The following is a 274,111-nucleotide window of genomic DNA, read 5'->3' as shown; positions in this document are numbered from 1 at the left end:
ACACACGATTAGTTTATCCAAGATGCTGCATCGTCCAAGTATCTTGTGCCCGGCACAAACACCAAACGAGTAGAGGGCAAGATCGCATGTTCTGATATGCTACACGTAGCCGAGCTCCCTGTGAGCTCTGCAACGAGTAGTAAATAATCGTCACCGAATTTCGTCCGGTTCCGATCCACAGCCACTCAGCTGGTCATGTAGACTGTCTTGTAGTTTAGTCCGTGCGCTCAGCCGCTCACGGCTCACCAACCCCTGGGGGGCTGGAGAGACGAAAGCGTCCAGGTGCAGTGCAGTGCAAGGCTGGCAAGTCAAAGCACGGGTTTTAAGTTGAACTCAATAGGAACCGACCCCAATTAATAAGAACGAAGTTGCTAGACAAGGTCTTGTTTAGTTTATCTCGAAATTCAAAAAGTTTTCAAAATTCCCTATCACATCGAATCTTGCGGCACATGCATAAAGTATTAAATATAGACGAAAATAAAAACTAATCACACGGTTTGACTGTAAATCGCGAGACGAATCTTTTAACCTTAGTTAGTCTATGATTGGACAATATTTACCACAAACAAACGAAAAATACTACAGTAATAAAATCTAAAAAAATTTCAATCTAAACAAGGCCCAAATACACCAGCAGCAGCACGCGAATGTTCACGTCATTGGTTTCTCGTTTTGCGCCTGACAAGTTTCCTTCCAGCAGAACAACATTTTTTTCGGACGATATGTATCGGGTGGCTCAAAACAAGAAACATCAACACAATAGATCTTGCTGAGGCGTAATAAAGCTTCCTTCTATAACCAAAAAAAAATCTACGCTATTTTATCTAAATTTTAGCTAAAGTTCATCCAAACAGACGACTAACGGGTGTACTAAACTTTAGTTCAACTCCAACAAGCTAGGCCCTGTTTGAATAAGTTAATGATTTTAGAATTTTGATTTCAAAAAATACACCATCCAATCGGGGTAGATAGTAGGTTTCGATGGAACCTGTAATTTTTGTAACCAGAGTGTTTTTAAATTAAAATCGTTTAGATATGCAAACAAGGAACTAAAGTTTTCGACAACAAGAACCAAAAAAAAAAGAAAAACTTGGTGAGATGGTAGGGACGACGGATCGCAAAATAAAATCACACATATGAAAAACACGCGATGGTAGTTAGAAGTTGGAAACTAAAACACTGATTAAATGCTTTGCTACAGCCTACAGACGTGCCAAGAATTCATACAAGAGCAGGGACTGCAAGAGGCACATGCCTGTCACAGTGTCACACGTGCGACTGCAAATGAATTCAACCGAAGGAACAGGCTTCTGGCCAGCACTTTCCGAGCAAAACTTCAAAACGAACTTCGTAGGCTGGTGGGTACAGATGAGGGTGACACGCCGGCCGTACGTGCGCGCGTGTAAATGAAGTTGAATAAGCAAGCAGTAACTAAATTCAATCCCAACAATTGTTAGTCAAATTAGAGCCCGTGGAAATAACAAACGTGTTGTCACATGGAATGGAAAGTGATCGTCTGATCGAGCAGCGTAACCTGGATTTTAATTGGGGATGGGAGGAAAACATGTTCGCGCGGACGTCAACGTCGGCCAAAGAATCAGCAGGCGTCAGGAGGAGCGTGATGTTATGTCCCCATTTGTTGTGAACGAACCACGATATTATTATTCAGGTTCGGGGGCAATTTATATATGGAAATTTAGTTGCTTGCGCTTTCGGGCTCGGCGCACCTCAGAAAAGATCTGCAGCTCTGACTAATGTCGACATGTCGTGCTTTGACGCTGCACCACCACATAAAAAAACATGCTCTCGTAAAACATATTACTTGGAAGGTAAGCCATGATTCCTTAATCTAACATATGAGATACGACCTTTGACTCTTAAATCAAAACAAATTTTGCATACAATTCACATGCTAATGTTGCATCATCGTTTCCCTAAAAAAAGAAACATATCATTTGAGTATTAATCATATACATGGTACTCGTATATATATAAATGTCATAGCCATTCTGGACCTTGGGTCTCTTATGCGCAAAGCGTCTGCATTGTCAACTTGCCCCTCCAGCACGTTTCTCCAACCTTTGATAGACGACAATTCTATGTTGCGCTACGTATCACCGATCAAGTTAAGAGCTAGAATTGGGGACGATGTGGAGCTAAGCACTAGGATCGAGGACGATGTTGGTTGAAATTTGGTGGGAAGGTGTTGTTAGTGGCTTAGGGCTTATTAGACTAGAATGGAGGCCGTCTTTTTCATGTCTATGAAGCCACACTAGGAGCAGGGGCGGACTCAGTATTGGCCAAAGACTAGGACCATTGTATTAAACATGAGTGCTAATTGTGCTTAGCTATAGAAAAAAATATGATTTATCTACTGCAATTAAGGGTTGAGACTAGGGCCATAGCCCTAGTGGCCCTAGTGTTGGGTCCGCCAGTGCTAGGAGAGCAATATAAAGTTAAGCTAACGGCATGTCGATTTGCTATGCACTGGTGAAAGGTCCAAATGGCTAGAGGGGAGGGTGAATAGCCTATTTAAAATTTCTACAAACTTCACTAAACAAGTGAGTTAGTAAAACAAATGGCGAAGCAATTCTAGCACTAGCTCAACTAAGCTATGCAAGCCACCTATACAAACTAGTACAAGGCTAAACACTAAAGCACAACAACAAGAGAACTAAGCTAAACAAGCTACACAACTAGCAAGGTATGCACAAAAGTAAAGGAGAGGTGAGTGATTGTTATACCGACGTTGTAGAGTAGAAATATAGCCAATCAATCAATCACAGCAATAAGAGAATCCTCGGCAAGAAATGACACAAGATTTTTTACCGAGGTTCACTTGCTTCCCGGCAAGCTAGTCCTCGTTGTGGCGATACACCCACTTGATGGATCACGAGCTAATTGGCAATCCAAAGCCAAACCCTCAGCGGGTGCCGCACATCCACTCACAAGATGGGGATCCTCCAAGCCACGAGCAATCCACTAGAGTAGCCAATTGCGATCTCCCGCGGGGAAGGCTCAAGAACCCCTCACAAATCACTTGGTGAGGCTCGAAACAATCTCCAATCACGAGCTCAACACCACCGCTGCTCCAAGCCGTCTAGGGCGTCGGGAAACACCCAAGAGTAACAAGAAATCCGCAGCAAACTCAAGAATCAAGTGCCACTAAATGCAACTCTCAAAGCAATGCACTTGAATCTCACTCAATCTCACTAGGATGAGCAATCTAGCAAGGAGATGAGTGGAGGGAGTATTTTCTAGTTCAATGTATGTCTCAAGTAATCAAATGTGCAAGAGTTAACCTCCCAAAGCCGGCCACCAACTATTTATAAGCCCCTCAAGAAAACTAGCCGTTGGCTGTTTTCACTGGGCTGTAAACGGGGGCACCGGACGCTACTAAGTGAGCACCGGACGCTCGACACCCTGCGTCCGGTGCACTAGAGTTGGCCACATGTCCTTCCTCGATTTCGCGTGTCAGTTTCTAACGGCTACCTGCAACACACCGGACGATGGGCACCGGACGGTCTGGTGTTCACCGGGCTCGTGCGCAGAGAGTTTGTCAAACTCGCGACCTCACCGGACGCTAGGCACCGGACGGTCCGGTGCTCACCGGACTCGTGCGCAGAGAGGGTTGCAAAAACCCCTCACACCGGACGCTAACCACCGGACGCTCTCAGAGTGCGTCCGGTGCTTAACCCTAGCAGGGTCAAGCTCACCGGACGCTGAGGCCAGCGTCCGGTGCCTCCGCACTCAATGTCCGGTGAGTGTTTCTCAGTGAGAAAACACTCCCGCGACTTCTCTAAATTTCCCACCGGCGCAATAGAAAATATACACTTATTTTTCTCAAAAGCGCCGAATCCCGCCTCGCAAGCTCGGCGGGAGGGAGAGAGGAACCCACACCCCTCTCAACCCTAGGAACTCCACCTCCTTTGTAAATGTGCTAACACCAACAAGTGTCCACCACCAAAGTGCAAGTGTGTTAGCTTTTCACAAACATTTTTACCAAAGGAGTTAAGTTAGCACTTTACTTGATCCTAATGCATATGCTCAAGATATGGACCTAGTAGCACTTGATTCGAGAGATAACCGTGATTTCCCCTCTTGATAGTCAGCTATCTATCCTAAACCCGGTCAATCACTTCTCTACTCATCTTAGACCGGCAAAAGTAAAACCCTATGTTTATACCTTTGCCTTGATAACTTTGCTCCTCGTCTATCACCATGATCTCCACTTCATGCTTCATCCCTTTGTGATCGTGTGGCCACCTTTCCATGCCACCATGCTCCTTCATCACATGTGTTGCTATGCCTAACTCAAGTCACTTAAACAAAAGGCATTAGCAACTTGGTGTCATTAATTACCAAACCAAACTTGGGCTTTCAACTGGCCTATGGTTCATTGTGAGTACTAGTTTGTCTTTAACCTACATATGGCAAAAACTTCGAGGGCTTAGGCGAGTGGACTATAAAGGCCCAGCGGTGGTGGGGGGCTTGAGCCCTTCACCACCATTTTACCCTGCTACTATATCCAACACTAACCACACTAGCCTACAGCAAAATGAGGGCTGCCAATCAGCTCCTGGCTGCTCAAAAGTTGAGCAATGATGGAATTTGCTATGCTATTTCAAGATCCAAGCCTAGTGAGTCATGAGTGGTTGCTAGGTGCCGCTTTGCTCTAAGAGGCTCAACATCGTTCATAACTAAATTGAAGTTAAGCATGTTGAATTTCCTGAACAAGGCAATATAACTTCGAAACATGGCTTACTATACAGTATTTTTTTCAAGGTTTTAAATGCATAACTTGTCCTCAATAGAGACTTTGTAGTTTAGTTTTTGATTAAACAAGAGGGGCGGAGATGGGGGGCAAGGCATATGCTCCTGTATATATTATTTATTAGTTCTATGAATATTAGAGACTATAGATACAAATATGTCCTCAACTAAGGTAATAAAAGTTCAACTAGAAAAAATATTCTTATGTTTTTCTCAAGTTTTGTCTCTTGATTGTACAATTCTACATGCTTAGATAAAATAAAAAACATGTGAACCGTTGGTTCAATAAACAATGTCGTTTCTTTATCTTGTCCAAGATAAAGAAAAGAAACAGATTAAAGATACATTATAGTTTTTTAATCCAACCTCAAGGTCAATAATTTGTTTTAAGTCAACACCAATGCCTGACATTCTAAGAATTGTAACAAACATTTAGGTGGGACTCTCCTCTCCCCCTTATGTCTGAATCCTAGCTCCGCTCCTGATTAAACATGCATTCAAAGTTAAACATGTGGTATGACTCTGAAGTCGAGGCCTCGAGCTACTTTGGTTATTCGCCAAAAATGTTAAACCTCATCGAGCTACAAAACCATGCGTGTTTCAAGGTAAGTACATAAGCAGGTTCTAATAGGTGAACTGCACAATAATTAACAACAAAAGTAGGTGGAAACCACTGTTTTTTGCACAGTGAATAAAGTTCGCTCTGCGGGGTTCGATCTTCCTTTGCGAAAGAATCCTCACAACTTTTGGTTCGTCGTCAAGCCTTTTATGATGAGCCGATCGCGCTGCATGCGAACGAAGAATCCCTCAGTCCCACACTCCCCACTGGCCACTCGTCAACTCTCCAAAAGGTGTGTCGGGTCCGTCCATCCTCGGTCGTATGCCGCGCTTTGACCCCTCCGAATCGTACAATCTCTACGTGACGGCTGATTCGGACTTCCAAAACGCAGCAACCCATGGCGAGTGTGCGGGCATGAGAGCCCACCGATGCAAAAGAGGCGCACCGCGCACGCACTCATGCGATGCCCCCCGTCCTGTGGACTGTGTGGGCATCTTCATGGCGGGCCGTGTTCCCTCTTGCCTGCCCCGGTTGGTTCTGTTGTCAGTCATCATATATCTTGCATCTTGATGCATGCATGTCCAGGATTCGCTTCTCCAAGCTCGACGAAGCGTCATCTTCTCTTCTGTCACCTCTCGCTCATTCCCCCCCCCACGGCGACCATGCGGTACAATTTCCATGAAAAGCACCACTCCTGCTTTGCTGTAAGACACGACACAAGCGGGCGTTCAGATGCGACCTTGCGCTCAGACTTGGGTTTGGTAGGCCACGCACGCGCTCGCTCGTCCACGCGGGATCCAGCAACCAGCATCCACCACCCACCGCTTTTTCGCTTTACGACGGCGGTCTTCGACGGGGACGGCCGGGGGACATTCCAGGCCTGACGCCACTCTCTTCTGCCGGCGCGCGGGCTGGGCGTTGGCATCCAGAAACTTCATGGTGGAGTGCCCTTCGATCGAGTGCGGTGCGGGCGCACGCCTACCACACGCATGCTGCCGCGGCGCCCGGGGGGAGGCGTGCGCGACGCGCCTGCCCTGCCCGACTTGCCCAGACCCTACGGCCTACGGGCTACTACGGCCCCCGCTCCGCTTCGCTTCGGAGTAATTTGGACGCGAGACCGCCGCAGTAGGAGTCGCGTTGGAGTACGGCGTCGTCAACATGGGCGGCTGCCGTCGCTGACCTGACGGGCAAATATCCATCACATGTACTGGTACACTCACGCCGATCAAAATATTTCCACGGTCTTGCAAACTTTTCTCGCTACATTTTGATATACAATAAGTTATATATATAACACAGAAAAATAATGGTCAAAGTTGCTGCCGAGAGGCACACAAAATGTAAAAAGAACACGAGTTCTACCGGCAGTCCTTAATTTATTACAGTCAAGCCTCGCGGTAACCCTGTAGGAGTACTACCTTTCTATGGTCAGTGGACAAGTCACGCTAGAACTTCTCTTTAAGCCAACGTCACTGTCTGAAGCGTTCGTGCCCGTGCGACAGCAGTGTGTGAACCAGTGGTGAACCCCTGTTTTTTCACTCGAAAACCCCCCAAACCCCCAACCTGGGGAGGATTAGCAAGTGGTGAAACTATACAATATGGTGACAAGTCCAGGCCAATTTCGGAAAGCAAGGGGACAAATTCAAAGACCACTACCCAAGCAAGCTACTAGTAGCCTCTTTCTCTTTCTCATCTGCCCCCCGTGCAGTCAGCAATTCAGCATTATACAAGTACTTGGCAATTAAAAAAAGTTGAATCCAATCCACAACCGGTAAACCCAAGCTCCGTTGCTGACACATTGATCATTAGTATTGAGCATTAGTGTGGTTTCCAGTAAACGCTGGGATTCAATTCAAAGGCCAGGCCCGGGAGCAACAACGACAGCCGGTAGCAGCGGTTGGTTGGCATGCTCGTCGTCGACCACATGCGCATGCGGGCCTCCAGCCATTAGATAACTTGCGATAAGTGTCAAAAGATTTTGTCTCTTATTCTCTGCTTATTACATCACCTCTCCCCGTGGAGAACCAGAGGAAGAGAGCGCACGCGCGTGTGGATGTGGAGGAGGCTGCTCGCCGCTCGGCACGTCGCCCCCGTCGCCGGTGCATCCGCTTCGCCTCGGTGTCTTCCATGATTCGGGAAGCAAGGCCATGTATCCCCTGCTCCTCGGATTCCTCGTCCTGCTCCTCGTCGCAGGTTAGAATTCGGCGCCCTGTTCTTGCTCTCTTCTGGTTATCCAGCTGCCGTGTTCTGTTCCTCGCGTGGGAGTCGAATTTCGCGTCTAACTGTGGCGATCGCGTGTCCTCCTGAAGGTGAGGTGGCGGCGGCGGTGCCCACCGGCGCGCAGCAGAGCAACGGCGACAAGGAGGTGCTGGTGGAGCTCAAGCGCTTCCTGCAGAACAACAACAGGGTGAACCGCGGCGCCTATGACGCGTGGCAGGAGTCCGACGCGTCGCCGTGCGGTTGGGCCGGTGTGCGGTGCGACAACGCGTCCGGCCGCGTCACGTCGCTGGACCTGTCCGGCTCCAGCATCTCCGGCCCGGCGTTCGGCAACTTCTCGCGGCTGCCCGAGCTCGCCGAGCTCGACCTCTCCGACAACACCATCTGCGCGCCCGGCGACATCGACCAATGCCACGGACTCGTGCGACTCAACCTCTCCCACAACCTCATCAACGGCTCGCTGGACCTGTCCGGCCTCACCAGGCTGCAGACGCTCGACGTGTCGTGGAACCGGCTGTCGGGCGGCGTCGCGGCCAACTTCACGGCGATGTGCGCCGCCGACCTGGCCGTTTTCAACGTCTCTACCAACGGGCTCACGGGCAATGTCACCGGTACGTTCGACGGCTGCGCCAGGCTTGAGTATGTCGACCTCAGCTCCAACAACTTCACCGGCGAGCTGTGGCCCGGCGTCGCGAGGTTCAGGCAGTTCAGCGCCGCCGAGAACAATCTCACCGGGAGCGTCCCGCCGGCCACGTTCCCGGACGGCTGCAAGCTCGAGTCTTTGGACCTGTCAGCGAATTACCTGACTGGAAGCTTCCCTGACTCCATCGCCAAGTGCGCGAACCTGACGTACCTGTCTCTGTGGGGGAATGGCTTCAGCAGCTTCATACCGGCCGGAATTGGGAGGCTCTCCGCGATCGAGACGCTGGTTCTCGGGAACAACAGCTTCGATCGCCGGATACCGCTGGCGCTGACGAACTGTACGAAGCTTCAGTTCTTGGACATCAGCAGCAACAAGTTTGGAGGGGACGTGCAAGACACCTTTGGCAAGTTTCCGAGTCTGAGGTACCTTGTGCTGCACCACAACAACTACACTGGCGGCATCGTCACCTCCGGCGTGCTCCAGCTACCGCTGCTCGCGAGGCTGGACCTCAGCTATAACGAGTTCTCCGGCGAGCTCCCTCCTGAGGTGGCTGACATGAAAAGCCTCAAGTACCTGATGCTTGCCTACAACCAATTCTCCAGCGGGATACCGGCAGCGTACGGCCGTCTCACCGAGCTCCAAGCGCTGGACTTGTCGTATAACGACCTCTCCGGCGAGATACCGGCGACCATTGGGAACCTCACGTCGCTTTTGTGGCTGATGCTTGCTGGGAATCAGCTCTCCGGAGATATTCCGTCAGAAATTGGCAAATGCACCAGCTTGCTCTGGTTGAACCTGGCCGACAACAAGCTGACCGGGAACATCCCGCCGGACATGGCAAACATTGGGAGCAACCCCGGCCCGACGTTCGCCAAGAACCGGAATGGTTCCAGCGTGCTCGCCGGCTCCGGCGACTGTCAAGCCATGAAGCGGTGGATCCCGGCGAGCTACCCCCCGTTCAGCTTCGTGTACTCCATCATGACTCGGGCGAACTGCCGCAGCATATGGGACCGAATCCTCAAGGGATACGGCATCGTTCCGGTCTGCACCAACTCCTCGTCGCCGGTGAGGTCCTACACGATCTCCGGGTACGTTCAGCTGTCCAGGAACCAGCTATCTGGAGACATACCTCCGTCGATCGGCGCGATGGTGAACCTCAGCCTGCTCCACCTCGACGGCAACCGGCTGACCGGACAGCTGCCACCGGAGATCAGCAGGCTCCCGCTCGTCGTGCTGAACGTCTCGAGGAACAACATCTCAGGCGCGATCCCGTCGGAGATCGGCCGCATGCTGTGCCTCGAGATCATGGACCTCTCCTACAACAACTTCTCCGGCGAGCTGCCTGGGAGTCTGAGCCAGCTCACAGAACTGACCAAGTTCAACGTGTCCTACAACCCACTTCTCACCGGCAGCTTCCCCACCACCGCCCAATTCGGCACCTTCGACGAGCAGTCCTTCCTCGGCGACCCACTCATTTCATTAGGGACGGGCACCGGTAAGCAGCCACCTCCGGAAGCTGCGGATGCTCGAAGGCGCGGCATGACTCCAAGAAGCATCGCGGTGTGGTTCCTGTTCTCGCTCCTCGCCGCCTTCGTCTCCGGCGCCTTCGTGTTCTTCATGGCCAATCTTCGTGCGCGGTTCCCCGTGGAACAAGACCCAGACCCCGAGTCGTTCTCGTGTGAGAACCCCAAGTGCAGCTCCGGGAAGTGCTCCATGCAGATGTCGACGACGTCGTCGCCACCGTCCGGGTCATCGTCGTCGGCGACCGGGTGCTCCTCCTCGACGGAAGCGGTGAAGGTGTTCCAGCTCGGCAAGACGGCGTTCACCTACCGCGACATCGTGGCGGCCACGGGGAACTTCTCGGACGACCTGGTGATCGGGCGCGGCGGCTACGGCGTGGTGTACCGCGGCGTGCTCCCCGACGGCCGCACCGTGGCCGTGAAGAAGCTGGCGAGGCCGCGCGACGGCGACTGCGAGCGGGAGTTCCGCGCCGAGATGGAGGTGCTCGCCGACCGGATGGGGTCGTCGTGGCCGCACCCGAACCTCGTCACGCTCTACGGGTGGTGCCTGTCCGGGTCGGCGAAGATCCTGGTGTACGAGTACCTGGACGGCGGCAACCTGGAGTCGCTGGTCGGCGACACGGCCGCGTTCGGGTGGGGGCGGCGGCTGGACACGGCGATCGGCGTGGCGCGCGCGCTGGTGTTCCTGCACCACGAGTGCCGCCCCGCGGTGGTGCACCGGGACGTGAAGGCCAGCAACGTGCTGCTGGACCGGGACGGGCGCGCCAGGGTGACGGACTTCGGGCTGGCACGCGTGGTCCGGCCCGGCGACACGCACGTGAGCACGGTGGTGGCCGGGACCGTCGGGTACGTGGCCCCCGAGTACGGCCAGACGTGGCGCGCCACGACCAAGGGCGACGTGTACAGCTACGGCGTGCTCCTGATGGAGCTCGCCACGGGCCGGCGCGCCGTGGACGGCGCCGAGGACGAGTGCCTGGTGGAGTGGGGGCGGCGGATGGGCAAAGAAGGGTGGCGGTCGTCGTCGGAGAAGGCGGCGGCCGTCGGCACCGTGTCCTGGGAGCTCCTGATGCTCGGCATGCGGTGCACGGCAGACGCGCCGCAGGAGCGGCCCGACATGCCGGACGTTCTCGCCGCGCTGCTCGACGTGGCCGAGAACAGCGGCGCGCACCTCCAATTTACGTGACGAGTATAGGTCATCGTCGTTGTTGTTGTTGTTGTTTTTTCATTTCGCTTGTTTTTAGCAATTGTTATATTAGTTCGCCATTGATTCATGATGTGGATAACAGAAGGAAGGAGAGGGCTAGATGCAATTTTGGCTGTAAAGAAGACACGTTCGCTGTACATTCTCATGCAAACAAGAACTTGTAGATTTTCCAGCTTCCATCCCTTGCAAATTGCGATGCGATCGTATCCGGTATCCAGTATCCTAGGCGTGCAGGTGCAGTGATGGTAGTTGGAAAAGGGCATTCGCCGTCACTTGTACCTCGGACCATGACAATTCTGAAGTGTCTGAACCTGAACCTCATCACGCACGCCTATGATTCTATGAATTCTTCTATGAACGTCGCAACCTCATGACGCACGCCATGAACGTCGCGCCCGCCGTGCACTAGAAGCGATTCAGGCGTCTGGTCAAAGACTGACATTTACTATTAGACATCATCGAGCGGTCAACTATTGTTTTGTTTTTTTGGTCAATGCACGTGAAGGGCTTTCGCAAAGTAATCCAAACTTAGTACTCAATTATTTATTAAACCTCCAAGTCTTTGGTCTTCACAAAGTACAATAAGCCGTTAGTGGAGCATGCTGCATACATTGCATCGATGCATACTGGTCGGATAGGTCCATGAGGCCGGATGTGAACCCAAAGCTGAACAGACAACAGAGTGAAAAATAAAGTGCCGATGAATCATGACCACCGGCATTCCGGCAACGACGAGTGGTGGGCCTTGGCAACAATCGAACGCGTGCGTGCACGGCGAACCAAACAAGCAGCACTTTGCTTCATTCGTTCCCTTTTCCAAACAAAACAAATCCCTTTCGAACCGTTAGTCTTTGTTTACTGTCCCCCCGGCCCTGGGTTAAGGCCTTGTTTACTTCCAAATTTTTTTGCAAAATAGAAATAATAGCACTTTTATTTGTATTTGATAAATATTATCCAATTATAGACTAACTAGGTTCAAAAAATTCGTCTCGTCAATTCCGACCAAACTATGCAATTAGTTTTAGTTTTTATCTATATTTAATACTTCATGCATACGTCTAAAGATTCGATGTGACGAGGAATCTGAAAATTTTTGCAAAATTTTTACAGGAACTAAGGCCTTGTTTAGTTCCAAAAAATTTTGTAAAACAGGCACTGTAGCACTTTCGTTTGTATTTGACAAATATTGTCCAATCATGGACTAACTAGGCTCAAAAGATTCGTCTCGTCAATTTCGACTAAATTATGTAATTAGTTTTTATTTTTGTCTATATTTAATACTTCATGCATGTGTCTAGAAATTTGATGTGACGAGGAATCTGAAAAATTTTGCAAAATTTTTTTGAACTAAACAAGCCCTAACAACGGGCGCACACGCTGCCACGCGCGCCAGGGAATGGCACGAATCCACCGAGGAAAGGTGACCAGACCAAGCTGCCCATCCCACTCGCACCGGCCACCGCTCGCTCCTCTGCCCATGTCAGGGTCTCAGCCTCTCATCGATGCCGCCGGTCGCGCCGGCGGTTTGCGTCCAAACCTGAGGCGCGCGGCGCGGGCGTTTGGACGGGCAGTCAGCCACCCGATGAGCGCGCCCGCGCCGCGCCGCGCCGCGCCGCGCGACGCCCTGCACGGCTGCGCCCACCCAATCTGCGTTTCGTTTCTTTCCTCAGCCTCTGCCGGTCCACGAAAACGGCTGCGCGGGGCCCAGCTGCCGGAAAAGACAGGAAGGCACCAAAGAGCTCGTCGAGAACCAACCAAGCAGCTAGCAGCCTGCCGGCGCCGGGACCGAAAACGACGGCCGCGCCCGCGCGTTTGGCAGTTGGCACTTGACGACTACACCGTTCTATGCCCAGACTAGACACCGGTCGGGTTGTACGATCGCGACGTCGTGTTCGTGTTACTACTCCAAGCCTGCGGCTCCGCCTGTGATCGCCAACCGCCAGCGCCGATGCCTGGGCTGGGCGGACCAGGACGGCAGGACCTGACCTTACGGCTTGTGGAATCAAAGAAAAAACGTATGGATCTGGGTTCAGATCTCCATTTCCTTATGTTTGGAGTGACGAATGAACAAAGTATCATAGGGAGAAATATTAGTGGGTTCGTGGTTGGCTGGTGGTGATGAGGGTCATGTCAAGAATTGATGCTCGGCCAACTTTGATTACTGCCTGTTGGGCTGTTTGGATGCACTCCAAAGCCTCGTTTACTTGCAAATTTTTTTTACAAAATGTGAATAGTAGCATTTTCGTTTGTATTTGACAAATATTATCTAATTATAGGCTAACTAGGTTCAAAAGATTCATCTCGCAAATTACATGTAAACTGTGTAATTAGTTATCTTTTTTATCTATATTTAATGCTCCATACATATGCCGCAAGATTCGATGTGACGGGAAATCTGAAAAATTTTGTAAATTTTTTTAGGAACTAAACAATGCCCAATTTACGAGTGGATTTTTTTTAACTCCAGTCCTTTCCAACCCGTGTAGATCAGGATATATTGAAGTGCAGCAAAGGAGTCCTTACAGGGTGACGGTGCTGGTACGAAGAGAAGTAGTGTACCATTTGGAGCATACCGTAATATCTATGGGTGGGACAGTCCACAACCTTCTTTTCTTTGTCGAGGCTAGGTTGATTGTTGCTTGGGAACTATAGAAGCTTCGCAACGACAAAGAGTTTTTCACAGGCGTGACCCTACCTCTTCTATGTGGCTTGGCAGTTTGAAGAACCAATGTATCCTTTAGAGTGTCCATTTCAAGGATGATTTGAGGTCATCCTTTTGTGTGTTGGCTTGATGCTTTTAGTTAATCTTAGATGTAAGAACGTCTTACTTTATTTAATACAAAAAACTCTCACTCTTGGGATTTTTCCCACAGTTTTTTGCCTAAAAAAAATCATAGGGACTACTTTTAAATTTCGGCCTTGTTTAGTTCACCCCGAAATTCAAAAACATTTCAAGATTCCCCGTCACATCAAATCTTGTGGCACATGCATGAAGCACTAAATATATAAGAAAACAAAAACTAATTTCACAGTTTATCTGTAATTTACGAGATGAATCTTTTGAGCCTAGTTAGTTTATGATTGGATAATATTTGTCACAAACAAACGAAAATGCTACAGTACCGAAATCCGAAATCTTTTCGGAAGTAAACAAGGCCTTCTTATAAAACCCATGTCAGGTCAAAACCGCGGCAGGTATTGTTGTTCATCAGATGTCACTAAGTGTGGGTCTTCGGTGGCTCGGGTGGCCCCACTCTCAGTGTAGAACTCTGAGTTCTCATGATGACTGATTGGTCTATTCTATTTTTGTTCATCCTCCCTCCTCCGTATGATCCAACATTTCCTTGTATACCGAGGTAGGTCGCGGGCGGAGGGGGGGCAGGGAGCGCGGCCTTCTTCCCCTTTTTCTTTTTCCTTTTTCTCTCTCATTATTCCTTTCCTATTTCTATTTCTTTTTACTATCCCTTTACTCTTTTACCTATGTAGGTGGTTAACAATTTGGGTGTTAGCTATGACTAGAATTTTAGCCACTTGTGATGGCAAGTAAGTTATATCACTTATTTAATTGCTAATTAGTTAATTAGATAATTAGTGAGCAACAATACTAAAACCAAATAAAATCCGAATCACCAATAAATTGTAATGCAATAAAAAGAATTATATGCCTTGCAAATAATTCCTAGGGTGGTTAATATAATAAAGCAAATGCGATATTGTGAGGCTTGCTACATGTCACTCATCAACGCATGGGTTATTTTAGAAAAATTTTGTAGCTGGGATTTTTGTGTCAGGTAATTTCTAGGGTTATTACATGTAGCCCCTGAGCGACCCCTGGTCAGGGGTTCTTCGGTCGGGAACCTCTTAACCTAGGAGTTAACATATCCTTGTGCTATAACTTGGTCAACCCCTAGCATTAAAAGTAGCCATTTGTGGTTTTTTCTCGTGGATAAGACGTAGGCCATTTTCACTTCGTCGTTTGGTGTTTGAAATACTCCAGCTTTAACGTAAAATCCAAGTGTGATTTGCATTACACGAGCAAACCATTTCCCAAATATTGTCATCCAACGCCACACCACATGAAGTCGACAGAAATTAAACAAGGTTCTTCTCAAGATACTAGTTGAAGCTTCATCTCATGCTATGACAACCACGCAAAAAATTGGTTTTCAATACCGTATTTTTGACAAACCATGATCTTACCTGAGATAGAAAAAACATTCTGCATTCGAATATGATTCTCTTGTTTATATACTCTCTCCATCCCTAAATACATAAGCATATTATAAAAGGGAAATCTAAATCCCCAGTGCATAGGATGCGGCCGCTTGGCATGCATACTTCATATGCCGCCTGATGCTCGCTAGTGCTTCCCCTGGATGTCAATTCGGCCACGCCCACTACTTGGAGGCAGGAAGGTGATGCCGAAGGGGGGGGGGGGGGGGGGGGGAGAGAGGGAGAGCGAGAGAGAGAGCGCACGCGCGTAGGTACACTGGCTCCGCGTGCACCGGCGGTAGTGCAGCCCCATTTTAAAATTATATTTTATATGGTGTATGTGTATCTAATGATATCAATTTTGTTTCACAAATATCTGAGTCTTTTCCTATAAATTGGGTTATTTTTTTAAAAAAAATGACTTAATAAAACAACTTAAGGACGGAGGGAAGCACTGCAACATGTGCCAAGCGGAGAGAGGGTCCGGAATCCGGATGCGCTGCTGGCTGCTGCAGATGGGTAGGGCCGAATATCTGCCGGCAAAACCACCTCTGCCGGCCCAGGTTTAGCCCATGTGGCCATATGCGTGACAGCGTGAGGCATTTCGGACCTAGACACCAATACTGCCAATCTACCATCATTCCTGCTCCTTGGACGCTGCTGTTCCAAGCAGAAAGTTCAGATTTTCAGATGACCACGGGAACCTGTTGATCACCTGGATTTGTCTTTCGTAATGAGAAAGAGTCCAATGTCACGTCATTTATTGCACAAGAGTATGCAACTAAGTGGTGCACCAACACAATACTGTTCGAGGAGAAAAAATTCCGGTGCTTCAGAGAACCTTGATTTATGTTCCACGACGGAATGTAAAACTCCAAAAGTCCAAACGAATAGCAGGAGGCAGGAGCTTAAACTGCGCAAACTCCAAAAGTCCCAGATGAGCATTTTGTTTTCCTGGACAAACAACAGCAACAAAGCGCCAAAGCACATGCTGGCAAGAGGCAAGAGTGAATTCGAAGCAAGCCGGAGGCCTTGAGTGAAGGAGTCATTCAAATTCGAGGAGCATATACAGCGTAGCGGCCAGCGGCAGGATGCAGGAAAAGAATACAAAAGCCGGTAGATAATCTAAAGTTTTAAAGAAAACATAGCATACTGCTACAATGGCAACACATCAAGGTTAAAAGATAGCACCAATGCTAGAGTACGTGGTAACTGGCAACACATCAAGGTTCATGCAACCATACAAATTCGTACTACTACTAATTGAGCAGTAATTGAGAGTACGTGGTAAGTTGGTAATAACTGGCAACACATCAACGGTAAACTAGCAACCAGAAGTACGTAGAGGCAGTGAGAGTACGTAATGCTCCGCCATGTAATGCTCGGCCTTCACAAACAGCTTGGTCGCCATGTAATGCTCGTCGCTGCCTTCCCGAGCTCCACACTCCACAGCCAGATCCATCGCTTCCCTTGATGGTCATGTCGCCCCCCTGCAATGCCCGACCACCACCACCAGCTCTTGGCAGCCTGCCCGCCCCAGCCCGCCTCGTCGGCTCCTTGTGCCCGCAACCAATCCGCGTTAACTGCATCATCATATAACAATGTCGAAGCAAGTCAGCGAAAGAAAAGCTCAGGTTTTTGCTGCGACTTGTTGCCGGAGTTTGTGTGGGTCGGGGACGGGCGAACGAGCCTTGGAACTCAGGTGACGAAGGCGGGTCGTCGAGCGCGTCGAAGCTGCTGGGGCAAGGGTTGCCGTTGGCATCGAGGAAGCAGGCGATGAACGTGCGGTCGTCCTGCAAGGCCGCCTTCCTGAACACGGCAACGTCGCCCTGCGTCAGGTTGAAGTCCTCGCATATCTCGCCCCACCCCTCTCCGAGCAGCGTCTCCCGGCCGGCCGCCACCTTAAAGACCCGTACGACGACTCGGCGCCCATTGTTGTGGAGCAAGAGGGTCGCGTTGTAGTCGAAAGGCCTGTCGCCGCCGCTGCTGGGAGCGAACAGCCTCGCGACGTCGCCTCGCAGCACCTGCAAAAATACGGTCAGCGCCGCCGGCGAGAACACAGAACTCCGTAGACGCGAAGTAGGCTTCTGCTAGGGTTAAAAAAAAAAAGAGAGAGAGAATGCAGTACCAGCTCGCCGACGCTCAGGTCGCAGTCGTAGGTGCCCAGGCGCTGCTCAAACGATGGGAGAGGACCGGCAGGTAGTCTCCTGCCGTGATTCATGGCGACGGCGGCAAGGCGCAGGCGCACGGCGCGGCACGGGTAGCGAGCAGGCTGGGAGCTGTGGAGGCCTGGAGCAGTTGGAGCAGTGGAGGAGGACTGGGGGCCAAGCGACTGCTGGTGACGACCCACACCACACCAACGCCCCCGTTCTCCTTGAATATAGGACGCGGTGTGAACAGAACTTGCAACGAGGATCCGGTGCCGCTGCGGCACGAGCTGTACTTCCACTGACGTGTGGGCCCGGTAGGGTGCGGAGCCCACACGCCATTGGCTGTATGCTACCCCTCCAGCTTTCAAGGAGCCATACAGTTGAAAGATGCTGGTAGCCCGTGAGCTGCTCTCAAGCACTGTTCATTCATTCAAAAGGTCACTGGCGGAGGCGGAGGTGTTGGCAAAGCCTGCGCCCTCACATGTCTCTGCGTGCACGTCTACCGTAGCCCATAGCCCATAGGGCCATACAGGCTCCGCAGTACAGGCTTTGTGCTGCAGGCAGCGCAGCAGCAGGAGTAGGCGAGTAGGAGTAGCACTGTAGCAGTGAAAAACACTCCACTCCACGTCTCCACCCGTCCACACACCACGCTCGTCTTCTTTTATCCAAATTAGCCCCTCACATACACTTATTTCACAGAAAACTTTGATGGAAACAGTTTCCCTTTGACAAAATGAATATAAGGCTTCAAAACCTATTTTTTTTTCAAGATTTCCCGTCGCATCGAATCTTTAGACGCATACACAAAGTATTAAATACAAATGAGAATAAAAACTAATTACACAGTTTGGTCGGAATTTATGAGACGAATCTTTTGAGCCCAGTTAGGCCATGCACCTAAAAACCCAAAACTTTACAAGATTCTCTATCACATCGAATCTTACGGCAAATGCATGGAGTATTAAATATAGATAAAAATAAAAACTAATTGCACAGTTTGTCTGTAAATCGCGAGACGAATCTTTTAAGCCTAGTTACTCCATAATTGGACAATGTTTGTCAAATAAAAACGAAAGTGCTACAGTGTCAAAATCCAAAAACTTTTTGCATCTAAACAAGCCCTTAGTCTATGGTTAGGCAATAATTAACACACACAAACGAAATTGCTATAATATCGCGAATTTTTCAATTCAGTAACTAAACACGGCATGCAAAGTAGTCGGCTTGGCATGCCATCACCAGACACACCAAACACTTGAGGCCTTGAGGGAGTGTTTTGTTAGTGCCAACTGCCAAACTCAAACCAATGCCTTGTCTAGTTCACCTAAAAATTAAAAATATTTTAAAGATTTTTTGTCACATCGAATCTTGCGTCACATGTATGGAGTATTAAATATAGATAAAAACAAAAATTAATTGCATAGTTTGTCTGTAAATTGTGAGACGAATCTTTTAATCATAATTACTCTATAATTAGACAATGTTTGCTAAATAAAAATAAAATTGCTACAGTGTCAAAATTTAAAAACTTTTTGGATCTAAACAAAGCCCAAATCTTGGTCATGTACTCATGTCTGATATTTTGGCCTATCTATTTGGTTTGACGGCCCAAGTTTAGCCTTGCCATGGAGAATTTGGCCTTCGTGCTAGTACAAAACAAGTTAACACCTCATTTGGAAAGGCTTCTTCCAACAAAACAACTTGTGGGATTAGTCTAGGACGTAAAATCGTGACTTTGTGGTCAAAATCTTACGCTCGCCAGATGATAGAACACTCAAATGCGACTACGTACGTCTGGATCAGAGGAAGAACTTTTTTTTTTCTTTCACTCAAATCCATCCCAAAAAGGGTAAGTCGGCGTAACCCCGTAGTTGTGTCTGTGCGCCTGTTCCTGTATCTTCCACCTCTGTCGTGCAAATTGGATGTACTCTATGGCTTTGTTTAGGCCTTATTTAGTTCCTAAAATTTTCAAAATTTTCTATTATATTAAATCTTTGAATACATATATAGAGTATTAAATATAAATAAAAAATAACTAATTACATATTTTGTCTGTAATTTAAGAGACGAATCTTTGAGCCTAATTAGTTCATGGTTAGACAATAATTGCTAAATACAAATGAAAGTGGTACAATTAGTTATTTTTGGAAACCACATTAACTTCCAAAGATTCGATGCGATGAGAAGAAAAAAAATGGAACTAAGAGAGTGTTTGATTTGGGGTGATAAAATTTAACAGACACGTAGCATTTTCGTTTTATTTGACAATTAATGTTTAATTATAGACTAACTAAACTCTAAAAATTTGTCTCTTAAATCATCCTCTATCTATTGTTTTAGTTTTACAAATAATATATATTTAATACTTTATACATATATCCAAATATTTAATGTGATGGATCATAACGGGCCTAAACGGGGCCATAGAAAGAGCACAACAGCCAACATCACCAGTTCAGAATTTGGACCTCACGTATTGCACTAGGCACTATTAGCATCTTTTCTTCCACATAGCACGCTGAGTCTGGCATTACACATTTCAACACATATGATCCTCTCTACAGGACACGATATTATGACACGGATTATTAGTTATCACAAACACAGCATGCGAATAAGAAACTACGTATTTCAGAAGGTACTGTGGTAGTAAGACTCCGTAAGACTATACCACATACACAGTTAAGCCGCTACTTTGCGCTTCTTATTGCTCAGGTTGCATCCTTCTCCCAAGTTTTTCCACTGGAAGCACCGAATGGAGCCAGTGAACTTCAGCTCATGGTCCTAGTCACGTTAACCTCGAACGACAGCCCGTTCTCCTGGAGGCGCTGCTGGAGGTCGGTAGGGCCGAATACGGTGCCAGGCGTGTACACCCCACCCTTTGGTAGGTTGGCACGCTGGCTCAGCAGGACGAGGGCGCACTGCACCAGCACGATCGGAGTTGTGATGTAACCAACCTCAGGTCCCGAAACCTTGGTGATCACCTCCTTGTCCGGCTTGCTTCTTCCGAGCTCCAACGACCTATCCACGTTGCTGTAGCCGTGCCCGACAAACCACATCTTGAACGAGGCGCTCTTCACCTCTTCCTCAGTCGGACCGGCTCTCCTGAACATCCCAGCGGAGAAAAACTCAGGGTACTTCAGAAGGAGGGACCTGCCGAAGGAGAAATTGCCAAACAGGCCGATGAAGATTCCGGTGAAGATGAAGCGCACGAGCATCATCAAGGATCTGGAGGCGATCTTCACGCCGAAATGGGCAGGTTTGACAGAAGACCAGAACTTCTTCCTGTGTTCAGCATACTCTGGGGTTTCTTCTGCACCAGGAAGGCCCTCAGGATGCTCAGTCAAGGTTGATAGAGTTCTCTTCACGACCACTGTGTCAGCGGAAGGCAACTTCATAGCCCACATTCCCAAAGGATTCTGACCCTCAATCAGTGAGCCTTTAGGAGGCGGAGGGCCTGGAATCTGCATAAAGGAAGAAATCTTAGCATTAATCAACATTTATACCAGAAAAATACTCAAATGGTTGTCTAGCAAAGAAGCCAGTGCTCATTTCACTGATAGATCGTCTCCGCAACGAATATAGGGACCAAAGTCTTAAATAGATGTGCGAATTATACTGCAAAAATTAAACATTCAAGGTTGCACATAGCACAAAATCTATTTAACTATAAAATTTTAATGAAGAAATTAAGATAATAGCAATCATGCCTGATCTACAGTAAGAATGCCTAAGTTGTGGTATTAGTCAGATTTCTTCTAATATCAACTGGAATATTTATTTAAGCGCTCCCTCCTTTCTAATTATAAGTCGCATTGGCTTTTCTAAGTACAGATCTTTTGCTATGCACATATACATAGCAAAAAGGCAACAGAAAAGCCAAAACGACTTGTAATTTGGAACGGAGGGAGTGCAAGTTTTAGGTTGGTTGGAGAAAATATGAGCCATCAATTGAGAAAGATCAAGTGGTCAGAAAATAGGAAGCACTTAGGGAAAAATACTCAAGTAGGGACAGTAAAAAAAAGAGTGAGATACCCATGTTATTTCCTTTTTCATTTAAATAATAAATGGTAAATTGGTAATTGCACTTTACAGTTTATACCATAGAAAATTAGTTTGTATGGGTTAATTTGAGTTCACATAGTTAGCTGTTACATTTGAGTTCTTTGTGTAAGTTTAAGTTGATCGATTTAAGAACTGAGCTAAATGGTTATTTTATGGTAAAAAAACAGTTTGATACATCTAGCAACATTACATTAGAACCACTAATTTATGATTTGCTAGTTTTGATTCTTGGTTGTTGGTTGTTAAACTGCAAATCGACACTGATTCACCCAGGATATAATATTCGAGCAATCAGTGAGGCAGAAACAAGCACTAGTACTTATTTATCACCTAGTTTGTGTGCCTCGATGAGTCACATGAGAACCGAAAGCAATATCAATACACAATAGTACTTGCTTTGCCAAATCGGGAGCGGACACATGGTCACACACCTGAAATCAGTCATCGCTCACCACCTCACCAGACACATGGTCACCCTTACAAGTTACGACTTATGACTCAATTTGTCGGTCACTGACAGCCACTAGGAAATATTGAAGCATTAAGAGAGATAAACTGCTAAGTTTTAGTGGCATGGCAGGAGCTAGACAAAAACAAATAAAGAATGGCACATGTTCAAACTTTTTGGGAAAAAACAGTTGAGGAACTATCTGATCAGTGATTGTGCGCATTGAGAGATCAGAACTCGACAACTCCCGACGGGGGATACGGAGTTGGGTGCGGATCCAGGGGGTCTCAGAACAACAGGAAGAGCGGAACAGAGCAGGGGGCACCGATAACAAATAAAAAAAATATACATAATTCAAATTTTAAATTGTACTTGTCTGATCAATGGCCAGGAAAAATCAGAGGGGAAAGTACCTAAAAGTACCTCTGGTACTTAGCAATCACTGTAGCAAAGCTCTTATTTAAATCCAAATAATGGCATCACCAAATTCATCTAATATGCTTTCACTTAATCAAGCAATGTTTCACTCTTCCTTTTGTTTTATATATGAAGTCTGGAGCTACTAAAAATATTATAAAACACACCATTAATAGCTGTCACATTTCCTCTGGACTTATACAATATAGGCAGATGGTAGTCATTGATCAAGGAACATTGTCATACAGTTGAGGACAACAAACCATGGTCAGGAGGCTCAAGGCCAAGTTCAGTGTTTGTAGGCTTAAGAAATTGAACTGGTTCCCTAGAATAGTGGCAAGTGGTAGGGTTTGAAAACTATCAATGGCATCAACCATCAGCACAAACTAGTAGATGATTCTTCAACTCAAATGAAGCCCTTCATCTGCTCATATAACTTGTCTCCAAACTTTGTTGGAATAACTAAATTCTTTTCACATGTGCTCCGTAAAAGTTAACATAAATTAATGCTTTTCGAATCAAGTGGCATCTTAAAATCAATATTCATTTGTGCTAAGAATCTTAAAATTAACACAAATGAATTCTTCATTTATTGGAATAACAAAATACTTTTAAAGCACTGCTACTATGCTCTATGCTTCTTAAGAATCTTAATCATTGACAATAAAAGAGTGAAATCAGGTTAATGCTTTTCTTCTAAAAAATCCAGATCAATGCAAAATTACAGATATTGACAGATATGGATCTTTGCATTCTCGAATCAAGACAATTATCTTAAAATATATAACATGCCACAAAGGCAAATCAACAGCATATTAAAGATGGAAAGCATACAACAACTGTGATTTAAGGACATCAAAATGCAAATTCTGAGCCTTTCATTTACCAAAAAGAAGTTGCAAAAGAATTTGATGAACTTTGACAAAATAAGATAACAATTCCTGTGTAGTAGTAGTATCAAAATCCACTACATGCACACACACAAGGCATGTATCATCATTTGCATGTGAAAGTATGGAAGCTGTTCTGAAGGAACCCCAGGACTATTTAGCAGTTGGCAGTTGGCACACAAGAAGAGAATGATTGACCAAATAGTAACAGCCTAACAGGGCCAAATAATAAGCATCTCGGCGATGGTACAGGAAGGAAATTCATAAAAGAGTTTTTCAGAAAAAACAAAAAGGGAAAAAGAGCTATGAGTTCATATACCAGCAGTCTACCCACATATAATTTCTATAATGGCTGAGAAAATCCAGGGATATGAGGCCTAATTTCCAGATTTGTCAGAAGGCTTGAAAGTTTACTGGCAGAACAACTTTCACCATTCAATTCCATCATAACACCTTGGCACACTAGGAGATTTGGGCATGCATATATTGAAGCTAAGCTAATTTGAATTTCAGGAAGCATATATGTGGCTATGTCAACATGGATTCAGCAAAACACAACCAATTTTAGCACAAATCAAACAGCTGTAGCAAATTCTAGTATAGTAACCCATAGTGTACAGAGCAGACATGAGTCCCAGAGTCAATATCTGGCCCGACAACTATTAGTCTGTAGTCAGTGTGCCCAAGTTCTAACTCAAGTAGTTGCTCCAATACATCCTTGAGGATTTTAAGACCTCCTAATCCTAAGGCCCTGTTTAGTTCCCAAAAATTTTCAAGATTCTCCATCACATCAAATCTTGTGGTACGTGCATGGAACACTAAATATAGATAAAATAAAAAACTAATTGTACAGTTTATCTATAATTTGTGAAACGAATCTTTTGAGCCTAGTTAGTCCATGGATAGATAATAATTACCAAATACAAACGAAAGTGCTACGGTAGCCAAATCCAAAAATTTTCACGAAACAAGGCCTTAGCCTTCTGTCAAAAAAAACAAGGCCTTAGCCGATGTGAATATTGTTCTTGTGCAGCACTCTATTCTTTTTTGTGTCGTAATAAGGAGTAAGAAACATGTAATCCAAGAACAAGCACTTGAAATCAACTGAGAAGCAGCAAAGAGTGGATATCAACTCACATTGGGCTTGGGCGGCCTGGGCCTGGACCGGCGCAGCGCCTGCAGCTGGCCAGCGTTGGCCACCCCGAGCACGGCCGACTCGTAGGTGCCAATGTTCCCGACGATCCTCTTGGACGACTGCAGGTACACGTACGCCTCCACGGAGACCAGCGCGGACGGTGGCTCCCACTGCCTGGAGTGGAACAGGAAGCCGAGCTCGGCGGGGACGGAGTCGAAGCCGCAGGCGGAGACGATGAGCGAGCCGGTCTTGGCGGCGGGCTCGTGGAGCTCGGCCTCGACGCGCTCCATGAACTCGGGCTCCCCGGAGATGTCAAGGCAGTCGGCACCCGCCGCCGCGCACGCCGCCGCCACGGCGTGGCCGTGCAGGCGGAAGGGCCCCGCGCAGGAGAGCACGACGCGGGCGCGGGCGGCGAGCGCCGCGAGGGAGGCCGGGTCGGAGGTGTCGGCGACGAGGATGGGCACGTCCTCGGGAGGCGGCGCCGGGGCCGCGGCCCAGCGCAGCGCGGCCGCCACGCGGTCCCGGCTGCGGCCGGCGACCGCGAGGGAGCGGAGCGGGGAGTTGGAGGAGGAGTTGAGGAACTTGAGAGCCTCGCGGATGACGTACTTGCCGGTGAAGCCCGAGGCCCCGAAGATGACGACGTCGAACACCTCCGGCTCCGGCGGCGCCATGGCGGGCGGGCGTGGGTTTGGGGACGGGTCGCTGAGCGGTGGGGCCGCCCGACTACTCGCGGAGTGATTCGTGAAAATGATGACTCGTATTCGTATCGTCTGCCTTCCACTTCCAGCGGCGGCCGTGGGCGGAGCTAAATACTCCGTAGCAACTAAACACCAAACACTTCGGCGTTTGCTATGTGCTAGTCGTACTTGCCGCATGTTTTTCGAATTAGGATTCAGCCTTTCAGGTACAAGATATAACTTCATCATTCGTGAAACAAAGTTTGGCACAGCAGCAGTGGATCCGAGACCATCTTCATCCCATCAAATTTCGTAGCACATGCATAAAACATTAAATATATATTAAAAATAAATAATTATACAGTTTATCTGTAATTTGTGAGACGAATCCTTTAAACCTAACTAATTTATGACAGTGTTCATTTTATAAAAAGAATTACAACAAGGCACAAGGCCCAGAGAAGTTTCAGCGCACTCCGTGTTCGACCGATCAGAAGAGTTCTGTGGACAGGAACCATGCTCGTTAGAATTTTTAATTAAAGCCTTGTTTAGATGTGAAAACTTTTTAGATTTTGCTATTGTAGCACTTTTGTTTGTTTATGCCAAATATTGTTCAATCATAGATTAACTAGAGTCAAAAGATTCGTCTCGTAATTTACAGTCAAACTGTGTAATGAGTTTTTGTTTTCGTCTATATTTAATGCTTCATGCATATACCGCAAAATTCGATGTGACGAAGAATCTTAAAAACTTTTTAATTTTGAGGTGAACTAAACAAGGCCTAAGAAGATGAGAAGCAACGGACCTTGCTAAAGATAACCTTAGACGTGTAAGTACTGTACAGTATTTTTTATAGTTTATTTGAGCAACTCCAACCCACCTCCTAAACAAGTCTCTATTCTAAATCTAAGAACTTGGTTTAAAAAAATCAACTCCAACCCACCTTCTACTTGGGCTCCCATTTTTCATGCCCTCCTAAATTATAGTTTCAACCCCTCACATCTAGAACCCTCTATCCTACTTGTTTAAGAGGTGGGTTGGAGTTGGGTCTTAATTTGAGCTTCTACTTTTTTTATCATAGCATGTAAATAAAAATTTAAAGGCTTAATTTAGGAACTTGGGTTGGAGTTGCTCTATAGAGAGTGAAATGACATCCTCAGAGGACTGTGTTTGCTGTGTCCTGCGAATTGACTGAAGCATATCTGATCATTCCTTGTACGTTTTCACCTGTACGGCTATACGAGGACTATAATTAAGGTTTGTTGAACGTTAAGTTTGGCTATTAGGTTGGTTGTCGTTGTCGTTTTGAGAGTATACAGTTAGCACGATGGTGGTTGTTACTATGGCATTACATATGCCATGGTTCTCAAGACCACGCAAAAAGTATGGACACGATTTGCATCAAGAATTAAAGGGAAACAAACATATACGTACCTCTTCTAGTGATAGTACTTATTGCATTACCGTTTAAGAGTACTGGTGGCATTGTAAGTTCTATGTAGATTTGCACCACTATTATTGTATTACCAAGTTCAAGAGTGCATTGGTGGCATTGTAAATTCTATTTAGGCTTGCACCACTTCTAAACGTATTTTTGTTTATTTGTTTGGGATTTTTCTTGGCCTGTGTAAAAAGGTCTTCAGTGTCACAGCAATATCTAGCGGTTGTTTATTTGCACCACTTTCCGAAGGACATATGCCCATGTGCTACCATGGCAAAACTCTTTATTAATGATTGTAATCAGTAATCCATTGTTTGCTTCCTACTCCTTCCATTTAAAAATATGAGATGTTTTCTTTTTGCTATTACGTACCTTTTGCTATGCACTTAGACATACATTGTGTTCAAATACATTGCAAGCCAAAACATCTCACAATTTGAAATGAAGGGAGTACACAGTAATTAGCATTTAGTATTAAAGTTATATAAAACTAGCAAATATAATTGTGCGTTGCAAAAACTCCCTCTAGTCAGTCTCCTTGGTTCTACAATAGGTCAAGCACCAAAACTATCCATTTGAACTAAACTCAACCAAAATACAAGCATTAGAGAGGTCGGTGGGCCTTTGAAATTGGTATTGGACATTTCCTGATGCCTCCCACCACTCACTGGCTAAAACTTGTTACTGTATGGATACTCCGGTGCAGTGCTCCAATCAGTCAGTAGAGAACTCGCAACATCCGAAGGATACTCTTTGTACTTAGGTTTCGGTGTGGCACCAGATAATTCTAGTGCTCCTTTGAGTTTACACAACCAACATACACCATTCTCAGGTTCTTGTGTGAGTACTCCAATGCACATTGTAAGATAAGGCGATCTCAGTTCATTTGACTATCCATTAGCACGATGTCGGCAAGTTCCAGTGACCTCTCCGGTGCCACACGAAAGAGCTCTGGTGCCTTATTTAATTTCCAAATCCTTTGATTTCAAACAACTTTGAGTTTGGCATTGTTTTCATTGGTCCTTGGGCTTCATTTAAGCTACATATTGCAACTTCACAAGTGTGCATCACATCCACTCGCTAAACTCACACAGGTCGAGCAACATGTTCACACACTTATTAATAGTACGGCTAGAGGAGAAAAAAAAAGACATATACTACTCTAAGTGTCTCATCGCTCCAAATGACATTTAGAACTGCTTTGTCCTTAACCTTCACACATATATTTTGAAAATCAAAATAAAATTCATCATTACAGGCATCAAATGGAAGTTACAAATGAGTAATAGGTTATTATCGTAGCAATAATGTCATTAGAAACACACGTTAGCCACAATATCTATATCATCATTAATTAATCATCAAAGTTGAATTAGAGGCTTAGATGCTTTTAAGATACATGTCTACAACACCGACATGGTACGAGAGAACCGTGTTTGAAGGCAAAAGTTGTCTTGTCTTTTTTTTTCAATATTTCAATAACTGTTGAGTGTAGAGAGTTGCACTGAACATGGTTAATCATGCTTTGAAGATTGAACTTAGTTACTCTGATTTCAAAGACAAACCTTAAATTTGTGCTTTTGTGATAACCATTTATGTTTTATTAACACTCATATTAGTGATAACATCGAAATGGAGGCGCTCGCATGTCGCTTGAGGATCGACAACTCAGCCCCCTCCCAGTATGAACCCTCAGCTACGGTGGTCCCTGCTCCTAGCGCCGTCGAGCTGTTCCGGCAGTCTCTGTTCTGGTTTGCTTCTTTCGGGGCACCATTAGCAACTTCCACGCCATACTCACCAATCTCTCCTCCTCGTTCTCCATCCACCCTGGTATGCACCTCGCTGTCTTCGTCTCTTTCTTGGTTCTCCGTGATTGATCCCAATCTTGGTAAATATGGGGTTCAGTTCTCACAATTTTGGGTTTTGCCCAAGCTCTGTTTAGGCCTTGTTTAGTTTCAAAAAAATTTGTAAAAATTTTCAGATTTTCTGTCACATCGAATCTTTAGACACGTACATAGAGTATTAAATATAAACGAAAATAAAAACTAATTGCACAGTTTGGTCGGAATTGACGAGATGAATCTTTTAAGCCTTGTTAGTTTATGATTGGACAATATTTGTCAAATACAAACGAAAATGCTACGGTGTTCATTTCTTAAAAATTTTTGGAAGTAAACAAGGCCTTAGAGGACAGGTTTCCTGACAAAAATTGGAGTTGGACCGTTGAGGAATCTCGGGCTGTTCCCAATTACTAGCCTCTGGTTCAGCATAGGTGATATTTTCGCTGCTAAGTTTTGTTCCATTATGGTGATAGGAATAGGAAGTGGGATTATAACTTGTGAGCATGTCCCATTTCAGATTTTTTTATGCTCTTCTCTCCAAAACCATCCAAATACTTGCAAAGTGTTCATGACCGTGTCCTGTTTTTCAGCATCATGGAATGCAGATATGATTTGTCCATCCATGCTTCTACTTTAGAGTGCTGCCTCTCAGCCACGTGAATCTCTTGCTTCTATCCTAGGCCTTGTTTAGTTCACCCCAAAAACCAAAAAGTTTTCAAGATTTCTCGTCACATCGAATCTTGCGGCACATGCATGAAGCTTTATATATAGACACAAACAAAAACTAATTACACAGTTCTCCTGTAAATTGCGAGACGAATCTTTTGATCCTAGTTAGTCTATAATTAGATAATATTTGCCACAAACAAACGAAAGTGCTACAGTACCGAAATCTTTTCAGAACTAAACAAGGCCCTAGGATTATTGCTGTGGATTTTTCCCCTTATGATTCAATTCGTATAAGACATATTTAATTTGCAATTGCCATTTGAGATCGTTCCTTCTGTAAGATGTATATCTGTGTGTTCTTTACCATGTCAGCTCTTTTTTCCACTTATTAGGATGTGTCATGGGCTCATGGCAGCACCTCACACGTATTCAAATCTTTGTGCTATGCACTATGGTAGGCTCTGGCACCTCTTTAGATTTAAGCGCAATGCTGACTTTTGGAAAGGTGTCCCTGGTAACAGTTACTTATATTGCCCTTTATACTGCGCATCACCATTAGAGCATTCAAATATGTACTGCTAATAAATGAGCTGACATGTTTACACTGCTATGCAAAATTACTTCTACTGATCAATAGCTTGATTTATAATTTCCTCCCTTTTCTTGGAGAAATTATTAAATACCATTTAAACAATGTCTGTGCTCCCCTGATTTCAGTTAGGCTTCCATCTGGCTTAACATGAACCTTGACTTTGCGGTAGAAGTTCAGACAATGTTGCTGCTGCTTACGAGCACTCCATTTTACTGTAATTTAAATTCTAGAATGCCTCAAATTTATCTTGGTTATTTCAGTTCCTTCCTACGATTTTTTCCTGGAAAAACTGATTCGGTGTGTTTGTGGTTTTCTCGCAGTCCAATTTACAGTGACTAGTCTTCCAATCAGGTGGTAACGATTTTCTCAGCCTTGTTTTTCCATTACTTGCTTATTTTGCCAGTTCAAGCTTGACCTTTGGTATTATGAAAAGATATTTAAACTTAGTTTTTTAATAAATTTATTTAGAAATATAAATATTATACTCAAATTAAATTTGTGGTAACGATAATTATTTAAAGACAGAGAGAGTATTTTTTGAAGGATTGTGCCGGTCACGTCAAACCAAGCTTGATGATCACCCAAGAACAGTGCTTTCTCACAACGATTCTCAACCCGATCGGATCACCGGAATAAGAGGTTTGGAAACGTCCCCGTACGATTGTTTTCTTATCGCACAATGGTTTTCTTATCGCTGATCAGCAAAGGAGACGCTGAAAAGGAAATGAAAAGTCTTTCAATCAGAAGAAAAGGAAAGGAAGCAAATTAAAAAAAAAAAGGCGAGCAAAAGGAAAGGAGGAGGAAAGATGCTTTCAGCCGTCCATGGCGTGATTCAAACGCGAGAAGATGCCCTACCCCTGGAGCCGTACACGGGTCCGATCCCCCGACCAAACCGACGGTTCAGATTCGCTCAACATCTGCACCTAAAGCCACTCCACCGACATGCTGGCCCGTTTTCTGGCCAACCCCACAGTCAGTGAGATACACCGTCTACTCTCGGGTGGAAGCGGTGGGTGCACCTGCTCTTATGCAGTATAAATATCCTGAAACCCTAGGATTCTCAGCGAGCTTATCGCTTATCATCCGCGGCTTGTGCATCTCCTCCGCCTCCGCTTGACCCATCCAAGTCAGGTAAAATTCTGACCCGCCGCCGCTCAGATTTGCCAGCGAATTTTGTTGCTAGGTGTTTCGATTTGTGATTTCTTCTGTTTCCTAATATCTGGGGAATCTGAATCGAGGCTAATTTCGGATCTTGTTGTTTGGGGGTTTGGGTTTTTTATGCAGGGATCGCCATGTCGGACTCGGAGGAGCACCACTTCGAATCGAAGGCCGACGCTGGTGCGTCCAAGACTTACCCGCAGCAGGCTGGCACCGTCCGCAAGAACGGCTTCCTCGTCATCAAGGGCCGTCCCTGCAAGGTATATGTGTGCTTAGATTTGGGATCGGATGGCCTGCTGAAGGCCATCGATTAGTATCGATCCGCGTAGTTCTGCTGTGTGCTGTGAACTGGTGAACTGATCGGATGTCTCTGCTCATACTGTGATGGTGTGATTGCTTGATGGGAATAGGTGCTGTTACTGTTATCTTTTGATGGTTGACCCACTATATGGGGATGGAATTTGCGGGAGTTGGATGTTGGATATATCTGATAGTTAGAAGATGTGGGAGTCGCGGTTGATGTGCGAGACTTTGCTATTGCAAGCCGGAGTTACTAGGACTGGGCTTGCTTCACAGAATAACAATTTTCTGTGGTAAATCTGATCTGCTTTCAAGAGATCAGGAAAAAAAACGACATTTAGCCAGAGTAGATTGCACCCAGGCACCCAAACCATATAAGTAGCTGAATCTGTAGCAAGTGGGTAACCTTTTGTTTTTTTTTTTCAATGGGGGGAAATTAGTTGGCATGTTGAGCTGTTCGATATACTCCCGTAATCTTGTCATTGAACATTCAATGGTACTCATTATTTGCCCTTGATATTGGTCATGATGTTTGTACCCCTTGATCTATAGTGAGCTACCAACAAAGTGATCAAACAATTTATCCTTTGAAGTTCAATCAGAGGGTTATCCAATTTTCATTATTCCAAGATAATGGGAATAAGAGATCAAACAGATCCTGATATCTAAGGTTTCAGTTGTCAATCTGGCAGGTAAACTTGGTGTTCATGACTCTGATGTTTTCTAGGGGGCTGTAGACTGTTCAGTGATGTTTGGAACTAATAAAAAATTGAAATAACATATGTCCCTACATTTTGGATAGGGTTTGGTTTTACCCCGCGAAGGATGTAGAATGCCCTTTGTTGTTGATTTTCGTTATTGATTTTTTGAAGTGAGTACGATTGGAATTGGAAAGTTATGTTTCCTGTTTATCGATAAAACCAATTTGTTGTCAAAATGAAATTTGTGTTTGGTTTGGCAACCACTGTCAAAGACAATGAGTACCCACTTGTTTTGCAATGACCAAACAGGTTCTCTGTTTCTTAATTCTAAATCTGGAAAATCTTCTGTGTGGTTTTAGTATACCCTAGTTTATTTTAGGGTGTTGTTGTATTATCATAAGGAGATAGTGAGCTCACTTCTGTTTGTTTACCCTTGCATATCTGAGCTTGTGATCTGAGTGATATATCAGCAATAGTCTGTGAGTTTATGCCTAGAACTATTTGGAATTTCCTTGCTCTTAAGTTGCACCACACACTCGTTGCTGTTTTATTGAGTTTGTTTGTTGAATACGGTTGCTAAAATAACTTATGCTACAGGTTGTGGAGGTTTCTACCTCAAAGACTGGTAAGCACGGCCACGCCAAATGCCACTTTGTTGCCATAGACATATTCAACGGGAAAAAGCTTGAAGATATTGTTCCTTCTTCACACAACTGTGACGTAAGTTAATTTCTGCCTGTTTAGCTAAGTTCTTTTAACAGTTCACTTCATATGCCACTCACAAGTTCAACCCTTTTTTTTTTAGATTCCGCATGTGAACCGTACTGAGTATCAGCTGATTGACATATCAGAGGATGGATTTGTATGTTTCTCTAATCAGTAAAGCTACATTCTTCTATGAATTAAATTTTAGATTGAGTCTTATAATTCAATTTTCATTTGTTTCAGGTGAGCCTTCTTACTTCAGATGGCAACACTAAGGATGATCTTAGACTCCCAACTGATGAGACTCTTGTGGCCCAGGTCTGTTTGGAAATATTTTCCATCCTAAGTCCTGTTAGTTTTCTTGTTGGCTTCCAAGTATTACAGATGGTGGTTAAATTTGTTAGCTTAGTCATATGTTATGGTAGTTAAATTTCTGAGCTTAGGCCGTGTTTAGTTTGCAAAAAATCTGGTTTTTGGCTACTGTAGCACTTTCGTTTTTATTTGACAAACATTGTCCAATCACGGAGTTACTAGGCTCAAAAGATTCATCTTACAAATTACAGGTAAACTGTGCAATTAATTTTTATTTTTGTCTATATTTAGTAATCCATGCATACGACCAAAGATTTGATGTGACATGGAATCTTGAAAATTTTTGCGAACTAAACAAGGCCTTAGTCATATATTCTTTCTCGATACCTTCTCTTCCTTGAAGTTTGTTAATTGATTTTGTGCTTAAAGGATTGTGGAAAGTAGGGCCTTGTAGAACTAGATAGTCCTTGTGTATTTAGTCTGTCTACTGTTACCTCTACTTGTAAATGATCTGACATGGCAACCATGTTGCATAAAACATGATGAAAAGTGCACTGAAATTGCTTGCTTTTAAACTGACATGAGTTATTGAATAATGATTTTGTATAGGTGTCCTAGTAGTAGTGTTGCATAACTTTTATCCATTGTAGCTGAGTTAATGTATCTACATTTATATTGTCCAATAAACTCAATGATACTAATGCATCTTGTATGCTTTGTAATTCAGATTAAGGAAGGTTTTGAAAGTGGGAAGGATCTTGTTGTGACTGTCCAGTCTGCTATGGGGGAGGAGCAGATCTGCGCCCTGAAGGATATTGGCCCCAAGTAACTTCCCTGCCTTGGAAGACGGAACTACTGTATCTCAAAACTTAAATGGAAAAAGAAGTGTATCACCAAAGGATTGCTACTGAGACGTTCACCTGGCTTGAGCTGGCTTTTGCTATAGCAAACACAAGTGCAGGGATTGCTGGGTGTCGCACCGTATCTGACTTTCATTATCTGTGGTTACATTCTGGACCCTGTATTTTCTATGATTTTATGCCACCTACTTTTTAGTATTAAGTATCAATAAATTGGTTTGGAACGGTTGAATTGCATCCAATTCATGAGGTTTCTTGTTGGTAATTGTTTTTCTCTTGCAATTGTCCAGCTTCCAGTACTGCTGTGTACTTATTTTCTGATTTTTTTTTTGGTTCCTGGGTTTCTTAAGGCCTTGTTTGGATATTTGGTTCGCTGTTTTTTTTGGCTGATGCTGATTTGCTGTGTGAGAGAAATACTGTTCAATGTTCTAATTTTGGCTGATCAGCTCTGGTGAACACAGATCCATTTGTTAGGGTGGATTGGGGGTCGAATTTAATTAAAGTTCCACTTCAATCCACCACACATGTGGATTGGTGCAAGTTTGACTATCCAAATAAGGCCTAAACTGGTTTTGGTTTTAGGCAGATTACTGGCGATTGTGTTGCTTCCATAGTTCTAGCTTAATCTTTTCTACTTTTTTCCCATAAAAAATAACTACTGTACATAGTTTTAGAGAAACTGTGCAAAACATGGCCTTCCAGAGTTGCTCCATATCGAAGACATTCGAATTTTCGATGTTTGTAATGTTTCTCCTCTCAATCCGTCGTGCTCGTAGGCCTGCAGTGTACCAAATTCCACTACCAAGGAGTACAGGCCGTTGCCGTGGGGTTACGTGTGCAGTGCAGCAGATGTGAGTCCTCTTGGTAGGGCTCAAGGCCTCCTACCCAACCATAGCCTTGGAAGGACTCGTGAAGCTTGACATTGACAAGCATTTTAGAGAGGATGTCATTCGTTGTGCCCCTGACTGCAAGGCTGCCTCGAGCGCTAGTCAAGCAGAATGTATCGCTTCGCAGGCAGTACACGCTCGCAGAATGCAGACCGGGAGAGCATGGCATATCCGCATACGCAGGGAGCCAGGCACCTTATTGGAGATGTCAAACTTGGAAAACCAATGGAGCCAGGTCTGAAATTGTTTTGGACTGCTCGAATTGCATCCAGTGCATGCGGTCTTTTGTTGGATTTCCCCCCATCTGTGAGCATGTTGCCTCCAGTACTGCCGTGTGCTTATGAATCTTTTGTGGCTCTAAAATTGAATATCTGGCTTCCAAAACCTGCCCAGCACTGATCACATTTCGTTTATCGTAATTTTCCTGGCAAGCTTTAAATGTTATTTATCCTGCAAATTTAGCGCAAAACCGTTTCCAGGTTCAAACTGTCTGGTCGGTCTGAACGCTCTTCCTTTGCCCGATGCACAGTCTTCGCCGTACTGCACCGTATTGCCCCTCCAGAGCACTAGATTATTACTTCCTCCATCCCAAATTATAAGTCATTTTAAAAATTTTAAAAAGTCAAAGTATCTAAAATTTCAAATTTGACCAAATTTTTATATAATAAGATAATAACATTTATGATAACAACTCAGTATCATTAGATTCTTTTATTAATTATATTTTTATAGTATATTTATTTGATGTTATAAATCTTTGTATTTTTTTCTATAATTTTGGTCAAACTTGAAATGCTTTGACTCGTCAAAATTTTTGAAATGATTTATAATTTAGAATGAAGAGAGTACACAATAAAATAACTTAATTCCACCTCACACCTTCTCTGTATGCTTCGTTTTTTTCGTTTTTCTGACAGTTCTTTTGGAACAAATGAACAATTTACCCTACACCTACTGACCTACAGTGGTTAAATTAAATCTGTCATCAATCTTGCACGTTATTAATCTAAAAGAAGATTTATCGCCCACATATCATACGGGAAATGGAGCTTTTTTTTTTGAACAAAAAAAAAAACTACACATCAACCTCAGGACCTGAGGAAAAAAATCACACGTGCATTTTCATTGTCGATTCGAGACGCATGATTCCTTTTATGGACCATGAACGTTCACTCGTGTATATTCCTGCTAATTTTCATCATGACCTGCAGATTAAAACTTGAGCAATTTCTCTCACCAGTTATAAAGAACAAAGTCGGCGGAGTCGAACTGGTTTTCCTCGAGATTCTGTAAAACCAACCAGGTGAAGGAGTGACCAGCGAGCGAAAAAGTCTACTCTAGGTCCCTTAATTTTCATAAAAGTCTAATTTTCATTCTTTAACTCTAGAATTGGATAAGATATATTTCTTAACTATTAAAACCGTGCACATTACATCCCTAACCTAGTTTTGAAAACAGTTTTGTCTTTTTCTTTATTTATTTCGGCTGATTTTTTTGAAAAATCATAGTAAATCACATAAAAATCATAAAATAGAAATTTTAATTTTCTTGGATTCCAGATGAGTAGATTTACACATTGAGTATATAATATAGTATATTTTAGTATAAATTTTTTGATGCAGCTTTAGATATATGCTTTTCTGTAATTAATTAGATTAATTATAGCTACAGTTTCTATGGTCCAATTGTGATGAAATTTATATCGTAGGCTAATTATTTTATGCTTGAGTTGTAGTAAAAATTTCATACTCATTGGATCATGTATTACTTAGTTATAGATTTATTTAGGTTTATGCTTGTTAAATCTTAATAAATCTATAACTAAGTTATACATGATCTAATGAGTATGAAATTTTTATCATAGTTTAAACATATAATAATTATCCTAACATAAAAAATTTCACCATAATTTGACCATACAAACTATAGCTATGAATTATTCTAATTAATTATAGAAAAACACAGATCTAAAGCTATAACAAAAACTTTGTATTAAAGCATACCATATTATATATTCATCATGTAGATCTACTTATCTGAAGTCCAACAAAATTAGATTTACTATTTTATAAATTTTATGTGATTTGCTATAATTTTACAAATATTTAGCCAAAATAAATAAAAGTAGAAAAGACAAAACTGTCTTTTTAAAACCGCTCATAACCATGTCAGAAACGTAATATGCACGGTTTAGTTGAAGAATGTATTTTATTCGATTTTAAAGTTTAACAATGAAAAACATATTTTCGTGAAAGTTGAGAATGTAAAATGAAGGGTAAAGTTCACCGTCGGTCCCTAAACTTGTATTAGCGTGTCATCCCGGTCCCTAAACTCGCAAATCCACCGTTTAGGTCCTCGAACTTGTTCGTTTTTATCATCTTAGTCCCTAAACTTATTCAGTTGTGTCATCCCGGTCCCCAAACATAGAAATCACCCGTTTAAGTCCTCAAATTTGTTCAATTGTGTCATCCCGGTCCCTAAACTTAATTTTAAGTCTGAAAGGTCCAAATGGCTAGAGGAGGGGTGAATAGCCTAATTAAAATTTCTACAAACTTCACTAAGCAAGCGAGTTAGTAAAACAAATGGCGAAGCAAATCTAGCACTAGCTCAACTAAGCTATGCAAGCCACCTATACAAACTAGTACAAGGCTAAACACTAAAGCACAACAACAAGAGAAGGCTAGTTACACTCCTAAACAAAAAGAGTAAACTAAACAAGCTAAACAACTAGCAAGGTATACGAAAGGTATACGAGTAAGTAAAGGAGTGGAGAGTGATTGTTATACCAACGTTGTAGAGTAGAGATATAACCAACCAATCACTCACAAACACAAGAGAATCCTCGGCAAGAGATGACACAAGATTTTTACCGAGGTTCACTTGCTTCCGGCAAGCTACTCCTCGTTGTGGCGATACACCCACTTGATGGATCACGAGCTAATTGGCAATCCAAAGCCAAACCCTCAGTGGGTGCCGCACATCCACTCACAAGATGGGGATCCTCCAAGCCACGAGCAATCCACTAGAGTAACCAATTTGCGATCTCCCGTGGGGAAGGCTCAAGAACCCCTCACAAATCACTTGGTGAGGCTCGAAACAATCTCCAATCACGAGCTCAACACCACCGCTGCTCCAAGCCGTCTAGGGCGTTGGGAAACACCCAAGAGTAACAAGAAATCTGCAGCAAACTCAAGAATCAAGTGCCACTAAATGCAACTCTCAAAGCAATGCACTTGAATCTCACTCAATCTCACTAGGATTAGCAATCAAGCAAGGACATGAGTGGAGGGAGTGTTCTCTAGCTCAATGTATGTCTCAAGTATTCAAAAGTGCAAGAGCGAACCTCCCAAATCCGGCCACCCTCAATTTATAAGCCCCTCAAAGAAACTAGCCGTTGGCTGTTTTCACTGGGCTGAAATCGGGGGCACCGGACGCTACTAAGTGAGCACCGAACGCTCGACTCCCTGCGTCCGGTGCACTGGAGTTGGCCACGTGTCCTCTTTGAATCTCGCGTGTCAGATCCTAACGACTACCTGCAACACACCGGACGCTCTGCAAGTCTACACCGGACGCGTCCGGTGCACACCGGACTCATGCGCAGAGAGTTTGTCAAACTCGCGACCTCACCGGACGCTAGGCACCGGACGGTCCGGTGCTCACCGGACTCGTGCGCAGAGAGGGTTGCAAAAACCCCTCACACCGGACGCTAACCACCGGACGCTCTCAGAGTGCGTCTGGTGCTCAACCCTAGCAGGGTCAAGCACACCGGACTCTGAGGCCAGCGTCCGGTGCCTCCGCACTCAGCGTCCGGTGAGTGTTTCTCACTGAGAAAACACTCCCGCAACTTCTCCAAATTTCCCACCGACGTAATAGAAAACATACACTTATTTTTCTCAAAAGCGCCGAATCCCGCCTCGCAAGCTCGGCGGGAGGGAGAGAGGAACCCACACCCCTCTCAACCCTAGGAACTCCACCTCCTTTGTAAAAGTGCTAACACCAACAAGTGTCCACTACCAAAGTGCAAGTGTGTTAGCTTTTCACAAACATTTTCACCAAAGGAGTTAAGTTAGCACTTTACTAGATCCTAATGCATATGCTCAAGATATGGACCTAGTAGCATTTGATTCGAGAGATGACCGTGATTTCCCCTCTTGATAGTCGGCTATCTATCCTAAACCCGGTCAATCACTTCTCTACTCATCTTAGACCGGCAAAAGTAAAACCCTATGTTTATACCTTTGCCTTGATAACTTTGCTCCTCGTCTATCACCATGATCTCCACTTCATGCTTCATCCCATTGTGATCATGTGGCCACCTTTCCATGTCACCATGCACCTTCATCACATGTGTTGCTATGCCTAACTCAAATCACTTAAACACAAGGCATTAGCAACTTGGTGTCATTAATTACCAAAACCAAACTTGGGCTTTCAAAGTCTCATCTGGGTCAAAACAAAGCGATCTAAAAACTCTATATCAAAAATAATTCAAAACTTTTTCATATGTACTCAAATGAAGACAAACTTTATATCAAAGTTGTAGCGCTTAATGTGTTCTACAACTTTATAGTTGAAATATTTTTTTATTTAAAGTCGTTTAATATCACAAAATTTAATTTTAAATTTTAAATTTCTAGATCTAAAAAATTTCAAAAAAATATTTTGGGACCCCAAAAGATTTTAATTTAAAAACTTTTCAGCTACAAAGTTGTAGATCACATTGCTTACTACAAATTTGATACAAAATTTATCTTCATTTGAGTTCATATGAAAAATTTATGAATTATTTTTCTATATAGAGTTTTTAGATTCACCCTACTTTGATCTAGATGAGACTTAAAAATAAGTTTAGTGACTGAGATGATACAACCGAACAAGTTTGAGGACCTGTATGGAAGATTTCTAAAGTTAGGGATAAGGTTAATACGGCCGAACAAATTTAGATACCTAAATAATTATTTTGTAAATTTAGACACACCCAAACAAGTTTAGAAACTTTACTCTAAAATGAACTTCTTCCACCGGCGAGCCATGAGAGGAAACGAGGACGAAAGAAGTAAATGAAGCCCAGAAACGAAAACCACGTACGACTGGCCCAATACAAAGCAGCCCATGGTGCGGGCGTCGCGTCCCACCGTGATTTTGCCCTAGCGGATTTGCTTAATTACTCCCTCCGTCCCACAAATATAGCGTAATTTAATTAACTACAATTCTTTCTTTTATTTTTTTTATTTAGCTCATTTAATTACAAAGAACCGCGGCTATTAGCCCGGACTCGCAAAAGGCTAGAAGAAGAATAGGGTTTCGTATCTGGAGTAGAATCAGAGGCGGTGTCAGAGGCGGTGTCGAATCCAGGGAGCGTTCGGCGTGCGAGATGGAGACGATGACGGTGTCTGAGGCATCGATATGGAAGAGAAAGTGCATAGGGTGTCTGGGTGTGGGAAGAAAGCCCCTATTCCGAGAGCGAAGAGGGGGAGTTTGGCGGCGGCCGAAGAGATGGTGCGCCGGGGGATGAGGAAGGCAAGGTCTTTAGAGAATCTGCAGACGCTGACGAAGGCTTTTGATAATCTGGAGATGAGTAAGTAATCTTCTAAGAGTCCGGATCGGATGTTTACGGATGAGGATGTGAAAGCTTGGAGTAAGTATTTGAGGATGATAAGGGTTCAGAAAAAGGAGGCGTCGGAGCCTTCTGTTGGTCAAGAGGAGGCATTGGCGCAGGAGGGACTCGCCGAGAAGACTCGCATGTTTGACACCACTGTTATGATGAAGGAAAACGACTCTACGGCCTTGTTGGCAAAATCTGATAAGAGCAACGCATCGAGGAGGGTGGAAGAGGATGGTCGAGGCACCATCTTGGGAGTGCTGATTGTGGATCTTCTTGGCATGGGTGGGGAAAGCAAGGCAGAGGCCGCACAGCGGCAGATAGAGGCAGTGCTTGCTGACGAGGCAGCGATGGACCGGTTGAGGGCCGAACTGAGGCATGAGGATGAGATTCAGAGGAAGCAGGCGGAGCCAGAAGAGGAGGATTTATTAGAGATGAAAAGATCAGACTATTTTGCGTGGATGGCTAGGGAGTATCGCAGGCGGTGGATCGCTGTATATTCCGCTAACTTCGGCTCATTTGATGACACCAGTGAGTTTCCCATCAAACATCCCCTTCTGTGCTGTATCTATGATTGTTACATGAATATAGTTTTCAGTTAAGCATATCTTTTGCTTTTGTATCTCCATCAGTAGTTGATAGCTTCTAGAATTAGTGCTACATAATACTACTACCTGTGAAGTGTTTTCTCAATCAGTAATACGTGATTCAGCTATCACAATTTATCAAGATAAGTGGTAGGATCTTTTGGAGCTCCATCAGTAATTGCAAGACACTTTGGCTTTTCGAGATACGTAGCTTTTGTTATGCACTTAGATATACACTCTATATCTTTAGATACATAGTAAAAGCAATGTATTTAGAAAAGCCAAAACATATGATTTTGAGTGGAGGGAGAAGAAATTATACAACAGTGATGCGCTAATAATCAGCGTCAGTGCTGTTTTTATTAGTGTTGCTATCTGAATTGATCTTAACTAATTTGATATGTCCTACAACTACTGCAGCAAGGCTCGGCCCCATGCGTTTCACAGATGAGCCTGCACCGGGTTACAGTGCCTCCCCCATGGGCACCCTACAGGTCTTTTCGGTCAAGGTTGCAGGAATTAAGAAGAGCCTAAAGTGGCCAATTGATGTGTTCGGTGTCATTGCCGCGCGCGATTGCATTGACAACAATCGCAATGTTATCTTCAGCCGTGCAAGGGACAGATGCCAAACCCTCACCGCAGAGGTAACTAATATTAATTTCTCACTTATCTTTCATCGTTCTGTTTGTCTCCTGCTATACTGTGACTCGGCTATCATAATTTTCCACCCAAGTTCTGCCCTTCATAATTGTCATTACCACACAGGCATGTGTGCAATTAATTAGCTGGCTTCTTTACAGCTGCAATTTGTCTGTGCCCCAAGAATTCTGTCAGTACCTTTATAGTGCGCAGAAAAGACTGTTATATTCTTAGATCCTAGAAATTACCATGGCTCACATGTATGTTGAGATTGGCATTGCCTTTTAGCTTTTGCTTACAGGGAGGTCATTGTAGACTAACAGCTCAAACCTGTTTTAACAATATTAAAGTAGAATATATGACAAGCAGAATATCATAAAAACCGCCACAAAGGCATGTATATGCTGTGGAAGTAACCATCTCTTAGTACAATATAGGTCAGGCTCAGCTATTTACTAACACAAACTGGTGTTTGCGTGTTGAATTGAACTCATATAATTACTGATCCAGCACAGTGACCGAAGGCACTAATCATCCTATAGCTATAGGCCTAATCTATAGAGAAAACAGAGCATATTCGCATCATCAAGTAGGGAGGAACCTTGGGAAGTCTGGTTTCATCTTTCGACCTGACTCTCTGAACGTGCCCTTAGGAGCGGCCCTTTACGTGGGCCCAACACAATGGCTTAGTAGACCTGTCATATTGTGCATTTGTGGGTTCTATTCTGAATCTGGAGGTAAAAATATGTCAGTTTTATTTAGAAATCATTGGCAGATAACCTTTAGAGACTTATGATTGTTTGTGTCGTACAAATAGCCTACTCCTTTAGTCACCTGTCCATTTTAAATTAAAATGTTTCTCCCACTTTTGTGCTGTGTGCCCTACATCAATTATCATACACACTTTGCGTTCCTTTGTTCTATTCTGATTGTACTGCTCAATGTATACCTCTTCTCACTCGAATTAACCTCTTATTTGTTTGTGGTGTTGCATGCAGGATCGATATTTAGTACTGTCTGGTCCAACCCGTGCTGTTGTGTGGTCAGATCATGTCTCCATTGAGGTTAAGCTGACAGTGAAGGGAAGAACTGAATCCGAGGATAAAGATTTGAGCTTTCTAGCTGTGCCATTACTTACCGGTGATACAGGCTATTCTAACCTGTTCTGTTGTTACAGAACTAGCAAGCTTAGCACATTGGAATTTACACTTGGCCATATTGTTAGGTCTGTGGAGGCCACAATATTTGTGCGAGTCATTGATGGTTCATGGCTAGACAGTTTCCATGGCCAATTTTCTGTCTTCACAACTGGCCGTCGTGACAAAAATTTCAGAAGTACTGATCACAAGAAAATCATCTTACTTGATTCTGTTGTTGAGAAATTTTATGTCAGTGATGATGGAGAGATTGAGATGTCCCGCCGTGTTGTTTCTGTTGAAAATAGGGGAAATCTAAAAGTTTGCATCAAGTCATGGGAGGCATCTGAATGTGGAAAAAAGGTTATGAAAGATGAATTGGTTTTCAAACCTAAGGAAAACAAGAGAAGCCATGGTGTGCTTGATGTTGGTTTTTGTAAGATGGAAGTTACTGTCGCTTGGTCACTCATTTCCTATCATCCTATTCCTTTGAATCTTTATTAGAAATAGGAATGCTACTATAGCTTTGTGGTTGTTAGTTCTGAAGTGGCATGCTATTAAGATTGTGTTGTGACTGCACGGTACTTTTTTGTGCACCGGACTGTGAGATTGATGGCACTATCTCCTGGTTGCTCATATACGCTTATAGTGTGTCATCTGTAACTTTTGTTGCTTAAAGTTTTGGATTTCATATTGTAACAATTGCTTCTGCAGTAGTATTTTGTAAGGTATATGATGACGATATGTTGATATTGGTATGTGTTTGCTGATCAATCTTTGTTTCTAGTCTTTTATAATCACCTCTATACCCACGGAGACTGAAGTTGATCACCGATCAACCATATTTATGCATCCTGGATTTGGACTAAACCCATTGCAGAATTAGCACGGTTTTGGTTCTAGCATGCGTTCCTATCTCCATACCGATAGAAGATTATAATTTGCCACTTGTCGCGCACCGCGACCAGCGCAAGTGGCTTCGTGGACTGGCCCGGTCTGCCCTACACGTGTACGTTAAAAAATCAAAAAAGTTAGCATAGTAGCCTGTGCGTGAGGATCAATCAAATTACACTGGTCGTAGCAGAGATTTTGACTTCGGTTTGCCCCTTCCCTCTATTTACGTGATGTTGTGATTGGCGTTATGACTATGCGTTCTAATCCCTTAGGGATTCTTGAAATCTGGAGTAGATAGGGATTTTAGATTCTGGATTCTAGATAATAAAAATTCTTCCTGTTTGGTCCTAGATTTGTACATAGAATTCTTAGCAGTTTCAATATTTGATTTATCAAAGTGCCCTCAATCATAGAAATTACATCTTGAAGATATAACATATCACAGTTCTGACATACATATTGCATAAGCATTGTTATTACAAAAAAAAAAGGCCAAACATGAGAAATATCAGGACAGGTGTAGTAGGTAGAAGAAAATGGAAAATTTCAGCTAAGGTTTTGAGTAATCAAGTTGGAGTGAATGAGATTGTATGCGGCTGGTAATCATGATTAACTGCAAGCATGTGGCAGGGCTAGAATAAATTCGAGGGATGTGTGCTTGTCTTGTAGGTGAAATAATTTATGTGTGAGTGCAAATATGGTAATAACAATTTAAATTTTATCATGTTATTTATTTATTTTTTCATGGGTGCAACCACACCCATTGTAGTGTATATAGCTCTGCCCCAGCAAGAGGCTTTAGAGCATCTCCAACAGTTAGCTAAAATTTATTTGCCATATTTTGAGTTTTGGCAACTTGGTAAAAGATTTGGCAAGTGAAAAAAATGACTATCTCCAATAGTTTGCCATTTAGACTTGCCAAATTAAAAGAAAAGAAGGCCCACACCCTAACTACCAACACCCATCTATCTGTGGCCCGTGGCTGACGTCTAGACGTCGCCTCCGTGCGGCAGCAGATTTTATTTAGCTTTCGAACACTACACTCTTTCACTTTGTTCAGTTCGCAAATTTTTTTGGATTTTGACACTGTAGCACTTTCGTTTTTATTTGACAAACATTGTCCAATTATAGAGTAACTGGACTTAAAAGATTCGTCTCGCGATTTACATATGAACTGTGCAATTAGTTTTTGTTTTCATGTATATTTGATGTATCATACATGGGACGTAAAATTCGATATGATGGAAAATCTTGAAAATTTTTAGAACTAAAGAAGACAGCAGCACGCCAGCAGCTCAGCAGCAGCACGCAGCTCAGCAGGGCAGCAGCAGCACAGCAGCAGGCGGCAGCAGCAGCAGCACGCAGCTCAGCAGGGCAGCAGCACGCCAGCTGCTCAGCAGCAGGCAGCAGCAGCACGCCAGCAGCAGCAGGGCAGCAGCTCGCAGCAACGAACGGCGCGCGGATGAGATACGCGGCGAGTCCGCGCGTGTAGAAGTGCGCGCGCGGATGAGGAGGATAGCAAGTCCAGGTTTTTGGCAAACATGTTTAGCAAACTATTGGAGAGAGTTTTTATCATTGATTTGCCAAAATTTATGAGATAGCAAGTGTTTTAGCAAACTGTTGGAGATGCTCTAAGGGGAGCGTGAGCTTCTTCAATACCTGAAGAAAAACATCATTACCAGGAGTTTGTGTATATCTAACCCTTTATATATCTGCACTTACATGTATTCATTAGGTTATGTGCTTTCCCTTCTCTAGTCTATCTTGCTAGGTTAATTGGTATGATTGGAACATAGTTGCAAAACTCTTTTTACTATAGAGATAACAAACACTAAGCAAAATCGTAGTGCACATCTAGATAGATATTTTACATAAGTTTTGATAAGCATATTTTATAAAGGTCCTTGTTTAAGTTGACTAATTCAATCCCTTCATAGACATTACTGTACCTTCAGAATTCACACAGATCAACAAGGCAATAGGACTTGATGTACCCAAGGGTGAATACATGTTTAGTGTCTATAAGAATGAATGGCATAAATTGAGAATACTAGAAATGAATGGCACAAACCAACAAGACAATATAACTTGAAATATGTTATTCATTCGTAATTGATAAAAATGTTATGGTAAGAAAATACATTGATCATGTGGCTACCTAATCAAATCCAGGATCCAACCGATAAGCCAGTCTAGCGGTTATTCTAATGGTTCTTGTCGAGATTGTTTGCTTGGCTGAAAATCTATGGCTAAAAGTATTGTTTGCTGATTTATTTTGTTGAATGGCTGACATAGATAAGCTCATACGGACATGCATGCTTGAATTCATTGAACTGATTCCATAGCTTGTCGAACTTCGTTGCGAGCCCCTCGATTGAGGCCAGCTACCATCACTTGCTGATGCTTCGTCGGTTTTCGTGCGGGTGTTAGGATGCAACGACTCGAAACGGAACTTGCTTGACCTAGGTTCACCGTGACAACAATGATGAGCGATGCGTCCGCCGTTCGGTGAGGGGTGAGGATGGGACAAGTCGAGACGAGCAGCCCCACCACCCTAATCGTACTCAAGCTGTTGATCACTTGATCGTGCACGTCATCATTTCCGCGTTATCGATCACCATGCCCCACCGGGAACAAGTACGAGGAGTTGGTGAAGCTGGCAGGGGAACAATGATCCGTCACCGTCACTCGTCGGCGGCAGTGCTCTCTGAAAAAGCTCCGCCAGGGTGAGGCTAGCCATGCAGCTTCAGCCTTCAGGAACATCAACTACAGCTACGCTCAACACTGCAGTATCCATCACCCATGATTTTGGTATTACCTTTGTTTTATAAATCGTATTTTTTTCTATCAATTAATAATGTTTTTTTAATAATAAAACAACGACCAATACTTTCAGCTATAATTTTTTAGACCAGCAACCAGGCTTTAGTAACTAGCTTAGACGTACCGCCGTAACGGCTTACGGCTCTGCGTCATTTGAGAATCCGAAATTCTGAAGAATCAATCATGGCACCCTTCAGATTCCAGGTTTCAGCAATCAGCACCAATCTCTAACGGCTGCTGTAAAGCATGTAACTAAACGGTCGTTCACCGGAACAAATCATCCTCGCGTAATCATATCGTAGGACAAACCTTGTACCAAGAGAAAATGATCGAGCAAACGGACGGACCAACGAAAGTTGGGGTTTCGTGACCTTCAAAGCCAAGTATATGCATGTACGTGTCCCTGTCTGTGTTATCATGATGGCAGAAGCATCGACCAAGCTCTGCGCCATCATCGTCTACCGCTCCCCGCCAATGCTCGCAACTTTTGGTAATCAAGGAGAACTCTTCGGAGCGAATGGGACAAGGAAAAGCATAGGATGGAAACCACGAACAGTTGCGACATGTCACGTGTGCCCCGCACGAACAGGAACCTGCATCTTCTGCACTTTTATGTTGTCGTCTTGCATTGCATGCTTCAGGATGAAAACCGACCGCTAGCTCCAGTACTGTACTCCTAGGTGAGGTGCAGGCTTCCTGCTTGTGGCTGTACGAAATTCTACGGCCCGATGACACATCAGCTAATGGTAATGGATGTACTGTACGCTTTGTCTTTACTGGATCTGGATTAGCACTTGACAGGTGATTTTGCATTGCATCCAGGAGTAAAGACTGTTCAGCTGTCAAGACTCAGGGATGCCAAGTCCAGTCTCCAGCGGTCCAGCAGCCTCACTCTCACGCACGCCCACCATTCGGCCTTTCAGCTATGGTGTATCCGGTGGATGATATGAAGCTTCTAGCTAGCACAGACAAACCATGAACCGCGAGTAATGACTTTTGAAGCCCCCAGCTCTCAGCCATTTATCTTGTCGTGTGCTGGTTGGGTTGTGCCATAATGCCATTAGCCGAATAAGTTGTAGTGGATTAGCTAGGAGAGCTGCAAGGCAACCATCCAGATCCCGTAGCTGCAGGAGTAGGTGCTGTGGTGTGTATCGAGCTCTAAAGCTGTCTCCAATAGAAAATCTATAGGGGAACCAAATTTAAAATAGATCTTCGACACAATACTTATAATCTTCAATTTATCGAGACCTAATTATAAAAAATGTTGTCTTTTAGGTCTTGTTTTTAGAGAAGATTAAAAATAGATATTTAACTTTTTATCTGTGGCGCTATCAAACAACGAATGAGTTTTGTATTTTGGTTGACGATTATTGAAGATAATCTAATAACCTCCAAGGCGCCCTGCTTGCTTGCGATTATCAACTGCTAGCCTAAACAGAGCGCACCAACGTCGTCTTATTTGTTTCTTTCATAATAAATCAGCCAACAGTATCTACACTTTCGAAGTCCTGAGCATCTCCCTCGACAGGCAGATTGCAATAACGCAATGGCAGCCAACCCATTCATTACAGGGACACCAAACGAGAATGAAGGAGACGAGGTGGAACGTGGAAGTCAGCACAGCAACTAGTACTACTACTGTACTTGCATGCAAGGGAGTCCAGCTGCCTGACTCCACTCAAGGCCTTGTTTACTTCCAAAAATTTTTGCAAAATAGAAATAGTAATACTTTTGTTTGTATTTGACAAATATTGTCTAATTATAGACTAACTAGGCTTAAAAGATTCGTCTCGTCAATTCCGACTAAACTGTGCAATTAGTTTTAATTTTTATCTATATTTAATACTCCATACATACATCTAAAGATTCGATGTGACGGAGAATCTGAAAAATTTTACAAAATTTTTCAGGAACTAAGGCCTTGTTTAGTTCCCTAAAAATTTTGCAAATTTTTTCAGATTCCCCATCACATCGAATCTTTAGACGCATGCATGAAGTATTAAATATAAACGAAAATAAAAACTAATTACACAGTTTGGTCGAAATTGACGAGACGAATCTTTTGAGTCTAATTAGTCCATGATTGGACAATATTTGTCAAATACAAACAAAAATACTACAGTGTCGATTTTGCAAATTTTTTTTGAAACTAAACAAGACCTAAACAAGGCCCATGGCTGCCTGCGTGCCACCCTGGCTCCTTGCTCTCGACTCGAAAGTCTCCGGCAACTCCATCGCCACCAACCTCCCCCGTCCTCATCACACGAGATTCTCTCCAGTCGTTTCAGATAAACATTAATCACGTACGAAGGCAGACTTGGTTGTTCGACGGCGACGCGCCTACCGTAGTAGTGTCTCTCCATAGCACACACATCCCGGCAGAATCCACCGTGATAGTCCTAGTACTCTCCATGCTATTGGGTATCATATTAGGAGAAGCCGGCAAATGATTGGGGATTTGATTGGATTAATTGGAAGAGACTTGCATTTTAGAGTGCTCTCTACGCGACCGAATTTTGCAAGTGGATGTTTGACAGGGAAGGGATAATACGATCGACAATACGAGTGGTCTAATCAGTAATCGCTACTGGTACTAGCTCATTAGCTCGAGCTGTTCTCCTGTCCTGCATGCATCTGGTGTTATAATAGGTCCTACAACTATATATATACGGAGTTATTAGCCGGTCGATTATGGCATGGTTGTTGCATTATCAGGAAAGAAACACTGACATGTCGCATTATCTCTGCCGTGCCGCCATCACTGCTTCGACGAGACAGGAGAGGCAGCAGGCACAGCTGAAGCTAGTTAAACACAAGGCCCCTCGTGTTCTTGTTATTATTACTCCATTACAGATTGCAAGGAGCTCAGAGCGGTGGTATGGGGAAGTGCTCTAGCTAGAAGACGGGTAAAAGAGGCCATCGAATGGTCAAGAATAGTCAAGAGACCAGCTGATGATGAGATGCATTGTGACTAAAACTAGTCGACCTTGAATATTATTCTCGGGCAGATCGATGCGGCTCTCTGTATTAGCACATATAATTCCGTGCCAGATTGTACTACCTGAAGCTCGAATAAAACACTACTGGGGCAATTTGCAGTATGAAGACTTACAGTAAGGCCTTGTTTAGTTGGCAAAATTTTGGTTTTTTGGCTACCGTAGCACTTTCGTTTTTATTTGACAAACATTATCTAATCACGGAGTAACTAGGCTCAAAAGATTCATCTCACAAATTTCAGATAAACTGTGTAATTAGTTTTTATTTTTATCTTTATTTAATGCTCCATACATGTGACCAAAGATTCGATGTGACGGGAAATCTTGGAAATTTTTGCGAACTATACAAGGCCTAAGCTCCATTCACACTTACAGCTGCACGAGATTCACAACTCTTGGCCCTTGGCCTTGGTAGTGTATACTCCTTGTACCTGCGCTGCTGATTGCGTTCACTCTCCCGTATGAACAGAAGGAAAGAGCGTGGACATGACAGTAGTGATGCACGAGTGGGTTCCGTCAGATTCCATGTGCGCTTGGCCCCCGTGGCGTGGCGTGGCGTGTTGAGGAGTCCGAGTGTCCCCCCACTGTGCGTGCACGGGAGTCAGCACACCACCGTCGCATCGGTTTCAGACCTCACCCACCTTGCCACGATTCCACTCCGTCCCGGCGTCCTCATTGTCCTTGCCTTGTCTCGTGCATAGCGCGGCACCAACCTGTAGATGGAGATAAAAGAAACATTCCGCGCGAATCCAATCCAATTCTTGACTCCCCGCACGTCCTACGAGTCCGTCCGTCCGTCCGTCCTCTCGATGGTGTTGTTTGGTCACCGTGTACATTCCCTAGAGTTGAATCAGATCCAACTGCAGCCGTTGTTCACAACGGAAACCTCCTTTTTATATGCGCCGTTGCGTACATATTAAGGAAAAAAAACATTGTTAGGACTACGGGATAACCAATCATTTGTCGGCAGAGCATGGTTCCAGCAGACTCCTGGATGATTCCTACCAAATTTTAAATCACTTGCGGCGTAAATAAACCGTTTTGTTAGCTTGAGCTTATTAGTCGAATTTATCAGTCATTCAGTAGTATTTTTTTTTCTCACAACAAATCAGTCAAAAGTACTTTCTGCCATAACTTATCAGCCAAACGTACCATATAAGCTACCTTTAGACGCTACATAAACAAGCTATGTATTCCTTGGTTTAGCTAGTTTTATCAATATGTGAGAGCATATTTCTGGTCTTAAGTATATTCGTCCTTCCGTGTCAACACCGAATCCACGAAGTGTCTGCCCATCACATGCCCACACCACACACCAGCAAGCTAGCAGCAATAAACATTGGCTTAATCAGTCACGCGGTACTGTAGTGTAGTGTGTAGACTATCAGCTCGGCAGAAATCCACTTCATTTAAAAGTTTCCTGATGCTACTAGTTGTTTAAACCCTATTTCCCCCACAACTATCAAGGAGACAGCATATGCCAGCCTGCGTGACCTAATTTGACCTCCTCGGTTAGGAATCTGACCAACACTGAAAAATACTTCCAAACCGAGTGGTTTTCTGTCAGACAAATCTAATGATCGTGTATTATCGGTCAGAGCAGTAGTGCTAGCATACTAGTAGTACTCCTTGAAATGCTTAATGTCTAGCCACATGTCCGTTTCTTTTGGTTTAATAAAAAAAAAGTAAACACGTGACTGGAATATATGGTTCTGTCAGAATTTTAAAATAAAGGGACCCGCTTCGAGAAGAAGGAAAATTACTTTTAAATGGATCGTTGCGATCTTTCAAAGGAAAAATTCAATTGAAGATAAAACAAGCGTCCACTTATATATACACGGTTGCGCAGAGATGTGTCTTCTACGAGATTGCATCTTGGACTTTGATGCATCTATTCTTTGATTTATTGTTATAAGAGCAGTAACTAGGGTGTTTGGCCTTTTTGAGGGCGTGAGGTGTGTAGTTGCTCCCAACCTAACCTCCACTAAACAGCACTATAATAGTCCTAGCTAGTTGACGTACGCATGCAGTTCTGGCCGAGAATTTGTTTGTTTCCGATATCTTCTTGTGTTGACCAAGCTGGAGATATGTGTCAAATTTTGAAACAGGATTGTGGGACAGTTCCACATCACTACTCCGTGCACTGGTACTTTTTTTTTTGGACGGGGGCAGTTGGGAATTTGGCGATGTATTGTTTACTTGCAAAATATTTTGCAAAATGTAAATAGTACCAATTTTGTTTGTATTTGACAAATATTGTCCAATCATGGATTAACCAGGCTCAAAAGTTTCGTCTTATCAATTCCGACCAAATTGTGTAATTAGTTTTTATTTTCATCTATATTTAATACTTCATGCATACGTCTACAGATTCGATGTGACGTGAAATCTAAAAAATTTTGTAAAATTTTTTAAACAAGGCCTTGCTATCCCTAGCCGGCGCTGCACGCTCCAAGTCGCTAGCTCAGAGATCCGATTCTGAACATCTGCGGATCGGTCTGCTGCTGCTGTCTGGCACGTTTGGATGTTGGCGTGCCATGCCGCCCGTGAATCGACCGTGCGCTTTGGCTTGGGCCTTGTTCAGGCCCCTTGGTTAGTTCACGAGTATTTTTTTGGGTATTGCTGCTGCTTGACATCCTAAAATTAAAAAACTTTTTAAAATTCAAAATCACAGCATATGCATAAGTATTAAATATAGATAAAAAATAACTAATTATATAATTTATCTATAATTTATGATACGAATCTTTTAAACTTAATTAATCTATAATTAGATAATAATTATCAAATACAAATAAAAGTGATATAAAAATCCAAAAAAAATTGATAACGCAGCGTGAGCACAGCATTAGTTTCCAAAAAATTTTGATAACGCAGCGTGAGCACTGCATTAGTTTCTTTGTTTAGTTTCCAAAAATTTTTAAGATTCCTTATCATATCGAATTTTACGGCACATGTATGATGTATTAAATATATATGAAAACAAAAACTAATTGCACAGTTTATCTGTAAATCACGAGACGAATATTTTAAGCCTAGTTACTCCGTGATTGGACAATGTTTGTCAAATAAAAACGAAAATGCTATAGTATTCCAAAAAAATTTTGCACACTGAACAAGGCCAAGTCTAGAACTAGGGCTTTGTTTAGTTCGAAAAAGTGAAAAATTTTCGGTACTGTAGCACTTTCGTTTGTTTGTGACAAATATTATCCAATCATGAACTAACTAGGATCAAAAGATTCGTCTCGTGATTTACAGCTAAACTGTGTAATTAGTTTTTGTTTTCGTCTATATTTAATGTTTCATGCATGTGCCACAAGATTCGATATGACGGAGAATCTTGAAAAACTTTTTGGTTTTCAGGCTAAACAAGGCCTACGGCAAATCTCGGCTCCTATTGAAATGGCATACTTGTCCACAGTCAACGGCCAAAATTAGGCCGGGCTTGCTCGGGCAACAATCCAAACGTGGCGTCACCGATTTCCTGATACAACAAAAGAAGCCCAGAAAGGCAGCAGAAACTGGCGCCACCGTCCGCCGAGGCAGCATCGCCGCATGGGTGGTGGCACTGGCCAGGCGCACGGGGACAAAGCGCTTCCGCTGCGCATGACGCGCGGTTTTTTCCACGATCCGTGAGCGCGCAACTGTGTATCTGTACCCCGTCGTGGACCGCCCGCCCGACCGACCGACCGAGGCCGTCCGCGTGTGGCGTGTGCAGCACTGCAGCAGCAGCTAGCACAGCAGCGCAGCGTCGCGGACGCGGTGGTTTGACTTGCTGGCCGCCGTTTACACGGCACGGGCGCGGCCAGGCAGGCACCCGTCTCCCTCGCGCTCGCGTCCCGCGTGCCGCGTCCAGTCCCCTTCACACCGCCGCGGCGACCAGGCAGGCGGGCGTGTGCGACGGAGACGGACTAGGATCCGTCGCTCGATCCGCCGGCCGTCTCGTCTCGTCTCGTCACCTGGCCACCTGCCTCTGCTGTCTGCTCCCAGCTCGCCCCTTCTTTTGCCGCGCCGCGAGAAAGCAGAGGCGAAACGAGGAAAGGGACGGCGGCGGGGACCGTGAACCAGGGACGAACCCCCCCCCCCAAAAAAAGGATATAAAAAACAGGGGGAAACGGAGCGAGGAGCACGGTGCACGGAGCGTGCGCGAGACGCGAAATGAGCTGGCTCTCGACCGGGCAGCGGCTTTGATCTGCTGCGCTGGTGGTACGCTTTTGGAAGGTCCACCACATCTTTACGACGGATAAGCTGTGACTGGTGCTGTTTTCTTCCCCTCCAACGGCGCCATCCTCTTCGGTTTCAGCGGCTGGTCTTTTGGTGCTAGTACGTAACGTACGTCCTACGTGGTGGTAGTAGCAATTTTGACATGAAACGAGAAACAGTGTTTGGTTTCGAACGGAAATCGTGTGCGGGAGAGCCTGGCATTCAGACGGACCGGACCCAGTCCGTACGGTGCGTCGGTGCCTGTGTGGCCGTCCGGGAACCGCTACGTACCGCACAGTACCAACTAGAGGTACAGGTACGGGGTTATTACCGGTGCAGTGCACCGGAATGGTACGCCGGAATACCTGGAAATTCCAGGGGCCCAACCTGAAAAGTTCCGTATAAAATCAAAAGCTGCCATGGACGGGGTCCTACGTCCCCGCTAATCTCGCTACAAGAACAGCAGGGGCGCGGCGCCTTGCCATGCCTTGCCTTGCCGAGTCGCCTCCCCCTGCGCTGCGCAGTGCGCAAAGGCACTCGCGCTCATCGGCGACTCCTCCCAAAAGAGAAAAGCGTGCGCGGAAAACCTCATCACTCCCGCGCGCCCGCGTCCCGTGGCGTGGACCTTTTAAGCCCCGCGCTCGATTCCCCACCCCACCTGCGACTGCGAGCTCGCCCCACTCGGCCACTCCCCTCGCTTCCCCTGATCGAGTTCGCTCCCCACTTGCTGCCGTTTCCCCGGCCAATTTCAGCGCCGAATCCTTCTTTTTTTCCCCAGTTCCGGCGGCGCGGCAGGGCGGGGTTTCGCCGTTCTTGGCTGCCGCGCCATCGTTCTTGCCCCAAGTTCTGGGCTGTGCTTCGCCTTCGCCGCCGGTAATTCTGGCGGTTTCGTGATCCGTCCCCGCGCAGCGGCCGCGGTTGCAGAAACGGAAAGGCCTTGCCTTTTCCGCTTGCCGCAACGGGTGCTCCGTGCTTCCGTCCGCTCGATAATCCCTGCGACCCTGCCTGCGTCTCCGCCCCGCCCGACCACGCCTCGCGATCACGAGGAAGCGTCGCCGTCGACGGACGACGGGGGAGCGCGGTCACCGGTCAGTGCTGTCAACAAAGTCTCGCCCTGCATTATTTTTTCGTGATGGCTCGCGTCGCGTCTTAATCGAATCATTAATTAGACTTCCAGGTCAATCCCTCTCCCGTCCCGGGCCGCCCAGCGTGTTCTTGACAAGTGCCGTGTTCGACCCGTGACGCCTTTGGTTGGCGGGCGGAAGGGGTCAGTCAAGCTTTCTGTTCTTGATTATCTACACCGCGGCCGCCGGCTCTCAGCCCAATGCCACCGGTGTGAGGAACAAGGACCTCGGGAGCGGAGAAGGAGCCGACTCGTGAAGATCACGCGCCGATCTTAGTCCGTGTCCGTGCGCGAGCTCGGCGTATGGTTGGTGGCGCTTGGTGGTGCTCGTAGTGCGCCGCCGCCGCCATGGGCTGCGTCGCGTCCAAGAACGCCGTCTCGGTCACGCCGGCGGCCGACTCGTCCGGCGGGCTCAGGGACCGGAGCCAGCCGCGCGCTCAGGAGTCTGCTGCTCCGGTGCCGTTGCCGGTGCCCGTGTCTTCTTCCCTGCGGAGCACGTCGTCCGCGGCGAGGAGGTCGGAGAAGGTCAAGGAGGAAGCGGAGGAGCCAGGAAAGGCCGCCGTCGTCGTGCCGGCCGCGTCCCGGAGCTTCCGGCTGCGGAGCCTGCGGAAGAGCCTTGAGGGTGAGCAGGTGGCTGCCGGGTGGCCGCCGTGGCTCAGCGCCGTTGCCGGGGAGGCCATCCAGGGGTGGATCCCGCTCAAGGCTGACTCCTTCGAGAAGCTGGAGAAGGTACTGTGGAGCTTTCGGCTGAGGTTTCCTAGGTGATTCATTTCGGTTGTGATTTCGTGACTGATCCAATTCAATAGCTCGTGGGTCATTTTCCATGACAAAATTTTGCTTGCATGTGGAATTATAGAAGGATGGTGGTTGTTGGGGCTGTAATTTGGTCTAACTGGTTGGTATCTTTCTGGTTTCCTTTATCATGTGTTAGTTACTAGTAATACTCTGTTGGGTGATGGAATATGACACGCAGAATAAACTAGTATAACAGCCAATTGTTGTGAAGGTAAAGGAGGTGACTTGGGTGATCTGGTGTTTCCTTCTATAAGGCATCACATGTTTTAGCCGTCTCCATTGTTGGTATGCGCTGCTGATAGGGAATTTCACCTCTTATTGTTTCTTGTCTGTCATCATACTCAATAGGAAAAGTAGTACTACCATTGTGCTAGTTTTATTTTGTCTGCAACAAGGGTAACGAAGCCCGTGGATTACTGTACGTCTGTTTGCTGGGTGACCCAGACTTGTTTCGTTGCAACCTCTTTGTAGGTTGGGCAAGGCACATACAGCAGTGTATTCAGGGCAAGGGACCTTGAGACTGGAAAGATCGTTGCCTTGAAGAAGGTTCGATTTGACAATTTTGAGCCAGAGAGTGTTAGATTCATGGCAAGGGAGATACAGATATTAAGAAGACTTGATCATCTAAATGTCATGAAACTGGAAGGCTTGATTACTTCCCGGTTGTCATGCAGCCTTTATCTAGTATTTGAATACATGGAGCATGATCTTGCTGGACTTTGCTCCTCCCCGGACATCAAGTTCACTGAAGCACAGGTATTTTCAACTACATTTGTTGCCTCCAGTTGAACTTTGAAGTTACACAGTGTCGACCTGACCTTTTCCTCTGATTGTCACCTACTGCAGCTCAAGTGCTACATGAACCAATTACTGTCAGGACTGGAGCATTGCCATTCGCGCCGTGTGGTTCATCGTGATATCAAGGGTGCTAATCTCCTCGTGAATAATGAAGGGGTTCTAAAGATAGCTGATTTTGGTCTTGCAAATTTCTTTGATCCAAGCAAAAACCATCCTTTGACCAGCCGTGTTGTTACTCTGTGGTACCGACCACCTGAACTGCTACTAGGTTCAACTCACTATGATGCAGCTGTTGATTTGTGGAGTGTCGGGTGTGTATTTGCCGAGATGTATCGTGGGAAACCTATCCTGCAGGGAAGAACCGAGGTAACTATTTGGTTACATCAATTAATAAAGTTAATTGCGGTGCATCTGCTGATCTGCCTGATTCTTCATATCTTTCTGGGTTCTGGTTAACCTTTTTAGATGCTCTGTTCCTCCAATCCCAATTCACTAGAAGCACAAGTCTCATTTTCTTTTATTTTCTTTTTGAACTCTCCCACTTTAGTCTGCCAGGAGGTCAGAATTCTCAAGAATTTGCTTGATGTATGTAAATATGATATAGAATCCCTTTCATTTTTCAGGTGGAACAACTACACAAGATTTTTAAGCTATGTGGTTCTCCTGCTGATGATTATTGGAAGAAGTCGAAGTTGCCTCATGCAACAATATTTAAACCGCACCATCCATATCCTAGTACCCTAGGAGAAGTTTTTAAAGTTGTACCAGAAAATGCATTGAGTTTACTAGAAACTCTTCTGTCAGTGGAGCCCTACAAGCGTGGTACTGCATCAGGTGCTCTTTCTTCTGAGGTAAGATTGCATCATGTAATATCCTTTAATCCCATTTTGTATTGGATGGGGAAGTTTGGGAAAAAATACTACTCTGTTGCAAATTACTAGTCGTTTTGGCTTTTGTAAGTACATTGTTTTTGCTATGCATCTAGATATAGCTATGTAAAAGCCAGAACGACTTATAGTTTGGAATGGAGGGAAATATTTGACCTTGGAAATTGGGATATTTAAGTTTTTGGTTTGTCAAAATTGGCTGGTTCTGTTCTTCTGCCGCCCTTTCTTCTGTTGTGCATCCATGAAATAATTTATTTTCACTCATAGTTTGAAAAAAAAATCGAGTGTATAAACAGATATTCAAGCCATCAGGGTATTGTAGATCACCCTAATTGTATTATCATAAGCTAAATCTTAAATAGCAGTGCAAAATAAAAGTGTCAGTGCAACTTGTATTTAGCTTGGTGCTTCTGGTTTTTACATGGTATTGACACGGGGCAAGAAATCCTTAGGTTTAGCACTGTCGAAATTAGCGATCTTTGTCCATAGTGTAAATTAAAAAAATTGCACCGGTCATGATAATGTGTGATCTATTCCCCTTTTTTTGTGCAGTTTTTCAGGACAAAACCTTATGCGTGTGAACCTTCGAGCTTGCCTAAGTATGCACCCAACAAGGAGATGGATGCAAAGTTACGAGAGGATGCACTCAGGTGGGAATTTTTAAATTTAAAGTCATTTTATTGCAGTAAAGGAAGCCGGAAACTTAGGTTCTGTCAATTATTCTTGCTTCTGAACGTGTGTTTCACAAACTGAAAAAACCCACCTTTTGCCGAGCAGCTCCCAGCACTGCTTAAGGCTTTAAAATGTTACCAGTACACAATTTAATGACTGGAAGTTGAACATTGTTCTTTTTTTTTGGGTCTGACGACTGCCATAGTCAATAACAATGACATTAATTTCTCTCTTTTTCTTTTTTGTTTTAGAAGAAAAGCTAGTAGCAGAGGGCACGGGACAGAAGCATCCAAGAAGTCTTCAAGGCTCAGCAGAGCAGCAAGAGAACCTATTGCAGTCCCTAAGCAGATAATAAGTAGCACAGAGGTATCATTTTTTTTCCTATGGCTGGATACCTTCACTGAATGTTATCAACAGATAAATTTGGCCAAGCTATGTGAATACTTGAGTTGATGGTAACAATACTCACCAAATCTCTTATGCTTGTCTTCTGTCTTTCAGGAATCCAAAACTAATGTGAATGCAACCAAAGATGGTACAATACAGGATCGTACCAAACTAAATGGTGATGCTAGGCTATTTGCGGACATACAACCAGTCTCAGCGGCTCAAGTTAAAGAGAGTGCTCGTCATGTTAAGAATGAATCACGAGAGGAGATACCTTTCTCAGGGCCATTGAGTGTTTCTTCATCTAGTGGTTTTGCATGGGCCAAAAGACCACAGGAGGATCGTTCTTTTGCTAGATCACGGACCAGATCTAGCTCAAGAGGCCAGTTTCCCGCTTTGGTCGGTCAGGACTGTAAGACCCAAGCTAAAGAGAATGACGGCCTTAGGGAGCTGCCAAGCAGAGACATACACGTATCAATATCACGCGTGAATTCCAAAGTCCAAGACCGGGAGCCTCATGATGCAGCAAAGCGTGCAGTCCTGAAGAAGTGGTCGCAGCTAGAGCGTCCAGATTCATTTGATTCTTGTGACACTTATCGCTCTCAGAACTTCTCAAACGCTATGTTTCTTGGGGGTACTCTGTCATCAAAGAATAGCTTCAAGGTGTGTTGATGAGTCAGTCATTTACTTGATACGAGTTTCTACTTTTATATCAAAGTTGTTACAAATGTGTGATTTAAAACTCCAGGGCGATCATGGTCAAGAAGAGAAGGTCGAATACTCAGGCCCTTTGTTGTCCCAGTCACACAAGGTTGATGAACTGTTACAGAAGAACGAGCGCCATATCCGGCAAGTTGTTCGAACATCATGGTTCAGGAGAGGTAATTGTGTTTCGGAATCAGTATATACCTTTCTTCCCTTTTCCATCGCTCCTGCTTGATCCATTAATCATGTGGGAATGGTTGTTTGATTGTATGGTCACAGGAAGAAAGGTGGACAAGTGAGGAAAAAGCTTGACCGTTTCTTTCCATGGAAGGGCTTGACCCTTAGAGAAGGGGGAGCATGTCATTAGCTTCTGATGTGCCTCTGCTGCCAGTCTGCGAAGTGTGCAATTGCTGCTGATGATTCCATTGTTAACTGAAAACGACATGAACTTTGGTGATCCCAGCTTACAGCAAAATTTTAGCTACCTCGCTGCTTCTGCGTGTCAGCGGCGTGTGTTGTAGATTCCCCGAAGACGCCAATGCCATATCCATTTTTGTTGTACAAAGAAATATTAACGGCTGATGGGGAAGTGTGGTTGAACGTTGAACAGACAATTGTGTAGTGGGAAGAACCAATAAGCAGCACAACATGGTGCGGTTGTAGTAAAGGTAGATTCTGAACAAAATCAAAGATAAAACCCAATAACTGTTTGGTGTCATCTTACTCTGGGCTCTGCTGCACTAGTGTGGTAACGGGAGGCGAACAATCCAATCATGATGTGTCATTGGTTTAGGCCTTGTTTAGTTCAAAAAATTTTGAGAAATCGATACTTTAGCATTTTCGTTCGTATTTGACAAATATTGTCCAATCATGGACTAATTAGGCTCAAGATTCGTCTCGTCAATTCCAATCAAACTGTGCAATTAGTTTTTATTTTTATCTATATTTAATACTCAATGCATGAGGAATCTGAAAAATTTTGTAAATTTTTTTTTAGAACTAAACAAGACCTGAGGGCAGCCAAACAAGACTTTAGTTGGGCCTAAAGCATTCCATCGTCTAGCAGGCATCGAAAGTTAAGGGAGGCGGATGACACTGAGGAGCAGATGCGGGGGCGTGCCGGCGGGCCGGCCGCGGTAGTTGTGACTTGTGACTGCGACAGCACCAGTTGCGGGGACGGACGGTCCCTGCCGCCTGCCGGCCGCGGTAGAGGAGCAGAAAGCGACGGCGCTTTCTTTAGGTGCACAGTCGGGACTGCCGGACGGGAGCAGGCAGGCAGTCAGGCAGGTACTACCAGAGGGTTCGGAGTTCCGCCGCTGTAGATCTCGGGTAACCGAATGAAAAAAAAGCGATGGTGCTTTCCTTCCGTCGCGCGGCGCCGCCCGCGACGGCGCGACGTCCTTGCTCGTCCTGGCAACTATATGTCACGCAGATTTAACACCAGCCACCAATGCTGCGCCGCCCCCGCACCGCATCGCAGTCAATAGCAGGGTCCGGGTGGGAACACAAACACCCAGCAAGCAGAGGCCATGAAGAAGGAAGGGGAGCCCGGGCGCTGCACAGCGCGGCTGGGCGTAAATGCGCTGCCGTGCCGATCCGCGGCGAGGAGGAGAGGACGCGGCGCACATTCGCGCGCTGGCCCGCGGGGCATGCATGGCATGGTCCTTGAGCACGAGCCATAGTTGGACAATATTCCGGTTGTCGCCTAGCACTGAAAAGTGGGGCGACATCGGCATGTGCCGAGCGCCCTGTTGCGCCCCGCCCAGCCCCCGCTCGGCTCGCCTCTTGCACTCTTCTTCGGCGGCTCGAGGCTCGGCTTGGGGATGGACATGTGCTTCGAATTCGATCGTCTCCCTCCCCCAGTCCCACCCGTCCTTCGGTGTCGCTACGCCTACGCAGCAGGAACGCTCCGCTGCGTGGTCCGCGCACGTCCTCTCCTCGCGACGATCGGCCGATGGCAGCACCAGCCAACGGTCTCGGCAAAAGCTGGTCGACGTTCTCGGGAAAGGCTGGCGGACGCTGACACTGCCGATTCTATGATTGCGCCCACGGTCTCAGCGGGGCTGGTGGGTGGCATGCATGCCACTGGAGTGGACTGTAGATGAGTGGCGAGCTGACGGCCTTGGGATGCGCGCTGCGCTACCCAACTTTCTGCAGCCCGCAGGCAGGCGAAGGCGATCGATCGCCGCCGCTGGTTGCGAGCCTGCCGTCGCGGGTGACCGCACGAGGAGTTACGAGGGCGGCCCGCGGGAGCTTCGTGTGTTTCCTGTAATCCTTCCTGTACATGTGGCTGTGGCGCCCTGGCGCCAGCTGCCGAGTTCTCCTGGTCCTATCGCTATCAGATTCAGACGACGGAATTGAGCTGATTAGTGGATGATGTTATTTAGGGGGTGTTTGGGACTGCTCCACGAACTCTGCTCCATAAACTCCGTCGTGGAACAGCTCCAAACTGGAGTTCGTGGAGTACCTCTTTAGGTACTCTCACAGCTCCACCTTTTTTTCTCGAACTGAGTGCGTGGAGCTGAAACCGTTTGGCTAAAAAACGTAGAGCGGAGCTGAAAAACGTGGAGCAGAGCAGTCCAAAACACCCTCTTAATCAGCACAGGCGAAAGAGAGTGTCTTGTGCATGCATGTACCTACGTGGAGTGACTATCACGTGGGTCCAGCCCAACAACAGTCGCTGTCCTCCGACACTCGAGAAAAGGCACGTGGGGCACCCCTGTCAATCGCTACCGGTATCTCCATATTATCATAGGCAGCCTGTCGCGGTTGATTGTGCACCAAGGGACCTTCGTTTTTAAATTTATTTCAATCTTTATAAGCTCATTCGCTCTCCCAGAAGCCTGCAAGCGGAAGCCCTACATTAATTAGTCTTACTAGTAGTTGTGTACTACGAGTGTTAGTTATCTTGATTATAATTTTGTTTAGGACAACTTATTTCAAACATAACAGCTTATCTCTCGTAGCTGACTTCGGTAAGAATCTTGGGGGCGAGAATGGTACTCATGTCTTCGTCTTCTCTACCATAGGAGACGCGCTGCTCAAGCTCAATTATATCACCTTCTCCGTCAAGTCAGAGGCAGCACCATTGGTGCAAGGAGGGAGATGTACGTCGATGCGAAGAAGGGGAGCTTCGTGTCAACGCTACATGGCAGCTAGCGTTGGCATGAGCAGTGCCACACATAGGATTCGAATCTAGGGTGTATATACCTATTAAAATATCTCGTATTTAATATGGTATAATCGAATACATAATTCGAACCCAACTAAGGTCGAGCACAAGGGGGCATCAATCAAACAGAGGATAGTCTGACCGATAAAAGTATTTAATGATATTGGATTTTTTTTTTAGTTTTGGTCTTAAAATTCTAGCTAGTACTAATAATTTAGTTGGAAAGTTTTTATTATAGGCTTGGACCTATGTGGACTAAGGTTCGTTAGGTATACCCCTAAGCGTGAGGATGGGGGCTTGAGCGGAAACATAGGGAGGAGGATGGACGTTGGCATGAGGAGGGGGGCAACCTAGGCATGAAGGAGGAAAAGGCCAAGTAGTGACAATGAGGATGGGGGGGTGCGGGTGCGGCACATTGATGAGATGAGGGCAGCAAAGACAAGTAACGCAGGTAAGAGGGGTTGGGGGAGAAAGGAGAATGGTCTGGGAGCCGAGTAGTGACAATGAGGTTGTGGGTGGCACACTGATGAGATGAGGGTAGCAAAGATATGTAAGGCGAGTAAGAGGGCCACTTGGGGAAGAATGGAGAAAATCTTCTCCCACAACTCCCTGGGAGCCAGTTTTGCTAATATGTTGAAATGGTGCGATAGGAAATATAGGAGGGAGACAAATTTGCGCGAAAATTGCGACATTTGAAGGGGGGCGGTGGGATTCTTCTACCAGAATGTAGGCATAATATGCTCCAAACATAGGGCTCAGACCGTGTTAATGATAATATTTAAATAGACTTGAATCAATCTTATTTCATCTAAATCAAATAAATTCTGATCCAAGTCTTACTATGTGCAATATAATATTAATTTCATATGGAAAAATGACTGAAGATTGACTAATAGGTGGCGATTGTGTGCATCTGTTGCGAGTTAAAGAAAAGTAAAAAGACAAGTCACATATCTTGAACTTAAGTGGTCCGATCATGATATATGCAGTGTAGTGCTACTAAAAGTTTTATAAACATCGACGAAGGGAGGCACCCCTTCCATTTTTAAATTATAAGTCGTTTTGATTTTTTTTTTCTAAATATGACTTTTTATATAGATTTTTTATGTATTTAGACTTATGTTATATTTAGATACATAACAAGATTAATGTATCAAACAAATTATGACCACTAGTTTGAAAAGGAGTGAGTAGTCAGTAGTTATCGTCACGGACGGGAGTGGAATGGCTTGGACGGTTCACTGTGGTCTTATATTCATTGATGACTTTATACGTAGCTACAATTGATGTTGTACATTGTACGCGCTTTTTACTACTACTCCAATAGTTCCTATTATGGATAACTCAGAGACCCTTTCTTGTTTGAAAAAAAAAGACACGTCCATGAAAAAAAGGTAATGGTACTTGCTGCAACGATAATACTAGTAGTATGACGGGCAACGGCAATAATTGTCGCACGCCCCAGATGCTAATAGCGTGGATAGGCCAATAATTGACCTTTTAGCTCCCGGAACAGTAGCTATAGTTGGAGTATGTATGCTTGTATTTTCGGTTGAACTCTTTAGACCCTTTTTGGTTGGAGTATGAAGTATGCTTGTATTTTCGGATGAACTCTTTAGATCCTGTACCACGTGAATTACAGGCTAGTTATTTTTTCCAACCCAAATCGAATTTAGATGATCAGTTAGCACACTAATTTTACATACGGTTTGGGCCAAAATCACCGTAAGCCTAGAAAAGAAAACGATATCTATCGGGTGTGACCGCATGAGTCCCTCCTTGCTCGACTCGTCCGTTTGCTCGTCGGTGAGGCGGTGGTGCCCGCAAGGCGCAAGCTAGGGATGGCGAGATCCGAGAGGTGAAATAAAAAAAGATACGTACATTTTCCAAAGGTGTGTAAATTAGAGATACATGGGGCGCGGGAGGCGGCAAGAAGATAATGGGGCAAAGAAAGGAGGAAGGATAAAAAGGAAAAAAAAAAGGAATATGATGGGTGGAAAGAAAGAAAAAAGGATAAAAATTGAAAAAAAAATTATGGGTGGACCTCCTCATATGTTAACATATCATCTTGCTTTTCAGTTTTCTCAAACCAAACATACACTGATGATTCGGTCTCCCCTAATCAAACAATTACATGGCTTTAAAACTAGGATGGAACCATCCTATCTCGCCAGACCACCAAACCAAACGGCCTTGTTTAGTTTCTAAATTTTTTTGGTTTGGAGGCAATGTAGCAATTTCGTTTGTTTATGGCAAATATTGTCCAATTATAAACTACCTAGGTTCAAAAGATTTATCTCGCGATTTTCAGATAAACTATGTAATTATTTTTTGTTTTTAACTATATTTAATACTTCATGCATGTGCCGTAAAATTCGATATGACGACGAATCTTGAAATTTTTTTGTTTTTGGGACGAACTAAACGAGGCCTATATTTCCCCTTTGAAGAACCACATGAGTGATAGAGCGGTAAGGGCTGCTCCAGTGTGTATACTAAGGCCGACCCCAACGCTCCACCCTGTCTTGTGGCCTCAACAACCACGTATGCACTTAGCCTCCACATCAGTCTGAATAGCAGCCTCGCAGTGCGTCAGAGTGGTTTGCAGAGGAGCCGATAGCCCCGTCTGACGAAAAGTTCAGGCCACTAGTGAACAGGAGTGTTGGTTCATATTTTAACAGGACCACGTCAATTCTCATCCAATCCCTGCACGCTATGTCATCAAAACAGCAGTATACTTTTCAGTGACAAGCAGTACGTTGCGTTGGAAGAAGTATATGCCACGTATTTTTCTATCTACATGGCATAGCACTTTTATTCGAGGCTAACGCAGCTGTTCGCCTGCGTTGGGGCTGCCCTAAGAAGATGGAAAGGAGAGAGAATGAAGTAGAAAATGTGCAATATGTCAGAGAAAAGGTTCTAGCTTAAAATCTACAAACACATTTAGCTTAGGTCTTGTTTACTTCCAAAATTTTTTTACAAAATAGGAATAGTAGCAATTTCATTTGTATTTGACAAATATTGTCCAATTATGGACTACCTAGCCTCAAAAGATTCGTCTCGTCAATTCCAACCAAATTGTGTAATTAATTTTTATTTTCATCTATATGTAATACTCCATGCATACGTCTAAAGATTCGATGTGACGGGGAATCTAAAAAATTTTGCAAAATTTTTGGAACTAAACAAGGCCTTATTCAGGTACCCGATGCAAAGAATAAATAAAGAATATTTTTACGGTATGTTTGTTTCCCCTTGCTAAATTTTAGTAGCTAAACTTTAGTCATTTTAGTAGATAAACTTTCAAACATATTGATTAAAAAAAGTTAAAATAGTTTAATCCTATTAGTAAACTAAGAGTAGCTAAAATAGTTTCACCTGACTAAAATTTAGCAAGAGGAACCAAACATGGTCTTAGTTTGGTTGTTGGAAGGATGAGAAGTGGGTGTCTAGCTTGAGAAATTAAAGTTGTCGTTCATGGTATTATTTTAGGGGCAACAGATCTAGTGCAAACTCATCTCCCGTGGAAACTGTGTAAACTCTAATCTGGACCGCAGGATGTTGATTCAAGGGGTGCATGAGAGAGATAGAAGGATGGATTTGTAAAAGTGTGATTAAGAGCGGGCGGTTAAGTGTAAAATTACCCAATCTCTCCATGCCCCTTGGATCAACATCTTGTGGTCCAGATTAGAGTTTGCACAGTTTACACGGAAGATGAGTTTGCACTAGATCCGTTGCCTATCTTAGGACCCCTTTGGAACATAGAAATTTTGCAATAATTGTATAAGATCAAGGATTTATTCATTTTCCATAGAAAAAAATGCAGGGTTGGGGAAAGAAAGTCCCGCGTTCTAGCAAATTTTGTTAGCATATAATTTAATGACATGTCTTCCTTTGCACCTTGGTAGGAGAAACAAACGTTAACTTTGCCCTAAGAATGTCCCCGTAGCTACAGTGCACAAAAGTATGGAGTAACATTGCCCTAAGAGCATCCCAACCATTTTGCATAATTGGTTTGGCAAATGAGGGAGTTTGCCAAGTCTCAAAAAAATATGGCAAATGTGAAAAGAGGCAATCTCCAATGGTTTAGCATTAATCACTTGGCAAAAAAGAAAATTATGGACCCACATAATTTTTTTGCCGAGCTTTTCTCCTCACCGCGCGTCGGTGAATGTTCACGGCAAATTTATTCCCGCCGAGGCGCTGAGGTTGCGGCGTTTGTGCATGGCTGCTCAGAGTTTGGCGGCTGGAGTCTTTGCCGGCAAAAACGATCCGAATGACATTGATGGAGTACCCGCCGTTGATGGAAGACCGATAGGCAAAAACACAAACAATTGGAAGGGCATCGTTGGAGTACCTAGTGTTGATAGAAGACCGATGGACAGTTCACAAGAAAGTCTGGCGGCGGGATGTCGCCAAACTCGCGCGACCTCAACCCGTAGCCGCGCGCGGACTTCGCGCCAGTTTCCCAACGCCAAGTGTGAACAGGTTTGACATATATGCCAATTCCTCCCCTCTTTTTGCCAAGTTAACAAAATTGCAAAGTCTAAATGCCAAACCGTTGGATAGGCGTTTTTAAGATTTTTTTTGTAAATATATGAATGCAAAGCCTATTTGCAAAATGGTTGAAGATGCTTGGTGGACCGGTGGTCTGGTCTCCTGATGATCCGTTTCCATGACTGCGGAATATAAAATGTCCAGGCCCCTACTGTAGCACATTCCGAGTATACTCCTGGCCACTTGTGCTGGTAACTACATATGCTTTGTTTTTCCCCTAATACTAGCTTGAAAACGGCAAGATGATCCTTTAAACAAGAAAGAGACATTAAAAAGGCGTACGGAGTTGCGCTGTAAAAGTTTATGTCAAGCGCATAATTTCTTGAGTGATCAATTGGCAGCTGATTAGCCAGATTCAGAGCGCCGCACGATGACTAGCGTGCCGCTTTTGCGAGGCGCGTGCGATGTGATGGGATGGGGTACCCGTGCAGTCTCGCTCCCCATGCACACATGTGAGGGGATTGAGATTTGAGAGCGCGCTCCGGCCAGTGTGGGGGCGCGCGACATCATACCGGTCCGCGGAGCTTGTCCCAGACTCTCTCAGCCTCCATGCAATCTCCTGCGAACGTTGCGTTGCGTTCCTAGGCGGAAGCGACCGCGGACCAGCTGTGAAAACGACGGGATTAATCAAAATCCTTTTCGTGTCTCTGAAATTGGTGCAGGAACACACTGTTATATCCGCGGCCCCGTACATTTTATTTTTCATCCAATCCAAAAAGACCATAACCGAACGAAAACTGTCTACCGTGACGTGACCGTTTCCGGACGCCGCCAAGGACGTTTGCATCGGGTGCCGTCTCGCCATCCCGGCTCCCGTCCAAGGTAGCCGTCGCCGCCTGCCTGCCCGTCCTTTTGGTCCCTCCCGTCCAAAACAGGTTCCCATCGGGGGCTGCTCCTGCACGTCCGTCACCACAGGGCAAACGGCACAGGCACAGCAGCGTGGTAAAACCAATCAAATCGCGCGCTTTTTTTTTCCCCGCTTTTTCCCACGTCCGGCCAGGCCGGCGTGCGCTCCGCTCGCTTTCCCGTTGCCTTGCACGTGTTGGCTTCCCTGTGCTGTGTTGTGTTGTGTAGGTGATCTCATCTCATTTCTCACCTGTTTGTTTGGAGAGCAGATCTTTCATCTCTGCGTGGCTGGAACTGCTGGTCCAGGACGTTTGGTGAAGTTCTGTTGACGTTCAATTATTTTATTCTCGTGCTTTATTAATTCAATTCCACAAGTTGTTCTTTGCAGCAGGTCTGTGCATATGTAATGGAAGCAGCACTATCACGGGGTTGCATCGCACATCTAGAAAACCAGGGTGGGGCTGCAAACGCATCACTGGAGAGAAGATTCCTATTGATTTGCGAAGAGAGAGATTCAATTAAAATCTGGTTCTGGTCCACACTGGTCGTGTTTTTAACTTGCGCAGAATGCTTTGCAAAATGACGCAATCGTGCTCATCGTTATTATTCTCACGGAAAATGCAGCCCACGGTAGCATGGCACCCTGGTTAAAAATGTTAAGTTCCTACAATCAGTTTACTTCCACTAGGATAATATAGCTGGCGACGAAAATTTCAAAACAGCCCAAAGATATAGACTTGAGAAGACTATTGTGCCTTCTGCATCCCATCAGAACTTCAGAAGATGGAGTACAGTACTAGCTTGTGTTTACGCAAATGGTACTCCTGCCTATAATGAATGCATCATTAAGAAATAAAGACTGCATTAATCAATGCATAATGCAGAGACAGCTCTCCCCCCGCCGGACTTTTCCCTCCCTGAAAATGACCGTTGACATGCATGCCAAAAAAAAAAAAAACTCTGAGCTCATGACAGCCGTGGACAGACATGCCACTGTGCTAAAATTCCCGAGGGGGAAACAAATTGACCGCCAGCACGTGATCCGGTGACCCTCCCCAAAACAGCAACTAGGGTGATTAAAATTTTAAAATATATAATTACTATTTAACCAAAGTTACCGCGAACATAGGAGCCTCCCTCCCAGGTGAGAGAGAGAGTGAAGATCCCGTTCCCGTCGCCCGGAAGGGAAAATCTTGAGACGCCCGTACCGACACAGCCGCCAAGGCATTACGCCCCGTTCTCCCCGCACACCATCCCGTTCACACCCGACACAGACGGAGTCACGGACATGTGGGTCCAGAGTGACGTGGGTCCCTGCCGACAGTGGAACATGAGGGAGGAAACGAGCGTCGCGAAGCGCACGGCCTTCACCGCTGTCAAGGCAGCACAGCAGCCTCGTCATCAAAAAAGGAAAAAAAAAGGCAGCACAGACCAAAACGTTCACCGCAGCGGGCAAGTAAAACCCGCACGCGAAAATACAAAAAACGACTAGAAAAACCCAAGTAGTAGCTGTAAAAACTCGGGAAACGATAGCCAGAAGCAGCAGGAAAAGGGAAAAAAAATAAAGGAAAGGAAGAGAGGGGAAGAGTTAAAGCAAAGCGAGGAGAAGAAGGCAGCAGTAAGTAGAGGAAGAGGCGTCCCAATCCCACGGTGCCTCGACCTCGACCGCCTCCCGGGCTCCCACGCCCACCCATCCATCCCCCACCACCGGCTCCTCGCTGCTGCTGCTGCGCTCCTCGGCGGAGCCCTAGGTGGAGCTGCGGATCCCGAGATCCCCGGCGGCGCCGCCCCGGAGCTCGCCGGTGGCGGCGGGCGCGTCCCCCTCATGCCTTTGGCGCCCCGGTCGGAGCCGATCGGTGGCCGCCTGAGGAGACACAGCAGCTCGGCGGGCGCCGCCGGAGAGGCGGCGGGAGCGGACGCGGAGGAGGGCGAGGGGGAGGAGGAAGGGGAGGATGGCGCTCTTCCGCAAGTTCTTCCTCAAGAAGACCCCGGATCGGCTGCTCGAGATCTCTGAGCGCGTCTACGGTATAATGCTCGCCACTCTGGTTCGTGCGGGTGTGAGTTTCGCGGGGATGCTTCATGTTCTGCGGAGTATTTTGCGCTCCCGCTTGGTTTTGGGGGTTTGGAATTTTCGTGAAGTGTTTTTTCATATATATTAGTTTAATTGAGCTGGAATTCGGCGCAGTTGGAAGCAGGAGTGCTGACAATAACCAGTTAGATTTAGGATATTTTGAATTGGATTCTGGGTCATCCATTTGGTGTGTTTGTGGGTTTGGAGCCGTGGTAGCAGTCTTAATTTAGCTGCATTTGGCTTTAATCGCTTTACTACTCCTTTGAATTTGATGGTGTTTCTGGAGGTTTGCTCTTTAGGAAGCTTCGGGTTTCACTGCATTTGTCCTAAATTGGCATGTTCATCTCCACTCCCACTCTGGCCACAAATTCATTTGTTGAATCGTGTGAACTATAATGGTGCAATTATCCATTGAAATAAAGTGAACCAAATACTTGAATTGTGTGGAAATTTGAAAGTTTAGGATATTTGCAATTGTTAAATGAGGTGCTACTAGCCTGATGTGCTTACATACCTTTTGATTTGGTTAATACTAGGTGACTAATGCAATGATATGTATCTGATTGTGCAAATGTCTATGTATGCCTTTTCAGTGTTTGACTGTTGCTTCTCAACTGATTCCATGGGTGAAGATGAGTACCGGGATTACTTGAGTGGCATTGTTGCGCAGTTGCAGGAATTTTTTCCAGATGCATCATTTATGGTATCCAATTTCTGGTCTGGGGACAAAAGAAGCCGGATTTCAGATATATTATCTGAGTATGACATGACAGTAATGGACTACCCACAACAGTATGAAGGATGTCCATTGCTTCAGCTTGAGATGATCCATCATTTCTTGAAATCGTGTGAAAATTGGCTATCAGTGGAAGGACAGCATAACATGCTTTTGATGCATTGTGAGAGAGGGGGCTGGCCAGTGCTTGCATTCATGTTGGCTGGACTGCTTTTGTATCGCAAAACATACACTGGTGAGCAGAAGACACTAGATATGGTCTACAAGCAGGCTCGAAGGGACTTTATACAACAGTTCTTTCCCTTGAATCCTCAGCCTTCACATTTGAGATATTTGCACTATATAACAAGACAAGGAGGTGGTTCTGAATGGCCTCCTATTAGCAGACCCCTCATCTTGGATTCGGTAGTTCTCCATGTTGTTCCACGGTTTGATGCAGATGGTGGTTGTAGGCCATATTTGCGTGTACATGGGCAAGACTCAAGTCCTGGTAACAAGAGTGCAAAGGTCCTTTACGAGATGCCAAAAACAAAGAAGCATCTTCAGCGTTATGGACAGGTGACTGTCTCCTAAATTACTTGTATGTTTATATCCAAATTCCAAATCCAAAATCTATTGACATGGTTGCGATGCAGGCAGAAGTCCCTATAAAATTAAGTGCGTTCTGCCGTGTTCATGGAGATGTGGTACTTGAATTCATCCATATTGGCGATAATATGGAGCACAAGGAAACAATGTTCCAGATCATGTTCAACACTGCATTCGTTCAATCAAACATCCTTGGACTGAATCGTGATGATATTGATGTTGCTTGGAATGTGAATAATCAGTTCCCAAGGGACTTCCGAGCTGAGGTACTACACTCACCTCTTCCTATATGCCTTTTATTTTCTTTCTCTTTATCTATGCACCAAGAAATCTTAAATATATCATTTTCTCAAAAAAAAATCTTAAATATAGCTCAATTTTTGAACCAGGTACACTTTTCGGACCCTGATTCATTCAAGCCTGCTGCTACTGTTGAGGAGGTAGCTGATGATGGCGATGAGACCGATGTTGCTTCAGTAGGAGAGGAGTTCTATGAAGCAGAGGAGGATTGGCATGATGCTAGAAAAGACCCAGAAACTCAGTCAACTGATAGTGGAATATCATTAGATGGCAGTGCAGAATTTGATGGTGGGGCGGCAACTGAAGAAATGAGCAGCCTAGAGAAGCAACAATTTGATGAGGGTGTGAAGATTGTTGTCTCTCAGAATTTAGGTAGCATGAATGAGAGAAGGGCAAGTGCACCTATCTCAAGTTTTGAGAACCAAGAAGGTTTGCAGCAGCCCCGTGAAGTTCTTGCAGATGCTAAACTAAGCAACACTAATTGCCAAGAGAACAACGATGTGCATGATATACAGGTGGTTGCTACATCTGTTGATTCAGAGGGACACAAGTCTGGATCTACCTGTCAGGAGGACACAAAAGGTGTAATTGCACAAACTTTAGTCACGTCAGTTGATCCAAGTGTCAGTGATGAAATTCAATGCCAGGCTGATGAACAAACAAAAATCTCAGAATACCCGGATTTGGACTACAGTGCTTTTGGGTCTCCTAGAAGTTTGTCACGTACAGATGGGGATACCCACTTGAGAACTACGAAAAATGAAGGGTTGCAAAACGGTGATATCAAGATTATCACTGAGAACACAATAAGTATGGACAACGAGCTAGTGATCTATGAAGAGAAAACTATAGTTGTCAATGGTAATACTGTACAGGAAGTAAAAAACGTTGTCAATGAAAAGAGCATTGCGGCTAAGATAGACAAACCAATTATTGAGAATAGGAACTCACTGGGCAAAAACAATGGCAAGATTCAAACCGCTAAACCTTCTGATACAACCAATGGCAAATTGGATGGGTGTAGATTAGAATCTTGCCTTGAGGAAACCATACCTACAAAGAAAACCTCAGTCCATGACAGAATTGTTGTCTTGCCAGCAACTGAGATAAAAGCCAAGCAAGAGGGGCTTGGCGACAAACAGGATTTTGGTATAGCTCTTCCTCAAAGTCGAACAGTAGCTAGGGCAAGGAGTCCGAGGCTTGAAAGTGACGATCGAGGGCAAATCCCTGATAAAGCTGTGTCATCAGTATTGAAGAAGATGGCAATAGGCAATGTAAAGACGGAAGAGCAACCAAAGCTTGGCAAACCAAAAACTATACGCAGATGGATCTCACCACAAAGGGAATCTGATGCTACCTCTGTTCATAGGCCATCTCACCCTCCATCTAGATACTACAGTTCACCAGCTGCACTGGCTATTCGATCCATATCTACAGATGGTAAAATCAGTGTTGTGAATGATGCACCTTTATTATCACTGAAACAACCATATGGCAGCAACTTGACACGAGAAACAACATCTGCACCGTCTGCTCCGTCGCCTCGACAACAATCCTTGTTACCAGGTGCACAAATTGCATCAAGAAGCCAGGTTTCTCCACCTCCTCCACCTCCAACCAACTATTCTTCAAGTTCTACTGGCCAAGGAGCACCCTCACCTCCACCTGGAGGTGCCTCTCCACCTAGGTCGTCAGGAGCACAGAAACAGGCCTTTGCCCCTCCCCCTCCCCCTCCTCCCCCACCTCCACCCCCGAGGTCAGGTGTAGGTGGAAATACTCCACCTCCACCTCCACCACCTCCTCCAAGGATAACTGGTAGTGGCATTACCATACCTCCACCCCCACCCCCACCTCCACCTCCACCTCCACCTCCAAGGCTAAATAGCAATGCAATTGCTCCACCGCCACCACCTCCACCGCCACCATTCACCATGACACGATCAAGTGCTCCTCCGCCACCGCCGCCGCCGCCACCACCACCACCACCACCACCACCAATGTCACATTCTGCTCCTTCACCACCTCCACCTCCACCGCCGCCACCACCACCACCACCTCCTCCTATGGCACGTTCAGCAGCACCACCTCCCCCTCCCCCTCCTCCTGGCCGAGGAGCACCCTCACCCCCGCCCCCTCCCCCCCCTGGCCGAGGAGCACCCCCACCCCCACCTCCTCCTCCTGGCCGAGGAGCACCCCCACCCCCACCTCCTCCCCCTGGCCGAGGAGCACCCCCACCCCCACCTCCTCCCCCGAGCCGAGGAGCACCCCCACCCCCACCTCCTGTTTCACGTGCAGGTCCACCACCACCTCCGCCCCCTCCAGGTGCTCGCTCTGGACCTCCACCTCCTCCACCCCCTCCAGGTGCAAGTGCTCCACCTCCACCTCCTCCTCCAGGCGCACGGCCAGGAGCTCCACCACCACCTCCTCCTCCAGGTTCACGGCCAGGAGCTCCACCACCACCGCCTCCTCCAGGAGCGCGACCAGGAGCTCCACCTCCCCCACCCCCGCCTGGAGGTGGTGGAAGAGGACCTCCACCACCTCCTGCACCTGGAGGACGTCTTGGTGGCCCTCCTCCACCTCCACCACCTGGTGGACGTGCACCAGGTGCGCCAGCTCCACCTAGAGCACCAGGTGTACCGCCACCACCAGGAAGTAATCCATCCTTAGGCAGAGGACGTGGGGCTGTACGCCCTCTGGGATCAGCTTATGGGGCTGCTGCCTCACGCAAGTCAACGTTGAAGCCATTGCACTGGGTCAAAGTGACAAGGGCCCTTCAAGGTAGTCTGTGGGAAGAATTGCAGCGCAACGATGACTCGCAGAGGTATTTTTCTTTATCATACAAAGCATAGTCGTGTAGAACATTTATGATCAGTGCAATTAACTCATGCAGATGTTTGTTTATTTTTGCTTTCGACATTACTTAACAGTGTTAACTTTTTCCTGCAGTGTTTCAGAGTTCGATATATCAGAACTTGAGAGCCTTTTTCCTGCAGCTGTTCCAAAGTCTGACGACAGCTCAAAATCTGAACGTAGAAAATCGCTTGGATCAAAACCAGAAAAAGTGCACCTAGTAAGTATTGTTAACAATTCACTCTTTTGAAGTATGAGTATGTTAAATGTGTTCTATTATTTCATGAGCCAACATTTTTTTCAGTTTTGGTCCTAAATATTCTACTATGATTTGTAATTCTGACAACTCAAACTTTGGTTGTTATTTAGATCCATAGACAACATTAATAAACATTAATATTCAACATCGAATTAGATGCCTTGTAATTGAACATGGTGAACTACTAATACATCTCTAATTCAGAGTTTTTGGTGACTCTACTTATACCCAAAATGTTTTTGTCCTTTTTAAATTATAAAACTATGGTGCAAAGTTTCATTTGTTTAATAATTTCACCATTTTTCTTTGAGATCTTGTCTATTCTGACACTTAAAATGTGAATAGATTGAGTTGAGGAGGGCAAACAACACAGAGATCATGCTGACAAAAGTTAAGATGCCACTCTCGGATTTGGTGGTAAGAATGAGGACGGTACATAAGATAAGGTTTCTCATTATTTTATAATTTCTGACATGTTGCCAATGGTTGATTTCTCCAGAGTGCAGCTCTTGCCTTGGATCAATCCACCTTGGATGTTGATCAAGTGGAGAATCTCATAAAGTTCTGTCCTACGAAAGAAGAAATGGAACTTCTCAAGGTGCACAATACGAGATTGTTGTTTTACTAGAATGGTGACGTCATTTTGTAAAATTTACCTTCTTACTTTTTTTAACAGAATTACACAGGAGACAAACAAAATCTTGGGAAATGTGAACAGGTAATGACTATATTTTTTTTTTGGAAAAATGTAAAGTTATACATAGCTTTATGCAAGTTAGATAAGAGTACATGTTTAGGTGTGTTTACAAGAGACAATTGTTCTTCTTTTGCAGTTCTTCCTAGAATTGATGAAAGTGCCTAGAATGGAGTCGAAACTGCGGGTATTTTCTTTCAAAATTCAGTTTGGTTCACAAGTAGCTGATCTTAGAAGAAGTTTAAATATTATAGACTCTTCTTGTAATGAGGTATGTTAATAATCAGTCATTCAGTCATATTAAACTCCAATTGGTTTGCATTTTTATGTATTAAGTAGAATTCTCCTTTATTAGATCCGAACTTCTCTCAAGTTGAAAGAAATAATGAAGAAAATCCTTCTCCTTGGGAATACTCTGAATCAGGGAACTGCTAGAGGTAACAATAAATTGCTTATTGTGTTTGTCGTCCATTTTGTCAATAGTTTGATTGATAATAAGATCATGTAAGTTTTTATTTGTACAGATAAGATTAGGTAGAAACTATAATGAGGCCTTGTTTAGTTTCCCCTAAAATTCAAAAACTTTTCAAGATTCCCTGTCATATCAAATCTTGCGGCACATGCATGAAGCATTAAATATGAATTAAAAAAATAACTAATTGCACAGTGAGGTTGGAAATCGCGAGAGTAATCTTTTGAGCCTAATTAGTCCATGGTTGGACAATAATTGCCAAATACAAACGAAAGTGCTACAGTGTCAGAATCCAAAAATGTTTTGGATCTAAACAAGGCCTGAGTAATAGTGTTGTTTGACACTGTCGCTTTATCTCTATTATGCATGTTCTTTTGAAAAACAAAAATTCTATGTTGCATGTGCTTTGATTAAATTTGTTTACAGCAGAGTACTACTTTAACTTGACATGATAAATGCCAGACTCAAGTAGGATTGTTCTGTAGTTTGAAAACAATAGCTCTATCTCTTCTGAACTTAAGATGTCATGGCATAATGTTATGTTACATAGTCGCATATTCTCCATCTTCTACTCGATCAGTAGGTGTACAATGTTTCAGTTTGAACCTGTATTGTCACCATTGTCTACAATCAATGTTCTTGTCTGAAAGTGAATAGATTCGAAACTCAATATGCGATGAACTGTATTTTGCATAAAGATCATCAGATGTTCTGTGATCAGATTGCATTTCATTACTGAACAACATTTCAATCCATGCTTATTAATTTTTTCAAACCTTGAGTCTTACACAGAATCTTGAGACCACTGTCTAGGCTCAAACACTGAGTGCTATATTGGATAGGTAGTTGTTCCAGCAAATTCTTTGTAGTGCCTTATGGAATGCAGTTGGACATTTAATCTGCTTAATACACCAAAAAGTTTGAAATATTAGGTTCTTGCTAGTTAGAGAATCCTTTGAATTTCTATGATTAAATACTATTTGTGTTGTCAGGCTACTTCTCAGCTTCGTGGCTATATTTGCTTACAGGTGCTGCGGTTGGCTTCCGGTTGGACAGTCTTCTAAAACTTACAGATACCCGGGCAACAAATAATAAGATGACACTAATGCACTACCTCTGTAAGGTATGATTCACCTTTTGTTGAAACTTGAGTACTCACATGTCCATGTATATATAGTACATTTTGTTATGATGGTCATTCGGTTCCCAGTTACTTGTTTGACTCTAAATGGAACCCATGTTCTGCATTCTTTTATTTGTTCAATTAGGATCACAAAATTGAAATTTGTGAACGTTTGGCGAGTTAGTGGGTCAGCAAGCAACATGTGTCCTGACTAGTTCTGTGGGATCCTTGTCAGAGTGGATAAAACTTAATGAGAAGATGGGTTGGAAACAATTTTCTAATCTTAAACAAAGCCTTTTTATTTATTAGGACCGTGAGACTATGGGGTTGTGTGTATGCTGTGTTTGTGCACTGCTGGAGCCTGTTTTACAATTGCACTGAATATCTGCCTTTTGTTTTCTTCTCAAACAACACAGGAGAACTGTGTCATTTCATTAAGAATGAGAAATAAACCGTACAAAATGTATGAAAAAACGGGGGAGGCGTCAAGAGGTCTCTCCCTACAAAAACCCAACACACACCCTGCCTTACTAGCTTTTAAACAAGGGAGACGAGTGCGATCTTCACAACCTAACTGGACCCAGGGGAGAGAGACCTTATGAGGAGCTCCTGGAGGGCTGTAGCACCAGCCATGCACCACAAACTGCCCTCCTCAGCCACGTTGTATAAGAGGGTCTGAACATCTGGGCGAGCTCCCTCAAAAACACAAGTGTTCCTGTGCTTCTAGAGCTCCCAAGCAACAAGATATTGGGGAATTAAGTCCTTCGGAACACTTCTTAAAGTATGATACCACCAGCCATAGAAGCGACTAGTAGATTCTGGATCCTTACTGCATAAAGTTTTAATTTCTGGAAGGATCAAGGTTCCAGACCTGCCTCGTAAACACAGGAGGTGAGGATGTGTTGGTTATTTTCTTCGGCCTGGTCGCAGAAGGGGCAGGTTGCCGGGTGGGGGAGGCCTCTTTTGGCGAGGTGTTATCCATCATCTGTTGTTGAGAGCACCAAACAAAAAAATTTGCATTATAGAGGAACCCAACATTTCCAAACTTTTCTTCAGGGAGCAAACTTGATGATCCCCTGGGAAAAAAAACAGCATAGTTGACTTGCTGCTATAGGAACCCGAAGTGGTCGATTTCTACAGATATTGATCAGCAACCTCATGTTGCAAGGTCATCCCGTCCAACAGATCCCAAATGAGTAGATATTCTGTGAACACTTGGACAGAAAGAGCACCTTTTAATCAGCCACCGAGCTGCTTTTATTCAGCGCTTGACCTATTGTGTGCGTCTTCACAGTTCTTTTAGGGATCAATTGAAATAAGTTGGGCGCCAATTCAGCAACTCTCTTGTCTGGCAGCCACCTATCAGCCCAGAATTTGGTTGACATACTATTGCCGATGATTGTCTTGACAGCAATATTGAACAGAACTTGAGCATTCTTTGGGACATAGATTGGCAGCCTAGACCAAGACCGAGTGGCTTCGTTTTTTTTCCAACCAAAGTCAATGGATTCACAGGGCCCAACCTGAAATTTTAGGGTTGTGTATTCCCAAACCCCCAAGTGGCCATTGTACACGTGCCCAAGAAATCATACAGTTCCCTCCATTGGCCTGTTCCTGCTGTTATCTTATAGTGCTATACTAGTATACTGTATTGATCGCATGCCAACCTTCTCATTGGATGGACAGAGTCACAGATGTAAAACAAGATCATATTGATTCGATGGGATAGACTGGGCATTAGAGTCACAGGTGGAAATCCAAATGGTTGATTGTTGGTAAATAAATTTGAAAACAAAGGAATGGGTGCGTGTTTGAGGGCACTTTTGCAGGCTCCCATTCCATTTTGTGAAACATTAAAGATGAATCCAAATTATGGTGTATGGCTGGAGTGAAAGGGCTTAGCAACTTATGGCCTTGACGTCTTCGTCAACATAGTGTGGTAGTCGCCAACATAGTGTCGTAGTCGCTTCGTGAGGCTGTGTGTTGTTGTGTATTGTGGAGTGCGTTGCCGTGGTTCACAGGTGTGTGCCTTTCCTTTTTGTTTTTGTGTGTTTTGCACTTTTTGTTTGTCCGCTTGGACTTTCGCCCTTCTTCTTGATATAATGACGTGCAGTTCTCCTGCATGTTTAAGAAAAAAAAAGTTGGTAAATTGCAAAACAGCTAGTGACATTTGGTATGAGAATTAGGACTGGAACTGCAACTTGGCAATAAGCACTGCTGTTTGATCCCTTATTGTTATACACATAAAATGCTTAACAATTTCTACCACTCCAGAATCGAATTAGATTCATGAATTCATCCAATAGTTTAACAGCATTGGAAATTGCATAACTTTGACAAGTACTGTCTGACACACTGACTATGTTTTCATGAATTTCTTAACTTTGACAAATTAGATGTTCTTGCTATGTTCTTGAACTGGTATAGCTTACAATTTGATTGTGTCTGATTTACTATAATATGAAGTGATTTTCACATTACGTTTCACACACGTATACACTGACAATTTCTTGGTATCAGGTACTTGCTGCACGATCTCCACAGCTTTTAAACTTCTATGTGGATCTTGTTAGCTTAGATGCTGCATCAAAGGTTTGAGTTTCCCCTTCATATACTACTAGATCGTGTAAAACGTAACAGGTCTTTGCAATGTGTACTTTCTTCTAACTGTTTATGTTGAACAGATACAACTAAAAATGTTGGCTGAGGAAATGCAAGCAGTTAGTAAAGGGCTGGAAAAAGTTCAGCTTGAGTATGATGCTTCAGAAAGGGATGGTCCAGTATCCGAAATTTTTCGTGAGGTCAGGACACAATAATCTCGATTTTCAATTCCTAGTTTTGTAGAAGAATTGATGTCTGTTCAAAGTCCTAGTAAGTTTTAGTGAAAAACAAAACCTGGCATTTGCGCAAATGAAAGCCTTTTTTCTAGACTATTGTGTCCTTTTTGACCTAGTTGTTTGAAGAATTCCCTCTGCTGCATGGACTGCTCAGAGCCTCAGATAGGCTTTCACTAATTTTAACTGGGCAAGCCAACAAGTTCAAAACACAACAAACAAGCTAAAATACATTCTCATCCATGTGACTATTCCATGCAGATAACCCTTTTTTTGTGTGTGCTTGTTCTAAAGAAAGCTATATGCAGTTTAATCTATCTTAGATGCTGAAACTGACATTAATTAAGTGTCTCAGTATCTCAATTGCTTCTAAACTGGCATTATCTGCACTGTGTAGAAACTGAAAGAGTTCACCGACAATGCTGGAGCTGATGTGCAGTTGTTATCTTCATTGTTTTCTGAAGTGGTATGCTGTTTCTCTTTTTTGGGCTCATAGTACACATGCAGTATGCCATTCATTTCTAGTTGGTTGAATTTTAAAGTTGGTTCCAGGGTAAAAAGGCCGACGCACTGATTAAGTATTTTGGTGAGGATCCTGTTCGTTGCCCCTTTGAACAAGGTAGCAGATGTGTTGTGTATTTGAACAAGCTCGGCCTAAATTATTTAGCTGGTTCAAGTAAATATTTGATCGCTGCATCTCCTTACCCCGTTGTGACTATTTTTCTGCAGTAATCTCTACCCTCTTAACATTTGTAACAACATTTCGAAAAGCACATGAGGAGAACCTGAAGCAAGCTGAGCTTGAGAAGAAAAGGGCTGAAAAAGAGGCAGAAGCAGAGAAGGCCAAAAACACACAATTGACTAGCAAAAATGTATTGTCCTTAGTATATTTTGCAGTTTTGGTAAACTTCATAAGCTCATTATATTTATGTTTTTTAAAATACTGTTCGCAGGACTCTAAACCATCAAATCCAAGCCGGCAAGCTAAACAAACATTAGAGAGGACAAGATCTGCAAGCAGACGAGGAAGAGACGTTGGGTGATATCCCGAATGGCCAGCTATTGTGCTGTGCTTCTGACCTGCTCGTGAGGCAAATGGATGACCGTTAGATGCATTTCTGGGCAAGGGAAGTTTCGTGGATGGACGTGCATCCGTCGGGTGCAGCGCTATCGCATCAAAGAAACTTTACAGGACACCCTCTGCGGTATTTTGTGCTCACATCTCTTCTCGTTACCAATACATCGAAATCGTTTTCTCCGAGTTACTAACTAGTTTCTTATTACAGGTCTCACTGGAGAATGCCGACTTCTTTTTTTAAACATGTCGGCCATCAGGGTCCAGTGCTAACTTCTGACTGCTGTAAAGAGTTGCTAACACTGATGCTAACTCCATTCTTTCTTTTGTTTTTTCATGGTACATTTCCATTCTTTCTAACAACGGTGGCCAAGTACAGCCATGGCTTTGAGAAAAGACAGCCCGCTCCTTAGGTGGAAAATTGTAAAGATTAGGTATTAGGGTAAAAGGGTATGGAGATAATCTAGGGGGCAAAGAGTTTCAGGAGTAAATATGAGATGTAAACTCAGCCCGTAGTTTAGCTGTAAGTTTTGTAGTGAGTGTATCACCACTTTCTATGATCATGATGCAGTGAACGCGTCGTTTTCTTTACGATCCGTTGTCTCTTGTCTGCTGTGTGTCGCCTGTGTACGTGAGACGTGTGCTGTCAATTGTTATTATGCTTCAACCTTAATGAGTGTGTTTGGTTCGTTTTCAATCCAAGTCTGGCTAGCAAAACTAAGCCAGGCTAGCCTAAGCCTGGCCTTATTAAGCCAAGATAGACTTGTTTGGTTCTATGTACTACGCTAACCTGGCTAGTCCTAGAATGTGCTTGGTTGGCTCAGAATGTGCTTGGTTGGCTAGTTTGTTTTGATACAGTCACCTCTTCTCTCAAATGGTATGGTTACCTCTATTGAAGCATTTTGTCAAACAATCGATGGGCATCGAGCAGGACACACGCAGAGCTCGCCAGCACCAAGCGCTGCCGTAGCGTCGGCGCTGTCTAGGTCCCCCTTGCGCTCGCGGCTGCCGTGTTCACGTGGCTCTACGTCGCCTCGCACCACCGGCTGCGGTTGTAGAGCGAGCAAGGCCACGCGCCATATGCCGTCGTCCCCATGCCGCCCCGCGTGCATCGCCCACGCCTAGCGCCCGCCAGGCACAGGCGCACGACACCCCTCGAGCAGCCGCGCAAGCGCTCTTTTCGGCCGGCCCGGACCGTGGACCGCTACTTGGGAGCACCGCGGCACGCCTCCCAAGTCCGAATAGGACCACTACCTTCTCATCCGCCAGAAGCTCCACCATGGCCGGATCTGAGTGACGAGGGAGGCCGGCGGCGGTCAAACGGACGGCGCGACCCATGCGAAGGAAGGGAGAGAGAGGCGGTGACACGGTACGCGAAGTCTAGCGGGGAAGAGCAACAAAGTTTCGACGGGGAGGGGCTCCCGGAGTTTCGGCGAAGGTGACAGAGTGAAAGATCGGCACTAACGAGAAGGGAGCAACGGGGCTGGCTCTGGCCTGGCTCTAGAAGAAAGACCAACCCTGTGTTTTTTTCTGGACCTGTCTCTAGGAGTACGAATGGCCAGTTGAAGCCTAGCTTCAGGGGCTGGCCTGTGAACCAAACAACCCCAACCAAGCCAAAAGCCAGGTTGGGAGACCAACCAAACACACCCAATAAAATTAAGCATTATAGCAGGATGAGATTTCTTGTGCGAGAAACTACATTATAAACTACATCCCTTAGTAAAAGCGTTTTGCGCTGTACAGATGCAAATATGAAGACTATGTGATGGCTACAGGTTTTCCGGAACTTCAACAGCTTGCACACAACCAAATTTAAGATTGTGTTCATTTTCTAACGATTACCTAAACACCTTAAGAATTTGTGATCCATGTTATACGAATTTAGTACTGCTGAATTCATATTTAAAAGTACTTCTATATTTCATAGAATGTTAATTTCATAGTTAGATCTAGTTCGCTAAGGCTACGGCTTCTTTCTAAAAGGACTCCATCTCTTGCTTCTCTTGCGGATTAGTTTTTTTTGGTGGACCTGATGTCATTTTAGAAAGCGTTGGACAGAAATAGCTTTGGTAACACTTTTGTAATTATTTATACCAAGCTTGTGAGGAGTTGGCAGAAGCCATGCTTTTTGGCTTCGGTTTAGTGCAAAAACGGATTCAGCGTCTTCAGACTTCTCTTGAGAATCCATTTTTTTGATGGCCATTTGGCAAGCTCTTTACAAGCGGGACTGTACCAAAGTGGGTTTCATAACAAACAATATAGTATACGAAACTAGCCATGGGCCTTTAAAATAGTACGAGTAACTAGTTTTTTTAGTTTTTGGGTTTTTATTTGAACAATCTTGTTCGTTTGGTTGAGAGAAAACCACTGCTGAATGACTGGTAGATTCGGCTGATAAGCTCAAGCGAACAAGTATACTTTAAGTATTGTTATCTTTTTCTCCACCTTTTGTCTCACATCTATTCCATAAGTGATTAAGCGTGCAATTTTTGTTGATCTGAAGTTAAGTTTGCGTTTAATTTTCTCTTGGCGAAGTAAATTCCTCAATAAAACTACAACAAGTTTTATTTATTCAGATTTCTCATAGGGACCATTTGGATCACTTCATTTCGGAGGAATTGGATTCTACTTAATGAATTAGGCTATTTGGCTTGAAATTTGATATTCCATAGCTCACAAAAAAATCTATCTCAAATTCATAAGGTATGAGATAGAAATTGATTGTATAGATCACCATACTATGTTTCTACTCTGCAACTTATAGCATAATCTTCAACTCGCTCCTTTAGAGTAGAAATGTAACATATAAGTATCTTCCTTATATGACTAACAATAACATACAAATATATTTCATATGCAACTATAGAGCACGCTAGAAGAAGTGGCGTGTGGATCAAAAGTGAGGTACTCGTGTCCAACTTAAACAACTCCCGTGCATACGTGTAATATATCCCATAGTTATAACGTTAATTGAATTTTACAAAATATTTTTACCTGTTTTACCTATCTTCTGTATTTAATTTTTACTATATGGGCTGTTATATCTTGATTTCTAGGATCAACGGGTGGTCTTTACCCCTTGAGAGGAAAATAGAGCATTTTCTAACTTCATTTATAGTAGTAATGTGTATGAAAATCAAACCAATACTTTTTAATTTCATTTTTAATATAGAATTAATTTGAAAAGAACAAATAATTTCAGAAATAAGGATTGCACTAATTGAGAATTACCTCAAAATAATTCTTCAAATTATAGTTTAATGGCTTCTGTTGTAATTTTTTATTGTAGTTTTTCTGGTTGAACTTTGTTTGTCTCGACTGTGTTCTGCATATTTTCTCAAAGACATGTTTGTTGAAATAGTAGGAGAGTTCCGAATTTATAGTGGCTACAGTAATACTACTTGATTACCACTCAAACGTCTATTGTTCATGTTTGTATATGGACACAACAATGTTTAATTTACAGCATCACATGCACGAGGAAACTTATTTGCATATAAAATTGTATGTGGCATAATTTTTTCATTAAAATTAGACCATTACATCATCATATAATCCAACATTATTTTTCCTTTTCTATTTAATCTTATAATTCCAAATTGTCAGATCGTCATAAAATTCAAGGTTATGGCATAAACTTTTCTTTAAATGTAGACCATTATCAGTGCTGTTTTTTTTATTAATATTGTATTGTATTTCTAGTAAATCTGGACCATGATATCATCATAAAATCTAACGGTGCACATTTTTTTTTATTATTCTCGCAATTTCTAGCCCTTCTCGATGATTTTAAGTAAATCTAGACCGTTAGATTGCCATGATGCAATTATAAAAATATTTTCTTTGTTTCAAATTATAAGTCGCTTTAATTTTGTTGGTATATTTATTTTTCTATATGCATCTAGATAATTGTATCTTGATAATATAGAACTAATTTTATATATCAAAAAAGTCAAAGCAACCTATAATTTGGAACAGAGGAAGTAATAGATAAGACAGGTAATTAACAATCATGATATAATGTTGGAGACCACGTAATGTTAAACTACAAGTTGCAAGAGAGGAGTACAAAATTTCTTCGGCATATTTGGTTTTCGTTGCTCAAGTGTGGAATCTACTAACATGTGGCAATTGGCATGCAAGGCAGCAAGAGATTTTGCAGGCTTGGTGTGCTGCCGGCCGCCGCTGCCGCTGCTGTATTTTCTGGAGCGAGCAAAAGGTATCATTGGTCGGCGTCGGCCGTCACCGCGTCGCCGTGCGGCGGCAGCGAGGTCTACCGTCTGCCGCAGGGACCAGGGGGGCCTTGCCCATGTGGGCATGTGGCCAGGCAGCCAAACGTAATTGGGCGTGGTAGGGGCACCGCATGACGATCGAGGCGGCGGCCGGCGGGGCAGAGAAGGGCCAGGGGAGGCGATTTCTACCTCCGCCGCACCCTCAACCACCCTCGAAAACCTATCAAATTTCAAATGGTGCTCGACAAAATGACCGTGGGCAACAAACCATGGAATATGACGCGGCCTCGTGGCTGAAATCAGATCGGCATTCGGCAACAAACCAAACCAAAACAAAAGGTGCTGCGTGCAGGCCCAGGCCCAGGCCCGGTGGTCTCAGCTCTCATGAGATGTCAGAAGGTCTCTTGTCCGTGTCCATGGGCCTGTGCAGCACGGCTAACACTGACAGGTCAAGTGAGGACAACGGCTTTAGGTGAGGCCAGCCCCTGTGCTGTGTGTCTCCGAGCCAAGGGCCAAGGCTACCACTCGGCCACTTCACTCCCACTGTGCTGTCTGCCCATGCGTTGCGCCAAACCAAGGTGCCCGAATCACATGCTGGCTAAACTCCAAAGACATCTCGTTGTTTCTTTTCTTTTCGGGAAGGAGATCATGTTGATTCTTGAGGTGTGCCGCTCTCATCGATTACTCCTACCATCCAAACTCCAAAGTCCAAAGTGATTAGAAGCTAGTACTACCAAACTACCCAGTACTGGTAGACTACTAGCCCTAGCCAGGTGTACTAGCTAGCCAAGAACTTGCTCGCCATAAAAAGTCAGAACCCATCTTTTAAAAACTGGATTTGAGACTTTGACAGCACACCCATCATCAGTCTCTGGACTCAAAAGTCACAAGGGAGCATCTTGCCGAATGCCAACAACACGTACAGGACATGGGGAGATGCCAGGCAGCAGTAGAGAACACGGGCGTCAAGTTAATTACAAGTGCATGTGCCCGTGGTACATGGAAATGGTACCCGTCTGATTGGTTCATTGAAAACCCCCAGTGATAGTGTGAGTCAGCATGGTACAAAGTACAAACAAGTCAAGTACTATTCTGCATGTTCCAATACGATGGAGCAGTACCTTCTTGGGTTACATACAATACAAGCTTTTGCTTCAGATTAGTAATTTCTTCATCCCTCCCCGGATGATTGGAAAGGGTAGAGTGATGTATTATTGGAGCAGTGCTGAATAAAACATGATTCTTTCCATGCCTATATATAGAGTTGGTTACTGAGGATCCAGAAAAGCACGCAACTATGCAGAATCGTCGACACGTGGAAATAGGATAAGCTTAGGATGATTCCTTGCTTAAGTTAAGGGTCAACTGTTCCTGGAGACGGCATCATGAGAAACCTCAGCAGGAGCTAGCACTGTCCAAAAGGGCAGGCAAAATGAGTGCGTGAAATGAGGCGATCCATATGCATGGTCACGGGCTCATTGCAGCTTTTCCAAAGTTGATTATTACTATTATTCTTTTTTTTGGCCTGTTTCCTTATGATGACTTTAGCTCATGATCATTTGAATCATGGGGTCTTGACTCTTGACATTTTGCTTGAGCATCGCTTTGCGTCCTTCTTTACAATACAACAATACAAGAAGGAAAAAGACTGACACTGTGTGATGTGATCAGAAACTTCACGAACTTGCAGTAGGCTGCAGCTGCACGAGTTTCAGCGATTCACCCATCTGCAATCTGCTTGCGTTTGTAGATAGATACTCCTCCTTGATAAAGCTTATCGAGAGGTTGTCGATGGCTTCAAGGAGAACAACAACAGCAAAGGACAAACCTGGCACAACAACTCAGTACTAATCCACAATTGTTTTCTCTAACCCCCAAAAGGTAGTATAAGCTCAAGGCTAGTTTTGTAGTACTAGTACAGCATTGTAATATTCAAACAATGTCGAGTTGTTGACACTTGACAGACAAAATCGTGAACAAAGTGATGGTGTCAGCATAGTTTTGTAAATCGAGGTCGCTAAACTGCTGATCCCTGACAGACTGTTGTGCACGGACGACGTGACACTGTCATGGATGCTGATACTATGCTGTTCAGATTAGCAGGAAAGCAAGTACAGTACGCTTGGACGCCGTCATTGTAAAGATTTACTGATGCACATGGAAGGGGGTGCTACTTTTGGTTCGTGTTTGATGCATTCTTTACTACGTTTTGCATGATACTAACACGCTGGGACTGGAGGATTTCTTTTGTTTATGTCAGCTGCAAATGTGGATTAGATACCCAATGGGTATACCTATCCATATTCATATCCATTAGAACTGTTTGCATAAAAAAACTCATATCTATATATGTAGGAGGTATAATTTTGTGCCTATATACCTATGCCCACCATAAGTTGTCCATAGTGAAAAAGAAAAATAATATAATCATTGGTAAGAAAATTAGCCCACAACCAATATGCACTAGTAAGGTACTCCCTCCGTCCCTCGAAGCTGCAACTTCTAGAGTTGTTTTAAATTAAACTTTTAAAACTTTGATCAATTTTTTTAAAAAAAAACACTATGATTTATAGTAACAAATTAATATTATTAGATTTATCACAGAATATATTCTCATAAGATACTCATTTCATGTCATAGATATTGATGCTTTTCTCTATAAATTTGGTCAAAGTTAAAAAGAGTTTGACTGACATAGATTCTAAGAGTTGAAATTTTCAAAGACAGAGGAAGTAAATATTCATGGGTTTCGCGTTTGCAGTTACCTATTGTCATCCCTACTTATAGAGTTGTATTGTAGCAACTTTGACCATTTATTTTTCTCTAAAAAATATTCTTACATATTTTAAATTAAGGCCTTGTTTAGTTCACACTAAAAACCAAAAAGTTTTCAAGATTTCTCGTCACATTGAATCTTCCGGCACATGCATGGAGCATTAAATATAGATGAAAACAAAACAAATTACACACTTTGCCTGTAAATCGCGAGACAAATTTTTTGACCCTAATTAGTTTATGATTGGACAATGTTTACCACAAACCAACGAAAAGTGCTACAGTAGTGAAATCCAAAAAATTTCACATCTAAACAAGGCCTAGATTCTCTGGACATTTTGTAAGTATATAACAAGAAAAACTATATGATATAAAAGGTTACAGTATATCTATAAACCTTTCTATAAAAATGCTCGGAAAATGCAATTGTAAAAGTTTAATGTCAAGTAAACATAAATGGAGGGAAACAATAAAACTAGATTTCTCTTGAAAAAAAATAGTTTCAAAGTAACGGGTGGTCAAATGGCATCTTCATTATTGTGTGGCTACCTTGAATGCCACTTCTTTATGACTAATGAAAGTAATATAAATGTTTGCAAATTCGTATCTGCATTAAAAGATTTTTTTTTCACCAGCTGAGAAGAGCATTAATTGTTAGAGCTATGGCTCTTTGTAAGTGCTTGTGGTGCCAGCCAATTGTGCTAACCGTTTCAGATGTAAGCAAATTTAGGACCATATAACTCCAGATTTTTTTACTGTCAGGAAGTGATTGATTAGCACATTAGTTTCTGGCTCACAGTAGAAGACACTGCACAAAATACAATCTCACAGCTCAGTTCTTGTTTTGGAATTACCGTCAAAATTAACACATGAAAAAAATTACTGTGTTCTGTTAGAACTTAGAAACGTCCCTATCATGAAAAGTCCAGAGCTACGAGTACAAAAGTAAAAAGGAAAAGAGCAGCCTAAAACCTCAAGGACTATGGAGCCGACGACCATGGATGACAAGGGGTTAAAACAAACCGGCTGTCACTGGGCCCCACACTGACAGCGAGGCATCCCTGCTGCTACTGCCACACAGGGGAGACCAGTCTCTGGCAACGGAGGTTCACGTGAGCGCCCAAAAGGCCAGAGCGAAGCAGACACGGACCACGCCAAACCAAAACCACCCCTCTCCTTCCCTCCCCGCTCGCTTCTTGCAACTCCCCCGTAAATCTGCACAGCCAGCGCTGCATTTATTGCTCTCCAACCTTTGGTCTCCCTCCCAAACGCTCCAGCCCACAGATGCGGCAAGGTCGAATCCATGGCGAGAGCTAGCAGAAGCCGCGGGCTTGGTGCTTGAGCCCTTGATCCTTGGGGGAATCCCCGGTTCCTTCTCCTTGCATTGATCGCGTCCCTCGACGCGAGGAGACTAGCAGAGAGAGGGGAAAAGGAGGGTTCTTTTCTTTCTCGTGTTTCGTTCTGTCGATTCTGCGGTTCTTGGGAGTAGCAATGAGGCGGCATGGGTGGCAGCTCCCGTACCACCCTCTCCAGGTTCGTCCCGGCTGAAATTTTGCGCCTTTTTCTCTTGCTGGGCGTGGTTTTTTTTGTCGCCCGTGATTACTGAAGATTCGATGTCTCTCGCGCGCATCGCAGGTGGTGGCCGTGTCCGTGTTCTTGGCGCTCGCGTTCGCGTTCTACGTGTTCTTCGCGCCCTTCGTTGGGAGGAAGGTGTTCCAGTACGTCGTCATGGGGCTCTACACTCCGCTGGTGAGACTTGAGAGCTCCTGCTTGGCTCCTTTCGTTCGATGCCATGCTGAGTTGAGTGAACGCCTTGTGTTTTGCTTGTCTGGGACCTTTGGATCCCCATCTAGCTGCTGCCTGATGGCCCCGAGCAGTGGTTGCTGGAGCTAGGGAAGGTGCCGAGTTAACTGTGGCCTAATCACGAAATGCGTTGCTTGGCAGTCTCGCGTATTTGTTTGGTAGGATTTCTTTACGTTTTGTTTGCTTGTTTGAGGGTGGCATATCTTAAATCGTTTGACTGGTCAGGGCAATTCTTGTTGTGCCATCATGTGGCGTGCCTACCCTGGAAGCAATGTCTGGTTCATTCACTTCAACAGCTTTGCTTCAGCCTCCATGGTTGGTGGAATTCTTGCTTGTATCACACGGTTAAGGACAACAGTGCATGCTTATATGTTGTTTATCTATAACACCAATGGGGAAATGTAATCTCAGAGCAAGTGGGAGCTACATGTTCGTCAGGCTCTTGGTGCCTCTTCATTTCTGTCCACTTCAGCACTACTGTCTTTGGGTTGTATGCCAGAACACGTGTTTGGTTGGATTTTGTAGCACGGTTTGCTGGAGAGTGACATGTCATTAGTACTTATTATACTAACCTCGACAATTTCGTAATGGCCGTAACCTTCTGATACCATGTCATTACTCTGGGTGCTGTCTTGTTGTGATGGTGCCAACTACTGAAAGACCGTTCCGTGAAATGGATTGTATCGTCCCTGCAAATTGCTGTCCTGGATTATTCTTTGCTTCACGGTTGTCATGAAACCTACCTCGTTTTGAAGTTTTCTTTGCTTTTTTTTTTAAAAAAAAATTGTTGCGTTTATGCTGTAACCATGTAATGAGTAGGCAATGCTGTGAAATGGTGCCTGTTGTTCTTCTGACAGACATGTAGTGGCATGCTCTGACAGACCATGTCTAGTTATTGTTGGCTTTGAATTATGTTTTGCCTTCACATGCGTGAATTCGTGAGCCATAACTATGGAAAAACATGAGAATTTGTAGAAACAATGATTTCAAACTTTCTGGATAAAATGTTACCTGCTCTAAAATGCCACATTCTGCTTTGCATAATTTCATCATGAAGCTAATGTTTAGGCAAACTCTATTCCAAGTTCATGACTGCACCTTTTTTGTCTCCTTCAGAATCAAAGCCTATCGTAAGAGAATTTGTCATAACCAAATAATGATCTGATCATTTCAGGTTCTATGTGTCTTCTTTCTATACATCTGGTGTGCTGCAGCAAACCCAGCAGATCCAGGTGTCTTCAAATCTAAGAAGTATCTGAGCTTGTACGGAAGCGGCAAACACAGGCATCTGAACGAATCCAGAAAGGGTTCTTCAGATGCTCGGTTACAGCTGGTGGGAACTGGAGAAAAGCAGGAGCATGAGGTTGCACCATCTGGCGAGAAGTCAATGACTCAGCACAAGGACAAGAATTCATCTTGCTTAAGTTCAACCTTCTCTGCATTTCTCCTTCTATTCTACCCTCTCTCTTTTGTTTTCTCCTGCTGCCAATCACATGAATGGTCCTCTGAGCAGCAAGGCAGTGAGGAAGGGATGTTCTTCTGCAGCCTATGTGAAGTTCAGGTATGTTTCTTGTACCTATTGGCATTGAGGTATGTTTTTTCTGCACACAATTAATAGTCCACTATTTCTTTGTAGGTGTTGAAGTATAGTAAGCATTGCAGAGTTTGTGACAAATGTGTTGATGGTTTTGATCATCACTGCAGGGTAACATACTCAGCAATTTTCTTATTTCCATCAGTGTGTACATAATAACCCCCCTGTTTTCCTCAATCCCAACAGTGGCTCAACAATTGTATTGGAAGAAGAAATTATAGGAGATTTTTTATTCTAATGTCAACTGCCCTTATCTTGGTAAGCTTACGCTCTCCTAGTCTATCCATCTCTGATAGATTGTACTGATATGCTATCCTAGTACTATCCATCGTACTGATAAAGATGCTACAAAATACTTCTACCATTGTGTCATTATATAGAGCATGTTCCCAATATCAGCTAGATTCTAGAATCAGTCATTTATATGCATCGGTCACCATTATTGTGGGGAGCATTTTATTCCTGGTCCTTTTCATCCTAGTTGACCATTGACAGGTCTGCATGGTTTGTGCAATTTGGGCCAGCTTATCCTACAATCAGCAATTGGAGTATTGGTGCTAGTGCTATGCTTTGTTGAGCGAAAGGAATTCTCTATGCAAATAGTTTCAAAGCTTGGAAGCAGCTTCTCTGTAGTGCCTTTTGTTATTGTGGTGGTATGTACTGTCACCCTACTTCTTTCATATCTACTGAATGGTTCAAAGATTATTGAATTGGTCAGTTCTATTCACCAATCTTTATCGAGATGCTCAAAGCGTTGACACTTGTTGACACAGGCATCATGTACCATCCTAGCCATGGTCGCTTCACTGCCTATTGCCCAACTTCTTTTTTTCCACATTCTTCTGATCAAGAAGGCAAGTTCTGATACATTTCCCTTTTCTCTGATTCTATTGCTTACTGACTCTAGTTAAAAAAAAAGGTCCATGCCTATGAACTCAAATTATTCTAGCTTCTACAAATTATATCCTTGTGATTCATATGGGCATACATAATTTTGTTAAGTTTCAAGAATATATTACTATGGAAGGATTAGAAGCTGTTGGTCAAAGTTATGCGCTTATGCCTTATTGGCGATCAGCTCGTATTAAAAACTCCTAACCCACCTTACAATTTTTCTTTTGGATAATGCAAACTTAGGTCCTATGCGCTGTGTCTATACTTTGCATGGAATGTGAATACTGAATACTGACATGATTATGTATTGAACCAAATATTGATATCACTAACAGGATTAGTATCAACATGGAGTTTTTTATAATACTACTTTGAAACTTTTGTGTTTGAAAATAGTGATTAAAACAATAAACTGTTGCTACTGAGCACACACTACATGCAGACACCATGAATAGTTTGAGTGTGATATCATAGCCTTTTGTGGTTATGTGAAACTGAAGCATCATGATGACAACCTTATGCAGGGAATCAGTACCTATGACTACATCATTGCTCTGAGAGAGCAAGAACAAGATGATTTGAGTGGGCAGCAGAGTCCACAGATGTCTCGTGTAAGCTCATACACTGGACTCAGCAGTACTAGTTCCTTTGGTCCACTTCGTCGTGGTTCATGGTGCACTCCGCCAAGGCTTTTTCTTGAGGATCAGGTGTGAACCTTACATCCTTAGGCTTCATCAGTTATTAAACAGATAATGTAACTCCCAGGTTGAATCTATTACCTATATCTATATGGCACATGGTAGTATAGCAGGTGAAATGGAAGTTACTTTTCTTTCTAACTGATAGCTAACAATTAATGTCTTGCAAACTGATAGCAATTGCACATGTAGGCCTCATCATGAGCTGTACATATGATTAAATAAAAAAAAGAAATGTGTGACTATTTTCCATTTCACATCTGCCCGTAAACTCACTTACTGACATGAAGTTAATGAACCTCCTTCTAGTTTGATGTTATTCCGTCAGAGGCTGCTTCTTCGCATAATTCTTCTATGAAGAGAAAAGAAGATGAGGGAAAGAGGAAGAAGGGCTCAGGGGCTGTGAAAATAAGCCCATGGGCATTAGCTCGTCTTAATGCTGAAGAAGTTTCGAGGGTTGCTGCAGAGGCACGGAAGAAATCCAAAGTTTTAGTACCAATCAGAAAAGATGACTATTCACGAGGCCATGAAACAGATAGTAGCTATGGAGGCATGAGCAGTGGTAGGATTGATCTAGGCCCTGATAGCAAGAGAACAAACAGAAGAGGAAGACAGCCCAGTGATCTCTCTCTCAAACCTGTTGCAAAGATATCTACAGATGCTATTGATTCTACCAGCAGCGACATGGCCCCTGAAGCAATGTCCAATTTAGCACCATTGCAACTTGAGGCACGGAGCGCCTTCCATCCCAGTAGGGCTGCATCCTCTGTGAATGTTGGTGGGTCATCTCCAGATAGTAGCTTGGATTCGCCTGACCTCCATCTGTACCGAGTCTCAGCTGTCTCCTCGTCTGGAGCTGAAGACTTGCAACTGACAGCTCTAACTGCTCCAGGAAGCACTCCACCGCAAGGAATTCAACTGTCGAGGTCAACTAGCGATGGGTATGAAGCTTCAGGGGGTGAAGACAGCGACCGCATTCCGTCACGGATAGTGCACCGCTCATCGAACTGGGCAAATATCATCCTCAACTCTGACCAGAGTGCGTCGTCATCTGGCATTCTTGTGCCAAAGAATAGATTGTCCTGACTTCAGATGAATGAAGACTGTAAATGATCAGCCAAGAACCAGAGATTCCAGTATCTGACCTTCTTTGTTGTCAATGTCAAATCTTGTCGCAGGGATGGTTGGATACTGCGCAAATCATTAATTTTTTTGTTAGTCTCTGAATCGCTAGGTAGGCTGTGTCTGAATTTCTTCCGTGGGGGTTCAGGTGCTTGTAATTTTGCTGTTAGACGACAATGAACTGATTTGTTTAGAGGTTGGCACCTTGGATCAAATGCTTGATTGGTTGGTGATTGTTCTTGAGGTTGACTTGTCGGCTCCGACCATGTGCTGTGATGGAAACAATGGCATGTACTATATGCTGCAATAGGCAACGGGCATTCAGAAAGTAATTTTCTCTGACTATAAATATCGGCCTGTGCAAATCCTGTCATCTGAAGACTGGAACACCCTGTTAAGTATCTAATGGCTGTACTAGGTATACTTTTATTAAGCCATACCTACACAACCAAGTCAAACATGTACCAAACATTGAATCCGAGATTAAATTACATAGACGTCACGTGATAAAGGTTAGTCACTTCTGTTCTGGTTTTGGTACCAAACATAACGCATAAAACCTGCAGGAGTAACACTTTTATCAGTTTGACGATCGGTTAGATTCGTTGCCCAATTGAAAGAAACCGGCAATACCATGAACACTACTTATATGACATTTTTTTTGCCTCGGATATTTTGAGATAGAACGAACAATGTTATTTTAAAGAGTGGAAGCGTTTGCTATATTAAATTCAACCAAATTGAAGCAAAATGTCAGGGGTTATCATGTCAAAAAGTGTCTGACGTTAATGTTGGCGGCATGCACCACTGACGGTGAGGGACACAAACTGAACAGTCAATTGTCTGTGGACAATTAACAGTAAAATACGCGAATTGTTCATTGAACATTTCATAGGTTCGATCTTGGGCATAGTGTACAGCCAATAATCAATGGAAGTCAATGGACTGTTGATCTGAGGAAGAAAAAAGAATTCATCTGCCTATGAAATGCATACGCCTTCTTCACTTGAGCTTACCAGCCGAATCTGTCAGCCATTCAGCAGTGTTTTGTGCCGACAAAGCATAATGCTCAAAGATAATAAAGAAATAAAAAGATGTTTCAGATGCAAAATCTAAGCTTCAGAGTTGATATGTCTTCAGCAGCACACATTACACAAAGAAAGAATACTCTCAAGAAGGTTGCTTAGCTCCAAGATAACTTGTGGATGTTTCTGCAAAGACAAGAATACGACATACAGATTTGTCGGTTGTAAGAACTTTTTCCAAATAGTAGGAAGAGAGATCAACAGAAATCTGAAAATCTAGGGCAATCAGACTTCAGCAAACAGAATACAGGTAAATAAGCATAAACTCAAAATGATGACAGGGTTTGGCAACAAACATCATCCACAGCACAAAAATAGAGTCACTGAAGACACACATTTAGCTTGAGTGATACTTGAAGAATCAAGATTTGTATTTCCCCAGTAACAAATGTTTCATCCAGTATAATCAGAATGCCGTGAGGAACAAAATTCCACAACAATTAAATCGATATGCTAGTTACATCATTTTGAAAGAATGCTACACATATCACCAGCTCTTGAATCGCTGCCAAAACTCAGATCTGATCGAGAACACACCACATGACAGATCTCCCTCTAAGCCTTGCCATCCAAATCCGCTATTAACTAAGCATGGATATGCCAAGTGGCTGCAAAAATGTTCCTTTCAACACCAACTTCAGCTAATCAACCTGAGCATACACATCAGCCATGGCGCCATAACCACCAATACCACTGGCCAATCTGTTCGGCTCTTGGCAAATGCCCATCTCACTTATTTTCCTGTGATGCTATGAACAGATACACATGTGAGAAATAAACCAATCTTCTTCATCACCTAATTGCATCTAAATTGCCAGCTCTCATCATCTCAAGTTCCTCAACCGAGCCACCCTCCTCGTCCAAGAAGTCCAAGTTTGATGACCGGCAAGTGAAGTAGAACACCGCACTCATCATTGAATCAATCAGCATCACGAACGAGTACATGAGGACCAACAATGGCCCCTCCCAGAGCCGCGACGAGCCATCGCCATAGCTCAGCGTCTTCACCCTGTGCTCAAACAGCCCTTCAACGAAAGCTAGGCCAATGGTGGATCCAAGGAAGATGAGCAGCCCGACGTGGGTCTGCCCGCGCATCAGCTGCACCGACCGGCGCAGCGCATTGACCCCGGCCACTTCCTCGAGAACAGCGATGACGCCGCCGAGGTTGCAGATGATGATGGTGTGCGCGTACACCACGGAGTAGGCGAGAACAGTGAAGAGGCCCGCGCAGACGACAATGTCGGGCGGGTAGAGCAAGGCCCTGAGCGTGGAGCAGGCCGTGACGAGGAGGGCGAGGAAGGCGACGAGGCCGGCGGCGACAGCGGCGCACGCGAGCGCGTACGTGGCGGCAAGGCGCGGCCACGCGCGGCGCGCGAGGAGGATGATGTCACCGGCCGCGAGGGGCTTCCCGGCGTACACGGCCGCAACGGTGTACGCCACGGCGGCGCGGGCAGCGAGGAGGAGTGTGAGGAGCGCCGGTAACGAGACGACGGCGGAGACGAGCGTGGCGGCGAGGTGGTGCGCCAGCTGCCTGACGAAATGCGTGAGCGGGAGCCCCGACGTGGCCGCAGCGACGAGGAGCCGCCGCGCGAGCGGCACCACGACGGTCCCGTCCAGCGCGGCCGCGGACAGGAGGAGGCACCCGGACGCCGGGCAGAGCAGCAGGAAGAGGATGGACGTGAACGCGTGCGGGTCCCCGCGCAGCACGCGCACCGTCTCCCGCAGGATCTCCATCGCGTTCATCGGCGGCAGACGCACCCCGCCTCCGGCGCCCCGCGTCGGCGCCATTCCTCCCGGCTCCTTCCCCGCCGCGTCTTCTGTGCTCTCCTTTAGATTCGCGGCCACTTCTCAGCGCACCCAGGGCCCCGCCGCCGACTCGCCGGTCAGATCCGGGATGATATCCCGGCGGCACAACGCGCGCGCCCAATGCGGTGTTCTGCGACGGGAATTCGGGTCCAGCAGGTGGGGTGGGATCTTGGAGGATGGTAACGGCGTGGGAGGAGGTGGAGGAGAAGTTTCTTTGGAGCAGAGATCGAGGGGGGCTTTTGTGAAGGGAGACGACGATGAGAGTGTTGTGGTGGGGCCGTAGGGGACACCGACAGTTCGCTGGGGAGGATGACAGGTGGGTCCACGAAGGGTTGGCCGTTTGCTTCCGTGGGAGGGTGGCAAGTGGGTCCCGGGAAACGAAGTACAGTGAAGCTTCCGCGCAGGATTCCAGTGGGTTTATCTGTCAACGGCGGTAGTACTACAAACGATGAGTGTGAAGAATTCTGAAAGTGTGATTAAATTATGCACGTCCAATTTGTTTGACAAAAAGAGGAGATTGATCTGTGTACCATTCATTTGTTTGACAAAACTAATCATTGGTCTTAGGATCCGTTTGACGCACGTGGGTTTCACATTGAACATGTCATTCCCAAAGAGCCTACAAACTGCATTATATCGGGTTTTTTTTTGGTAAATTCATTTCATGTCCGTGCTAGTTTTCCTTTTCTGAGTGTATCTCAAGTTTTGGTGTACACTTTATTTTATTGACAAATCCGGATTAGGATTGAGATAGACCGGGATGACATCACCACAAAACTGTAGTAGAAATGCAATCTCAGTGTTATTAGGGCCTGTTTGGATCCATTAACATTAAAAATTAGCAGCTCAAATTAATACTAATGAATCCAAACAGACATGCTAATAGCCTACTAATTATTAGTTGGAGGATTGCCAACTATTAGTTTCATTAGCAGGTTTATAGTTGCTAATAGTTTATATGTACCTTTAAGTCACTATCTATCACCTATTAACAGATGGATCTAAACACTCCCCTACTAAAAATTAGCTAGCTAAAAAATAAAAGCTATTAGTTATTAGCCCAACTATTTTTTTTGTGTTAAAAGGATCCAAACATGCCCTTAGTTTAAGATAGAGCTGACTCGTTTTCTGACGCCATTTGCAAAAAAAAAAAAATAGCTGGCTAATCGTATTATACTGGAAATGAAATACAGTACATTTCCCTCAACGATGGCATGCAGTTGCAACAGCAGGGAGATTAAACAGGCCCAGCAGCCTTAAAAAAACTTGAACTGACTCGGTCCTACTAGCCTGATTAACTAGCCAGTAGCAAATGAAGGCAACAGAACAAAATGAAAATGACAATTTAAGCCACGAAGCAAAAATATCGTTCGTCCTAACTAAAAAAAAAATATCGTTCGTCCTTCAGTGTGCCCATCATTAGAGAAGGCACCAAATGGCCAAATGGAAACGCCAGAGGAGCCGGCTTCATGACGAAGCAAAGCCTATGCTTTAGGACTTTTAAAATAAAATGGACCACCAAGATACTTATTTCCCTCGCTCAAGTCTAAATACACTCATTGCCATGGCATGCACAACATTTTAAAACTCATCTACGATGCTTTCCTTGCTCTTGCCTCTTTGCCACACACTTTTAAAAGGCATACCAGGAGTCTATGATACCCAACTAGCCAACTGGAGTATGTCCTCATACATCACGTGCAAACGAAGAAAATCATAAATTCATACTTCACTCGAGGCCCAAAACATGAAAGAGATGAATTATGATAAGCTACATGGAAATGTGCTTGAAGGAACACACAGCCATCAGATCAATCTTCAAAAGCTCCAGAATGCAACACTACAAGTACAAGGTACTGCATCAATATGACGGCGAAATTCCGGTTGCATATCTATGAAAAATTCAACCGATCCATTATCTAATACAAGTAACCAAAAGGAAAGAAAAACAAAAGGAGAGAAAGGGGCAAACATATGTACCAAGTGTTGCTAGCATTCTGCTTAACAACATTATTTCTATGTTGCCAACTTGACCTATTCAAGAATAATACAGCACCGTTTCAGAGGTTATGTTGCCTACACGTATCTCTTGGGAGTCTTGACAATTTTGTAGCTCCATCAGTTGCTCGATTAACTGTCCAGGTGCTTGGCCTAGCTTCCTCTTCATGCTCTCAATCAACGAAACACATACAGCTAATAATCCGGGATGGATGCAAAAGTGTACCCTTGTGCTCCTCTCCATGAATAATAAGCAACTCGAGTCTCATAATATCCTGTAAAACAGATTTACAGCCACAGTGAAGTCACATAGTTGACAGAAAAAAAAAATCACTCTAAAATTTCCACTATCTACTGATCACAAACTAACCATTTTTACTGATCTGTACGACACATTGCTATAAGAAATATAACTACAATACTTAACCACCAGGAACAAAGATACATTCAGATTCTTCCACAAATGCATGTCTGCATCATTCGTGCCCAAAAAAGAAGGCACAATCTGGAAAGAAAATACAGAAGGATAAAGTGGTTTGTGGTAACATACCGGGAAGGAAAGCAAGCACACCCAGGAATAAGAGACCATATGCCTGAGAACCATCACCCTCCATGTGATTTGTGAATATAAAATATGACAGGGAGAGGAGTAAAATTCCTATAAGGAAGAGAAAAAGTGCTAGGGCAATTGACTTCCATGGAATTCTCATGTGCGATTTTGGTGTGTAGGTGAATCGTAGGTTATCATCAGCTTCTTCACGAGCATTGTCTCCATCTATATCCTCCATAGGAAGATGTGAATAATGAACATTGCGTCTTGTTGCCATTATAGGATCTGCAACAAAATGTATTACAAAAACTAAAGTAGCAAAAAATATATAACATCACAACCAGAAAGATATCCCAAAAATATGGACTTAATAACAGAGTACAGAGTTAAACTTGTATCTATCAGTGATTTCTAGTTAGTCAGATTACATATGCTCATTCTAAATGAAGAGTTCAACAATTTTTAAGAATGAATAGAAAGCATTTCATAGATTAGCAAGTCAAGTAAATTCCTTTACATACGAGAAGAACACAGGAAACTCTAGCTGGTTGAATGGAGAATTGAACATAATCTCAAACACAAAATCATATGAATACAGACAGCAGTACTGTCACATGGCATCAGTTCTCTACTACTTCCAATGCTAGCAGTACAACATGGCAGGAGCCGATGCATGTATGAAAAATAAATCATATAAATGTTGACACCATTACAGGACTTTAATAGGAGATGTATTCTAAGCAAGTATCTCTAGCATATGACTATCAATTAGTAATGTCTATATTCATGGGATCCAGTTATGCAAATTTGAATTTGATCGCTGTTGTTGCCACTGCAATACAGAATAGAAAGAGTAAATTAGATGCGCTTCCTGCTTGCAGTTCTCACATACTTGCGATTACTAAGCACGTCCACAACTAAGCCATAAGGAAAACCGAAAGTATCATAATCATAAAGAGCTTATCACCCACTATACTTTGTGCGATGCAGTTACATCGGCTGCGTGGAACAAATAGGCCAATAGCTGAGAAGGGAATCCCAGCAATTGATTAATCGGACATTCGGACGGGATGGGTTAACAACCAATGCAGAATAAGCAAGGCGCATCAGTGCACTAATTGGACGCGGATCGGACGATCCGTCGAACATCATGCGTGCGCGGGTGCGGTGGAGGGGAGAGGTAGGAGAGTGCATGACCTGGAGCACGTCAGGCGGGAAGCTGGCGAGGAGGTGGGTGAGTGGGTCGGCACCGGTGCTGGATGCCGCGTGGGAGGCTGGCGGAGCCGCGGAGGCCGTCAGCGGCGCCGGCCGGCGACTGCGCAACGCAGATCGAGGTGAACCAGCGCGACCGCGGGAATTGTTCGCGCACGAATCGCGAAGTTTGGTCTATGGTGCGACGACCGTGCGAGTAGGTTATCTCGAGTCTCGACACGAGTACATGGATGGATAGATTTTTTTTAATTTTCTCTGTAATTTCAGAAAATATACTAGAAATATAACACACTCTCTCTGTCGTATAAAAGAGTAGCTAATTCGCTATGAGATCCATACTGGTCAAACTTTTATAAATTTAACTAAGTTTTTTAAAAAAATTAGTAACATTTGTATCTTTAAATATGTTTATTATAAAAAAATCAACGATTACTCTGTTAAAAATTAAAGAAATTAAACTTTCTTATATATATTTAGTTAAAAATAGTATATTATTTAAGTTTTACACTTTCTATAAAATTTATAAGATCTATAATTTAATCTATGATGATCATAACCTCCATAATTATAAGTAATGATGGTAGTAATAATATGATAATGTCATATTAAGCTTGCATCAAATTAAAATACAACATAGATAGATTTTTATTTACTTATAATTTTTTGGTACAGTTAATTTAATCTCATAACTTTAATTTTTATATTATCCATTTGTTGGTACAGTTAAATGTTGAGTTTGGTGAGTTCCTTTGAGCATCCATAAATATATGAAACTCTAATATCTGACTAAAGTCGCTGAGAAGATAGTTATCGACATGTCAAGGAAAGTTTGTCCATTGATAATTATAACGGAAGATATCTTCATTTTATAAGACATATTTATTTAGGTTGTATTTAGTTGAGCTTCTAAAAAGTGCCTCTGCTGCCAAAAAAAAAAGAAAGCCAACCTAATGTTGGAAAAATGCTATTTTCGTGTAATATAGTTTTGGAAGCACATTGAGTTTTGTTTTTGGCTTTCTACCAGTTCATACGCCAACCATGCAAATGCAGTGCTAGCCATGGATAACATTGTCGGCTGATGCTATCTATCATTGTTGGGTCACCCAGCTGGCAGTGATAGTCACTCCATCACTATTGATTATCCTCTGCCGGCATGAATTCTAGTAGTGATAGGGATTCTGACCCGACAATAATCTATTGTTCTTGTGTAGTGTTATATCGTCCGCTCCTTAGGGGTAGTAGATAGGTATTAAGTCTTTGTTTAGATTTTAAAGTTGAATAGTATAAAGTTAATGGCTAAACTTTAGATAACTTTAGCTTGCTCTAGACAGATGGTCTTTTTTTTTCGCGATCGGGCCATTCACCCGTATTTCATTAAGAGGGAAAACGTTTACAGAGACGGTCTAATGTACCATCTAAAGTTAATTTACCTAACCTTAAAAATTATTAGTTAATTGGACCATACAAATGAGTTAAAATAATCTAAAGATTAGTGACTAAATTTTAGACCATAGCATTCGAACAGGTCTAAGGCTAAGACTGATTGGACCGATGGCAAAAGTATTTTCACTCTAACTGCTGCAGCCCACTGATCCTCTAGCTCAGCGCTCCTACTGGCTCGATGATCAATTTATCGGATGCATGTGAGGGAGCAGGTGAATCCGGTGTGTTTTCGTGCGTGCAAGGGCACAGGGACTCACCAAGGCCTTGTTCGGTGAGCAAAATGAGGCCAGAATTCCTTCCACGAAGTTAAAGCTTATATAAATTAGCTAACAGTTCCAGCCATCCTTCTATGGAGTCATTCCCAGCGAAACGAACGTCCCCAAAGGGAGCAACACAAAACGACCAGCGCCAGTGATGCGCATCATTATTAGCGTATAGTCCGAAGGATATGTATGGCTTGGCGCTGACAATGCATCCTCGGTCACACGAACACGCGTCGCACTATCCTGATCATTATTATGTGACGGCTACGATTTATGTTAATGTGCTTACTTTAGGATCCATACTTCTATGGACCTTTTTCTTAGTGTGAGTCCTTGCTAAAGACATGATTAACTTGATGACTCTAAGGGATCAATAAATTGTTTTTGTAGAAAATTTATTAGGCCAGTCTTAATAGAAGGTTTCACCTCTAGTTTCTAAAAAGTAAATTTTAATATAAAACCAATTTTCTCTCAAAGTATGGTTTCATCAGCATAGTTTCATGAGTTAGTTTAGCCTTTCTTAGGTCTCATGCCTACCATCACTTCGGAGCCACGCCTAGCGAAGCTTGTGCCCCAAAAGACTAATAATACTCTTGTCCCAGAACGAATGCAATTTCAAGTGCATTCTCAATTAAAGTGCCTAAAGTTTGACTAAATATACAGTTAAAATATTCATGTTTATGATGCTAAATAAGTATATTACGAAAATATGTTTAGTGATGAATCTAATGGTAACTATTTAGTACGATAAATTTTAGTATTTTTATGTAAATTTGGTCAATCTTAACGTACTTTAATATAGTACAATTTTAAAATTATATATTTTTTAAGGATGAAGGGATAGAATTCGATTAAATTATAAGTCAATGGAATGGCAAAATAAATAGCATTATATGGATGCCTTCTATATTTGTATCTATTATGTATCTATATATGTATCTATATATCTTACTGTTATTAAAAAAAAAGGTCTTATATTCCTATAAACTCCACTAGCTATATATCTCAACATGCAAGTTGTCCACCTCAGCAATGCACTAAGCATGTGCAATTGTAATGTGCACTTTAGCAAGACACAAGCATTTTTTTTGTCCACATCAACATGCCATATAGTCCACTAATTCGTAATTCTCACAACAACGTGCAATGTATGCTTCTAGTTTCTTATATATTGAAAGTAGTAGTTCTGCCAATGGAAATGATGTGGGTAGCTTTTATTAAAGGTTGGAAGTTAGTGAGATGACATAGCTATTAGAGGAAGATGATGGGATAGTGTGGGAGATGATGTGGATGACTTGTTTTCATTAAGAGGTTGCAGGTTAATGGGATGATATGGTTATTAGTGAGAGATAATATGGATAGTTAGTGGGAGATGATATGGCTTGCTTTTACAAAAAGACTGGAAGTTAGTAGTTTTGTTGAATAGCTTTCATTAAGAGTTTGGAAGTTAGTGTGATGACATGACTATTAGTGAGAGATGATCTGGACGATTTGCTTTCATTAAAAAATTAAAAGTTAGTGAAACAACATGATTATTAGTGAGAGATGATGTGGACATAGATATATAGATATAGATTACGCGTACATGCATGGCTACATGCCCCAACTCTCCTACTATATATTAGCAAGCTAGTACATCATCCCAATTCACAATACCAACAACCTATCCATCATTTTAGGTGTTGATACAAAAGAGAAGACAATGGCCGAGCCAAAGCCAGAGTTCAGTGATCTTATTACGCAAGCGAAGAAAAAAATAGTACCAAAGTTCACTGAAATCTTCCCCGTGGAGGACGTGAACTACCCTTACGGCTCCTTCATCGCCGCGGTCAGGAAAGATGTGGTCAAATACTGCACCGACCATAAAGGCATCTTCCAGCCTGTGCTGCCGCCGGAGAAGAAGGTCCCCGAGCTCTGGTTCTACACCCAGCTCAAAACCAAGACCAGCTCCATCACGCTCGCCATACGCATGGACAACCTCTACCTCGTCGGCTTCAGGACCCCGGCCGGTGTGTGGTGGGAGTTCGGCAAGACCGGCGACACCCACCTCCTCGACGACAACCCGAGGTGGCTCGGCTTTGGCGGCCGGTACCAGGACCTCATCGGCAATAAGGGCCTGGAGACCGTCACCTTGGGCCGTGCCGAAATGACAAGAGCCGTCAACGACCTGGCGAAGAAGACGACGATGACATTAGAGGAGGAGCAGCTGCTGATGCTGCAGGATGCTGGTCTGGCAGCGGCGGCTGACCCGCAAGCCGACACGAAGAGCAAGCTGGCGAAGCTGGTGGTCATGGTGTGCGAGGGGGTGCGGTTCAACACTGTGTCCCGCACGGTAGAAGCGGGGTTCAACAAAGGGGTGACCATAAGCGAGATGCAGGGGAAGCAGGTGCAGAAATGGGACAGGATCTCGAAAGCTGCCTTCGACTGGGCTAAAAACCCGAACGCTGTGATCCCTGACATGCAGAAGCTTGGCATCAAAGATAAAAACGAGGCTGCGAGGATCGTTGCGCTCGTTAAGAATCAAACTACTGCTACTGCTAGTGCTAGTGCTACATATGAGAAGAGCGATGTCTGATGATCGACACATCATGACTTGCCGTTGTACTCCTAGCTATATGCATACCGTGCTTGCTGCTACTATGTTTGTATACAAATAAATACACCCCGCGTACGTGGTGTTCCTTGTAGCCCTCTAATGAGAAATATCTAAATAAAATCCAGCATGCTCCCCATGCTGTGGTGGTTTAAATTTGAGATACAGTTTGTATTTGTCAGTTTATTGTGGTTGAAATCTATGCATTTGAAAGTGAAGTGATGCAGATGCATGGTCAATATGTTAAAATTAGAGAGGACAAACAAGGATATGGGCCGAGATTTAGGGTGTGTTAAAGACAACAGCGAAACCAAAGAAAAAAGTCTATATATAGCTCCCTCAACTATATAGGGTAAACTAGTTTACCCCAAACTATAAAACTGGATTTTTTATCCCTTGAACTTTCTAAAACCAATCAAATAACCCTCTTAAACAGTTCTAGATGGTGATTTAGCTATAGTGACGGTGGTTTTGTGTTCTTCTTTTTTATTTATTTATGTTGAATTTTTGAAAAAAAAATATAGTAAATCACAGAAAAATTATAAAATGGAAAATTCAATTTTGTTAGACTCCACACGAGTAGATCTACATGGTGCACATATAATATAATATTCTTTAGTACAAATTTTTTGTCGTAGCTTTATATCTATGAATTATTTCAATTAATTACAAAAAAACATAGAGGTGAGTGTGCACTCGTGTATGTGAAGGCGGGGTGTATATATGCGTGTGTTCATATGAGTGAGTGTACACTCGTGTACGTAAGTGTCTACGTCTATAACTGAGTCTCGAAAAGAAAAATAAGAGACTGGTTTAGTTTATAACTGGGTCTCGAAAAGAAAAATAAGAGGCTGGTTTAGGAGACTAGCTTATTGCTGGACATGGTCTAACCAAGATATTGCAGGCAACGGCGCAACGCACGCTTCACTATATGCAGTGCCACTACTATTCGCCTTGCGGTAGCTCTTAACAGCACGACTAAAACTGTGGCTGCCATGAACTTGGCGTGCGTCTTATCCTTAACTAAAATCGGACCGCTGAATCTAATTAACAGCCAGTCTCTCATCCGGCCCGGAGGTATCAGGTAAGTCCTCGGTGTGAACTGTAAAGCTAGGAGATGCAAAAACTTGCATCATCTGGAAGGACATGTACTGGCACCATGCCGCTTGCGTTGCTCCTGAAGATGCTAGCTAGCTGCGGCCGTTCCTCGTCGACTGGCCAGAGCAACGAAGCGAAGTAGCGAACACATACCCCGACACGCCCTGATCCTGGTCGTCTCTGACGATCCACGCGACGCCAGGATGCGCGTTATCGTGGTCGATCGCCTCGCCACGCCCGTTATTAAGCCCACAGCTGTGTCTGCTCTCAGAGATAGCAGCTGGAGCATCGGGCAACATCGATCGACACTGTATTGTACGTGTTCATCATGGGTGCCGCCTCACGTTGTCAGCTAGCCCTCACCCTCCTGTCTACCAGCCTCCTGCTGGCCAGCGCCGCGTCGTCCAGCGAAATGCTCATGACGACGAACCGGTTCCACTTCCACGCCTGGCGCGCGCCGCGCACAACCGGACCTACGCCAGCGCCGGTTCGAGGTGTACCGCCGGAACGTGGAGTACATCGAGGCCACGAACCGGCGCGGCGGGCTGTCGTACCAGCTCGGCGAGAACCAGTTCACCGACCTCACGAGAGAGGAGTTCCTGGCCGCGTACACCATGCCGCCGCCCGGGCAGGTAGGTGCTCGCGGCCCGCGACGACGAGGCCGTGGCGCGGCAGGTCGACGCCGCGCGCCACGCCACTCGACGAGGGCGGTCGCAACAGCACCCACGACTCGGGCGATGACGCTTTCGGCCAGGTCCCCTACAGCGTCGACTAGAGGGCCTGGGTTGCTGTGACTCCCATCAAGCACCAAATGACCTGTGGTACGTACGTGTCAGCAAAAGATGACGCCTTGTCCACGTGCCATGAACATGATACCTGCAGCATCCTGGTGACGACATGTCCTTGCACTGCACGCTCTTGCTGGGCGTTCGCGGCGGTGGCGTCGATCGAGAGCCAAGCTGCGGACGCCCAACAACGAGGCCGCGCTGGAGCGCGCCGTGGCGCAGCAGCCGGTCGTCGTGTCCATCAACGCCGTCACCTTCCAGCACTACAAGGGCGGGGTGCTGTCGGGCCCCTGCGACGCCGGAATCAACCACGCCGTCCCAGTGGTCGGGTACGGCGCCAGCGGCCAGAGGTAAGAACTCGTGGGGTGACGCGTGGGGCGAGAATGCTGCGGGTACGTGCGCATGGAGAGGCGCGTCGGGGTCACGGAAGGCTTGTGCGGCATCGCCAGCAGGCCGTACTATCCGGTGATGTGAGCTCGCCAAGGCAACGCAATGAAGACTTTAGAAATGTCGTAGTACGTCGTATCGTCAAAGAGATTGTTACTCTCGACACCTCAATAGTTTCAACTGCACGAGTTCATCAGAGATGAAGCCAGGTAGTTGTCATGTAAAAACGGAAGCGGCACACCAACCCCCTGCCCCAGTGACAGTGAGAACCAATTCTACCACGTATTCCTAGGCGATAACTCTTTCTCCGCTGGCAGCTGCAGCACTTCGCGGATACCTTCACATACCTGCGTGTGGAATTGGCAATAGCTAAGCAGTAGGGCAGAGTATTAGGAAGATAACAGCATATGCCAGAATGCAGCACTTATCATCTATGATGTACGGCATAGTGGAACACCTAGTCAATTATAATAATACATTGTACATTGTCAAAAAAAAATTATAATACGTTGTACATACCAACTTGATCTGTGCTTTTATGCTTGCGATGAGATGCGTGTATTCATCTATTTGCCTGCAAACGTGCAAGATTTCTAAGGTTAACATCTGAACAAATGCTGCTTCAGGGACATCTACGCAATTATATAACAGGATTAGAGTATTTAAACATCAGCCTATCAATAAATTTTAGTCATGGGAACCCAAAAATGCAGAAGGAAAGTGTTCAACCATAATAAACGAAACAAACACAGGATCAGGCAAAGAGACAAAAAATTATGATGCTAGAAGTCAAGCCTAAACAGTGAAGCTTCTATATAAGAAGCCTGATGTGTATGTGTTTCAAGAGTATAATGTGATGACTTATGAAATCAGACATCAGTGTACGCAAATATGAATGTTTGTTTGACTTGTATCTTTGATGCATTGCTCTACTACACTACACTCATTTGATTCTTTTTGTACATCATAATACTATTTCAGAATGGCAGAAATAGTTCTATGGATTGTCACAGCTAGAGCTAGGGTGCTCCTATGAACTATCTCATGACAGACAAGCATGATGGATCAATCTGACCATACGACACTTAAAGCAGCGTGAGTTCTACCTTCAAAATTTTGGGAACCATTTTATTTTGTCTGAATTTTAATTCAAACTAAGTAAATATGGTAATTATTGTGTCAATTTCTTTATATTCTAATACAATCTCTTTATATACAAAATTGAATGGCATAGGAAGATATTTAACGGACACACTTTTATAAAAATCAAATTACCCTCATAATGTGACACTATATCCATACATGGGTCTTCTTCATAGCAACATAAGGGCATATTTGCCTAGTAAACATAAACTCATCAAAGGTATCGTTGCTAATGCAAATACATGATCATTGGTAATAGTAGTGTAGCAGAGGGGGGCATCATGAATAACAGTGGTTTAGAATGCTAACAAATGACAGTGAAATTCGTTATTTATAAAATTAAAAGTCAGAGGCACAAGTAGCATGCCATGATCAGCTCTATGTTATGCTGCACATTCTACAGATGATGTCTGAGGAAGACAAGCTCCACAAAACCAAATACTTACATTTATTAGATGCTCACAAATCATAATTTTTTGCCAGGATTTAGAGCTAATATAGCAATATCTGCATCCTTTTTTTTTCTTTTCCTTAGGATCTAAAATCTGCATCTGTTTTTTCCATTGGAGCTAAAATCTGTATTTCCTACTAGATAAACTCACAAGTTATGATCCTTTTTTGGGTGTCAAGCACTGCATTGACCAGCAAGCACAAATTACCAGAATCTTTCCCAAACCTCAATAATCAATGTCATTTTTGATAACTCACTTTAACAGAACAGAATGCTGCACCGAAAAAATATATCATACTCAAAAAGTCGAACATCAGAATTGACTTACCTAGTCAACCTTGCCTCTCTTACAGATATGAACTGTAAAGCTTCTTGCCAAGTAAATTCCACATGAAAACCTAGACCAATGTCCACAAAAATATGTCTTGTATCTGGTCTGCAGAAATCATCACACAACAAGGAATTTTTAGATCTCAGCAGTTCATGAAAACTGGTTATAGACATATATATATCGACTTTATAACCCATGTTTCAAGAGAAGCGACATTGTTAGTTCCTTATTAAGTTTCCTCAACTATTCCACCTTTACGAACCTAAATAACAGCTTGTTAAAGAAAATAAGGTAAGACTGAAGTTAAAAGTAAAAAACTAGCTTGAGAGAAAATCGAGGCGATCAAGTTCCAGGTTTGATTCCTGTAACCTACAAATCAATGACCTCAATTATAAAACTGCTTGTTATAAAGTCTCTTTTCCATATGTGCTAACAGCCAAACACCTATTTCAGAACAGGGCAGTCATTGTACGTGCTATTTCAAATTTTCAGTCAGAAATAAAAGTAAGTCATAATCCAGACCTTCTGCATGTTTAGGGTATACCAGATATTTCAACTAAAAAGCTCGATCTATTTAATTGGGTAATGTAAACATTGTAAGCATTCTCTGGATTGGTTTAGAAGTGGTGAATGGGGCAAGGCTTACACTTCTGCTTGCATGTACACCTCCGAGCCTAGGTTGACCATGGACCGCATGCTGGTAACACCATTCCTCTCCAAATTTTCAATGTTCCTCTTCAAATCCAAGCTGCTTGGCATCCAGAAAAGCGCCATCATCAGAGCAAGTTGCAATAGACAAAGCTAATATGCTAGAGATAGGACCTGCAAATGTCCTACCACCAGAACCATGGAAAATCGGAATCGATTGACAGAAGAAAGTTTAGTGGGAGTTACAAGGTCTTCTGCTGCTCAAACACCTTGTCGCGCTGTGCGATGGCATTAGCAAGGTCAGGTTTCAACCGCTGGTCCACGAACTCCTCGAACTTCCTCACTTTCTCCTGTCGTGCCCACGCCTCTGCCGCAGCCATGGCCTGGCTAGTGGTAGTGGAACCAGGATTTTAGCAGGGTGTGCCTGTTCAATACACGATCTGGCAACAAAATATTAATCCTGTTCAGTATCATGGTTGTAATTATATTACATCCTACTGCTAAAGCAAAAGAATAAATAAATATTGTGGTGCAATTTGATGTTTCAGGTGTATGATGCATTTCTTAGAAGAAGATACACAAACCTCACTAGGGCATTTGATGATAGCCACAACCAAAGATCAATTCAGTTTTTAAGCAATACCGACTCTTATAAGTTAGACCTGCCTATATTTTCACACATTTGAAGAAGGAAAAGAGCATTGCTAGCGAATCGGTTCACACCCTACAAAAACATACATGTATGATGACCTGATGTTAATATGAAATTACAAACAAGACTGTAATCTAAAATTTGTGCTTTTTCACTTCTTGGAAGAGCATGTAACTAAAAGCACTACTCAACAATCAAATGCAATATAGAAAACTTTGTGCAAGTGAGCAATTCAAATAACAAGCCATATTGAGGAGTGTTATACAGATAATTAATAGTCTAACACTCCTACTTGGATACATGTACTGACAAAATATCATAAGCCTCAGACAATCTCAAAGCAAGGGCTGCAACAATCAGGTAGCAGACACCAAAATCTTCAACTAACTATTCTCATCTGAACTTATCTAATTTCTTGCTAAAGAGAAATAAAATCTGGAGACCGGTGGTCCTCATACCAGAACTGAGGGAACCGGAGAGGGAGATTCGTACCAATCTCAGACGCTATATTTTGCGGGCTTCTTCAGCCTGGGCGTTCGGTTTATTCGGTTTTCCTAAACTTTGATTTTCAAAAAATGAGCGCCGATCGGTTTGCAAAAATACCAGAAACCCACAACTTCGGTTTCGGTTTTTTAGTTCGGTTTTGCCAGAAACAGCAGAGCACAGGCACAAGCATTCAGAACTGATATCATTGACATCAAGTACAAATCGATGATAAATATTACACAGATGTAAATAGACAGTATAGAATACATTCATACAAAGTTCAACTATTAGAGCACTCTAGACTTGCAGTTCAGAGACCACACACATAGAAAACAAGCATCATCAGGCATAAAAAAACAGTAAAGAAAACAAGCTGGGCGTCGTAGACTCGTACAGTCGTACGCGTCGCGCCTGGGTGCGGGTGCGGGTGCGCCGAAGCCGCCGAGCGCCTGGGTGCGGCCGTGCGGGTGCGCCGAAGCCGCCGAGCGCCTGGGTGCCGCGTGGCGCGTGCCGCCTTGCGCCGAGCGCCGAGCGCCTGGGGGTGGCCGTGCAGGTGAGCCGTGCGCCGAGCGCCTGGGTGCGGGTGCGTGGCGTGCGCCGAACGCCTAGGTGCCGGGAGCGGGTGCGCCGAGCGCCGCACCGGCACGCCGCCGCCGCCGCCTCTGTTAGGGTTAGGAGAGGAGAGAGTTTTTTTTTTGAAACTGAGAGGAGAGAGTTGGGGACGAGAGGATCAGAGAAGGGAGACTCTGAGACTGAGAGTGAGAGACTGAGAAGGTGGGCTACTGGGCCGAGTCGGGGAACTGGGGAAGGCCGAAGGCCTGGCTGGCTAGTGGCTAGGCTACATTTGGGTTCTTCGGGGGTATTCGGTTCGAGCCTTATTTACTTCTATTTTTTTTTAATAAAAATAATAACATTTTCGTTTGTATTAAATAAATAATTTTAAATCATAAACTAACTAGACTCAAAAGAATTGTCTCGCAAATTATAAGTAAACTCTGTAATTAGTTATTTTTTTATTTATATTTAGTGCTCTATGTATGTGCCGTAAAATTCGATGTGACGAAGAATGTGAAAAAAATTGCAAAATATTTTGGAAACTAAACAAAGCCTCGGTGTCAAAGCGAAACCGAAGCCAAAGCCGAACACCGAACAATACAGAAACAAAAACCGACTGTTCGGTTCGGTTTCAGTTCAGTTCAGTTTGGTTCGGTGTTTGATTTTCAGTTAAAATGTGCCCAGGCTGATGCGGGCTCCATAAGTTTCATTTTAATTTAACTTAGATCGGTAAAAAAGAAAGGTCAGACACTATTGAATAACAGACACCATTTACATCCTAGATACATGAGACCATTCTCATAAAAAATATTTTATTTATGAACTTTAAGGTTGAGTGATTTTTTGAGATGTAAAATATGCACTTCTTTTATATTTGAGATAGAGAGTCACAATGGCTTTAAGAGTGAGGCTAGAGCAAAGCTGAAAAAATTGAGACTGAGCCAAACTCACATCCAACCCCGTGCTCCATGAGTCTCAAAATACTACTTCTGTCCTATTAAAAGTGTCTATTTACCTTTACACTTCTTGTCTGACTGTTCATCTTATTTTATTTTTTATATAAATAATAAAATAAATAAATCACTATTAAAGCATCTTTAATAATAAAATATGTCATAACAAAAAATAATATTTATATAAAAAATGAATAAGATGAACGTTCAAATAAAAAAATTAAAAGTTAAAAACGACACTTTCAATGAAACGGAGGGAGTAAACCTTATATGTAAAATTTAAATTTATTCTCAAATATTTCTCACTTCCTAGAAGATCTTTCTCTTCTCAGAATATGATTTTTAAATATATCTCTATTTCTGTTTTATAGATATTTTCTAGTTACATCTCTATTTTATATTTCTATCTATCTCCCAAATCACACTTTCTTTTTGGAACAATATTCTCGTGTCACTAAGACTAATATAACATTAGACCATCTCTAAGAGTATTTATAATCTTCACTTTCTAAATCATTATTTAGAGACTTATTTTGATAAATATCATTTTTTTATATTTTTTTACTTTTGAACAACTTTTCTATATCTTGTGCGTTCTTTAGAAGAGTCATTCTCGTCTTCTATTTTTAACTAATGAAAAAATTTAGAATAGAAAATGACTATATTTATATAACTATTTAGATAAGTTGTTGAATTAAAATCTTTATTCTTAACATTTAACATTTAAGAAAGGAACCGAGAGTAGCTTGGAGTTGCTTTTAAATATTTAAATACTTTGGGAGGAACCTTGATTACACCGCCGCAACCCCCGACGCTCCGATCCACCCCATCACCATTCCCCACGAAAGCCCCGAGACTCCGCGCGCGAAACCCTCGAGGCTCCGCGCGCCGAAGCCCCATTTCTCGCCGCGGGACGGCGGGAGACCCATCCCCCACCCTACGGCCCACGCGCGCGCCTGTATAAACCCTAAAGGCCTAAACCCCCGCCTTTTCCCGCCACCCGTGCGCATTTCGCCGAGCACATCGCCCGCACCCCGCACCACCACTGCCACCATCACAACCTTAGCGCACCGGGTGGCGAACGGCCGGACTATGGAGGGCGACGACTTCACGCCGGAGGGCGGCAAGCTCCCCGAGTTCAAGCTAGGTCCGTGCGCTCGCGCGCGCCACACCGTCCTTGGTTTTTTTTAGATCCGTCGGGTCACTCATTCCTCTTTATTCTGTCTTATTTTTCTTGTGGCCGGACAGATGCGAGACAAGCGCAGGGTTTCATCTCCTTCTTCAAGAGGCTGCCGCAGGTGCGCTCCCTCGATTTCACCTTTTGGGCCTCAGTTTCGGGCGATTATTTTTGAGAGTCTTTTTTGTTGGCTGATTTATTTCCCTTCCCTTTTCCTTTTTGGTCTGGCAGGATCCCCGGGCCGTTCGTCTCTTCGACCGCAGGGTAAATGATTCCAATACATGTGGATATGAACCTTTTTTTTGTTTATCATATCACGAGCAATAGGATGAACTTGAGAAATGGGGGGAAATGGCTCTAGTACTGTTGTTACTGTTAGAAAATATGGACAGTCGCGCCTTTTATTGTCACCTGATAAGTGAACATGTAGATTGCAGATGATTCATTAAACAGCGACGATAATGTTAGTTCAATTTGCTTGACAGTCTGTGTACCATATGAGTTGTTCTCATCCATATTTTTTTTATCCAATAGGATTGTGCCCTGCTTGAAAGTGCGTTTAAAGAAATGAAATTGTTTCCTTAGAGAGAAAATGGTTATTATAGGACTCCAATCATTATGGATTCTCTCAAATAGGACTCTAAATATTTGTTTCTTCCAAATAGGACTCTAAACATTGTTCGTAAGCTATTATGACATTTTAATACAATTAACCATGTTTTAAGTCCTAAATACATGTATTTGGCCATGACATGACTCTTTTGTCCCTAGACCTTACTAACGTGGTCTGTTTGTGTTTGAACCCTGCAAGTGTAAAAGGTGAAGAGTGCAGGATGACTAGCTATATCCTGTTCAATTCACCATACACCTGATATTCAATTTGGCTTCATTTATTCAGAGCACGTATATGAGTTAACACTTAACAAACGCATGTCATGGTTAGATTGTGCCCTCAGGCAGTCGGTGAACTTGGTGCCGAGTGAGCTCGGGGTCTCGGGCCGCACGGGCGCCGGGTCGCCGGCCCTGGTAGCGACGAGCCGCAACGAGCGCTGGGGTGCAGGGTTGCCCCTTCTGTATGGTCGGCCATGGCCATGGTCAGAGCTCGAACTTGTGTAGTCGACAGCGAGGAAGAAACGTATGACAAAGACACAGGTCGACTGGAGGTGCGGCGACGGAGGACCACGTTAGTAAGGCCTAGGGGCAAAAGAGTCATGCCATGGCCAAATACATGTATTTAGGACTTAAAACATGGTTCATTGTATTAAAATGTCACTAGAGCTTACAAACAATGTTTGAAGTCCTATTTGGGAGAAACAAATATTTGCAGTTCTATTTGGGAGAAGCACAACGATTGGAGTCCTATAATAGCCATTTTCTCTTCCTTAGAAGGGGGCATAAACATATAGAAAAAAGAAATTTTGTGAAATTCATGCAGATATAAGATGACATTTCTTCTAGACTTATTTCTAATATGGGACACTCTTTTCTGCATTCAATATGCATGCCAAAACTATCTTGCACTATAGCATTCACTACTGTTGAGGGATACTGCATCCAGGTAGAGTTAAATCAAGCTGTTTTTTCCTTTGTGAATTTAATTCCTATGTGTGTCAACCTTCCACTGTAAAATGGCATGCTATAACTAGTGCTCAAACGTTGTTCAGGATTATTACACTGCCCATGGCGAGAATGCTACGTTTATTGCAAGGACATACTACCACACAATGTCTGCCTTGCGTCAATTAGGTAGCAGCTCTGATGGAATATCAAGTGTTAGTGTGAGCAAGGCTATGTTTGAGACCATTGCCCGCAACATTTTGTTGGAAAGGACTGACTGTACATTAGAGCTCTATGAGGGAAGTGGGTCAAACTGGAGGTTAACAAAGTCTGGAACACCTGGAAATATTGGTAGTTTTGAAGACCTTCTATTTGCAAACAACGACATGCAAGATTCACCAGTCATTGTTGCTTTGTTTCCAGTGTGTCGGGAAAGTCAGCTGTATGTAGGGCTTAGTTTTTTGGATATGACCAATAGGAAGCTTGGGTTGGCTGAGTTCCCCGAAGATAGCCGATTCACAAATGTTGAATCAGCTCTTGTTGCATTAGGTTGCAAGGAGTGTCTTCTCTCAGAAGATTGTGAAAAATCCATTGATCTGAATCCCCTTCGAGACGCCATTAGTAATTGTAATGTTCTGTTGACTGTGAAAAAGAAGGCTGACTTCAAATCCAGGGATCTTGCACAAGATCTTGGTAGAATAATCAGGGGTTCTGTTGAGCCTGTACGTGATCTGCTATCTCAGTTTGACTATGCTCTTGGTCCCCTTGGAGCTCTTTTATCGTATGCAGAGTTGCTAGCAGATGATACTAACTATGGAAATTACACAATTGAGAAGTACAATTTGAACTGCTACATGCGACTTGATTCTGCTGCAGTGCGAGCATTAAACATTTCAGAAAGGAAAACTGATGTAAACAAGAACTTCAGTTTGTTTGGTTTGATGAACAGAACCTGTACTGTTGGGATGGGAAAAAGATTGCTTAACAGATGGCTGAAACAACCTCTATTAGATGTTAATGAAATTAATAACCGATTAGACATGGTTCAGGCTTTTGTAGAAGACCCAGAGCTTCGTCAGGGACTCAGGCAACAACTTAAAAGGATATCAGATATTGATCGTCTAACACATGCTCTCCGAAAGAAATCAGCTACTCTGCAGCCTGTTGTTAAGCTTTACCAGGTTACTGCTGCAACCTACTGTTATCTTATTTTAATGACTTTGCAAAGATAATTATTTGCCTGAAAATGTATTTGAATATACAGTAATATTGGTTACTAGCTGCTAGTGTAAGGCTAGTAACATTTAATGAATGGAGTGCACTGAACCTTTTAGCACTCCCTTGAATTCCAAATGTAGGTCCCTTTAGAATCCTAGTTGGTCAGTTTTTTTTTTATAACTTGGCCAATCAATATATAGGAATCTATATGGATTGACTACACATAGTTGATGTTACTAGAATAATCATGTAAAATACTTTCATAATATGTAACAGTCTAATTGTTATGCTGGAGACTGTTGTTGTCCTAGACCTACATTTTGAATCACAAGGAATGCTTATGTCTGTGTATTTCTGCATAACTTTTGAGGAAACAGAGTAGAATTAGGTTTCTTAAACAAGGGCAACACCTCCTAAGATGCATACCTTTTACCACAAATTTGTTAACCCATTTACTTATCGGTTTTGCAGTCCTGTTGCAGAATCTCATACATCAAGGGCATTCTTGAGCAATATAATGGCCAATTTTCCACATTGATAAGGTCAAAGTTTCTTGAACCATTAGAAGAATGGATGGCAGAGGATCGATTTGGTCGGTTTTCTTCTCTTGTTGAGACAACTATTGATCTTGGTCAGCTGGAGAATGGAGAGTACAGAATATCTCCTCTATATTCTTCTGACTTGGGTGTACTAAAGGATGAGCTTTCTGTGGTTGAAAATCACATAAATAATCTGCACGTGGATACAGCTAGTGATCTGGATCTTTCTGTTGATAAGCAACTGAAGCTAGAAAAGGGACCTCTTGGACATGTGTTCAGAATGTCAAAGAAAGAGGAGCAGAAAGTCAGGAAGAAGCTCACTGGCAGCTACTTAATCATAGAAACTCGTAAAGATGGTGTAAAGTTCACAAGTTCTAAGCTGAAAAAGCTAAGTGATCAATACCAGGCTCTGTTTGCTGAGTACACAAGTTGTCAGAAAAAGGTGGTTGGTGATGTAGTGAGGGTTTCAGGCTCCTACTCGGAGGTACACTAAGATAATTATCTTAGCTTCATAGTTTATTTTTTCTCTGTACAGATTGGGATAAATCTTCAATTCTTGGTGCAGGTATTTGAAAATTTTGCTGCAGTTCTGTCGGAGTTGGATGTTTTACAAAGTTTTGCTGATTTAGCAACTAGTTGCCCAGTTCCTTATGTTAGGCCAGACATCACAGTGTCGGTAAGAAACACTTCCTGGAACTCCTTTAAAATGACAAATTTCGAAAGTGGCTCTAAACTTGAGAACACATTGCAGGATGAAGGAGATATTGTTCTACTAGGTAGCAGACATCCTTGTCTAGAGGCACAAGATGGTGTTAACTTTATACCCAATGATTGCACTCTTGTAAGTTCCCTGTGATATGATATTTGCAATTGCAGCACTTAATTACTGAAGTTAGTGACTGTTTGATGGCCCTAAATAGGTGAGAGGGAAAAGTTGGTTTCAGATCATCACTGGGCCAAACATGGGAGGAAAATCCACATTTATAAGACAGGTTAGATTGCAGTTTCGTGGTAATTTTTTTGATGAACCACTCAAGGAATTTATTTATATGCATTTTATCCAAAGACATGGAGGTGGCAATTTCTTATCTTTCTGGTACTATATGTATTACCTCTCTTTATTAACATAACGTCCTAGAATGCGTTCATTCAAACTTCTCTAGGGACCACGTAAAGCTATTTGTATTGATAACACGGAAGTAATGTCAAATTTGTTGTGTGTGTGTGTGTGTGTGTTGCCATATGTGTATAAAAAGCTGTGATCAAAGTTTCACATTGGTGGCCATGCCTATGTCCGTAATACATTTACATACAGAGGGAGTATATGACCACTATTCCTCTTGTAGTATAACATTTGTGGCAACCAAAGTTTGACCATCAGAAAGTATTTCTTAAATACAAACCAATTGCAACCACTTTTGTACCACAAACTTGTCATATGATTAGACCAATTGTTTGTCAAAGACAACAAAGTTTGAGTTTTGAATATGTGTGTTCCACTGTTCCTTATATTTTGCTATAGAGGGAGTATGATCAATGATTCATGCATACGAGTGTGAATAATTAACATTTATTTTCAGTTATGGAAAATTTCACTTATAGTTGTTTACTAAATTTAGTAGAGCTCTCCATCTCCACTTCCACTACAAAAATACATACTTAAAACATATGTGCACTTAAATGTGTAAATATGTAAATTTATTGCTACACTTGGATCCACATCTTATGTGCTGTTCCATTCTTATACCCATATATATTGAACTGCAAGTTGTCTCTCTGTGTGTGTTCGGGTCTAAGTATGGCTCTTCTCCTGCAATTAATACAGTGATAGACAGCTCTCCTGCGTGTTTGAGAAAAAAAAGTATTTCACCACTACTACCCTGTATGCATAATGCAATCATTACAATGCAATGGTATTATAGTAAAGAGTTTGTGTATTTTCAAAAAAAAAAGAGTTTGTGTACTTGATGCTCCATGATATGTTCTTCTGTTTAGCCATGTGGGGTGACTTATTGAGTAGTTGTATCCATACGTATTTGATCCAAGAACTTCACACAAGCAGATGGATTGCCCAGAAATTAAATTCTTCATGATTGCTAAAGAAGGGTTTTGTTAGAACCCAAAGTGTTGCTGGAACAAAGTCAGTTGTATGAGCATGTATATGTGACTCTTGATATACTCTTTGAAAAGTTGATGGTAAACGAGGTCTGTTATCCCAAGAATCCAGTAAAGAGTTTGAGCATTGTTCTATAACTCTTTGATCAATGTGTTTGGAAAAACTGAAAGCAAATAGTTTGATTCAATTGGAGTGAATTTGGGCATGTTAAACATACTTTGTGAAGTTCCTCCATGTTCTAGCTCCATCTTCTAATTCTTAGATGTTGGCTACTGAATTTAATATATATTTCTCAAACATATTATTTGAAACAACTAATAATACCTTTTGTTGCTTACATTTCTTCATTTATCAGTTTGTCTCAATTAATTTTCATATGGGAATCAGGTTGGTGTAAATGTCTTGATGGCGCAAGTTGGTTCCTTTGTACCTTGTGATCAAGCAAGTGTTAGTGTGAGAGATTGTATTTTTGCTCGTGTTGGTGCTGGTGATTGCCAAGTAAGTTGGTTTGATCATGAAAGTATTTTGTTCTTAAGTTTATATTGGAAATGCCCTTTTGTTCTTATTTAAACTTCTGTTGCAATAACAATTACCATATAGTCTATAGTGTTCTCTTGCTTTAGCTACTCATACTTGTACAAATGTTGCAAATCAAAGATGCAAACGAGCAGTGTTCATCTTCCTTTAATATAGTGATGCACAGTCCTTGTGTGTTCGAGAGAGAAAAAAAAAAGATGCAAATGATCATGATAAAGCAACATGAACTAGATGAATGGCACATTTGCTATATTAGCCAAGTCTATTTCTTTCTGAAGAATGAAAAATTGTTTATTTTTTCTTGAACTGCCATGTGGGCTGCTCTTCATTATATTAGGAAGGAGAAGAACAAAGTACACAAGCTGGATAAATCTAGCAAAAACAAGACTCAACCCCCCCCCCCCCCCCCATGCCAAGCGGTCAACACACTCACGTAGGGATCAGAACAACAGCTCACACTCTCCCTACAGCTCCTAGGAAGAGATTCAAGCCAGTAGCTCCTCATGTGTGTAATTTTTCACTTTTTTTGAACGAAAATGGCAGGAGCTCTGCCTTTCAATTAGGCGAGGAAAGAGTTCAAAACACAATTACACGTTGATCCCACAGCCCAAAGGGTCCAATAACAAAACACTTCTTTTTAAATTTAAGGGATAATGATGGCAAGGTCTTTTCTCATAGTAAGATGAAACTTTCTGTTACTTTTAAGCAAGCATTAAATTTATATACTTCTGCAACGAAGGATGTCGTAAACTGTTTTGTTTAAATTTATTTGGCAGCTTCATGGTGTATCAACTTTTATGCAAGAAATGCTTGAAACAGCATCCATCCTAAAAGGCGCCTCTGATAAATCTCTTATAATTATTGATGAGCTTGGACGTGGAACTTCTACCTATGATGGATTTGGTCAGTGTTGTACTGTTGTATACCTTTTCATGTTTTTTCTCTTACAAGTTTGTTAATCATCTTTCCTTTTGTTTCTTTTTAGCATTCATAGACTACCATCTGTGTTACTTCTAGACTATATTGAATTATTGACTTTTAAATAGTGTTGGTATTAGAATTAGAATTGAAGCTGGAAATTTGCATACTTCTAAGCTCATTCTACTAGCATTGCATATATTATACTTTGTACCTGGTTAGATACATCTCTTGGACCAAAAAATTAAGTAATTCCCTGTACCCTTGCACTTGCTGATAAATGTTCCATTTACCAGAGGTAATTGGTCGGTTGCTGCTGTTAATCAGACCCACCACCCTGATCTGGAAAATAAAATTCTGTATTCCTTTTAAATTGTTTTGAATTAAAACCTAGAACAAAGGAGCATATACATCGTCGGTGTTTCTTTTTGGTTATGTAACAGTGCTGCAATTTGAAGTTAATCATCAGTGAATGGCGCATTGCATGGAATGGAGCTTCTGTACAGATAAAAATAAACAAATAGTTTTTGGGCAAAACTGTATTTTGTGTATTTGCTTGCTTCCCTCTATGTCTAGTCGTGCTATTCTTGATTTTGGATGCAGTTAACAACCTGCTGCATGAAACAATGCCAACAATTTCTTAGTGTAATCATTCGTTGGTACCTGCATGCATAGCATGAATCTTGCTACATTCACATTCATTGGCATCTCAAATCTCCTATTGCCTGTAATACAGAATGCTAGAATGGTGTCTTATGGTGGCCTTCATATTAAAAGCCAAGGTCCACTTGTCTGTCATACCAAACCTGTGGACAGTTTTTGGATTATTTGATCATGATCTACTAGCTTTATTCTAATCGGGTCTACACAAAAGAGTTGGACCAAGTGGGCTAACTTTGTTAATCCTAGATTATGTTAACCAAATTAGCTGAACACATGTACTGAACACTGTCATCATTTGGGCCTCGTGTGGTGTGGCATGCAATCTCATGCTTCAATCAACCAAAAATAGTTTTAGTTTGTTGTATTTATCCACTTTTGCTGTCATTATAAGCATGCAAATCTACTTTTTATACGCATCACTGGATGAAACTAGCAATTACCATTTTTGATTGAGTACCTCTTTTTACAACCTTGGTTACCTGCTGCAATGCACTGACTTCCAGACAACTGGAACTTTTAATTCTCATTTAAGATTGAACCTCTAACTCTCATTTGAGATTGATATATTATTTGTTATCAGGTCTTGCATGGGCTATCTGTGAGCATCTTATGGAAGTGACTCGAGCACCTACCTTGTTTGCCACCCATTTCCATGAATTAACTGCATTAGCACATAAAAATGATGATGAGCACCAACGCGTTTCAAATATCGGAATTGCAAATTATCATGTGGGTGCTCACATAGACCCATCAAGTCGGAAGTTAACTATGCTTTACAAGGTATGTCACGATGTGAAATTCTTATCCACATTTATTGTTACAGAAACAAGTTGGCATTATTGGTTTGCCAAACGATGCCTCCAGATCTTCTATTACATTGTTTCCCTGTTCGTGTTGTAGGTTGAACCTGGTGCATGCGACCAAAGTTTTGGCATTCATGTTGCAGAATTTGCTAATTTTCCAGAAGCTGTTGTTGCCCTTGCAAAGAGCAAAGCAGCAGAGTTAGAAGACTTCTCTACTACACCTACCTTTTCTGATGATTCAAAAGACGAGGTATATGCAGCTAAAAATTTCGAGCTAAATGCTATGGGTTCTGATATGAATTAAAATGCATATGCTTCCTCCCGTCCCATGTGAGCGATCTTACCATAAAGAAGATGAATAGTGGATTCAGAATTCAACAAAACTGACAGTAGTACATTTTTGGAGTTTTTATGGCCATATGTGCAATTATGGTAAAATTACTTTCATCTGCTGCACAGTTTATGGGAGCTTCATGCATATGTTATCTTTCTTACCCATACTGTGCTGAAACTCAAACCTCTTTCTAAGCTAGCTAGTGTTCTGTGCAGGTTGGATCAAAGCGCAAGAGGGTATTTAGCCCAGATGACGTCACCAGAGGAGCTGCTCGGGCTCGGCTTTTCCTTGAGGATTTCGCTGCATTGCCTGTGGATGAGATGGATAGGAGCAAAATCGTGGAGATGGTCACCAAAATGAAAAGTGATTTGCAGAAAGATGCGGCTGACAATCCTTGGCTTCAGCAGTTCTTCTGAAGCTAATTAATCCCAGCGTGGATGCAGATTTCTTTAAGGCTAAACCATAAGAGAACCTCACTGATGCTAGGATCTCCTGATCCATTTTGTTAATATAGGCATCAGCGATGTACTCTAGTCTTCAGGCTTAGCACAAGTAGTAGGTTTTCCAAGTCATCATGCGCACTGCAACAGAGAACCATGTGCATATGTAACGCGGTAGTGTTGCTGCTCTTGCATACCGATCGGCTGCAGTACTCTGTTCTGCCGTGTCTGTGATTGCACGCCGTCGTGTGCAGCTGTGAAATCTGCTGTGCCACTCTCGTCGAAGCTTGAAGTTTATCCACGTCTATTGCTATGCTGCTTGTCTAGCAAATTTCTTGCAGTGCAAATAGGGATGATAGTTTATTGTGGAGCTTATTGGGATTTTATCGACGATGATCTCACAAGTCACAACGGTCTTTATTCAACTTTTCAACCCAGAACGTGATACGCAATTACGCATCGTATTGAACTCAAAACCTCTACCGTTGTTTTGTCAATGCATACTCCCTCCGGTGAATTTCAGACATCCTGTTTGATCATCTGTCTCATTCAAAATTTTTACATAAATATTATATATTTTGTTAAGACCTATTTTATCATTAGAGATACTTTACTAATGATTTATTTATGTTATAATTTATATAAAATTTTTGAATAAGACGAACAGTCAAACATGATTTCTAAAAGTTAAAAACGTCACTCTTTTTAGGACGGAGGGAGTGTAAATGCGATGGTTTATCTTCTGTGCAGTGTTTGGATCGGGATATGGATATGGAGAGAATATTGTATCTGAACCATTCAGTCTTCACACTTCATTTAATCTTGGCTATTCATTTATTTTCATTTCTCTATTTCACCCCTTATATATCCTAATATTCAAACGCCACCCTAGATAGAACTAAAAAAAAGAAAAACAAGACAAATAAACAACGAACACATGTATAGAGCACCATACTTAATGACCTAATCTCTCCGCGCTCCTTGGATCAACATCATGTGGTCCAGATTAGAGTTTGCACAGTTTGTATGGGAGATAAGTTTGCACTAGATCCGTTGTCTAATTACCAAGTCTCCAGGTAAAATCAAAGTGTAATATGTCTAAAACCTACACATAAAACAAGATCACATTTTAGTCTCTTCACTTCATATCCACACAACCATACATTTGAGTTCTGTTTGGAACGTAGAAATTTTGTAAGAATCACGCATAAATTTTACAAGAATCAATTTTTATTTTTATAGGAAAAAAATGCAGTAATCAAGCAGGCCCTCAGCATTCACACAACTCCTGCTCAGGTACTGAAAGAAATCCCGAATCGCAAGCTCGCAGACAGGCACGCTCGGAGGATCCTCCCTCCAAACCAGATCAGCGAGGACCCCACCTCCAAACTGCCGAGCGAAAAATCAACTGCAGTGAAAAATCAACAGCAGCGCCCGCGGCCGCAGGCCCGCAGCCATGGACCACCAGGGGCTAGCGCCGGCGCCGCTGGACCCGCAGTCCCCACCGATCTCGGCGTCGGCGTCGGCCCCGGCCTCGCCGTACTCCGCGCTACACCCGCTCCTCTTGCCCTCCCCGAACCCGCACCTCCTCCTCAAGCCCAAGACGCTGACCCTCTCCCTCTCGTCCTCCTCCCTCACCTCCATGGGCTCCTCCTCGCCACACGCCCCCGCTAACGATGCCTGGGAGGTCGTCACTCCCACTGCCCCCCACGTGGACAGCGAGCTCGATGACTGCACCATCTTCCCGCCGCGGCTGCACGAGGGACTGGGCCTGGACGGCGAGCCCGAGGAGGTGCTGCTGCTGCCAGCGGCGGCGAAGGAGGCGGAAGAGGAGGAGGAGGGTGCGGAGGACGATGAGTGGCTGTGGAGATGGGGGTGGGAGAGGTGCCGCTTGGCAGCGAGGCGCGCTTGGACGGCCGGGGTTGGGACCGTCCAGGAGCGGGTGCTCGTGCACGGCGCGTGTGGGTGCCCGGCGGTGAGGCCCGCCGTGTGGTCGGCTGCGGCGGCAGCTGCTGTGGTGGGGGTGCTTCTGTACGCCCGTCGGCGGGATAGGAGGGAACGGGACCTCCTCGTGCTTCTCTCCAAGGAGAAGGATAAGGTTTGGATCTCTCTTTATCCTCTGTATAAGTCGTGATGCCAAAGCGATGTCTCTGTGAATTCGTAGTTAATTAGCTAGTTTGTGTCATGGATGATCCCCTGGGACGAACAGTATGGTGAGATGGGAACTAGTGGTTATTATTGTGCTTCGAGAGATATGCCATTGATTTTGTTTACTATAGAACAAGCAAGATATTTATCTGAAGTTCAATATCAATGTGAAATTCAGAACCTGCTAGTGTGATCTTGCACCATTTGGTTTGTGGGGAAGTTGAATTGATCACATGGAAGTTGTTTGGTTGGTAAATGGCATCATCAGTATTGAACTGTGGCCATTATGTTTAGTGAAATGCGCAATCACTGCTTGTATAAAGGTTTTCTAATGTTGGATCAAATTCAAACTAAGGGCGAATGTTTATGAATTTGTGAAACAAGAGTAGAATAATGTCTTACCAATGCTTCTTATATCCAGTTTTGGTGGATTCTTGCCAATGTTTGTGTTGTTTTTTTTAACTTTCAAATATTTTGTGCTGGATCTAAAGGTTAAGGTAATTCTGCCAAACTATTTGATATTCTTTACTGAGCAATGTCCAAATTAAGGAAGCATATAAGTGCATTAGACCAATATAAATGTTCATGTAATGATTGATATTCCAGTACTCATTGGATTGTTGTTTTTACTTGTGCAGAGGATAGCACAACTGCTGCATCAAATTGCTTTAATGAGTGACATCAGAAACGGCAATGAAGCAGTGAAGATCATCAGGAACTCCTAATCATTTTCGCTGTTTAAAGGTTCAGTTGCTATGTTGTAGCAAACTGATTAGGTAGTTAGAGAATCAGACTAGTCGCTAGTCAGCGTGCAGGATCAATACTTGTAGCTAAATGGTTGTTTAGCTGCATGATCCCCATGGATCTGATGTTTACATATAACTAGATTCTGAAACCTGCAAGGTTGCAACCCAGTCTCAAGCAATCAATAGTCACCACCTCATCTCTGTTTCTTCTTCTTAAAATATGTGTATAGCTGGGTGATGATTTGGTAAGCCGTAGATATGTAGAAACTGGTGTTGATATGGACAGCCCTGGACAATGTTCTGTATATGCAACTTCCATTTATTGCATTGTGATTTTTATTATCCACTGAATTCTGATATTTACGACCATGAAGTTGGCTTTCTGTATATGCAATTGCACTGAAGTCCCAACTATAGCTGATATTAGGGTCCCTCATTAGACATGAAGAAGTCAGGTCTCTGAAACATTTTAGCTGAAGTTCAGGAAGCCAGAAAAAATCCAGGGTTTAGTTGTCTGCTTACAACGCTTCAAATTATATGGATGGAACTAGAGATCGTTCCTAGTGACTGGCATGGAACAACTAAGATTTTAACTGGGTTCGGTGAGTTGTTATGCTTGGATCTCTCCTAGGTTTATGAATGTAAGCTGCTTTGGCACAATGCTTAGGTAAGTTACTGCCCTTTCTGGTAGGAAGTGACACTGGCAAAGTGGCAATATGATGATGGGAATGGTGATAAGCTTTTGCTCTATGATTCTTCGTTCTAAGGGCAACTGGCCAAAACTGCTATATGATTCTTTGCAGGCAATGTCATCTACTCATCTTTACACCATGATATTTTCTGGGTGATGTTAACTGTCGAACCTGTTCAGACAAGAATACCAGACGGAGCTACGGGCGCCAATTGTGGTTGGCTCGTGGCATGGCAACCCGTGCTGGAACCAAACCCGGAACAGGCAACGCGAAGCGGCCGTGCCATGAAACAGTTCTGGTGTTTCAAAATGAAAAGACGATCTAGAATCTAAACAAGAAGACTCAATTCTTTTCTAACGGATTCCAATCCAACTGGACGCACTACAGGCTCGGGATATCGAAATGCGCCTTTCCATTCTTTCGCTGGCCGGCCCTTGTTTCGGCGGCATCAACACAGGAGGTTTGCATCACATATGCAGATGGGCAGTTGGTTGGCGCGACGACACATCAGGCATCGGTGCAGTAAACCACAGGTGCAAATGGAAATGAAACGATGCGAATGCAAAGTTAACACTCGACCAGACATACGTAAACAGATTCATTCACTGGAAGTCATGATTAGCAACAAAATAGGAGTAGCAGTGTAGCACAAGTATTTCTTTTTTCTCCGAACAATTCATGGGAGCGATGCTCTACTTACTATATTGATCGAAGCGAGCAACCGGGTTGCATACCAGGGAAGAGGGTTACATGGGGGGAGGCGGCTGGTTTCCAGACCAGTTCACAGCTCCTTAGTCTTTGTCATTCAGAGAAGAGTCACCCTGTTATCACCATCGATACATCTACCTACTTATCAACAAGTAACAACTGACAGATGCCTTCTTGCAAAGAAAGACCAATGTAGTTACGCTATGTTGACAGACAGACTTCCTAAGAAGTTGACAGACAGAGTACTGGTAGCATCATAGGAAGATCCAATACCAGCAACAACGACCTCCTTTTAGTATCTCTTTTAGACCTGGTAGAATCGACGAATAGAAACGAATAAAGTGCATATGTCAATTGGCCTACTTCTGCACAGTACAGGCGATTTCGCATGCCCTGGGGGTGATCCTAATCCAGCAGCCCACCGAATCACACCGGGACCCGTCTTCCTCTGAACCGAGTGATCAGCTGCAAAATTCCAGCAGGGAGGAATCAGCTCTGACCGCTGAGAACAAAAGCATGGGGAACAAAGAATAGCTGAGGAATTTATGAGTTTATATGATAATCATACCGAAGTCACAAGAGGGTGGTGGAATATCCAACCGAAGGAGGGGCTCTTTTGCAGGTAAACAGCAGCTGTTGGCCAGAAGCCACTGTGAGGAAATTCAGCAGCAGTCAGATAAAATGGCCAAATGTTTCTACTTTATGATGCTAACAGAGAAACAATTGCCAGGTATGAGTAGATCATACAAGAACAACAGGAAAGAAACTACCAACCTGAAGAGCGTGATGAAGCCATACGACTCCACCATCATGCCTAAGATAGGCCATCCAATGAGGACCAGGAAAAAGCCAAACCCGAAAGAAAGTGAACCCTGCACAGTTTATGAGGCTCATTTGTTAGCTAGAAATATATAAATGGAACTCAAACAGCTTGGGTTCTGCAGGGAGAATATCAGGACCTTGTGATTCTTAGGCTTGGTGAAGAATTGCACAGTTGGCTTCAGCCCAATGGTCAGTAAGACGCCTGAAACGAAGAGAATCTGATAACATGATAAACAACAGTGCTTATCAGTAAACAGGAGGCTAGACTTTAGTCAGAATCAATCAAGAGGATGAATCGTTATTACATTCCCCATTGCCAGGAATCCCTTGTCAAACAGCATAATGATCCCAAGCAGTGAGAAGAGAACTCCAAATCCAGTCAAGCCCAGCCCAATCTCTGTTGGCAAAAAGAGGACACAAACGGTTCAGCAAAAGTTGGGAGAAACGGATGCGTTGCACATTGCAAGTCAACTAAGCACAGCACAAGGAGCTGAAGTGTCACAAACGTCAATAAGAAAGCCAGTTTACTGAATATGCTTTTTTTTTTAAAGAACTGGAGGGGCCGCAGCCCCTACTACTGAATATGCTATTGTGTTATGTCAGTAGTCATTTTTAGCTAGCAATGCACATGGTCCCTCCTGATCAAGTGATCAGAAACAGAAACCATGTGCCATGTGTCTGAACTATATCTGACAGATGCTCACCAATTGGTGACCAAATATCAACATGCATGACTGAAATTCTTAATCTAAATGTGTGTCGGATTTGTAGAGGCAAACTCGTTTTCTGTACCAACCAGACTGTATGAAATGTGCCATGAGAGGCCTTGTAATTTTTTTTGAACTTAAGAGAGGCCTTGTAATTCTCAGAGCATAGTTTTCCTCGTTTAACAGTGGCGAAACATAGTGTTGCTACTGCATCTAACAATTTGTCATCAGTGGCTGACCAACAAACATGATTATATAGCAACAGTATAGCAACTTTTTAAAATCTGTCAGATAACAGCACAAGTAATCTAGATAACTGCATAAGTTGCCAGAGAGTAAAATAAGGAAGCCAATGTACTGAGCATACTTTGTATTGCTGAACTACATCTGGAGACAATTGGTTATTAGTAGATGAGCAAACATCATTTTTATGAGCAAATTATTCCTATGAATATATGCCATAATTCGTGAGGTAAACTCATTTTCTGAACTCTAACCGGACTGCAGGCAGTGAGCAGACTGCAGAGACCAGGGAGGCAATGTTAATATTCAGAACATAGCTTTCCTCATTTAATAGTGTCTTTCTACTAGCACATTGTATTGAATGCACATGCTAACCACAGCACACGAACACAGGCAGATAAACTGAAATGCACAACATCAGTCAACTTTGGTGAGAATTCTTCACTTTGAAGGAAGACAGGTTACATTAAACCCACAACTAATTGGACCTCAAATCTGTGGTACTAGCAAGTACATGATCTGGAAGTGAGCCAACCATCCCAAGCACCCAATATCTCCACCAAACGACTCATGCATAAAAACAGCGCGAAACCGAGAGGCAGCAAACGCGGCGGGTGCGGTCCTTCACCCGCACGAACAACAAACTAACCGAGCGAGAAAGCGAAGCAAGCACAACCAAATCTCCCCTCCCAAACAGCTCTCGGGCAAAGCGGAAAGCACAAGCAAAAGCGACCCGATCATCTCACAAACACGCACGCAGCACCAGACGTCCAGACGGCCTCACAAACCGCCAGCGAAAGGGAGAGGGAACCGGAGCGCGGGTGGGCGAGGAGGAGTCGCTTACTCTTGCGGTCGTTCATCTCGAAGGAGACCATCGCACCGACGACCACCCGCAGCGAACCCGCCTAGTACCGGCTACCGCAAGCGACCCGCCGCCACCTGCAACAGCAGAGAAATTTAAAAGGGAAGCAGATTGAGAGTTAGGCGAAACCACATGCCGCCGTGGCCATAAACGAAGCGCGCGCCATCGAGGGTGTAAGGTTTCGCCAGGGATCGGAGCGCAGACGCGCGCGCGCACCTCTCTCCGAGAACCGCGGATCCGAAGGCGCACGAGGGTGAGGAGAGGCTGGGCGGTGGCGAGGAGCCGGGGCAGAGGACACGAGAAGCGCGGCGATGAAGTTGTGATTGCCCGTGATGATGGAATGGACGAAGGGGTTTTATCGAGATGCGTGCGTGCGTCGGTTTGGTTCCATCGGTCGGTCTCGGTCCAGCCGGCTTCCCTCGAGAGCGAAAATCGGACGGTTTGTGCGGTGCGTACGTGGCGCGTGATGACGCACGCGCTCTGCTGGAATCCTCCGGGATGGCTGATTGGCTGGCTGCCTTGGCACCGAAGAAAGCGCGGGACAAGGCGAAGAGGACCCCATTTCTTAGGGCCGAGGGTGATGAGAGCACATGGCCAGTAGTCTTCGCACACGTGGACAAGTTCTTTCGCTTGGGATTCATGTTTAGGGAATGGGTATATTTTTTACCATTGCTTGATGGTCAAACGATCCACAACATTGCGCAATCCGCTAGCGTCCAGTGGCGAAGCTTGATGATATGCATGATTTAGGGCTGGTGCCTAAAAATTTTGTTCATTGCAGCTTCTGTAGGTACCTCTGACTTGCTCAAAAAAATGCACTAGTAGACATGATATGCACCTCTCGCGCGAACATGAAAGGTGGGGCTCAGCATGTTGGGTGGCTTAGGCCTTGTTTAGTTACTAAAAAAATTTGTAAAATTTTTCACATTCTTCATCACATCGAGACGAATCTTTTGAGCTTAGTTAGTCCATGATTGGACAATATTTATCAAATATAAACGAAGGTGCTACAGTGCTCATTTTGTAAAAAAAAATTAAAACTAAACAAGGCCTTAACACATGTTTACATATGGCCTTGTTTAGTTCGCAAATTTTTTTTGTTTTTGAATACTGTAGCATTTCGTTTTTATTTGACAAACATTGTCCAATCACGGAGTAACTAGGCTCAAAAGATTCATCTCACAAATTACAGATAAACTGTGCAGTTAGTTTTTATTTTTATCTATATTTAATGCTCCATGCATGCAACCAAAAATTCGATGTGACGGAGAATCTTGAAAATTTTTGCGAACTAATCAAGGCCATAGTTGCACATCAACAAATAGCCACTTGAACTAATATAGGCATGTTTGATCTCATTCTCATAATAAGAATTTGGATTCTTGGTAGTGAACATAGAATCTGGATTCTGGACTAAAAATAATGAAAGATGTTTAGAGCTCATTTTCATAGGATTATTGGCTTTGCATAGTGATAAACTCCAACTAATAGGTTTGGGGCACATAGTTAGGATCTAGAATCTCATTTTAGAATCAAGAGTGTTTGGATCTCATTCTTATTTTTTTAGACATCCAAATAGGGCCTAGTGATATTCGACTCTTCTAGCTCTTTGGCTTGGTAAATACTGAGCTCTCCCCAATCTTCCATATGCCGCAACTCAATCAGGGAAATACAACGTTATTCTTTCTTAGTTGCAGTTTGTAACCATATTCGTACCGCTTTCATCACTTCAACTCATAGGTTTTTTGTTTGTCTGTTTGATAACTAGCAACTTTATTATCAACAGCATAAAACTGCTAAGAGGGAAAGTCCCTCCAAAGATTATAGTCATTGCTGGACTGGACATCAATATTCATATGCGATAGCAAGCTTTTTTTTTCCTTGATCACGCAAAAGGCTTGCGCGTATTTGTATCAAGGTAGAAAAAACGCAATACATCTTAGCGACGCCTTAAGGGGTCAATAAAGTTGTACAACACGTTTTAGTGTGAGGTAGCAAGCTGAAGATCGCATGGCAGAGGTAATGAGCATTTCTTCATAAGCAATAACGGCCTTATTGGCCATCAAATCAAAATGTCAGGAAAAGGGTTAAGCCTAAACAAAGATTTATTATAACTCCAACTTATTGACTCAAATCTCTAATACAAGCGAGTGATAATTCTACACTTTCGCTACATATCAATCAGGTCATGTACAGTTAGTGCCCATTTTTTTCACAATAACTGCATAGCTGCATGGAAATATTTTCAAAAAAACATAAAAGTATACATTCATTTTGTGCCGAGTAAAGACGACATGGATTATACTGGATGCCCGGATGCAAATCGATAATTCAGAATGAGCATTATGTTTTTCTACGATAATTCAGAATGAGCGTGAGGTTTTTGTACAGGTTGCAACAAATGATGTTCAGAATAATAAAAAGGTCGTATCGACAACCTGCAGTTTTCATCTAGTGACGCATGACCAACCAGGTCTGCCTTCAACTTCAAAACATATACAGATGTAAATATGCAATCTGAAATCTGAACTTGGACGATCAGCAGCCTGCAGTTTTCATCTAGTGACGCCTGACCAACCAGGACTGCCTTTTAACTTCAAAACTTCAATTTATCAATTATTATACAGATGTAAATATGCAGTCCAAAATCTGAATTGTGGAGAATGGAAGTTAAAGTCTGCACGTAATTGAAGGACCTGGCAATCAGGTCCTGTCACACCTGTATAATTGAAGATATGCAGTTGGTGTTGCAAAGAGTACTTTGAATATGGTGGTATGCTTTGCTTAGACTATCAACCATTGTCCTTGCAGTTTGGTATTCTTCATTGACCAGCTGCTAAGTGTTGGCTATGTCCTAGATCAAACAGTACAGTTCTAACGCCATAAGCAAGCATGTCCAATTTCCTACAAATGATTTAACATATCTCGGAATGAAATGCAATGAAATGCCAGCTGCCGAGTGTTGTCTATGTCCTAGATCAAGTAGTACAGCCCTAACGCCATCAGCAAGCATGTCCAATTTACTCCAATTAAGTTCATATATTTCAAAATTCCTCTAGAACTGCACAGATGCAGAATCGATGCACATATATAGACATAGTTAAACATACATGGGTTATTCATTTATCATTGATCCCCTCCCAAGCCCAAGAAGTAATACAGTTCAAGATACTCCCTAGACCATGATGGGGTAAGCCCTAAGTCCCTAACGATGCAAGAACTCTTTGAGTATTAACCACTTCACAAATCACAACCAGAAAACGAGAACAAATTAGCTCGTGAAAACATACACGAGCAACCTTCACAGATGCAATGTGAAGGGTGCACGGTTGATATATAACTTAACATTATATCATGTCCACGAAACAAACACGAGTCCCTCTTGTCACAAGCAATCTCTAATAGATAGACAATAGATATACTAGTAGTAGACATAGGCTGGGCAAACGATGAATAACATTCCGACGAAATGCCAAAATAACAGCAATTGTCGGTGGATCAAAGCGTGGTCCGACGCCTTACTCCTCTTTTACGGCAGCCTCCTCGGTGGCTGGAGCAGCCGCCGACGAGTCCTCCTCGGGCTCCTCCTTCGCGCTCCCCTCGGCGGGCGGCGCCGCCGCAGCGGCGGCGGACCGGGACTTGGCGAGCTCGAGGAGGCGGCGGCTGACCTCCTTGGAGTAGGCCTGGAGCACCTCTATCCCCTCCTCGACGGAGGCCGGGGACTCGGCGGCGGAGGAGGACTTGGAAGCGGCGGCGAAGGCCTCGGCCTCGACGGCCGCGGCGGCGCGCTCGGCCTCGGGCTCCGGGACGGCGCCGTAGCGCTGGGAGAGGACGCTGGGCGCCGCGAGCGTCTGCACGAGGCGGCGCACCACGGCGTCGCGCGTGCGCTGCGACGGCGGCCAGATGCTGAGCGACGGGAGCAGCGCCTCCGCGGCCTTGGCGCCCGCGGTAGCCGCCGGGGCGGGGGCGGAGTCGGCGGATCCCTCGGGGGGAGCGGGCTGGCTGCCCTCGGCGGCGGCGTTGGGGGCGTCCTCCGCCATGGCTGCGGGGGGAGAGTTCTGGAGAGAGAGAAAAGGGGAGAGATCTGTGGCGTGGAGTCTGGCAGGGGTGAGCGGCGTGGTGCGTGTGTGTGGCCGTGTGGGTGGCTGCAGGCTGCAGCGAGACTTGCAGGCGGGGGTTTTGTTTGGTTCGGCTCCAGTTCTAGTTCTAGAGAAAGATGCTCGGGAGGGCAAACAGCACATGGGTCCGCACGCGCGGCTGGTGGGTTTCTAATGTCGTGGGCTCACTATTGGCTGGAAGCCCGTCCGATTCTGGCCCTCTTTGTATAACCGGGGCTGGGTTGTCATCTTGAGTAACGGGGAAGCCTAGTTGTGTATTGGGCTGGGTTTGTATTTTTCGTTTATTTCGGCCCACAGTTTCTACTTTTATTTTCTTTATTATTTATACGTTTCTCTCGGGTCCTTTGCTCGAGGAGATTGTTCTATGAACTACGGAGCACACTTCTTTAGCAGTTCAGAACTATGCTGTGCAAAGTGCAGGCAGCCAGGCACAGGAGTTTTTCATACTCAAACACTAGTGCAGCCACCGCCCACTCCACTCGGAGTTATCCCCCAAGGGGCATCAGATTCAGCAAAGCAACGTGACAAGACTCAACAATCCAGATTCGCGTGCCCAAAAACAAGTCACAGCTTTGTTAGCGAACGCACGCGCGCGCGCGCGGGTGCAAAGCTGACGAGCCGCGGAGGCGGAGACAACGGAGACAGCAGCCGAGGCGCTGCCGAGCCGCGGGCACGCACCTGAGTGCAGACTCCTAGAGGGAGGCGTTCGGTGCACGCAGCAGCCACGCTCTGCCGCCGCTACTACCTGCCGCGCTCTCTTCGGTTCGGCGGCGTTCGGTTCAGCTAGACCGCTAGAGCCAAGAGATGCCGTGGAAAAGAAGCGCAGCGCGCATAGGCTTTGGAGCCTCGAGGTCGAGGCCTTTCTCTCGTCTCGTGGAAAGCTGTGTCCCCTGTTTCCCGGGCCATTTCACCTGCTCCCATTTTTTCTCGATCATCTGCCGCTAACCTCCGATTCCACGCTAACTAACCTCCACACCTAAAAGCATCTCGGAAAGGAGAAAAAAGGAAACCTGCACCACGCCCAATTTGAAACGCTGCCGAGTGCCGAACGCCTCAGTCTGTGCAGACTGAATAGTTCTTCACTTCAGTCCCTGAAATGAAGATTGGCATGGTAGCATAGCATAGCCCATAGCAGATAGGCTGATAGCTTTACATTTTGTACCCGGCGCACTTCATGCATTTGCGTCTAAGCACCTTCAGCTGCAGCATTTCTGCATTTGCTGATAGCTTTGCAAGATAGAACTGGGAAACCTTCAGCAGCAGCATTGCAAATGCTTCCGAGTTTGAGAGGATTTTGATTCTTGATTTCCCATAGTGGTAGTAGTAAAAAGGCTCAGTGCAAATGATTGTGTGCCAGCAGCACCTACCTTGTTAGGGCACAAAAAGACCTTTCCAACTTTTGCTTCGGCTTTGACTCATCACTCATGTCCCCGTTGTTCTGTTACATTAGGACAGCAGAAGATTCACAGCACACCAGCTCAGCTCCAGTCCTCGCACACTGTCCACTCTTCCGCTCTACTACTACTACCCTGCTCCACCTCCATGCATGGGATGGGCAGTCAAAGAAGTCTTCTCCTCCTGGCTCTCCTCTTCCTGACGCTGGTCGCCGGAGAAGGCGACGGCGCACTGTCCGCCGCGGCCGGCACGGACGGAGCCAATGCTACCGACTTGAGGCCACCGGCCAGCGCGCCGCTCGACGTGCGGGCGAGGAAGTGGTGGCGGTTCCCGGCGACGGAGGGCCTCGTGGGCAGCGAGCGGCGGGTGCCCAACTCGTCGGACCCCCTGCACAACCGCTGATGCCTGTGTCAACAGCCTGTCATCCGTGCTGCTTCCTTCAACCTCTGCTGTTAGTTACCGTACCTCTGATCCGGTGCTTTCTGGCTGCAGATTGTGGCTTTAGTGTTCAGGCTCAAGAGAATTGAATTGCGTATACGAGTAAATGTAGCTGATTTTGGTTTAGCTGGTTTGCCATTTCGAGCGCCTGTAATCACAAATTCATCGGCAGTTTCCACCGTGTGTATATATAAATTCCCTGAAATCATCTGTCTTTGGCTGAATTTTCTGGAGTTTGCAGTTCACAGGAGTTCAAGATTATGTGATGATATCTTGTACAACTGTATGTGGATCTCTGTTCTTCAGTTTTTTTCCCCCCTGCACTTAACATTCTATGACTGGAGTTCAGAAGACTTTCAGCTCCGCACAGCAGCAGTGAAGGAATGAGTTTTTTTTCTTCTTCTTTTCCCGTTCGTTTTCTGCCAAAAATTTCTTGCGGCTCGTCGTATATATAAGCCACAAAAAAGCTTGCTCCTGTTGGCTTGGCTTAGAACCCGGATTAATCCTATCTTTGAGCTAATCCCCTTCTATAGAGTTAAAATCTTGGGCTCGGGACTCAAGTGAACCGCGAGAAGGCAATAAAATGGTTGCTTTATTTATAAAAAATGAAGGGTGGGAAAAGGCAAATGGGGCCATGGACCCACCTGTCAGCCCCTACGAAGCAAACCCCGTTCTCCCCTCCACCGTCCTCTGCGTCAAAACGTCGAAAAGCTAGCGCGCGCAATGTCTGCCGCCACCAGCGTCTCCCTCGCCGTCGCCGACGCCGTCTGGGCGGAGATCAAATCCGCTGGCCAGGCATCCGACGAGCACCTATCCATGTAAGTAATGGCAAACCGGTCGTCCACGCGGTGCTGTATCCGCTCTCCCCGGGCATGCTATTCTCCCTTCCTTGACATGCTCTCGCTCTCCGCAGCCTCGAGACGCTGTTCGGAAAGAACATGCTGCGGGCCTGCAAGATCGTCGACGAGCGCGGCGTCCGGCGCGTCATCGGCGCGCCCAGCGGCCGCTCGCTCTTTCTGGTAGGTGCCTCCCCTCCTCGTCTTCTGATTCCCCTGGATGTCTTGCGTTCCAGCCAAACTAGCGAACAAGCTATCTGATAGTTGCTTGTGTCTGTGCTGCAGGTGATGGGGGAGTCGAAGAGGAAGGAGGAGTACCTATGCTTCCCGGAGCACCTCTGCACCTGCTACTCATTCTTCTACGACGTCGTCGGGCGCGGCGAGCAGCTCAGCGTAAGTACCCTTGCGGTTACAGCATCATGAACAAGAAAATTCTATCTGTGCAAACCTTGAGAAAGATTATGGAGTAGCATTAGAATTCTAAAAAAAATCTGGAGTAGCATATGTCAGCTTTTAGCTCTTGGCTACTGATAGAGCTGAATTTTTGGCTATTATTTTGGTGTTTGCAGTGTAAGCACCAGTTAGCTGCACGGCTTGCAGAGGCTGTGGGAGAACACCAGGAGATTGAAGTGAAAGATGAAGAGCTCGCAGATATGCTTGCAAAGCTCTGAGAATGTGAAGCTTTGATTACTTCAGTTTACACATAACATTTATGAATTGTATATCTTCTCCATGCCCAGTCACTCTGATAGTCTGATGCACTGGACTGGAGTTACCAACACCAGACTACAATAGGGAAATGATGTGCCGGAATCCAGGGTAGAATCAGCTCAATATCATCATCCTTTTTGTATGCATGGTCCTTTGAACTAATTGATGAATTGAGATGAATGGTTTGTTCATTTACTATTGAGTTAGTTTCACATGCTTCTTTTATGTTATCTTCTTCTGACAATAAACTGTCCTTTCTCTAGTCTCTATGAGGCCTTGTTGTAGCAATGCTTTAGTGAAAGGGGGAAGAAGATATGATATCACGGCATCACGCAATGAAATTTGGTCCAAAAATCCAAGATTTTTCCAACTTGAAGATGCTGGCACATATGTCTCATATGAATAGATATATTCCACAATAAATAATACTGAATTGAATTCTACAGGAGGGCATCAGGATGACAGCATTGAAATATTGAATACCTTTGGTTTAGTGTCTTCAGAATTCAAATCCTTAGTCTGCCAATAATTTAACGTAGAGAATTTGTGAAGTATTGCATTTATACTAATATCTTTTAATTTCAATTGTTGCTATGAACTGTTTTCAGTTTTTCTTTGGTAGACGAATGTACTGAATTCCATAGCACTGTGATCTGCTAACTTTATATGTGTTCATAACTAGTACTTTCAGTAATGTCAGTCATAGCACCGGTGGATTTCTAAGGGGATAGTGTCTCAGAGGAATATGTAACTTATGTTCCCATGAAATTAATTTCTGTTCCCACAGTCAACACCTTAGCCAAAAGGTTTCTCTACATGTAGTCTTTGGAAGGGGCGCAGTGGAGATTTTGTCATTGTGTTTTTGTGCTCTTATTTGCAATTCAGTTTAATCATGATGTGATTGGCCATGATATCTCACTTATCAAGTATTCACCATTGCCTCACCTTCTTATGCTTTCACTAAAGATTCTATTGCTATGCACTTCCTTCCAACTGAAAAAGAATGGGTTCTTGTTCTTTCCATGTATACTTTCATTGACATGTCAATTTGTTACCACAGTACCACACCTTTTCATATTCTTTCACATTACTTTGTATGGATTCATTTATATGCTGAGAATCCATGGCTCTTAGCCTCTTATCTTACGTCTGTCGGTCTGTGTGATACCTGTACTTTGATAAAACAATTTTAGGCCATATCATTTTATTACAATCAATGTATTTGTAAGTACTACCTGCTTTGAAGTCTCAAGGAACCACACTGGCTAAGACTTTCCAGCATGTGAATCTTTGCTATTGGTAAAGAAGCAAATGTCATGAATATGGTTTGTCTTGTGAAACAATGTTTACCAATGAGACAAAATGTATGAATTTGAACTGGACTCCTAACTAGTTACCACAAAGATGCAGAGTAAGCTAATAAACATGTATTTGCTTCCTTATTTTTAGATTAGAAGGATCAGTTTCTCCATAGAATGATCATCACTATCGAGGTAAAAATCCATAAAAGCTCCATAGGTGTTTTCTCAGTTGCCCTCTATGATTTATCTTCATGATTTACTCTCAGTAAGTAAATATGCTCCATAAAACACCCACCGTAAGTCATCCCACTACATTACTGTTATTTGTTGCTGTTTCTCGGAGAAACTCTGTTCCGCCAAACCAAGACAGACATTAATTTGGCTGGCCAGAGGTGACCGGCAATCTGTAACTGAAAAAAACTTTGGACTCTCTTGCTCCTCTTAACTGAAAGGCAGAGCTCCTGCCATGTTCTTTCCAAGAATATAAAAAAAAACAGTTATCAATTTGACATTAGTTTGCTACATAGCCACCAATTGCTCGTTTGTCTAGCATACAACCAACAATTGCATGAGATTTGGGCTTCATAGAATCAATTAACTTTTTTTTTTGAAAGAAACTGGCAGGAGCTCTGCCTTTCATTTTAGGTAGAATAGGAAATTATATACAAGCACTCCTCCTAAGTATTAACCAGTTTTAGGTTTGCAGTTGTAGATTGGTTGAATTTCACTAACATGATCCAGTATAACCAAATTCATATAACCTGCTGCAAGTAACAGCACAGCAGATAAACTGCAGTTGTTGCACATGCATGGGGGCAGATTCAAACTTTCCATTCTCACCATGCATTATACTTCTTCACCCAACAGAAATTATGAAAAATATTACACTTCTCAGAAAATGCTTATATGTAATGACCTATCGGCTTATTACAATTTACAAGCGCAGGGTCAAGTCAAGATTTTTCTCTATTTGCTTCTTGGACTCCTCTGAACTTGCTGTGAAGCTCCCTGGCCATACTAATCCTCCAGGTTCTTCAATTGCAAAAGGCATCCAGCCACTCATTCGGCCTCCATCGAATCTTGCTACGACAACAGAAGCTCTTTCACCATGATCCTTCAGAATCGTGGAGTGGGAGTTCACTCTCAAAGGTTGGAGAAAGGAAGCAGATGGAGGAAGGCCCATCATCAACTGAAATCTGTGTGACTTTCTTGCTGCACACCTCTCCCTCTTGTGTGCATTCTGGTGTCCACCGAGGGCCTGGGAACTGAAGAACTTTCTCATGCAGTAGTTGCAAGAGAAAGTCCTATGTGGAGTGGCCACTGGTTTCACCTCTTGAGGCTTGGCTTCTTCACTTTTTGGCGCATCAAGACCCAACTTCAGCCATGGTACTATGGTATTATCATCAGTTAGACCAGCTTTGTTAACTTGGTCTGCTGACTTCTGCTCTTCGACACCAGGTACTCTCTCCATTGCTCTCTTTGTTGGAAGTAGCAGAAGACAGGGTTTCTGAAGTTTGTGTTATCGTGCCTCACCCTGCTTCTCTATTGCTATAAAAAGAAGCAGGGGTCTGCGGGCAGCAATAATTCAGCAGAAAAGGCGAGCCATCGGTACTTTGAAGTGGACCAGGATATGCTAGTTTGCAGTAGTGGCAAACATATTGGTTCTTGTTATTCTTCGAGATGATATACCTGTCATGCATAGTGACTGGCGTCAACAGGCTTCAGTTTCTTGTCCAGCTCATTCTATCAGGTTCGCACCTGCTCTAGATAGTGCCGTTATACATTTCTATCAGTACAGTCCTGCAACCTCATGCAGGGCCGCGATTGTATGCCTGTCATCTGGGGAGCTGCTCACATTTGGAATTGTCCTTGTCGATAGAAGCATAGGAATATATATTGAAGAGGAAGTCTTATAAGTTATTTCCCTTTTTTTCTTTTTTCTTCTTCTAAAATGCCATGGCAAAGTTTTCTGCCATCTTCTTTTAAAATGACTTTTAAATTGCATGTGGACTTAATATTAAGTTTTAGGTGAACTGAAGCAAATTCTTTCCAGGTGATTTGTTTAGCTGACCCATAGTGTAGCATGCTTTAATGAGAGGTGCTATGGCCTATCAGTGCTTTGTTAGTCATCTTTGAACTTATCGCAACTCTCACTCATGCTCTCTTCCTCTTTGTCCCTTGAGGCTCAGGCATGGACGCTTGGCATTATTCAACACTAAAGCCTACCTCAGCCTTCTCAAGCTGCACCATCACATGAGTCATGAGTGGATTTCAGATGATTTCAAGCAAGTGCCATTACCACTTGTTGCTAGCCAAAGCCTACATGCCATTAGCATTGGACAAACTCTGAGGTAAAGAACAGAAGCTTTCTGCTGACAAGCAAAGCAAAGCAAGTGGGTGACGCACTCAAAGCGCAAATGATTATGCTTTTTTCTATGCAGGATACGGCGTCTCCTTTTAACTGTTTCGCATGGGCCTTTTAGCGGGAGAGATCAGACAACCGGAACTATATTCTGATGGAGGAACCCTACGAGAAATAGACACACGCCCGCTGCTCTCTTTTGGACCTGTCAGAGAAAAAAAATCATGGTGGATTGTGCTGATATGCTGCCCCTAGTGGAATGGTGACTCGTACCCTGGTGGCGTCTCCGGCTCGATCCGGAGGAGGTGGCGAGGAAGCAACAAGGCTTGGTCTATCGGCAGCCAGCAGTAGGCAGGTAACGACTGCCATGTCGCTTTGCTACTTGCTGCTAGTAGATAGCATTACACTACATACAACACAGCCTTGGCCCTGCAGTTCTGCAGTTGTGCTCACTCATCCTCATCCTGTTACACAGTGGCACAGTGCTGAGGCGATGTCGATCGGTCGCCAGTGCTGAGCATGGTTTTGTTCCATGTGCTCTTTCGCGCATCATCTTCATCTTGGGTGGGTGAAATGACATCCTTGGCGGCGAACTGGTTCAGCGAGCGACCCGGTGCGTTGTTCCAAGTTCCATGATCTCTGTTCCGATCTGCTGTCACAACCCCCTTGTGTACCTTCCAGTTCCTGCCTTGTGGGCCATCCCGCGACCTATTTGCTGAAGTTCCTGTATCTTCCTTGAAGGTGTTAAAGTTTAACAATACTGTAGTATTTTCGTTTTATTTGGCAACTAATGTTAATCATGAACTAATTAGACTCAAAAGATTCGTTTCGCAAATTATTCTCTAGCTGTGTTTAAGTTTCGTAAATAGTATATATATTTAGTACTCCATGTATGTGTCCAAACATTCGATCTGATGAGAGTTTAAAAAAAAACAGGAGCAACCAAACAAGACCTAAGAGTTACATTAGAATTTCATACACATTAAATATGTTGATGCGACACTGTATTAATGAACGGAAAGATGATATGAGTTTTATGGGAGTAGAGAGTTCTTCACTGTTTTCAAAATATGGTGTGTTCGAAACTGCGACATGAAACTCCTATCGAGGATGGTCTAAGTGTGATGAAACTGAGGTATACTGTCCTATAGTGAAATTCCCTGAAAAAGATCATGTAGGAAAATGTTAGTTGGACCGCAATTACCAATCAGGAACACCGGTGATCCTACAACGCTACAAGCAGCACTGGCGCCCAGCAGCAGCCGGTGAAGACTGTTGCTGAGGAGTCCAGTCCATTAGCCCCGTGGACTGTAAGGCGGGCCGCCAACCTTCAAGTCTGCAATGCCCTGCCCGCTCTAGGGCACTGGAAGACCATGACTTCTTTCGGGGTGGGCTGACCATCTCGCACCACGGTGGGCTTTGCCGATCGAAAAATAGCGTCCCTAACTTGGCCCAGTGCTGGAAACTCGGTTCGGCTTAGCCTCGTCCACATCGCCACTTTTTCCTGGCCCAGCCAGTAGCTCTCTATTGCTCATATAACCTTGCAAATCAGGCTACAGCAAACACCTAGGTGCAGGGTACTGTTCTGTGATAGCAGCCGGGGCGAATCAACTGCGGACGCGTCGGCGTCAAACAAAAGCCGTCAACCAACACTAGGGAGGCAGGGAGCATCAGAGTGGTAGCGGCGCACACACGTAGTAGTAGTAGTATGTGGAGTGGAGTACCCATTGTTCAATTTTTATCACGGCATGAAAGAATTGCATGACACGATGACGCTGCCACAGGAACATTCCCCGGCAGGCTGCCTACAGCTACAGGCTACAGAGCCATGCACTACTACGCTACGCTACTAGGCGGTCAATATTGCTCTGCACACAGCACAGCCCTCCCTCCATGGCCACCGCCATCTTCGTTCTTCCGGTCCATTGATGATGAGTGGACAGGCAGGCAGACACTGAAATGAAACACGGGCGAGCGGCGATGATCCGACTAGTCTCGGGCGCCATGATGGGTCGTCGTCCGTTAGGTAAACACCCCGCTTTTACGACGATGGACCGGATCGAGACCATACGATATGGGCACGATTGGGCATGGGCAGGGCGCGCATGGCAGAAAGAGAGGCCGGCTGGCTGGCCTCTCTGCGTCGTCGTCCTCGTCCCCTGCATGCATGTGCCGTGTCTCTGCCTGTCTGCTGCCCTTGTCGCGCGCCAGCCCAATCCCTTTATTCCGTCCGTCCGTGCGCACAGCATACGTAACTGTACACCATCGATACATGCATGCATGCACACTGTCTACCTGCTGCCGGCTGCCGGCGGTGATCGAGTGAATTCCACTTCCACGGACCACTACGGCTCGATCGGCGCTTGTTCGTTTCGATTTTTCCTCCCTTTCCCTTTTTGATTTCCAACTGCAGTAGCTAATTACATGCACGTTCCGAGAGCATACAGACAGTGACTCAGGACTTGTTTACATCCAAAAAGTTTTTCAAATTTTAACACTATAGTAATTTTATTTTTCATTTGACAGACATTGTCCAATCATAAAGTAACTAGGTTTAAAAGATTCGTCTCGCGATTTATAGGTAAACTATGCAATTAGTATTTGTTTTTATTTATATTTAATATTTTATGTATGTGTCGCAAGATTTGATGTGACGAAAAATATTAAAAAAAAAATTTGTTTCAAGGCGAACAACAAGGCCTCAGTGATCGAGTACGAGTCCAACCAACAATCAAATCCCACAAAAGGAGATCTACCACAAAGCCCGATATAGGCCATCCGATCCTGCTCGGCCGGCCGGCCGGTTGTGGGTCGTCGCGGAGGCGCACGGTGGTGGAGATGCCGGCCGTCAGAAAAAGGCTATGTCGGGAGTGTCGACCAACTCACTACTACTAGGAGTAGCAATCAGAAGGTTCCAGGGGAGGGGCGAGTTTTTGCCGCGTGCGTTTTACTGCGTGTTTGGTGTGTGCGTGTGCCGGGCCATCCATGCCCTATGTGCATGCATGAACCGCGATGGAGTGTCGTCCGCGCGGCGCACTAGTGCGGTACAGGGGGTGACTGGCGACGTGACAATATTCTTTTGGTCTGGTCTCTCCTTCTGTCACTTCCGGTCGACTAATAATGTTTTTGCGTTTGGTTTATTGGTGCGCGCGCGTGCCCTATATACCAGTACACGATAACGCGAACAGTAACGGAGTTGATCGGCGAAACGGGAGGGTGCAGAGGACGAAGGCTCGCCATCGGCACTTCACTGTGGTGAGTTAGTAGTGACTAGATATATATAGTTGGTGTGTGTATATATTCTCTCCATACCCATAAATAAAGTCGTTTTACATAAAGTTTAGGTTAAACATTGAGAATATAAATTATAAATAACTTTTAAGTTATTGAATTTGAAAATGTGAAAACCATATCAATATATTTGTCTTAAAAAATATTTTTATAAAAATATACATATACTAATTTTTAATAAATATTTTTATAAAATAAAAAGTCAAAGTTAGGCTTTAAAGACTATATATATATATATATATATATATATATATATATATATATATATATATATATATATATATATCGTTGTTAAACGACTTCGTTTAGTAGTTAGCAGTCAGAGACTCGGGGGTACGCACTTTGCACGAGATCGAGTGGCTGGTGATAGCAGTAATGTTCAGACTGCTGTGTAATTAACACACACCCGTAGGCCTTGTTTAGTTGACCCTGAAATCCAAGAAGTTTTCAAGATTTCCTGTCACATCGAATCTTGCGGCACATATATTAAATATTAAATATAAACGAAAATAAAAAATAATTACATAGTTTGTCTCTAAATCACGGGACGAATCTTTTGATCCTAGTTAGTTCATGATTGGACAATATTTGTCAAATAAAAATAAAAATGCTACTGTAGCGAAATCTGAAATTTGTTGAGAACTAAACAAGACCGTAATATATGCATGCATGAACACACATAGGCCTTGTTTAGTTCCTCCCTAAAGCCCAAATTTTTTCAAGATTCTCTGTCACATCGAATCTTTAGACACATGTATAGAACATTAAATATAAACGAAAACAAAAACTAATTACACAATTTGCCTATAATTTGTGAGATGATCTTTTTAAATATAGTTAGGCCCCGTTTAGCACGGCTTCTCCAGCGGCTTCAGGAGCCGTTTTGTGCCAAACAGGGGTAAAATAGAATAGTTCTACCAATGAAGTCCCTAAAAACGTGCTCACACAGAGCTTTTGAGTGTGAAAAAACCAAAAATAGTGGTTTCTCCCAGCCTCCCCTCATACTATGTGGCATTCTGTCGGAACACATTTTAAGCAAAAAGCTGTTTTGCTAAATGTTTTACCAAAATGGCTCCACATCCACCGATAGAGCCGCTCATAGAGCTGAAGTCCCAAAAAACAGCTTCACTAGTGAAGTGAAGTTGTGACAAACAGAGCCTTAGTCTATAATTGAACAATATTATCACATACAAACGAAAATGCTACAATATTTATTTTCTAAAAAAATTTAGAACTAAACAAAGCCATAAATTTCTTCAAGCGACTGAAATGACGGAATAGTCTTCCACTACTGAAAGAACGTGTATCGTCCATGCTGTTGTTCCTTTTTCCACCTGCTTTCACGCAAGCAGCACAAAAGCAAGAATCGGATGCGGTTATTGCGTAGGAGTACTCCGTACGCAGTGACCAGGTAACTTCTCCAGAATCCCGTACGTGGTCGTGTGGCCCACTGGCCGCGTAATATCCGCCGTCCCCCGACGCAAATTAGCTACTCCTACGACCTACTATACGTACGTAATTCATCTAGCTAGCACGACGTACTGCGTGGGTGTGTAGTGTTGGACTGTTGGTATACGCTACACGACGACGACGCGTATTGCGAACAACTCTAGTCAATGCACAAGTGGGCGTGGAGAGGTAACTTGCATTGCATTGTGTCATGTCCCTTGTTGGGAAAAGTTATAAATTAACGTGATACACACATGAAAAGGAAATCCACCGTATAGTACCTTTCCTTGGTCGTTCATCTTCGTCTATACATATATGCTTTGCTACCTGCCCAATGCAACACGCTAGCTAGCGACTTGCTCGTCAGTCAATAAATGGTCGCGGTCGACGTTTATTTACTTTGGACAATAATGCCACAACAACATTCTGAGCACTGAAACTGTACTTTGATGCACGGAGTATTATTTGTACCGTTTATGCAAATAAATATTCTTTTGCCGGCATGCAGCCTCTGTTGCAAGAAACATCACTCTTGCACATTTATATACGTACTGTTCCGAAAGTTGGTCGTACCGGCCGTGATATATGGACACGCGTCAAGAGCATGTACGTTCTCGATCTTTAGAAAAGATCTACCGAATAAAAAATAGCATAGATAAACTTGCGTGTACCTTTATTGATCTCGATCACATAGCTGATCGATTCCATTCTCGAGCTCTATCGAATAAAATCAGTGTGGATTCTGTGATGACTATCCAAAGACAATTAAGGAAGGTGATGAGTGGATAGAAACTTCTTCATTATTCACCATCGTCAGTCATTGTACATCAGGATGGTCTATAAGATGCTAATTAACGGTATGACACGAGTGCGCGAAGAATTGCGGTGGAACTAGCTCATGCCAACAAAATAGCTTTCGGTGCGGACTGCGTGCGGTGTCTCCAGAATCCAGAATTTCAGATGCAGCTAGCAGCCATGCAAGACAATATAGTACTATATATATAGTGACACCAGATATATCCTTTTAGAATTTTGAAAAGTATAAAAGGAGGGTCCATATTCCTTATATCTGTCTCTATATATGACGACTTTAGTTCTCTGATTTTGTTCCAAGTGTTTTTTATTTCCCCACGCGCACGTTAAGGCGAAGCAGCTGATGATACTCCAAGAACACGAGCCCACAACCGATCGAATCGCATCCAAAACCGTGGCTTCGTTCCTGGTGCGTGGATTACATTTTCTATGCTAGAAGATGCATGATCCTACCTGTAAGGCTGCAAGTTTGTAACAAAAAAGAATAACAGCTTCAGTCACAGAAGTCCAAGTGCTACCAGAGGGTGGATGCAAATTGTGAGACACGGCTGACGACTCACGACTCGAGACCTTTACAGTTCACACGCTTACAGTAATCGACGACGACGGCGACCAGGGAATAATCGAAATGACTGTCATGATCACGTACGGGTGGCCGCCCCTAGAAATTCTCGACACGGGCGCTGGGGCGTGCGTGCGCGGATCGGACAAAAGGCCCCCTAACAAGTGTCTTGTTCCCTTCTGGTTCACGTGACAGAAAAACGCCAGCCAGCCTTTTTTTTTTTTCGCCCGTCCCCCTTGTCGCGCAAAAGCGAAGCTTCACGGTACTCGCCGGGCACGTACATTCACGGCGCGCATCGGACGCGCAGGCGCTTCTTTTCCTCATGACCGCGCGTCAAAAAACAGGTGCGGATTTTCACGGCCCCGCGCGCGCCAGCGGCTTGGCAGCTTACGCCTGGCAGCCTCGGCGACCGGTGAGCAGTGGACACTGACTGGCAACTTGGCCGCAAGGCTAGCAGGTCGCAACGTACGCGGCCGCGCCACCAACGCACGCGTCACGCGTCCGCCTCGTCGCGCGCCACCGCCCCCAAAGGCTGGCATGACAATGGCATGGCCGGCTGGCGGCTGGCCGCCAGTCTCGCACTCTCGCCCGCCCCGGCCGACCAATCATGCATACGGGCGGCAGCCGCATCGCACGTCCGAGTCACCACCACCGGGCGACCGGCCCGCGTCGGCCGACGGCGTCGCGCTGGGGAACGCGAGAGCACGAGCACGGGCACGAGCTGCGGCCGCCTCCCCCGCGTGCTGGAATAAATTTTTGCGGCCATGGCCGGTGATTCGAAGTTTCGTCTGACGCGAACCGTATCCCGGCCGGATCTCTGCACACTTCTCGCAGCCTCGAATTTGCGCTGTTTCTTAGTATATTCTCCCAGCGCCGCTGGGAGTTCATGAGCCGAGTGATTGACAGAACACAGAGAATATTTATCTCCACCATGCCGTCCAGGCAGGCAGCTAGGAGTGGAGTAGTGTATGATGATCTATCCCGGCCGTGGACCGGATCAACCCCTGGCGATGCCGATGAGCATGTTCCAACTTGCTGCCGGCCGGCCGGCTACCCCCTACCCTTCACGTGGCCGCCAGCCCGTAACCGAGTCGAATCGACCGCCGGAAGCCCCACTGCCCACTGGTTCTCCGCTCGACCACCGCTAACCTCCCCAACCGCGGCTGGCGATTCAATGCACCTCGCCCCGGCCTCGGCAGGGTTAGCGGCGCCCGCGCGCAACGTAACTGCCGAAGCCGGCCAAGCGCTAGGACGCGACGCCGGGCGTCGCGATCGCTGCGTCCCCGGGAGGGGAAATCGGGCATCGCGTTTCCCGAACCAACCAAGCCGATGGCCCCCCGGCTGACGTGCCCATGTCTGCCGATGCACGCGCGCGTTCCCGTTCGATTCGATGCGATCGGAGCAGGCCGGGGCGGCGGCCCGTGGAATTCTGTGCGCTCCGGCCGTGTCGTGCCCAAAGCGGATCGACAAAGGCTGGCGCGGGTAAAAGGCGTGGATAAGGCACGGTCCGTTCGACGACACCACGCATGTTCGAGCAGGCCAGACAGAGCCGGCAGGCGGCCGGGCTGCCTGCCTGCGCAGATTTTGCGTTCAGTTCGAAGACGTTGCGTTCGATTCGGGCACTCTCCCTGGGCTCAAAACTCTCACCAAACTCGGCGCTTGCGTCTCCGCTCGATTGCTTCCGGTCGGTTCCTCGCGCTGACAACAACTCGTAACGGATTGGATCAGGATTTATATGGGACAAATCAATCAGCAAGCGTATCACGGCTTTGCATGCGCCAAAATCCACGACCAACCAAGTTGTAGGGAAATTTGCATCGGTCGGGAGACTATCAGCTTGCTCGAGGGAGCGGGCAAGGCCCACCAGTGGCCACGTTTCCATGGCCTCATCGGCGGCCGCTCCGACGTGGCAGTCCAGGCCGCCCCCACCTTGCCGGGCGGTTGTCCACCACCGGACGCGACATCGGGTCCCACCGCTGCCGCGCCGTGGAGCGACAGCCCCGACGTCACCCCGTGTCCTTCTCCCCATCCCACACTTCCACTGCGCCATCGCCCCCTCAACCTCGCCCTCGGCGAGCTGCGCGACCTGCGAGCTCGCGTCCCACACTATAAATACCCCGCCATGCCCGAGCCATTCCGACTCAAGCAACACAGCAAGCAGCAGAAAACATCTCCTGGCCTTCAAGCCGTCCCTCCTCAAGAGTCCCAAACCACCCTCAGGCAGGTTCCACAGCTGCTAGCTAGCGTTTGCAAGCAGTAGTAGTGTTCAATCGAGGCAATGGCGGTGATGGCCGAAGTAGTGTCGACCACCGGCGCGGCGCTCCGGAGCCCGGCCTCGCAGCCGCCGCCGCCGCCGGCGGCGGCCGCGGTGAAGGACGCTGACGCTGAGAAGCTCCAGTTCATCGAGGAGATGACCTCCAACGTGGACGCCGTGCAGGAGCGCGTGCTGGGTGAGATCCTCGCCCGCAACGCCGACACCGAGTACCTCGCCAAGTACGGCATCACCGGCGCTTCGGACCGCGCCACCTTCCGCGCCAAGGTGCCGATGGCGACGTACGAGGACCTGCAGCCGTACATCCGGCGCATTGCCGACGGCGACCGCTCGCCCATCCTGTCGGGGCACCCGGTCTCCGAGTTCCTCACCAGCTCCGGCACGTCCGCCGGCGAGCGCAAGCTCATGCCCACCATTGAGGATGAGCTCAACCGCCGCCAGCTGCTGTACAGCCTCCAGATGCCCGTCATGAACCTGTAAGCTTTCTACTGCTACTACTCCAGTACCAGTAATTATTGACAGCATACACACACGTGCGCAAGTACAGTTATTGATGGCCTTGAATAACTGCGTGCAGGTATGTGCCTGGGATGGACAAGGGCAAGGCTCTCCATTTCCTCTTCGTCAAGTCGGAGACGAAGACGCCGGGCGGCCTCGCGGCGAGGCCCGTCCTGACGAGCTACTACAAGAGCAACCACTTCAAGAACCGGCCGTTCGACGCCTACAACAACTACACGAGCCCCACGGCGGCCATCCTCTGCGCGGACGCGTTCCAGAGCATGTACGCGCAGATGGTGTGCGGGCTGTGCCAGCGCCAGGACGTGCTGCGCGTCGGCGCCGTGTTCGCGTCGGGCCTCCTCCGCGCCATTCGCTTCCTCCAGCTCAACTGGGAGCAGCTCGCGGACGACATCGAGTCCGGCTCGCTCACCCCGCGCATCACCGACCCGTCGGTGCGCGAGGCGGTCGCCGGCATCCTCCGCCCTGACCCCGAGCTCGCCTCGCTGGTCCGCTCCGAATGCTCCAAGGGCGACTGGGCGGGCATCATCACCCGCATTTGGCCCAACACCAAGTACCTGGACGTCATCGTCACCGGCGCCATGGCGCAGTACATCCCGACCCTCAAGTACTACAGCGGCGGGCTCCCGATGGCGTGCACCATGTACGCGTCGTCGGAGTGCTACTTCGGGCTGAACCTCCGCCCCATGTGCGACCCGTCGGAGGTGTCCTACACCCTGATGCCCAACATGTGCTACTTCGAGTTCCTGCCCATGGACGCCGCGGCGTCCGGCGGCGGCGACGCGAGCCAGCTGGTGGACCTCGCCCGCGTGGAGGTCGGGCGCGAGTACGAGCTGGTGATCACCACGTACGCGGGGCTGAACCGGTACCGCGTCGGCGACGTGCTCCAGGTCACGGGCTTCCACAACACCGCGCCGCAGTTCCGGTTCGTGCGCCGCAAGAACGTGCTGCTGTCCATCGAGTCCGACAAGACGGACGAGGCGGAGCTGCAGCGCGCCGTGGAGCGCGCGTCCGCGCTGCTCCGCCCGCACGGCGCCGCCGTGGTGGAGTACACCAGCCAGGCCTACACCAAGAGCATCCCCGGCCACTACGTCATCTACTGGGAGCTCCTGACCAAGGGCCCCGCGGCCGGCGCCGGCGCCGCGGTGGACAGGGAGACGCTGGACAGGTGCTGCCTCGAGATGGAGGAGGCGCTGAACACGGTGTACAGGCAGAGCCGCGTGGCGGACGGCTCCATCGGCCCGCTGGAGATCCGGGTGGTTCGGCCGGGCACCTTCGAGGAGCTCATGGACTACGCCATCTCCCGCGGCGCGTCCATCAACCAGTACAAGGTGCCCCGGTGCGTGACGTTCCCGCCCATCATCGAGCTCCTGGACTCCCGTGTCGTGTCCACCCACTTCAGCCCCGCGCTGCCGCACTGGACCCCCGGCCAGCGCTCCCACTCCGACTAAGACCAGGCCGGGGCCGGCCGGAGAGGCGTGTCCGGGTCCGGCGCGCTTAATTAATTGCTTCGTATCGCAGACGTAGAATGCCAGTGAACTTAAATATTTGTTAATTTCGGAATTTTGAGTACTGTCAGTTATTAGCGGCGCCGTGAGGGTAACTTGATGTGATGAGAGTTGGAATCACTCCAAGGCTGAGCTGATCAGCTGAAGCAACAGTCGACGCATATGTAAGAGTAGAGGTGTTTCATCAGGTAGTAATGGCACTATTGTCCGTATCACTTAGTAGTACGGAGCACGCGGCTAATTTAACGTTTATCCAAATCTGTACGAGATGTGCGCCTGTGTGTTCCTCCACGAGATCTTGCGGCAATATTCCGATTACTAAAACCGGCTACGAGCTTGCGAAAGCTTCGTCACTTTGCAGTCTCACAGACGAGTAAACTCCCAGTTCCCACGGTCCTTTAACCTTCAGACATTTCCATTTCAGGCGACACAATTCAGTTAACGGCTTTGTTGGGGAGTAACAGGCTGTTGTTTGTTTTTTAGCCAAAATTTGGCACGCTTTGCTATGTTTTAGGAAATTTTGTTACATGTGTTTTAATCTATGATATGTGTGAACAAAAAATCTTACCTAAGTTTAGCTATCAACTAACTTTTTCAACTTAATCAAACTTATGACAAAGTGTACCATGAAACTTGCCACGTCATTGGCTTCACCATATATACAGTACAATCGAAGTGCTTGCCCGACCCCGATCGACTGCCATCGCCCAACTGCCTGTGATCTTTGTGCAGGACCCTGTCAGCTGGGGAAGCCGTACTCGCCCCGAATCGGCGCGATTGATTGCAGTCTTTTAGGTAGCCGATGGTGTCACGCCACGCGAGTGTCTGGCAGTATTATGAGCGTTGTGCGACGTTGATGGATGATTAATAAACTAATCAGTGGCAACCTTTCCAAGCACAGTGTACTGCTGAATCTTGGGCGGACCGGCGCACGATCCTGCACGCTGCTCGGTCGTCTGGTCATCGTCGCCGCGGACCGGCCGGCCGGACCAACATTTGCTTTTCCTGGATGCACTGTACCTCTGCATTTCTTCATGCCACCTTTCCATCCATCCATCCACAATGTCAAAAGCGAGATCATTTGCCCTCCTGGAAAGGTACTATTTAACGGCCGGCTTGGCGAGTTTTGCATCGCGGAAAAGTCCTTCCGAAGACGTCTTCCGAACCGTACTATTGGCTCACAGTAACCCGATCGGATCACGTGAATTCGATTGAGCCCGTGACGGGACGTGCTTGTCAATTTCACTCCGTTGACGATCGATCGCTGCAAGTAGACGGCGCCCGCGATATCTGTCGTGTCGTGCCCAGTGCCGGACACGCCCTCGGCTAGCGTTTGACTCTGCGTCTCTGCGTGCGTACGTTGCCTGTCAACCTGTGAGCGATCCACATCGTCGTCGCTGTTGCCGGATCTCCCAGTCTTTGACCGCGCGCGCACTAGCCGACGCGTCAGGCGATGCGGTGCCGGTGATGAAGATCCGCTCGTCTCGTCGCCTTATGTGTTTCCTCTGACCTCTATCCTCTTCGTACTGCGCAGCACAGTTGCCTGCAACGCACTGTCTGCAGTGCGAAGCATTCATCTCCCCCACAGCCACAGCACAAGTTGCCAAAAGCGCACCACGGTTTCTAGCCCGGCCGCCGGGCCACAAGGCGCAAGGGTGGGGATCAGGACGTCAGGTCAACCCCCCGCGAAATGCAGTGCGGATCACGCGCGAATCGCGGGTCTTGGCCGCGTCGGACTGCGAGTGGCCAGCGTCCGGGATAGCGGCAGCCCGGCGGCCGGTCAACGTGTGGGAGGCGCTCGAGCCTGCCTTTCGACCCGTCCGGCGAGGCGGGGGCGGGGGCGGGCCAGGCTGCTGGGAACTCGGTAGCCGTCGGAATCGCCGCCTGCTCGCCCGCCCGCCCGCGCGGCCGAGACACAGATGCGGGTCTCCCTGCCGGAGGCCCGGGCGCCGCTTTCCTGCGCCCGCACCCCAGCGCGCCGTGGCGTACGTTACTTGTTTTTGTACACGCGTGCTGCCGCTGTGACAAGTTTATTTGGCACTGGCACGGCACTGAGGAGATCTTCAGACTCGTGATCGATATTGTATGACCGCGACGTGCCCGCCGCGACGCTGCCGCCTTTTGACCGTTGGCCAGTAGGAGTACAGTACGCTCTTTTGTCGGCCAGCCCGTGGTGTGCTTGTCGTCTTGCCAAGCGAGCGACCGAGCGGCGTGTGTGGCGCGGGGTACTCCGTACCGTGCCGCTGCGGCCATGAAACGTGCAGAAATGTCCGGGTCGGAGAAACAGACAACTGGTGCGGCAGTCGCTCGGATCATCCGGGCAATTATTGGGCTCCATCCATGGCCTGATAGCCTAGGAAATGAACAGTCAAACGTGGGGGATGTGGATGTTCGCCGTTCTCAGGCCTTGTTTAGTTCCAAAATATTTTGCAAAATGGACACTGTAGCTTTTTCGTTTGTATTTGACAAATATTATCCAATCATGAACTAACTAGACTCAAAAGATTTGTCTCGTCAATTCCGACCAAACTGTGCAATTAGTTTTTATTTTTGTCTATATTTAGTACTTCATGCATGTGTCTAAAGATTCGATATGACGGGAAATCTGAAAAATTTTACAAAATTTTTTGGGAACTAAACAAGGCCCAGGTTGCCATCCGGATATACAATCGGGATAAAAGCCTGTGAACGCAACTGTGTCAGGTCCTGTTGTTGACTTCGACGAGTGACGTGCGAGCGATTACTGTAGCCTTGGTTGTCTCCTGGAAACGGGTCAAAATTTAAGACCGTGCTTTGCTAACCAACGACCAATCAACAAAAGCTATTTGCCTATTTGTATCGAGCTTGGCGACTTTGCGCTAGAGCAGGAGCAGCAGGGTGGTACCCGGTTCGAGTCGCCGAGCCGGTGTGCTAGCTCGACAGGACGCAGGAGCGCGTGTACGCGGGCGCCGCTGTCCCCGAAGCACAAAAAAAATGCCAACGTGCCATGGTACGGGTACTCGTCGGCAGAGCAAGCAATTTCGGGTGCTTCCATCATGAAACGTGCATCTCGTAAACAGGCTTCGCCATAGCACGTAATGCTACAAGTACGATATCTAATCCTATGTATATGTTACTTTACTTAGCGCATACGAGATCCTACTTTCTTTCATGATTTTTGTATTTCTTTTTCTAATCAGCAATATGATGCGTGTAAATAGCTAGCCTTTTCCATTATTTTTTTTCACGCGAGAATATTTTTTGTAAATAGATCTTTTGTTTCATGGTTCATAAATTCTCTCTCTCCATTCTCCCACAATGCAATTTTACTTGGGCTTTGTTTAGTTCACTCCAAAAACCAAAAACTTTCCAAGATTTTTCGTCACATCGAATCTTGCGGCACATGCATGAAACATTAAATATAGACGAAAACAAAAATTAATTGCACAGTTTGCTTGTAAAATCGCGAGATAAATCTTTTGAGTCTGTTAATCCATAAGTAAACAGTAATTTCTAAATAAAAATGAAAATGCTACAGTATCCAAACCTAAAAAAAATTCGGAACTAAACAAGGCCTTGGCTAGTTTTTCTTTCAAAATATATTTTTTAATGACAGTAATGCTCACGATAGTCAAAGATGTAAAGTCAGATCACGACAAGTTTGGTGGCATGCAGACATGGAGACGGAAGGGACATACCTCACTTATGCAAAACGATGTCTGGACAATGAGCGCCACTAGCTCCGCAAACAGCACCGAGCGATTAGAGTCGTACTCCTAATAAATAAACACGTATAAGCCTGTATAGTGATGGTGTTTGTGTCAGCACATCCTTAAAGCGTTACACACATGATAGATAGCAACATGTATGTAGAAAGTTAGAGCATCTCCAACAGTTATGCAATTGGAATTTGCCATTTGTTGGAGTTTGCCAAGTCCCTAAACATTTTGCCAAAGGAAAAATAAGTTCATCTCCAAGTGTTTGGCATTTTTGACTTGGCATTTCCCAAAATAGTGGACCCAACTATTTTTGTCCGGGAATCTTTCATCTTCGTGGGAAATTCTCTCGTGCATCGCGGGGTGCTTTCTTTTCCGCGCGCAATTCCTTCGCTCGTCGCCGCCAATTCTCTCGCACGTCGCGCGGCCGTGTTCATCCCGCAAGTCCACGTCGCCGCTTGGTCCAGGTCGTCGAGTTCCGATCTCGTCGCTGCGATCGATCTCCTAGCCTCGCGTCGCTGCAACAAAACGAGGCGGTGATGGATCTCCTACCTGACGTAGTGTCGCGTGAAGGAAGGAGAGGAGGCGGTGATGGATCTCCTAGCCTCGCGTCGCTGCAAGAAAAGGAGGCGGCGATGGATCTCCTTCGTCCCCGCGCGAAGAAAGGAGGCGGCGCGCGGGGGAAAGAAAAGAGTCACGCGCGGAGAGGAGTCGTATCGCAGGAAATTACCGCGACGTGGGGAGTACGGGCACGACAAAGAGTCCAAGATTCTCGGGATATCAAAATTGCCAAGCCATTGTGCCTATGCAAAAATGCCAAGTTTGGTCCATCAAATGCCAAGTTTGCCAAAATACATAAGTCAAATGCAAAACTGTTGGAGAGCAACTTTTAAGGTTTTTAGCAAATTTTAAGAATACAAAGTCCAATTGCATAACTGTTGGAGATGCTCGTCTCTCATATGTTACTCGCCTCTGACGTGTTACCTCTCAAGGACGAGTGTATAAGAGCTACATCAGAGACAAGTCACGTATTAACGTATCTAGTTTGTACATCTATGTTAGTTCTCTCTTTTTTATCATATCTTTGATCCTTCCCGCGACTTGGAGGGTCATGGAATGGATGTTCTTAAAACCCTGCAGTTGTGATCTTTCTAATAAAGGTTTCAAATGGTCCAAATGGTTAGGTTGTTGAAAGCTCGTGCTCTTTAGGGATTGATTCCATGTGATCCCACGAGTCCAAAATTAATATGTTGTGCTATATTAAAATATGTGAAGTGCTCCCAAGAAGTAACATGGCTCCAATCCTCTTGCGCAAAGGGGCAAGCGAAGCATGGGTGGTAGAAATTTTCTAGCGCCGATAGAACATTGCACAAACATCATCGTGTGGCCAACCCTGCCACGAGTATTTTGTTTTGGATGAGGATCCGAGCAAAGAGATCGCAATTGTTTTTCGTTTGTGCTTTCCAAATGGTGTTTATGTTGAACCTTCAACACGAATCCAATCTTTGCACATTTCTATCATACTCCATCCGTCCCAAAAAGAGTGTCGTTTTAGGTTTTTGTGCCACAATTTTGACTCGATTTATAGAAAATACATGCAATATTTTTATCTCTAAATAAATTTGTTAAAAAACTAGACTTAAAGATCTTTTCAATGATACTAATTATGTACTATAAATATTAATATCTTTTACTATATATTTATTTAAAATTATTTCTCGGAAAGCGAAAACGACACTTATTTTGGGACGGATGGAGTACTGATCTATCTACTCGTATGCCTACATAAAGCAATCAAAATGAATTGTAAGAATAAGGGAAATATGTTATAAAGGCTTACATGGGTTCATAGTTAATAGCAATGTGATGAAACAATTTGCTCCATTGTGTAATCTTACTATTATAGCAAATGCACCATTTAATACTGGTCGGTGGCGCAAGACAGAAAGCCGACGCACCAAGCGGTCCAGTTCCTATGCGCTCTTTGCCTCCTCGTTTGGGTTCTGAACCTCTATGTTTCCCTTCCACGAAAATCAAATGTCCGGCAACATTTTCTGGTCCCGCTGTCGTGGAAGCCAACTTTTTTTCGTTGAGAGAATGTTGTGGAAGGCTGCTACATAGCTGGACACGCCCAAGTAGAAGCACGCATGACAAATTTATGTTACTGGTTTATTTGGGCTCATTTTGCATGGGTTTGCAAATCACTGTCACTTGGCCCATATGTCTGTCTTTCATAAGTGGGTTGTTAATTGTTATATTTGACCATGTAGACCCTTTGGGAAGATCGAGATAAATGGGCTAATCTAGAGAAAATGGACTTCCTCGGGCTGCTGCATTCCACGACATTTCTCGATTGACCCTGTTTAGTTTCCACCCAAAAATTTTTCATCCATCCCATTGAATCTTTGAACACATGCATGGAACATTAAATGTAAATAAAAAAATAAACTAATTACACAGTTTAGTTGAGAATCGCGAGACGAATCTTTTAAGCCTAGTTACTCCATGATTAGCCTTAAGTGCTACAGCAACCCACATATGCTAATGACAGATTAATTATACTTAATAAATTTGTCTTGCAGTTTCCTGACGAGCTATGTAATTTGTTTTTTTATTAGTTTCTAAAAACCCCTCCCGACATCCTTCCGACACATCCGATGTGACACCCAAAAAATTTTCGTTCCCAATCTAAACAGGCCCTTAGGAGTCGTTAGATTTCTCTCATCGATAAGATTTTTTTTCATCCCTCCTTAGTTTTTGAATTTGTTTATTTTTGTACTCTAAGCGATTTATACGATGTTTTTCCCCACGTGGCACCGTATCAGTCGTCTAAGTATCACCCACCAGCTGTGGGAAAAGGTTTATGGCAAAACCAAGCTATTTTAAAAATTATCTAGATATTTGTTTTCTAAAAAGATTATGCAAATAAAAGTTCTAATATTCAATTTAATCGTTAAATTTTTGTTTTAACTTAAAAAACAATGAAACTAGAGTCCACGTATAACCTATAGCTCGTTTGCCAAGTTAGCGAGGTATTCAGAATTAGATTCATCCTTGGCACATGTTTTGTGCTTAAAGTCATTTGATCTTAAACTAGTATATTGCTCATGATAACGCTACGATAACATCTGAAAAACATAAAAGTAAAACAAATCTCATAAAAACTAAAGAATAAATAGATTGATGAAAGGAACTTAAATTCACAAAAAAGTGACATTGACAGTATCTCCGAATTAGTCTCATATCTTGATGTTCTAGGCATCAAACTATCAAGAAATTTTCCCAGTATAAACGTGACCCATGTAACTCAAAAGCTAGGGTTATTTACATACAAATTCCATGAAAGATAATGTTGGGGGGGGGGGGGGGTGATGGTTATAAATTTCCACATATTTACACACGTTCAGCATTTATTAGCAAGTAACGCTAAAAAAATTCTATAGGATGATCAAATAATTTCAATGTGGACACCCTAAGATAGACCATTTATTTTAGAAGAAGACAAGGAATTGGATTTTCTAAACTAAACTAGAATTTATATGAATATTATAACAGAAGCCATATTTTAGGATAATTTCATATAATTTTCTTAGGAAATGATATATATATATATCTTTTCTATATATATTAAGAACCGTAGTCTGATTTATATATTCCTATTTACTTTCTCGTGGTTAAACTGGCGCTATATAGAACGACTGAACAGCTGATGTGTTGTTATATTTGGACAAAGTTGTCGTTAAATTTTTTTTTTGGTCAAAAGTTGCTTATGGTCCGAAAGACAAATTGGTTAAAAAGTGAGTGAGGGAGAGAGAATCGGACGGGCTAGAAAGATTCTTCCCTTTTCTTTTCGACCGGCCCAACGACAAAAGTAAACGACTAAAAGAAGCACGGCCCAGCCCAACACATGAGGCTCGCGAAAACTGGATCCAGCCCAGAACTCCCATCCAAACCCAACCCGATTCTCCAGTCGCCGACCAACAAGCCAATCTCCCGATCCCGCCGCCCCAATCGACCAACGCCGTCCCTTCTCGTTGAGTCTCGACTCTCGGCTCTCGACCTCTCCCTACCGGCTAACCCTAGCAGCGGCACGCGGGCGACGGCCGCGCCACCGGCGAAGGGATTCAGCGGTCTCCCCCTCCTCCGACTCAGGCGAAGCGGCGCCCTGCAGGTACCTCCACCTCTTTCTCCCCATCCATCTCTGCCCCGGGCCTACCTCGCGCGAGGTAGCATGCCCGCTGCCGCTCTATCTCCGTCCTCTCCCGCTCGCTTAGTATCAGATGCCTCTCTACCTCTTCTCTGAAGCCGTTTGCATGCCCTTCTCCCCCCTGCCCCGTGCTCTGTTTTTGCCTCTCACCCTGTTTTACAATTTAGACCAAATCCCTGATGAATTCCATTAAGTGTGCTGTCTCGACTTGTCTTTTTTGTGCAAAGTTTACGTCTTTGGTTCCAAACCTCCAATTTTCTTGCTTAATGTATTGACACACACTTACTTGCATATTCTCGTGAAAAAAAGAGCAATTTTGAACTGATCTACTAATTATATACTGGGTAACCTTGATTGCTGATGAGGTGATTTGTGAATCGTTAGGGATACCTTTGCGGCCCACAGACATAAAATGATATGTTTCACAATATGTACTATAGAAATTAGAAATCTGGTGACTAGGCTGATTGTGACTTGTGAGGCTGATTTTGTGTGATCACTACAAGGTGGGTTGACTTAACAGATGTTACTTACGTGTTAGTATACTTCCACAACAAAATCTGATCACAAAATGGTCTGTTTCTGATTTGCTTTGTTATTGGATAATAATATTGTTTAAGTGTTTAACTCAACTGAACACAAAATCAATCCTGGATCAATCAAATCTGGCTGTTTTGAACAATAGGTTTGGCAGTACTCAAAGAACTTAGGCACAAGAAATTCTGAATTGCAAATTTACTACAGCATAAAGGAGAAAAACATAGGTCAGCATCTACTAGCAAATAATATTATTTTTTTGTTCTTAGCATTAGCTGTGAATGGCAAATTAACTGCCCTGTAAAACAATTTATTTTGGGCCCTGTTTGTTTCTGCTTATAATCGATTCACCTATAATCGCCGTACCGCGGGGATTTTTTCAATTCTCGATCATGCTAGTTCAAAGTTCTGAAGTGGAGGTCAGAAGAATAAAAAAATAATCGAAGCTTTTGGTGGGATTCTAGATGTTTTTTCAGCGGTAATCTGATTATAAGTGGGAAAAAACAGGGCCTTGTTGTGAAGGGGGAATTTACAGATTACACATGCTAGTCTGTAAGGTTGTCTTTTTGTTCACTGTCAAACTGAGAAATTCAGAAAACACACCAGTGTAATTTATGTGAATTCTATCTTTATCTTTGTTGATTGCATTTACCCTCACTTAGAGAGTTATCATGCTTTATCCAGTGAATTAACAAAGAACTATCCCCCCCCCCCTCCCCCAACAAGGAGGCAAACAGGGCCCATTGTTCTGCTTTGGTTAGCTTTATAGGTTTTACATCGTTTTTCTTTATTTGATTTTTTGCTTGCTGTGTCGTGGAAACAACCTGTACTTGTTCTCTCTCAATTCCTGTTCTTTAACTGACAGTACATCACCTTGTGTCCCTCCAGATTCTTATTGGTTTTGTTGCAAAATGGCTACGGAAGCGACTTTGAACAATTCTGGTGGTTCTGAGTCCGCAACACCATTACTGGAACAGCTTGCTGAAGTATTTGGAAAGTTGAAATCCCACACCGAAGCATCTCTGCAATTGCAAAATGGCATGCAATGGGAAGATATCAAAGGGCATTTCCTCAGCCTTGATAAGTCGTACAGAAGCAAGTGTGATGAACTGGTAGAGAAGCAGAAGGCATTAGAAGAAAAGAAAGCTGAAGCTCGTAGGTTGATTGCAGAGAAAGAGACTAATGTTTCTACAAAAGAGCGTGCCTCCCTGAATCAGCTTCAGGAGCTAAGAGATGCTGCTGTGTCTTCTCTAGCAGAGGTTCGGCAAAAATATAAGGTGGAGCTTGCTGAGATACTTGATGCAAGTGGAAGCAAAGACAAAAAGGTAAGTACCTCAATAAATGACAACAATGCATCTCGTGCTTCAGAGGAGAATACCCCTGCTAGTGGGTTGGGCGAGGCATCTGAAGCTTCACCTGTTGAGACTAAGCCGCGTCCTGTATTGAAGCAACTATGTGAGCAGATGGACACCAAAGGCCTTCTGAAATTTCTTTCAGAAAATTCTAGAAAACTTGCTAGCCTTCGTGATGAACTTTCTGTTGCACTAAAATGTGCAACTGACCCTGCCCGCTTTGTACTTAATTCCCTGGAGGGTTTCTTCCCACCACCAGAACAAACTAATTCACCTGGGAGTAAACATAACGCTCTTGAGGTTCAGCGCAAGAGCTGCATTGTTTTAATGGAAGCTATAGCACCTGCACTAGGGACGACGGAGCCTGGTGGCAACGACCCTTGGAGCTCTGAAATTAAGGAGCAAGCCAAGGCAATTGCCGAAGAGTGGAAGAGTAAGTTAGCTGAGGTTGACCTGGATGCTTCTAATGGCTATTCATTGGAGGCACAGGCTTTCCTGCAGCTTCTTACAACTTTTAATGTTGATTCGGTGCTTGACGAAGATGAACTATGCAAGATCGTAGTTGCCGTCTCTCGTCGCAAGCAGACTGCCGTGTGCTGTCGCTCTCTTGGTCTTAATGAGAAAATACCAGGTTGGTATCCACCCAGAATGCCACAAGGCGTTCTAATCCCTTCATTTGTCAGGCTGCTGCTGTTCATTGTCACTAAGCCCCCAAACCATCTAGGGAACTAAAACTTCCTTACTGTTTTGTTAAGTGCAAAGCATTGTGTGCCTGCATGAAATTAGTGTTTTAAGTTTTTCTATTGACATTCTCTTTATGTTTCTACTAGGTATCATTGAGGAGTTGGTTAAGCGGCACAGGCAAATTGATGCAGTTCATTTTGTACAAGCTTTCGGGCTTTCAGAGGCATTCCCTCCTGCACCTCTACTGAAGACATATGTTGAGGAACTAAAGGATACAATTGAAAATAATGTGGATGCAACTGCGACCTCGTTAAAGGTTTGTTTATTTTATCCTTTTTTTGTGATGATGAATCTGTCCAGTGGCATGCATAGTTCATCGGTTCATTGACAGAACTGTTTCATTGTTTAGTATAGTACTGTAAAATAAAAGCTTCCTTTTCTATGAAGCTATTTTTTTATTTCTTTTTTTGGTCTTCTTAAAGAGGTCTGAAAAATCCGTGGTAGATCTAATTTAACTTTTTAACCCTTTTTTTTGTGGATAATTTGTTTTTTTTCAATATATAATTTGGAGGGCTAGTTTTTAGTACTAAATAAAGAATGGAAAAAAGATCCAATCTAGTATGGGTATTAATTGGATAGGAGTTCCTCAGCCTGTCAACTGGTTCAAAATCATGATAGTACGAGTTCCTATTATTACTTCAAACTAGGAAGGAACTATTGAGAAGTTTGATAAGACTGACCATTAAGAGCCCATCTAGAATTTCTTGAAATCTATTTTACCTTTACCTCCAGAATTTTCTAGGGAAACAGTATATTGCTCTCAGCTTATAATGCTTAGTGTGCTGTCTGTGAATGTTACTGTATATGTTTTGTTAGGCGCTTTGGTTGTATCTCACAATTGCCTTATGCATCGTGGGATAATGGCCACCATGTTATTATTGCTGATGTGAAATAACTCCTTTCATTCATGTGCTATGATAGTTTCACATTCGATTTGCGATCCTTTTTGTTTCACTTCTAATGTTTGTTATATTATAACTTATGTTTGTCTTATGACTTGATGAATCCAATTTTCAGGATGACCCAAAATCTAGGGAGCTACTTGCTTTGAGGGCTGTGATAAAGTGTATCGAAGAGTATAAGCTTCAGAAGGAGTGTTCACTTGGACCTCTCCAAAAGCGTGTTTCTGAGCTAAAGCCCAAGGGTGAGAAAAGGCCATCAACTGATGCTGGGCGTACTTATGCAAAGAAGCCTCGAGGCCCTGGCATTTCATTTCCTAGGAGACCTGCTGGTTCTGTTGGTTCAGCTGCTCGCAGGCCTCCATTTCCGGGCTTTAACTGGCAGCGTGCTCCTGCGCCAATGCCCTCCCATGGCCCTGCTCCAATGCCCTCCCGTGCCCCGCTTCCTGATAGATATGGAGCTCCCGATCGGTACCACCACACACCACCAGCCCCAGTATATGAAGCTGGTCCGTTTTCTTCTTATGGTGAACCGTTTAGCGCCCCAAAACCATTCCAGTACACCCCAGGGTCAGTAGCAGCATCATACAATTCAAGCCCCTATAAAGTTGCTTATGGTGGCCCAGGAGCACCAGCCGCAAGCACCTATGCAGGCTATGGAGGCGCATCCGGGCCAGCTGGTTCCAGCAGCTATGCAAACTATCTGGTCTATCGCCCTCCGCAACCATAGATTCAACTCATCTCCCTCAAAAATGCTGTGCTGGTATGCACAACGTGGAAACCAGTCCCTCCCAACTCCCATGAGACGGAGCTGTAACTTTAGTCATTTTCTTTTTTCCTAGTCTCCACACCAGTGGGTTTTGGAGGTGTAACTGATGTAGTCGCGTTTTAGGCTGTGTGAGGCGCCGGTCAAATTATAATTGCCCTCATATCCTGCTACATGTACCTTGCACTCTTATTTGCTTTTAGCTGTGCTTATTCCTGACTTGTTGAATGTTTTATGTCCTCTGCCGTCCAGTCTCATGTAAGAATATACTGTTGCGATTGAGTTGGGGAAGGCAAAAGGTGCCTTGAGTGCAAAACTATGCGAAGCTTGCACATCTGACAATCTTAGGGGATGTTTGGTTGTCAGCTATAATCTACTACAACTAACTTTAGGCAAGTGTGGCAAGCCACATAAAATATGGCTAGCAAATTGGTTGCCACACTTTGTAATGCCTAAAGTTATCTTGCCACACTTTTTGACTCTATGACATGTGGAGTTCAAAAGAATCATGTCTAAATTTAGTTGTCAACTAAACACTTGCCAACTTAGTCAAACTTGCTTAAGGTAAAATATGGCAAACTGTGGCTAGCAACCAAACAGCCTCTTAAACAGATAAGGTTTTGTAGTTTCCATTCAAAACCTTTTTACCCTATCCTATCAAATATTTAAACACATGTGTAGTATTAAATGTAGATAAAATAAAAAACTAATTGCATAGATTAATTGGATTTTACGAGATGAATGTTTTAAGCCTAATTAATTTATAATTAGATACTAACTGCTACATTAACACATATGTTTATGATGGATTAATTAGGTTTAATAAATTCGTCTCTTCGTTTTCTGATGGATTCTGTAATTTGTTTTTCTAATGATATCCGAATACCTCATACAGCAAATACTTATATGACATTCGATGTGACACTCAAACTTTCATAGCAAGAACTAAGGCCTTGTTTAGTTCTGATTTTTTTTTGGTTTTGGTACTGTAATATTTTCATATTTATTTGGCAAATGTTGTCCAATTATGGACTAATTAAGCTCAAAAGATTTATTTCACGATTTACAGATAAATTGTGCAATTATTTTTATTTTTATCTATATTTAATGCTCTATGTACCGCAAAATTTGATGTGACAGAAAATCTTAAAAAGTTTTTAGTTTTTTTGGGTGAACTAAACAAGGCCTAATATTCTCTACTTGCAGTTGACAATGGCTTGTACTTGCAGATCTGACACATTTTGTATCCCCTAGTTGTAAAGAGACCTATGAAAGCGAGAACTTTCCGATCTGCATAAAATTTGGGCCTTGTTCAGTATGCGAATTTTTTTTTGTTTCGGCTACTGTAGCACTTTCGTTTGTATATGACAATTATTATCTAATTATAGAGTAACTAGGCTTGGAAGATTCATCTCGCAAATTACAGACAAACTATGTAATTAATTTTAATTTTTGTCTATACTTAATGTTTTATGCATGCGTACAAAGATTCGATGTTATGGAGAATTAAAATTTTTTTAGAAACTATTCACCCCAAAACCAAAAACTTTTCGAGATTTTCCGTCACATAGAATCTTGCGGCATATGCATGAAGCATTAAATATAGATAAAAATAAAAACTAATTACATAGTTTGCCTATAAATCGCGAGAGGAATCTTTTAAGGCTAGTTACTTTATAATTGGACAATGTTTATCAAATAAAAACGAAAAATTGATTTACCAAAATTTTTTAAAACTAAACAAGAGCTTAGTTCATCAAAAAACTAAAAAATTTTCAAAGTTAGCATGGTGGCCTGAATTGAAAAGCCACGCAAGTTCGGTTTCAAAGCGGACCCACAGGCATCTACCTCTCCAGCTCTACCTTTCCCGGTTGTCGTCAGTTTTGTGAGATCGTGCTCGTCTCGTCAACGCCCGTACTTCCACTCTACCACTCCTGTGCGCGACCGAAAAAAAGACGAGACCCAGCACCCGCCCTATCTATCCAGTGACAGTCCCAGGCGGCCACGCCTGAGCCCCCGACTCGTAGGCCCCAGAAGTGTAGACCCCACTAATCAGGTCGAGTAATACGAGGGATCTACGAGGCGATCTGCAACTGCAACGGTAAGCAAAACACTCCATTATATCCGACGTGCCGGACGGGTCCCGCGATGGTGCTGTGAATTACCGAAATTACCCCTCCACCCGCCAGCCCTCTTCTTCTAACAAGTTACAAGTCGTCGCCTCGGCCCGGCTTCGCCCCCGCTCGGCGCGACGACCTCCCCCCACACCCTCCCCCTCCGTCATTCCCCGCGCGACGAGGCCGCTTCATGGCGAGTCGGGGCCGGCCTCGGCCGGGCTCGCTCCAGGACCTCGCCGCCGCCGCCATCGCCATCCTCCTCCTGTCCGCCGCGTCCGGGGCCGCCGCTGGATCCCCCGATCGGCCCGCGCCGGGGCCGCCGCTGTTCCTCCCGCTCACGCGCTCGTACCCCAACGCCAGCCGGCTCGCCGCCTCGTCGAGGCGCGGCCTCGGCGACGGGGCGCACCCCAACGCGCGCATGCGCCTCCACGACGATCTCCTCACCAACGGGTCGGTACAGTTCGTTTCTTTACGCTGTTGTTTTCTTTCCCCCAATTTCCTTTTTGTTTGCTTGCTCTGTTGGATCTGAGGCGGGAGGCTGGTGCGTGTCGTGGTGGTGCTTCAGGTACTACACGACGAGGCTGTACATCGGGACGCCCCCGCAGGAGTTCGCGTTGATCGTTGACTCCGGGAGCACCGTCACCTACGTGCCCTGCGCCTCCTGCGAGCAGTGCGGCAACCACCAGGTGGGGCTGTACTCTTTTGCTGCTCTGCTCAGCTATCAGCTGGGAACTTTGTGAGATGGTATCATTGATTAGGATAATAGCACGCATGGATATGTGAACCCAAGTTGCGGAGCTGGACTAGTGAACTTATTAGCTAATTAATGGTATGCGAATTATATGGGTTTCTGAGACTACTTGATGCACATTGGCATATACAAACTCTAGTTTCCAGAAGATTAATATTTTCATTTGCAGGTAGATTAGGGAGTTGCAATTTAGTCATGGGTTGTTGATAATTGTCTTAGTATTGACCTGAGGATGTGGTGATGTGGCTTCAACCTGCTGGCCACAATTTATTTGCTTTTCTAAATGGTCGATTCCTGCAATGCATAGTCTATTGTCCACACTTCCCACCATGTGGGTCCCTGCCAATCTTGGCTACAACCTATAACATTGGATTGCCAACCATTGATCTTGTTTTTGTCGTCATCAATTGTTAGACAACTGCTTAACTTTCTCTTAATGTTAAGTGGGTCCCACGTATGTTGCCAACAAATGGTCATACCTGTGTAACCTTTTTCGTCCTTGAACACTCTTTTTCTACTTAAGGTATAGTATTGCTCCACCATATTGAAATTTGATACTCCCTCCGGTCACAAAAACATGTTGTTTAGGACAAGATTTGGTCAAACCTTAAAACTACAAACACCAATATCTAAACTTATTTAGTTTGGAAACCTGCAAGTTATAGATTTGTATTCAAAATACTTGCAAAATCTCTTAAATGTAAAGGATTTTAATAATGTATACAATACGAAATTAGTGGTCATAGATATGCATAGAAGGCCGTAGAAAGTCAAATATGTAAGTATTTTGATCAGAGGGAGTAGATGCTATCATTAATTCATTATCCATATCGAAAATACATCTCTGCACAATGGAAAATATTACACCTCTAGTGTTCATACTTCTTTTGCATGGTTAGCCATGAGATAGTTTTGTATACTAGAGTACTTTGCTAACATTTCATTGATGTGTGATCCCATATTGTCTTGTCAATTATCATATACTGAAGACAAAAACATACATTGGTCAGGGCTTTACAATGGTATGTCATGGAATCACCACACATCATCATATTTGAAATGTAAATAAAATATGAAGACAAAAGATCTTAGCATTTGAACAAATTGAGCTGCACTTTATCAATATTGCTAGCACACAATATAGTTTTGACTGAACTGAAGGCCCTTCTTAGATGCTACATTATTCTTTTGCAGCTTTCTCAAATGTTCTTGATGCAACTTTGCAAATGCACTGATGGCTTGGGATCCATCGTCATTGTTTTACCACCACCGTTACTTAGTGGATCTTGTGTTCATAGAATGAATCACTCACATCATTGCTGAGGCATGCAATATATTGTATTTGAAATGATCATTGCTGAGGCATTGCTGAGGCATGCAATATATTGTTTTACATTGTAATGTCCAAAAGGTTGAAGATCATATGAGCATGGATTTTTCTACCTTGAAGTATATAATCTATAATAATTAGAAACACATGAAAATGTGTGTGTTTCCTTATATGCCATACCTTGAGTATGAATCAATATTTCTTTTTTGTCGTGGAGATCACTGCTATTATCTAGTCTCTACTTATCTGTAGATTTTTTTAATTGCCTAGAAATTAATTCATCTACAGTAAGATAATCTGAAGTTTGGTTGATGTAGGATCCACGATTTCAACCTGATCTCTCCAGTTCATATTCACCTGTGAAATGCAACGTCGATTGTACTTGTGACAGTGACAAAAAACAGTGCACTTATGAGAGGCAGTATGCTGAAATGAGCTCCAGCAGTGGGGTGCTTGGTGAGGACATTGTGTCTTTTGGCAGAGAGAGTGAACTTAAGCCACAGCGTGCTGTTTTTGGCTGTGAAAATTCTGAAACTGGAGATTTGTTCAGTCAGCATGCTGATGGTATAATGGGCCTGGGTCGTGGTCAACTTAGCATAATGGATCAGCTTGTTGAAAAGGGTGTCATAAGCGATTCATTCTCATTGTGCTATGGCGGTATGGATATTGGTGGTGGTGCTATGGTGCTTGGTGGAGTGCCTGCTCCTTCTGACATGGTTTTTTCACATTCTGACCCTCTCCGCAGGTAATGTATAGTTTCCTATACGATAACCGATCCTTATTCTTTTTGTGGTACATATTTTTATTAGCTAATCTTAAATTGGCAACAGTCCATATTACAACATTGAGTTAAAGGAAATACATGTTGCTGGAAAGGCACTGCGGGTAGATTCAAGGGTCTTTAACAGCAAACATGGGACTGTTTTGGATAGTGGGACCACATATGCCTATTTGCCAGAGCAAGCTTTCGTGGCTTTTAAAGATGCTGTAAGCTATTTACACTTCCATTCCTTTCCTGTTGGATCTTTGTTCTTTGTAGTTATTTTTTCTTCATGTGAAATCTATTTGCTTGGGATTCTGTTTTTGCAATTTACCATGTAAAAAGGGCAGGACATGTCTAGCTTCAGAAGCTGTTGATAGTATTGGTGGACTAAAACTGCACTAGTGCTGTCTTTTTAACTTTCCCACCTTGCATAAAAGAAGTTAAACATCTTAATGATTCCTAAATAAGTTTATGCTTCCCTAGGTATAATCAAACTTCTAATTTTGCACCATCTGCTTTTTCTCCTTGACGCCTACTGTATCCCTCCCTTTTCTCTTATTCTCTTGGCTGTTACTTTACAAACAAACTTCTGGATTACAGGGACACTGTTGACTGGTGCACCTACAATTCCTTTTTTTTGTTTTGTTTTCTTTGGTTTTGCATGTCATATCTCCTAATAATATATCTAATATTGATGCCCTGTACTATATATATTTACTTTATTTTTTCTTTCTTTTCCCTTTCCAATGGTGGCTCATGGTGGGTTTCAACTCTAGCCTACCCCAAGTCCCAATTTGCTTGGGACTAAAAGGCTTTGTTGCCAAAGGACTCTAGCCCAAGTGGTTAGGGAATTCCGGCGGCACCCCTCAGGTCCTAAGTTTGACTCCCTGTGGGAGCGAATTTCAGGCTGGGGGTAAAAAAAATCCCCTCGCCCATCCCCATAAGCCAAAGCACAAAACGGCCTGGCCCAGTTCTCATAGGGCAACGGATTCCGCTGCGTCAGGATGGGGGTGGGGGTTCGGGGGGTTTCTCGATCTGTGTAAGAAGATCATCCTTCTTCTTAAAAAATTCCCTGGGGCCATCATACCCCTCGCAGGTCGAGTTTTTTTAAAAGGCTTTGTTGTTTTGTTGTTGGTTTTGCATGTCAGCTGAGCTGAGTGTCTTTTGTCTTGGTCCTACTTTAACTAATTTTAAAAAAGACTAAGTACCCTGGCTGTCCTCAAACTTGCCCTGTGTTGTCTAAGTCCTTTGAGTCTTGAAATGCAGATCTGGGGAATTAAACTTGTTAGTTGTGCCATTTGAGGTCCATATATCTCTTAATTGTTCCCCTGAAGGTCCAAATCTCCATAACCAATGTACTTTCTTATGTCACCTGCAAGTTGGTTCTGGGCTGTGTGTTCATGCTAATTAAAGTGATTGGATCTTGAGTGATACTCAACAAGTTCAATGGTTTGGATCTGGATTTTAAGAGTTTAGGGACCTAGATGACACCTAGGACAACTTTGACGATCACTTGGTGTATCTTACTCTTAAAAACAAACGAGTTGTGGTTATGCTCCTGTAGAAATATGTTTACTGATTCTATGTTTCAATTGATAGGTGACAAGTAAAGTGCATTCTCTCAAGAAAATTCGTGGCCCTGATCCAAATTATAAGGATATCTGCTTTGCAGGTGCTGGAAGGTGACTTTCGCATCATGATTAAATTTTGTTTCTCATTCTCTGTTCTTATAATATGCTCCATGATGCTTGTGTAGAGCTTAAATATTTATGGTCTCACTTCCAGGAACGTCTCAAAGCTACATGAGGTATTTCCAGATGTTGACATGGTATTTGGAAATGGACAGAAGCTGTCTCTTACACCTGAAAATTATTTATTCCGGGTAGGAGGAATTGTGAGCTCATATATATTTAAATTAGTTGAGATAATGTTTGTTTAATTTGTCTCTCGGTGCTGTCTACTCATGCTATGCACTATGTCTTCCCTTCAATTCTGAAATGAAGCACTCCAAAGTTGATGGGGCTTATTGCTTGGGTGTATTCCAAAATGGTAAAGATCCAACAACACTATTAGGAGGTTAGACACTCAACTTTCAGAGGGCGTGAAGCAAGTGTTTTGATCTCTTTGCACTTCTTACTGCTGCCATTTGCTTTACATCTCGTACAATTTGCTGGGCTATTGGTCATCTTGAGTGTATATCTATATCTATCCTACAACTCTGTATTGTCATTCCTCAATGCACGCTGGACTCTCTTTTTATCCTATTGACTTATAAAGTGCACAAGCTTACAGTCTATTCTTTAGAATTACAAAAAAAGAAAGTATTAGATTGCATCCTTCTATGCAGCACTTTCAGATCTTATCTTGCATACTAAATGTTATTAGCATAGGCTGAGCAAATAGTATGATATGCAGTGTTACTCTGACCTTCTTATACACTTGCATAATGGATATGCTGAGAACTTTATTAGTTGACTGGCTTGAAAGAAACATTTAGCATGTTCCCTCATATATGATCCAATATATGTATTTTTTGTTAGTGATTTATTCAAAGTTTCAAACTTTATGAGATGAATAACAAATTAAATATTAAACCTGAGCAATGCATTTCATTGTCAATATTTGCTTATTTCTTCAGAGTAGCATCTCTTGGCCTTATTCAGTCCAATTGTGTACTGCACACTTCTGAAAGCATGACTGTAGTACAAAACCTGACTGGCATTGATGCACAAGCTTAGTCTCCGTTATGAAAAGCATGAATGCCATTTTTTGCTAAAGGAAACAAGCAAGCTACTATTCTTTATTTATTATTTCTATATTTCAGACAACCTGGCATATTTAGCTTTCTATGTTTTTTGTTATGTTTATTTATGTAGTTGTGAGCAAAACTCGAGCCTACAGATGTAGCTTTCTCTATAATGGTAGCCGCGGTTGAAAACTAATGATTTAGGATATAGAACTCTCTCTCTTCTTCCATAATCCAGAATGGTGAAGAAAAGCGTCTGCTGTTACTATGTGCTATGAGGTCTAAAGTTTCTTTTGGTTGCTATTAGGTCTGTTTATTTAAATATGTTTCCTTGGCTACCGCAATTGTAGGTTCTTGATTCATTCGAAGGTTGTAGTAAAAACAGTCTGTATATATTACAGGATCATGACAACAGTTTATTATTTTGTGCATTTAGAACCTTAGCCATTTGGAGTAGCTAAAGTAATGACCTTAATGGCAGGCATCATTGTTCGTAATACACTTGTGACCTATGACCGTCACAATGAAAAGATTGGCTTTTGGAAAACTAACTGTTCAGAGTTGTGGGAGAGGCTACATATCAGTGACGCTCCATCACCAGCCCCTTCAAGTGATACAAATTCAGAAACTGATATGTCACCTGCTCCTGCCCCTAGTAGCTTGCCAGGTTTGTGCCTAATTATTTTATTTTCTATTAATTTCACATGTATTATATGATGAATCATGAATGAAAAAACATGGATATTAGTTATATTTCACTTGTAACCATCAGATAAGCATCGCTTTGTTTTGATCTGCTTTGTTGCCAGCTGTTTTGGTACTTATGAATATGAAGCTTGATAGGGGTTAAGTTTTATATGAAATGAGGCAAACAATCAATCTGCCTCTCTGAAAGGCCCTTCAAACCACAATTCCACACATGCAGTATGCTTTACTCAATTTTTGTTTACCTACTTAGTTCTTTTGAGTTTGACAATAATCTAGTCAGCATTTCATATGCCTATAGGGCTATAGTAATTTTGTTAATAACCAGGCTTATTACAGTAAGCTAAAGCAACAAGTAAATATTTTCTTCATTTTCTTGTGCAACAATAATGCACTTAATTTTGATGTAGTTTAAATAAATATTATTGTTCTGGATAGGCGCAATGGACTGTGCCAAGCCCACTATTTTTCCTTAGTGCCCTATATTTCTATCTTGGTTTACAGTACTGATAGACATGATTATCATACTTGTTGATCTTCCGCTTGCAGAGTTTGATGTTGGTCTCATTACCGTTGATATGTCCATAAATGTTACTTACCCGAATCTGAAACCTCATCTGCATGAGTTGGCCGAGCTGATAGCTAAAGAACTGGAGATTGACTCTAGTCAGGTATATAAGAATGTATGCAACTTTTTGGTTGTGCTAGTTATGCGAGTGGATCTTTTCAGTCGGGATTGAAGAACATTTGTGTTTGTATTTTACATTTATTTACTTAGTATGCACTAATCTCATAGTTGTTCTGATATTGCTTCATGGTGATTTGGCTGAAGCTGCTATTTAATTTGGCAGGTTCGAGTTATGAATATCACGAGCCAAGGAAATTCTACTCTGATTAGATGGGGTATTTTCCCAGCAGAATCTGATAATGCTATGTCCAACGCAACAGCAATGGTAGCATACTCTTGAACCTATTATAATTATTTCGGGATCAGTTTTTTTCAGTTATTAATCTATTCTATTGATTTATGCCAGGGTATCATCTATCGGTTAACTCAGCATCATGTTCAGTTGCCTGAAAATCTTGGCAGTTATCAATTGCTCGAGTGGAATGTGCAGCCTTTACCGAGAAGGTGAGGAAGCTTTATTATAAGCTTCATTATTCATATAATGTCTGATAATATCCATGTTTTCCTTTTGGCCTCCTCTTTCTCCAGACAATGCTGTTTCCTCTCTCTCTTTGTGTGTGTGTGTGTGTGTGTGTGTGGTGGTCCAAAAAGGGCTCATATTCTGTTTTTTTTTCTCATGTTCTGTTATATTTACATCCTTCTCCCCCAGCAGCAAAAGAAAACTTCCATGAGATTACTTTGTGAGTTATTATAGTGTATAATAACTTCTGCAGCAGCCATCCATTTTATTCACACGAATGGTATTCCAGTGTTTCTAGGGAACTTAGCTTCCTTTTGCTTTTGGTGCAGGTCATGGTTTCAAGAACATGTAGTCTCTATACTGCTTGGGATTTTACTAGTTGTTTTGGTCACTTTGTCAGCCCTTTTAGTAGTACTTGTTTGGAGAAAGAAATTTAGTGGTCAAACTGCCTACAGACCTGTTGATTCAGTGGCTCCCGAGCAAGAACTACAGCCACTATAATTCAAAGCTGTTTGGCGGACATATAGATGATTCTTTGGTAGAGATACCTTGTACGGGGTTACATATCACAGCGGCTCGCGTCTACTGCTGGAGTAAGCCCCTCTTTGTATGTAACACAAGCTACAAGCTTACAGAAGAGGCACAGTATGATTACATGACTTCTCCATTCAAAACTTAGAAGCGCTGTTCATAAACTGTCTAGTTATTCAGATCAAGAGCTCCCCTCTTGTGCTTACTGTAGAAGGTTTTGTTCATGTAATGTAGATTAAGTAGGGGTAGAGAAGAGACTAAGCACACCCGCAGAACGAAATGATGTAATATCTATTTGATAAGTGCTGAGGGTATTTGGCTTCTTCAAAGGTTTAGGGTATGCTTGATTCTTTTGCCTACAACGTTTTTGCTACCGAGGAAGAAAGTCCATGCAAGCAATGAACCAAATTGTTATATTTAGCCAGCCCCCACTTTGTGAACCAGGCGGGTAGGTCACGCTAATAGTGGCAAAAAGTTAAATGCACCGTCCATGAGGGCTAAAGGATTTCAGTCCAAATTTTGGTTAATTGGCTTTCGTTTGGTCTGAGAATCAAACATGCCTGATACGTGTCGCTGTAGGCTGTGTTCCATTTCTGTAGCTCCGGCTGAGAATATCGTTCTGCCCGCTTGAGTCGAGAACTGACAAAAATATATTTTCTTTAAGTAGTTTGAGTTTGATATGTTATATATAAGATCCGTCTGGCTGCTGCACCAAAGTTTGCGTCTCTCTAATATCGGTGTTGATGGCCTTGTTTTGATTCATTATCTACTAGTAGTAGTTAGCTGGCTAATACCTCATATATAATGTTAGCTAGCTAACTATTAGTTGCCTATTAGGTATGTTTGGATGCACAACTAATGAAAATACTACTAAGATAAGTACTAGCTGTTTTTATCTGATTTGTTCCAGTTCCAACTGGTGAGATTTATTATCTAGAGGTTTAGCTAACAATTAACTATTTTATTAGTTGTACGGTCTAAATATTAGACCAGTAACTATTACTTAGGTGTTGTTCGGATCCCACAACTAAAATGTGGATGTGATGGGGTTTTTGTGATACTGGTAAATGTAAGACCAAAATGTAGTTTTACAATCTATTGTGTGCTCAGCTAACAATTAGCTAGATATGTTTGAATCTATCTAGTTATTTTTTAAATAGCTAATTAGTAATTGTATAGATCAAAGAGTGTCTAACCTCAACATATGTTGGATTTGTTTGAAGAGATACAACGTTTGTTGACTTCATTCTCTTTTGTCAACATTTTATCTATTGACATCGGTTCGGGCCACACAATAGGGGCTAGATCGTCCAGAGGCCGCACATAGCCTAACATGCAGCAAAGGGAGGTCTGAAGAGTGAAGTCGACCAGCAAGTGGATGAGGCCAATTAGACCCTCTTCTTCACCCGATAAACCCATAAACGCCTTCAAAGAAGACCCATCAGGGAGATGTATATCAGAGTTGTTTTAGGATAGAATGCCCACAAATCCCATCAAGTGACATGTAGGACAACAAGGAGGTTGGATGAAATAAGGGGTAAAAAGTGGATAAATTGATAATAATAATATAATGATTGTGTAGATGAATACCTGAATTGGCAATGTAACCCATATTTTATACGGAAGTAGGGGTGACCTTATGCCATTAAAAACCCGATACGGTACTATTTTGAGGTTATCTTATAGAGTTTTTTTTTTTAGATTGAGCCGAAACTACATGGGCCGATTCTAAAAACGGCGTAGGCCCAATTTAAATGTCAACAGTCAACATTATCGTAAGGCAGAGAATCCACTGTAAACAACCGATTGGAGAGATAAGTCGAATGTCTCTATATACCAATCACAGGTGCATCCTGTCTTCATTCAATAGTAGAATGATAGGTTTCGTGTTGGTTCGGTCACGATTCACGATCAAGGAAGTACATTGACTTATTATTATTCCCAGGGCCAGGAGAATGGTCAGCTTGCCGCCGGCGTGCCGATCCGCTTGCTGGCCGTGAACCCACCGTCAACGACGAGGTTATGCCCGGTGACGAACTTGGCCTCGTCGGAGGCAAGGTAGACGGCCGCCCTCGCCACGTCCTCCACCTGCAGCACCGCGCCACGGAGCTCGCTCATGCCAGTCTCCACCATTCGCTTCAGCTGCTCGTCGGGGACGCCCGGGTGCAGCCTGGCGAGGCCGCGGACCAGCAGCGGCGTGGCGATGGCGTGCGGCGAGATGGCGTTGACGCGCACCCCCGACCGCGCCAGCTCGTCCGCGGCGGCGCGCACCACGGAGATGACCGTGGCCTTGGACAGGCTGTAGGGCAGCGCGGCGAGGCCGCCGAGCATGCCCGTGGTGGACCCCGTGCACAGGACGCAGCCGGCGGCCCGGGGCACCATGACGCGCGCCGCGTGCTTGAGGGCCGCCACCGCGGACCGCGCGTTGACCGCCATGACGCGGTCGAAGTCCGCGAGGTCCAGCGACGCCAGCGGCGCGGGCGCCGAGGCCCCCGGCGCGCCCGCGTTGCTGTACAGCACGTCCAGCCGCCCGTGCCGCGCCACGGCGAGGTCCACCGCCGCGGCGATCTGGGCCTCGTCCGTCACGTCGCAACGGGTGTAGGACGCCGCCGGGCCGAGCTCGGCGGCCACGGCGCGGCCGGCGTCGTCCTGCACGTCCGCCAGGATCACCTTGGCGCCGTTACGGACGAACTCGGCGGCCGTCGCCTTGCCGATGCCGCTGGCCGCGCCGGTGATGACGGCGACCTTGCCGGCGAGCCTCTGAGAGTCTGACGCCGTCGAGAAGCCACCGACGAGGCCACGCAAGGCGGCTCCCGCAGCTGTACCCTTGTCCCTCCTGCGTTCAAGAAGACACGATTAGCCATCAGCGGACAGCGGCAATGCTTATCAAAGCAGAGTTTAACTGCCAACAACGGATTTCTCTGAAAGGAGAAACCTGAAAGCGAAATGCGTTGCTCTCAGCATCCTGACAGATAATGATGCAACTCGTGAGCTTCTCTGATCAAAGCTGGGTTTTTGAGCTGCCAAAACTGCTGCGTTTCTGCGAACAACAAGTTGTGAGTGGCGGCCCTTTTAAGGATCTGAACGCAGGCATAAGATTCAATCATGATGGCACCGCACGTTTGACTCGTTCACGACGCTATTGATTGTCAGCTTTGTCTAATTTTATCGTCACGTTATATATATATTAATTAGAGTCTTCATGGTAGCTTCACAGTAGTTGGTCACATCGCTTTCGGTTTCCCTGTAGCTTGTAGGTGTCGCACACATGCATGGTTCTGTTCAGCATAGCAGCCTATTTTGATTGGACTTTTGGGGAGCTCCAGCTGATACTCATTGGTTCCGGTAGAATGAGTGAAGTCGTTAAACACACCATTTTTCGACTAAAATAGAGCCAAGAGGACTTATTCAAAACATCCTCGATCTTATTCGTAGCTCCAGTCAATAACTTAGACCTCCGCCAACACACATTCTACTCCAACGTCTAAAGTCCAAACGCAGCAATTGTTTTGCAACATGTCAACCAATCGACAAAAATAAGCAGAACATTTCAACCGACTCTACTGACCAGACGAAAAACAAAACTTTGTTTAGTTCCACCCAAAATCCAAAAACTTTTTAAAATTTTTCGTCACATTGAATCTTGTGGCACATGCATGAGACATTAATTATAGATAAAAAATAACTAATTGCATAGTTTGTATGTAAAATGCGGACGAATCTTCTGAGCCTAGTTAGTCTATGGTTGAACAATAATTATCAAATACAAATAAAAGTGCTAGAGTAACTAGAAGCTTTTCATCCAAGAAAAGCCTTGTTTAATTCACTCCAAAAACCAAAAATATTTTAAGATTCTCCGTCAAATCGAATTTTGTGGCACATGCATAGAATATTAAATATAAATAAAAAATTTAATTACACCACTTATCTTTAATTTGCAAGACAAATCTTAAAGCCACACAAAATGCTCCAAAGGCCGATGAGGCGTCGTTTTGTGACTGTACACCCTGACAGAGCTGTACAACCTGTGCTCCCATACTCCCATAATTACCAAATATGAAGTGGTCGAAAGCAACATCTATAGGCCTTGTTTTGATCTATCTTTTTCTATTTTCACAATATAGTATTTCGTTTGTATTTAATAATTATTGTCCAAACATAAACTATGCTTAAAAAATTCGTCACACAAATTATAGACAAATTGTACGATTAATTTTTTTTACCTATAGTTAAAGTGAGAATCTTATGAGCTTTTAGAATTTTAAAGACATCTAAACAAGACCTTAGTCTAAAACCGAAACAACATGACATTTACTCCACGCCACGAAATGCAGTAATTGGTTTGCCACTTTCAAACCGAACAGTGAAGAAAACAGAACATTTCAATCTATATATACCAACCCAAAATCAAAACTTTTCAACAGACTTAGTCAAAACCGAAACACTTCAACCAATAGAATGGCCACCAAAAAAAAAAAAAAAAGTCGTTCGGTCGTTGCATGACCACGCACCCCCTACACAGCTTGGTTTTCACGCTTGTCCCTGATCAAAGCTTGACGAGTCATGAGGGAGTGACGGCTCCGTTACGGATCAGGAGCCCAAGGCATCTAGGTTATACAAGACGTAGCATGTTTGAATCGCTCACCTGGTCTAATTTGTTGTTGTCTGCCTGGTCAGGGTTATTAATTTTGGTGTTCCAAAAGTTTCGGCCATCAGCGAAATTACCAAATTCAGGAAATTTGGCTGAATTTTCACCAAAATTTATTTTAGAGACTAGCACATGAAGTACATCTTTTTTAAAAAAAATAGGTCTAAACAAATATTAGTATGATTTATGACTACACATATATTCAATAGAAAAATATGCAACATAAACAATAACTGAGCGTAGCTCAGCTGGTTTACTTGTGGTGAAACCTATCCATCTGGGATGCTCATATTTTACTAAATTTATTCTAGAATTTAATGGCACTATTCTTTCAGTAGTAGGCGATGTACCAGTCAATAGCGAGACGTCTATGGTGACTTTGTCAATCTCAAGATTTGGTGTGCATGCGTGTGTTCATAGAGAGATGAGTATGCGCTCATGTTTCTAAGCATCTTCGTCTGTAACTAAAGAAAATGTGGCACATGTATTTTGTGAATTATGAAATTTTAGATTTTTCTTTCACCCACCACCAAAATTACCAAAATCTTGAAATTTCGGCAGAAAATCCTTAGTCTGGCTATCACGGCTGAGTTTGTACTACTGAAGGCCTATATAGGCGATTAACAAAAATATTTATGAAAAGTAACACGTCATCCTCAAAATGTAGACTCACGTCAAAAATCATAATGCAACCCTCTAATACTATGCCTTCACGAGTTAACGAAAAGATCTGCAGATTCAGAAGACACACATCAGGGCACCACCAACGGTGGCATCTCTAATGACTTAAACCGCGTCGCGGTAGTGAAAAGGTATTTCATCACGTCATCATGATGTCATCTAATAAATCTGAACCGTGGGATGACAATCTAACGGTATGAGTGATGTCACTAGCAGCCGGTGTCTTCTGAGCTCAAGATACAGAAAACTCTAGAGAGGTACTGATAGAATATTGATAAATAAAAAATTTACATCATCTTTGGCCGTCGCTTCAGCTTCTTCAAAAAAATGTTAAAAGAAATCCAAACTACTACTAGGCTTTAGTTGGCCTATAAGTGTAATTTCATTAAATTAAATTAAAATATGGTCTATCTACGAACACTAGAAACAATGTGCGGGCATATTCCAAGCGCGGCAATGCCGCGCACTGTTCTAGTAGTATATATATAAGAAACATAACACAACAAAAAAAAACTCAATATTTGTCAAAAACAAACGAAAGTGCTACAGTGTCAATTTCTCTAAATTTTTCGGAACTAAACAAGGCCTTATTTTTCGAGGAGTCAGATAATTTCAAATTTAACTAAATTTATGTTAAAACCTAACATGTATGACAATGAATAAGTATCATTCAATAACCATAGAATATTGTTGGGATGCAGGGGGGAGTGGGAACATCAGGTGTACCGTGTACGAGATCTCTACGAGACAACGACACCGTACGAACATGGGCTGTGTTGAACTTCATGTGGTCCGGTTAATTGGGGCCTGTGTACTTTACATTGGGCCGTCTTTTTCCGGGTTGGACCAGCCCATGGTTCCTCCTCATCTTTCCCGCTTCCTGCTCCCTTCTCTTCAGTCGCCACCGCATTCAGTTTGGATTGTTGGACAGATGGTGCACCTTGCACCACCATGTATTATGCATCTTTATCTACCTCCTTTCCGGCTTGGTCAAGGTAGAAGCATCACTACTCATGATCCAGATCAACAGTAGATTTTACATGTATGTGCTTTGTAATCTGGGAATTATTTTCCCGCACTGATGTACTATACTTTAATGTTATATATTAAAAGTTGTTGTTAAAAAAACGCAACAATGCGCTACCCCGTATCTGCAAAGCACACAAGAACCATGCAAAGACGTTACCAAGAAAATCCAATACGAACCATTTATTCAGCTGCGGTACGTGTGCTCGAGGCAACACGGCGGTGCCGCTGCCGCTGCACGTACGCCAGACACGACACATCGATACAAAGGATGTAATATAAGGACGCACAACAACGATTCAACCCACACAAACACAACAATGACCAACTCACACGAACACGATGCATCAAATCAATCCAGGCCATATCCCTCTACTCGATGCCGAACCTCTTCTTCAACCCGCAGATGAACTCGTAGACCTTCTCCGACGAGTACAGGTTCTTGGCGACGCTAGGCCGTTCCGCGCATCGCTTGGCCCACGCGGCGAGCCTGGGGCACTCCTTCTCCACGCTGAGGTCCCCGAACCGCTCGTAGGCGAGGAACCACGACGTGAACGGCACGAGCGCGACGTCGACGAACCCGAACGCCTCCCCGCCGAAGAATTCGCCGTCGCCGAGCGCGCCCTCCAGCGTGCGGAGGATCTCGACCATCTCCGTGCGCGCCTGCGCGTGGCCGTCCCCCTTGAGCTTCCACAGCCGGGTGCCGCAGTCGTAGAGCTTCTTGTCCACGTAGTCCGCCCAGAACCGGGCCTGCGCGCGCGCGTACGGATCGCCGGCGGCGGGGAGCAGCGGCGGCGTCGCCGCCGGGAACGCCTCGTCGAGGTACTGCACGATGAGGAGGGACTCGCAGACGGGGCGGCCGTCGTGGAGGAGCACGGGGATCTTCTTGTGGACCGGGTTTGCGTGGAGCAGGAGCTCGCTCTTGTTCCCGGCCAGTAGGTCCTCCTCCAGGTACTCGTAGGGCAAGCCCTTCTCGTCCAGCGCGATGCGGCAGCGCTGCCCGAACGGGCTCACCCAGAAGTCCAGCAGCTGCAGGCCCTGCTTCTTCTCCCCGGCCATCGATCTCTAGCTTCTTCTTGCTCTCGCTGTGTGTGGGCGGTGGGTTTCTGGCCGTGGAGTAGCTATCAATGGCGGCTCGATGCTAGCTGTGGAGGTGAGGATCGAGGAGGGGCTCCTGCTTTATTTATAGTTACCGGGAGTCCGAGACGGCGAGACGAGAGGGTGGAGCAGCAGCGGAGCTCGAGCCAGTATGTTCGAGAAGGTTCCGGAAGCTGGTCTTGTGTGTGTGGGTGGGTGGCGCCGCCCGATCGACGAAATGTCTCAACGACTGTGTCTGGTTAGTGCGTCTTGGCGGGAAAGCTCTCGCGCTGATGCATACTAGCGGTGTCACGAGTGACGTGACGGGCTGCTTCTGAGATCGTGCACGCGGACAGCGGGGCACGACACAGCGATGCCTAGCACGAGTTGCAGGGCGTGGTGGCCACAGAAGATCGGGGCTGCCATCCCTCATCCGAGAAAGATGGCCGTATAGGATGACGATCGACAGGGCAGATTGGATTTGGGTTGGGAGTTGGGACCCGCGCAGCCATCGGGTGTAGTGTAGGAGATCTCCACGACACCGTGCGAACATGGGCTGTGTTGGACTTCATGTGATCCGGTTTGGGTCTGTGTACTTTTCATTGGGCCGTCTTTTTAATTTCCGGGTTGGACTCTTCATCTTCACCGCTTCCTGCTCCCGTCTCGCCGCCGCATTCAGTATTTCAGTTGGAGTGTTGGACAGATGGTGCATCTTGCACATTCTTTTTTTCTAAGTTTTAAAGTTTTAAGGTTGACAGATTAGTTGGTAGAAAAAACATTTTCACATTTGTATGTTCAAATAAATTCACTATCAAAGGGAGCTACGAGATCCTCCTCTCATCAGCGCTGACGTCTGACGGAGCAGACAACCAGACAGCATGGACACGCCAGCGCTGACGACCCAATCACCCAATCGTCTCTTGCGAAGCTCAAGTAGGAGTGGCAGCCTCAAAGTCAAAGCACGTACGTCATCACGCACGCCAACAGCAGAACTTCCTTGCCCTCTCCGTCTCTGCTCTCCTCTTCCCAAGCAAGAAAAAGCGGAGCCCGAGACCCCCGGCCGCGCTCCCGCTCTCCTCCACGCACCACCGCGAACCAGCGCCGCTCGTACACAAACTCACACACACATGGCCGGCGCCGAGAGCGGCAGCGACCTGGTGCTGCTGGACGTGTTCGCCAGCCCGTACGCGCAGCGTGTGCGCATCGCGCTGGCCGAGAAGGGCCTGGCGTACGAAAGCACGGAGGAGGACCTCGCGGCCAAGAGCGACCTCTTGCGGCGCTCCAACCCGGCGCATGGCGGCAAGGTGCCGGTGCTCCTCCACTCCACGCGGGGCGCCCCGTCTGCGACTCCCTCGTCATCCTCGAGTACCTCGACGAGGCCTTCCCGGCGACGCCGCCGCTCCTGCCGGCGGACCCCTACGCGCGCGCGCAGGCGCGGTTCTGGGCGGTGTACGCCGGCCGGGCGCACCTCTGCGGGAAGCGGCTGTGGCTGAGGCGCGACGGCGAGGAGGCGGAGGCGGAGCCGGAGCCCGAGGCGCGCGCGGAGATGCTGGCCGTGCTCCGGACGCTGGACGCCGAGCTCGGCGGCCGGGAGTTCTTCGGCGGGGAGGCGTTCGGGTTCGTCGACGTCGCGGCCGTGCCGTTCGCCTCGTGGTTCCTCACGTACGAGCGCCATGGACGGTTCGCCGTGGCCGAGGAGTGCCCGGGGCTCGCGGCGTGGGCGGCGCGGTGCGCGCGGCGGGACAGCGTGGCGGCTAACGTGTACCCGCCCGAGAAGGTGTACCAGCTCGTCCACGAGTACAGGCAGTGGGTGCTCGGCCCAAAATGAGATCTCCGTCATCTGCTTGCATCGCCATCTGACCGTGTCTTTTTTTTTTCTTCTATTCGTACGATTGTGTTGTGTGCGCCGGTGCCCGTTTGATGACATCAATTAAATATTCAGCCTTGTTTATTTCACCTCAAAATTCAAGAAGATTTCAAGATTTTGGACAAGCATTAAATATATATTTAAATTTAATAATTAATTACATAGTTTAGCAATATATTTAAATTTAATTATTAATTACATAGTTTAGCTATAATTTGTGAGCCAAATCTTTTAAACCTAGTACAACAATAATGGTCTCGTCATAAAGTTACGTGACACATAAGTGTTAAAATTTTGGGGCTGCTAGACATACAACGGAAGCCACACTTATTTTGTATTATAACATCTTTTATCTTCTCTCCTCTGTAGCTTTTTTCTCTCTAGCATGCTTGCTTTCTGCAGTTGGGCTACCGCAGCTTCAGGGCACCACCAACGCAGGCACATATTTTTAGTGGTTTCAACAAAAAGTGATGCCATTTGGACGAATAAGCAAATGAGGCAGTGTATTCTACAATGCGAGCTAACGTATGGTGGAGTCTAAATACTACTTTAATCTTTTCACTTTTATATTGTTTTGGGACCACTCTTGCGTACATCAATCAGACATGGTTAGATGGGGTCCCAGTTTCCTTCTCTCACACCGCGCGCGCCCCATCAATAGCTTCATGCTTTTGTTAGATGAAGCCTCCGCAGCTTCTGCAGGCACCTCTGTCATTCTGCGAGGCCACTCTTCATTCTTCAAGGTTACGTGCATGCTGAATGAGTACGTGGAGACTGGGGCAGCACTCCAATCTGAAGCGTTGGGGACGCTCTCACGAAGCTAATCCGACAAGCCTGCAAGCATCTATTCCCGTTGAGTTGGCACTTTTATGTGGTAGGGATGAAGCCACACGCCACGCTGGAGGTAATTAGATCCGGTTCAAAAACTAACGACATACTAGTACCAGACTGTTTTGCACAAAGCACTCTCTCTCGTTGGCTGTAGAAACATACACGTCCGATGGTGCCTACGTCGGTTCCGTCTGCGTCAGCCGGCGACTGACCCCAGCGGGCAGCGAAAAGCGGGGATCGAGCGGCAGCCAACAGCGAACGCTGATAATACTTGTCCTCCCCCCGCCCCATGTATGAGAGAGAGCCGCACTAAACATTAAGCTTTTTTAAACTTTAGTCATTTTAATAGCTAAATTTTTAAACACAATAACTAAAAAAACTAAAATAGTTTAGTTTCACTACTCACTCCAGAGTAGCTAAAATAGAGTTTTAGCCAAGTAAAATTTAGTCAGGGGAACCAAATAATGCCATTGTTCGCCATCATTGGTGACAGTACGCAGTAGAATCCCCTTCGAAATTTGGTTCCAACATGTCATAGGACACGAAGATCTGGCAGCATTGTTTATTATTCTAGCACGTCCGAGGATACAAGCCATAAACGACGACACGGCACACGCGGAAGAACTCCGGAGATTCCGACGCACGGCCGCGCACGAGCACGACACCAACAAACACCTTACAATCTGTGCAGGATCGCGAGCGAAATTAATCCTGCGAGCTCGATCGACGGATCATGCATATCCTAGGGGCACTTGGGGCGCTGGGTCTTGGGGGACTTCATGTCCCTGTAGCAGGGGCACTCGTCCTTGCTGGCGTACGGGCCCGACGGCACGCAGCCCTGGCACTTGCCGCAGCACATCATGCACAGGCCCATGCACCGCCCGGCCTTCTTCAGCGAGCACCGGCTCCGGCACTTGCCGTCGCACACGCCGTCCGGGACCGCGCCGCTGGTGTCTGCACAGCACATCAGCGCGCGCGCGCACACACACAAGACGCACACGCAGCCGGCTTACGATGTGGTAGTAATTTTCACAAAAGGAAGAAAACACATAGACATACATACATGATCTGGATCTCGCCCCGCAACGATCTTTGATCGATCGCTGCAAGGTTTGCGATGATCGATCTTACCTGCAGCCACGGTGAGACCCTGGAACGAGGCGGCGGCGGCGGCCACTAGGATGAGGAGCAGGAGAACCGCAGGGATCGTCCTCATCTTGGACCTCTTGTTGTTGGAGATCTTTAGCACGCCTTCAAAGACGCAGAGGAGGAAGTTCCTGTTCTCCTCTGATGAGGAACCGAACCACTGGGTACCGAGGTGAAACGGCAACGCTGGTACACTCGTGAGTCGTGAGTGAAGTGGCAAGGTGGCTGCGTGCGTAGGGTGTGATATATAGCCGGGCTGTGGACCACCAGCGTCCAGGGTCTTTCTGGTGTGTGTGAGAGCCACCAAGTGCCGCAGGAATCTTCAGGGACTGCACGGCACGGCCAAAACCGCCTGTGACCCAAGCAGTGGGTCTAGCGGAAGAACAGGTCACGGCTGTGAGCTGTCTCTGTCGGCATGTGCAGCCGGGCCAGCCTCCGGGGGACCTACCTCAAGTGCCGCTGCACCTTTCCAAGGCCTTATTTAGTTCACTCAAAAAAACCAAAAAAAAAATTCAAAAATTTCTGTCACATCAAATCTTCCAGCACATACATAAAGCATAAAATATAAATTAAAATAAAAATTAATTACACAGTTTGTCTATAAATCACGAGACGAATTTTTTAAGCCTAGTTACTCCATAATTAAATAATGTTTGTCAAATAAAAATGGATCTAAACAAGACCCTAGCGCACTGTTAGGCCTTCTTTAGTTTCAAAAAGTACAGAAAAATTTTCAATGTTCTCCGTCACATCGAATCTTACGGCAACTGCATTAAGCGATAAAGATAGAAGAAAACAAAAACTAATTATACAGTTTGCCTATAATTTGCGAGACGAATCTTTTAAGCCTAGTTATTTCATGATTGGACAATTATTATCAAATACAAATGAAAGTTCTACGGTACCTGAAAGCAAATTTTTTTGGCAACTGAACAATAGTTTCGCTAGACCCAAAAGTATTATACGCTAGTTTATTATGCTAGAAAAATACTACATCATAGCTGATAAGTTCAAGTGAATAGATAGAGTTTAGTTTAAAAACTGCAAATGCTGATGTTAACAATATCATATCACAAAGCGAGCGGTTTCCACTGGTATTATATTGCCATTATCCTAAAACGGCCACCTAAACACCCCTGTGGCGGATCTAGAAACATTTCAGGGAGTGCTAAAAATAGTGTAAAGATATCTTAGACGGTATCAGATAGGGTTAAATGTATATTTTTATGGACTAATTTAGTTTGGACAAAGGAGATATTAAAGAGATTTTTGGATTGGGCCCCCGGGCTGTAGCCCGGCCAGCCTGAAACCTAGATCGGCCCCTGTAAACACCGAGGCCGCCGCTCAGGCCAGCCACTAGCTAGTGAAAACAGCAATCAACGACGGCCAGGCCAGCGGCGGAAGCTTTAGGTACAAGCAAAAACTCAGCAGCGACGCACCGAAACAAACAAATTAAGATCTAATGAAAATCGGTTCACGTTATTACCCACTTACGTAGTACGTTACAAGTACCTCATCAACGTGATCGCGTTCTGCGCGTCCGGTGCTGAGTTTTTGCTGACTGTCGGCGGTGGTTACTGACTGGCAGTGTGTGTTCCTGGCCGGCCATGCACAGATTCTAGCGTCGTCGCAGGAGCTGATTGGCACCCCTTGCTCTTCGAACCACGATCGTGGTCATGCACCACGCACCAGCCTTTGTGGGGGACGGCGGAGTCCGCGAAAGTCATGCCGCTGTGCTATTTGCTCCAACTGCCCACACAAGCGACCGACCGGGCTGCACGCCTTCGACTGTACTGTACGCGCACGGCCGGGCATTATTCTCGGCTGCCTAGTCTAGCACGGAAGGCACAACGTAATCTAGCAGCAGAAATTGCGGCAAGGAAAACAGAGGATCACATATTCACAGCAAGCGACGGCGTCAAAAGAGGCAATGTCAATACGGTTCCAGTTCCAGCCACAGCCATGATATGTTGATCCGAACCAAAGACATTGTTCTGCAAGTTCTGACAATATTAGATAGCAAGACCAGACGGACGATTTCAATTCCATGAACCTTTTACAAACGCTAGGCAAAAGATTGTTCAGCGCAACTAATTACTACTTCAGCCACAGCCATGATACACTAACGAATACACACTAATTACTACTACTAAATTTGCAACTCAAAACACACTAACGAAGAAACGCAACGACAGATCCCAACTCTAGCCACAGCCATGATACGTTGATTCTTGCAAACTCTTTTAGGTCTGCAATGTCCTCTTCAAGCCAATAAGTAGTCCTGCCAAGAACGCGAGAACGACGACAGCATGTAAAACTCTCGCAGAAAAAACCAGCTGACCAAGTTGAAACGAACGAATCGAGAAACTCATGGCATGCAAATTGAAATGCACGCAAGCTTACCGAAACGGTGAGTGTGGCGATGAAAAGGTTGAGCGAGGACGCGACGCAGGCCGCCTGCCACTCGTCGCAGCTCCGGACGAAGTAGTCGCAGCCGCCGAAACTGAGGTATCTGTGGAAGAAGACGGTGAGGAACATGACATCCAGGTGGAGATGCCGAGCCGCCACGCGGCCTCCGGGGTCAGCCGCGGCGCCGGCGCGGGCCTCCGCTCCAGGACGCGCGCCAGCATCTCCTGCACCACCAGCGTGGCCACGGTGAACGCGTCGCAGGTGACGGGGAGGCCGTAGCCGGCGGGGAGGGACGGCACGACGGACGGCCTCGACGCCGGCGCGAGCCTCGGCGCGATCGCGACGATCATGATGCCGACGCAGAGGAAATGCGAGTACCACCGCACCCTGTTGAGCAGCCTCTCCTGAGAAAACGATCGAATCGAAGATGGGGGTCGGTGAACAGACACAAGAAGTTACTCCTAGCGAAAACATGAGTGTGTACTGACAACTTCCTCCTGCCTCGTCCCATGCGCTCCTCCAGCAGCAGCAACAGCCTTCTCCACTGCAGAAACAAGATCGTTAGACAATACCATGATAAGACGACCTAGATGGCAACCAATGTTCCAAAATGAAAGATCAAGAGACGACAAGAGATTAGACTTGAACTGAACATTTCGGGCATTAGGTATCTCTGAAAACTGAAGCCAAGATGAGAGCTAGGAATCTACGAGCACACTATACCATCCATTTCGCACTCCTTGGACTTCGCCTCGAAACAATTCTACGGCTCTTGGCCTAGAGTACTCTGAAGAAGAGATGGATGCAGTGCGAGAGGGAGGCCAAGTTATAGCAGGTCGCGAGGCCGAGGCTGAGAAGAGAGAAGAAGCGGTCGCGGTTTGGTAAATGGCCTGTGCTGTGCCGATGGATATATCCTTTTCGTCGGAGACACATGGCACACGCAGACTGCAGTACTAGTGCAGTTGGAGCGAGTTCTTGTTGAGATTCGTCGAGCAGAGCACTTGATTTTCACGGTGTCATCGGGCTGCTGCCTTGTCCCGGTGCCGGTGGTACGGGCCGCACAGCTGGTCAATGTAATCGAGTTTCTACGCGCCGGTGCTGCTGCCCACAATCGGCGTGGGCGGGAGCGCGAGCGTGGCTGCGGTCAGCAGTGATGACTGAGCCGACTGACAGGCGTTGCTTGCGTGGGATCCGCCTTCGTGTTCATGCTCGCCGCCGGAACGCCTCGGGCGCCGCTTGCTGTTCCTACAGTGGGTGGCGCACAGATTCTAGGGTCGTAGAGCTGCGGGACAATGACGATCGAGTGGGCAAGGTGTCGATGGGTTGCTCATCCTATACCCCAGTTTCATCTTTCATGAGGGCAGCAGCAACGCAAACCTATACCAGTGTTAGCTTCGGAGTAAACTTCAGCTCCATATATGTAAGAAAAAAATTAACACCACCATCTTTTTTTCTAGAGCGAGTGTTTAGCCTATTTTTTTCATTAAGAGGGAAAGTAACCAAGTGTTACAAGAATCCTGCTGCAGCGGCGAGAAGCCAAATGCGAACAAGAAACACCTCTATTTTTACAAAGCTAAAAAGAATGATGGAGCAGCTTTGCATCAACTTTTCCCATCCAACGTGCTCTCTAATATTTGCTTTAGCAATGTGTGAGGTGAAGAGAATGGTGCTTCTGTAGGTCACTACAAACCTCTGCGAGACTACACCTTTTCACGCCGGAGCAGCACGCCACCGTGTTGCGTTGGGGAAACTCTGAGCATCCACGAACCTATCTCTTGTGAACCAAACTGCAATTTATTAAGCTTGTAAAGCCCGAGAAACGGTATAGGGCTATAAGTAGGTCGTTTGCTATTGCAACAAGGGCTACTCCTCTTTCTTTTTGACGGCTTAGCTTCGCTTCTATGTAGTAGTCGGTCTTAAAAGGAGTCTTCCTACTATACCATCATGCATGCTTATGTTATAGTGTGTTAAGCTTTGTAGACAAGGCTTGTTTTTCCCATGAATTGCAAAACCTGAAAATTGAAACCACAACAAACTGTTTTCCTCTAAACCCAAACGAATCCAAACCACTAGTGTCAGCAACCTGTATACCAACCGTAGGATGAGCAAACTAAAATACAAACCACCAAACCCGATTCGCCCCAAATCAGGCCTTCTTTGGATGTTGTCGGATTTTCTTTAATCCATGTGTGTTGGTGTGGATTGGGGTGGAATTTAGTTCAAGTTCCACTCCAATCCACCTCAATACATGTGGATTGATGTGAATCCGACTACATCCAAACAATGACTCATTATTAGATTTACGTGTATCCCTTTCCCTTCGAACCATAATTGTGTAAAATTCCATAATTATGTAAAGTTTTGCCTCGTCACCTTCAACCCCATATCGACATGAGATTCTAGTGACTGTGATATGCACCAGCTTACGTGTACCCCTTCCTACTCATGAGATGCATGCACATGCATGGATAGGTATCGTGAATCCACGGCAATGTGCCTATAGTTGCTCCATATGAGCATTTCTCACTGAGGTACTGTTTGATTCCATGTTTTATCTCCGCAACTGTTTGCACCGCTATGAATTCTCGTTACTTGCGTTTGTTTCAGCATGAGCAGAACTGTTCATGGGGGGATCGGATACAGATGTGTGAAACGTCGTTATCGCCCACCTTTAGGCTTTATCCATTTACGCTACTCACAAGTCGCATTTGGCCTTCGCTCACTCATCACCTACGGAAACCAAACAAATCGTGTTTTTCATTCTAGTATAACATGTGGTAGCGGCAGCTATTTTCATTTGCATTACCACTCCCTACTTGGAACCAAACAACACCTATTTTTTTTCCTCGTGGGGTCCATGAAAGTCATGTACGTTGTTGTGCTATTGCTTATCCAACGGCCCACCACCACGCAATGTTTGTAGTCACCCTATCGAATGTCTACCACGTAGATGCGGTCACAAGCTCTCACAATACTACACAAATTGACCGATTGTGCTACGGTTCTTGACAAGAGATTGGACAAGATTACAAGAAACATCAGATGAGCCCAGGATACTGTACCATCCATCTCGCGCTCCTTTGACTCTGCCTCGGAACCAGTCGATTGTGCTACGGCTCTTGACATAGTAGAGTACTCTAAAGAAGACAGAAGAGATGGATGCAGTACGAGAGGGAGGCCCAAGTTATAGGAAAGGAGGTCGCGGCGCCGGGCACACGGAGACTGCAGTAGTAGTGCAGGGCGAGTTTCTGTCAAGAGCTCGTTCGAGCAGAGCACTGATTTCTCGGCGTCGTCGGGCTGCCTTGTCCCGGTGCGATGAAATTTTTTGGACGCGAGCAGGAAGCTCTGCAAAAGTGAAACAGAAAGCGTACTGCTGCCTGTTGACACAGTACTGGATCCCGATACGCTCCCTGGAATTCGGCAACTGCCCCTTACGAGTTCAATTTTTTTTATAAAAAAAAAATGAAAGCCATTGCCCGAACGTTGATTGCTCCGCGGTCCTGCACAAACTGTGAAAATGAAAGGAGCGCAGCTGGGCGCCTGGGCCCTATCTAGATCTGGCACGGCTCACATCGAGTTTTCAAGGGATGATGATGCCATCTGCCGACGGTGTCCAACTTTATGGGCTACCATTTAGGCTGCAAAAAACTAAGAATGGGCCTGTCATCCTGGGCCGGCTGCGACACTGACACACACCACCTTTTTGTGAGCAACATGTTCAAGCTTAGGCCCATCTACAACTAGGAACCACTAAACTCTTTTTTGTTTATATTTTAGACTAGGTTCATGCGTTGCTACGGATTTAAAAATCTATATTTTCTAGTATTTCAAGAGATCAAGTGATGACTCTAATTGTAAAATATAAATCACTGATGTAATCTCATAACTATTTTCAAAAGCTACTTATATATTTTGCCATTTTTTAAGCAAGCAAGAAAAAAAGCAGCTTTGCAAATCTGTAGCATGCATGTTGCTTGCCATGCTTCCACCCAAGTTTTTGCTTTCATCTTGCAATCACAAACATAGGGAGCTTGGCTTCTCAAACTACAGATGTCGCCCTCCTCCAGAAGCCATATGCTATGGCCGCCCTCCCTTTCTCCCGGAGTTGTGTGGCAGTTGTGGTCTTGCTAGCAGCGGTTTACATCCCTCCTGGGGCCCATCAAATCAAGATCTCTCTTACTCTAAGCTCACATTGATATTTGCTAAAACCTGCTAATAGATAATTAGTTACAAGCCAAGTCATAATAAGGCCATTTTATTTGCTCGTGCAATAAATATTTTGACTGTCGTAGTTTTCTTGACAGGCTTGATGCTTGCAATTTGCTGACACAAAAAAGACCTTATAGATAAGAATATTCACTCGTCTTGTTCGTTTGGCTGATAAGTTGCAAAAGTTGCATCCAGGTGGACTCACTAACTGCAGTGTTGGATGCATGCAGTGAGTTGGGTGCAGATAAAAAAAACAGATTGCATACTACACTCAGTAGTCTATATCTATGAAATAAGAGCATGAATAAAGGAGGGTTTTCCTAAATACATACCTAATCTAGCTAGTACATGTAAAACTGTAGAATCACTTTTCTGAATGTAAAATAATTATTCACAATTGGCTACAAAAGTGAATCCAAGAGATAGAGACTGAGATAACAATGCAAACCTAAGCTGAATTTAAGAGAACTGCTTTTGTAATATGAACAACTCAACATGATTATTTCACATGTTGTAGTAAAAATGTACTTGAGTAAAGCAGAATGTGCAAGTACACTAAAAGCATAGTCAATCTAGTTGAAATAGCAATTCTTTTAGAAAAAATAAAAATGTGAAATCTCCGAATCTTGCATACCACTTGGCATTGCCTCACCACCTTCTCTGTATATATAAAATATTTTCTAAACAAAATAATACGGAGAAGGAGCAATGTGGATGGGAGATACTGATGCATAGCTGCATGCCAAGACTGAAGACCTACATACCTATAGGCTGAAGCAAATCAGTAAATTTTGGAGCTACTTAAACATCATAGTATACTATGTTCAGGACCTACTCAAAACATATGTATATGACTGGTCATTTCATCAAATCATTTTGAAGCTCAAAGCATGGAATAAAATTGCCTGGCAAAATGATAGCTTTCAGCTCCAAATATTGTTTTGTTCATATGCAAAAGAGCTAAAAAATGAAATCTAACTCAAAAATCTAGTTCAGTTAGAAATTTGACTTGGCTCTAGTGACCAATCAGGCTTCCCGAAATAAAATAAGCTGAAAATTTTCATTTAGAGTTCATAGTTGTTGTTGCTAGACTTCAACAGTAGTAGTGAGCACTGCAGGCAAACAGAGCTACAACATATTCCTTCCTTTTCCTTACCTCTGTCGTTGTTGCTCCCCCTCTCCGATCTGGTCGATGGCAATTCCAAGGACCAGGACACAGCTCCAAAGCTGACATATAGAAGTACCTGTAAGCAAGGTATGTCGGCTGTTGCAATTAAAAAGGAACTAAAAAACACATATGTGGCATCTATAATCGAGAAAGAAGGATTTTGAGTAACCAGACCAAACTGGCCACTACCGAGCTGGGTTGAAAAACCAACAAATCAATGTAAATCATGAGTGGACACTGCAGCCTATAAGAAATTAAATGTCTGATCATACAACAAAACTATGATTTTACAGAGTCCATTAACACGGACCAATGAATCACAGATAACATACATGAACAAAGTGATCAATACCAATTTAGACATGCAAATATTATCCGGGAAATAGAGTGTAAGCTAAATAAACAAGAAAAGGGTTTCTTTGTGTATTCCTGTAAATCATTATTTATTAGTAGCACTTATGAAAACAGGAGGTCCTCCAGTGGTATAAACTAAGTCGTATGAAAAAACATTGTTTGTTTCATAGATTCCATGAATAGAAGCTAATTTTTCATGAATTACATTTTGTCTGTGAAATTCATAGCAACAATGGCAATGCAATATATACTATATGTCAACGAATAGTAATGAACCAGCAACTAATAGAATAGACCCTCTCCTCCAGAACTTACAGAAATAGCTTGCAAAAAAATACGCACCTGCACAAGCCTGTATTCCTGAAGAGTGATCTGCATAAGTATTTGATATGTTTCGATCACATAGAGAGCAGCTTCTCTTATGATCTTACCTTACGAAGCAGAAAAAATGTTCTACCACTCAAGATGATCCAGAGTAGAAAAAAAATGAAGTCTATGTTTTATTATTTCAAGAAATTTGTATTTGTAAGTAGAAGTTAAATTCTACAAGCAGATATGATCACTTAACAATAAAATTATGAACTTGAAAATATTCAGGAATGACCATTATTTCATATACTTGAGTACTTGGTTGTGGGCAGACCATGCTTTAGTTTATGCTTTGTTATGAGATGGTTGCATGCCAACACTTGACGATTGGTGCATGGATTCAGACGGTGTATCCCCCAAGCAAGGTTGGTCCCTTAGGTAACAAAAAAGTAAGGAAGATGTTGGCAGTACTGGCAGAGATAACACAGATATCCAAATGCCTAATAATGCCATATAGTTGCAGACTTGCAGTAGTGGCACAGGCAAGCACTATATAGTAACTCATTATCTTGGAACTTGAGTACTCACTAATTTGCAGGATAAAAAAAATTGACAACAACCATATTAGCATTTTGTGCCCTTTTTATTTTTTTTTCCTACTGAAGACTACCATTTAATAAATTATTGCCACTTGTTATGTATCATATTTAAAGCAATCTGCAATCCAGAATGTTATATGATACTAACCCATGTGAAGTGAAAACTGGATACTAACTCTGCTGCAAAGCAAGAAACCAATATTTTGTAAATATTGAATTTCTCTAAGATGTAATATCTAGAAGCAGAAGGTAGAATAATACGAAACTATAGCCATACCAAAATTCTTATTTATCCAAAGCAATGAAGTGATATTGATTCCCATTTACACATCATGATTCAGGAGTAGTGCTGATGGTAACTATTATCAGGCCTCATTTACCTGTTCGACTGCTAAGATATAATTTCCAGCGATGAAGCCTAGTTGAAATATGCATCAAGTAACATAATTGTCTTATACTCAATTTTCAAATATTCAGTAGGCAATTGATCCTTGTCAGGTTATTGATCCTTGTTACAAAAAACACACCAAACACAGGGAATTAAGCATGCAAAGGTAACCACATCTTTCAGTAACTGATATCAGCGCCCTCCAATCACTAATTGCCTAAAAAATTTTGGTGGGAAATTGTACAGGAATTTTTTTATCGATTGAAGAGTTCCATGAATCCTTTAATTAACCAATTTTTTAGGATCAACATCAAGACGACAGAAACAAATCATTGAACCTCTTAATGTCAACTACCTTAAACTCTGAAGTGAGGTCTTGAACAGGGAGGCTACCTGGGCGTGACCTGACAAGATCTTGCTAATAGGAAGAGAATGGAGGGAAGAACCAGATGGGAACTCACCAGGCGCTGGGGCCGCGGCGGTCTGGGGCGCCGATCTCCGGGGATGCGGCAGTCGACTTAGGAGCTGCTGGGGCTAGAGCAAGGAAGCCATCGTCGATCCGCTGGCTAGAACCTCACCTCTCGCCAGCAGTCGTGGAAGGGCATGCACCGGGCGAGGATGAGAAATACCTAGGTTGCCAAATGTCTTCCCACGGGGTGTTCGACGGCCACGGCTGCTCGCACGTCGCCGAGGCGTGCCGGGACCGAATCCACGAGCTGCTCGCCGAGGAGCTCGCTGTCGCCGCCGCCGACGTCTCCTGGACCGCGGCGATGGAGCGCAGCTTCGCGCGGATGGACAGCGAGAGGGGATGCGGCGCCCGACGCTGCCACGAGGAAGCGGAGCCTCGAGGCCGGGGAGCTGCTCGTGGCGCGCAAGCACGGCGCCGCGTCGGTGGCCGGCCGCAGGAGGGAGATGGAGGACATCGTGTCCGTGCGCGAGGCGTTCGCGCTCGCGGAGGGCTCCCACGGCGGGAGGCGCGACTTCTACGGGGTGTTCGACGGCCACGGCTGCTCGCACGTCGCCGAGGCGTGCCGGGACCGCATGCACGAGCTGCTCGCCGAGGAGCTCGCTGTCGCCGCCGACGACGTCTCCTGGACCGCGGCGATGGAGCACAGCTTCGCGCGGATGGACAGCGAGAGGGGATGCGGCGTGGACCGGATGCACGAGCTGCTCGCCGAGGAGCTCGCTGTCGCCGCCGACGACGTCTCCTGGACCGCGGCGATGGAGCGCAGCTTTGCGCGGATGGACAGCGAGAGGGGATGCGGCGTGGGAGAGGGGATGCGGCGTGGGAGGAACGGTTTCTGACGGCAAGTTGACCACGGGAGAGACGATAGCTGGAGGCCACGACGGTTGCGTGTGGGGGGAGGGCGACGGGTCGCGAAAGGGGGGGCGATTAGCGCGAGCATTAGCGCGAGGGGGGGCGATTAGCGCGTGTGGCTGACGATGACTTGTGAGTCTTTTTAGTTGTAGAGATTAGAATTTTGCTGAGAAGAACCCACTTCAAGTCCTGTTCTCTTCTCTTCCTTCCCCCCTTGCTACTTTTGTCCAAGGCGAAAATGAGGCAACGAGAGTTTCTTGCGGCAATTCTACCGCCCCCTTCCCTATCCGTAGGTCGGTTAGGTGTTGGAGATGGAGGTGGACCGGGGAATCAGCGTGTAGATATACATAGATTAGCTAGTTATCTATGTAGGCCTAGGTTGTGCTCGTTGTCGGTTCTCGTCGGTGGAGCTAGGGTTTGTCGGGGGGTGACAATCCTCGATGGCTTGCTTTTCCTGGTGGCGTTGGCGAAATGGAGGTGACGTAGGGGAATAACTTCTCGTGGCCGTTTCCTCACCCTAGTGACGTTCTACTCTGGCGTCAACAACGAGGTCGCGGAGAGCTGTACAGGAGTCAAAGCTGATCGACGTGGTTTTGGTGGCTCTTTTCTTCATGGATGCAGAGGAGGTTGTGGGTATCATGGTTGGAAGGTGAGTGGATCGAGCTCGATCGAGGTCCCCTCGGCATCGGATAGCGACCAATGGCGAGCTTCGATCCAGGGTCAGAGAAGCTTGGGGTGCGTCCTGGCTAGTGGATTTGCAGCAGTGACTTCATCTACTGCGGCTCATGTCAAAGCCTTTGTGCGAAGGAGCTTCTCTTGATCTGAGGCCGAGGCAACTTCGTCAACAGCGGCAGTTGGCGACGGAGACCTATTGTAATGTAATTTCTGTTTTCTTTAGGGGCCTTTGTGCAAGTCCATTGCGACAGCTGTCCCTGTATCATGATCATACGTACCAATATTTGTACGTGTGACTATATGTTTTTTTTATCTAGAAATGCAGATATGTATTATCAAAGAAAATAATTTTGGTGAAAAATCTCTGCACGGTATTCAATTTATGAACGAGGCTGATCACGAAAAACACTGTTCGCTAATTTATTCTGAGAGAAAAACACTGCTGAATAACTGACAAATCAGCAGATAAGCTTAAGCGAATAGGAGAATAGGACCATACGCGGAGTTCATTTTTGGTACGAAGCTAGATGCAAAGTTTTGTCCAGTGTCTTTGAAACTGCTCAAAGTTCAGTTCCCAAAACTGAATGCTAAAACTCGTCTTCAGAGATGACGTCAGAGTTAAATCAAATAGCACTTTGACGAATCTTGGGCTGAGTAATTTGCACGCTAATTTAACCATAGCTCTTTGGTCAGTTAGGACTATACTACATTACAGAGTAAACTACATAGGGCTGATTCCAGAGCTAAGTCAAACGACAGTTCAAATCGTATTGGGAGACCTCATCGTTGATCCATTGACATCAAGAACTATACCACTGAAAAGAGCAAAGGTTGCGAACGGGCCTCCGGTCTAGTGGTTAGTAGCACCTCAGCAAGCCAGATTCGAATCCCAAGGGACGAATTTCTGGGCTGTGTTAAAAAAAAAAAGAGGTAGGGGCTCCCGTGCCAACAGTTCAAAAAAAGAGAGTAAACTTGACGGCGGCACAATGTAAATCTATCAAGCAGCAGAATTGCGGTAAGGAAAACAGAATAGTATCACAGATTCACAGCAAGCGAGTGCGTCAAAACAGACAATGCCAATATAGTTCCTGGATCCAAACCCAAAGACATTGTTTCCCAACTTCTCGGACAATAGTAGCTAGCAATACCAGACTGCCACCCACGGTTCCATATCAAGGCTACCGACCTTTTACGAACGCTAGGGAAAGGATTGTTCAGCACAACCATCACAAAAAGGCAACCTGCTAATTACTAGTCTTATTACTACTACTAAACTTCGAACTCATCAAAGACACAGACACTAACGAAGAAACGTAACGACAGATGGACATGATACCCCAGCCACAGTATGATTAGAACTCTCTTGAAGGTCTCAGCTCACTGCAATGTCCTCCTCAAGCCAAGTAGCGCTGCCAAGAACACGGTACGAGTATGTCACCATGTTAACTCTCAATGAAAATCCAACCGACCAAGTTGCAGAGAAACGAACGATTTGAAAACGCTAAGAGGCTCACCATCACGGTGCGTGCGGCCATGGCGAGGTTGCCCGCGGACGTGACGGCCGCCGTCCACTCGTAGTAGTAGTTCCGCACGCCGAACGAGAGGCAGCTGAGGCAGAACGTGGTGACGAACATCCAGGTGAAGATGCCGAGCGGCCACGCGGCCAGCGGTGTCAGGTGCGGCGCCGGCGCGGGCCTCCTCTCCAGGACGAGCGCCAGCATCGCCTGCATGGCCAGCGAAACCACGGCGAACAAGACGGCGGTGAGGCGGTAGCGGACGTCGTAGCAGGCGAGGAGGGACGGAACGGCGGCGGCGGGGCTGGGCGCCGGCGCGAAGTTCGGCGCGATCGCCACGATCATGGTGCCGAAGTAGAGGAACAGCGAGTACCACCACACCTTGTTGAGCAGCCTCTCCTGAGAAACGAATCGAACAGTGGGGTCGGTGAACATGAGAGGACACAACAAGTTAGTCGTAGTCCTATCGAGAAGACAAGATCATGAGTAATATGAACACTGACAACTTCCTCTTCCCTCTTCCGTTCCGCCTCAGCGGCAGCAACAGCCTTCTCCGCTGCAGAAAAAAAGATCGTTATTTTAGCAAAAATCATGGCATATCCAGAGGGGAAACAAGACCCCGATGACAGAAAACCAGCAAATCTTTTGTTCCCGAAACAAAGACCAAGTAACAAGAGATCCATTGGACTGACATTCCAGTCATCATCAGAGAAGCGAACCAAGACAAGAAGAGCTAGGAAATAGTAGTATACTGTACCATCCATCTCCCGCTCCTTCAACTCTGCTCGGAACCACTCGGTTGTGCTCCGAAGAAGAGATGGATGCAGTGCGAGAGAGGGAGGGCCAAGTTATAGCAGGTGGGCGAGGCCGTGGCTGAGAAGAGACAAGAAGCGGTCGCGGTTTGGTCAATGGACTGCGGCGACGGTTCCTTTTCATCGGAGGCACATGGCACACGCAGACTGCAGCAGTGCAATTGGAGCGAGTTTCTGTTGAGATCGTACTCGAGCAGAGCACTGATTTCTCGGTGTCATCGGGCTTGCCTTGTCCCGGAGCGATCAGAGTTTTTGGACGCGAGCAGGAAGCTCTGCAAAAGTGAAACAGAAAGTGTACCGCTGCCTGCTGTACAGTACTAGCAGCCCTATCCTTGCAGCCTTGCAGCTGCTCTGCTTCTTTTCAAATTGGAATTCCGCAACTACCCCTTATGAGTTCAAATTCAAATTAAAAAAAAATTGAAAGCCATTGCCCGAACGTCGACTGCTCCCAGAAATTGTGAAAATCGACGGAAAGGAGCGCAGCAGGGCGCTTGGGCCCAATCTACAGATCTGGCCCGGCGCACATCGAGTTTTCAAGTCATGTTCATGCGATCTGCCGATCTGGGCAAGTACGGTGTCCAACTTAATGGGCCATCATTTAAGCTGCAAAAACCTAACAATGGGCCTATCAAGGCTGTTATCCTGGGCCGGCCGCGACCCTGTCACACACAACCTTTCGTGAAGTGTGAGCAACTGTTCAAGCTTAGGCCCATCTAAACTGTTTTTTTATATATATTTTATATTAGAATTTTGCTGAAAAATCTCTGCGCTGTTTTCAATCAAGTTATGAAAAAGTTTCATCACGAAAACTATCGCAGGTTTGGTGGTACCAATAACGTATTGAGGCCTCCACACTGTTTTCTATTGCTGAAATACAGTAGTATTTTGACGAGCGGGCATTTTAATTCCATCGTCTATAACCAGCTAATCATAAGGTCTTGTTTGGATGTAGTGAGATTCGTATCAATCCACATGTGTTGAAGTGAGTTGGAGTGGAACTCGAACTAAATTCCACCTCAATCCACTCCAACACACGTGGATTGAGATGAATCTGACAACATTCAAACAACGTCGAAGTTGAAGAAATCGTCCGGACTCCGGAGCAATACACCCCACCTCCGCGGCTCACGACCACACATGGCACGCGTCACACGCGACAGAGATGACTCAGACTCACACTCACACTCACCAATGATGGACACACACAAGAACAAACAAGCAAACAAACGGTGCTGTACGCGATCGGCTGCTCCCATCTCCTGCCTTGCTGACTGTAAACTGGAGCAAGACACCAACGCTAGCGAAACGAGTCAGGTCGCGACCGGCGACGCCAACAGCCACTGGCATTGTCCTCCTCGCGCCCCCGGTGGGTGGTAACCCTGCTGTGTAATGAGCCTTTAGATCGCAAGCGCAATTAATAAACAGCGACGGGCTCCCGTGATCGCCGGGCGAGCGATCTTGATGCCGCTCACGTGCCGCGGCCCCCGCGCGGCGGTCAAGGGACTCCACTCCGCTCCGCCAAGGCGCAGGCAGCCGCGGCAGGCGGCGGCAGCGCAGGACAAACGGCGCGGCGGCAGCCGACAGCCACTGCCTAACGTGGACGTGCCAGTGCCCGCGGGCGCGGCGCGCGAGCGAGCGACAGCGTAACGGCAGCCGCGCTCTACTTGACTCCTGCTGTTCCGGGGGACGATGCCGTTTTGCTCCGGAACCGGACGTCGGCCGCGGCCCCTCGGGCACGTGGCCCGCGCGGCGCTTTTGGCATCTTCGCATGCCCGATCGCGGGGTTGCCGCCATCTCCATCTGCCCGTTGGTTGGCGCCAGTGCCGCTGCGCGGGTTGCCGCCATCTCCAGTTCGGGCCCGTCCCTCTACCTCTACCCGCCAGCCCCGCTCGCGTGCTCGCGTTCCTGGGTTTCGGGTCCGTGCTGCTGTTGGGATCTGGGAACGAAACCGAACGCCGAACGGGGGCTGGTTGGCTGCCGTGGACCGTGCTGGACTGCTGCCACTGTCGTTTGGTGGGGCGGGAAAGCGATAGTTGCACGGTGGATCAGGCCGGAGGGCCCGCCGCGGCTCCTTTCCTGCATTCCTGCTTGGCGAGCTGGCGATGAGGCCATGATTTGAGAACCAAAGGCGTTGGGCAAAGCCGTCCGTAGTAGGATATGTATGAGGAATATTGGATGTATAGCTACTGTTGCCCTATAATCAAAGCTTAGCAAGTCTGCAGCTAGTATAGCACCTTTGTTCTCATGTCCCGCTACACCAGGATTATTTGTACAACGACTTGGAATGCATCAGGAATAATATTTAATTTAGCACACATCTCCAATAGTACTACATGCGTCTTTGGGTTCAGGTCGTCTTGTGTTTGGCGGGGCTAAAAATGGGTTAAAGAAAACAGTCTAACCAGCGGATGATATGTATAGGCATAGTACTAGATGATAGCTACATCTCAAGAAATGGGTATTGATTTATCAAAGCTTTGCAAGTCATAGTACCTTTTTAGTCTCATATTTTTACTACAGTAGGAGTTAGTGCTACTGAGTCACCGCGTGGAATATATACTTCAGGTTTAGAGAAAAGTTGCCATGTTAGATCGTACTCGGTGGCATACAAAGAGATTCAGGGTCTGGCAATTGAGTTAGTGGAGAAGGCGAGAGTTGATGTGGATCAGCAAGGCGATTCCGAGCGATGAGAGCATCGATAGGTAGAGTGTGTGAGTGTGTAGGTGAAGGTTGTGCGGCGGCAGCATGGACGAAGCTATAGTATAGCACGGTGGATTCTGGTGGCAACTGACCTGACGGCAGCATGATGATGGTCCAACGTTGGGGAGTGAGATTTAATAAAGTAGGCAAACTACTTAAGACGACAGTCTTAGAAGAAAAAAAAAAAACAGGCAGCTCAAGCGGAGCATCTCCTTAGTTTCAGGGTTTCAGCAAGCTTATAATGTACCCATCGGAGAAAAAGAACAACCACCAAAATTCTGCATTTCGAAGACAACAACTGTGATAGAAAATGTATGTACGTATACAACAGGCGCTCAAATCATGGAAATAGTTAAATAGACTGGCACGAATTGACAGAAATCCTACAAGTTCATACTAGCAGCACTAAACACCAGCAACTAAATTCCAAAAATCAAATGCCCATCGCATTCACCTACCCCGCAACCTTTTGGCACTACATGCGCGTACTACATGAAAGACGAAACTTGTAAGTGCGCGTTACGAGGCGAAATTTTTCAATCACAGGAGCTTAAACCTGCAAGCGCGCTAATTGCGAGATGAAAAGAACATCATCGACTGTGTACGTAGACAGTAGCTGTCCAAATCCGCCATGCCTCGGTTTCCAGCCGTGCCCCTCCTTTCTACTCGTACCAAACGCGAAACCCTTTCCCTTTTGCAAACCGTGTAAAACAAAAGCCAGAGCATCATCGGATCGAAATGCGCACCCTTTTTCTTTTTGATTTTGAAAAAAAAAAGAAAAGAAAAGAAAACAGCGGCGGCTTCCATTGTTCAAGTTCGTGAACGTGAACCAGGAACACGGTCCAGTGGATGAGTTTTCCGAGCACAATCCGGCACGGAAAAAAGCATGGAGGCGGCTCGTGGGTGGTGTTCGTCTCTCTCCTCCCGACATCCCACCCCCCGCCTCTTTTGATCTTTTCCTTTGCCTGCTCACCTGCGCTCTCACGTCAAACGGTTTCCCCCTCCGCCTCCGCTCGGCCTCCCCCCCCCCTCTCTCTCTCTCTCTCCCCTCCGGCCTCCGCTTTATCTTTTCCTCGGCCCTGCCTGCTTTTACCATTTCCGCCCGTCGCCTTCCACCTCTCGCACTCCCTCTCTCCCTTTCACTCCAACTCAAGCGCAGCCGGCACCGTACGTCCCCGACTCCCCCCTTCTTCTACTCCACTCCTCCGCCGCACTCTCTCCATGCCCTCCCCGTGAAGCGAAAACCAAATCCTTTTCGCTCTATTACTAGCCCTCCCTCGTCCTCTCCTTGGTCGCGGCGGCGGAGGCGGCATTGCGAGATATGGAGAAGGAGAGGAAGCAGGGGTTCTTCGCCACGCTCAAGGAGGAGGTCGTGCGGGGGCTGTCGCCGGCGAGGTCCAGAGGCAAGTCCCCGGCGCCGCCACGGAGCGCGTCGCCGGCGAGGATGCTGATCCCGCGCCGGCGCAAGGCGCCCGCGGCTCCGCCGCCGCCGCCGCCGGAGAAGGTGCTGCAGCAGTACCTCGGGGAGCAGCTCGTCTCGCGCTCCGGCAGCCTGCGCCCCGGCGGGGAGGCTCTGGCGCCGCTCATCGAGGGGCCTGACGCCGAGCGCCTCGCCGCCGGCGACCCCGACGCCGAGGACTCCGGCCGCCGCGAGGGGTTCGGACACTGGGTCCGCGGCCACCTGACGCGCACGCCGTCTATGGCCTCCTCCGCCGCAGCTGGCGGTGGTGGTCCCGGTGGGTCCAGCGGCTCGTTCCGGCGGTCCGACCTGCGTCTCCTCCTCGGCGTCATGGGCGCGCCGCTCGCGCCGATGTCGTCCAAACCGGCGGAGCCGCTGCCCCTCCTCTCCATCAAGGGAACCCCCATTGTACGTCCACATCTTGCCTGCCTAGCATTTGATTTCGTTTGGTGTTGCTTGGCTTCTACGAGATGCGGTCTTTTCCCGTGCATCCGGTACCCTGGAGCCATGGCTGACCGTCCTGAGGTAATGCAGGAGTCGTCGTCCGCGCAGTACATCCTGCATCAGTACACGGCGGCGTCCGGTGGCTACAGGCTGCTGCAGTCGGTGCGGAACGCGTACGCCATGGGCAAGGTGCGGATGGTGGCGTCCGAGTTCGAGACGGCGACGCGCGTCGTGAAGAACCGCGGGCCCAGCGGCCGCGGCGCCGCCGCCGTGGAGCAGGGCGGCTTCGTGCTGTGGCAGATGGCCCCCGACATGTGGTACGTCGAGCTCGCCGTCGGTGGCAGCAAAGTCCATGCCGGCTCCAATGGCCGCCTCGTCTGGCGCCACACCCCCTGGCTCGGCGCCCACGCCGCCAAGGGGCCCGTCCGCCCCCTCCGCCGCGTCCTCCAGGTCGGTCCCAGTGGTTTTTCCCCCCACGCTTCGTCTGATCTCCGAGCAAAACGCCTTACCATGTTTCCTTTCCGGCTGCAATGGCAATGGCAATGCAGGGTCTGGATCCGCTGACGACGGCGGGTCTGTTCGCGGAGGCGCGGTGCGTGGGCGAGAAGAAGGTGAACGGCGAGGACTGCTTCATCCTGAAGCTGACCGCCGACCCTCAGACGCTCAAGCTGCGCAGCGAGGGTCCGGCGGAGATCATCCGGCACGTGCTGTTCGGCTACTTCAGCCAGCGCACGGGGCTGATCGTGCACATCGAGGACTCGCACCTGACCCGCATCCAGCCACACGCCGGCGGGGACGCCGTGTACTGGGAGACGACCATCAGCTCCGCCCTCGAGGACTACCGCGCCGTGGAAGGCATCATGATCGCGCACTCGGGCCGCTCCGCGGTGACCCTGTTCCGGTTCGGCGAGGCCGCCATGAGCCACACCAAGACGCGCATGGAGGAGGCCTGGAGCATCGAGGAGGTGGCGTTCAACGTCCCCGGCCTGTCCGTCGACTGCTTCATCCCGCCGGCCGACATCCGGTCCGGCTCCGTCGGCGAGGCCTGCGAGCTGCCGTCCCAGTCCCAGTCCCACGGCGAGCGCGCCAAGACCGGCGCCGTGCACCCTTCGCGCGTGGCCGCCGTGGAGCGCGCCCACGCCCACAGCGCCAATGCTGGCGCCGGCGCCGCCGGCCGTGGAGAGAAGATCATGTGGAGAGTGGAAGTGTGAGGGATGTCATCGGCATGCATCAGTTAGCAGCAGCGGCAGAGAGAATTGAACCGAGTCTAATCTGTCCATACCAGTAGAGTTTAATTTTCGCGAGCCCAAGTCATGAATCAATCAATCGAATCACTAACCTGTTGCATCTAGTAGAGCTGGTTTAGATTTCTGTAAATAGGAGCATAAACGATCCCAGGCCGTCGTCGCTGATGTCTGGTCCTCGGGCTGGATGAATCTTTATCCTCTGAATGCAGAAGTTTTAGCACCATTTTCCCCTAATCCACTCCCGTGAGTACCACTTCTGCTACTGATACAGTTCCGTTCGTGTTACTGCCATTTCTTGGTAACGGCACTTTTGTGACTGCCTGATTCCTAGTACAGCAATGCTGAATCTGTGTAGCGTTTGGTGCCGACCTGTGTTGAAGCCTCTCCAAAATACGAGTACTACAGGAGAAGAGGTGGAAACACCACTGTTTCCGTGGACATCTTGCTATGCTTGAAAGATAACCCAACCCAGGAGAGGACCAGGAGTACAAGAGCCCGGACCGGAACGGTAGCATTGGATGCTTGGGAGTGGTGGATCACCACCGATCTGCACCGCGCCTGTACTACGTTCCTGCATCTGGCTGGCTGGCGGTCTCCGTCCATTCCTGCTCTCCGCACCTGCACTCTGCACTGCAGTGTCACACGGCTCCCTCGCATCAGATTCAGGACCTCCGACCGACCAGTCAACACAGTTGCTAGCTACTCTCAGAGCCGGGAGGGCCGCCCAGCTGCAGCAGGCCATGGCATGACGCGATGGAACTGGCGTCGGCGTCGCAGGTGGCAACTGCATCCACATCCACCGTGCCTGCCGGGCTTTATTTCCATCTTTCATGCACCGCAAGGCGACCTGACCTGCGGGCTTCTTTGGCGTGCGCGTCGTGTCGTGTCTATCCGCAGCAATTCGAAACGGCTCTAGGTGCACTCCGACCGTCTCATTCGCAGCCGGCGCCGTAAAACTTCAGTTTCGCGGTTGTGCTGGGCATCCTATCCATCGCTGGAGTTGGAGACGCATCGCACATCGCAGCTAGGAGAGTGGTGATCGAGTGGCCGAGCGAAGACGATGGGAAGCGGCCCCTGAAACGATGCCACTGCCCGCCGGCCGCTGCAACTACAGAAAGTCAGCAGCTGCTGGGGTGCTGCTGCGACCCGCGGCCGGGCCGTCGCTTTGGCGCAGGCAAATTATTGCGGCCTCGGGAGGCGAGCGCGCTGCCCTGCCCTGCCCTGCCTTGCCCTGCCCCGCCCCCGATTGGTGACTCGCATGATGATGCTGCCCTGTCTCACGCCCCGGTGGGTGAATTTCGCCAGGTTTTCACCTCTCGCTTTTGGCGTGCTACGCTTCTGGTCGTAGTCGCCTAGGCAATGAGTGAGGGCCGGCTGCGCCTGCCATGGCCGATGGGGTCTCTGCTTTGATTCGGACACTGCTGGAATTTGGCAATGTTTTTATGTTCCCAGAACAAACAAATCTGGCCGTGTGGCTACACAGAATTTTTCTTTTCAACAAAAAAAACCGCCGCGCTCCTGGCCCCTGCAAAACAAAAACATTGTGTAGCTACTGTTCTGCGTTCATACAGTAGGAGTACTCCCTCTCTGCAAATAAATGCACGTCTCTCGTTTTCCAAGAAGTTAAACTCTTTTATGTTTAACTAAAAATATATTAAGTAATATTAATATTTGTATCTACAAATAAGTATATTATAAAAGTATATTTCATGCTCAATATAATGATACATATTACATATGATAAATATTAGTATATTTTTGTATAAATTTGATCAGATTTAAAAGATTTTGACTCTTCAGGAAACGCTATGTATATTTATTTGTGCTTAAATACGGAGTATATGAGCCAAAAAAAATTGCCCATGACCGGAGGGGCACATGGTTTTGTTCGGCACGTACTACGTGAATATAAGTCGGTCGCATTGGGCGCTGTAGCACGTGCATGTATTTCAGTCGTAATATTTCTCAGTTTGCGCAGGAGTAGTTTTATTTTTATGTCGAGCCACCTCTCGAGTCTCGTGTGGTGCTGCTAGCCGAAGCAAATGTGAGGCTCATGGGTCAAGTGGGAAGTACTCCGTACACAATATGGCAAAGCTCCTTTCTGATGCCGGAGTTGACTTTGTTGGTCGATGAGAAAGTAAAAGGTTTGACGAGGCCACATGGCTAGTTTCTGTTTACTAGCAGTGGTACCAAGAAATAATCAAAGCCTCAACGCAAAGTGCTGTTCCGAGCTGCAGTCCACTTGACTTGGAGCTAGTGGTGTGTTTGGTAGTAGTATCACTATGAGCATAGTATTAGTTTTATGCAGAACATCTTTGCGCTAAATTGTTTAGTACGTACGCTCTTTTCATCAATGAGAACCCTAATCATAAAAACAGCATATTTTCCTTTCCGGAAAAGAATTAAGGATTTTTTTTTAAAAAAAAAATAACACTTGGTGCGTCTTTCCTTGCCTGGACCAGCTCATTGATTGGTCTCCATTTCCAGGGTACACGTAGCAGCACCAACTCTTGTCTCTTGTATTCAATTGTACACACCCCCTTTCAGTCCCCTCGTGTGCTGCCTTTGCCGCCAATCGATGGCCATGCCAAGCCATGCCCACTCGGTCCGGCACGGTTTGTGTAGCGTAGAAATGGAGTAGGAGTAGTGAGTACACGACGGCGATGAAAAGATGCGCAAGTGCCTGTATAATGACGGTCTGACGCATGCTAACCCTGTTTACCGCAATCATACGGTCGTCTCGAATCGAAACTTTGGCTGTTTCGTCGGTCATCGCCATATGGCTAAGTTTCTAATTTGAGGTCCTAATTTTAGGTCATACTAGTACTAAAAGAAAGGCTAAAAAAAATGTAGCCTTTTTGGGATTATTTTTACGTACTGCATGTGCCTTTGTTTTGTTTATCCATGCCTTGATGCTTGTGTTCTGTTCATCAGAGCTGCAGTACTGCGGCGTCTGGAAATGCAGGGGATATCTACAGAATATACATGCAGTACACTAGAATACAGGGTTACTGTTCCTACTCTAGATCGTGAGTGTGTGGCCGTTTTCGCAAGGTTTCTGCCGTCGTCATGCCTTCCATCATCTGATGTCGCGTAAACTGTGTGTACTCTAGTCTTGATGCAATTGTTTGCATCCATCCGTGTATCCGACATGATCTTCACAAGGAGCATTTGCATCGATTTGCTTCGCTTGAATCGAGATACCCAGATGGATGGGATCTAAAATGTTTTCTGTCAGCTTTCTTCTATAGCCACAGAGGTTAGGTTATGCCCCATGGTCCAATTGATTTTGGCCCTACCGGTCCTGAACGGACACATTAGGTTCTGAACGATCATTAGCTGTTCCATCGTCATGCCATCAGATCCGTTAGACAACAATTCAACTATTTCTCCAACCTACCTCTGAAACAACACTCGTATGCGTACGTACGATTTAAAGTTTGATCTTAATATAGGAAAAAAGTATCAATAATTGACACCAAATAGGTTTTTTATTTATTAAAGTATTTAATGATAATTCTAATGATATTTATTTGGTGTCTAAATAAACATTAGTTTTTTTATTAATTTCGATCAAACTCGAGATGGTTTGAGGATGCAAGAGTATTTACAAACAAAAATACCATGAGGGATGTGCAATGCTGAACAAGCGCCTTTAGGCTTGTGTTATTAGATCTGAACCGAAGAGAGGTTGCTTCACAGGCTGGCCAAGTGTCTGTTCTGTTGGAAGCATGCCATCTTCGCGTCCAAAGAAAAGCAGCAGAAGCTTCACTAGATCAGGAGCAGGGCGTTCATCTTTTATGACCTCCGCTGTTGCTACAGCTCTGATTTGATTAGGACAAAGCCGGATTTCAGGATGGACGCATCCTGATCCAAAGCTGCTTTAGTACAATGCACACAAGTTTTAGTGCCTAGCTTTAGTCTTTCTAACGACAAAGCTTCTTCAGGTAGGATGTCGTCTCAGCATAGCAACACAACCACGGTAGTACAAACAATACAGCCATTTCCAAAGCTACAATTCCTAGGACAAGCTGGTGTTCAAACAGTACCAAAGTTTGGCTCACTTTTTTTCAGAGTCTGTTTCGACCTCCAGTCAGCTTTTGATGTCAAGCACGGCTACATTTTCCAAAGCTCTCCGTTCTCCAGGCTCTTCCTTTGAAACCATATGTTCTCCAGGCTCTGCCAAAGCCTGAAATATAGTGGAGCTGAAAATTTTGACGGGTGCTATGAAGCTTTTTTTTTTTTTTTAAGTCGGTGCTACGAAGCTACCCATCCGCGTGTGCTCAAGTTTTCTGTCACGTTTGTTGTCCCATCCATCGCCTTCTCTGTCGTCCAAGCTGTAGCCTAGTGCTTCACTTTTTTCAGGCTCGTAGAGTTCATGGGCTTCAGCCCAATACGTTTCAAATCGCTTGGGGGTGGGATCAGGGGATGATTAGGCCTGTTTGTGGAGGAAGTTTTCAACTGGACTGAATTTGAGATGCGTATTGGGGCAGCCCAGTTAAGTAAGCATTTCCCCCTCCCTTTTGCTAAAACGAGTTTTTTCCTCTCTTTTGCTAAAACACAAGTAAAGACGCATCTATCTCTACTATACAAACACCTTTGAAGATCGATAGATCTTTAGAATGACGAGATCAGTTGATGCATAGTCGTGCACATCGTCCAGAAATGGAGAAATAGCAAGAAATACGACCATCCCTGAGTTAGTGACTAACCGAGTACAGAACTATGCTAAACTCATGTGCAGTAAACGTATCATGCGGAGCAGCAGGACACACACGTTCTGTTAGTCCAGGCATGTGCGAAAGAAAGTTCCAGGCAAAGGCGTATCAATGAAGACCGATGATTAAGGAAAGCAAAAGCACCAACTATATGCTACGCCATCATTGGCAGAGCCGACTGATTATCCGATAATTTTGATATGACTCGCCAACTCCTAACGATTTGTGTCGGTGCAAACTGTTGATGAGGAAGAAACCTTACTATTAATAACGTGTATACAACAGTGTTAAAATGAAGCCTATGTTTATTAAAAAATATCTATAAATTATGAGAAAAAAATATGCATTGTTGGACTTTTATAAAATGATCTAACGATCTAAATTATATGAACTCCATATCAATAACAATACCATGCTTTAGATCTCAGCAGAAAATGATGTAGTAATCGCATCATAATACAAAAAAAATAATAATAACAAAAGGAAAAATTTGCCCGGCCCACACTTTGGTAAAATAGTCAAAAGCAAGTGTATTTTTGGAGTATGCATGCTTCAACAATCAGTTTTAACACTGATTGATTTTAGTTTTTTCTTATTAGAGGTTGAATTGTGGAGGGTCCACACCCTGCCATGGGTTTTGGAGGACGAGAGTATATATGTACTGTCTTGGAATTGTGAGGGCTCTCTTGGCATTTTTGAAAGGTTTTCTCGAGATTTACCTCTCACTCACCACATTATAAGATCCCTCAACTATGAATAAATAGGAGCTCCCCTGGTGGCTCTGCCACTATTGACTAACGTAGAAACAACCATTGAATTATATACCATACCAAACACTATTAAGCGCTACACTGGTGAATACGGTTTGAACACTATTTACTCTATTGTTTACAGTGTTCACATACATCTTCACTATTCGCGTGAAACAAAACTGGTGTCACGGAGCATCCCCCCCCCCCCCCCCCCCCCCCCCCCGATAGTATGTGTAAGAGTTGTAATTTGGTGATATTGGGCTCTTTGAAATGGAGGAGGCCCCCAACGAGAGGACCACATTGGTCAAGATTTTCTAGTGCATTGTATATAAAAATATACAACAAAAAATTAGTCATATATATATATATCTGTTTGTGTGTTGATGTTTTCTAGATAATAAAATTACATAAACATAATTTATAAAATATTTTGATTCAACCACAAGATTGATTGTGGGTTATATCGTGAAGCACAACAAGAAAATTATGTTGGTGCTCAAGAATATTTGATTATAGAGGGGTATTATGCTCAACCACCGGCGGAGGTGAAGACTATAAGGGGTATTATGATCAACCACCGGCAGAGGTGAAGCGCAACTCTGGCAAAAAGGAGGCGTAAAGTGGATCTCTTGTTCTATGTGCCTTTGAGATCAAGTGAGAGCTTGATAGAGAAGCAATAAACATTAAATTCACTTAGATTAGGGGTGATCGGCAATCAATGATACCATGGGGGGAAAGCATTAGGGCACTCCCAATGCTAGAAACTACATGTAGTTTCTATACTTATTAATTTTTATAGACACTATATATAGAAATTATGGTCACAATGGATAGTTTCTATAGAATATTTTTTTATCCAATCACATCCATTCTCTCTCCATTCTTAGCCAACCATATCACTTTATGTCTTGGATTTTGTGTAGACATGGTTTCTAACTTAGACCCAATTTCTATGATTTTTGCTCTCTCTCTTCAATAACTCTCTTGCCACATCAGTAAAATGCTTAGGTGGCACTGCAATTAATATCTATAGAAACCACGATGGTTTCTGCACCGGGAGTGCTCTTGCATTCGTTGTGGTGTTCTTTTCCTCCCAAGTTCACTTGACGTTTCATTTAAGTTGTTTACTCGTCATCCTATGATGAAAATACGGGTGAATGACTAGGTTGTGTTCAAGTCGCTAGGTTGTGTTCTCGGGTCAACGTTGATGGCTCCTCGCCGTCAAGATTTGTCTGTGTTGTTTTGTGAAACTTTTTTCTCTAAATAAGATACGAGTGAATGACTCGATCATGAAAAAAAAAAGATGCAAAACTTCACCTACTATAGTCTTAGTACTACTTTTAGACCTTTTGTGTTATGAATTAGTTTTTGTTAGTGTTGTGAATTTACCAGGTAAGCTTTAATAAAATGGAAGAAATTGAGATGGACCCTAGGCCCAAAGTAGATCTTGTGAGCCCCTCCGCTCGATGGCCGTCGCGTGAGTGGCTCCCGGAACCTGCTTTGGACCATCTCGTAATGGATACCTGGAAGGATTCCCAGCTGGAATGCTGGTCTAAGTTGTATAACATTGATCAGCGGGAATAATTCCAGGTTTCACTCCAAACTAGCCAAACAGTCTCTAAATAGGTTCTGAGTCTGTCCGGAAAGTTGCATTTCTTGGTGCTCATGATTCTCTATGTGCTCGGGTTCTGAGATCTAAATATTTTTCAGATGGTGATCTCTTGTCAGTAGTGGAGAAGCCGGGAATTTCTTATGCATGGAGAAGCATTGTTCGGGGGGTACAAGCACTAAAAGATGGACTTATTTGGAGGGTTGGTGATGGCACTCAAATCAATATTTGGACAGATCCTTGGATCCCACAGGGTGTTACTAGAAGACCTTGTACGCCTAGGGGACAAACAATTTTAAATAAGGTCTCTGAACTAATTGATCCAATTTCTGGTGAATGGGACAGAAATCTGGTAACTAATATTTTCTGGGAAGCAGATGTAAAAAACATTCTTTCTATACCGCTGAAAAATGGAATGGAGGATACTTTGGCCTGGCATTATGATCCTAAGGGAGACTTCTCAGTCAAATCTGCATATCATGTTCTTACAGATATGAAAGAACTATCAAAAAGAAGGCAAATTGGAGAAACTAGTGCTAGCTTGATTTCTCCCTGTAACAACAATTGGCACAAGATCTGGAAGCTTCATTGTCCACCGAAGGTGAAACTTTTTTTCTGGAGGTTTACACATAATAGCTTGCCCCTTCGCATGAATATTTTTCGTCGGAGAATGGATATTGATACACGTTGTCCTGTCTGTTGGAGGCTAAATGAGGATGGTGGACATTGTTTTCTTAGATGCAAATTTGTCAAGAAATGTTGGAGAGCTTTAAACTTAGAGGAGCTTCGTCTAACTTTGATTGATCTTAACTCTGCAAAACAGGTTGCCACCAAAATTCTTTTTCTCGAGGAGGATAAAACATTGTTAGTGATTGGTTTTCTTTGGCTTTGGTGGGATGCTCGTAATAAGGCGAATGCTGGGGATAAAATCATATCTACTGAGGAGATGGTTCACAAGGTGCTTTCTATGAAATATGTTGATACTCTTCATACACAGGACAGACCAATTAAGAGGAAAAGTGGGATTTCTTGTTGGGTTCCCCCTACAACTGATGTTCTAAAGATTAATTTTGATGGAGCCTTTTTAAAGGCTGAGAAGAAAGGTGCTTGGGGTTTTATTGTGAGGGATCACACAGGTGCTTCAGTGGTGGCTGGAGCAGGTAGAATCAATGTGGTACATGATGCATTGAGTGCTGAGTCCCAGGCTTGTCTTGCTGCCTTGTATGTAGCAATAGATCATGGTTTGTCCCAGATCATCTTGGAGACTGATTCGACAACTCTTGTTGATGCTCTACAATCCCGCTCTTATGATTTTTCAGCTTGTGGCGTGTTGTTTAGAGAAGCAAAGTTTCTGATGTCTATGAATTTTATTCGAGCTGATGTTGTTCATGTGCCACGCTCTAGCAATAGGTGTGCACATGAGCTTGCTCGAATTGGGTTGAATTGGGACCCGGATCGGTCGCATGTTTGGATTGATCCCCTCCCAGAGTTTGTACAAGAACTGGTGTCTCATGATGTAAATGTTTCTCTCCAGATATAATAAAGTGCAGACTTTTCAAAAAAAAAAATAGACCCACATCATCATCTCGCAACATAAAAAGGCCTTGCCCAAAACAATTTTTAATGTCAGCAGTACATGCGCAGAATTACCGCTTCCAAACCCACCAGTAAAGCCCGAACAACAACCGGTCCAACGGGCCCAGCTCCCTTCTCTGGGCCGCGGACGCCGCTGCGTCCCGACGCGTGCGTGTCCACTGCACTGCACCGACTGCCCCCAACCAACGGCTCCAACAGGTCGCCCTCGCCTCGTCCTGCACAGCACCAACACAACTCATCGGCCCATCCACCCACGTGAACGCGTGCCACCAACCAGCGCGGGCGCACCCCCACCCCCACCCTCCACATGGCCCCGTGGTCCCACCGCCAGTTGTGAAAATTGCAATAGCGCCGCGGCATCTCCCGTCCCGCCGCTTCTCCCTCCTCTCCTGGCTGTCCTCCCCCTTCGCTTTCCTTCCCTGCCCTGCCGGCTGCCGCTGCTATTTATCCCCTCTCTGCCACTTCAACCGCCGAAGCAGACGGCACCCGGGCAGCAGCAGCCCACAGAGAGCAGCAGAGCACACGCCCGCACACCACCACCACCACCGCAGCAATGGCGCGCGCCGGCGCTCTCTGCCTCGCGCTACTCTGCCTCATGGCCGCGCACTCCGCCGTGGCGCAGAAGACCACCACCCCGGCCCCGGCCACCGCGCCAGCCACCACGCCAGCGACCCCAACCAAGAAGACGCCCGCACCCGCCGCCGCGCCACCCACCACCCCCGCCACCGTGGCCCCGGCCGCCGCGCCACCCACCACCACCCCGGCCACCCCGGCGCCCGCAGCCACCCCGCCCGCCACCCTGGCTCCCGCCGCGGCGCCGCCCAAGTCCACTCCCAAGGCGTCCCCTCCCGCCCCGGCTCCCAAGGCCAAGGCCACCCCGCCCGCCGCCTCCCCACCGGTCGCCGAGCTTCCGCCCGCCGCCTCGCCCCCGGCCCCCGCCCCCGCCTCCCCTCCCACCAAGCCCGCCGAGGTCCCCGCGCCCGCACCGTCCAAGAAGAAGAAGTCCTCCTCCAAGAACAAGAAGAAGAAGTCCAAGGCCCCCGCCCCCGCCCCCGTCGTCGCCGAGGCACCCACCAGCACCAAGAAGTCCAAGGCTAAGGCGCCTGCGGCCAGCGAAGCCGATGCACCCGGCCCGGTCGGCGATGGCGCCGCCGCCGACACCGCGGTACGTTGCGCTCTGCTCTGCTTTTTCCAATTTTCATCTGCAACAGCAACCTCATTGTGTGCCTGAATTTCCATCTTAAGCTTGAGTACACTGGAATTTCCATCTTAGAGTGTAAAAGTTAACACTACGGTTAGAATTCACATCTGACAGTGTTGTTAATCTACGGCCATGCTCAAATTTTTATCGGAGATAAAGTCATGCACCTAACCAGTGACCATAAATGAGTGTCTAATTGTTTGAGTATAGATCCAATCTGCGCCGACATGTCGGGCAGGGACGCATGTGCTTGTGCTTCCAGCCGCGTCACGGACATTGTTAATGCGAGGATTTGAATGTTGCGACACTCGAAGATTAGCTGTCACCATTTAGTATTCCATCACGTACAACTATACATGTAGGAGTACTACGTTGTACAGTGGTATTAATATGAAATTTGCACGGTGCTTATGTGTACCGTGCAGTCACTAAACAAAGTAAACAACCCTGCATTCTGGAAGCCTCTTTGCACACTAAATAACAGTCAGTACTAATCAACCACCATCACCATTAGGTAATTGTAGGCCTCATGTGCACACAAAGCCAGGCTACAAACTGTACAGGAGCGCTAGTGTAGAGTGCTAGTATACTACTACTGTTAACTACAGACACTGCTACAGGATCACGTGACTGGTAGTATCGCTGACTGACGAATGCCTCGTTGTTGGTGAATCTGCAGGGTGCTGGAAGGACCGTGGCAGGCGGAATCATGGCGTTGGCGCTGGGCCTCGTGGCCCTGCTCGCCTAGGCACGGAGCGCACGCCGACGGCGCGCGTGAGCGGGTGGCGCCTGCACCGGCTGCACCAGCACCGCACGGCCAGCCAGCTGGGTCCCCCCGGGACGACGACGAGCAGAGTTCTGACGCAGATGCATGCAGCCGGTGCGCCGTGCCTTTCGGAGTCGGACCCCGCTGGCGCTCACGTCCATTGACGGCCACCCGTCTCCGGCGCGGCTGTGTTCAATTCTTGTCCGTTGTTTAACCGGGCCGGTCGTGTAGTCGTGTGTGTAGTAGTGCAGTGCCACTCACATTCGGTGACGGTGATACGTTTGGTGTGGTGCGGACGTACCACCGTCGCCTCGGATTCTTTCTCCTTCTCTTTTTCTGTACTACTATTGCGACCCCATTGAGATGATTTATTTATATCTTTATTATTGCCATTGGATGATCCCACCGTCCCCATCCATGCATGAGCATCCCTTTTCTTTTTATAATCATCATGAGACGAGATCCGTCTTGTTCATCCATGTCCCTGTCCGGAACGGCCTGGCATCCCGCTGGCAAGAGGTGTTTGTTGGGATGTGTCTCTGTTGCTTTGGCATGGCCTTTGCTTGTTTGTTGTTTGCACGAAACGCTGCAGCTAGCATGTCGCGATGCTCGCTCGCTCGCGGCTATGGATCTGCCGATCTTGCACCTTTGCGAAGGACAAGGACAAGCATTGCCACTGGCGTCGCGATAGCGAGTTGTGTGCTTTGTGGCCAAATGCTCATCTGATCTGATCTGATCCAGCTGCTGCCTGGTGATACGTATATGGCAGAGGTTACTATCTACAGCGTGTGTCGTGTGATGACGCAGCTAGTACTCCATATAGTATTTTTGCCACTTAGGCCTTGTTTAGTTCACCCCAAAAATTAAAAAGTTTTCAAAATTCTCCGTCACATCGAATCTTTCGTCACATGTATAAATCATTAAATATAGATAAAAAAATTAATTATACAGTTTACCTGTAAAACGCGAGACGGATCTTTTGATCCTAGTTAATCTATAATTAGATAATATTTACCACAAACAAACGAAAATACTATAGTAGCGAAATTCAAAATATTTTAGCATCTATACAAGGCCTTAAATTTCTGCACACGTACGAGCAGTTCGCAAAAATTTTCAAGATTCACCTTCACATCGAATCTTTGATCGCATGCATGAAGCATTAAATATAGACGAAAATAAAAACTAACTGCACAGTTTATCTGTAATTTGTGAGATGAATCTTTTGAGTCTAGTTACTTCATGATTAGACAATGTTTGTCAAATAAAAACGAAATGCTACAGTACCCAAAAACAAAAAATTTTGCAAACTAAACAAGGCCTTACAAGTCCTCTTGCAAACAACAAGGCATTGAGAATGGGTGAGGTGTGTCGGTGACGGAGGGACGGAATTTTTTTAGCGGCATGAATGAGAAAAAAAAAACAAATAAAGGCGAATAGCTGGCGCAGGTGTGGCATGGCAACAAACGTAGATTCCAAGCCTCTTCGTGCGCCGTACCAATCATACGACAACGATGGCGTGCACCACGATCAGCGCCGTGTGTGGTCACCACTCACCACGCCACGACGCGTGTTAATATTTCTACTCTACGATACGAGTCTACCACTAGTGACTACGAGTAGGGACAGTGGCCTTTCACCTACTACTACGCGCAACCAACCGAACGCGAACGCAGCTTTCCTGTGATCCTGTCCTAGCGTCGTCTATGTATCTACGGTGCGAGGCGAGACGTGTGCAGGTGTACAGCATTTTGCACTCGTCGCTCGTCGGTCGTGGAGTGGAATTGGAAGCCCGTGAGGCGGTGGCTGCCATTGTTGACACCGCGCCACGCGGTCCGCAGCTGTAGTAAAGCCTGTAACCTGATCGGATCCGGCTCCGTTGTACATTTACAGTTACACCCGCGCACTCGAAAGAGCCGGGATGTGGCCGCTAATTTACAGCGAACCTAATGGCGCTGATTACTGAGCATCTTTTAGGAGCTGTTTTGCACGGCATAACGCCATCACTGCTGGATCTTTCTTACCGTACTGTAATTCTTATCGCGCTAGTTTTTTTTTTTTTAGGAAATATCGCGCTAGTAAGGACGTCCGAGTCTCTGGCACCGTGGATCCATGCGAATCCCGCTCGTGACAGTACCACGAACGCCGGGATCCCCACCCTGCACCCTGCGCTGCAGTCCGGTCCAGCCCAGGCCAGCTGATAGATGAGATGGACTGGTTGGTTCCACTTCCAGGCTGGTTCGTCTCTCTCCAGTTCTTGCTGCGCGCGCGGCGTTATGGCCCGTCGTCGTCCACCACCACGCACGCATTCCTTCTCTTCTATTCCATCACGGGAGGGATACACAAATCATTGATGACCAGGCCACCGGTGTCGGTACCTCATTAACAAATCGTTGGCGGCAACAATTATTGTTCATCCCCCCGCGACCGCGACGAAAAGGGGATTTGCAGCCCCAGCAAGTTGCATGCAGCCGCAACCGGAAAGGGGCCCTTCGGTGTTTGGTGCTCACGTTCTGGAACCGGGCACGGGAATATTTTGTCGAGACGAGATGCAGACGTCGTAGATCCAGTCATCACCATCTACCCGCATGAACCGATAACATCTTGCTATTGCTTATTACTGTCGGTCGCGGTTTAATGAGAAATTTCAGTAAGGGATATGCATGTGACAGTGAGAATTGACACATGTACGACCCCCAGTTTTTTTTTTCCCTTCTGAAAGCTTGTCGCAATTCGCAAAGTTGCTTTATGAAAATTCCCACTGCAAAAGAAGGCACCCCGAAAGTTGTTGGAACTCAACAGTACATCTCGTGATTCAGAGGGTAGATGCCCAACACCATCATGGAATTTGAGCGCATCACCACCGCCACGCCTGATGGCATGGCAGCCTCAATCATCTGAGACGGCAACAAAGATGCCTGCCTCTCAACAACCTATATTGTTACTAGACACTCACCAGTATACGTAGTCGCCAGCAGGGAGCAAAGGGGGCCGGCGTCACTGCAGGAGGATATGGAACACAGGGCACCTTTCGGTTGCGCCGCACAGTTTGGCACACCTTGCAAAGCAAACTGAAGCATCAATTAGCACAGCGGCGGCGTTACAAAACTTACCAGCTGAAGAAACCTGTCTCATTGAAAAAGGGTCTGAACACTTCCTCCATGCTTCATATGCCATGTGTTTTGTGTACCGGCCAAATAAATCAGTTGTCTTCCGTTGGAGGTGCACGCAAAGTTGATTGGTATTGATCCCGCAACTATTGCAAAAGTAAGGAACACATGATCCGGTACTTCAACATTAACTGAGTCACTGTAATCTGTATTACAAACTACGTACCTGTCACAAAAGTTCACGTCCTCATTCAATATACTGTCTCCAAACCACGTGAATGCAAGTGAAAAGTTCGGGCAATGGCCGGTAAATAATTCAAACTCTCTTACTCATGTTAAGGTCAATTTGAAGTTACATCAGTAAACCCATGATTAAGGAGATTGCAACTAGTAGCTGGTATCGGTGATATATAGGCCATTGTAATAATAATATAAGTACACGAGGTTCTTCGGGGGGAAAATAACTATGCATAGCAACACAGGCATGGAAAGAAGCGACGCAACATATTCACAACTTTAGATGTAATTTTTTTTGAATTTCGCTACTGTAGCACTTTCGTTTGTTTGTGGTAAATATTGTCCAATCATAGACTAACTAGGGTCAAAAGAATTCGTCTCGCGATTTACAGTCCAACTGTGTGATTAGTTTTTGTTTTCGTCTATATTTAATACTTCATGCATGTGCCACAAGATTCGATGTGACAGAGAATTTTTTGGTTTTTGGGTGAACTAAACAAGACAACATGACTGCCACCTACTGCTTTGGAACAGTATGAGAAATAAATGACTAATCAACTGCTCAAGCTAACATATAAATGCAACACCCAAGAGAAAAACAGTATAAAATTTTGCAATATGCCAGCTAATGGAAGATCTCATGATTGCTAATGGTGTGGTCTCACCCAGATTTCACTGTAAGCAGACTGGCATCAGCTGGCAATAAGGAAATCAACTATCATCCCAAAAGGGCTCCTCAGCAACAAGGATAAATCTTTGAGAAACCATTAAAAAGAATTAAACATAAGGATAACACCAAGAAAAACAGCACAGCAGAATTCCAAGGAAAACAACTAGAAAATCAGAATACAATAATGCTGAACCTCTTACCTTGACTTAGCACAGGTTCCTGACTTCTTGCGCCGACAAAAAATGTGCATTGCCACTTATCTTTGGAAACAACATAATCAGGTTAGGTTTACACGGAGCTCCCATGGAAAAAAAACACAGGTTGTTCATATTTCATAAAATAATCATGCAGACCTAATAACGATGACAATCCCACAAATGAAAACACAGATCTACAACAAAGTAAGTCAACTCACAGGTTACAAGCGGTGCAGTCCCCCAATCCATACATCAACTAAAAATGTGCGGAACTTTCAAAATAGAAATATAAAAATAAAAATTGTAAGCATGCCACTGACCACTGTATAGTTCAAACATTCTATCTTGGAGCAGACAAGGCATATGCTATTCAATATTCATAAAAGGGAATAACCCCAGACCAATGCATGATCACTTAAAAATAAATAACTATACTAAACAGTGATGGAAAGAAGCATGCTAGAAAAAACATAGAACCAACACAGCATGTTCAAAACTCTGCACATTATGGGAAATGAGACTAGTCATCTGCGCAAGCTAAAACATGAGAGCAACATCCGAGAAATATATTTTTCACGAAATGTGACCTAATACAAGGCCTCATAATTACTAATGCCTGTGGTTTCACTGGGATTTCATTGTACACAGATAGGCATCAGCTGGCAGTAAGGATATCAACTATCATCACAAAAGGTTCCTCAGCAACCAGGATAATCTCTGAGAAAACTCATCCTGAATTTAAATGCAAGAATAATACAAGGAAAATGAAACAGTGGACTTAGCAAATTAAACATACAAAAATGCTGAGGCTCCTACCTTTTCTTAACACAGGTCCATGACTTCATGTACCGACAAATAAAACTGTCACCGAAAACACCGTCTAAGGCCAGGTTTCAAAGAGCTCCAACGGAGGATCATCCCCGTTCAGTGCATTGAAATATGAAGAGAGAGAAAACACAAGTTGCTGACAACCATGGAGATATAATAGTAATAATTCAGGCAACTACAAGTGAAAAATCAGATCTATAACAAAGTAACTCAAGGATTACAAGTGGTACAGTCCCTTGAATGTAGCACCATAAACCCATTAACTTTTATGATAACTTCATTGAAATAGAAAACTAGATGTAGCACCATAAACTCGTTTTTACTTTCCCATGAGAATGCAAACACCATTTAATATTTTCGGCGAAGAGAAACAAAGAGATAAAATCATAAACAATTAAGGAACACACATCGCATACAAATTGAACTAGGACTAAATTTGAGCTGCTCTTTTACAAAAATAAGAACAAACATCAGCGCATAACACAGTGCTCATAGGCAAAACCTCCAACACATCAGGTTTGAAATGTCAAATGTCATTACAAAAACAAGGTGACTCATTTGTTATGGAGATCCAGATCCTACAACACCAGATCCCTGCAAATTTAACAGAGAACTGTATGTATTTAATGGCTTCTTTCAATTCTTTTTCAGAATCAGAACACATGTAATCTATACAAGTCCACTCCAATGTACATGCCGCTAAGTTTAGTCTTAGTATTATCTACCTATCATGCACAGAAAAAGGGTTTGATTCTTATCAACCGTCTTATGAAGTGCGTTTTGCCAACAGTTCTAACAGTCTATGTTTTTCTTCTTTTGATATTCCAGGATAAATCTTAGGAAGGTTGCTAAGGAATGATTTGGCCTCTACCATCCTTCCATGTCTACAGTAGCCCTCCAATATTGAATTGTAAGTTCTCTCATTTGGCTTACAGCCTTGGGCAACCAGATAGCGTACTAAATCAATAGCTTCTTCAAACATTAAGTTGGCAACATAGCTCTTGATGAAAATATTGTATGTTACAATATCGGGTTTGACGCCTGAACATTTCATCTCAGAGAACAACCTTGAGGCTTCTTTCATCTGTCCTTTTCTTCCATATGCATATATCACAGTGTTATAAGAGTATCGATCAGGGCGCATGCCACTTGACTTGATCTCAGTAAGGATTGCTTCACACTTTTCACAATCACCTAAACGAGAATACATATGCATCAAACTGTTATAGGTTGCAGCACTGTGGTTGATAGAATTCTCCTTCATGAGTGTAAGGACCTCCTCCACCTTCTTAACCATCTTATTTTTCCCATATATGGATACCATGGCGTTAAGAACATTAATGTCCAGGGAGCAACGCCGCCTCCTCAGTTCCTGAAATGCCTTTTCTGTCTCAGATAAACTATTAACTTTGTTATTGACCAAGACCAATGTTTTTACCAGCCAATTGTGTGGTTCAATCCTCTGTGCATATATATCTTCCGATAAAGCTTTCATTTTGTCCAACTTCTTAGCATTAGCATATGCATGAAGCAATGAGGAATAACTGAGCTCATCTGGCTTACAATCCCGATCCTCCATCTCAGCAAACAACTTTTCTGCCTGTACCCAGCGACCACCCCGAGCCAATGCAGATAGAACAGCGTTATAGGTGGAAATGTCTGGATATATACCGGCTTCTATCATCCTCTTGTATATCTCCATTGCTTGATCAAACAAACCACATCGACTATATGAACTAATCAGTGAAACATATGTGTCCCTCTCAGGGATATAGCCAGCTTTCTTCATCTCCTTGAATACCCCTGAAACCTCAGAGTCTAGACCATTCTGCCCAAACACAGCCAAGAGCGTGTTCCAGGTGACAACATCTGGCACATACCCAGCAGACCTAAGGTCATCAAAGACAATCATCATCTCTGTGAACTTTCCCCTCACCCCGTGCATCTTGATCAATGCATTGTAGGTGCACAAGTTCGGGCTACATCCATTCCTCACCATTTCACTGTATGTAGCAAGTGCTGCATCGATTTTGCCAATTCTGTCAAGGCCAGAGATCAATGTCGTGTATGTAACCACATCTGGCTTCATCCCCCTGAACTCCATCTCCTGTTTTAGCTCCAGAGCCTCTTCCAACAAACCATCCTTCACATAAGCCGAGATGAGTGAGTTGTAGGTCACCACGCTAGGTGTACATCCCGCATTCTCCATCTTCTTTAGCACCCCAATCGCCTCCTCATGCCTCCGTGCCTTACCATATACATCCAGCAGGGAATTGAATGTGACCTTGTCAGGTTCGAATCCAGCAGCCTTCATTTCATCGAACATCTGCGCTGCTTCCCTGTAAAGGCCCCTTCGGCGGCAACAACTAATGAGTGTGTTGTATGTATACCTGTCCAGCTCAATGCCGTCCTCCTTCATAGAGTCCACGAGCACCACCACCTCTTTCCACGGGACAGACATCTTGGAGTAGACATGGAGCACGACGTTGTAGGTGACGAGCGCGGGCTGCACGCCGCCATCCACCATGCGCCGGAACACGGCGACCGCATCCCGGAACCTCCCGGCACGGGAGAACTCGGACACAAGCGCTGTGTATGCGCTGGCGTCGGGCGCCGGCGCGGCCTCGAGGAGGGCGGAGGCCTCCGCGAGGCAGCCGGCGCGCGCAAACACGCGGATGGCAGTGGGCAGCACGCGCGGGTGGTGGAGAGCGCGGTCACCGTGGAGGTCCCGCGCGGCGCGGACCACGGCGAGGGCGGCGCCGGGGTGGCCCCCTCGGGAGGCGAGAGCGTTCACGACGGCGGGGAGGTCGGTCTCGGGGAGCGCCGAGAGGACGTCGCGCGGGGAGGCGTGTTCCGCCGGGTCGGCGAGAAGGGCGAGGAGCGCGCGGCGGGCGGGGAGGGAGAGGGACGGCGGCAGGTGCCACGGCTGGTCGCCGCGGGAGGTGTCGCGTGGGCGGCCGAGGCGCGGCTTGCGGGAGGAGGAGGCTGGGGTGGGGCGGGAGGTGGAGAGGAGGGAGGTCGGGGAGAAGAGGCGAGGAGGGGAGGAGGAGGACGGTGTGTGAGGCTGGCGGTGGGCGATGATGGGGTTGGGGATTGTAGGACGCGGTGGTGGCGCCGGCGCGCGGAGAGGCAGCGGGAGGGCGAGCGTTTCGGCCATGGTGCGGCCGGTGGGAACTGGGAACCGGCGGGGTTTAGGGGTTATCTACGGCCGGTAGGAGTAGCAGTGGCACCGCCGCGGCCGCTCGTGGGAACGAGAGGATATGGCACGGTAAACGCTGGCGCCTGGCGGTGGCGCGGTGGTGGTGGTGGGAACCGGCGGCCCGGTGATATGCCGGTGCTGGGCTCCCGGCCGCTTGGAGGCCGAATTGCGGCAATGGAGGATGCACTAGTGGGCTGGTCGCGACGGGCCGGCCAGTCAGTTTCGGTTTTTCTTTTGTTTGAAAGGAGTCTGTTTCGGCTTGAGAGTTGAGAGGCAAGGGCGAAGACAGATTTCGAGAAGTTTGTCACTGGCAAGCGGGCACTGACCGATGCATCAAAAATTTTATCACGATATGAGACGATTTTAGTACATATTATTTTAAAAAGTTGTGCACTCAGCCATTCAACCAGCTAATTACAAAGTTCCAGCCTCCTGAGTCCCCCGCCAGTAAGCAGAACCTCAGAAACAGCAAAACAAAGTTGCTGAACACAAATTCTAAACTCACATAGCAAAAACTAAGCGAGAAATTTTCAGACATCCACGAGTGAACATTTTCATAACCATTTTGTGAGATTTTGGGGAGATTTTGTGTGAAAATGCATCTCACACGCGTTAGAAAAAACTTAGAAGAGGTAGGATAACTAGGCAAAAAGAGGTGGGCGAGCAGAGCAACAAGGCGCTGAGGCAGCCGTCTAGTGTGGGTGGAGGTATAGCGATTGAGCCATGGAGGGGGTGAGGGAGACACATGTTGGGGTAAAAAGGACAAATAAAATGCACAATTAATTTCTCATTTTATGATAAATCATGAAAAAAACATCTACCATTAGAAATAAACAAAACATCTTCAAGGTAAGGAGTAAAAAACACAGGACCAACCGGTCCACTCCAAGATTCCAAGTTTTCACTATAATTAATAATTGGTACAAGAAGTCTTCTCTAGAGTATCTAGAGAATTACACTAGCAGCAACACATTCATCAAAGTTACAACTTAGCATCAACTACAACCACAATCTTCTAACAAGAGGAACACCAGCCAGATAGAGAAGTCATAGATTCTATCCCCCTCGATAAACAATTTATATCTCACAAACTATAGCTTCACTGTGCACAATTTTTGGTAGGCAAGTAGATCCACGAGTCCCCTAACAATTGACCAAAGCTCAATTAGATAGCGTTAGCCATCCAAACAAATCATCTACGAAAACTGCTCTGTTATGGAACTATAGAGATCAGAACTAACAAAACCTCTCTGAAATTTTAGTCAAGTTTTTGGAGTTGCTATTAGACCAAGAGTGGTGTAGTGCTCGCTAAAGTTTTGTACCTCCGAACTTAAAGAGTGAGTAATGGACAATGGGAAAAAGTGAGATGAAAAAAAATCGGCCTATTATAGGTGTATAAGATTAGGCTATCCTTGGTTAAATTTACAATTTTAACGAAGAACTAGTAATAATATCTTAATATTAAGAGATAATTTTAATTCGCACAAATATTTACATGGAGGCAAATTTTTTATGAACCATGTGCCATGTCAAATATCTTTGGCCACCAATAATTAAGTTGCACAGACACAAAGCTATATACATTCATATTAACTTGTCCCCTATCCAAAGCCCTAGGGAAAGTTTGCAGGGTATATATAGTACAAATAGAGTCATGCATGAGAACCGTAGCATGGCTTTTTCCTAGTACAACTCAACTACGGAGTGCAACCGTGCATCTACCATTTGATGCATCTGTGAACTTTTTATCCAAGCCATCTTTATTCGATTTAGCCGTCCATGGTTGCATGGCTTTTCAGTTAGTTAGTTCACGCAGCATTTGACGCCCGATGCTTCTTGGCTTGCAAAGGCAAGGATCTCTGAACCTCCTCATCCTCGCCCCGTCGTCTGACGCCGGCAAATGGAACGTCGTCTTGCGCAAGGGGCGTCGAGTTGAGGTCAAGCCAGCCCGCGCCCGCAGTGCTGGGCGGCAGCGACGCCGGCACCGACGGGCCGTGGAGGTAGTGGAACCTCTTGTGCCCGCCGAGCGCCTGCCCGGTGGCGAAGTACCTGTGGCACACCGTGCAGACGTGCCGCCCGGCGCCGGCGCCGCTCCCGGACGACGACGACGACGCTTCCGCGGCCCCCTTCTGACGATGCTGGGACGATGACGACGATGGCGCCGCCCTGCCATCGTATGCCGCCGCTGCAGGCTTGCGGTGGCTCGCCTTGTGTCCGCCGAGCGCTTGGTACGACGCGAACGCCTTGCCACAGATCGGGCAGCGGTAGTGCAGCGCGAGCGGGAGCTCGGACGACGCCGCCCTCGCCCGTAACGGTGCCGCGTCGTCGTCTTCGGCGCCGGCTTGCTGGCACGCGGCCACCAGCGCCGCGAGGCACAGGGACAGGTAGTCGTCTTGCGCCATCTATCTATCACGCTAGTGATCCTCTTTTGATCTCCTTGTAATGATGAGCTGTAGGCGACACTGGTATATAGTAGGTGTAGCGTAGATGGAATCGGAACTCCAGTGACCAACTGAGATCTTGTAACACACAGCAGTATTTCACGCGTCGCATCTTCTAGCCATCGATGGACCATGGTTACTTACTTATACCTTGGGAGCACTGGCCGGCCGGCCTGAACGAATAGAGCGGCGCGATCGCGTCAAAAGAAGCACGAGGAAGCAGCCGGCGAACGCGAAGTGTCGACATGACTTGGAAAGTGGAAACGATCTGTGAGATGACTGGTGGCGTATATATCCCGCCTGCTACACACATGCGCTCGTGCGTTTGAATCGCGAGACCTGCCGGTTCCGGTTCTGTTTTTGTCCAAAAACTTGATCTCAACTTGCAATTTTCTAAACAAAATGCGAGGAACTTTTGTGCGCAGAGAGCCGCCATTTCAGAGTCTTTTGGATAAGCAAAGCGATTGATTACGAAGTCTCTGATGAGCATTATAGCTCTAGAAACGATGATCGTTTCTTGGATAGCTGCACACGTTTACCATGTGTCCACGTCGTAGAGAGAGATGCGTCGCTCGGTGGTCGTGGGTTTTGAAGAGGTCGTGCCCAGTCTTGCTTGTGTGCGACCGACCGATCTGAGACAATTTGTGTCTTGCTTGTGTGCGACCGACCGATCTGAGACAATTTGTGGCGACATGCTTTCGCTTTTAGGCCTACTATATAGTCCTTGTTTACGGGCCGTCTCGCATCCGTCAGGACTCAGGATGCCTGCCCTTGTCGCCACTAGGCCCGATCATCAGCCCACGCAGGCCGCAGCCTATCAATGCTACTGGGCCGTCCCTCTCGGCCATCAATCAACCAGACAGAACGTATCGTTCGTCAATGGCGTCCTCGACACAAAAACCAACCGTCAACGGCCCAATGCTGCCGCTGGCGGAAGAGACAGAGACTAACTACACGGCCAATTCCGTGACGGACAACTCTATTATTTTTTTTTCAAAAAACGGGCTCCGTGACGGACGACGACGTCGACAAGAGCTGAAGTTGTGAACCTGAGCAGAAGTCGCGCAGCCATGACTCGTGCCTGCACTGGACTGCATAGCACTCGACATTACCAGGAGAGACCGTGTCACGGCTCCGATCGTGACACGAGACAGGACCAAATAAGAAGCAGTGGTCCAGTTCTCGCGTCAAAACTCAAAAGCGACGTCACCTGGGCCGTTGCGATCTCGCCGCCGACCACTTCAACGACTTTGCGGAAGCCACCGAGAAGCGGCAGGTAGATGGGATGCGATGGATGGAACCCGAACCCAGGGCCGTGTCGCTCCGCGCCCCCGCCATAATAAAAGAGCCGAAAGCGGCGCCCAGTGCCACCGCTGTGCCGCATGACCCCCGCGGGCCGCCGTTAATGTGGCGCACAAAGGTCCCGTCACACGTCGCCGCCGAACAACCGAAACCGGACAGCCTAATGGCCACCACACCGGCACGGGCACGGGCAGGAGGCGCGGACGCGGCTCACCTGCGAGCTGGCTGCCCGATCCGTGGCCACCAGCAGATCCACGTAAAGGTCTCGTCTCGTCGTCTCGTCTCGTCGCGGCGTAATTGAGCGACGGGGAGCTTTGCCATGCCAGATCGCCGGTGCTCGCTCGATCAGCGCCTCCTTTTGCAGCCAATTTGCGAACGCTATTCTATGCACTACTCGCGTCGGTGCCGTTGGAGCGATGGCCGGCCGTCGGCCGAACCTTCCGTGGCTGTAATGAACTGCGTAATAAACGAGATGCCGAGGCGTGAGATCCTGACGTCTGATCCTGGAGGACGTCTGTGGTCTCTACCTGTCCAAATCTTCGAGTGGTCATTACGGAGGAATCGCGCGGCGTAATGTCGGGTAGTGATTGACGAGTAATGACGGATTTGGGGTTTCCCGGGCGTGTGTGTCAAGGAAGAAATCCCTACCATATGTGGATTGAGTAAACAAAAGACAGAATGGGGCGTTGTCTCACCTGTGGCCAGTTGGAGAAACCAAAGCCAAAGGAAAGCAAGACAATTTCCGGCTGATTCTGCTTTACTACGAGTGTAGTGTAGTAGGAGGACTAGGATTGGCTGGAACGGGTCCTTTGATAGTTAGGTCCAGCCAGGGGCGGGCAAGTCCAAGATTCAAAACGGTGGATTTCATAGTGCTGGACTAATAAGTACAAAAGGTTTCTTCACATATTCAGGGAGGCACATTTGTTCATATGCCGTTGCCCATTGTCTTACTAGCATCGTGTGGTTCCTAGTAGTATCTCAATGCTTTTGTTCGTGTGTAAGCCGTGTTAGGCCAACCTTCAACGTATTTATATTTTGGAAACTGTACAGAAGAGTTTATTCTCATGAAACTCTTTCTACTCACATAAAGCTCTTATCATCTATCTCTTCATTAATATGATGTCACATCAGCATATTTAATGTCCATAAAACTCTATTGAAACTCCATTGGGACTGACCTTAAAAATTCACTGCACTACTTAAACAATATTTTTTAGCGAGAATATTTTTTAGCATAAACCAAATTTCAGCGAGACGACCAACGATGCAGTTCCCATATAGAAATGTAGATGTGCATTCTACTTAAATTCTCCGCATCAGTATTTGAAAATTGATTAAAATATATCCTTGTTTTTCTTGTTGTCAATTTAAAATGTGCTTCAATAGAAACACTTGTTCAATCCAAGCTGAGTGGCCGTTTTCTTTTTGACACTTCACTGATTTGGTTGGATATTCGTATTCCCCGCAGTATGAGGTCAGTAAACAAAAAATGTCGTCTTGTTCAATAGTGGCGCTTTCCAGGTGATTTTTATTTACACAAGGGTTACACGTACTCTAGCTGCGATGGGTCCTTTTCATACGGCCAGTTGGCATGCAAATCCAAATCTTCAAGCTGTTGATGATTACACAGTGCATGACTAACTCAAACAAAAGTTTGTTTACACATTCAGATCAGTGACATTTGTGTGTACCAGTGTTCTTTTCTACTGTGGTACTGGTATATCTCAACCACTCTATTTCGTACGTGCCACACTTCTTGACTTTGCATTGGACCACACGCCACCGAGGGACTAGGGAGTAAACCGTGATTTTTATTGTGTTTGTTTCGGTGCATGATATGAAATCAACATTTGTGTGATATGAAATCAAACTGTTAGCACAATTAAATTATTGTTACGATTGTAAATATGCTCCTGTTTCCAATGCCAGTTATAGTTACCCATGCTATCTATTTTAATTTTAACCTCAAATCCACTACCACATCATAAAACCAAGCTCAGTATAGTGGAAATACGAATGCTAACGTTACATCTCCATTTTTATGTGTAACCTAACACTAGTCTGATTTAAGGCCCTCTTTAGCATGCACGAACTTTTTTCCTGTTAAATTGAGTTAATTCTTGTGAAATTCACATACGACTGTTATGAAATTGTTGCGCCCCAAGGTACCCTAAAAGCCATCATTTTTCCTACACTTTCATAAACACTATAGTCTTTTTTTTTTTCCAACATTCAAAAGATATTTCCATCTCCCCAACTTGTGATCAATGGATTTTTCGAATGTTCATATTTCTGTAAGGTTGTTCTTGTGGCACCAATTTGTCATTCAATTAAATGGTCGAAGCACCTGATTTGTATGTTCTTTTTTGTCATCTGCCCGTTTTCTACTAATGCAAGCCAAAATAACTACTACATGGTTTTCTAATTAACTAAAATATATTTTAGGGTTTTTTTTTCATGACATATTGAATATTGTACTAGAACAAATCAGCTAGACATTTAGCCATGTTTGGTTGGAACTTTGTGATGTAATCTAATTCCATTATTCATTTGTGTTGTTTTTTATTTGTTCCAGGTGAGTTGCAATCAGTTACGACGTTATCTGACATGGGTGTGGGAAAACACGATGCCACTCCTATTTGAGTTTTTTCTGTTAACGGCCAAACTCCGTCGCTCATTCCATTCTCACGCCAAATAAAATTGAGGAATCATCCATTTTGGAATCATGAACGGTGTATATTTATTATATTTACGTTTCCACTTGCATTTCTGGACCAAACAACATCTTAGTTTTGGTAAGCATCTTTTCTCACACTCATAATCTACTCTCGATGGGAACATATTTCAAGCACAACCAAATTTTTTTTGGGGGGTTATGTACCGACCTTTGTCCCACAATTTCTATTTGGTACAAACTAGATTATCAAAAAATACTTAATTTAATGTGTGGTTTTGTTTCACATTCGAAGCGTGTCTCTAACAGAACCATTCATTTAAACATAGCTAAAATACATGAATGATTTTTTTTGGCGAGCTGGTGTTCTTTTTATAATAGGAATCAATTGGTCAACACAATTTGTTATGTTTTTTTTTCATACGTGCATTTTCCGCCTCTCATCCAAAATAGTCACTTGATAAAATAGTGTCATTTTAAATCTAGCCAAGATCAGCGTTTGGGAATTTGAGGTTTGACTAATGGCTGCCAAGTGCAGTGTTTATATAGTGACATCTCAGGGTCCCTACAACAGGGACGAATGACGGAAAGAGACCACCACATCATCTCTCCCTTCTATTCTTCCATGATAAAACCAAACAAGCCAAAAAGAAGACCACAACACTACGAAAACCTGACCATTTCTTCCCCCCATTCTTTCTCCTTGGACCAGGAAAAGAATCCGACCATGGCAGACGCAGCAGCGGCACAGTCTCGCGCCGACGCCGAGGCCGACGGCCACGGCCCCACCTCGGACTCGGCCGACGACTTCGAGTTCTGCATCCTCTCGTCCGGTGGCATCGTCCCGGCCGGCAAGGGCGCGGGCACGGACATGTGCGTGGCCGACGAGGTCTTCTGCCAGGGCAAGCTGCTCCCGCTCCGCCCGTCCTCAGCCGCGGCCGGCGATGGCGCGAGCGTCGCCACCACGCTGCCGAGGTCGGAGTCGGCGGCTTCCACCGTGGGCCTCGTGTCGCGGTCGGGCAGCCGCAGCGCCAGCTCCAGCGGCAGCAGCAGCGGGTGCGTCAGCCGGAGCCAGTCGTCCAAGAGCGCCTCCTCCGACCAGGGCGCCGCCATCGTGCCGCCGCGGCGGTCGTTGTCGAGCAGCGTGTTCTACGCGCACCCGAGCCCGTCGCCGCAGCTGCGGCGCTCGGCGCGGCCGCGCCGCAGCACCGGGTCCGCCGCGCAGCCCGCCGCGGCGTGGGGCCTGTTCCGCCTCGGCGTCGTCGGCGTCCCGGACGTGTACCCACCACCGTCGCGCTCCGCAGCCGATGCAAAGATCGCCGCCGCCGCGGCGAGAGGCGGGGGCAGCAGGAGCGCGCGGTTCGAGCAGGTGGCCACCGCCGTTGACAGGAAGCTCGGATTAGCGGCGCTGTTCGGGGACGGCCTCGGATGCAAGTGCTCGCCCGACGCCATCGAGCCCGTGCGCACGCTGGAGGCGGCGAAGAGGGGCAGGAAGAACGACGGCGCCAAGAGCGGCGGCCAGCGCGTCGCCCGGCGTAGTAGGATCCTCGATTGGCTCGAAGAGCTCTCCATTGTCAAGGAAAAGAAGTAGGCTGATTGCTCCGTCAAGATCGTCATTCAATTGAAGTAATTTGCGTACGATGATCAAGGGAAACATTTTCTAGATTTTTCCTATCTATGTCTGACTAGGAAGCAGTGCACCAATGCTATGCAAAGGAATTAACGAGCAATGATCGATTGCTAATAACTCTCGATTGCTCATAACTTTAGTTTGTACAGACTATACAGAGTCTGACTTCATGGATTCATTGCTAATCTTGTTCTGCTCCAAATTTTGTAAATCTCGCAATCAGAGCACCTGCTTGTGCAGTTTTACGTTTTACCTTCATCAGTAACACTCAGGAAAGCACCTTTTTTTTTAAAAAAAAACATATTTGATGTACTTTCGAGCCATGCTCAAGTGTCGTGCTGTGGGTCAATGTTATTAGAAATAAAAAACGACTTATCCACAACTAATAATACTATCAAATACTCTTACTCTGCACTAACAAATCCCATGTGCTTGGGATACCATGATTTATGGCATGATCACACCAGAGTAACTCCTGACACGGGGTTTGGCGAAAGCTTGGTGTGATGCTGGTGGCGAAGAAGCCAGGCCATGGCGGAGAGCCGACTAGTCGTTTCCAACGCGGCAGGCGTGAGCAGAGGCGCCCATGGCGGTGGAGCACGAAACGAGCGGCCTGCAGGAGCAGAGGCCAGAAGGTGAGGGTTGGGCGGTTGGCAACCTCCAAGCGCCGTGCCGTGCCCGTGCGTGGCCCGTGGTGGTGTACGTTGGCAGGCGTTGTCTGGATCCCCTCGTCGTATCACGTATGGGCATCCTCGTCCTCGTCGTGAGATACAGTACCTCGAAACGAGCCCCTGCCGCCTGCCGTGCCGGGTCGGCGTCGTGGACGCCACCGGCTGCGGCTGCTGCTGCTGACGCGGCTGTAGTATCTCCGATGGATACCGCGACAGCGACGCCGTGCAGTGCAGGGTCGTCGTGGTTGGCCGGTTGCAGTTAAAACCTACTGGGCGGGCGCGTGATCTCACTCGCTCGCTGCCGATCTCCGGTGTTGCCGAACTCGCGTGCCCCCGCTGCGGCCATATCGCGATCACGACGGCGACCCGGCCCGGCGCAGGCCTCATAATCCGTTCCCCTGACGCCTGACGGCGACGTCTATCCGTCTCCCTCTGTCGTGTCCTCTGCCGCCGGGGTCTCGTCTCGCCAAGGAATCCAGGACGCGGCTCGTCGTGACGCTCGGTGGCACCGATGCCCCCCTGCCCGCGTGTCAGGTCAGAGACCTCGGAGCGCCGCGCCCGGGGTCTACGCTCATGTCATGTCATGTCATGTCATGTGCACGGCTCCGTCCCGGCCCGGGCCCGGATGCCTCGCTCGCCCGCTTCAAACTGCTCCGTCGACGGACGGAGCTCGGAACGCCAAATCCTCTCGGCGCTGGGAGGTTAGTAGGTGAGCCCCGATCACCGGAACGGATGCCCTGCAGCGGTTTGCAAGTTTCCTTTTTTTTTAAAAATGAAACAGCTCATCTAACCGCCACCTAATCCTAATCGGGTGCCTGTGTTTCCCTTTCCAGCAAGCACAATGGACGAACGAACCTCTCTTTCAGCGCTGAATCTGACGAAGTCGACGCTGCAACTTGCCCTCAGCTTTAGCAAAAGGAACCAGATGCTCTCATGCGCAGTGTGCACACCGTTTCTCTCATCGACAACGCGTAGTAGGGCCGTAGGCTAAGTCGTGCTCGTGCCGCCTTTGGTGTGCCAAGTGCAAAAGGGGGTATAGTGTGTGCTCATAAGAGTAACCAAGCGAAACGTGCAGAGATCTGTAGGGCACTAGTAGGGCGTCTACCAGTGAGCTGGTGAAAAGAGAGCAAACGGTGACTGACAAAGTGGCACTAGCTCGGTAAAAAAGGGGAGGATTTCGCAGGGCAAACGGCAAAAGTTTGAAAAACACTGGCGTCATGGCGTGCGTGCCGCTGGAATGGAAACCTATAGAGTGTGCATGCGGTGAGTGCAGAACGTGGCATAAATAAACGAACGAACTCATCATGGCACCTCACGCCGCTACACAGAAAGGCTGCGATGGTTTTGTTTGCAGCCGCTGGGTTACAATTCCCGAGGCGCCTAAAAGTGCTTATGGAGTGGTCTAGCCCTAATCAAACACAGCCTAATGTCGCCATGGTACTATGGTAGGGACGGCAGCAAGTCGCCATGTCCCTACGAAATGGAACCCCATGTATGGATCTCGTCGTCCTCCGGAGGCAACCTTGAGAGTACAACCATACTGGCTCTGAGGTAAGTACGTACTGTAGCCTGTACAGTAGGATAGAAAGATGCTTGCGAGGAAACCGGCCCTGCCCAGCTTGTACTGCTCTACAACAGGCCCAGAGCGTTGCGTGAAACTGAGCCTGAGCAAAGCTGCCGCCAAAGATTTCAGATTGATGCGCATGGGAGTCCTCCGGCTCCGGTCGATGCGCTGCACAAGTGCAGTGGTACAGCGTGTCTGTCCTTCAGCTAGCAGCGTGATGGATGGGCCGGTTTTACACTGTTGCGCGACATTTGGAGTGTGGCAGTCAAAAAGTTGTGTCCTGTGTTTGGTTTGGGGACTCTCCACAGTCCACGTACACAGGCACACCAGGACCAGGGCCATGCCATGCTACTGCTACGAAACAAACAAACAAACAATCGTAGTAGTACCACTGTGATGGACCGGCTTAACCATGGCCTTGTTTACTTTCTAAAAAATTTTGAAAATTTTTTCAGATTTCCCGTCACATCGAATCTTTAGACACATACATGAAGTACTAAATATAGATAAAAATAAAAACTAATTACACAGTTTGGTCGAAATTGACGAGACGAATCTTTTGAGCCTAGTTAGTCTATGATTGGACAATATTTGTCAAATACAAACGAAAAAACTACAGTATCGATTTTGCAAAATATTTTGGAACTAAACAAAACCCATGTCCTCGCGTCGGGGCCGCCCGGCCAGATCCACGATCGTCGATTGACGACAAATGACCCGGTCCGATCGCCGGAGATGCGGAGGGTGCTAATATCACGAGCCTGCCCTTGTGTGGTTGACCAGTGTGCCGACGTGATTGAGGACAATGCAATGGCCTAGCCCGTCTAGTCGTAAGCACACCGTGCACCAGTGTAGGTGGCCGGCGTGAGCTCTGGTCTGTTGCTATAATGGCCGCGGCTCCTGACAAAACCCCATTCGTCCATGCGGGTCTGTGGCAAGTGCTCTCTACAGGAAGGAACGTACGGGCTGTTGTTGCAGTCTTGCAGAGACCGAAACCGTCCGTCCATGGCTCCATCTACCAGAGCACTCCATCTCCATGCCTGCAGCAGCGCATGCGTGATGAATTCCTTTCGGAGTTTTAAAAAACATTGATAGTATACTTCTGCTCTCAACTGCCACAGTTAAAAATATAACTCCATCAACAACTCAAAACAAAAGGAGCTTTGAACATACTTTTACTGAAAACCACGCATGCATACATACACAATTAAACACTCAAAACTGAACAATTTACCCTCTCGACGGTTCAAAGTGATCTCCATGATTATTCTGCATGATGGGACATGTGGGCCCAATGCGTCAGAACCCCTAACCTTCTTTTGCACCGGTTTTGGCCCACATGTTTTTTTGGCTATGTCACTCATATAAGGTCCAACTATCCTCTCTCATTGTTAGTAGAATCCACCCATCTTGAGAAAACAAATCCAACCTCACAAAATCTCTTGTTATATAAATATCCTAGCTTCACAACAACAAAAAAACATTGCATATACCTACATTAAAGACTAAAAGAACAAATTGGGAAAGACTAAATAAACAAGAAAATTTACATTTTAATATGGTGGGAAAATAAAGAAAGATCACAAAACCTACCACAATTAGCCCATATAACTGCTAGATCAAACCAAAATGGCCCATTAGCTAGTCTTTTCAAGCCGGTTTCAGCCCAAACAATCGTTCAGAAATAGAAAAAGTCCATATTACCTCCCTGAATTTTCACGAAGTTTGCTTTTCCTCCTCGAACTCTAAAACCGTTTATCTTACCTTCCTGATACTTTTATAAAGCAGTTTTAAAGGTGGTTTTGTCTTTTTCTTTTTTATTTATTTCGGCTGAAGATTTAAAAAATCATGGTAAATCACACAAAAATCATAAAATAGAAAATCTAAATTTGTTGGACTCCTTAATTTTGTTATAACCAAAATGTAGATCTACTCATGTGGACTCCAACAAAATTATATTTTACATTTTATAAATTTTCTATGATTTATTATGTTTTTTCAAAAATTCAGCTAAAAAAAGAAAAAAGAAACGCCTTCAAAACTGCTTATAACAGGGTCAGGAGGGAATGATGGACGGATTTAAAAGTTGAGGCAGGTGTTCTGTCTGGTTTTGGAGTTCAGGGATGAAAAAATATACTTTCGTGAAAGTTCAAGAGGTAATATTTTTTTTTTCTTTAGAACTAGGAGGATTCCTCACGTGTCACTGCGGGTATAAAGGGGGAATATAAATATAGCCTTACTGTAGTCTATTGAGTCATCTATATATAGTTTAGCAGTCAATTTGAGAAGAGGAAGAGATGAGATCACGTGAGGGAATAATTGCTAGCAATATGCATGCAAGGTGATGTGTAGGTAGTTGCATCCAGTACTGAAACCATTTGTGAGTGGGGACTTAATTGCATGCAACAGCAGGAGAAGTGGATGATGATGTGGCGCAAGAAGGTGCAAGAGATTTAGTTTAGTGGGGTTTGTCTAGTCTTTTCAAATTAGGTTCAGCCCATACAATCGTTAGCAATTCTAGTGAGTTATTAGTCACGGCCCAAAATATAAACCGTTGGGCTAACTTCAACCCGATTGCTCGGCAAACGATTTCGAGTTTCCAGTCTCATCTTTTTTTTTAAAAAAAAAAGAGACCCACTTCTTTTGTGCCTGCCTACAAGTGCAATAAACTTCATTTGAATTGAAAAACCAACACCAAATTGAACAAATCTCCAGTCCCTTCTCGTAGGTATACTCACAAGCGTCTCGTGGTGAGTTCGTTGAAATTTGACTTACTGTTCGTTGATTTATTGTAAAAAAACATTGTTGATAAAATAATGAGGTTGATAGTTCTTTTGTGCACTGCAGGTCCGTAGTGGTAAGAGTATATGTTTAGACAACGCCACCTTGTGTTTTTCTAGTTTTGATCGTTCTCCTGTGCTCAGGGGCAAATAAGTTTTCAGACACTTGTTCCAGGTTTTTTTTTTAGCTCTACTTGTTCCAATGTCAGGGCCGCAGGGGTGCCTAGAAGTGCTTTATTAGGATAGGACATACACGGTGCAAGGTGCTCACACATGAGTGCTTTCAATGAGAATCTCCATAAACCGACGCAGACTGAGCAATGTGTAATCCCTTTGCTAGCAAGTACAGAAAAAAAAGAGAGTACAGATGTAAATTTAAGCATCTACTCGATTGTACAATGTAACTCGAATGTGTAATCCCTTTGGTAGCAAGTACAGACTGAGTAATGTGTAACCCCATTGCTGTCACAACCAGCTCAATCATTCTTCCTAACAGGAAACAAAGATGTCACTGCGTAAAACTTCTAATTGGAAGCCGGATGAAGACAATGCGCCTTTGATCTCGAGGGTGAGGTGGGATAACCCAATTGCAACGGTTCTCATTCTTAAATCACTCCGTACTGATCCTCCTTGCCTCTCCTTCATTTCTTGGAAGTATGAGGCACTAGCACAACCACAGCTACAGCTCATTCTTATGGCACAGCCTTATACGCAGTGTCCATATCAAATGAAACCTATCGTACTCCAGCAATGGAAAAAGACAACCGGCATTTGTTCACATCAATATCAACATTTACTGCGGAGTTTGCCGTTCCAGCTCTATTGCATTTGTATCAATGATTCTGGGCGCCCTAGATAAGGCTGAAACCTTGAGAATGCAATGTAACATGTGTTAAGCTGAAACCTCCAGTGCCATGCAGAAGCAAAACACCAAATACCACCGCCAGTCATGCACAAGCAACAATAGCAGCAAGGGTAATAGAACAGCCGATCTTAATGTAAAGGGATAGCGTCAGGCTAGCAAAAGTTTAAGTGACATAGGTGCACACATTCATCGACAAACAAGCCCCAAAACCCAAAAGCAACCTAGCAGCTGATAGGCTGCTTTGTTCAGGATCTCTCTCTCGCTTTGACGACACGGGATCAAAACCTTATGTTTGCTGCTGCACCGAATCAGTTCCTTGCGGTGTGGCTCCCGAGTATGCCCCTCTCTTGGTGAGGAACACGACCGTAGCCGTTCGACCTACTGCGGTTACCATTGTACTCGTCACCTCCGCCTCTCGCATATCCACGGCCTCCACCGCTGAAACGGCCACGTCCTCCCCTCCCTGCAAATGCCAGTGTGAAACCCATTAGGGAAACATGTTCAATGGTTTGATATCTACATCTTGCTAGGTACACCACATATTCATCAAAAAAATGCATAGTGTAATCAACACCATCCTTCTGCAAGGAGCAGCAACAATCACACACAAAGCGGTCGCTGCCAAACCATTTGTGTTTTTACTGTATGTATGTGCAGAACCACAGATTGACAGCAAACTATTTTACCATTAGCATACATTGTACAATCTGAGAGCTGAACAACGTGTGGATCAAACAACAGTTGAACACCCCTAACTGGAACCACCAAGTTTGGCCTTCAAATATAACATTTTGGTGTATATTTTCAGAGTACAAATGTTGTGTTTTTCCTTTATATACTCACACAAACATGAAACCATCACATCTAAATTCATGGAAATGTACAGGTCTGGAGTTTAAAGCATCAAATTTTCGATAGCACTCCAAGCCTCTAAGAGAAATAACAGAAAAAATGCAAATATAGCACCAGTACCAACAGAAAACATGAACTTACTTCCACCTCTTATTCCGCTATTTGGCTTCCTCTCCTCAACATATATCTGCCGTCCATTTATTTCAATTGGTGAAGCCTAAAAATGGGACAACAATTTAGTTTATACAATGTGTTGAAACAGATTAAAATACATAAAACAATGATGAAGAAAGAAAGCATATAGCTTTTCTCAAAGGAAAAAAAAAGAACACAAGAAACTGAAGGAACTACTAACACACAATAATTCAAAATGCATTGATGCTAACAGTCACCTTTAACGCATTGTGTACACCGCTGAGTTCCTCGAATTCCACGAAAGCATAATAGCCACCAGTCTCCTACCAATTCAGCCACATAACCCAATCAATTAATAGTTTGATACTTGTGTTATTGGAAGTGAAGAATCAAAAGACAATTAACAGCAAACCTTTCGGCTTCTGATAGCAACACCGTCAGGAATAAGCCGACCAAACTTTTTGAACTCACTTTCAAGATCAGCCTCATTTACATTTGCTGGCACGTTGCCAACATAAACAGATTTGCTCTCTAGTTATATGAACAGAAAAGCTTGGGTCAGTAAACAATGCATAAGATTCAAATCCCCAGAGAATTTTGATGTTTAACAGAGGATAGGACAACCTTCATCATCATGGGCAGCACCCTCACCATAGACATCAGACCTTGGTTTCTCAGCTCCCGTTGATGAAGCCATAACTGAATGTTGGGTCTGGATTGACTCTGTTGTAGGGTGAGAAGGCTTACTCACTGGTACTTGCTGCGCTACCGGGAATGCAGGAGGAGCCTTTGCGGTTTTTAGCTGCATGAATCAGTCAAGTGTAGTTTTAAAGATGCATCAGGCAAAGATGTTAAACAAATCAAATTATAAAGCAAGTAAGAAGTGACATACGATGGAAGCATAAGTCTTCTTTACTGGTTCACCAACAGGCTCCTCGACGTGAGGAGGCGGAACAGGTGGAGGTTGCACCGGCTCCTCAGGAGCGACTGTCATTTCATTTGAGAAAGAAGGCGGTTCTTCAGGAAGGGGCTCCTCTCCCCAGTTGTCAGATGACACTACTTGCTGTTGTGGCTCAGAATAAGTATAGTTGTCGACCAAATCATGTCCTTCTGGTGCTATTTGTTGAGTTTCTTCCTCGTGAATGTACTCAGGAGCTGCAGGCAGTAACAATTGTCAGGAACATTGCCTATTAATTTGTGTATGAGACAGTAAACACATTATGGAAAATAAGTACTGCCGTAGAGCCTATCCATATGTGAATACTTATGGTTCCCACCAAAATAGCATGCCAAAGGTGCCTTTGGCAGTTTAAGAAACAGAGACAGATAAGTTTCATATGAAGATGTAAGAAGCTACCTCAGAAAACCTAATGCAAAATAGCATGTTCTTGGTCAACGAAGAATTGGAATTAAATGCTTAACATATAAATCTCAAGTCAATCAACAGGGATTTAAAAAGACTACAGTAGGTGCAGCCAAATATTTGAAGTTCCATACCAGTCTCAACAACTGTGTTGGGTGCCAAATTGCTCTCGTAGTCTTCCTGACCAATCACTGGCGCAGGCTGCACATGTTCTTGGTCAACAAAGTGAAAGTAATCGTTGAGGACAAAGTAACCCTTCTCTTGAGGGGCAAGGAAGAACATCTGGATAAATTTCCTTTGGTGGCTGTACTCCTTGGTCTGCACGAGACCGGAGACCATAACTAGCACCCCATCGCCCCATGAGTTGACAAAGTTGGCAGTCTTGATCTCGATTTGGGTGAAGTTCAAGGACATGATGAGCGAGTGTATGTCCTGTGAAAGTAGCATGCATTTTAAGGTTAGCTATAGATGAAAGTATGAAACACACGGGGTATGCATGAACCGAAAGTAGTTACATGTAACTTTAGGTGCAGTGTACACAAAATCAAGTAAGGAAGCCGACAAATGAAGTGGCATGCAACATACATACTTTAGGAGCGTTATTGGCAAAATGAAACAAGTGAAGCGGATAAATAAAGTGTCATGCATCATATCCAACTTTAGCAATATTATAAGCAAAATCAACCAGTGGCGTGCACGATAATACACTACGACAACACATGAAAATAAACGCTTACGCCAGCAACTAAAAGGTCATTGGGGGAAATCACTAGTAACTAGTAAGGTTCTAGGAGCTAAGTGATGGGCCATGATTAATGGTACATTACAACAACAGAACATGTGCAGATTGAGCAGACAATAATCTGAAGCCAGAGTATAATGACAACTAAAGAGCAGACAATCATCCGAGGCCAAAGTATAATGACAACTAAAGAGGAAACGCAATCTAAGATAGACAGTGAGGGCGAACAGAAAGATAAGGTTGCGACAAACCATCATGTTGTTGGCGGCCGCGGTCGTGCCGGTGAGGTCGTCGACGCGGACCATGGTGCTAGCATCACTGTAGAACTGGTGGACTACATCCGGGGTTTGTTGCAGCAGGTTGTAGTAGTTTCGCAGGAAGTAAGTCCCCACCTGCCAAGCCACGGATTAGTCATCTCACCGCACGCGAAAACCACCGGAACCCAGCCCCAGCCCCGAGCCGGCGTCGGGCAGATTAATCCACGAGCTGACGACGACGAGCCGCCACGAAGGGGTGGCGGCCGGGATTCAGGGGGTAGGGTTTTGCGTCGCGTGAGGATAGGAGGGAGATCCTGCCCCCCAGCATACAGCTATAACCCATGGGTAATGGATAGGAGAAGAGAGTACCTGAGTCGCCGCCGCCGAAGCCATGGGTGAGAGAGAGAGGGGACACCAGCCGAGCAGAGGAGGCGAGTAGAGCACGAGACAACCCTAGATCTGAACAAGACGAAGTGCGAGCGATCGTTTTCTAATACTGCTGCTGACCCCTAGGATCCCACCGCGTTACGCTGCAGCCACAGCCGACGGATCAAGAATAAAGGGACACGATCGGTGAGGGGAACGTATCCGGGATACTTTGCACATAGACCCCTTGAGAAAACGCTCTGTCTCATCTGAGTACATTTTATTTTGTGTTTACACCCCTAAATAGTTTCTCGCTCTCGTTTTAGATCCAGACATACTACTGTGTTACAGTCTGAGTCTGAGGTTCCGAACTCTAAACTCTCTCAAATTTACTAGTCTTTTCATGATTGATTCTGTTCACAGAACATTTTGTTTGGTCCAGCTTATTTTTTTTGTGATCGCCTGGACTCAGCTTGATATTTCCCAGAATTTTTGTTCTCGCACTTTGTGGAAACTTTGATATTAAAAAATATAATTCAGGTATACAAGATCGTCGAGGTTCAAGTTTGACATGAGTCACATGATGCTGAAGCTAGCATTGGTGTATAACCGTATAGTTAAATTTTCGATCTTATGTAGACGGATTGTATTTGGGACTAAGATTTCAGACTAACATACTTAGCAAGTTTGGGACTAAGATTTCAGACTATGATTTCGAGATCTGGTTGGCACCCTGAAACAGTACAAGGGCAGCTAGTAATTCACTCTATTTCTGATTGTATTTGCTGACCAGTAGTATAAGTTAACTACTGTTATGCCTCAGGTAGCATCTGAAAATCTGAATCCCAGTGATGACCTGTGTTGGGATAGACATTCTAACACATCGCATGACCATCCTGTGTCAGCAGATCCTATGAACATTCAACAAAGACGTGTGACACTCCAAACTTGCATGTCATTGAACGCAGATTGCATACTAAACCGGCCCGGTCAATGACCGTACTGTATACTCCTATATGAAAATTCCTAGTACTGTTAATACGCGACATAAGATAAAAAAAAGTTCATAAATAGAGTGTACCACGAGTAGAACTTGCATTTAACAATATGCAGGTACACGGTGTATCTTTATGTATTTTGATCTCTGGCTATTATGGCTACAAGCAGAGTGTAAAATGTAAAATCTGTTTTTTTTTATAGCAAAAGATGTTAATTCTGTTGGTGATGTTGCACAGACATCTGCTGGCTGCTCACGGCGGCCCATACGCACGAATACCCTGCAGGCCCATTCACCAAGCGAAGAACTCCCAAACGTCACACAGCCCAATAGCGCACTTGGCCCAATATCTCACACATAGAAGTAAAGCTATTTTTTTCCTTTTTTTATTCTAATATAATAATCTCTATAACTACTAATCGTGTTTATAGGATATTTAGATACTATTTTGAATATTTATACTTAGATATTTTGGTTCAAAAATAATATGCAAATGCTGAAATATCACATTTTAAAGGAAAAAAATATAAGGGAAATGCACGCATGTTGATCCCAGTAAAACATAAAACAAACTAAACAAGCTGATTCACGATAATGTTAAACGGACACAATTTTAGTGAAATCCATTTGAAGTTTGACTTTAACCACACATCCACTTCCCCTCTAATCTAATTGTGCCCCATGTCATCGTTAATATTAGAAGCTTCGCGAACTGAGCAGCCTGCTCGGATGCGGCCCGGCCCAGACATCATTATTATTTAGGACTTGTCTGAATGTTGTCGGATTCACCTCAATCCAAATGTGTTGGAGTGGAATGGGGTTTCACTCCAATCCACCCAACACATGTGGATTGATACAAATCCGACTACATCCAAACAACAAGACCTCACGGATTTCACTGACCTCGTACGGCTGGCAGTGGCTGCTAACAGGCCAGGCCGTAAGCTGTCAACAGGCCGCAGAATCCATCCGAGTGATCGGTGAAGCACGGGCCACCACGCGCACGACGGGCTGACGGGAGGACGGTACTTTGCTGTATTTTGAGCCACGTTTCTCCCTGTGGTTTGACCTTTTACTAAAACGCAAAATCTGTATTATCAGATCAATTCAATTGTGCGTTTCCTTCACTCGTGGCTTAGTGAAACGAACAGGGCCTAGCTATACCAAACATGGTTGTACTGTTGTGACCTGTGAAATCGTGCATGCGCATTATTCAAACTTCAAACATATATATGGTTTGCAAGAAAACATGTTCGGTTTCGTCGGGTGCCTCAGCTTTCAAGCATGTTTCAAGTGGTTCGTTTCTGGTTGAATTGAAGCTAGTATCTAGGGACTAGATCCTTCACGACCGGCAAAAAAAACTATAGAAAATTGCAATTATGACGTCTCACGTACTCACTCCATTTCAGATGCATATTAGTCCCTTATAAATGGCCATAAATAAAAGCATCCTATAGTAGAACATCCAATTTTTTTTTTCTCATAATGGTGCTAAAACTGTATCATATGGATGCTAGTAGTCACTTGACTACTTTGTTAGACCAAAAAACAAGAAATTTGAACATTGAAATGTGTGTGTGTGCGCGCACGCGTATGCCATGTGACTTTGTCCTAGTATATATATGTATAAGGTGTAACCACTTTTTGTTCATATCTTATAATATAAGACATATTCTCTCACAAATATTAATATATAGTACTATTAGTGCAGAGAGAGAAAATTAAATTTGTTCTTGGTCTTAGAACCAAAGATGATTATACCTTATATATTGATGGGACGGGGAGAGTATGTTCATGCGGACTAATTTATTATTAGAGTATCAAAAGAGTGTCACCAAGTTTTGACAGGTTCAATTTAATTCATATATTGCAGAGGTACCCTTTTAATAAAAGAAATAAGGTGACTTTGAAAATTTTTTACACAAGTTGCAAAAAAAATTAAAATAAGTTCCAGCGAGATGACACTGGTTCAAGGAAAAAGCGGTAGGTCCGCGGAGATTTTATCAAATTTCATGTAGCATAAATGAGCCATGCATGAGCAAGCAAGTTTTTGCATGTGTATATATGTATGCTACAGACTAAGTATATATAAACAGCATGAGAGATAAATATATATTCTTACAAATCATGAAATATTCCCTTGATAAATCAAATACAATAACACAAAAAGTTTAATATGAACATATCCAGTCTGCACCAAAAAAAATATGTAAGCTACTGTGGACAAATTTATACATTTCGAAGTGAACATGATAACATATCTACATTTAAAGTTTAATATAAGCACTTGATTTTTGGAAGGAAAACAATAATACACATGTAATTCTTAGATAGAGGCAAATTAATATCCAGAGTGTCAAACCAAATGTTTTCCCCGTTATACTAAGTAATTGTGCGCACTAAGACCTAGATTACTTTTAAAATAAAATAATATCTAGAGGAGAGTTCTGAATAAAATCTAAATCAACAAGTAGTGCAACAACTAATAAAATTAAAATTGGAAGCAGAAATCTAAATTCCTAAAGTCAGGACACATTGGCTGCAACAACAAATGATATAATTTAAAGGTAAGGTTCTGACTGTATACACATATTAAAGATACCTAGGGGTGTGATATATGCAAAGGGAAAAGCCATGAATATGGATGAAAAAGTATTGAGTAATTGGTAACTGTATCACATCCTAATTGAGATCATAGTCCATGTGTATATTGTACCGGGAATGGAGAGAGAGAGAGAGAGAGAGAGAGGAACGCAAAAAAGGGTAAGCCATTTTGCGAAAACTTCATAAATTAGCATCCTATAAATTGACGTCTGCTACATACCATTATGAAACATAATCTAAATTAACCACATATAATTTGCATCCAAAATTTACCCACTCCATTAGTAAATAATCTAATAACCCCTTAACCTTTAATCTAAATTACATAAATGTTTTTTAAAAGGAGGTAAGATATATGCATCAATATATATATGTGTTTGCTATTAACTGTAGTAGGTGCGAGTTCATATGTTTTGTGTCAATTAGTTTGATTTGATGCACCATTAATATGTGGATGTTCTTTTATGGTATAAGAACTAGTCATTCAAGACGATGTGGAGCATATGTGTAGAGAAAATGATGTATTTAGAATTTTAGATGCTGAAAATTATAAACTGCATTGCACGTGTTAATTACGTAGATCCTTGAAAAACATCGATTGCTGGTATTGCACAATTTCAATGTCGTCAGTGCAACAATGTCGCAATAATATATATTGCTCTCTCTCACACACAAATGTGCCCATGACATCCATGCTCCTTCTGGTATTTCCAAACATTCTTTCTCGCAACAACTTGCAAACTATTTCAAGTTTTCAATGCGTTGTGCATTTAGCAGGTACATCACACATAAGAAACCATGATAAACAATTAAGAAGTACATAGATGACATATGAGCGTTGTGCTTTCATTTTTGAATCAGAGAGAGAGAGAGAGAGAGAGAGAGAGAGAGAGAGAGAGATTGCATTGCAGTGGTCAAAATTGTAGTCAATCTACTAAGTAATGAATCGACTAGATAGTAAACCCAATTCAAAAAGATAATGTTTCATATCATGCATGATGCATGCACAAACACAAACCCTAATAAACAAGAAGTGCATAGATGATATGAGTGTTGAGTTTTCACTTTTGAATCAGGCAGATCGAAAGATTGCATGAGAGAGTGTGAGTCATTGCAGATCAAACTGATCATCATCAATCTAGCTAGCTACTAAGTAATGAATCAGCTAGTAAACCCAATTTATAACAAGATAATCTTTGATATCATGCACACAAACACACAAACACAAACCCTAATCCCATGTCATGGAAGATCACACATACATGCCTACTCACCTTCTGAAACTGCACTGCATATGCCACCATCCACACCCGGTCGATAAAACTCACGACGGCGAGGGCGCCCACGCCGACGCGAACACGACGTTGTGGCCCTTCCACGTGAGCACCAGGTCGTCGTCCTCCCGCTTCATCCCCCACCCCGCCGCGTGCTCGTTCAGCATCGCCTTCACCTCCCCGGCGGCCTCCTCGCCGAACGCCACCGCCCGGAACCCCGCGCTGCGCATTCTCTGCCCCCACCTCCCCCTGTCCTCCTGCCGCTCCACCCGCTCCACGCCCTCCTGCGCCAGCACGTTCTCCACCTTCCACCCGATCTCCGCCTCGTACCACCGCCGCTGCTCGCTCCCCTTGGGCAGGAACGTGTCCACGGCGTCGTACGGGATCCAGAGGAAGTTGAACGCCGCGCGGAGCCTCCCCACCACGTCGCCCGCCGTGAAGTCCGCGTCCTCCTCCACCACCACCACCAGGTTGGGGTCCAGCGTCCGGAGGGACTTGAGGAGCATGGTCCGCAGCGACACCGGCTGCGTCAGGCTCACAGACCCCGCCGTCTCGTCCGGCACCGTGTGCAGCAGCATGTGGCAGTTGACGACGAGCGCCTCCGTCCCGTCCAGGACCAGCTGCTGCACCCTGAGCTGGTCCACCAGGGACGTGAGGGCGTCGGCCGGCGAGGTGGGCACCACCCGGAAGTCCATGGACATGTTGCGCGATCGCGCGAAGTTGACCAGCTTCGCGCCGAGCTCCTCGTAGGACATGTCGAGCGCTGGCGGCGGCGCGCTGGGCGCGACGTCGGCGACCGTGAGCCGGAGGATCGGTGGCCCCTCGGCGCGGCTGGCGAGCATGTCGATGAGCGTGGGGATCTGCATGCAGTGCGTGGTGCCGAGCTCGACGACGTGCACGACGGGGAAGCCCTCGACGGCCTCGAGGATGGCGGCGTTGGCGGCCGTGTAGCCGAAGCGGTGCCATGGCGTGAGGTCGACGAAGCTGGCGAGCTCGACGGCCGTGAAGCGGTGCACGTGGAGCGCGGCCGACTCGACGGCGGCGGCGACGGCGGCGGTGACGGCCTTGCAGGCGCCGGTCCTGGACGCGCGCGCGACGAGCGCGCAGAGGAAGGCCGCCGTGAGGCGCTGGTTGGAGTCCCCGTCGGGCGGCGCGATGTTGTTGAGCACCCAGAGGATCTGCTGCGTCAGCGTGGCGTCGTTGGCCTCGATGGCGTTGGCGCAGTGCACCAGCAGCTGCTCCATGCAGCTGGTGCTGTTGAGGTTGCCGAGCGAGATCTTGGACGCCGGCGTCGGGAAGCTGCCGGGCCACGGGCCGCGTGCCGCCCTCGGCGCGCCGACGTCAAGGAAGAGCCCTAGCCCTAGACCTCCAGCAGCATGAGGCGGCGGCGGTGGCGCAGTATGCGTGAACTGCATCATGTAGGGGGCCGAGGCCGCAGGCGTGGCGAGGTAGTAGAAGGCAACAAAAACCAGCAGCGCGCGAGGAGGCAGCTAGCGGCGGCGGGGATTATTAGAAAAAAAAAAAGCGCGACGAGGAGGCAGAGCTCGTACACGTTGAGTAGTTTGAGGTGCGGATTTGGTGCTTGTACTAAGCATATATAGAGGGCTGTGCTCTACGCCCTACACGTGGTTCCCCATGCCATTAGAACTTTGGGAACCAAAGGGAGAGGAACAAACGAGAATGGAGAAGACAGAAGGCCATCAAGTACAAGGAATATTTCAGTGGGATGAGCAGAGATCTATGTAACTGTAGTCGATTTTGTATTTAGCTAGAAATGATGATCTCTGGAGATTGAAGGAGATGTAAGCCTACAGGCTACACCACACCTCAAGAAGGATCGAGATCTAGCTAAGACTACCATTACATGTAACTATAGACACGAAGGACAGACACATGAATACTAGAAATAAGTACAAATTAAAGCCTACTACCAGAATTCATGAGTTTGTGGTGATGAACCTGTGCTTGTGTACTGGATCTGAAGAGCTCCTGCTGCTCCGCCAGGGAAGACGAACCAGCTGGAGTAATTTGGGAAAGCGAGCGAGCGAGAAGGGGGAAGAGGGGGATGACAAATGAAGCTGCTGGGGAAGGGGGGAATGAAGAAGGGGAAGAAGAAGAAGAAGGAGGTTAGGAACCGCAGGGTCGCTAATTATAGAAGGAAATTTTTGGTGATCCGTTGGATTGTTCTGGATGGCCCCAGCTATTCGCTATATCTATATAGTACTTGTCCAATGCAAGTTAACTGCATTGCACGCAGTGTATAAGAGTAACAATTCAACTTTACCAGTTAAATGTAACTATCATGAATAGTTGACTATATGGAAATTACTGACTAAAATATGGCAAATGATTGGATGTTTCTAAAGCATTATGCTAATCGTTGAATTAACACTGTAATCCCAAATTCGGTGCCACTAAATTGTTGACTTTTTTTAGCAATTATCTCTGAATGTCCACTAAAAATCGTTGAAGAATTGAGATATAAATCGGAGCGAGAGCGATCATGATAATAACTTCTCCTATTTATACTGTAGTAATTAAGTACGCCACCACTAGACATTTGGGGTGATATAAGTTTCATATAAATATATCTATTATAAAGTTAATCTCCACTACAATTTCTATCTAAACCTGCAAGCCATCCACGTCATCTTCCACTAATAGACATACCATTCTACTAACTTCTAACCTCTTATTAATGTAACTAATTTTTGGTAAGAATGGATGTAAAACATTTAGATTATTTGACTCATTTATGCAACAATTTATTTTTAAGAAAGTCCTACAGCAACACGCGAGATATAGTAACTAACTCAAACTAATGAAAGATACAGCGCAGAATTTCCTTGCTCTCAAATTCAGCAATCACACGAGAGAGAGAGAGAGAGAGAGAGAGAGAGAGAGAGAGAGAGAGAGAGAGAGAGAGAGAGAGATCACGGGGCATATCATGCTGAAATGATTTGGTTTGGGTTGGGTCCTGCATGAGACAAGAGCAGGTATAGTAAATAGGAGGGGCCATGCTATTGAATATTTTCAGAGTTGGAAGTGGAAAACGACTCTTCTTTTGGATTAAGGCTTGCATGCCCAAGCACTGAAAACTACCTGTGCTTGAACCAAAGAATTTGCGAGTCATGTTGTCATAACTAGACAAATGGAACAATAACCGTGCGTTGATAGATGCAGCTCTTTTTATCAAATCCTCGGTATAATACTTTGTTCCCTTACCTTTTATAAAAATCCTCTGTATATTTCACTTTGTTGTCTGTGTTAAAAACACGGAGTATAAACTAAATAATTCAGCACCTTAATAAACATGTGTCAACGGATATGTTCACGGAAAAAAATGAGAGGAAATCCCAAAAATAAACGATATTGCAATTCAACATTCCAAGGAGAAAATGACAACTGTTAATATATATTCTTAACAAATGTCCCTATCACCTTTTCCACCTACAGTGACATAGAACACGTTTGATAGTCAAAAACTTCAACTGTTCATCTGGCCAGCTTAGACCCTAAGGGCATGCTTAGGTCTTGTTTAGATCCGATTTTTTTTGGATTTTGACATTGTATCACTTTCGTTTTTATTTGACAAAAATTGTCTAATCATAGAGCAATTAGGCTTAAAATATTCGTCTCGTGATTTACAGATAAACTGTAAAATTAGTTTTTGTTTTCATCTATATTTAATGCTCTATGTATGTGCCGCAAGATTCGATATGACAGAAAATCTTGAAAAGTTTTTTGTTTTTGGGGTGAACTAAACAAAAAACTTGTCAATATTTCTCATCACATCGAATCTTGCGGCACCTGCATGGAGCATTAAATATAGATGAAAATAAAAACTAATTGCACAGTTTACCTGTAAATCGCGAGATAAATCTTTTAAGCTTAGTTACTCCATGATTGGACAATGTTTGTCAAATAAAAACGAAAATATTACAGTGTTAAAAAATTTTTAAAAAATGGATCTAAACAAGGCATAAACAAGGCCTTAGTTGCTTGTATTTCCCACAGCCTAGCCCTGAGATGTAAGTAACCTGTGTTTGTTTGGTTGTTTATCTGGTAGGATCTAGAGCCGCATCTACAAATAAACGCTAAATAATAAAAATTTTGTATTGAAATTTGAGTTTTTTAAGCGGTCTTAGATAGACAAATGATCAAAACAAAAGTTACAGATATCGAAATATTATGCAACTTTGTAGTTGACAACTTTTTCATATGAAATCAATCATCTGTTCATGGAAATTTACGTTTGAACTTCTCACATTTGAAATTCAAATTATTCAAACGACCTCTGATGGATAAACGACCAAAATAAAGTTGTAGATCTTAAAAAATTATGCAACTTTGTAATTGACAAGTTTTCTATTCAAAATCATCTATGCATAAAAAATTATGCTTGAATTTCTCATATTTGAATTTGATTTTTTTTTCAAACGACCTCGGATGAAGAAACAGCAAAAAGGAAGTTGGAGATCTCAAAATGTTAAACAACTTTGTAGTTGATAATTTTTTTATTAAAATCATCTAGTTGAGGATAATTATGTCTAAATTAGCTACATTTAAAAATTGAATTTGTCAAGTGACCTCGGATGAAGAAACGACCAAAATTAAGGTCGTAGATTTCGAAAAGATATACAACTTTGTAGTTAACAATATTTCCATTTTAATTCATTTAGAGTCTCAAACACTCATTTTAATTTTGGTTGAGCATAATGTATGAAAAGAAAGAATATCTGATGTAGACACAAATGAGTCTGAGTTTGAGATGAAGCACTGTAGGTGTGGCTTGCGATAGTGCAAGTGTGCGGCTGTCCAATAATGGAACTTTCTGGAATAAAAAATATATATATTTTTCATTCAAAATTGGGAAACTATTCCTATAAATCAGTGATTTGTAGAGGCGTCTGCGTACAACAGCTACGCAAACCACCCCTACAAATATCACGAAGCACCCCTAGGGTAGCGTAGTGCTTGGCTCCCAGGAAATGGAAACGAAATCTGTTTCCTATCATCCTAGCTCGTCGTGGGAAACGATGGCAGGGTTGAAAACCACGTGTCCTAGCAACCAAAAACATACATTGCGTGTGGCCAAACTTTGCTCAGGCCTTGTTTGGATGTTGTCGGATTCACCTCAATCCACATGTGTTGGAGTGTATTGAGGTGAAATTTAGTTCAAGTTCCACTCCAATCTACCCTAATACATGTGGATTGATGCGAATCCGACTACATCCAAACAAGGCCTCATCGTGTCCAGACATCCAAATGAACTGGCAATATGCGTCACCATTAGTTGCCTTATTCTGGGGGCTTGCATTGTATCCCAATAATAAGCAAAGCCAAGCCAAGCCACGCTAATATAATGGTGACCTACTGCTCACACCATCTCGAAATTTTCATACATCACTGGACCGTCAGAGCTGCTACAATATGTTTCAGTGAAGATGATGGGCCGGAGATGAAGTGCGTCCCCCTCTGTCCTGCACCATTGCAAGCTAGATCTACCTAGCGCTCTCGGGCTCGGTGCATGTCTCAGGATGGTCGTACATGGACGAAGGATCACTGTGACACTGTCATATATATATATATATATATATATATATATATATATATATATATATATATATATATATATATATATATATATGCTCTGCTCGATTATATTAGCACGCGCAGTTGATTATGTGTTTTCGAATGACATAAGCAGACTAGGTACCCAACAAAAGTCAAATCCATCGGGTCGAGAATTTTGCCCCTTTTTTTTAGCGATCATGCCTAAGCACACTGTGGTACGGTGTGCATGGATATGAATTTTGCCTTTTTGGTGTGCATGGATATGAAATTTGTCATCTTGATTTGAATATGTATAAGATGAGTTTGTATCTCAACGTAGTTTTGCACTGTGGTACGTGATGAAAGCTGTTCGAGCGTAGGCTAGATGCGTAGAAGAACTGTCCGCCGGTTGGAACAGCTAGGAGTATTCACAGGCGGCAGTACGTGATGATGAATCGATTCAGAAACCACACTCCGGTAGACGACGACGACGTTGCCATGCACGGCGCTTACGTGACCGCGCGTACGAGATCCCGTGACCTGCGCAGCCCCCCCCCCCCCCCCCCCCCCGCCGGCCCGGGCCGTGCATGCATGCATGCATGACGTGCGTGAGCGCGTTCGGATCTGCACGCACTCGCGGCGCTGGCGCCGCAGTAAAGGAGATCGATACGCGATGGCTCGTTCGTTTCGATCGATGGTACGTGCGTACTCTCTCGTACGCGCGATCACCGCATCGACCACACGCGGAGCGGAGCCATAACGACGACGACATGCGTGCGTGCGCGGCGCCGACGCAGACGCAGACGCCGACGTGCGCGCATGCACACACGGGTCCCTCGCCGGCCGGGCGCGCGGGCGCCTCGCGCAGGACGCGAGATGCCATGCGGCGGATGCACCGCCGGCCGGTCCTTTAATTTATATATATACCCCACGCGTACCAACCTGTACTACGTGCGTGTTATTGCGCCACGCTGATGCACACGCAGCGGCCGGCCGGGAACGCACGGACGTGTTAAATGCTCCGATCCCAGCATCAGTGGCCAATGCAAGCTCTCGCCTGGCCGATCGACGGCGGAGGCGACTGAATGGTGAATGCATGCACGCATGATCGATGCATGCATGCTCCGTGCGTGTGGATCTACTGTCGTAGTTCCATGCATGCAGTTTCCCGTGATGCCGTGACTGTCCTAACACTAGCAGCTGCATGTGCATGGGGGACGGGTGGTGACGGGTGAGGCCATTACTGCAAGTAGGGTTTGCTGCCTGGACACCGGACGGATGGCGCCGTCAGGGACCACATATCAGCTTCTTCGCACTACTATAGGTTATCTCCTGTAGTACGTATTTTCTTTGATTGAGGCAGAAAGGTTATCTCCTTTCGCTAGGGTAGGGTTATATGCGTCGGAACAAGAGAAAGCTGCCATGGGAGTGCTTTATTTCCCCTCCCGATCGATCAAATCCCTGAGGTCGGCGTTGTTTATGTGGTAAACCACATTTTAGCATTGTTTATCTGGACCATCCAAATATGCTCTGAGATTCGTGTTGCCGCACTTCTCTCAACTGTGTTCACACTTCTCTCCACTGTTTCACACATCTCGATGCATATTCAACGGTGTAGATAAACAATGCCCAGCATATAGACTCCAAACACATTTTATAGATGGATTTCCGGTTTTAGCCGACTCCGTCAACTGGATCGCACATGCATGCATATCGTATGCAAGCATAATGCACGATTATTGCCTGATTAGTCACCGTGTATGAACAAAATACTAAGGGGAATGACGCCCCCGAAGCATTATGCTTAAGAAAATCTCTCAAGCAAGCTAAGGAAATCCCCGGACCCTATACCTTCCATACACGGTGACAATATTGTTGCCCCCTAAGAGTGGGCTGGTCCTTAGCCCTGTGTTTTGGAACACGGTCAGATTCTTTTACCTCCACCCAGCAACATGCATGCCCCCATGGGGGGGGGGGGGATTGAATCCGGGGGTCACCAGGGTGCTATGAGAATGTCTTAACCATCTGGTCTATACGTCGTTTGCTAATTGTTGCCGTATATGTTTTGGTTGCTCGCTCGTAATACATTGTGAATAATTTTCTTGTTTATCTTTTAATAACTCAACGTGTAACTTATAAGCACTAGCCCATCAACTTGTCTACAATCTTATGTTACATAAGTATTTAAATTATAGTACACAGAACTAACCAAATTAAATGCATTATCTTTTAATCTCCATGTATTCATTTCCTAACAAAATATGTGTTTAGATGCTCTATATATAATTAATCTACTCACTTCGTTTCTTCCTAGAGTTGTTTTATATCAAACCTTTTCATGTTTGGCTAGATTTATAAAAAATAACATAAATTTTTATGACACCAAATGATCACATTTTTAAAAAATATATCTTATATGATGTATCTAATGATACTAATTTGGTTTCATGAATCTTGGTTCTCTTTTTATGAATTCACACAAACCGAAAAAAGTTCAACTTAAGACAACTCTGGGAACTAAGGGACTAAGGGAGTACATTCGGTTGTAGTATTTTATAAATTACTTTATATATCAATTTTCATCTTTGTGTATTGTATGGATTTTTTATATGAATTGGGTGCAAACCTTCCCTTAAGTAATATTATCCGTTTTAACATCTTTGTGTAACATCATGGATCCATATTTTGATTTTCAATCTTTTTCATCTTTGTGTATGGTTACTTGTCAGTTCATGAAAAAAGTAAAACATTTTTGTGTCCGCCTGCTAAAACAAAGTCTGTTAGGGCACTCACAATGCAGACTCTATAATAGAGTCTAAAGTTATTTATTATCTCGAACAATGTGGACTTGGAGTCTAAATAAGACTTGGAGTCTTATTTTTTCTACCTCTTTCTTCAATAAATATGCTGCCATATCAGCAAAATACTATAAATAATATGTAATTAAGTGTCTTGGACTCTGTGATAGAGTCTTGCATTGTGAGTGCCCTTATTACAAATGAGCTAGCATTGATCGCTTTGGAAGATGCAATATTACAGGGACCAGTGCAGAAGCTAAAATGCTTCAATAGCCAATTAATGTAGGTCCGGGATACAAACGGAGCAATTAGTATAATCAACTTGATAGATTATTAGGAAAACCATGAAACTGTAATCTTCTGAACCTTGATAGCTAGGCGGCTATACATAATTCTTAGATAAATATGTCTTGGTCCGCTCATGGTCTTAGTCAGACTATGTCACTGTCATGCTGAATCTAGCTAGCTAGAGGTTGAGAATTCCAAGAACTGTCGTACACAGTTACTTAGTCCACAACATGTACTGATCCGATGATCTTAACTATATGTGTCTGGACACAGACAGTTGTAGATTGCAATTATATATCTAGCCATCTTATCCATTTAGCGATTATATACTGCCTTAGAGCCTGCTTGATGCGCCCTCATATTTTTATAAGCTGCAATAGCTGAGCTTATAGCTTTTATAAGTGGCAAGATATGTAATGCAGCAAACTATATGTTCGGTAGAAATAGATAAATCTATTTTTTAAAAAAACCTGGTCTATTTTTTTTAAACTCAGTACATTATGAGAAAATCCTCATTTTCGTATGAATTTTTATAGTGAATTTGTATCTCAACTTTTGCATGTGGGTGTATATATGGAAGTGGCAGAGCTTAAGTGGGGGCCAGATCAATATTATTTCATATCCCACCTTAACTGGGTATGTATATTTCTGGGTTTTCACAGTTTTGGCTTGTACATTCATAATGATACCATGAGTGCTTTAGGCCGTCCCTAAGATATGTTTTCGGATACCGCCATACAATTACAACCTATCTTTACTCAATGGATACAAAATATCCATGCTGGCGCGCCTGGCGTAACAGCTCCTGGTGCAACAACAAGTACCAGCTTAACGTGGGGAGGCGGCGAGTTAGTAGCTGTAGGCGCCCGATAGCGTAGGCAACCGATCTCAAGACAGCTCATTGACGAGAGACGAAGAACGATTCCCGCTCAGACGATTCGCCGCTAGTTACTTTTCGTTGAGTATTCCTTCTTTCCGGCATAAAGCCAGTTCTTCCTGACCTTTCGGATTGAAGGTCTTAGCTTTACTTACTTTAGTTGCTAATAAAATATTAATTAGTATATCCTCCTCTTTCTTGCATTTTATATCACTAGATATATCCCCATGTGTTACACCAGAGTCATACTTTTTTGAACTGATCGAACCTGAGTTCCGAGAGCACTTCATATTGGATGGGGACACGTGGATCCTGTCTTCGTAGATTCATATCGGACACGGACGCGTGAGAAGGGATTAAGATTTCGTACCACCGATCATGCCATGCTCTGCCACTTGATACACTATGGATGTGCCAATGTGGTTGGATAGTTCAAAATTGCATATAACCTGGATTATATGGGTTAGCTAGAGCTTTTTTAGCATATAGCAACTTATTTTAACCTATGCACACCGGGCATCCGGGCCTTAGCTGTGTAGACATATTGTAATCATATAAATCACTAAAATCCAGTGGCGGAGCTAGAATTTTAAACTTGGGTATTCCTACTTTCATAAAGTTAATCTATAGGTTGAAAATATAGTCAATTGTACTGCAAGTTAGCAATTTTAAATTAATATTTTCTTTCTAGAATATAGACTTTTAATTGAAATGCTAGTTTTTTACGTGTTTTGAGCTCAAATGTGCAAAATACTATATATTATAGCATTATACATTTATATATATAAAAAGTGTACCAAAATAGTTGGGTATTTCCGGGAATACTGGGGAATACCCCTAGATCCGCCACTGCTAAAATCCCTAAGCAAATGATTATTTTTGTTTTGCGGACAGGCAAAAGGTTTTATGCGGCTTATTTTGTACTCAATCCATCCTAAATTGTAAGTCGTTTGACTTTTTTAATATCAAGTTTGACCACTCGTCTTATTCAAAGTTTTGTGCAAAATATTACTTTTTTTGTTATGTATTGGTTTATTAATAAAAGTTCTTCAAGAATGACTTAAATTTGACTATATTTGTACAAATTTTTTTGAATAAGACGATTGGTCAAACTTGGGGTAAAAAAAGTCAAACGACTTACAATTTGGGATAGAAGGAGTAGAAGAGATGCAATCAAATATTGTTAAGTTTTTAATTTAGTGCAGTTGAACTAGTTCAATGCTAGTGTTGTTATTAGTTTTCTAAACGAACTAGAATTTATATTATCAGATCCCGCTGCCTTTGGTATGAGAAGGCAACTGGCTACTTTTATCTGCACACACGAAACATAAAATTCAACAAAGCGCTACGTAGACGTCGTTGAACCCAGAGAATTATAAAATTAGTAACGTCATGATCATCTGAAAAAGGTGATGTTGTTGGTTACCTGTGGAAGTTTTCCTACATCAACTATGAGCATCTAACATCTATCACACGTGTCGTCGATCCTCAGGTTAATTAGGTAGGTGACTGCTTTTGGGTTAGTTTGGTCGCGGCATGCAATGCAACAAGTATGGCCGGAGTTGTGTATGTGCATGCATCTATACTTGCATACAAACACCCAAATCAATCCATCACCAAAAAGGCAGATCATCCAAAAGATTAGGTTCACAATTAAACAACACAGAAATCACTTGACAACAACAGGTTGTGTGATGCAGAGCATCCCAAATGTCCCCGGCCGGTCAAATGCATAAGCAAAAAAGTTGGGCCCTGCTGGTTCCTCCTTGGACTTGAGCAGTGCGTGCATATATGCTCTCTGCAGCCAAGAGCTACCACTACTCCCTGAACGAAAAGGCGATTCAACACGCATCTTGGTTTCGCATCGCATCCATGCAAAGGCGTTTTGTCAGTCGAAGAATCTCATGGAAAGCACATAGGGCGAAGAGGATAGGTCTAAACCCGCGCCATTATAGTAATCCACATGCTGATCAGGCACTAACTAAAATGGATTCATCACACTGAAGATACAAGGGCAAGCTGACAAAGCAGCTAGCTAGGCTAAGCGGTTTCAGCTTTTTCTCAGGGGGCAATTCTCTTTGTCAGAGATCAGTCTCTGCTACGACTCAGAGTTTTAGTTGTGAATTGAAGGCTATCGTGGTCTTTTATATTTGGCGGCAACCAACATACGAGACGATTAGGGCATTGTTTTAGCGCAACTAGTAGTATAGAGCAGCGACGAAGCCAGCAGCGGGGCTAGGGGGCTCCAGCCCCCCCTACCGCTGCTGGCCCAGTGGAATCCCTGGTACTCTCATTCTAATTTTAGACACAAATTTATAAGATAAGGCGGGCTGAAAACTTTATTTTTTAGATATATTTTGTGAATTTCATTATTAATGTATATTTACGATGGGTAATAGTAGAGCTAAGTCGATGTAAAACTTTTGCTCAGCCCTTCCTAAATTTTTTCCTAGCTTCGTCCCTGGTATAGAGGATCATAAAAAAGCTAATCATAAGCTAAAAGCGCGTGTGGCCAAGTAGCTAGGCAAGGGCATTTGAACTTTTCGAGGGAAATTCCCTTTTCGACACCGAACCCGCGTGGATTGTTCGGAGGCGACGCCGCAGGGAACAAGATGTGCGGGCGCCATGAAAGCGAGGCGAGTGTTGGCATGTGCTCCGTGCTCGGGGGCGTTGGAGAGGCGCTTTCCCCCGTCCCATGGATATATGCCCCGGACATGAGGAGTCCAAAAGCGTGGCGACAAGCGCTTGGGATTCTGAGCTGATGCAAGAGGAGCTACAGGGCCATTGTTTACTCGTGCGCGTCGATCACTCGTCTAGCTTGCATTATACTATTTGACGATTAATTTGGCGATGGATTCCCTTCAATTTGATCGACGATCCATCGCTGAATGCGTGGCTAGCTCTCGCTGAATTGCTGTCTCTGCATGCAGCATGAACATGGTATAGTTTGAAGCAAGTGCTGCTTGCTACTGGCCGGATGCCAATCATTGTTTAGGGTAGATGTCACTCAAATCCATGTGCCTTGTGCATCAGCAAGCGTATGCGAGAGAAGAATAGATTCCGCATTCGTTGTACAGCCAGTACTTTTGTTTCTTATCCTTGGAGCCCTGTTGTAGTTTTTTAAAATTAAACACCATCCAATCGGGATCAGAAATGCAGGATTAGCTGCTTTCTCGACATCTACGCGCATGCTAGCTAAACATATTGGAGTACTACAACGGAGCGCTAAGTGCCTTGATAATGCCAGTTTGCTTTGCCTGCTTAATTAGTAGCAGACATATTGGTGTCGACAAATACTGTGCATGTACAGTGCATTGTATTCTGCAATGAGACGCTAGCTTACGTCTAGTTTGGACTGACAAGCTTCCTCGTAACACAAGAATGAACTTCTTTGGAGTTCGGATTCATAACAATTGTATGTATAGAGCAAGTTGCAAGATCCGGATTGTTTTCTTCACACAACAGAATTTATTAGATACCCAACAGTGTTATCAGTCAGACTATGGGACGATCGATGCGTGAGTGGTTAAAAAGTTGTTGCACTGCTTAACATTGTTGATTGTGTACAATCTTTTTTTAATTAAAACAAATAATAAGTTGTTTAATGACAGGTAAAGCAAAACTGAAAGGCGTATTCCATCTATGCGCTTTGGACCGCGGGTTGATTTGTAAAGATCGCAGGGACTCTTTAGGAAAATTGCCACGAAGAGGTATCTTCTAATCTGGGCCATTGATTTAGGATCGGATGGCACAGAATCAAACCAGAGAGGTGAGATGGAGAGAGCCGGCTAGCTACAGAAACTCCGGCACGGTGGATTCCATTGCCGGACTGAAGGAGCTCGTCGGCGTCGACGGGCTTCTCGATTCCGAGCACCGTTTCGCGAAAGGAAAACTCTGGGATGACGAGCAGCTCACCGCGAAGTCGACTGCGTCCTCGGTTCGGTCCAAAAGGGAATAGGAGGAGCGCGCGGCGGTGGCAGTTCGACTCCAGGCTCGGCGGGATCTCGAACTCGGCGAAGAGCGGCGTCTAGGGCTTGGTTTCGCGGCGGGTTTGAAGCAACGGAGCGCGACCGACGTCTAAGACCTTTATAGGGGCTTGCGGCGCACGGAAATCGATCCGGGTATCACGGGATTGATTCGGTGATTTCCACCGAGTCCGGCTCGAAGACGCTCGAGGAAGAGGATTGGAGCGCTGACATGCGGGGCCCGGCTGGCGGTGGGAGAAGAGAATGGGCCCGCTCGTCATCCACAGAGAGAGAGAGGGAAAACGCGCGGGTCGGCCTGGCGCCTGGTGGGCCGCGCAAGCAGGCCGGAGGGGGAGGAGGCGCGCGGGTGGTTTCTGGGCTGCGGCCTGGTTATTCCAGGGAGGTTTTCCTTTTTTTTTCTTTTCTTTTCTGGTTTCAAAACCAATTATAAACATTTTTAAAAGCATTTAAATTCAGTTAGTAGCTTGTTCAAAATCACTCATCTCAAAAATAAAATGCACCAGCATGATTAACACACAATTGTTGCTAAGCCTTATAATAAATTTTATTTTAAAGAAAAAATATTATTCTCCCTATATTCTCATGAGCACAAAAATACAAAATTAAATTATTTTTCACCTATTTCAAAGGTTGCAAATTTTTGGGTGTTACAAATCTACCCCCCTTAAAAGAATCTCGTCCTCGAGATTGAGCAGAACTTACTCAAACAAATATGAATATGATTTTCTCAGATCATCCTCTCTTCCCAAGTTGCATCTGCTTCCGAATACCGATTCCACTGCACTTTGCACATTCTAATAACCCGACTTCTGGTGACTCTCTCAGCTGTCTCTAGTATTCTGACTGGATACTCTTCATAAGTGAGATCACCTTTAACAGAAAGCTCTTCCAATGGTATTTGCTCCTCAGGTACACGCAAACACTTCTTAAGTTGTGACACATGGAACACATCATGCACACCAGATAAACTTTCAGGCAACTCCAACTGATATGCTACTTCTCCGCACCTTTGCAAAACTTTAAACGGACCAACATACCTTGGAGCTAGCTTTCCCTTCATATTAAACCTCTTCACACTCCGCATAGGTGACACTTTTAGATAGACATAATCACCTTCCTCGAAAGCTAGTTCTCTCCTACGTGTATCTGCATAACTTTTCTGACGAGACTGAGCAACTCTCAGAATCATATCACGAATAGCCTTCACTTCAGGAACACATATCCTTTTTCCAAACCATAGTACACCCTTGTCATCTATTCTGAATCCTGGTGCTTTGCCTAGTACCACATTCCGGGCTATCTCCTTCAGTTTCTCATCTTCCAACTGTCCTTTCAATATCTCTTCCTCTAGAGTAGGAGTGACCTCTATCTCCATAGCATTTACTACGATTCCCAAGTTCAAATATGCAAATTCAGCACACAACTCTTCAGATTCAGGTGTCGCCCGAAGCTCATTAGCATGTTTCTTTCTGCTAAGTGCATCGGCTACGACGTTCGCCTTCCCAGGATGATAATGCACTTCCAAATCATAATCCTTTATCAGTTCCAACCATCTTCGTTGCCTCAAGTTCAAGTCGGTCTGGGTGAAGATATACTTCAAACTCTTATGATCAGTGTATATGTCACTCTTATGCCCAATCAAATAGTGTCTCCAAATCTTCAATGCATGAACCACAGCTGCTAACTCTAGATCATGAGTAGAATAATTCAGTAATATCTCGCGTTCCAGAATTCAAAAGGATACATGCTGTACACCGTTGGAAAGATAAAGAAATTGTCTACAACTTTCATTTAGATCATATTACCAGATTCCAACGTGAGGTTAACCAAAAACTGGGTACAACCGAAACTGTTCCAGAATTCCAGACTGCGCAGAAACCTCAACTTGAAACAGTTATAACTCTCAGCTCATAATCGATGATATGGTCATTCTTGCGGCATTGGAAAGATATGAAGTCTACTTGTTCCCAGAAAAATTTGATGGACATTGCATGAACAGATTTTGAGATGTACCAGATTCTTTGCGGACTGCTCCAGAAAACAGCAAAGGACAGAAACAGAATTTTAACCCACCCCAACTATTTAGTTCATTAATCCTTATGCCTTAAGCCTATAAACTAAATGAAATTGTAGAGGAAATCCACAAGATCATTGCACTCATTACAAAGATCCAAATCAAGCATAAGCATAATAACAAACCAAACCAAGCATCAAAGGCTCACATTTCAAGCATTAACTCAACTTGCGGTACTATCGTTCTCTTCCTATTAAGGGCAAAGATTCCTAAAATTCTCTTTCAACTATGTAAGCAGGTGGTAAGAGAAGGTTCTAGAAGCATATTCAAAGCAAGGAGTGAGGATGAGAACAAGTCTTTAAGATAAGCAACAAGGTGAAGATGAATAGGATATAGTGTAGAAGAAAATATCAAGGTTTATAGAACAAGGATTTTATAGCAATTTCAAAACCTTATGACGGCCAATTTCTAACTAGGCTTGCGTCCGACAGTCAACAAAGCTCTGATACCAATTTGTCACACCCATATTTTAAGAACAAAATAGGATGCATAAAAGACTCATATGTGCCCCAGGAATAGTCGCACAAATAAGTAGACAAATCTCAAATGTACCATTGCAGTGTTCATTACATAGCGAAACATAAGAAATCACATTGTCTTATACATAAATGATAGCAAGATGTAAACAACGCTCTCGACGGAAGCTCCACACAGGGACACTGTTGACTGGTTGACTCCAAACCTAGTACTCATAACGGTACTCCTCATTCCAGTCATCTTCATTATCATATCCTGAGGTGTTGGGAAATTGCAAGAGTGAGCACATATCGTACTCAACAAGTATAACCAGGGGTTCATGAGGCTCAAATAGCTGACACTGGTTTGACTGCATTTAGCTTTTAATAGTGGATAGCATGTTCATAATTAAATAGCAATTGTCAAGGAAGCATAAATAATCCATTAATCCCATGATCAAGTGTAAGCATAATTAATCTCATAGCATAAACGATAATCAAATGAACATAATAACATAACAAGCTCATCATCTTAATGTAGATGTCCCCAAGGCCGCTCCTGACCGTGAGCTCGGCTAGTATACCAGTTTTACACTCTGCAGAGGTTGTACATCTTTACCCATGAGTCATGATTTACCCTTTCGCCCGAGGCCCGTCGACCTCTTAACCCACTACCAAGGAAGGTCGGCAGGGATCACTATGAAGCCTTTCAAAAGTTCGTCTAACAAGTTAGGGCCGCAAGGTTTCCTTTGCGCGCAGATATAGAGCCCCCCTTCCGATGGCACAATGACTCGCAGCCTATACTCATACAGACAGAGGCCACACTATACCCAAAACGGTTCAGCCCCTCCGCCCTTTCGGGTAACCGCTAACAAGCTAGAAAAGGGCTTCATACTGAGCTAAAGCCAGAGCCATAATAGCCCTCATGGTTGCACTGTTATCCCGGGTGATCACGTACAGACAAGATCTCATACAGTTATTTGTCATTCTTTTATGTTCATTGCATAGCTATTAATCATCTTACAAGATCATGGATTATATCAAGCACTAGCACATCTACACCAAATGCATATCAAGTAGGTAGCAAGGAATACAGGTAACAATTATCTATGATTTTGCTAAGGTCATCAAGGTGGACACATGCATATGATAAATATTGTATTAATTGTGTATAGGTAACAAGGATAATCCCCAGTTATACTTGCCTTGATCAAAACTCTCCTGAGCCTGCTGGTCTTCAAAAACTTGATCTTGCTCACCAACGTATCGCTCACCGTCTATACCCGATCATCAATCAACAACACGCAATCCAATGTAGACAATCATACACGAAGCAAACAAGCTAAAATTAGAACAATACACCAAACAGTGGTAAATAAAATATAAAAGTTTATAAAAATGTTCTACGCAGCGCTACGATCACACAAACGTAAAGTTCACGAAAATCGGAATTAAAACGTAGAAGATATGAATTTTCTAAGATTTCCTATAGGTAAATAATTAATTAAATGCTACTGCAGAAATAAAAAGTTTCAAAACAGTGAAATGTATTACTTCTAACATGTAGAGCTCGTAAATACGAATCCAACGAAATTTAAACGGACAAAAACGGAGTTAAAATGAATATTTTATGAGCAATCTAAATCCAGTGGCAAACTTGTAAATATCAGGAAGCGTATTTTGAATCAAGCCAGGCAGTTTACGTTTTCAAAACTGAAAGGCGTATTCCATCTATGCGCTTTGGACCGCGGGTTGATTTGTAAAGATCGCAGGGACTCTTTAGGAAAATTGCCACGAAGAGGTATCTTCTAATCTGGGCCATTGATTTAGGATCGGATGGCACAGAATCAAACCAGAGAGGTGAGATGGAGAGAGCCGGCTAGGAAGACGGAAGGAGCTCGTCGGCGTCGACGGGCTTCTCGATTCCGAGCACCGTTTCGCGAAAGGAAAACTCTGGGATGACGAGCAGCTCACCGCGAAGTCGACTGCGTCCTCGGTTCGGTCCAAAAGGGAATAGGAGGAGCGCGCGGCGGTGGCAGTTCGACTCCAGGCTCGGCGGGATCTCGAACTCGGCGAAGAGCGGCGTCTAGGGCTTGGTTTCGCGGCGGGTTTGAAGCAACGGAGCGCGACCGACGTCTAAGACCTTTATAGGGGCTTGCGGCGCACGGAAATCGATCCGGGTATCACGGGATTGATTCGGTGATTTCCACCGAGTCCGGCTCGAAGACGCTCGAGGAAGAGGATTGGAGCGCTGACATGCGGGGCCCGGCTGGCGGTGGGAGAAGAGAATGGGCCCGCTCGTCATCCAGAGAGAGAGAGAGGGAAAACGCGCGGGTCGGCCTGGCGCCTGGTGGGCCGCGCAAGCAGGCCGGAGGGGGAGGAGGCGCGCGGGTGGTTTCTGGGCTGCGGCCTGGTTATTCCAGGGAGGTTTTTCTTTTTTTTTCTTTTCTTTTCTGGTTTCAAAACCAATTATAAACATTTTTAAAAGCATTTAAATTCAGTTAGTAGCTTGTTCAAAATCACTCATCTCAAAAATAAAATGCACCAGCATGATTAACACACAATTGTTGCTAAGCCTTATAATAAATTTTATTTTAAAGAAAAAATATTATTCTCCCTATATTCTCATGAGCACAAAAATACAAAATTAAATTATTTTTCACCTATTTCAAAGGTTGCAAATTTTTGGGTGTTACACACCTGCTACTTCATTCGGGAGACAAAGCAACCACTGCTCGCCATGACTCTAGAGCTATCCCCATTTTACCACACAGCCGCAAGTTGGAACATGCATATGAATTAGGAGATAAAAAAACACAATCCTTCTATACCACCATACTTTGTAATATAAGTAACACACTGATATGTCATTATTTTCATGTTTTGGCACTGGAGATTAGACCTCCACTTTTTTTTTCAACAGGGCCTCCCATTTTGTCGGGACGTCCCTGACTGGCGTCGTATTGACAAGTCACACAAGCCGATGTCTTGGTCGACATGGCGAAATTTTAATTTTCCATTAACGGTGGCTAAATTGTGTACATTGTGTTGCATGGAGATGTCTAGTTGGTGTAGCAATGGGGGGCCACATGTTTATTGGGATGAATTAGGACGTGGGGGACTTTCAGAGAAAATTGTGCTCATCCTACATGATGATGTTGGCAATGGTGATGTTTCCAACGTTATGTTCTTGTTGCGGGCATTGTTGTAAGGTCCATCACCTTGTTAGTTTCTCTTGGTTGAAAAAATTATAGTGGCGATATTTTGGTTGGCGATGGCAGTATCTATGGACGTTGTAACCTCCTTGGAGGCATCCTCATTTGAGAAACCTTCCCCTCTCCTAGTGCACCTACTCACCTTCAGTTCATCATTAGTTGTGTGGTTTTTGTGGTTGGTTAGTTGAGTCTTATGAGTATTGTTATGTCGTTGTGGTGTTGTTTTGTTTATTGTAATATAATTTATTCTTTATCTTAATATATGCTCGGCAAAACTCTTGTAAGAAACAATAATAAAAGTTAACTACACAAATATCCTAAGGATAATAAGTATAATAAAGGAAGGCACAATATATGCGAGTTTGGACGTGGAGCTTGGGTTCGCCTCAATTCGCTAGGCGAGAAGTTAGAATAGGCAAAGTGTAATCTTGTCTCATGGCCTCGTGAGCAAGTATTTTTCCTTGTTAACCTAGCTCACCTACGCTGGAAAAGCTTGCCTTGCTGAGCAAGGGAACCAAACTTACCCTAGCTTGGTAGTTTATACGTTTGATTGTACTATAAAGATGATATAAAGTACTCCCTCCATCCCAAATTGTAAGTCATTCCAAGAATCTTAGAGAGTCAAACTTTTCTAAGTTTGACCAAATTTATATTATAAAATAATAATTATTATGGTACTAACTAAGTATCATTAGATTCTTTCTTAATTATATTTTCATAGTATATTCACTTTACGTTATAAATCTTTGTATTTTTCTCTATAATTTTGGTCAAACATAGAAATGTTTTGACTCTTCAAGATTCTTAGAATGATTTATAATTTGGGATGGTGGGAGTATGTTTTTTGAGGGCACACAAATTTATTGGAGAAATCACAACGGGTGGAGGTGGCACCTCCAAATTGTCGATCGGTCGTCCCCATCCGCACTGGCGGACCCAGCGCCCGATGATCCTGGGCCTCTGCCCGGGCTCCTCACGGACTCACGGTTCAGGTCCACTAGATCTAATTACTGTGTAGTCTATGTATAATGGAGATTAGGCCTAATCTGCTACTTAGCCCATAAACTGCTTGGGTTTCTAAAAGATTCTGGGTCTGAAGGCTGGACATGTGAATAGCTGAAAAAATGATATGAAGCGCGTGGCTTAGCGAACAGTTATTTGGGCCAAGTGCTTGCACATTAACAAGCCCATATGCGGTGTGCCCAATTGCCAATTTGGTTTGCTGCCGGGCGTCTCGTGGACGAGGCCGGATGCAACCCGCACCGTCCTCGTTAGATTGCTCCACTTTTAATTATGGACCATGGCCCAGTTTTAGTTTTAGCTCTTAAACCCTAGAAGAAGAAAAAAAAAGGCCGGATATTTGCATTTCGCTAATAGGCCAGGCCGGATCACCCTGATTTGGCCCACTCCGCATGCTCCCCCCTCTCGACAACACCGACACGAAAAGTACGAAATTGGGCTGATGCAGCTCTGGCGGTCTGGCCCGTGGCCCCGCCGCCTCTCGTTGCTTTGCTTGCGGCCGGCCCCATTTTCTTTCCTTTTTTCCACGAAAAGTACGAAACGCGGCTCGCCCCTCGGCCCTCGCCCGCAAAGATTCGCCGATGCGCCGCCACCGTTACCGTGGGCCGCCGCCCGCCCGGGAAGCGCCGCGTTCCAGTGATCTCATCTCAAGTGGCGTAGTACTGGCGTGCTTGGCTGCATGGGAACGTGTAGCGAATTGGCGATCCCCAAAAGCGCTAAGGAAACGTCGGGTGGTGCCGTGTGTGGGTGGGATCCAGCAGCGCGAGTTGAGACTGTGGGCCCGGAGAAACCGGACGGCCCAAATTCCCAAAACCAAAAAGCGATCGCGAGAAAGCAAATCGAGTACTAGGGTTTGTTTATTTAGATACACTCAAAAACCCAAAACTTTTTAAGATTCCTCATCACATTAAATCTTGCGGTACATGCATGAAACATTAAATATATATAAAAAAGATAAATAATTACACAATCTATTTGTAAATCACGAGATGAATCTTTTAAGCCTAGTTACTCTATGATTAGATAATGTTTGTCGAATAAAAACGAAAGTATTACATTGTCAAAATCCAGGCCCAGGCCTTGGAAACCGTCGGCTGCGACGTTCGCCGCGCCGTGGGTGGGGGCCGCGGCAGCGGCACCGGGCGATGGCGACGGGCGTGGCCCGTGCGTCCCGTCACCCGTGGCCTCCGCCACCAGGCCCACACCACACCGACCAGACCTGGCGCTGGCGGTGGTGGCGGCCGGTGGCCAGTGGCCAGTGGCGTCCAGTCCAGGGCCTCTCCCTCTGCTGGAGATCTTTTGGCGTCGCGTCTGAACGGGAGGCGCAGAGGAGGTCCTTGCTCCTTGGCTTGACGCTGCTTCTCCAAGGAAAAACCTGCAGGGTCATCACACTCCACGTCACAAACGTTCCTCGACAGTTCGCCACAAGGCCACATCTTCGAGAGCCTCCACTCCACGTCTCCACATGGACCACATGCAGACAAATAGAAGCGCTACTGTGATGGACATGGACACATGGTCACATGGGACTCTAGGCGACGCTAAGACGAGTCTCAATGCATGTTTCATGAGAGTGTTATGTATATTAAATAGGGTGCCACATAAGCAAAGTTGCTGCTTGATAGGGTCATTAAATGAAAGAGTTTCATCAGACGAGAGAGGAGTTTCATTCTCATAAAACTACTATGGCTCGGTTACCTAGTTTATAGTCTTGGTAACTGTGCCATGAAACTATACATTGAGACTGACCTAATGCTGAGGTGCGCGAGGCGCCACCACCACCACGGTCTGGTTTAGGATTTGTTTACTTCTATTTTTTTTTAAAAAAATGAACACTATAGTATTTTTGTTTGTATTTGATAAATATTGTTTAATTATAAACTAACTAGACTTAAAATATTCATCTCATAAATTACAAACAAACTATACAATTAGTTATTATTTTTACCTATATTTAGGGGACGTTTGGTTCACAACCGCACATTCTGTGGCGACTGTGGCGGCGCTTAAGCTGTGGTGGTCGAAATTGGCACTTTGACCGTGGCGGGATTTATAACGGGAAAAGCTTGTGGCTGCCACGTCCGAACTCCAAACCAAACACCCGCCATCTGCTAGTGGCGAGCCGAACCTGAGGCAGCAGATTGTGGCGGGGAAGCAAACACCCCCTTAATGCTCCATACATGTCCAGCCTTAGATGCAAAAAATTACAAAATGGAAATTGTTGTAATTTCGTTTATATTTAACAAATATCAACTAATCATAGACTACCTAGGCTTAAAATATCTGTCTCGTAAATTAGAAGCAAACTGTATAATTAGTTATTTTTTTAATTTATATTTAATGTTTAATATATGTGCCCTAAGATTTGATGTGACGGAGAATTAAAAGAAATTGCAAAATTTGTTGGGAACTAAACCAGGCCTAAATGTGTTTATTCTTTGTCCATTGCTGCTACACCACCTGGTCCCACCCCCGCGTGGTCGCAGTGAATTCCTCCTCCTAGCAATGGGCCAATGGCTCCGGGAGTCCGGGTCCATGCAGACAGGAATCTCACCGTCAAATGTGCAGTCCCTGTCCGTCCGTCCCTCTGCGCTCCGCGGCCGCCTCACTCCACGCTTCACTGCTTCATAATGCACACCGTCAGGTCGAGGTGCTCTGTTTCGAAATGCAGTATGAACAATGCGTAGGAGTATATATTCCATCAACCCTGCTTCCTGAATCCAGGGCCCTTGGACCTTGCCACCGTCCACCAGCTCAACACCACGGCATGCGCCTTCTACCATGCGAGACTGCTGCTGTGTCCGGGACCAGTAGCATGCAGATACAAGACAGGACCAAACGTCTCCTCCAGGACTAACTTTTTAAAGGTGCTCTTTTTTTAATATAATACAATATAGCAGCATATACTATTTTTCTGTGTATAAAAAAGAAAAGATGAACTTGACTGTTGACTCGGCCGTGAGGGGGAAACATCCGAGTACTTCCTGCACACGCTTGCCACAACTGTACAAAAGAACAACACTGTAGTGGAGTGCTACCACTCCACTTTGCTGGTTCTTCAATTCGGCGATGAACAGTAGTAGGCAGTAGGGATACGATACGACTGTAACTCTGTAAGAGGTCATGCATGTGTATCATGTGTGCCTAATGGGGGAATCACAACCGGCAGTGTCCAATTTGGCCACTAAACAAAAGTTCTAGAATGTTCCGCGGGCATAAGTCATCACAAATGAATCGATCGGCTCTCCGGAATTCTAAAATGGCCACGCCTTTCCCTCGTTGTGGAACCGGCAATGAGATCGCGGAATGATGATCCCCACGTTATTTGGAGTACACGAAGGATCTCCGTACCGACGAGTCGAGATTCCGATAGGACAGATATACGCCCACACGTTCCTTCCTTCCATGGGAATCAAAAAATTGGACCTTAGACTTGGGCCTTGTTTAGTTCCGAAAGGTGAAAACTTTTCGGAACTGTAGCACTTTCGTTTGTTTGTGACAAATATTATCTAATCATAGACTAACTAAGATCAAAAGATTCGTCTTGTGATTTACAGCTAAACTGTGTAATTAGTTTTTGTTTTCGTCTATATTTAATGTTTCATGCATGTGCCATAAGATTCGATGTGACGGAGAATCTTGAAAACTTTTTGGTTTTCAGAATGAATTAAACAAGGCCTTGGCCGCAGTCAACACAACGCAAAGATTTTTTTTTTTTGCTCCTTCTTTTGTGAGAGAAATACAGTATAGAGATTAGAGAATAGAGCTATGGAATGCAAGACCAAATTTCGATGGCCGTCTGTGGCAGAGCACGTTTGGCCTCCGGTGTCCCCTAGTGCTATGCGTGGAGGAAGCAGTGCGCGGTCCTGCTGGGTGCTGGCACCGGGAGCCGTTTCACGGGTTGGGAGCAGGCTCCCGAGGACACGACGTCGGCGCGGCGGAAACGGCCGCTCCCTCCTCCCGTGCGGCCGCGCGCGCGTCCAGTCGTCCCTCGTCAGGCTCGCCCGAGCCCGACCCCGGAACCGGAACGCGCGGCGCCGAAGCAGCAACAGGGCAGGCAGGCGGGCGGCCGACCATCCCCCTGCGCAAAAGCTGAACCGCCGTATGGTTCCAACCCCACCCGCCCACACGCGCGGCGTACGGTGTACCTCACCGCCACGCCAATGATCGCCCCCACCGGTGCATTTTCTTAACCCTCTTTCCGTCCGCGGGTGACCTCTGGAGTTTCTCTAGGAGTAGCACCTACCCACTTGGGTTTTACTAACACGCCACTTAACCCATGGCCACTTTGTTAAGCTACTTAGGCCAGTCTCAGTGGAGGTTTCACCAGGATGTCATGCACATTTATTAGAGCGCCATGTCAGCAAAACTGCACTTTTTGCATGAAACGAAGAGGAGAGAGAAGGAAGTAGTTTCACCATGGTAAAACTCCGCGGGCGTTGTTTCCCACGCGGTGAAACATGATGAAATCCCCACCGAGGACTAAATCGTTTCACCATCTTGCATTTGATCCAATCATTTTGCAATAATTAAATGCGTTGCCCAGCCTAGAAAACATCAAGGTGAAACTCATGCATTATGGAGGTTGTTTCATTGTTCGTTTTATTTATACTCTGTCAGCAAATTTGTTTTGGAAATAGTGCAGTGAAACGGGCCATTGAGACTGTCCTTATCTATCTATCATCGACAAAGAAGAAGAGGCCACACCCACGGTCTCGACAGGTTGCGATAAAAGCACGGGCCGGAACTGCTGGCCAACACTAATCTCGCTTTGGATAACCTGATCCTGAATCCTTCCCTGATCGAGCTGCCCTGCTGAAGATAAGATTAACATCGACGCAGCGCCACTTCGCTTTACCCTTAGTTTACAAAATTTTTTATTCAGCGATGGAGCGGTGGGTGCTGCTGCTGCTTTGTGCTTGCCAACAAAGTTGGGAAGAAACAAAATAAACAGTTAACGGACGGCGGCACGCAGAGGGGCTGCTGCTGCCGGCACCGGTGGTGGGCGGTGGCCCATGGTTTCTACACGCCCAAAAAGGAAGAAGAAGACTACTGGTACCTCGCCGGCGAGAGGCTAGCTAGACAAATGTTTTCGCCGGGATCAAGCAACAGCACAGCGCACCGCGCGCCGAGGGGCACATGATATGCTGCATGATCGACCGCTGGCTTTTAGCCAAGCCGTCGGTCTATAGCTAATCTCTCTCTCTCTCTCTCTCTCTCTCAGACAAAAAGGTTCAGCAGCTCCGGCTCCCTCCCTCCGCGCGCGCCGCCGCTCGTCGTCGTCGTCGTCACGGACTCCTCGGAGTTCAAGGACGGCGTGGCTGGCCGCCGCCGCTCCCCAGGCGCCGGGGGTGATCCGGGGCTGAGCCACAGCCCGAGGTCGCACGACGGCTCCGGCGGGAGCGGGACGGGCGGGGGCGCCCCCACGTTCGTCCTCGTCGTCGTCGGCGCACGCTTCGCCGTCGAGAACGTCGAGCACCCCACGGCCCGCCTCGCCGCCAGAGCGAACGTGTCGCGGCCCACGTCGAACTCGGGAAGCGGGCCGATGGCGCCGCCCCGCAGCACCGTCTCCACCGCTGCCTGGCACGTCTGCCAGCTCCCCACGCCGAGCAGGCCCACGGCGCCGCTCACCGGGTTGATCGTCCTCCCGGCCGCCTCGTACAGCAACGACTGGAACACCGCTGCATCACGAGAGCGAGCGAGCGAGCAAGCAAGCACATCATCAGTCGTCAGTCAACAACCACACGTGCGTGCGTGGGGGGGTAAACACTCGATCGTACGGATAACCGCGTGCCAAAACCTCCACCGACGAAAGGCTTACCTGGGCGCTGTGTCTCGGGGACGGCGGTGAGGAAAGACATGAGGCCGGCGCGGCCGAAGAACTTGGCGACGAAGACGGTGGCGTGGCCCTGCGCCTCGGCGCCGTCGATCCCCTGCAGGCACGGCCGCAGCACGCACGCGTCGCTGCACCCCTTACGCAGCACGCGGCACCCGTTGCAGCTCATCCTCGGCACCACCTCCTCCACCCACGCTCCACTCCACCAGGCGCGGCCCACCTCTCATACAACGCCAGCACTGGACTGGAGCTCGGCCATGGCCACCCGGAGGGCGAGTTTATAAGCGCAGCAGCAGGGGCTGGGGGTCTCGGGTGACCACGCACGGGCTAACCACGGGGTCTTGGGTCCGGTTAGGCGTGGTGGTGAGGTTACCAAAGCTCTCTCTCGTCGTTCGTACGTGGGTTAGCGAGGCGGTAAAGTCCTCTCGGCTCGGCAGCTCCAGGCTCCTGGGGTGCGGGGGCGGCTCCGTGTCTCCGCGTTCGGTCGGGGCGATCGCGCACCGCCGGATGGGGATCTGGCGGACGCCACGGGTGGTGCCGGTGCGCCGCGCGCTCGCCCCGTCCCTGGCGCGCGCTTTGGCGTGGCGTGTCGCTGCGCGCCACTCTTTTCCGCGCCTTTGCGGGATGCGTGGATCCGCACATCGGGCGGGGGTGGGTGGGCCACGCCCACGTACGAACGGCCCCGCACCGCCCCGGGGCGACGCCCCCCTGCGCCGTGGAACCTTGTAGGCTTCCGTGTGTGGAGACTGGTTCTGGTGCTGCTACGCGACTGGTGGGCGGTGCGCGAGTGCTTCACCTTTCCAGGCAGCAATCGTCGCTTTCCTGGCACGAGGCTACGCGAAGCAGAAACTGAATGAACTTTAAAAAGTTTGAAAAAGGTTACGCAGCTCCACTTTGAAGCATATGTGAGTTGTTTTAAACTCGAAACTGATTTTGCTTTTAACCAGAAAGAATGCAGGAGTGCTACCTAATTTTTGTGCTCAGGCGTCCATCTCTTGCACTGTGGTATGAGATAGGGTCTGGCTTCTGCATAATGTTAGGATGTGTTCGTTTACTCGAATCAAATATGTTAGGCCTGAGTTGTTGGATGTAGTAATTCTTAAAAAAAAAATACTTTAGTTCTTTGTGACTACAGTGATCTCTATGAAGATGTTTGGTTACATATGCTATTTATCTCAGAATTACGTATGAGCCATCGTCTTGTGCACTGCATCCGCCAAACGATGCTAATGAGCAAAGTTCGATTTGGCCACACCTGGGGATGCAGCACGCGGCTGTATATTTATGCCAGCAGAGCCACGCTAGTACATGTATGCTACCTACCAAGCTTGCTTCTGATCAGAGATTCCATGAAAATAAAAGCCTAGGGCAACCAAACATGGCCTGACTTATATTGAGAACTCTAAAAATGTAAATTGGACGGATCAAATTTTGTGCAATGTTTCGCACGTAAAGCGATATTGCAGACGTTTTATAATATTTATACGTTGGTCTTAAGGAAATACGTTTCGCGAGTATTTTGACGATTCCGGAATATAAGAATATAGTTATTAACTTATTATTATTTTCTCACTCTCTATCACTAAGTCTGGATGCTTTAAAATAAAAGGTAATTCTACAAGGGTTAAGGACGGTCATTTCGCAACTATTATACTTTTTTCTTAAAAACTGTATTTCTTCTTGTTACCATAATAATGTCTTATGGATTAGTACATTCGAACTAACTACATAACGTGTGTGTTTTTCTACATTTACGTTAGAATTTAATGGTGCTACTTTTACCAACAACAATGTATCCATCGGGACGTATATGATAACTTTATTAATCTTGAGATATATTGAAGTCTTTTTTTTACATCTACTGAAGTTTTTGGAGGATGCTGAAAAAGATACAATCTCTATATGTGTTTGTTCATAAGGACGAGGCCACCATGAGGTTTTGCATATGTGTTGATGTTCTGACTCGTAAAACGTTTTTTTTTCTCTCTGTATTCATGCGATGATGCGACGTGGTCTACTACGTTGTCACACTGATGCACAGAACGGAACCTCGCGTGCGATGCGACCTCTACTCTATAATTCAGCGACCCGGCGGTGCGGCACCACGTACCTTTCGTCCTTTGGAAGAATAGCATAATATACTTCGGGGCACGCAGCAGAGCAAGTTGCCAAGGGCATCTTCGCTTTCCGTTTCGGCCTCACTACGCCCACGCACGCCCTCCCTTGTTCAGTTGTCGCGGCTCGGCGTCCGCCGGGACTCGCAGCCGGCGTTCCCTCCGCGCCGGTGGTGTTTCCCTTTGTCTCGGCAGGTCGCCATCCACCGGCCGCGGGACGCGACCGCGATCCCCTCGTTGGCTCCTTCGACTGGCCAATTGCGCTGGCGCGTAGCCGCACCTGAATGAGATCTTCTTATCTCGGGCTCCAGGGATCGTTTGTGGCGCCCCTGCACAGCTGCAGCAGTCCGGAGTGGACTGATCGATCGTTCGTCCGTTCGGTGTGGGGAACCAAACCAACCCCGCGGGTGGGGGAATTTTGTGCGGTGCCTGTCGAAATCTGATTGGCAGCACGTCTGGTTCCGAAGGCAAGCATTGGACCGTGACACCGTGTGGCCAGGATTGGCGCATGCCACATGCCGCCAGTTGAGGAGAATGATCGGACACGAAGCAGTGGCTCTCGCATGCTGGCCCAGGCGCGTTTTCTAACGTCACGGGTCACGTTAGAGCAAGTTTAATAATACAGCCCACCTGCTGGGCTGCAAGAAATCTTACAGCCTTCTCCCAGCCCACCTATACAATAGTTAGCTATTCACTATTAATACATGGCCCACTTATCTCTCTCATGAAGTTTCTTGGTTCCCGTGCCTAAGCTGGCTGTA

The 274,111-nt window shown here is 45.1% G+C and overlaps 36 protein-coding genes and 1 pseudogene across 42 annotated transcripts; 19 read left to right on the top strand and 18 right to left on the bottom strand.

Moving 5' to 3' along the window:
* On the top strand, positions 7,106-11,093 carry LOC8078997 (probable LRR receptor-like serine/threonine-protein kinase At1g74360). Its single transcript, XM_002463088.2, has 2 exons — positions 7,106-7,525; positions 7,642-11,093. The coding sequence occupies exons 1-2, from the start codon at positions 7,480-7,482 to the stop codon at positions 10,893-10,895; spliced, it is 3,300 nt and encodes a 1,099-aa protein (XP_002463133.1). The 5' UTR covers positions 7,106-7,479; the 3' UTR covers positions 10,896-11,093.
* On the bottom strand, positions 16,246-17,798 carry LOC110432789. Its single transcript, XM_021453619.1, has 4 exons — positions 17,782-17,798; positions 17,257-17,683; positions 16,819-17,152; positions 16,246-16,711 (listed from the first exon to the last, which is right to left on the bottom strand). The coding sequence occupies exons 1-4, from the start codon at positions 17,796-17,798 to the stop codon at positions 16,518-16,520; spliced, it is 972 nt and encodes a 323-aa protein (XP_021309294.1). The 3' UTR covers positions 16,246-16,517.
* LOC8060634 (probable mitochondrial saccharopine dehydrogenase-like oxidoreductase At5g39410) lies at positions 19,733-25,044 on the bottom strand. Its single transcript, XM_002460918.2, has 2 exons — positions 24,236-25,044; positions 19,733-20,742 (listed from the first exon to the last, which is right to left on the bottom strand). Exons 1-2 carry the CDS (start codon positions 24,902-24,904, stop codon positions 20,050-20,052), a joined length of 1,362 nt encoding a protein of 453 aa, XP_002460963.1. The 5' UTR covers positions 24,905-25,044; the 3' UTR covers positions 19,733-20,049.
* On the top strand, positions 30,416-33,754 carry LOC8060633 (eukaryotic translation initiation factor 5A). The gene is made up of 6 exons (XM_002463087.2): positions 30,416-30,584; positions 30,738-30,871; positions 32,210-32,332; positions 32,418-32,474; positions 32,561-32,635; positions 33,357-33,754. Exons 2-6 carry the CDS (start codon positions 30,746-30,748, stop codon positions 33,456-33,458), a joined length of 483 nt encoding a protein of 160 aa, XP_002463132.2. The 5' UTR covers positions 30,416-30,584; positions 30,738-30,745; the 3' UTR covers positions 33,459-33,754.
* LOC8060632 lies at positions 39,619-43,136 on the top strand. The gene is made up of 3 exons (XM_002463086.2): positions 39,619-40,509; positions 40,986-41,209; positions 42,203-43,136. The coding sequence occupies exons 1-3, from the start codon at positions 39,984-39,986 to the stop codon at positions 42,842-42,844; spliced, it is 1,392 nt and encodes a 463-aa protein (XP_002463131.2). The 5' UTR covers positions 39,619-39,983; the 3' UTR covers positions 42,845-43,136.
* On the top strand, positions 53,720-59,346 carry LOC8060631 (probable serine/threonine-protein kinase At1g54610). 3 transcript variants are annotated; one of them, XM_021453308.1, is made up of 10 exons: positions 53,720-54,344; positions 54,426-55,108; positions 55,646-55,930; positions 56,021-56,338; positions 56,596-56,823; positions 57,412-57,509; positions 57,786-57,897; positions 58,033-58,581; positions 58,667-58,799; positions 58,903-59,346. In XM_021453308.1, the coding sequence occupies exons 2-10, from the start codon at positions 54,728-54,730 to the stop codon at positions 58,920-58,922; spliced, it is 2,124 nt and encodes a 707-aa protein (XP_021308983.1). In that variant the 5' UTR covers positions 53,720-54,344; positions 54,426-54,727; the 3' UTR covers positions 58,923-59,346. The 3 variants fall into 3 exon arrangements, with proteins under 3 accessions (XP_021308983.1, XP_021308982.1, XP_002463130.1); XM_021453307.1 differs by having other exon boundaries at positions 53,721-54,344; positions 57,783-57,897; XM_002463085.2 differs by having other exon boundaries at positions 53,721-54,344; positions 54,434-55,108; positions 57,783-57,897; positions 58,903-59,328.
* LOC8060628 (formin-like protein 5) lies at positions 68,750-80,889 on the top strand. Of its 2 annotated transcripts, XM_021453102.1 has the most exons (18): positions 68,752-69,223; positions 69,863-70,563; positions 70,641-70,859; positions 70,983-73,714; positions 73,840-73,963; positions 74,348-74,419; positions 74,502-74,600; positions 74,679-74,720; positions 74,836-74,967; positions 75,052-75,133; positions 76,197-76,291; positions 78,812-78,883; positions 78,976-79,092; positions 79,523-79,591; positions 79,678-79,744; positions 79,855-79,997; positions 80,079-80,330; positions 80,412-80,786. In XM_021453102.1, exons 1-17 carry the CDS (start codon positions 69,151-69,153, stop codon positions 80,166-80,168), a joined length of 4,929 nt encoding a protein of 1,642 aa, XP_021308777.1. In that variant the 5' UTR covers positions 68,752-69,150; the 3' UTR covers positions 80,169-80,330; positions 80,412-80,786. The 2 variants fall into 2 exon arrangements, with proteins under 2 accessions (XP_021308776.1, XP_021308777.1); XM_021453101.1 differs by having other exon boundaries at positions 68,750-69,223; positions 79,855-80,330; positions 80,412-80,889.
* Positions 88,344-93,663, top strand: LOC8078996 (probable protein S-acyltransferase 22). Of its 2 annotated transcripts, XM_021452239.1 has the most exons (10): positions 88,843-88,956; positions 89,061-89,168; positions 89,236-89,325; positions 90,185-90,571; positions 90,647-90,715; positions 90,791-90,862; positions 91,129-91,257; positions 91,378-91,458; positions 92,023-92,205; positions 92,506-93,663. In XM_021452239.1, exons 2-10 carry the CDS (start codon positions 89,136-89,138, stop codon positions 93,280-93,282), a joined length of 1,821 nt encoding a protein of 606 aa, XP_021307914.1. In that variant the 5' UTR covers positions 88,843-88,956; positions 89,061-89,135; the 3' UTR covers positions 93,283-93,663. The 2 variants fall into 2 exon arrangements, with proteins under 2 accessions (XP_002463125.1, XP_021307914.1); XM_002463080.2 differs by lacking the exons at positions 89,061-89,168; positions 89,236-89,325 and adding an exon at positions 88,344-88,740.
* On the bottom strand, positions 94,751-96,445 carry LOC8078995. Its single transcript, XM_002460917.2, has one exon. The coding sequence runs from the start codon at positions 96,189-96,191 to the stop codon at positions 95,196-95,198; it is 996 nt and encodes a 331-aa protein (XP_002460962.1). The 5' UTR covers positions 96,192-96,445; the 3' UTR covers positions 94,751-95,195.
* LOC8060626 (transmembrane protein 230) lies at positions 97,953-100,152 on the bottom strand. The gene is made up of 3 exons (XM_002460916.2): positions 99,955-100,152; positions 98,758-99,042; positions 97,953-98,482 (listed from the first exon to the last, which is right to left on the bottom strand). The coding sequence occupies exons 2-3, from the start codon at positions 99,032-99,034 to the stop codon at positions 98,403-98,405; spliced, it is 357 nt and encodes a 118-aa protein (XP_002460961.2). The 5' UTR covers positions 99,035-99,042; positions 99,955-100,152; the 3' UTR covers positions 97,953-98,402.
* LOC8060625 (ribosome-inactivating protein 9) lies at positions 103,265-104,431 on the top strand. The gene has a single exon (XM_002463079.2). It carries the CDS (start codon positions 103,378-103,380, stop codon positions 104,248-104,250), a length of 873 nt encoding a protein of 290 aa, XP_002463124.1. The 5' UTR covers positions 103,265-103,377; the 3' UTR covers positions 104,251-104,431.
* Positions 106,623-110,966, bottom strand: LOC8060624 (protein UXT homolog). Of its 3 annotated transcripts, XM_021452379.1 has the most exons (7): positions 110,644-110,946; positions 109,696-109,835; positions 109,358-109,551; positions 109,110-109,214; positions 108,461-108,568; positions 107,058-107,112; positions 106,623-106,885 (listed from the first exon to the last, which is right to left on the bottom strand). In XM_021452379.1, exons 3-7 carry the CDS (start codon positions 109,489-109,491, stop codon positions 106,814-106,816), a joined length of 474 nt encoding a protein of 157 aa, XP_021308054.1. In that variant the 5' UTR covers positions 109,492-109,551; positions 109,696-109,835; positions 110,644-110,946; the 3' UTR covers positions 106,623-106,813. The 3 variants fall into 3 exon arrangements, with proteins under 3 accessions (XP_021308054.1, XP_002460960.1, XP_021308053.1); XM_002460915.2 differs by lacking the exon at positions 109,696-109,835 and having other exon boundaries at positions 109,110-109,211; positions 110,644-110,966; XM_021452378.1 differs by lacking the exon at positions 109,696-109,835 and having other exon boundaries at positions 110,644-110,945.
* Positions 112,571-122,445, top strand: LOC8060623 (DNA mismatch repair protein MSH2). Its single transcript, XM_002463077.2, has 13 exons — positions 112,571-112,904; positions 113,006-113,055; positions 113,166-113,198; positions 114,599-115,672; positions 116,181-116,732; positions 116,814-116,924; positions 117,000-117,089; positions 117,169-117,240; positions 118,752-118,862; positions 119,678-119,804; positions 121,063-121,262; positions 121,383-121,535; positions 121,835-122,445. Exons 1-13 carry the CDS (start codon positions 112,850-112,852, stop codon positions 122,033-122,035), a joined length of 2,829 nt encoding a protein of 942 aa, XP_002463122.1. The 5' UTR covers positions 112,571-112,849; the 3' UTR covers positions 122,036-122,445.
* LOC8078993 lies at positions 123,383-125,322 on the top strand. The gene is made up of 2 exons (XM_002463076.2): positions 123,383-124,157; positions 124,846-125,322. Exons 1-2 carry the CDS (start codon positions 123,516-123,518, stop codon positions 124,930-124,932), a joined length of 729 nt encoding a protein of 242 aa, XP_002463121.1. The 5' UTR covers positions 123,383-123,515; the 3' UTR covers positions 124,933-125,322.
* On the bottom strand, positions 126,231-129,318 carry LOC8078992 (vesicle transport protein GOT1). The gene is made up of 7 exons (XM_002460914.2): positions 129,204-129,318; positions 128,970-129,064; positions 127,481-127,572; positions 127,313-127,393; positions 127,128-127,225; positions 126,922-127,003; positions 126,231-126,818 (listed from the first exon to the last, which is right to left on the bottom strand). The coding sequence occupies exons 2-7, from the start codon at positions 128,998-129,000 to the stop codon at positions 126,780-126,782; spliced, it is 423 nt and encodes a 140-aa protein (XP_002460959.1). The 5' UTR covers positions 129,001-129,064; positions 129,204-129,318; the 3' UTR covers positions 126,231-126,779.
* LOC8060622 (MFP1 attachment factor 1) lies at positions 132,259-133,169 on the bottom strand. Its single transcript, XM_002460913.2, has one exon. The coding sequence runs from the start codon at positions 133,025-133,027 to the stop codon at positions 132,506-132,508; it is 522 nt and encodes a 173-aa protein (XP_002460958.1). The 5' UTR covers positions 133,028-133,169; the 3' UTR covers positions 132,259-132,505.
* LOC110432347 lies at positions 134,276-135,143 on the top strand. Its single transcript, XM_021452570.1, has one exon. It carries the CDS (start codon positions 134,648-134,650, stop codon positions 134,900-134,902), a length of 255 nt encoding a protein of 84 aa, XP_021308245.1. The 5' UTR covers positions 134,276-134,647; the 3' UTR covers positions 134,903-135,143.
* LOC8078991 (zinc finger SWIM domain-containing protein 7) lies at positions 135,442-136,710 on the top strand. Its single transcript, XM_002463074.2, has 4 exons — positions 135,442-135,756; positions 135,852-135,957; positions 136,060-136,167; positions 136,344-136,710. The coding sequence occupies exons 1-4, from the start codon at positions 135,662-135,664 to the stop codon at positions 136,443-136,445; spliced, it is 411 nt and encodes a 136-aa protein (XP_002463119.2). The 5' UTR covers positions 135,442-135,661; the 3' UTR covers positions 136,446-136,710.
* On the bottom strand, positions 138,605-140,118 carry LOC8060620 (zinc finger protein 7). The gene has a single exon (XM_002460912.2). The coding sequence runs from the start codon at positions 139,255-139,257 to the stop codon at positions 138,721-138,723; it is 537 nt and encodes a 178-aa protein (XP_002460957.1). The 5' UTR covers positions 139,258-140,118; the 3' UTR covers positions 138,605-138,720.
* On the top strand, positions 148,400-150,823 carry LOC8059110 (probable indole-3-acetic acid-amido synthetase GH3.8). Its single transcript, XM_002463073.2, has 2 exons — positions 148,400-149,011; positions 149,113-150,823. Exons 1-2 carry the CDS (start codon positions 148,542-148,544, stop codon positions 150,500-150,502), a joined length of 1,860 nt encoding a protein of 619 aa, XP_002463118.1. The 5' UTR covers positions 148,400-148,541; the 3' UTR covers positions 150,503-150,823.
* On the top strand, positions 158,245-163,046 carry LOC8058388 (FRIGIDA-like protein 3). The gene is made up of 4 exons (XM_002463072.2): positions 158,245-158,425; positions 159,887-160,981; positions 161,181-161,350; positions 162,112-163,046. Exons 2-4 carry the CDS (start codon positions 159,910-159,912, stop codon positions 162,721-162,723), a joined length of 1,854 nt encoding a protein of 617 aa, XP_002463117.1. The 5' UTR covers positions 158,245-158,425; positions 159,887-159,909; the 3' UTR covers positions 162,724-163,046.
* LOC8078990 (aspartic proteinase CDR1) lies at positions 164,992-173,185 on the top strand. Its single transcript, XM_002463071.2, has 12 exons — positions 164,992-165,326; positions 165,442-165,562; positions 167,275-167,702; positions 167,788-167,944; positions 169,320-169,402; positions 169,506-169,602; positions 169,724-169,796; positions 170,948-171,133; positions 171,721-171,842; positions 172,023-172,124; positions 172,206-172,303; positions 172,649-173,185. The coding sequence occupies exons 1-12, from the start codon at positions 165,067-165,069 to the stop codon at positions 172,818-172,820; spliced, it is 1,899 nt and encodes a 632-aa protein (XP_002463116.1). The 5' UTR covers positions 164,992-165,066; the 3' UTR covers positions 172,821-173,185.
* Positions 174,591-175,940, bottom strand: LOC8078989 (momilactone A synthase). Its single transcript, XM_002460911.2, has 2 exons — positions 175,786-175,940; positions 174,591-175,686 (listed from the first exon to the last, which is right to left on the bottom strand). The coding sequence occupies exons 1-2, from the start codon at positions 175,812-175,814 to the stop codon at positions 174,810-174,812; spliced, it is 906 nt and encodes a 301-aa protein (XP_002460956.1). The 5' UTR covers positions 175,815-175,940; the 3' UTR covers positions 174,591-174,809.
* LOC8058387 (probable glutathione S-transferase GSTU1) lies at positions 179,362-180,384 on the bottom strand. The gene has a single exon (XM_002460910.2). It carries the CDS (start codon positions 180,262-180,264, stop codon positions 179,578-179,580), a length of 687 nt encoding a protein of 228 aa, XP_002460955.1. The 5' UTR covers positions 180,265-180,384; the 3' UTR covers positions 179,362-179,577.
* On the top strand, positions 181,251-182,240 carry LOC8078988 (annotated as a pseudogene).
* On the bottom strand, positions 183,491-184,330 carry LOC8058386 (peamaclein). The gene is made up of 2 exons (XM_002460909.2): positions 184,112-184,330; positions 183,491-183,934 (listed from the first exon to the last, which is right to left on the bottom strand). Exons 1-2 carry the CDS (start codon positions 184,194-184,196, stop codon positions 183,723-183,725), a joined length of 297 nt encoding a protein of 98 aa, XP_002460954.1. The 5' UTR covers positions 184,197-184,330; the 3' UTR covers positions 183,491-183,722.
* On the bottom strand, positions 186,144-187,030 carry LOC110432219. Its single transcript, XM_021452201.1, has 2 exons — positions 186,530-187,030; positions 186,144-186,407 (listed from the first exon to the last, which is right to left on the bottom strand). Exons 1-2 carry the CDS (start codon positions 186,883-186,885, stop codon positions 186,299-186,301), a joined length of 465 nt encoding a protein of 154 aa, XP_021307876.1. The 5' UTR covers positions 186,886-187,030; the 3' UTR covers positions 186,144-186,298.
* On the top strand, positions 194,012-194,958 carry LOC8078987 (probable protein phosphatase 2C 68). The gene is made up of 3 exons (XM_021453618.1): positions 194,012-194,095; positions 194,196-194,835; positions 194,874-194,958. The coding sequence occupies exons 1-3, from the start codon at positions 194,012-194,014 to the stop codon at positions 194,876-194,878; spliced, it is 729 nt and encodes a 242-aa protein (XP_021309293.1). The 3' UTR covers positions 194,879-194,958.
* LOC8058385 lies at positions 196,566-197,982 on the bottom strand. The gene is made up of 4 exons (XM_002460908.2): positions 197,827-197,982; positions 197,573-197,625; positions 197,070-197,468; positions 196,566-196,964 (listed from the first exon to the last, which is right to left on the bottom strand). The coding sequence occupies exons 1-4, from the start codon at positions 197,831-197,833 to the stop codon at positions 196,950-196,952; spliced, it is 474 nt and encodes a 157-aa protein (XP_002460953.1). The 5' UTR covers positions 197,834-197,982; the 3' UTR covers positions 196,566-196,949.
* LOC8078986 lies at positions 201,569-203,965 on the top strand. Its single transcript, XM_002463068.2, has 3 exons — positions 201,569-202,448; positions 202,575-202,934; positions 203,033-203,965. Exons 1-3 carry the CDS (start codon positions 201,903-201,905, stop codon positions 203,693-203,695), a joined length of 1,569 nt encoding a protein of 522 aa, XP_002463113.1. The 5' UTR covers positions 201,569-201,902; the 3' UTR covers positions 203,696-203,965.
* On the top strand, positions 212,795-214,773 carry LOC110433192 (classical arabinogalactan protein 9-like). The gene is made up of 2 exons (XM_021454987.1): positions 212,795-213,571; positions 214,287-214,773. The coding sequence occupies exons 1-2, from the start codon at positions 212,960-212,962 to the stop codon at positions 214,353-214,355; spliced, it is 681 nt and encodes a 226-aa protein (XP_021310662.1). The 5' UTR covers positions 212,795-212,959; the 3' UTR covers positions 214,356-214,773.
* LOC8078985 (pentatricopeptide repeat-containing protein At5g02860) lies at positions 219,908-222,692 on the bottom strand. The gene has a single exon (XM_002460907.2). The coding sequence runs from the start codon at positions 222,570-222,572 to the stop codon at positions 220,182-220,184; it is 2,391 nt and encodes a 796-aa protein (XP_002460952.1). The 5' UTR covers positions 222,573-222,692; the 3' UTR covers positions 219,908-220,181.
* Positions 224,142-225,152, bottom strand: LOC8058384 (zinc finger protein 1). Its single transcript, XM_002460906.2, has one exon. The coding sequence runs from the start codon at positions 225,014-225,016 to the stop codon at positions 224,423-224,425; it is 594 nt and encodes a 197-aa protein (XP_002460951.1). The 5' UTR covers positions 225,017-225,152; the 3' UTR covers positions 224,142-224,422.
* Positions 229,759-230,919, top strand: LOC8078984. The gene has a single exon (XM_002463067.2). It carries the CDS (start codon positions 229,759-229,761, stop codon positions 230,620-230,622), a length of 864 nt encoding a protein of 287 aa, XP_002463112.1. The 3' UTR covers positions 230,623-230,919.
* Positions 236,592-240,419, bottom strand: LOC110432942 (ras GTPase-activating protein-binding protein 2). Its single transcript, XM_021454234.1, has 9 exons — positions 240,260-240,419; positions 239,885-240,025; positions 239,026-239,323; positions 238,421-238,683; positions 238,153-238,330; positions 237,941-238,059; positions 237,786-237,851; positions 237,535-237,610; positions 236,592-237,004 (listed from the first exon to the last, which is right to left on the bottom strand). Exons 1-9 carry the CDS (start codon positions 240,281-240,283, stop codon positions 236,850-236,852), a joined length of 1,320 nt encoding a protein of 439 aa, XP_021309909.1. The 5' UTR covers positions 240,284-240,419; the 3' UTR covers positions 236,592-236,849.
* Positions 244,923-247,287, bottom strand: LOC8078983 (scarecrow-like protein 32). Its single transcript, XM_002460905.2, has one exon. The coding sequence runs from the start codon at positions 246,547-246,549 to the stop codon at positions 245,182-245,184; it is 1,368 nt and encodes a 455-aa protein (XP_002460950.1). The 5' UTR covers positions 246,550-247,287; the 3' UTR covers positions 244,923-245,181.
* LOC8078982 (LOB domain-containing protein 37) lies at positions 270,228-271,583 on the bottom strand. The gene is made up of 2 exons (XM_002460904.2): positions 271,222-271,583; positions 270,228-271,081 (listed from the first exon to the last, which is right to left on the bottom strand). The coding sequence occupies exons 1-2, from the start codon at positions 271,403-271,405 to the stop codon at positions 270,621-270,623; spliced, it is 645 nt and encodes a 214-aa protein (XP_002460949.1). The 5' UTR covers positions 271,406-271,583; the 3' UTR covers positions 270,228-270,620.

The sequence above is a fragment of the Sorghum bicolor genome, chromosome 2 (assembly GCF_000003195.3).
Source record: "Sorghum bicolor cultivar BTx623 chromosome 2, Sorghum_bicolor_NCBIv3, whole genome shotgun sequence".
NCBI classification, from domain to species: domain Eukaryota; kingdom Viridiplantae; phylum Streptophyta; class Magnoliopsida; order Poales; family Poaceae; genus Sorghum; species Sorghum bicolor.
Note: the sequence above shows the minus strand (reverse complement) of the source record. Positions and strands in the feature narration are given on the sequence as shown.

Coding starts and splice junctions, on each gene's coding strand:
- LOC8078997 (XM_002463088.2), top strand. CDS start 7,480: ATGTATCCCCTGCTCCTCGGATTCCTCGTCCTGCTCCTCGTCGCAG. Junction 7,526..7,641: donor CGTCCTGCTCCTCGTCGCAG/GTTAGAATTCGG, acceptor GTCCTCCTGAAG/GTGAGGTGGCGGCGGCGGTG.
- LOC110432789 (XM_021453619.1), bottom strand. Junction 17,153..17,256: donor ACCTGAGCGTCGGCGAGCTG/GTACTGCATTCT, acceptor GTATTTTTGCAG/GTGCTGCGAGGCGACGTCGC. Junction 16,712..16,818: donor TTCGTCACCTGAGTTCCAAG/GCTCGTTCGCCC, acceptor ATGATGATGCAG/TTAACGCGGATTGGTTGCGG.
- LOC8060634 (XM_002460918.2), bottom strand. CDS start 24,904: ATGGCGCCGCCGGAGCCGGAGGTGTTCGACGTCGTCATCTTCGGGGCC. Junction 20,743..24,235: donor CCAGGCCGCCCAAGCCCAAT/GTGAGTTGATAT, acceptor TCCTTTATGCAG/ATTCCAGGCCCTCCGCCTCC.
- LOC8060633 (XM_002463087.2), top strand. CDS start 30,746: ATGTCGGACTCGGAGGAGCACCACTTCGAATCGAAGGCCGACGCTGGT. Junction 32,333..32,417: donor CTTCTTCACACAACTGTGAC/GTAAGTTAATTT, acceptor TTTTTTTTTTAG/ATTCCGCATGTGAACCGTAC. Junction 32,636..33,356: donor ATGAGACTCTTGTGGCCCAG/GTCTGTTTGGAA, acceptor TTTGTAATTCAG/ATTAAGGAAGGTTTTGAAAG.
- LOC8060632 (XM_002463086.2), top strand. CDS start 39,984: ATGTTTACGGATGAGGATGTGAAAGCTTGGAGTAAGTATTTGAGGATG. Junction 40,510..40,985: donor CGGCTCATTTGATGACACCA/GTGAGTTTCCCA, acceptor CAACTACTGCAG/CAAGGCTCGGCCCCATGCGT. Junction 41,210..42,202: donor GCCAAACCCTCACCGCAGAG/GTAACTAATATT, acceptor TGTTGCATGCAG/GATCGATATTTAGTACTGTC.
- LOC8060631 (XM_021453307.1), top strand. CDS start 54,728: ATGGGCTGCGTCGCGTCCAAGAACGCCGTCTCGGTCACGCCGGCGGCC. Junction 56,824..57,411: donor CAGGTGCTCTTTCTTCTGAG/GTAAGATTGCAT, acceptor TTTTTTGTGCAG/TTTTTCAGGACAAAACCTTA. Junction 58,582..58,666: donor CATCAAAGAATAGCTTCAAG/GTGTGTTGATGA, acceptor TTAAAACTCCAG/GGCGATCATGGTCAAGAAGA.
- LOC8060628 (XM_021453101.1), top strand. CDS start 69,151: ATGGCGCTCTTCCGCAAGTTCTTCCTCAAGAAGACCCCGGATCGGCTG. Junction 74,601..74,678: donor AAGAAATGGAACTTCTCAAG/GTGCACAATACG, acceptor TTTTTTTAACAG/AATTACACAGGAGACAAACA. Junction 74,968..75,051: donor TAGACTCTTCTTGTAATGAG/GTATGTTAATAA, acceptor CTCCTTTATTAG/ATCCGAACTTCTCTCAAGTT.
- LOC8078996 (XM_002463080.2), top strand. CDS start 88,699: ATGAGGCGGCATGGGTGGCAGCTCCCGTACCACCCTCTCCAG. Junction 88,957..90,184: donor TGGGGCTCTACACTCCGCTG/GTGAGACTTGAG, acceptor TGATCATTTCAG/GTTCTATGTGTCTTCTTTCT. Junction 90,572..90,646: donor GCAGCCTATGTGAAGTTCAG/GTATGTTTCTTG, acceptor ATTTCTTTGTAG/GTGTTGAAGTATAGTAAGCA.
- LOC8078995 (XM_002460917.2), bottom strand. CDS start 96,191: ATGGCGCCGACGCGGGGCGCCGGAGGCGGGGTGCGTCTGCCGCCGATG.
- LOC8060626 (XM_002460916.2), bottom strand. CDS start 99,034: ATGGCAACAAGACGCAATGTTCATTATTCACATCTTCCTATGGAGGAT. Junction 98,483..98,757: donor TGTGCTTGCTTTCCTTCCCG/GTATGTTACCAC, acceptor TCTGTTTTACAG/GATATTATGAGACTCGAGTT.
- LOC8060625 (XM_002463079.2), top strand. CDS start 103,378: ATGGCCGAGCCAAAGCCAGAGTTCAGTGATCTTATTACGCAAGCGAAG.
- LOC8060624 (XM_021452379.1), bottom strand. CDS start 109,491: ATGGCTGCGGCAGAGGCGTGGGCACGACAGGAGAAAGTGAGGAAGTTC. Junction 107,113..108,460: donor AGAGAGGCAAGGTTGACTAG/GTAAGTCAATTC, acceptor GCACGTTTGCAG/GCAAATAGATGAATACACGC. Junction 106,886..107,057: donor TAAAAGCACAGATCAAGTTG/GTATGTACAACG, acceptor TTCCACACGCAG/GTATGTGAAGGTATCCGCGA.
- LOC8060623 (XM_002463077.2), top strand. CDS start 112,850: ATGGAGGGCGACGACTTCACGCCGGAGGGCGGCAAGCTCCCCGAGTTC. Junction 117,241..118,751: donor AATCCACATTTATAAGACAG/GTTAGATTGCAG, acceptor TATGGGAATCAG/GTTGGTGTAAATGTCTTGAT. Junction 121,263..121,382: donor AGTTAACTATGCTTTACAAG/GTATGTCACGAT, acceptor TTCGTGTTGTAG/GTTGAACCTGGTGCATGCGA.
- LOC8078993 (XM_002463076.2), top strand. CDS start 123,516: ATGGACCACCAGGGGCTAGCGCCGGCGCCGCTGGACCCGCAGTCCCCA. Junction 124,158..124,845: donor TCTCCAAGGAGAAGGATAAG/GTTTGGATCTCT, acceptor TTACTTGTGCAG/AGGATAGCACAACTGCTGCA.
- LOC8078992 (XM_002460914.2), bottom strand. CDS start 129,000: ATGGTCTCCTTCGAGATGAACGACCGCAAGA. Junction 127,394..127,480: donor GATTCCTGGCAATGGGGAAT/GTAATAACGATT, acceptor TCATGTTATCAG/ATTCTCTTCGTTTCAGGCGT. Junction 127,004..127,127: donor GGCTTCATCACGCTCTTCAG/GTTGGTAGTTTC, acceptor ATTTCCTCACAG/TGGCTTCTGGCCAACAGCTG.
- LOC8060622 (XM_002460913.2), bottom strand. CDS start 133,027: ATGGCGGAGGACGCCCCCAACGCCGCCGCCGAGGGCAGCCAGCCCGCT.
- LOC110432347 (XM_021452570.1), top strand. CDS start 134,648: ATGCATGGGATGGGCAGTCAAAGAAGTCTTCTCCTCCTGGCTCTCCTC.
- LOC8078991 (XM_002463074.2), top strand. CDS start 135,662: ATGTCTGCCGCCACCAGCGTCTCCCTCGCCGTCGCCGACGCCGTCTGG. Junction 135,958..136,059: donor GCGGCCGCTCGCTCTTTCTG/GTAGGTGCCTCC, acceptor TCTGTGCTGCAG/GTGATGGGGGAGTCGAAGAG. Junction 136,168..136,343: donor GGCGCGGCGAGCAGCTCAGC/GTAAGTACCCTT, acceptor TGGTGTTTGCAG/TGTAAGCACCAGTTAGCTGC.
- LOC8060620 (XM_002460912.2), bottom strand. CDS start 139,257: ATGGAGAGAGTACCTGGTGTCGAAGAGCAGAAGTCAGCAGACCAAGTT.
- LOC8059110 (XM_002463073.2), top strand. CDS start 148,542: ATGGCGGTGATGGCCGAAGTAGTGTCGACCACCGGCGCGGCGCTCCGG. Junction 149,012..149,112: donor CAGATGCCCGTCATGAACCT/GTAAGCTTTCTA, acceptor AACTGCGTGCAG/GTATGTGCCTGGGATGGACA.
- LOC8058388 (XM_002463072.2), top strand. CDS start 159,910: ATGGCTACGGAAGCGACTTTGAACAATTCTGGTGGTTCTGAGTCCGCA. Junction 160,982..161,180: donor TCTTAATGAGAAAATACCAG/GTTGGTATCCAC, acceptor TGTTTCTACTAG/GTATCATTGAGGAGTTGGTT. Junction 161,351..162,111: donor CAACTGCGACCTCGTTAAAG/GTTTGTTTATTT, acceptor TCCAATTTTCAG/GATGACCCAAAATCTAGGGA.
- LOC8078990 (XM_002463071.2), top strand. CDS start 165,067: ATGGCGAGTCGGGGCCGGCCTCGGCCGGGCTCGCTCCAGGACCTCGCC. Junction 169,403..169,505: donor TGCTTTGCAGGTGCTGGAAG/GTGACTTTCGCA, acceptor TCTCACTTCCAG/GAACGTCTCAAAGCTACATG. Junction 169,603..169,723: donor CTGAAAATTATTTATTCCGG/GTAGGAGGAATT, acceptor TCTGAAATGAAG/CACTCCAAAGTTGATGGGGC.
- LOC8078989 (XM_002460911.2), bottom strand. CDS start 175,814: ATGCTGAGAGCAACGCATTTCGCTTTCAG. Junction 175,687..175,785: donor GCAACGCATTTCGCTTTCAG/GTTTCTCCTTTC, acceptor TCTTGAACGCAG/GAGGGACAAGGGTACAGCTG.
- LOC8058387 (XM_002460910.2), bottom strand. CDS start 180,264: ATGGCCGGGGAGAAGAAGCAGGGCCTGCAGCTGCTGGACTTCTGGGTG.
- LOC8058386 (XM_002460909.2), bottom strand. CDS start 184,196: ATGAGGACGATCCCTGCGGTTCTCCTGCTCCTCATCCTAGTGGCCGCC. Junction 183,935..184,111: donor GGGTCTCACCGTGGCTGCAG/GTAAGATCGATC, acceptor TGTGCTGTGCAG/ACACCAGCGGCGCGGTCCCG.
- LOC110432219 (XM_021452201.1), bottom strand. CDS start 186,885: ATGATCGTCGCGATCGCGCCGAGGCTCGCGCCGGCGTCGAGGCCGTCC. Junction 186,408..186,529: donor TCGCCACACTCACCGTTTCG/GTAAGCTTGCGT, acceptor CGTTCTTGGCAG/GACTACTTATTGGCTTGAAG.
- LOC8078987 (XM_021453618.1), top strand. CDS start 194,012: ATGGGAACTCACCAGGCGCTGGGGCCGCGGCGGTCTGGGGCGCCGATC. Junction 194,096..194,195: donor TCGACTTAGGAGCTGCTGGG/GCTAGAGCAAGG, acceptor AGAAATACCTAG/GTTGCCAAATGTCTTCCCAC.
- LOC8058385 (XM_002460908.2), bottom strand. Junction 197,469..197,572: donor GGAAGAGGGAAGAGGAAGTT/GTCAGTGTTCAT, acceptor TTCGTTTCTCAG/GAGAGGCTGCTCAACAAGGT.
- LOC8078986 (XM_002463068.2), top strand. CDS start 201,903: ATGGAGAAGGAGAGGAAGCAGGGGTTCTTCGCCACGCTCAAGGAGGAG. Junction 202,449..202,574: donor CCATCAAGGGAACCCCCATT/GTACGTCCACAT, acceptor GAGGTAATGCAG/GAGTCGTCGTCCGCGCAGTA. Junction 202,935..203,032: donor CCCTCCGCCGCGTCCTCCAG/GTCGGTCCCAGT, acceptor ATGGCAATGCAG/GGTCTGGATCCGCTGACGAC.
- LOC110433192 (XM_021454987.1), top strand. CDS start 212,960: ATGGCGCGCGCCGGCGCTCTCTGCCTCGCGCTACTCTGCCTCATGGCC. Junction 213,572..214,286: donor GCGCCGCCGCCGACACCGCG/GTACGTTGCGCT, acceptor GTGAATCTGCAG/GGTGCTGGAAGGACCGTGGC.
- LOC8078985 (XM_002460907.2), bottom strand. CDS start 222,572: ATGGCCGAAACGCTCGCCCTCCCGCTGCCTCTCCGCGCGCCGGCGCCA.
- LOC8058384 (XM_002460906.2), bottom strand. CDS start 225,016: ATGGCGCAAGACGACTACCTGTCCCTGTGCCTCGCGGCGCTGGTGGCC.
- LOC8078984 (XM_002463067.2), top strand. CDS start 229,759: ATGGCAGACGCAGCAGCGGCACAGTCTCGCGCCGACGCCGAGGCCGAC.
- LOC110432942 (XM_021454234.1), bottom strand. CDS start 240,283: ATGGCTTCGGCGGCGGCGACTCAG. Junction 238,684..239,025: donor CAACACAGTTGTTGAGACTG/GTATGGAACTTC, acceptor TACTGCCTGCAG/CTCCTGAGTACATTCACGAG. Junction 237,852..237,940: donor TTGCTATCAGAAGCCGAAAG/GTTTGCTGTTAA, acceptor CTGAATTGGTAG/GAGACTGGTGGCTATTATGC.
- LOC8078983 (XM_002460905.2), bottom strand. CDS start 246,549: ATGATGCAGTTCACGCATACTGCGCCACCGCCGCCGCCTCATGCTGCT.
- LOC8078982 (XM_002460904.2), bottom strand. CDS start 271,405: ATGAGCTGCAACGGGTGCCGCGTGCTGCGTAAGGGGTGCAGCGACGCG. Junction 271,082..271,221: donor CCCCGAGACACAGCGCCCAG/GTAAGCCTTTCG, acceptor CTCGTGATGCAG/CGGTGTTCCAGTCGTTGCTG.